Source organism: Leucopleurus acutus (genome assembly GCF_964270905.1).
Source record: "Leucopleurus acutus genome assembly, chromosome: 20".
NCBI lineage: Eukaryota > Metazoa > Chordata > Mammalia > Artiodactyla > Delphinidae > Leucopleurus > Leucopleurus acutus.
In genome coordinates this window covers 42,669,886-42,901,073 of record NC_139162.1, presented here as the reverse complement: position 1 = coordinate 42,901,073, position 231,188 = coordinate 42,669,886, and the positions used below count along the sequence as shown (strand labels likewise).

Genomic DNA, 231,188 nt, shown 5'->3' with positions numbered 1-231,188 from the left:
TGCCGCGGAGCGGCTGGGCCCGTGAGCCATGGCCGCTCAGCCTGCGCGTCCGGAGCCTGTGCTCTGCAACGGGAGAGGCCACAGTGGTGAGAGGCCCGTGTACCGCAAACAACAACAACAACAACAACAAAAATACAAGTCCTGACTTTTCCCTGTTTTGAGGAAGGCATGTGACCAAGCTAGAGGACAACTCAAATGCAGGCAGTCCAGGAGAAGATGGGGTGAAGGCCGCCTGATGACAGACAGGGTTGAGGGCAGCAGGGCTTTGTGAAAGGGGCAGCAGTTTCCCAGTCCAGATCATTCTGTCATGGTCTAGGGCGTAGGTCTGGAAAGCTCAGCCTCTCGTCTGCCCATCGATTCTGCCCATCAACTCTTTAAATAAAATTCCTTTTCTGCTAAATTGGCCAGAAATATTATTTAGTATCTTGAATAGAAGTACCTTAAATAGAAGATAAAAGGACAGTTTCTTCAAAAATCCTTTTTTTCAACTGTCTATCTTATAAAAGGAAAGAATTACCGGAGCATTTGGCCAGGAGTTAGTGGTCACCGTTGATCTGGGCCAGGAATTCACCCAAAACAGACAAAATCTCAATATGGTTTTAAAAACTATCCAGTGGGGCTTCCCTGGTGGCGCAGTGGTTGAGAGTCCGCCTGCCGATGCAGGGGACACCGGTTTGTGCCCCGGTCCGGGAAGATTCCACATGCCGCCGGGCAGCTGGGCCCGTGAGCCATGGCCGCTGAGCCTGCGTGTCCGGAGCCTGTGCTCCGCAACGGGAGAGGGCACAGCAGTGAGAGGCCCGCATACCACACACACACAAAAAAACACTATCCAGTGAACAGAAGTATACAATCACTCCAAAGCCACAGGGGTGAGGAGTGTAAGAAGATGTAGAAAAGATTCGATTACAGAGGCCACGTTGCCCTCGTGACTTGGATTATGCCCCAGTCCACCCACTCTCTTCTCAAGGGACCGTCCTCCATTCTGGATCTGCTCACCAATTACAGCAAAGCCTCACACAAGGCAAACACTCCTCCTACTGGGCACCCTAACTCCTGCAGAGAGCCCCATCTCAGGACAGAGAAGAGTCTCAGCCTACAGTCTCCTTTGTGGCATCTTTATTTTCTACCTGGTATATGAACAATGAACACAGGTCAGAAAAATCAGCTGCACTGAAACACTTCAGCCAACTGTAAGACAGAGGGGGCCTGGACATGGAGAGGGTGAGGCTGGCAATTCCAGACCAGCTTCCGCCAAAGGGCTTGTGGTCCAAGCCCGAAACCAGAGGGTGCTCTGGGCAGGACCATGCGGTGCAGACTCTGGGGCAGGAGGGACAAGGAGGACCAGTCACAACGGGGACTACTGCCGGGCACGAGTTTATTGGCTTCTGGCCTCACGCTCCTGCTTGATGAAGTTGATCAGCCCATTGGTGGAAGAATCATGAGAAGTCACTGGGCTGCTGCCATCAAGCTCAGGTTCAATTTTCTTAGCCAGCTGCTTTCCCAGCTCCACTCTGCCAGGGTGAGGAGAAAGAATGGTATGAGGAAGCTTCCAACATTGCTAGTGAAATCCACCAGCCAGCTCACAGGCATTCCCCACCCTCCCCTTGAGCCAGCAACTCACCCCCACTGGTCAAAGCTGTTGATGTCCCAGATGATGCCCTGAACGAAGATCTTGTGCTCGTACATGGCTGTGGAGGGAGCACGTTAGGGCTCTACCAGCCCAGTCTGACCTACCCGAAGCTGGGACTTCCCCACTCACTTACCAATCAAGGCTCCAAGAATGAACGGCGTGAGTTTAGTGAACACAATAGAGTTGGTTGGGCGATTTCCTTCAAAGACCTTCAGAAAACACCCAGACATGTCCCCCAGTTAGTCGTGATTCCTAACTCCTCATAAGGGAAGCACACGCTGCGCCAGAGGCTGGGATGTCCCTGTGAGGACAGCCCCTCCTACCGTGCAAGGCAGGCAAGGCACTCCACGAGCCCCTGCCCTGGCCACACAACTGTATCCTTCCAATTCCAGGAGGCCACCCAAAGCCCACTTCAGGAGAAGGGCTGACCTTGTGGGGCAACAGCTTCTCAGAGTCCTCTGGACTCTTCCCTGCGGCCTGTAGCTCCTTCCGGGCCTCCTCTGTTGACTTCCCCCGCATCAGGGCCTCAGTCTGGGCCAAGAAGTTGGCCAGGAGGATCTGACGAGAGAGACGTCGAGTACCATTTTGAAGCACTGTCTGAGCTTCAGGCAGATGGACGAGACTGCCTGGCACTGCCCAGCCGGGGTCAGTCTCAGCAGTCGGGGTCAGGCTGCCTGCCCCGACGCTGGAGCTTACTTGGAGCAAGGGGGACACCAGAGCACATCTGCTGACACTGGAAGGTAGGTAACGATGATAACTACCCTTCGAGGACTATGTACTACGTGCCGAGGGCCCTGTTGAGAACTTTACCAACATCTATTTTTTAAGATCCTGAGCGGGGAGAGGCACCATCTCTTTTCTAGTTGAGCCTCAGTTTCCTCAAGTCAGCAGCACTGAATCCCAGAAGGACAGAGGGGGAGAATTAGAATTCAAACCCAGGACTCCCGCGTCCAAAGCTTGTGCCCACAGTAACCCATGCTACTCTGCACACCCAAGAAAAGGCAGGATCGGTCCCCTTCAAGGACTCTGTCAGGTCAGGAGTTGGGTGGTTTTCCCCTTTGCTGCTGTGGTAGGCAAGATCTTGGCTCCCTGGCCTTTGCCCCCCTGCTGTTAACGCCTGTGTATCTTATATCGCATGGCACAGAGGGATTCTGCAGACAGAGCTAAGGTTACAGACCTTAAGATAGGGAAATTATCCAGGTGGGCCCAATGTAATCACATAGCCCTTAAAAATCACAGAAGAGGACGGCAAGTGAGTCAGGCACAGAGATGCAACAGAAGAAGATGCAGGAGAGAATCGAAACTTCAGATGGATTCAACCCAGCCTTGCTGGTTCTGAGACCGAGTCAAGGGGGTTTCTAGAAGCTGAGAACGACCCCCAGCTGCTAGCAAAGAAGCCAGGTCTTGGTCCTACAACCATATAGAAATGGATTCTGCCAACCATCTGAATGAATGAGGAAAAGGATTTCCCCCCAGAGTCTCCGGAAGGGAACACGGTCCTGCCGACACCTTGACTTCAGCCTGTGAGAACCTGAGCAGAGACCCAGCAGACCATGATGGGCTTGGGACCCACAGAAACCACGATAATAAATGGGTGTTGTCTTTAAGCCACTAAGTTTGTGGTGGCAGGAACAGAAAACTAGTCCTGCTGACTAATGCATCAGTCTCAAGAGGTCTAGGTGTGATGTGAGCCTCAGACAGCATGAAGAGGGTTTTTACCTTGTGATGCAAACCCTTCCTTATCGGGTGCTGCGTCTGAACAGGGATGAGGAAGTCACAGGGTATCATCTTGGTACCTGCGAAGGGCACTGTGGTCACCCAGGTGCCTATCCCCACCCATGGGAACCGCCCATGTGGCCTACAGGAGAACGCTGACCTCACGGAGGAGTCTCTCCTGGCGTGCCCTCCCCGTCCCCAGCTGCACTCCTGCCCAGGCCAGACGGGCCCTACCTTGGTGGATGAGCTGGTAGAACGCATGCTGGCCATTGGTCCCTGGCTCCCCCCACACAATGGGGCCCGTCTGGTGGTCCACACGGGTGCCGGACTTGGTGATGTACTTCCCATTGGACTCCATGTCACCCTGGAATGGGGCCAGAGACCCAGTCATCGATCTGCAAGTCTTTCTCCTTCATGCACATGCCCCAAACCAGCCTGGGATGCACCAGGCACGCCTGCCCTGCCCTGGCTCTGTGAGATACGGGCAGGCGTGATTCTTTTATGTCCCCTCATCTGGGAGGGCACAGCTCACAAGCTTTTTGGCTTCGACCGCTCTGAAGGACCCATGACCAGCAGAAGGTGTATACGGAGGTCCAGGGAGGACCTCCCTAAGAGCAGAAACGGGTCACAAAATCTTCAACTGATTTCTTAATGGAGAGGCAGGCTGGAATCCGGACTGTATAGCCTTTGAGGGCCATCACCCCAACTAGACTCTGGGCCTTGGGGAGCCTCAGCCCCTCCTCCAGTCACAGGATCCACTGGGAGAGGGGCTGCTCTAGGGGGGCTGTGGAGATTCCAGGGGCAGAGGGCTGTGAGTAGCCCAAAGAGGCACCATAGACTGGGTGTAAACTTGCTTTTCTGGAGGGACAAAGGCAGTGCAAACCATGGGGGTCCCGGGCTGTGGCCCACCCTGTCGGGTGATGTCCAAGAAAGAAGTGACCTGGCTGAGGCACGTGCCCTGAGCCAAGCCAGAGCCTGACTGGCCAGGGCACCATGATAGCCACTCATGCCTCTCCCACGGTAGCCAAACTCAACTGACACAGATCCCGGTTACAAAGATTCTCCATGAGATGGGGAGCACAGGGGGGCCTTGGACATGCCCAAGGGTAATGGAGGAAAAGGCCGCTGGAGGAGCAGGAACCTGGGCACCCAGGCTCATGGGCCCCCCAACCCAAGGCGTGGCCTGGCAGCTGGTACCTGCTGGAAGTAGGCAGCAAAGCGGTGCAGGTACTGGTCGTAGGGCAGCATGGCATGCGTCTCACACCCAAAGCAGTTGATGTACCACACGCCCAGCAGGGCCAGCAGGACGGGGGCATTCTTCTCCAGGGGCGTCGTGCGGAAGTGCTGGTCCTGAAATGAGAACGGGGTGGGCGGGGGCTGAGCATCTTCCCAGGAGGGAAGGAGTGAGGGCGAGGGGGAGGGAGCTGGACCAACCACAAGCTTCTGGCCAGCGTCTGGCAGAGAACACACGCCTCAGCACTTACCATCCAGTGAGCCCCTGAGAGCAGCTGCTCGAAGTTATCAAATCCTGCAACACAAAAGCAGCGTCAACAGAAATGGTCATGCCCTAGGCCTCCTGGACGCGGACACAGCTTCTTCTGGAACCGGGGAAAGGCTGGAGGGGGAGCCAGAAGAAACAGGATCTGGGAGGACTTGGGCCTGTAGAAAGCCCCTCTAATCAGAGTCAGCCCTGAGCACAGAGGCAGCTCTAGGGCCACCTGGCGTGGAGGAGGGAGCAGGACCGCAGTTGTGAGGGGCGGGGAGAAAGGCCAACCTGCAAACCCGCAAGGAAACTCGGCCCTTCCCACCTGACCTGAAAGAAATGTTCCAGCCAAGGGCAGAGAGGCCCGCGGCCTGTGGGAACGGGAAGGTATTCAGGGACACGAGCCCCCAGCCCGACTTCAGACGGCAACACGGTCTCCCGAGACAGAAACACAAACATGCACACTCACCCACGTGCAGGGCAATGGAGAGTCCGATGGCTGACCACAGCGAGTAGCGGCCTCCCACCCACTAGGAGAGACAGGAAAAGGCGCTGAGGAAGGGCTGGCACACCCCGCCCCCCTCCCTCCTGCCACGAAACTTGCCCCCTGAGAACCATGCTCTGCTACAGGTGAAGCTCTGCGGCCCTGGGGCCAACCCACCTCTGGGAAGCAAGACAGCAGGCCAGGCGCCGGCAACTGCTGGGCCGACCAACAGGGCAGAGACTACATGAGGGACTGACCAGAGCCACGAGACTCAACCAAAGATATTACCGTGGCTGACCCCACCACCTCAGACACGGACAGACCCGGCGCCTCATACCTGTGCCAGGTCCGGCCTCCCCAGGCACCAACAGACCCAGCGCCTAGCCCACCTCCTTGGACACTGACAAGTCAGAATCCCGTACCTGTGTCTGGTTGTGCCTCCAAGGGCACCGACAGACCCAATGACTCGTACCTGTGTCCAGCCTCTTGAAACACTAAGAGACCCAGCGCCTCATACCTGTGCCCACGCATACTTCCTTGAACAATGAAAGACCCAGCACCTCCTACCTGGCCTTGGCCCCTGCTTCTCAGATACTGATAAACCCAGTGTCTCATACCTGGGCCTGGCCTTGCCACTTCTGACAATGAGAGATCCAGTGCCTCATACCTGTGCCCATTCCCGATTCCTCAGGCTGTACTGACAGACCCAGCACCTCCTAGCTGTACCTAGCCCTGCCTCCTGGGACACTGACAGGCCCAGTGGCTCATACCTAGGCTTGACTGACCTTCAGCCTCAGCCCAAGACACACTGAGGTCTACCATTCACACTGTGCCTTCTCGTGCCACACTGCAGACTCCACTTTACCTTCAGAATCCTCAGATCTCCAGTCACGTCTTCCTAACAACTGTTTATGGAACACCTACCATGTTCCTAGCATAGGCAATACAAACAATCCACGGGGGGGAAAGATATAAATGAAACAATCATGCCAATAAATGTGAAGATGAGATAAAGTGCTTGGGAGAAAGGAAACCAAGAATAAAAGGACTCTGAGGGTGCTTGAGCCTGGATGTGAAGAATGAGTAAGTGTTACCCAGGGAAGCACAGAGGGAGGAGAAGGATTCCAGCAGCCAGAACAGCATATGCAAAGGTCCTGCAGCAAGAGCAGCCTTTCTCAACAGTGAGAGAATTAAGCCCCACGGAAAATGCTTTGAGTGACTCAATTTCTCAGTACTACCAAGGTTGGTCCAAGGCCAGCACCCTTCTAAAGGCAAAAGAGAGATGCTAATTCATTACATCCAATGGATGCCTTGGGGCATTAAGGCTTAATTCTATCCTGAAAGCCTGACGAGACAGGCTGGGCAGGAAGAAGTGTAGCACAACCTAGAAGATGAAGGAAGGAGTGAGAACTGGAGGGTAGAAGCTGAGAGGCAAGGCTGGAGAACCAAGAAGTCTGTGGGTGAGGAGCGAATGGAAGCAGGAAACCATCTAGGAGCCCCAGTGGTCGTCCACAGAATGATGCTACCCTGAATGGGGGCGGCAGGGATGCAGACCACTGATTCAGGAGGTTCAATTAAAAAGGATGAATTGGAAGAATGACAGAATCAAATGTGGCCCAGATGTTTCTGGCTTGGATAATAAGATGAATGATGGGGCTCTTTACCTAGAAAGGGTCTGGGTTTGGCGGAACCTTACCTGACTGTCACAGTCCCACAGACCACACCATGCCTGACACTGGCTCTCAGATCTCACCCAATAGACTCAAATCCAGAAACTGGCCTGAGCAGACAGCCAGCACTCAGACCAACAGATTCCAGGCTGCTGACCTTGACTGAGGTCAGGTTCTCAGACTTCACTTTTGTTTTGGGAGGGCCCAGCAAAGCTAGTGTCCGATTTGAGCCTCTGAGACCTCAAGCTGCGGACACAGGTCCTTAGACCTCACCTTCACCTGCAGTGGGTCTCACACCACGCCTTAGAGATGTCGCTCTGCAGTCAGTTCCATGTTCTGTGCCTCACCTGCCCCAGAGCCTCAGACCTCACCTTCTCCAACCAGGTATAATCCAATCTCTTTCCCCACTTGATTAATTCAGACCCTGCCAGCTAGATCCCAATGTGACAGACCACACCTTGGACTGGTTACAGATCCTCAGGCCTCTGCAACACCCTGAGCTCTGCCCATCACACCTGACCAGGGTGCTAAGAACAGCTGGCTGACACGGCTCAGCTCGTTCTACCTCTCCTACCTGAACCCAAGGGCTCCGCACACCTCCCCAGGTAGACCCAGGTACACATACCTACGATGACTCTGCCTTTCCCTCGATGAGAGTCCACTCTACCCACCTGACCGTGCCTGAGCCTACCACTGAGGGTCCCACCTGTGTCTGGCCCACCTTCTCAGGCCTTACCAATCATACCAATTATGTATTTCTAGGCTAGATCCTGCCCCATTCGTTTCATCTAACAGGCCCGGGGATGCCAATTTGTACCTGAACCGGGGGACAAAAACCCACCTAAGATCGTGTTTATACCTCTGCCCATGTGACCCTGATCCACGGACTCACTGACAAAGCCAGGTCCACAGAGCAGCCCTGGGTATGCATGCAATGGCTTCACCTGGGAGGTCAACTCTAGCTACTTGTGTTCAACTCCAGTACCTCAGACCACAGGGTTATACATCTGTCAGAGGCAGGCTCCAGACAGCTCAGTTAAATGACCCGGGCTTCACATACCTGTCTGTGCCTAACCTTGACCCCTCACATCTCAACTGACAGACCCAGGCTCCCCTCCCTGAGCCCAGCACTCAGACTCCTCACACCTTCCGAAGGGGTCCAGCTCTCTCTCCACGGGCCTGATCTCGGCTCCCAGGCCTAACGTGAGAGAGCCAGGTCTACCGTCTGTGTCTCACTCAGCTTTCCACATCTCACACACAGATCCAACACTATCAACCCCTGCTTGGCCTGGGCACCAACACCTCAGTAAGGAGCCTCCAACCTCATCAGATGCAAACATCTCTGCGTATCTGTGCTCAGCAGACCCCACCGAGAGATGTGCTTCTACCTACTTGGGATTAACCCCAGACCTAACTCCTAGGACCTGGGTCAATGTACCTCATGCCCCAAGGATTTCACCTGCAAGACCCAAGCATACATACAGCTGGCCCCAAAGTCCTTGCTTGAGAGGAGCCACATCCACCTACTCATTTCTAACTTAGAGGCTGCGTATCCGCTATGAGCCCCGCAGAGTCCCGCCTACCTGCAGAAGACCCCAGTGCTGTGGGCCTGAATTGAGGCCGCTCTACCAACCCAGGCTTAACCCTGGTCTTTCAGGCATCACCAAAAGACCAAGGGTACATACCTTTGCCTGAATCCAACACCTGAAAGAGCTAAGTCTACCTACCTGTGTTCAACCGTAACTCCTTAGGTCTCCTCAAGACTATACCTGGCAGACAGGCTTTGCCTACCTACCTCTGACCCAGGCTGCTCAGACCACATTTGCTGGGCCAGCTCTGCCTACTTGTACATGACCCTGGTTCCTCCGACCACACCTAGTGGACAGCTCTGCCTACCCGTACATGACCCTGGACCCTCAGTCCATACCTGGCAGACCAACTCTGCCTACCTGTACACGACCCTGGATCTTCAGACCATACTTGGTGGACCAACTCTGCCTACCTGTACATGACCCTGGGCCCTCTGTCCATACCTTCCAGACCAGCTCTGCCTACCTGTACATGACCCTGGATCCTCAGACCACACTTAGTAGACCCACTCTGCCTACCTGTACATGACCCTGGATCCTCAGACCATACTTAGTGGACCCACTCTGCCTACCTGTACATGACCCTGGATCCTCGGACCATACCTAGTGGACCAACTCTGCCTACCCGTGCTTGAGCCTGGATCCTCGGACCATACCTCGTCAGACAGCTCTGCCTACCTGTACATGACCCTGGATTCTTGGACCATACCTAGCGGACCAGCTCTGCCTAGCTGTGCTTGACCTTGGATCCTCAGACCATACCTGGTGGACCAGCTCTGCCTACCTGTGCTTGACCCTGGGTCCTCGGACTACACCTAGTGGACCAGCTCTGCCTACCTGTGCTTGAACCTGGATCCCTGGACCATACCTCGTCAGACAGCTCTGCCTACCTGTGCATGACTCTGTCTCCTCTGACCACAACTAGTGGACGAGCTCTGCCTACCTGTGCTTGAACCTGGATCCCTGGACCATACCTAGTCAGACAGCTCTGCCTACCTGTATTTGACTCCAGATCCCAGACCATACCTTATGGACCAGCTCTGCCTACCTGTACTTGACCCTGGGTCCTGAGACTGTAGTGGACCAGCTCTGCTTACCTGTGCATGACTCTGTCTCCTCTGACCATAACTAGTGGACGAGCTCTGCCTCCCTGTGCTTGACTCTGGGTCCTCAGACCATACCTAGCGGACCAGCTCTGCCTACCTGTACATGACCCTGGCTTCTTATGCTGTACCTAACAGACCAGCTCTACCTACCTGTATGTGACCCTGTGTCCTCAGACCATACCTACCCAGCCAGTTCTGCTTACCTGTACATGACCCAGGATCCTTAGAACCTAACTAGCAGAATAGCTCTGCCTACCTGTGCTTGACCCTGGGTCCTCAGTCCATACCCAGTGGACCAGCTCTGCCTACCTGTACATGACCCTGGATCCTCGGATCATACCTAGTGGACCAGCTCTGCCTACCTGTGCTTGACCCTGGATCCTCAGACCATACCTAGCCAAACAGCTCTGCCTACCTGTACATGACCCTGGATCCTTAAAACATACTTAGTGGACCCACTCTGCCTACCTGTGCTTGACCCTGGATCCTCGGACCATAGCTAGTGGACCAGCTCTGCCTACCTGTACACAACTCTGGACCCTCAGACCATACCTGACAGACCAGCTCTGCCTACCTGTGCTTGACACTGGATCCTCAGACCATACCTAGCGGACCAGCTCTACCCACCTGTACATGACCCTGGCTCCTCAGACCATATCTAGCAGACGAGCTCTGCCTACCTGTACATGACCCTGGGTCCTGAGATTGCACCTAGTGGGCCAGCTCTACCTACGTGTACTTGATTGACCCTGGGTCCTCAGACCATACCTAGTGGACGAGCTCTGCCCACCTGTGTTTGACTCTGGATCCTCAGACCATCCCCAACGGACCAATTCTGCCTACCTGTACATGACCCTGGCTCCTCGTGCTGTACCTAGCGGACCAGCTCTACCCACCTGTACATGACCCTGGCTCCTCAGACCATATCTAGCAGACCAGCTCTGCTTACCTGTGCTTGACCCTGGCTCCTCAGACGATACCCAGAAGACCAATTCTACCAACCTGGCACCTTACACTGTACCTAGTGGACCAGCTCTGCTTACCTAAGACCACATGTGGCAAGTCAGTTCTACCTGTGACTGAGCCTGGCTTCTGAGACTGCAGCTGGACGGCCAGCTCTGCCTACCTGTGCACGACCTTGGATCCTCAAACTGCACATGGTGAGCCACCTCTGCCTACCTGTGCTTGTTCCTGGCTCCTGAGACTGCCCCGGCAGGCTAGCTCTGCTTACATGTACCTCATCTCAGCTCGCCAAACGTCATCTAAGACATTTGGTTCTTCTTACCCGGACTTGGCTGTGACTTCTGAGATTTCACTGGACAGACCCAGTTTCCTGAACTTGCTCCACAGACTTTACCTGACAGACCGTGCTCTACCCACCTGTGCTTAACTCACCCTGACAGACCCAAGGATAAAACCTGTACCAGATGCAGACTCCACAGACCTTACCTGAGAAACTCAATTCCACATACCTGTGCCTGGCCACAACTCTTCAACTTCGTAAGACATCTCTACAAGACAGGCAGAGATGCAGTTCTACCTACCTATCCTGACCTTACCTGGGAGATGCAGATCTACTCACCTGTGCCCAGTCCCAGCTCCCAAGATCTCACCTGAGACACCTACCTCTATCCACCTGTCTTCACTTCATATTCTCAGAGATCATCTAAGAGATCCAGGTCTTTCTAGATGAACCCAACCCTGGCTCCTCAGGGCTCACCTGACAGATCTGTTCTACCTACCTGTGCCTGACCTCAACTGTGGGACAGAGTTTAATGAACCTAAACATGGCTTTTCAACCTACTTCTGGCTTACCTTTGGCTTTACAGATTTTACCTGAAAAACTCAGTTCTATCTACCAGTGCTGAACCTCAGCTCCTCAAATCTGGAATACAAACCAGGGACTGACCTCAGCAGCTCAGACCTCACCTGTTCAAGAACCAAAAGTAAAACCTGTATCTCACCTCAACTCCTCAAACCTTACCTGACAGACCTGCTCTGTGTACCTGAGACAGACGCAGAATTCATGAACCTTCCAGATGGATGGATGCAGCGCTCCATCTCTTTGCCCGACTCCAGCTTTTCAGTCCCTTCCCAGGGGACGCAGGACCATCTCCAGGACCATCGCCCTGAGCATCACCAGAACTGCTTGGACAACACCTGAGGACACAGTTCTGACCCGGACCCGATGGTGGATTTCTAGTCCCACCTGTCAGACTCAGCTGTGTCTCTGCCTACCTTTGGTTTTAGTGTCCTTACCTGACCAACACACTTCTGTCCAGATGTGCCTGATCTTGGCTCCTCAGGCCTCCCCTAAGACACCTAGTTATACACACCTTGTCTGATTCCAGCTTCTGAGACCTCAAGCAGACGTGGCTTTACAGACCATGCCGGCAGACCCCACTATACAAACCTAACCTGAACAGACTCTTCCCAGAGACCTGACAGATCCCTGGCTGCTCATCTCAGCCTGAGGGAAGCCTGGCGAGAGCCCACTGGTGCCAAACAGTGTCTGAGTGACTTGGGCCTCTGACACTTCTGGAGACCTTTGTCTCTAGACCTTTGTCTACCATAAGCCTCTCACAATGCACCTTAGCGACGTGCTTCCCTGGTGGTGCAGTGGTTAAGAATCCGCCTGCCAATGCAGGGGACACGGGTTCGAGCCCTGGTTCGGGAAGATCCCACGTGCTGCAGAGCAACTAAGCCCGTGTGCCACAACTACTGAGCCCGTGTGCCACAATTACCGAAGCCCACGCGCCTAGAGCCCATGCTCCACAACAAGAGAAGCCACCACAATGAGAAGCCCGCGCACCACAACGAAGAGTAGCTCCCACTCGCCACAACTAGAGAAAGCCCGCGTGCAGCACCGAAGACCCAACGCAGCCAAAAATAAATTAAAAAAAAAAAAAAAAAAGAACATGTACCTAATTTTGGCTTCTCAGACTCCACTTGATAGAATAAATATCTGAATTCTTCCAGAATTCACAGACCTCACCTGTACCTTTACCTGTCCTGGTGCCTCCTCTTCAGATACCACTTGTACCTGTCCTGGCTCCTCTTCAGACATCACCGGCCAAAATTAGCTCTCCGGTAATGCGTGCTGACTGCCTGATCCCGACACACAGGGCTGCCCCGTGGCTGGCCACAGCTGACCAGGCCTCACCGCTTACACATACCTACGCCAGACTGGACTCTTCAGATCTTACCTCAGAGCCAGAGCAACATCCCTGTATCTACTGTGACTCCTCTGTCTCACCTGAGACCCTGGGTCCAGAAATTTCACCTGTTCCTGTCCCTGGCTCCTCAGATGTCATCTTCTCAATTCACCAATATACATCCTTAGCGACCCAGGCAGGTCCTTCCAGGTATGTCTGGACTGGCCGCAAAGGCCTCCACTGTGCCCACCCTGGCCACTCGGGCCTCACTAGCCAGCCCCAGCCCCATGTTCTTGTGCCCAACTGTCATTCCTAGGCCTTACCTGGGAGACCCAGGTCTGTCTCTAAGCCACACCCCAACTCATCTCTGCAGGCTGGGTGGTTACAGGCAATGACGAGCCAGGCTGTGACACAGCCCCGCTGCGCTGGGCTCCTTGGCTAGCAGGAGCCCCCACGTGTCCCTGACCACCACCTGCTCAGGCTCTAGATCCCGCAGAGGAGGAGGGTGGTACCTCCCCTCGTTTAACAGGCATGCAACATTTGTTAGAAGCTGCACAGTCTCTCTCGAGCGGGGTTCCTCATCTGAGCCACAGGACGCAGAAAAGGATTTGAGTGACTCTTCTCAATTCTTCCAAGGATGGTACATAACTAGTCCCATTCTAGAAAGAGGTTAACTCATTACACACAAAAGATGCCTTAGGGCGTGAGGGCGGAATCCTCTCCCAGACTCCAGGCCTTTAGAGCTTTCAAAGGAAGTTACATCTTCAGATGCTGCCACCAAGCAGAGAGCTTCCAGTGTAAAGGCCTGGAAGCAGCCCCACTGGGAAAATCCCCAACCGGACGATGCCCTCTTAGGTACACCTGCCGAAGTCACGTGTTAGGGCCACACCCACTGCATTCAAGGCACCCACGCCACGCCCTGCACCGCATCTCTGCCCCCCCGAGCCTTCCCTGCATTCTGTGACCCGAGCCCTTCTCACAGCACGGCTGCACTCAGGCAAGCTGCAAGGAGAGCTCCTACTCACTGCTTGGCACCAGCTGTGGCTCTAGCAGAGATGAGTCTGCGTGACCGCCTGTCACTAGAGTGGCCCGCAGCTCTGCCACTCAGCAACGCTGGCTTTGCGAGCTGCCCAGCGGGGCCCCACCCAGGCACCTCCTCTCTGCCACCCTCCAGCTGCCCCTGCAGCTCCTTTCCAGGCCTGCCCAGTCACACCTCCCGCCTCACCCTGCCCTTTGGTCTTTACAGGTTGCGGCTGTAGTTCAGAGAAAGGTCATCACTGAGAATAACTCACAACCTCAGCTTAGCGAGGGGGACAGGGGTGGCTCCGGTTACCCCGCCCAGGGGAATGTCACCCTGGCCTTGCAAGCCCGCCCTCGGTGGGAGTGGAGCCCTCATCCTGACTGAGCGAAGCTGCTCCTGCCCCACAAGCCTCTCTGAGGGCCTCCTGCCTGCTGCAGGCATGCAGCAGGTGCTCAATAAATATCGACCTGACCTTATGGGCCCCTCATCTGCGGCTTGACCTGGCAAAGGACACATGATTCACCCACCACGGGGAAGTGCCTTTACTTACATCCCAGAACTCGAACATGTTTTGAGGGTCAATTCCAAACTCCTTCACTTTGGCCTAAAAAGGGCAAAGGGAAAGAGAAGGAAGGAAGCCTGGGTTAGCGGCACAGGAACATGTTAGTGGCTCCAGGGCATGAAGAGTCGTGCCACCACTGGGGCTGCGCTGCAGCCACCTGCGAGTCCAGGCGGGACCAGGAGCCACCCACCCCCAGAGCCAGATGCCAGGCCAGCTCACGTCCAGCACCCCCGTGGCCCAGTGCTTACAAACCCCTCCTGCTGAAAGGGGCTGCGCAGCCACCCTGAGGACCTGGCCCACACACTGTTCTGCAAGACCACCTCCTGGACCAGACCCCCTGGGACCTCTGGGAAACAACTGAGCACGGGCAGGGGCAACCTCCCAGGCCAGGAAACATACAGCCCGGACACCTGCCCAGCCCTTCCAATACTGGGATGGTGACCGCACCCCAGGAAGCCTTCAGGGAATGAGAGATCCTATTCTATCCCCTGGGCAGACAGGGCCAGCAACCCTTGCCTAGACCCCACGGGAGACGTCCCACTGACCAGTCTGAGCTCTACCCGCAGAAGGTGGACAGTGGCACTGTGGTTGGCCAGCCTTAAGATGTCCTTCTGTCTCCCCCCCACAGGCAAGTCAGCACTGCAGGCATGGGTGGGGGTGGGGGTGACACGGAAGGAGTGGAGTCAGGAGGACCCGGGTGTGGTTCCGGCTCAGACTGCCCAGCACAAAGCCCACCACACAGCAAGTGCTCAGCCAGGTCTGCCTTCCTCGCGACTCCTGCAGCACAGCCCCGTCCTGCCCGCTGACACGCCCCTGACCCTACCTTGCACAACCCGGGGCCAGGAGGAACTGGCAGGTGGGTAACCACATTCTAGTCCCGTGTTCTAATCCCGGCATCACTGACTCATGCAATCACTGGGTGACAAGTCACATCCCTTCATTGGGGCTTAATGTCCTTATGTGAGAAATGGGATGCATCCCCCACCCGTACCCAGCATATCCCATCTGGGGAGAGGCCAGTGGCAGAGGCCAGGGGAGGTCACATGTGGGGAATGTTGTGGCCATCAGCCAGGCCCGGGAGGTGGGTGGGGTTAATGTGATCCCACTGACTGCAAGCCCCCTGCTGGAGCAGCAGAGGTTTGTCTGCCTTGCGGAAAAGGTAAGGATGGTTTGCAACTCACATCCCTCACAGGCAACCAACCCTTCTACCTCACCAGCTGAGCCAAGACCCCTGAACCTGTGAAACACACCTCAGCTGATGTATTCGGAAAGGCCATGACCCTGACCTGGCCTGGGCCCTCCCAGGGAGGTAGTATGGGAACCCTCGTGGGCACTTACAGTGTTGGTAGACAGGGCAACAAAGTGCTTCGAGACTGCGGAAGGCTGCAAGAGATGAGCCAAGTTACACCACACCCATCCAGGGGCCCCCCAGGGGCAGTAACCCTGCCATCTCTGGAGAAACCAAGGCCCCGGGGGGGACCCACTGCTCCCAGTCCTCGGTTCGGAGGCTGTCGGAGGAGCCCCATGTCAAGATGGAGAGGACAGAGGGGTCAGAGGCCAGGCAGCCCAGCCTACCTCACAGGCGCACAAGGCCCAGGGTGTCTCTGCTGTAAAGCTGGAGGGGCCAGGGGTAGAGAGGATTCCACAGGGCCAGTGGCCTTAAGGAAACGGCCCTCAGCAGTTAGAGCAGGGTGTGCCACGTTCGGCTTGTCTGGGCTGGCAAAGCCAAATATCTTTTTTTTTTTTTTCTAAATATTTATTTTGGCTGCACGGGGTCTTAGTTGCAACATGCAGGATCTTCGTTGCAGCATGCATGCGGGATCTAGTTCCCTGACCAGGGATCGAACCGGGGCCCCACGCATTGGGAGCACAGAGCCTTACCCACTGGACCATCAGGGAAGTCCCAAAGCCAAATATCTTAACCAGAAAGGATGCCTCCTGCTGCCAACTTCAGGGGAAATAGGGCTACAGGGCTAAGCGTGGCCACGCAGGCTGACGGGCAGGCCCACCCTGTCCTTCCCAGCCCGCACACTGCCTACTGCCCACCCAGCACTCACATCCTTGGCCGACAGGAGAAACCACTCCTTTGCTGTCTCCGCGTTGGTGATGGTCTCCTGGGTGGTGAAGGTCTGCAGGCAGAGAGTACAGGAGTCGGTCCCCAGCCAAGGTCGGTACGGCCCAGAGCCAGAGCTCAGCAGCGGAGACCGTGTGGGTGCCCATTTACCACACGGAGCAGTGCATGCAGGTGTGAGTCACTCCCCATAACCTCAACCCACATGTCCACAAAGCCACGATCAGTGACTGTGTCTGGGGCAGGGTCCTGGAAGTAGCAACGTCATCCTGTGATTCCAGGACTTCACAGACAGAGAAAGGGGAAACGCTAGTAAGAGCTACACCTCCACCTGCCCAGAGCCCACCCTCCGCCCCCGCCACCCCACCACAGGTCAAAGGCCAGAGCATCCTCCAGGAGCAGCTGTGGACACACCTGGGGCTCCCTTCAGCCCAGACTAGGCTGTATCTCAGAACTCAGATGGAATTCTTAATATTTAATGTGCATGGATACGAGTAAACAGGGCATAGATGACAAAAAACAAAATGCTTACATCATCTGGGCATGGCTCTGGGATCAGAAAGGAGCAGACATTAGAGACAGATTTCTGAGAAAGATGGAAACGGTCCCAGGCTGAGCGCACATTCAGTGAAGTGAGTGGGTGTGCCTAAGATGAAGGCTCATACGGACCAGTTCAGGTTTTAATCAGGTAAACTGTTTTTGCCACCACATAAGGAAGAGTCTGAGGGCAGCTGTGCCCACCTGATCCACAAAGCATGGCTCATTCAGAGCAGCTGGGAGGGTCCAGAGTCCAGGGCAGTGGCAAAGCATCCACCCCCCCCCCGCACCCCAACACACAGAGGGTTGGGAGTCAGGCCGGGTCTGAGGGCCGTACCTTGGAGGCGATGATGAACAGGGAGGACTCAGGCTTCAGGGCGGCCAGTGTTTTGGCAATGTGGGTCCCATCGATGTTGGAGACAAACCAGACCCGGGGACCTTCTGAAGAGTATGGCTTGAGGGCTTCAGTCACCATGAGGGGTCCCTGTGGGGAGACGCAGCATCAGAAAACAAGATTCCGGGGCCCACGAGAGGTGAGAACAGCCAGGTCCCATCTCTGGAGAAACCAAGGCCCTGGATGGGACCCCTCCTCCCCCATCCCAAGGCAGCCCCCTCCTTACCAGGTCAGAGCCGCCGATGCCGATGTTGATGACATCCGTGATGGACTTGCCTGAGTACCCCTTCCATTCACCGCTCCGGACACGCTGGCACAGAGCGGGGAGATGTAATCAGCCCAGATCCCTGAGTATAAGCTGCTGCTCAAATGCATCATTACTTCTGTATCCTTACACCTCAGTCCCGACTTCCAGGCCCTATCACAGGCCTACTGAGACACACTGTCACATCCTTGCCACACTCAGCCCCAACTAGACCCTTTTTCTCATCATTAGTAAGCGGGGTGACATCCCCACCTCACAGCAACATTGTCAGAATCTGCAAAACAAGAGCAAACTTTCAGCAGAACCTAACATGACAGAGGCCAAGAGATGTGGAATGTCAACTACTGTGACTGGTCTGTGCCAGGGACAGAAATGACATACACGCAGCCAAGCTCCACATGGACTCCAGGGATTCCTGCCTCCCAGTATTCACATCCCTATAGGGTCCCCCACGCTGTACAGGGTTCACTATGCACCCATTAGGACACTGCAAAGATGACGGAGTGTGACTTCAGAAGCTGGGTCAGGAAAGACCATGCAGCTTCTGCCTTGCTCTCTTGGATAGCTCACTCTTGGGGAAGCCATCTACTATGTTATGAGAAGACTCAGTTGTATGAAGAAGCCAGTGTGGTGAGGAACAGAGGCCTTCTTCCAGCAGCCAATGCCAACTCACCATCCATGAATAGGAACTGCCTTGGAAGAGAATCCTCGAGAACCCAGCAAACCTTCAGATAACTACAGCCCTGGCCGACATCTTGAGTACAACCTCAAGAGAGACCCCCAAACCAAGGCCAAGCAGTCAAGCCTCAATTTCTGATCCACAGAAACCGTGTGAGATAGTAAATGTTTACGGCTATTTTAAGCCAAGTTTGGGTGGAATTTGTTATATAATGACAAATAACTAATGCAGACTTTGGTGCCACAAGTAGAGTATTACCATAACAAAAATCTAAAAATATGTGTAGGGACTTCCCTGGTCCAATGGGTAAGACTCCGTGCTCCCAATGCAGGGGGCCCGGGTTCAATCCCTGGTTGGTGAACTAGATCCCACATGCATGCTGCAACTAAGAGTCCGCATGTCACAACTAAGACGTCCACAAGCCACAACTAAGATCCCACATGCCGCAACTAAAAAGATCCCATGTGCCGCAACTAAGATCCGGCAGAGCCAAAATAAATAAATAAATATTTTTTTTAAAATAAAAAAATAAAAATATGGGTAAAAGCTAAAAGAGCCTTGAGGAGAGTTAGTGAAAGCCTAAAACATTGGAAGAGACTGTTAGCAGAGGTTTAATGGTCCTCGAGGGGGCTGCTGGTACAGATTTAAAGAAGTGGGAAGAAAACACTACTGAAAATTGTAGGAAAAAGAATCCTTGTTATGTAGTGAAAGAAAATTTAATAACACTGTTGCCTGCATTAATGGGGAAAGTAAAAGATGTATCTATTATGATCTGGATGATCTAGCTATAGAGATTTTCAGGCTGTGTTATAGGAACTACCTGGCTTCTTACTGCTTACAATAAAATACAAGAGGAGAGAAACAAGCTTAATGAAGAACTTTTAAACAAAAAGAAGCCAGGAATCGCTGGATTTGAAAATTCCCAGCCTCTCCAGAAAATAACTGATGCTGAAATTAGGAGATGGATCTTCGGCAAAGTTCAAATCCAGGGCACTGTAAGAAAAGCTTCAAGAAGTAAAGCAGAGAATACAGCTGTAAAATCCTTTGTTAAGACCTCAGAAGGAGCTAAGGTGGTAACACAGAGAACATTTTGGCTGAAGGTAAGGCTTCCAAAAAGCTTAAAAGTACTGTCTCTGTGGTCTTAGAAGCAATTGTAGGAAAGGACTTATCTTGAAAAAATTTGTGGGTATAGCTTTTGTCTAATGGAGTGAACCCCCCACCCCCAGTAAGCTTCACAGGAGACCCACAAAGTTTTTAAGATAACTGAATTGTCAGAAACACTACCAGCTTGGCCTGAAAGTGACAGAGATATTACAAAAGGAAAAGAGATCTCTGGGACTTCCCTGGTGGTCCAGTGGTTAAGACTCGCACTTCCAATGCAGGAGGGCGCAGGTTTGATCCCTGGTCTGAGAACTAAGATTCCACATGCCATGCAGCATGGCCAAAAAAATAATAATAATAAAAATTAAAAAGGAAAAGAGATCTTTAATATTTTTTATGTTTTAGGCCGTGGTGTGTGTATGTGTGATCTTAGTTCCCCAACCAGGGATCAAACCTGTGCACTCCTGCATTGGAAGTGCAGAGTCTTAACCGCTGAACCGCCAGGGAAGTCCCAGAAAAGAGATCTTTAAAAACCTACATTTCTATAGGCAGTAAGCAGGCTGAAAAAACTAGGCAATTACAAACACAGACTACCTTTCATGTAAAAAGGATGACTAAGGGCAAAGCCAAAAGCCTTGAGGAACAATTCCCAGGCCTTGAGTCCTAACCAAGCAATTGCCAACACGTGTCCTGCTCAACTTCAGAACTGCTTTGGACCAATGTTTCCTGTGTGCCTTCCACTTTCCTTCCTTTTTGAAAAGGAATTATCCTATAACAGTTATCCTACGCCTATCTCACCATTGTATGTTGGGTGTGTAGGGGATAAATAACTTGTCTACTTAATTCACGTATCTTCAGATCAAAAGGAACTGTTTTTAAGTTGTATTAAAGAAAATACAGATATATCTGTATCTAATTTAGATTATGAGGTTCTTCACTTCTAGCTGATATGGTAATGGCATATGGCTTAAGAGAAAGAGAACAGGGTATTTCACATGTGGAAGGAACATGATGAATCACTGGGAGCCAGAAGGGAGACTATGATAACCAAATTCTAAGATGGTTCCCAGCTATCCTCACCTCCTGGCACTGCATTCATGTCCTTGTGTAGTCCCTTCCCACTTCGATCAGAATTGACCTGTACAACCAAGAGGCTATTACAGAAATGAAAGAGTAACTTCTGATGCTACCTCAAGGTATTAAAAGACGTTGAGGCACTCTGCCTTGCTCTCTCTTGGATCAGTCACTCTGGGAAAAATCAGCTACCTTGTCATGAGGACATTCAACCTGTAGAGAGGTCCACAAGGTAAGGAACTAAAGCCTCCCAAATGTCAGCACTAATTGCTAGTGAGCCATCTTGAGTGCAGATCCTCCAACCCCCATCAAGCCTTCAGATGAATGTAACCTTGGGCCAACATCTTGACTACCACCTTATGAGACCTGAGCCAGAACCAGTCAACAGAAACGCTGACTGCTGTTTCCAGCTGCTCAATTCTGGAGTTATTTGTTACGCACCGATAGGAAACTAGTATACGTGGCTTTCCCCAAACCAGTAAGACCCAGTAACTTTATTTCTTTTAGATAATCATCACCTGCCATGAGCAATTTTCCATCAATACAGAAAGAAAATAAGTTGCTCAGCTTTTCAACAATCAATCTCACCATGAGTTTTGTTATAATGAAGCAGCCTAGAGGGGAACTTTGTGTATCTTTACTATTACTACATACACCCTTTATTTAACCAGATAGGGGGTCTTACAAAAGCACACCCGTTCTGCAACTTCCTTTTTCAACTTCACAGTATATCCTGAACAGCACAGCAGGTCAATGCAACTGTAGCTCCCTAATTCCTAATGGCGCCCAGGACTACGGTTTATGAACATACACTGACTTTACTGGTCAATCCTCTGATAAATGAGGTCAGGCTGTTTTCGGTTTTTGCCGTGACAATCAAGGTCATGGTGAACATCCTCACCCAATCTTGGCGAACTCCTGAGAGCACAGCCATGGGGAGTGTTCCTTACCATGGAATTGCTGCTATTCAGCAGCTATTCTGAACTATAAATAGCCCATCAGTCTGAGTCAGGTATCCAGCAGCCAGCTATAAGGGAGGGCTTTCGTGGAAACAGCTTCCCAGACGACCAGTGCCACACACTCTCCACATGGCATGCCCGAGCACACAAGGGCTGACCAAACAGGGCACCCTGCTTCCGAGACACATCAGTTCTGCCACTCACAGCAGATGTCTGGAAACACCCAACGCTACATCCCATCCAAAGCCCATCACAAACACCAACCACTCTTAAGGGACATTCTGGAATCCAGATTCTCATCAGGATCCCAAGCCTTCCTCACCCTGCAAAGTCCCACTCACTTGCCTGCCTAGCCTCTAGGACGGATGCCCAGATCACCTCCTGCCGTTTCAGGTCTGAAGATGACCAGCCACACGTGGGGGACGCTGCTCTCAGGGACCAGCTGACTAGAGCCTAGATCATCACTCCCAGAGCACGCGTACAGACATGCGTGACCCACACGTACAGACATGCACACGGCCACACAAACCGTCCAGCCCACAGACATCACCCTTGCACTCCACGCTTGAGGACATCCACCAACTCTTGCAGAATCACCGTGGGGTAGACACTGAGGCAATGGCAGGCGATGTGGGGAAATCTCTAGCTGGTCTCTGAGGCAACCCCTACACCCCCACACAGGAAAAGGAAGCACAGTTGTGTGCATTAATGCTGACACAGGGACAAGCTGCATGTGTGTGTACACGTGTGCCCGTGTTTCAAAGAAGAGACGACAGACATGCTAGTACATGCATAGGAAACTTTTGGAAGATTTACAGTAAACATTATAAAAGCTGCCTCTGGAGAGTTGGCTGGGGTGTGGTCAAGAAAATTTTCCATTTTAAATCTCGTCTAGTTCTACACTAGGCAATAAGGGCACATGACTAAAGAGGTTAGAAAAAGCAAGTCTCTCCCCGACTATCCCATCCCTCAGGGGCCTCACTTTTATTTTCAGAACTCTGTCCGGGCCAGACTGTCACCGTGAGCCCACAGGCGTTAGAGCTCAGGAAGGAGGCTGCTCTACTGCTGCCAGTGGTGGGTTCCCTGAGAACAGGGTCAGGGAAATTCCTGCCTTAGCAGAGGCTCCATGGCTAGCTGTCACAGAGACCACCGCCACCTCAGGCTGCATTGAGGGCTGGGGTCCTCTCCAAGGAGCGTGGAAGGGCGGCCCATCAGGATCCCCAGATTCCCAAATACAAGCACACACACACGGCCAAGGGGAAGTCCAGCCCAGCAGCTGCTTACGTGGCAGAAAGACTTTATCTTCTCCAGGACCCTGTTGACCTCTGGCATCACATCCTTGCCATCCACCAAAATGGGTGTGTTTGACCGGTTCCGAAGGGCCACGTGCAGCACTGCCCGATCCTGGGGACGAGAGTCAGCGCATGAAGGCCTCCACCCCAGGGCAGCCACACTCCCAGCTGGGCATGATGCAGTGTGGCCCCAAGAGTCAGCTCAGCCCTTTATCCACTGGACACGCAGGCCCTAAGGTCTGCTAGTACCATGGTCTCATACTCAAAACCCACTGTGTGCTCATGCAAATAGGGGCCACTCCAGGTCCTAGAGGGAAGGCAAGGCGTGTGCTGCTCCCTTACGTGCTGCAGACAGCCGCAAGGGGAGGGAGACCGGAACAGGCCTGGGACAGGCCCCAACGACCCACAGATGTTCAGGGCGTGAAAAGTCAAGGAAAGCTGAACAAAGAATGAGCAAAGGCACACTGGTGACAACACAGGTCAGAGACAAGCAATGACTGGCTACAGAGGACCCAGGCTCATGAAGCCCAGTCTCATCTTTCTAGTGAAAGTACACGGTGTTTGTTGGCTCCTTTTGAAAAGTGTCCCTGGCCCTTTGGAAGTGGAGCAAAACAGGCAACTGAAGCTTCCCTCACCAAGCATCCCATCACACCCACTACTGGAAACCAAACCAGACCCTAAGTCTGTGATAGGCTCCAGGCGGCTGGCCTTAGCAAGTGAGAGCGACAGTCCCATCAAGCTGGAGGCAGCAGGAAACAGGTCTGAGGCTCCAGGGGAACAGGAAGGGATGATCTCAGGACTCCAACACAGGGAGAGGCTCACTAAGGTGGAGGGCTTCATGCCACACTGCCTTCACCCCGCCCAACCTCACTCCTGTGCCACATTCTGTAGACAAATGCACCACTCCAGGAAGCCCTCCTTGATTGCCGTCTCTCAGCCTAGCCCAGCAGTGAAAGACAGGGGTGTTTGAATAGTGGCTCTGCCACTTACAGAATGACACTGGATAAGTGACTTGATCTCTGAGTTACAGGTTCCTCATGTGTAAAACGAGGATAATAACATCACGAGGATGACACTCTGAGTGCTCAGCGATTCTTATGCCTACAGGGTTCCACGGCGATTCAGGCACAGGGTGGCCCAGGCCTGGCCTTGCCACAGCTTCCTGCTGACTCCTCCCACTGAGGAGGTTGATTTTGACATGAGTCTTCTTTTCACTGACAAAACCGTAGCAAGGATCAGAGTTAACTTCTCTGAGCATGCCTTGAGAAGCCCTCTCCCTGCAGCCTTGAGAGATGCTGTCCCCAGGCAGACACCGGGAGCCATTCCACGCTCACCAGACCTAGACTGCAGTCTTGGGGAAGACACACTCCAAGGCTGTGCAACTTGCTTGAGGAAATAGGCCTTCGGGCCCCTGGTTAAGCAAAAGCATTGCCTAAGAGGAGGGGTACGGACACGGGGTGATGCAGCTAACAGTCAGACGAACCCCAAAGGGAAGGAAGAGGCTGTGGAGGGTATACGGAGTCTGCCTGCTCACCTCGGTGAAGTTGATCTTCTCACCGTTGAACATGCGTTCCCGAGCAGCCTCCACACCCCTGGACTTGGCCTGAGAAGAGAATACACTGAGGCCTGGTCCCACCCACGTTGGCCACCAGGAGTCCAAGGCCCCAAGCACAAGGCTTGGTGTGGCCCCCGGTGGGGCTGACAAATGGCTGCAGACGGGTGCCCTCCCCCACTGCCTGGGGAGGGTCTGCTCAGACATCAGGCACTGAGTCCCCTGGGATGCAGGTCAGAACCTGAGCCAGGGGCAGGGGCACAGGGGCAACTACTGAGATCCACTAAGAGGGGTAAGTAAAGATGCTCAGGGACCTGAGGACGCCAGTAGCCCAGCTCGTCCACAACACCATGGGTCACGGGTCAAGCCTCCCCACGCAGAACATTACCAGGTCCACCAGCATCTGCATCACAGCCTCCGTCACAAGGTTCTTGGAGTAATCCAACAGAATATGCCCATGGTTGGTGTTGAGGTTCAAGCTGCAGAAAGAAGGCAGAAGCGGCTGACCACACCCCAGCCTGATCCCTGATCAGAGATGCTTCCAAAAAAAAATCCTCCCTGTGCCAAATCCAAACAAGCCTCAGCTGGCCAGCACAGTGGTGTCGTCTGTCACCTGTCCGCCCCCCAAGCCGACCTGCAGCAGCAGCGCAGGGCAAGATGCAGACCCCTGGTGAGGAGCCTTTCCTCTGCTAAAACTGAGCTGGGGGATGAGAAGACGGAGCTGGGTGAGCTGCCCCTGCCTAGGCCAGAGAGGGACAATTCCCTCCCAGAGCTTCCACTCTGCGACTCAGCTTACTCAGGGAAGGACCCAAATGACAGGGCTGGCCATCAGGGACTTCCAGTCTGGAGCCACGGACCTCCCCTCCCGAACCCCTGTGCCAGTGACCATTCCCGACCCCCAAGATTTTCTCCTTTCCTGGTCGTTCATGGGTCTCCGGACCTAGCCTCCTGGGCAGGAATCACGGCCCCACCTCTCCACCCTTCCATCGCGGCTCCCCGCAAATCCCCCGGGCCGGTCCCACCCTGACCGCACCCTGCAGAAGGTCCCGAGCACACTCTCGGCCGGGACCGAGTGGAAGGGGGCAGCCCTTCTGAGCCTGCCGCGTCGGCGAGGGCCCTTGCTCACAACCGCGGAGGGATGGCCTGCTTCAAATGGCAGGGACTGGTGGAGGGGGAGGGGAGAGGAATGTCCCCGTGGAGGGGAAGCGGCAGAGAGGCCCAATCCTCATGACGAAGCTGCCGGGGCGCCGAGACCTCCGGCGAGCACCCGGAAACCTGCTTCAAGGAGGCGTCAAGGACGAAGCGCGGCCTGGGCCTGCGCCCAGATCCGCAGCCGGGGGCCCTCGGGGACCGCCGCCCAGCCCTCCCGGCCCAGGCCCTGCACAGCCGGACCCCGCGCGCCGCCTCCGGGTCCGGCACGTCCGCGCCCCGCCCCTGGCCCCGCGCGCGCACCTGAAGTGGTTAAAGCGGTCCTTGTCTCCTTCGAAAAGGCGGCGCAAGTTGAGGTCAGAGCCGTGCTCGTGGTACCATGCCTGCAGCTTCTTGAACTGCGGGTTCTGGGTGAGCGCGGCCATGGCGAGGGCGGCAGAGAACACGGACTGGGACAAGCACGGAGGAGGAAGCTGGGCGGGTGGCGCGCGGCAGGCGGAGGACCGGCGAGCGCAGCGAGCTTTAAGGCGCAGGCCCCCGGCTCCGCTCCGCCCCGTCCCCGCCCCCCTCTCTGAGGTCCGCGCCCGAGGGGCAAGCTGGTCCGCAGCCGAGGCTCGGGGGCCTCATCTCTTCTCGCCTTGCCACCGGCGGCCTCTTGGGCTGCTGCTCTGCCGACCTCTGCCTGGAAGTGACTGAGGAACAGAGGCAGAGCCCCGGCCTGCTTCATTAGTTCGTTCATTCACCCACTTAACCCAACTCCTTACAACACTTCAGTGTTACAGGTGCTGCGGCTATGTAGGTGACAAGTAAAATATATGGCATATCTGATGCTGGGAGGTGCTAGTGAGATAAGGAACGCTGGAAAGGGTGCTGGGAATAGGGGTTGCAATTCTGAATAGAATCGTCAAGGCAAAACTCACTCAGGTGACATTTGAGCAAAAGCCTGAAGAAGGTGAGGAAGCAAGCCAGTTGGCTATCTGGGGGAGAAGTGTTCAGGCAAAGGGAAGAGCAACTGCAAAATTCCCGAGGAGAGCATGCTTAGATGTTTCAGCAACAGCAAGAGGCAAGTGTGGCCGGAGGGGAGTGAATGAGGGGAGAGTGATAGAAGATGAGGTCACAGAGGGAAGGAAGGCAGTAAGTCATCGTCAGGGCTTTGGTTTTTATTCCGAGAGAGATGGGAAGCCATTGAAAGGCTTAAGCAAAGGAGGGACATCATCGGACATGTTTTACAAAGGATCAGACCAACAGTTCAGTAGGCATGAAAGTGAGGACAACAGACAGGACGCCACAGCAATAATGCAGGCCAGGAATGAAGGTGTCAAGGTAGGAGGAGTTGGCTGTGGTGATCTAGATATATTGAGTGAAGAATTAAGAGAAAGAAAAATAACAGTCAATGATGACATCCAGTTTTTTACCCGAGTTCCTGGAAAAATGGAATTGCCATTGTATCTTGGAGAAATACAAGTTTTAGGGGGAAGGTCATGATCTTGTTTTTTGACCTGTTAAGTTTTCCAAACCTATTAGACATCTAAGTGGAAGTGTTAAGTTTGGTGTTCGCGTCTGGAGTATGAAGAGAGACGCTTCAAGCAAGAGGAAAAACTTGGGAGTCATGAGTGAATAGGTAGCACTTGAAGTCATGAGCCTAGATGAGAGTTTGGGTGAGACGGAGTAAATATAGTCAGAGAGAAGAGGTCCAAGAACTGGGCACTCAAATTGAGCTTCTCCATCGCCCAGTTCCCCCAGAAATGCCATCCGTCTAGGAGTGTGCCCTGTCCTGCTGCAGACCCAGGCCTAGGTCTTCCTCTAGCCCACCTCCCAGTTCCATGCAGTCGCTGCCACCTCTGGCCTCTGCAAATGGCTTTTCTCTCTCAGCCCAGAATTATTTGAGATGAAGGAAAAAAGAGAGCGGCCAAAGACTGAAGAAATGAATGGTCACAGGACTTTGCAGGGAACAGCCCTGTCCACAAAGCCCTTATTTAGCCAGAGTTTTGGGTCAACTGTCAACTCTGAGATTTAACTCGGCTTCCCGTACCCAGCACAACCCTGACAGTTGCTGAACAGCATCTGGTCTACTAGAGTTTCTGAGAAACACTACAGAGTTTCCCAGCCAAGCAGTTGACTGCACAGAACAGCACTTCCACCCCTCGATCCTGTGTTTCAGAACAGAACTTCATCCAATAGGAAGGCCAGTCTCAGTAGCCATTACCCCATCATCCACTTGCCCTATGATTCCTCAGATGACTCTAACCCAGCAGTAGCCACTGACTCCCTTTTTCTAGTAGGCTCTTTTTGGTGATCACAGTGGACATCTGTTCATCTGTTGTCTTTGTCTGAAACCACTACCTCTCACCCTTAGGTTTCTTCCTCTGCTTCTCTGATTGCATCAGAGATGAACACATGACCTAAGCCCGCCAAACAGGGTTCTTTCCTGGGACCCACAGCCAGCAGGAGAAACTCAGTTTTCTGTAGTGTTAAGCTGCCTTTCAGAAAGGACAGACCCGAGGTTCAGTCCCTGGTCTCATGGAAAACAATGGAGAGTGTGACCTCCAGAGAGATGTCAGGGTGAACCTCATAGGGCCCAAGTTCCTGGGGCCAGGTCACCTCTGTCTGCAGCTGGAACACAAATCGAATCAGTTATTTCCCTTAGTGTTGATGTTGTTCTGAGCTGAGCTGTCATTTACAACTCCAAGTGTTTCCAAAAATGTTATGGGTGTTCACCTGCCCACTGCCACACTGTCCTCCCCAATGTCCTCTCTCATCCACCCAAAACCCATAGGAGCAGCTGGGGTACTGAAGAGGCAGGAGGCGAGTCCTCCGATGATTACCTTTTTGAAGGTTTCATCTTCTTTTTAACATTCTATAATGTACTCCTCCAGCAGTTCGGCCTCTCTTATTCCCAGTAGCTTCAACTATTCCACATTTCCCAGATACTCTCAGATTTCCCCATAATATATATATATATATTTTTTTGCAGACGCGCAGGCTCAGCGGCCATGGCTCACGGGCCCAGCCGCTCCGCGCCACGTGGCATCTTCCCAGACCGGGGCACAAACCCGCGTCCCCTGCATCGGCAGGCGGACTCTCAACCACTGCGCCACCAGGGAAGCCCTCCCCATAATATTTTAAGTTTAACGTTGTACTTTGAAATTCCAGGGACTTGGGCTTCCCTGGTGGTGCAGTGGTTAAGAATCCGCCTGCCAATGCAGGGGACACGGGTTCGATCCCTGGTCCGGGAAGATACCACATGCCACAGAGCAACTAAACCCGTACACCACAACTACTGAGCCTGCACTCTAGAGCCCGCAAGCCACAACTACTGAGCCCACGTGCCACAACTACTGAAGCTCACGCGCCTAGAGCCTGTGCTCCGCAACGAGAAGCCACTGCAATGAGAAGCCCGTGCATCGCAACAAAGAGTAGCCCCCGCTCACCACAACTAGAGAAGGCCTGCCTGCAGCAACGAAGATCCAATGCAGCCAAAAATAAATAAGTAGATAAACTTAAAAAAAAACTATAGAGTTTTCCAATTTAAAAAAAAAAAGAAATTCCAGTTATGTGGATTTTCTGTTAGCAGAAAACTAGGTTCCTATCTGGAGGACCATAACTCACAGTAGCTAAGGAGAGAAAATGCAAAAAAGGAGTAGCTCAAAGGCAAGCCATTATTAATTGAAAGCCATTCGTCACCCAACTACTAACATGGGTACTTTACTACTCCCACCAGTTTACTGTGTGCAGAGCTCTGTGCTAAATTCTCTCCCACATAACCTTCATAGCAGCCCCATGAGGGATATCCTGTTGTCCTCCCCACTTAAGACAGGTTAAGAAATCTGAAAATAGCCGTTCTGCTACTAAGTAGAGAATTAACTCAAGGTTGCCCCATTCCTGAGCCCAGCTCTTAATCACAACCCTGTCCTGCCTGCCACTTCCTGACTCTTCAGCCTTGGGAAGAAGGTACAGGGAAAGTGGAGGAGCAGGCAATCCCCTCCTGCCCTCCCCATTATCCCAGTTCTAACATCAAGTAGGCCTTTGTGGTATTAAATCTGATTGACAGGGTAGAATTTTACAAGTGGAAATGGCCAAGAATGCCATCTCCAACGGAAAGGACAGCAGCATGGGCAAAGACAGAGGTAGGAGAATACAACCACTGGATTAACACTGGTCCCCTTGGAGTGGATCTAAGGATCTGTGTAGGGCAGTAGAGAGAAACTCACCAGGAAAGGTGCAGTGTGTGGAAGGGATCGGACATTGGAGTGTGGGGTGGCCTCTCTAACCAAATCTTGGGGGAGTGGAGTGGGGCCTGTAATTTGGAAAAATAGTAACTTAAGGTAATTTTATGTTGACAAACGTTAAACGTGTTTTCTACCACCATCACCACAATCGGCACCACATGCTGTGCTAAGCCCCGTCTGCAAACCGCACGGTATAGGGTTCAGAATCCAGGGGAAGTGAAGCTCTCGGAGGGCTACCTGCACCCAGGCCAAGGGCTGACAATCACAACCGAAAGAAAACCTGGCTCAGAAAGTTCAACAGACTCTGCTCCAGTCAGTCAGGCACCTTCAAGTGCCCTCAGCAAAATAGTATGAGCCGGCAGAGGAGTGGATTGAAGGGTAGACTTAAGTCAGGCCTCAATTCAGGGCCGCTGGACAGGGGTCAGGCAGGACCTGGAGACCAGGGGATCACCAGGACAAGGGCAAAGGGAGGTTCGGGGACAGGGCGACGGCCGGAGGCTGAAGGAGGTCGGGTGTGGGGCGATACACGCCGATGGATTTTCGCGAGCTGCTCCGGGGAGGCGCACCCACCGAGGGTGCTGAGTCACGCTGACCAGGAAAGGGCAAGAAATCGCGGTTCGCCGGAGATACGGGGATCTCCTGGCACTGGGCCCACTCTCTGGAGGTGCGGCGCGCATGCGCCTACGCGCAGGGAAAGCGGGATAAGCTCAGGTAGTGAGGGAGTACGCACGCGTCTGCGTGTGGGCTGGCACGTCCGGGGGTGCAAGTGTGCGCATGTCCCCGCGCCGGGACGGGAGAAGAGGGGCAGACCGCGGAAGTCGCAGACGCCTCTACCCGCACGTCTGAGATGGACGTGTGCGCACAAGTACGCATACTCCGGGTTGGGGCGGACTGCGCGTGCGCAGACTAGGAGCCCCGAGGGCGGGGGAGCCAGCGCCCCCAGGAGGCTCGGAGCTCGTGCTGCGTGCTTCGTGCTGTTCGCCTATTCGGCCGAGTATTATCGCTTCGGGAGGTCGCCACAGACTTTTCCCTTTGAATCCACTGTTAGGTTTTTAAAAAGAATTTCCCCACCGCACATGGGCATGAGTTTCCAGCAGAAGAGAAAACTCTGTACTTAGTTGAGCTACAGAGCCCTACCCGCAGCTCCTAGCGTCAGTCCCTCCTTGCAGCTCTAGTACAAACACTGATCATGGTGTATTCTTTCAGCCCGACGTGAGAACCGGTTTATTTTAAGGCTAGTTCTATTTTTTGCCCTGTATTAGAATTTGCCTCTGGCCTTAGCAACACCTCGTTTCGTCTGGCTTGTCTTGAGTTGCTTCGAGCTATTCTGCACCCTGCACATGTGGCCACGAAAGAGACTCGCTCCTTGCTCTACTGAGGCCTTGGTTCAGGTGAGAGAGAAACAGACAAACACACATTCCAGCGGAGTGCTAAGTGCTGTAGTGAAAAGCAAAGCTGGGGGGAGGCTGGGCTCTGGCCCAACAGAACTGGAGAGGCCCAGGCAGGTGGGCACTGGGTGGGGGTGGGAGGCCTCCTTGAGGTAGCAGGGGTGTATGGGACACCCTGGGGCCTGAGAAGGAAAGGCAGCAGCTAGGGGAGGACCAGGTTGATGGCAGTGGAGATGTAAGAACATGGTGGAATTTAAATGTGCTTGCAGATGCACTTGTAGGACTTGCTGCTTAAGTGAATGAGGAGAGTAAAGACGATCAAGAATGTCTGCCTGTGCGCTGGGTGGATGAATAGTGGCACCTCTTACCAAGATTGGGAAAGAAGGGGTTGTCTTCCCTCAAAGACTGAGTTTTACGGTCACAGACTGCATCTTCTGTGCAGCCCTGGCTCCCATCCTAGCAAGGGCCTCGCCCCTAGGTGACAATAGTAAATGTTGAAATGAATAACACTCCTGAAGCAATCCTTCTTCCTCACCTAGGTCCACATCCCCAACTCAGTCCCAATATAAGCCACATCCAGTCCACCTCACAGACAAGCAGAGGCCTGTGCCCAGCCAGCAGACCCCTGTGGAATCATAAGGCCAGCTGTTTGTGTTACTTCCAGGAGCCTGTCCCTGGAGGTTCCTCAGACTCCCATGCACATATGGTTGGCAGCCTGACAGTCATGTTGTCCACATACATGGCTTTTTGGTAATTGAAGAGCCGTCTCCAGATCAGGAAGCAGATCACAAGAGGGGTCACACAGAGCACAGAGGAACGTCCTTTCACAGCACCATGGCTGGAATGCAGTGTTTCAGCTACGCTCCTAGAGCTGGACGCCCCAGTCTCCCAGCATCCCCTGGTGGAAAAAGAGGGGCACCGTCCTCATAAGGACCTCACCTACCTGTGTGTCGTCCTCCGTTTCTCGGCTGAGCTAAAGCCTCCAAGGACCTTCTTGGGGCTCCGGTGAACATCTGTCCTGCTTCCATCCCCACCCACCTGGCATGGAGCTGGGGCTACGGGACTCCTGTCTCCACCACTGTTGTGAATCAGAAGTCAGGGAACGGCACCAGGTACTAGTGTTAAATAGGAACACGTTTGAATAAAATGTGTTTTTCTGTCTAGCATTTTAATGTGTCTTCCAGTGTCTTCCTTAGCATACCCATGCAACATGGCTGTTCCTAAGCAGCCTTGTCCTGAGGTGCACTTAGAAGGCTCTAGGACTAAGTCCTCATGCTCAGCTTTTAGGCATCTCAGCAGAAAGAAGCCTGAGTGGTACTTGTACGGATAGGTTATATATTAATGCTCACTTACTCCATTATCCTAAGTTCATGAAAAAAGTTTCAATCAAATGCTGTCTTGCTGTAAATGAAAATGAGCTGAAATTCCCCTGTAACCCACCCACCTTTTGTGGTTCCCATTTTGCAATCTTTCCTTCTCCATTAGCAGGATGGCATCATCCAGTGAGACTAGTCCTTCTTGCCCCTGTGAGGTAGGGTCTGTCTGCCACACAGTGGGTCCCTGGCAGAACTGGGGGAGATCATCCCTGCATCTGCTCCTTAGAAAGGCTGGCTGGGCAGCTCACAAGCGCCCATGTTTGGTGGAATGTGTGTGTTGGCAGATCACAACCCAAGGAGAGAGTCTGCATCCTTCCAGGTGACCTCCTTCACCACGACATTGGCTCTGCCCACACAGAGGCCTCTTCCAGCTTTGGCCTTCAGGAAGCTAACAGGAGAGGTGTGGTAGGTTGTCCTGCTTTCTGCCCACCCACCCCAGCTCATCCTAATACCCCCAGTGGTATTACCCTTGCAAGGGCTCAGAATCAGACGACAGGCCGACCTAAACGTACTTGGGTGCAGCTTTTCAAAGTAATGAACCAGACAGGGCTGCTGACATGGTATCTGCTGCAGTTCATTTTCAACAGAGATACAAAAATTATTAAATGTATATTTTAATAAAGCCAATAGTTATTTTACTTATAGGAGCTTCAAAAGTAAGATACAAAATGTAGAGTTCCAGTTTGGAAGCGCTGTAACTAGTCACACGAGCAACGCAGCCACGCCCGGCCACACAAAGGACACACACACACACACACGCACACACATGCGCTTTGGCGAGACCCCTCTGCCGAGCGCAGCATCTGGAATTACCAGTATTCAGAGCAAGGCGGTGCTGAGAACACAGCACCTACAAGGAGACCACACAAACAGCTTCACACAGTCTCATAGCCCATGGAGATGCAATCACAAAATGTCTTCCTTACTTGAGAAAAACAGACTGGAAAGTGACAATTAGCAATGTTGATGTCACCTGCGCTGGAGCATCAAGGACTGACCTCTGTCCAGGATGAGGTCTTTGGGGAGGCACTATTAAAACAAGAGTACTTCAGTATAACAGAACTTGAAACACAGGGTACTGTAGACACATTACTGAAGGAAATAGAAAACTATCTAACAAGTAAAACAGCCACGGACAACTTCAACAGTGATTAGTGCACACACTGTGACAGCTAACACAGACAAGAGCCACACAGGGTTGGCGCAAAGCACGTGCCTGAAAGGTCTATGTACAAAATAGTTCTCTGTAAACATGGTGAGGTGACTGTTCAGAACCCACGGTGAAAGGATCATGAGTACAGGCAGCAATGGCATCCGCACACAGCACAAAAGACAACACCCGAGGCCTGGAAACAGCCTGGCAACACAGTACTAAAAATTCAGATGGCTGGGCTCAGACACCCTAAGGGTCCTCTATAATTAGTGTGTATACGACATATATATATATATTCTTTTTGGTATTTTTAAATATAAATTTACTTATATCCATAGAAAAATGAGAACATAACTGTGTTATTACAATCTTTGCTGGAAAAGCTTATATGGAGTTAGAAAGAATAAACCATTTATTAGTAGTTAACATATATTAAAATGGTTTAATGATTTAAGAAAATATAAAAAAAATATTAATACTGTCAAACTTTCATACCAGAAAATATTATGGATTTTTCTCAATTAGACTTTTTCAAAGATGAAATATGAAAATTTTAAATAAGTTTTATATAAAGAACTTCTGTAACCTCAATTAATATACAGTGGGGTATGCCTAGTCTATATAGATATATTTATTATTTCTCAATTTAAGCACCATTCAATTCTTCTGGATCCATTCTGGCTGGAAAAATATCCCTAAATCCACAGGATGGTATCTATTTAATAGCACGTTAACTGAAAATGAGGTTTGTTTTTTTTTTTAAAGAAAAAACTTTTAAATTAATTCCTATCAACATCCTAATTGGTTTGTCTTGAGCCAGCTCGCAATGTTACTGCAATTTCAAGTGTCTCTCTGCAGCCCCTGACCACACCTCCACGTTTGAGACTGTGTCGAAGCCTCTGGCCACGTGTGGAAGGACCTGAGGGCTGAAGGTGTAGCTTCATCCTGCACGCGGACAGCAACCAGCTGGCTCATCTCCACACACCATAAGGGCTATGTCTCCGACATGATTTATGATCCTGCTTTTGTAAATCTGGCAGAGGCTGCACCCCCTGGGTGCTGCTGTGGGGTGGCAAGGGGCTGTCCACCTACAGAAAACCCAGGTGATTGCTTCTGATCACAAATATTCTATACTTTGCCCAGTTCGTATAAGCTTAAATAAAGATAGTGTTGAACAAACCTCCAGCCACTCTATTTGTTATCTTAAAATATTCAATGCATTTTAGGCAGGAGATGTTTTAACTAAAAACCTATATGAAAAATAGCTATAAAATACAGTGATTGGTGTGTGGTCAGTCATCACTCAGTGTGTTAAGGAGGGGGAAGGGGAGGGTTTCAGAAGAATGGTCAGTTTTGCTCTCAGCCTTCAGGCCTGAGGCCTTCCCAACACACACAGTGGGACTACAAACTTAAGAGAGCTGTGTTTCTCAAAGTGTGGCCTGTGGCCCACCTGTATCAGAATCACCAGAGGTGCTTATTAAACTTGAAGATCCCCCAGCATCTCCCTGAGGAGGGTCAGAAAACTCCATCTTCAGCTGGCCCTCCAGGCGTCTGATGCCTCCAAAGTTTTAAGAAGCCAGGCCTTAAAGGCTTGGAGTTGCCAACCACCCCCATCCCCAAGGATCCCTGCCTGGGACAGGGGTGGACTGGTCCTCTGGGGGGCTGGTGCCAGCTAGTTAGCCCTGGGGTGGGGACACTGGCCCCAACAGCTCTGAGCAGGCAGGCAGGCTGGTCCTGGGTCAGTACTGGGGCAAGTAGGCTGGCCTGCGCTCAGCCTTCCCGGGGAAGGCCTTGAAGCCCTTGGGCGCTGCCTTGTGTGCCGGTGGGGGTGCGGGCTGCGGCGGGGTCTGCACGTAGGTGAAGGAGGCGGCGCTGCAGTCGCTGGTGGCGGCCCACACTGGGGACTGCAGCATCTGCATGGTGTCATTCCACTGGCTGCCAGGGCTGGCAACTGCATAGAGTGGTGCACTTGGGCCAGGCAGGGTGCTGGGCAGCGGGGAAGGGTGTTGCCAGGGGGCTTTGGGTGGCCACGTTTTGGTTTTGTTATCCTGAGAGACAGAAGAGGGTTCTTAGTGGCATTTCTGGCAACTGATCATCTTTTCCCACCTCCCCAGATCTCTGGTCCTTATACCCACTGAGAAAACAGGGTGAGAGCCCCAGCCCTCCCCACAGTTCTGGAGCAGCACGTCTAACAGAACTCGCAACATTTCAGACAGAAATGTTCTATGTCTGCGCCATCTAGTACAGTAGCTGCTCACCGCATGTGGCCAGTGCAAATGAAGAACTCGATCTTTCTTTATATTTAAGTATTTCAATTTAAGTAGCTACATGTGGCTAATGGCTGTCATGTTAGACAGCACAGCCCCAGAACTTCCTCTACATGTGGCTCTGAGTCAGCTGAGATGGCTAATCATTTAGACAAAAATCACAGGAAGAAAGTTGTTCACCACAAAGAACCCCTCATTTATTTAAGGCCCTCTTAAAAGTTAAGCTTTGGAACCTTACTCATGGTCTGTACCCATAAAGCCAGCCCTCTGTGGAGAGAGCAGGGCCCACAATACCTGGTTCACGTCCTCCACTGTGGTAAGAAGAGGCGGTGAGGGCAGCGTGCTGGTCTCCTGCTCTCCACTGCTGTGCTTCCTGAAAGAACCAAGAGCTCAGTGCAGCGGTCACCTGGCTTCCCGTCCAGCTTCTCTCTAGAGGACACCCTAGCCACTTGGCTCAGGTGTCTTCAGGCACTGGTTCTAGGTGAGGAGGCCTTGGGGCCACCGCATGCAGGGGACTAAGGTGGGTCACTGTGGAGTGGCGCACTCAGCAGGCCGTCACAGGGCTGGGCTGGGGCAGAGGTGGCGGGCATGAAGACTGGCACTGGCTGTTTCAGCTGCTGAGTCCACCAGCTCCAGCCTTTTGTTAATTTATTCAACACATACAGACTGATTGTTTACCATACACTGGGGATAGGTGACAAAAACAAAACAAAAGGCTGTTAGTTTTACTACTAACATGAAAAAATTTCTGTTATTATGTTGAATAAAGAGGCAGGCATAGCAGGCAGAGAGCCAAGTAACCCAGTCTATCAGAGCCTCTGCAGAGGTGGTGCTACAGGTGCCTTTCTAGATGTCCAGTCAGCCTCTCTAATTTCCTGTGCCTGAAACAGAAGTCTTCAGATCTCTCCAAGGCTCAGTCCTGCTCTTCCTACAGTCCTCCGTGTCTCAGTCCACGGCACCCTCTTTCACACACATTCTCAGGCCAAAAACTTGCGTCTCACCCTTGATTCTTCTCTCTCTCACACACCCCACTGACAATTTCTCACCAGTTGCTCTATCATTTTGTTCAGCTTTCTGCTCATCAGAGGCCTCCCTGACTGCCATTCAGAACACAGAAAATCCACCTTTCCCCTCATACCCTACTTTATTTTTCTTCATAGCACCTACTCCAAACTGACATATTTGGGATTTTTTTATCGGCCTTCCTTCAATCGAATATCAGTTTCATGAGGAAGGGGACTTTGATTTGTTTGCTGCTGTATCACCAGTGCCTGGTACATGATGGGTGCTACTGAATAAATGAAGGTGTCCCTCCCCCGCCCAAATTCAAATGCTAAAGCCCTAACTTCCAGTACCTCAGAATGTGACTGTATTTAGAGATAAGCTGTTTAAACAACTAATTAAGTTAAAATGAAGTCATTAGGGTGAGCTCCAACCCGATATGACTAGTGTCCTTATAATAAGAGATTAGGACACAGAGACACAGAGAGAAGACCATGTGAGGATACAGGGAAAAGACGGCCACCTGCAAGCAAAGGAGAGAGGCCTCAGAAGAAATCAACCCTGCTGACACCTTGATCTCAAGACTTCTAGCCTCCAGAACTACGAGAAAATAAATTCTTGTCGTTAAGTCCCCAGTCTGTGTTTCTTTGATATGGTTGCCCTAGCAAACAAATACAGTGTTTGTGAGAATTAAGTGAGAAAATGTACATGAATGCTTAACCCAGGGCCTGGCACAAAGAATGCACCCTAGCTTGTATCAGCAATCACTGTCATCACCACCGTAACTGCTCTGTGCATCCTACTCTGTGTGACTCAGGTACCCTTCCATCTTTATCTACCTGCTCCCCATTGCTTATCCAATGAAGCCTGACCCTGTGACATGAGGGCCATGCTACGTGGCCTCCCTGTCCCCTCCACAGCATGACTTCTGATGCCCTGGCGACCGTGCATGCTCTCTATTCCTGCCCATGTCCTTTAGAACGCCACCTCTGGGCCTCTGCTTCCTCACACCCACAACAGTCTCTGCATTTCTTTCTAAACAAATTCTTCTCTTATTTCAGGGCCCATTTTAATTTTTGTGACTACTTGTGAAAACTTCAGATCTGAATATACTATGTAACTATTTTTTTCAACTTTGAAATACCATTCAGGGGTCATTTTATCCAGTTCCACCTTTGACAAAGAAATAGAGGGTCAGAGAGGGCCAGGCCCATGTTCGGAGGTGCAAAGCCTGTTGGAGAGCCCAGTTAGAACTTGGTTGTCCTGGTCCTGCTCCTCCCACGGAAAGGGCTGCCTCCGGTAAGGCACAGACCAGCATCAGCAGACCTGGTTCTCCACAATACTCCCTGCCTGTCATACTGGTATTGTGGGCTACCACTTGCATGAGGCTGTTCTACCAGCAAAAACTCAACCCAACTTTAAGTCACCACACAAGCTTCGGCAAGACAGTACTGGAAGAGGCCCTCTGCCTCTTTCACGCACGGGTGACTGGGAGTGATGGGGCTACTGAACTTTGTAAGAGGAATAGCTGTGGTTCACATTTACAGACCCCTCTGTTCTTTGGTTTAAAATTTCTTCATACCTTCTCTGCTTGACAGCAGCAACGAGGTCAGGCCCTGAAAACATGGAGAACAAGCTGTCCCCATTGGCGGAGGACGTCTCGTCACTCGAGCTGGCCGAATCTCCCTGAGCACCCGACCAGCCGCTGTGCAGGCCATCCCTGAAAGCCAAAGAGAGAAGCTGGTTCTGGGCCTCCTGAAGCCAGCCTGGACACTGGCTGGACAGCCCGAGGCCAGCCCTCACCCCCGCCCCGGCCCTAAAACAACAGTCTTTTCCCTGTACTCATCTCACAACCCAAGAGTGGTCTCTTGTCTCTCTCCTTCTTCTAAAAACTCCTCAGAAGCCTGTGGTTTATAGATGAAATTCATTTTAGACCAAACAAAAAGCTGAGATGGTCTTTAGCTGTGCAGTTATTAACCAGGTAGCAGAAAGAGATGTAAAAAAAAAAATCAGTCCTCAGATGTCTTTATGATGAAAATCCACAGTTCTCTCAATACACTGAACTGAAAACCTTTGGCTTTTGTAGGTTACAAGGATCACATTCCATAAATGATACAGGTTTCATAGCCATGCTCATTTCAGCTAAAGACCGTGTTAAACATGCAATTACTTCACAAACACCACCAAATAAGATCCTTGTCTACAGCAGAAGAGCCTGTCTCAAAAATCACCAATTTATACCAATGGTGTCTTCATAGGGACACAACATGCCACTTGGCATCCTACAGTCAGTCACAAAACTCTGACCCCCTGAGAATTTGACCATGTGCCACTCTCTCACGTGGGGGCCTAGAAATGAACTGCCTGATAAGGGTGCACAAAGGCCCCATGGGGAACACCCAGGTCCCAAACTCAGCTTCCCTCCCACATCCAGCACTCACCCTTCTGCAAAGAACTCTGGGAAAGGCCAGGTCCGATGGGCATCATCCATGGGTGGCCAATGGCCCCGGGGGTTGCCAGGGCGGCGACCGTGTTGGACTTGCCGCTTCTGCTGCATTGCTTGGCTCACTCCTGCCACATAGCGTGCAAACTCGGGGTCTGAACCCACTGTGTTAAGACAAAGGGATAAACAAGATTTGGGGCCAAACTGGCCTCTTGTTTTCTTCCCTACCTTCTGAGGATGTCTTGGTGACACACACAGTGAAAAGTGGTGACGGGCTACCAGGCTTGTGGCCCAGAGAGGGCTGCAGGATTTGCCCTGCAGTCTGCTGTGGTGAGATGGGGATTTCAGTACATGGGTCTGAAGATGGGGTATGGTGTGTGCATAGGGACCGTCAGGAAGGGGCATGCCTAGGACTGGGGCAGGCTGAATGTGCACAAAGACAAAACAAAGAGAGAACAAAAAGGTTTGCTTTAGCCATGACTAAATTTTAAAGACAAATGCTAGTTACTTTAAAACTTCCCAGGGACTTCCCTGGCAGTCCAGTGGTTAAGACTTCGCCTTCCAATGCAGGGGGTGCGGGTTCAACCCCTGGTCAGGGAGTTAAAATCCCACATGCCTTGGGGCCAAAAAAACCAAAACATAAAACAGAAGCAATACTGTAACAAATTCAATAAAGACTTTAAAAATGGTCCACATCAAAAAAAAAACCCAAAACAAAACAAAACAAAAAAACTTTCCAGTGTGTGGTGCTACATACTTAACAACTAAGAAAATCAGATGATGACTTCAGCCAAGAAATAAGCTGAAGGTTATAAAAGCATCAGGGTCAGATGGAGAATATCTGCCCTTCCCCCTTGGGCTCAACTCTGATCCAGTATTTTCCTGGCTATTGAAGGCAGACCTGCTAATTCAGTTTGAAGATAATAAGAGTGGTAACGAATAAGATAAAATTTAAAAATGCATTGAGAGGTAGATGGAAACGTACTGGACAGAACTGAGTAAGGATGTGCAGGGCAGCACAAGTAGGAGGAAAAACAGCATAGGAGAAATTCAGAGAAAGTCAAACAAAAAGATATGGTAGGAAAACATCTATAGGTCACGAACTGAATAGGACTCAGCAGTGTATACTTTTTAGCTTCAAGTTGGGAAAGACACTAGGGCTCAATCCCACTCTTAGCTTTTTCTCTCAGGGAGCTGCCATGTGTGCACTGCACAAAGATGCCCACACCGGGTAGAGCAGGGGCTGTGTGTGCCTGTCCAGAGGGGGCCCTCTGTTCTAGCTGCCCCTGCCTGAGAGGGTGCCTTCTGTAATTCATCCATCCAGAATGCCCTTTCTTAATTTGAAAAAAGGGCTATGTAGACCTTATGCCCTTGGAGTGGAAGCTACATTAAGAACTTGAAGATCAGAAAGGCACATCCAGAAGGAAAAGCTAGTAGGATTCCTAGGCTAAAGACATAAAGGCTGTTCAGGCCTCCATAGAGATCAAAGACGATAAAATTCTGCCAAACACCATTTATACTCTGGATTTAATTACAGGACTGTCAAAAAATGTACACACTGTTTATCAGCAATTGAGAAAACGTGCCACGCCCACCCAGCTGGTGGCAGGCAGGTGGGCTTGCTCTTCCATAGCAGGGTGGAACTGTTTGCCCTTCCCCACATCCCCAGGGGTTCCCCACACCCACTCACCCAAGGAGAGCAAGAACAAGAGAGCATGAGCAGCAGTATGAGGAATTCTGAGAAGACATACGAAAACATTTCTTTCCTTTAATAGTTAATGCTGGGTTCATTTAGTAGGGAATCTCCTCTTCTGGTGGTTATTTATATAAATATGTGCTATATTTACTTACACTATTTCACAGCCCTTGTGAATGAAATATATTTTCCACTTCCATGTACCATTTGCTAAATTAGAGGAAAAAAGTAATCGATTTCTATATATTTACCTTGCATCTACCCACCTTACCAGATTCACTTACTAATTCTGGAAATTTTTTATTAAGGAGGCTTGTTTTTTTAAATTCTATTTCTAGCAAAGAGATGTGCTCTTTAATCTACTCTTTTCTAAAGCTTATACCACTTATCTCCTTTGTTTTTGTCTTGCTACATTTGCCAGAAAGTTCAAGACAAAGTTACATGCTACTGGTGGTAGCAGTTGCCACCCTGTCTGGGTCTTGATTTTAACTGGAATGCTTTTGTTTCACTATACAAAGTACTTGCTACTGGTTTTTGGTAGATAAGTCTTTCATATTCAAGACATTTTCTTCTATTTATGTTTTACTTCGAGGGGTTTACTTAAGAATTGCTGGTTAAGAATTGTTTACTTAAGAATTACTTAAGAATTGTTTACTTAAGAATGGCTACTTAAGAATTGTCTTTTACCAAATGTCTTTACGGCATCTATTGCTGTATGAGTTTTTCTCATATTGGTTGAAACGACAGATTACTGTACAGGAGCAGAGTTCCTTATACTGACCTACCTTACACTGCTGAAGTAAACCAGATATAACTCCTTTGATACACTGCTAGATTTTCTTGCATCTATCTACACTCATAAAAAGTTTTTATGGTAAAATCATGTTGGCTTCATAACTCCCTTTCCAATCTCTTCTCCTGGAATAGAACCGGGCAGGTTTTCCACTTCTTGGTGCAATTTTGGTAATGTATGTTTTATTAGGAAAAAATCCATTTTCCATTCAGTTTTTATGTATGTTGTCATCACGTCATATGTGATAATGTCTTAAAGTTCTTTTAATCTCTCCTATACCTGTAGTTATGTCTCCTTTCTCTATCCTAATCTTGTTTCTCTTTGCTCTCTCTTAATCAGCATTATAATAAATTGGTTTCTCTATTTTATTGGTCTTCTAAAGACCCTTCTTTTAGATTTATTTACAATGTCTATTATATTTTTCTTTTAAATTTAATTAGCTTTGGCTTTTACCCTTTTTTTTAAATTGAAGTATAGTTGATTTACAATATTATGTTAGTTTCAGGTGTACAACAACTTTTATCCTTAACTAATTCCTCCTCCTAGTTTATCTTTGTTTTGTTTCTAAATTCTTTTTCTAATTTCCTTTCCTAAGATAACTCTGGTGAATCTTCACACTGTCTAGGCCAGGAAAAGCTATATTCTATGAAGGCAGGAGGGTGCCTTACTACCTTTCACTGGTTCTAGAGTTTAGGCAAAAACGAATCACAGAACAGGTTACGTAATCAGGAAAAAAGCAGCCCACGAAGGGCCAGCCATTTTAGCTCCCATGAATGGGAGCCCTCTTGAACTATGGGACTTTGAGCCATTCAACTTCTCTTAGCCTCAATTCTGCCCTCTATAAAGTGAGAAAATTAGTTCCACTTACCTTATCAGACTCATTCTAACCACTGCTTCCTACCTTTGCTGGAACTGTCCAATACCTGCCATCAGACAGTGAGAAAGGGTCTTTAAAGGGGGATTAAGTCACTGCCTCATATAAGTAAGGATGTGGTAGATGGGCCCTATGAAGTCTTTGGTGATAATATTTAAGTTAAAACCCCAAGGTGGAGAGGTGGGGGCTCACATACCTGCAGGATCAAAAGGCAGAATCTCTCCCAACATCCCAAAGACTCCATCGCTTTGGTCACGGTTTGGCCAGGTGTTATTTCTAGGTCCCTGTGGCTTCTGTCCCAAAACCTCCGACATCATATTATCCATATAACTGCTCACCAGACCCAAGCTGTACAAGTCAGAACTGAGATCAGATATGCCAGGCCACTGGCCAAGGGGAGACAGACCGGCTCCAATGGGTTGTGTTGGCTGCTGGGATGAGCCGTGTACCCACTTCCCAGGAGCCCGATGCTGGGGCAGGGGCTGCTGCGGTCCAACGGGTTGGAGCAGGTGTTGGTAGTACTGGACCTGGGGTTGTTGTTGCTTTGGGGACTGCTGCTGAGGTGCCAGGCCCGGCTGGGGTGTCAGAGGTGTGTGTGCCCTAGTCTGGGGAGGCCGCGGCGGAGGGGGCACTGGCAGTGACGGCTGCTGTGGCTGCATAGCTCCTGCCTTCTGCTCAGTCACCATGGCTATGGCAGCAGAATTACGCCTTGTCACCAGTGGGGAGCCCTGATGTGACTGGCCCATGTTAAAGCCCGAAAGAAAATCTATCACCTCCTGCATTTCCTGATCGGTTGGTAAGTTCATACCCTTCTCGTCCTTGCCATCATCCCCTTGCATGAAGCTGTCATGCCTCTCCATGAGAAAACCATTGGCCATCTGATTACTGGAATTCTGAGCTGACTGTGAAGGGTCTGCAGTCCTAGGGAAATTACCAATGTTCAAAATGCTTTGTAATCTTGAATCAGTATTACTGGGCATTTTGGCCTTCTCTTCTGAACACCCAGCTATGAAGATATTTTTGGAAGGGGTATTTGGAATGGAATAATTTGTGCTGCTGCTAGAGCTGGTACATGAAGCTTTCTTGGTGAACCGGGATGTCAGTTTGGAGAAGGTCTTCTGTAGGCCACCTGAAGATTTGTTTCCATTCCCAGAAGGCAAGTCAGCCTGATTTCCAAAATCACAGATCTCCCTTTGAAGCTGGATTTGTATGCAGGGTAAAGCTTGTTCCCTATTTAAAGAGAAATGCATTTAAAAAAAGGACAAATATACAAATTGGACAATGAAATGGATCTCTTTGGTATTTAAGAAAGACTTTAAGAATAAAAAGACCTCTTTGTTTGCTTTCAGGTTCATTTATTTTATAGATAAACACCCAAGAGTTTTAAAAGTACATAATTTAAGCACTTACTATCTATATTTATTATAAAAAATCTACCATGTCTAACGCTGGGCTGTGAAAACTACATTAGATTTCTGGCCTGAGGATTTTGAGTGAAACTCTCTGACCACAACACAGGAGAGCAAAACATGGCTAGAGTGGGATACGCAACTGGCAGAGGCTGGCTCTGTGCCTGGATGATGGGGACTGGGAGCTCGGCAGATCCAGCAGAGGGCCAACGGACAAATGCACACAGCAGAGAGGGGTGAGTGGGCGGGACCCAGGGACACCATGCAGCACTGTTGTCCTTGGAAGTAATTCACAGACAGTGCCAAGAACAGATGGTTGTTACTTCCGAAGTCTTCCAAGTACTTTCTTCCAGTACTGAAAGAAAGCCCTAGAGATAGAAAGGGCATGGGTAGGAGCTGGGCAGGTCATGGCTGGTGTGACCCTGCATTAGTCACCTCACTGTTCGTTCTGGGCTCATGAATGAAGACATGGGGAGGGCCCACGGCTAGATGTTTAAGGTCTCTACTGGTTCTAAAGTTAATTCACAAAGAGATAATCTTGCAACTGTCAGCTACTTTCAGATATAAATAAATGTCATGCAAGATATAAGTAAATTTTCTAAATATTTTTCTGCTCTTAGTTTATAAGGAGAATGTGAGTTGGGTTAAAGTCCTCTTGAGGTACTTAACTCTGAAATCATAAAACAAATGAAGGCAAAAATGTTAACACTGGGGAATCTGGGTAAAGGGCAATTCTTTGTACTATTCTTGCAACTTTTCTGTAAGTTTGAAATTATTCCAAAAAAAAGTTGCCGAATAGTTCCCTTTCTTGCCTTATTTACTAACATACTATCAGTGACGTACTCTCACATGACCCTGTAAGTGGTCACACTGTCCCTAGGTGTGGACCTGAACATGAACCAATTCAAGTGCTGGGTGGGGACACCAACCTTCCTGCCCTCCAGCGGGTGAGGTCCAGCACAGCCGTGTAGAGCACATCCACCAGACCGAGGGTCTTCTCGGGATCGAGGCTTCTCTGCAGCAGGGACATGGTAGCGGGGTCTTCTTTCAGGCACCTAGGCATGAACCGGGCTGCGTGAGTCTGGGCTGCACTTGTCCGCAAAGGGGTTTCAAGCAGGCCTTATAGAAAAGGCCACACCTTTTGGTACCAAATAAAAATTTGGTAATTGTAAGAACATTGAGAGGATGACAGGGCTAACACTTGTACTTGTTGCTCCACAAAAGGAGGAGGAAGCAATAGGGCTTGGGGTCTCCATAGATTTCTAACTGTCTAGAGTCTGTTTAGTAGGAAGAGAAGAGTTCGGTGGAGGGTTTGCCTTCCAAGGGCCCTAATGCCCTCTCACTGTCCAACGTTGGCTTCGGCCCCTATTTTCCTCTCTACCCTGCTGAGATTCTGTGCTCTGGCACAGTAGGTACTCCTTTACAAACTTTTTATATAACGTCCCACCCCTCCCTCCTGCTACAGCACTTCACACCTGTACCTAAGAAACCAAGGGTCAGTGGAGGGAAAAAATCTGTCTGCCAGCCTGGCAAACTTCAGATAAACAATAAACATGGTTTTCCCATAAATTAATTTTTTCCCTTTCCAAGATGACTGTTTTACCTTCCCCCTCCTCAAAGCTCTGCTATCCCTACCATCTCCCATTCTTTGCTATCTCAACTCTCACTTAATTGAGAAAACACATAAGCAGATGAGATCTATTTCAACCACCCTCACCACTAATCCCACCAGTTCACCAGTATCTGTGCCCACACACCCTGCCTGCCCTGCTGTCAGAGCACAAGACCTGCTCTTGCCACGGGCTGACCCTCCACCTGAGCACCACATGCGCCATACAGCCTTGCTTTTTTCCCAAGGACCTCACTCGAGTAATCACCCCGTTTCTCCCCTGTGATATTCCCTTTGGCAAACAAACCAGCATTGCCAACCACCTGCTCTTAGCCCCACATCCACTCCAGATACTGCCCCACTTCTCTGCTCCCCATTTTAACAAAATCACAGTCTCCTCCTCTTCCTTACCTCCTATTCTCCTTTCATCAGACTCTGACCAGGTGTTCATCCCTATAACTCCACTAAAATAGCTTTTATCAGACAACTCAGATCTTGCCACAGTCAAGGGTCAGTTACCTGTCTCCACTTTACTCAGTCTCTCAGCAACATCATGCAATGTCTCCTTCCTCCTGGATCACTGTCTTCTGCAGCCCTGGCGACCCCAACCTTGCTCCATTTTCCTCCTACCTGGCTGGCAGTTCCTTCTTGGTCTCGTCCTCCTCCTCCTTCCCCTCCCTCTGCATCGTGGCACGTTCCAGGCTTCGTCCCTTCTTGTAAGAGGACTGCACGTGGTCCTGTGGTTTTATAGACCATCCCTACAATAAAGACTCTCAAGTTGTCTTTGCCAGTCTAGGCCTTTCTCCTGATTGCCACCCTCACGTATCTAAATGCACCTTTGACAGCTCTCCCTGCACACCTACCAGGCAGCTCAAAGGGAGCCTGGTCAGTACAACTCTTGATCCCTCTTCTCCCGCCAAAACCACTCTGAATCCTATGACCTCCTCAGTAAGTACGCAGCACAGCTGTCTACCTAAGAGTCATTGCTAGTTTTCCCCACTTCCTACATCCAGTCTATCAGCAAATCCTGCCGGCTCTTCCATAACACAATCCGAATCTAGGCACTTCCACCACCTCTCTCGTTACTGCTCTACTCCAAGACACCACCAGCACCTGTGTCTTAGGACCAGCCTCCCATGTGGTCTCCTTTTCTCCAGTCCTGTCCCTCCAAGGCCCACCTTCCACATAGCAACAGAGCCTCCTGTAGCACAAATCAGAACACACCACTCCCCTGTGCAAAACCCTCCAGTGGCATCCTATCATGACTGAAATAAAATCCAAACCCCTCACCACAGCTCTTTGTGACCTGGCCCTCCTGCCTCTCTGGCCACACCTCTCTTTGCTGTCACCTCTCCTCACCTTGTCTCAGCTATGAGGCCTTCTTACACGCCCTGAATAAGTTGGGTTTGCCTACATCTCAGGACCTTTGCCTGGACTATTCCCCGCTGAGAGCTGCCTCCCACCATTCAGGTCCCCACTGCCCACATAGGGCACCTCCACCAAAAAGCCTTTTCTGAGAGGTAGAACCAGGAAGATGCTATCTGTCTGTTCCTAGGCTCTCTGGGAGTTAAATGGTGAAATCAACACTTGCAAAGCCATTCTAAGGAGGCAGCAGCACACCCCCAACATGTCTCTGGCTTGAGAAGAAATATATCTGTGAGGATGTAAGCCGGCCAGCCTCAGAAACACTGGAAAAAGTGAGCAATAAGGCAAGCTCTGCCAGTGCCCAGTCAGACTCTGGGCTCCTGGGAGAGAATCTTGGCCAGTGGACCTGGCCGAGGTTCATGCACCTGATTCTCTCAGCCTGGAATCGCTGATTACCAGGACACACTTGTTCTATGTTCCCCAGCCAACTTCTACTTGTGATCTGGCTGGTCGCATGTTTGCCCACTAGATGAACATTTTTTGGTCATGCAGAAAGGAGTTCCTGGTGATAACAATAATTTCTCTTTCTAAAAATCAACAAATTGGCATTCTTATTTTATTCATCAGTCTTGAGAGTTGATCAATAAAACCCCCTGAAGAGACTAAATCCATTCTTTTGACAAATCACCCAGACTGGCTTATAACCTTCTACCTGTTCTTAGATAAAATCCAAGTCCCTCAGGGACCCTGCAAGTCCTGGCTTCTATGAATCCCCATCTTCAGAACCACCTAGCATAATTCCAGCCATGCCAGCTCATTCCTCAGGCCTTTGCATTTGCTGTTCCTTCTGCCTGGGATGCTTTCCCCATCTGCTCTCTGCATGGCAGGCTCCTCTCAAATGTCACATCCTTAAAGAGACCCTTCATGACTGACCTCCTCATCCAAAATAGCCTCCTCCTGCCATCTCTACCTGTTATTCTCTATCAGATGATGTCACTCTACTCTTATTCCCCTCATACGCTTGCCAGTGCTTGAAGTTAACTCCTATGCTTATTAGCTGTCCCCTCCCCAACCCTATGCCATAACAAAGCCAGCTCTATTAGGGGCAGGGACCCTGTCTGTCTTGCTCATGATTAAATTCCCAGAGCCTAGAACAGTGTCTGTCACATATTAGGTACTCAGTAAATATTTGTTGAAAGAAAGAATGGGTGAATAGCTTAAATATGACAAGTTAAAAAAATCTAAGTAAGGTTTTACTTTCTTTGGGGAAAAAAAATGTATCTGGCAGCTAGACACTTCGTTTTATTAAAATCAAAGCATATAATAAATTCTTGACTAGTTTTGCTAATAATTTCATTTTTTCCAAAGGTGGAATAAAGCAATCACTTTTTTTTTTTTTTTTTTGGTTCATGGGCCTCTCACTGCTGTGGCCTCTCCCGCTGCGGAGCACAGGCTCCAGATGCGCAGGCCCAGCGGCCATGGCTCACGGGCCCAGGCGCTCCGCAGCACGTGGGATTCTCCCGGACCGGGGCACGAACTCGTGTCCCCTGCATCGGCAGGCGGACCCTCAACCACTGCACCACCAGGGAAGCCCAATCACTTCTTTTTGTGTTCTTCTCAACAAGCACATATTCTGTAACTTGAAACAAAAACATAAAACTTTGCATTTTTACCAAAAGTAGCCAGCAGAGGGAGCCTCTCCAAGTAACTGCAGTCTATGAGGTCTTTCAAGGAGGTGCAATGAATTACAAAGGAAATCAATCATACAGGGAGAGTTGTGGAAGTAAACTGCAGGGTTAACCATTTTAGTACTAACTGTTTATATTCACCCAATTATCCAAGAGTTGAAAATGTTTTCTTTTTTTTTTTTAAGAAGATGTTGGGGGTAGGAGTTTATTAATTAATTTATTTATTTTTGCTGTGTTGGGTCTTCGTTTCTGTGTGAGGGCTTTCTCTAGTTGTGGCAAGCGGAGGCCACTCTTCATTGCGGTGCACGGGCTTCCCACTATCACGGCCTCTCTTGTTGTGGAGCACAGGCTCCAGACGCGCAGGCTCAGCAGTTGTGGCTCATGGGCCCAGCTGCTCTGCGGCATGTGGGATCTTCCCAGACCAGGGCTCGAACCCATGTCTCCTGCATTAGCAGGCAGATTCTCAACCACTGCGCCACCAGGGAAGCCCGAAAATGTTTTCTTTAAAATGAGAATCCTGGTTAAGTTTAATATTTTTCAATAAGAAACGTGAATTAGAAAATAAATTAAGAATTCAGGAACACAAAAATCTTACAAAAAAGTGAGCTTTTAATCTACTGCTTGGGGAATTCCCTGGCAGTCAGTGGTTAGGACTCCACGCTCTCACTACCGAGGGCCTGGCCTGGGAACTAAGATCTTACAAGGTACACGGCACAGCCAAAAAAAAAAACACAACTACTGTTTGACAGGAATGAAGATATGTATATAAATTAACATTATGCCATATTAATAATCAAATTTAGAAATTTGGGGAAGAAACTCATAAAAGGGAGATTTTGGGACATGAAGTAAACTGCCAACCCTTACTTGATATATATCAACAAATTCTAAAACTTTCGGCAGAATCTCCACTGGACACCCCCCTCACATTTCAAGAAGAAATGAGTTAAATACAATTCGAATGTATTACCCAGCTACCACTTTAGTCCACATGGGCACCAATAGTGCCACTGTTCCTTACTAACTCTATCTCTTCCTACCTAAATGCTTTATACATTTTCTATACAGTTAAGTATTCATTCTGATCATAATTTTAATTGCAAAAGTCTTGCAATATAGGCTTAATTTTTCTTGTTTACTAGTAAAGCTGTGATGCCGATCCTTCATCTGAATCTGTGTGCGCATCACATGGCTAAATCCCTAGAGGTGGAACTGCTGAGGTCAGAGCCCTTATTTTAGGTGTCTGACAAATGAAACTGCCCTCCAGAAAGGCTGTGTGATTTATTCAACAACATCTGTGCCTGTTTTTGTACAGCCTGGCCCAAATCTAGTACTGTTATTCTAAAACAATTCAACAACATGATGGGCGAAATGACATTGTATTGTTTTTCTACTTTGCCTTCCTTTCTTTGTTAGGTGAGGTTACACATGTTCTTCATCTCTTTGTTGACCATGCCTCTTCTGATTTACCTGTCCATGTGCCTTGCCCATTTCTTACTGATCTATAGGAGCTTTTTTTTTTTTTTTTTGTGGTACGCAGGCCTCTCACTGTTGTGGCCTCTCCCGTTGCGGAGCACAGGCTCCGGACCCGCAGGCCCAGCGGCCATGGCTCACGGGCCTAGCCACTCCGCGGCATGTGGGATCTTCCCGGACCAGGACACGAATCCGTGTCCCCTGCATTGGCAGGCGGACTCTCAACCACTGCGCCACCAGGGAAGCCCTCTGTAGGAGCTTTTGTTTGAATAGATTAAGAAGAATACTTTATTATAAGTTTACAAATATAATCAAATAATTAAAAATAAGAACAGCTCAGTCTGCCTACAGATTTGCAGTGACACTGGGTGTGTAATGACATGAGCTCCAGATCAGCAGGGTTGTTGCTGGAAGGAGCAGAAATGGAAGAAGAGAAGAAGTTCTATGTTCTGCACTCAGCTTTAAAGAAATGCTGGGTGACTTAGAGAAAATGACATACTCTGTTCAAAAGCTGTGGACTCAGTAACGCAAAAAGATAATATTGCTCATTATGACCCATGAGTATATAACATTTTAGATGCATTACTGGTCAATGAGACTATTTTTCAGACATCTTGGCTTCCTTATCATGTACCGATAATCACGAAACATGGCATTAACATACCTCCACTGACCACAAACCCGCACAAGTAGTAAGACCTTTTGTGTGAGCTAGCGTAGGGTTTGTCCAAAACAATGCAATCTTTTCAAAGATGTGCAAACATCAATCAGAGCTTAGGCTTGTGTTAATGTAAGAGTCACGTTACCATGTGGATGGGACTTGAACCACAATTCTGGAGCCTTCTAAACTGATTTGTGGGGCATAGGCTTCTTTATTTTCAATCTGCGCCGTATCAACCACCACCTAACAGAGAAACAAAAACAAAAATCAGCTTTCAGAGAGGAAAACGGATCATAAACAAATCAAATGCATGAGCCTATCAATGCCGAGTGACTCTGGTCTCTGGTAAGAACTATTCCCCAGCAAGACAGATACTCAGAGGCCAGTCAGGAGCCCCACGGAGACAAAAACAAGTAATAAAGATGACTGAAAACAGTAATACTTCAATAAACAGAAACACATTCGAGGTGCAGGAGGTAGCGAACTCTGCAATCATTTTCAGTACTTCTTCCAAATTGTAAATATGTTAATTAGGAATCACTTTGTTTCTTTTGTTTCATTCCTAAGTATTTTTTCACTTTATGCACTTGAAAGAAGTAAAAATGTCATTAAAAATAAAACCAATGCTTTAGAAAAGCCTATCTGTAATGACTGAATCCAAGCCAGAAGTCGATGAAGCTTTTTGTAAAGACCATTTTATCCTCAACCATCAATAAAAACAAAATTACTTCAGGAAAAATGAAGAACCAACCCTTTTCTCAATGATTTCCTCTTATTTGGAGGAGAGTTTTTATTTTTCATATTTTTTGGTCACGCCGTGCAGCTTGCGGGGCCTCAGTTCCCCGACTAGGGACTGAATCCAGGCCACAGCAGTGAAAGCATGGAGTCCTAACCACTAGACAACCAGGGAACTCCCTGGAGGAGTCTTTAATACTACACAGATGATACAGTATGCTTTGTAATTTAAAGCATCTGACAAAGTGATGAATATATTTTCAAATAACTAAAAGAATTTTAAGAAAATAGTCATAAAACACTTTAAAACCAAATCTGTAACAGTTCAGAAAAGGCAAAGCCATGCAGAGTTGCTTATTAGGATTCCAAATTCAGCCTCTAATGGAGTTGATTTCCATGGCTGTAAAGAGAGTTCTCACAGCTGGTCTGCAATGTCCTTTGGAAAAGACTTCCTGTCCAAGTAATAGCCATTGTTGCAACAGGCAGGTGTTTCCTCTCTCCTCCCATCCCCAGAACAATAATCTAAAGGTTCTTTATCAGTCACAAACAACGGTGCCCTGGGATCAAGGCGGAGGGAATTAGGAAGAAGTTTTTGCTCTCTGAATAACATGGGACTTTTTTTTAAATGATGTTTTCTCCAAATAGCCTTTTGGGGACTTCCCTGGTGGCCCAGTGGTTAAGACTCTGTGCTCCCAATGCAGGGGGCCTGGGTTCAATCTCTGGTCAGGGAACTAGGATCCCACATGCATGCTGCAACTAAGAGTCTGAATGTCTCAACTAAGGATCCTGCACGTGGCAACTAAGACCTGGCACAGCCAAATAAATAAATATTTTAAAAACTAAGCTAAAATCTTTTTTTTTTTTTAAGCTAAAATCTTAAAAACAAACCAAAAAAAGCCTTTGGGTCCTCCTGCCTTATTTTACACACTCCTTTCTGGAGAGCTTATCGCCATGGTTCTCCTAGTTTCAGCTAAAATGATCTTTGGGAGCCTCCATACTTCAGCAGGGGGTCTCCAGTTTACTCTTTTTCTTAGGGGTTCCTATACTAAGGAACAGATCTTAAGTGAAACGTAACTCACCACTGTGGACAGGCCCCCACCTGGCCCTCTACAAGGCAGTACCACCCTGAGCTGGGTCACCTGAGCATGCACTCACACCAAACAAAAGGACTGCATCCTCCCAACAGCTTCTTTTATGAATAAAGTAGGAATTAGAGTAAGAAACAGTTTTTTAATTTTCTAAATCTCTAATTAGCTTCCTTTAATCTCTGAAATGCTATAACTCTTCAAAAAGCAGTCATTTAATTCTAGAAAGTGGGATAAGAACATAAGGTATACGGGTCAAAGGTACCTAACAAAAACCTAGATGTTGATTTCCTGACCCCACCCAACTTTGGCAAAAGTTATTCTTCTCACCAGAGGTGAAAAGACCAAACTTACCTGAGTTGATGTTGTTATTTTATTGCATAAACAGAGAACTGGGATACAAAGTGACTGCATGGGGGCACTACTTATACCATTGGAGGAGGTGATACTTGAGCTGACATCAGGAAAATGAGAATGAGTGAGTCACATGAAGATCTGAGAGGAGTATTCTCAGGAAAAAGGAGCATCAGGGGCAAAGGCCTGAGACAGGAAGAAGCTTCGTGTGTTTGAGCAACAGAAAGACATCCACTGTGGCTCCAGAGTAATCAGGCCAGGTGAAGGGTCCTATCAAATTGTTACTAATGTAATGGTTTCCTTAAATTCAGGAAAGCCTGAGACATCATTTTGCAACTAGGTACCCTGCTAATACATATTATCAATCTATTAAAGAAAAAAAAAGAATTTTTAATGATGTTCTTCCTTTACCTTTTCTATCTGGTCTAAAACCTGCAGCAAGCAAAGTGCTTTTTAAATTCTCCAATGTTTCGCACATGTGCCCACACCACATCCTCACATGCCTGAAACGTCCTTCTCTATTCTCTCCCCCATCCATCACATGTGCTCACTCACCAGTCCAGCTTGGCCAAACAGCAGCTGCACGGCGGTCTTGCAGGCACCCCGCCACGTGGATGGGCACACCTGGTTCAGGACTTCAGTCACAGGAAAATCGTCCCTGGGTGTGATTCCATTATAGCAGCCTGCCTCCTTGATCAGCTGTAACATTGTATGCTACAGATTGATAAAAAGAGAGTTCGCACCTCAAAATAAAGCCATACCAGGTTCTAAGACTTGTAGAAATGCATTTACAGGTACACAATAGTCCTCAAGAAAAGAGCATTTTACATACTCCCATATCATGTCATTTTAATTTCTTAAGTAATTATCATTAATTACCTTCAAAGATTCTTCTTAACCCTGTAGCGTGACTGGCTAGATATGAATACATGTGCGTTAATACACATATGTGATTTCTATTCTAGCACAAAATACAGCATTATTTAGCAATGTGCTAACGCAAACGGGTTAAGGAATTTTGAAATTCTGAATAAGGAAACAAAATCATCTAGCAAAAGTAAATACCAATGAAAACCTCATCTTTATTTTGGATGAACAAGTGGTCAGGTATGCAGACTCTGGAAACAGACTGTATAAGCTCCAATTCCAGTCTACAACTTTCTAGCTGTGTGGCCTTGGACCTCAGTTCCTCTATCTGTCAAATGGGGAAAAGGGCAGTACCCGCTTCATGGGTGAGCATTAACTAGACAATGCATGGGAAGCATTTGACACAATGCCTGGCACACATGATGCTCTGCAAATAGTCCTAATTACTTCAGTATTATGACAATATTTCTCCTCTTATTTAATTTATGAAAGTCCACTGAAACATTAATCATAAACAGCATTTTATAGTGTACTTTCAAAACCCTGTATTTTACACATTTTAAACAAAATTATGAATAAAACTAACTTGGCAAATGTCTCATTAAAAAAGTCACCCTAGGGGCTTCCCTGGTGGCCCAGTGGTTGAGGGTCCGTCTGCCGATGCAGGGGACACGGGTTTGTGCCCTGGTCTGGGAAGATCCCACATGCCGCGGAGCGGCTGGGCCCGTGAGCCATGGCCGCTGAGCCTGCGCGTCCGGAGCCTGTGCTCCGCAACGGGAGAGGCCTCAACAGTGAGGGGCCCGCGTACCACAAAAAAAAAAAAAGTCACCCTAGGAGCTTCTGATTTGGTGAACACATGGAGGTGCTGGGACAGCGGTGACTGGAGAGAACAGGGAACCTCCAAGCCCCTTCCCCATGCCTTGCCCTAGGCATCTCTTCCGTCTGGCTGTTCCCGAGTTATGTCCTCTCATAATAAACTGGTGATCCGGAACTCTCCCAACAAGTTGGGATTCACAGCATCAATGTACTCAGATCAAGATACTGTAAGGAGAGTATGCTGAGGCAGACATAGCACATTATTGAAGAAGTTCAGTTATGGCCGTATAACTATAAAATGGTCACAGCCACTGCCTTAAATGCCAAAGTTTCCTTGGACCCTCTCCACACACTTCCTGGATCCCCCGGCCTCTCTTCTGGCTCCAGCGACCATCTGCCTCTGAGGACCCTGGCCCTGATCCCACTTCGGGGCTCCAGACCCATACATCCAATTGCCTGCTGAACAGCTCCACTTGGACATTTCAAAAGCAACCTTAAAATCACGTCCAAAAATATATTTTATGACGACTATCCCCGAGCCTCAATAAACAGCACCAAAGCAGCTGTCCAAGCCAGAAACCTGGGCCTCATCTCCTTTCCCCTCCCTCTCACAGCCAGTTAATCACTGAGTCCTGCTTATTATAACCTCTAGATTGCTCGTGAACGCTTCCACTCGCCTCCCATTATCACTTGATGGGGCCATGGCCAAAACCCTTCAGTGCTGCTCCCCTCCCAGCCACAGTCCATCCTGAAGTCAGGGGGATCTTTCCGAAATGCAAACCTCATTACGCGACCTGTCTTGGTGGGATGCCAGCCACCTGGGGATGGAGCCCAGCCCTCACACTGAGGGTTTTCTGGCCTCTCCGGGCTGCTTTTCCAGCCCTGGCTCCTACCATGTCTCCCCTTGTTCTAGACGGTGGCCCTCAGGTCTGACTACATATTAGAATCCCCTGGACAACTTTTACAAAATACCAGAGCCCAAGCCTTACTTCAGGACAATTAAATCCGAGTCTCATTAGTGACTGTCCTGGATGGCCAGGGGGGCCCCAGCTACAGCTCTAAGGAAGATCTTCAGCTCTTGGGATGGGCTCTCACTTCCTGGCCATCTCACAGCCTCAGCCCCACCCCCATACTTATTATTCAGGTCATTCTCTGCTTAAAGTCCTCTTCTCAAGAGTCACATCTCTTAATCCTCCAGGTGAGGCCCCCTCGTTCTGTGTTCCTATCACAACCTAGTGGGCTGTCAAATCTCCTAGCCTGGCACCAATGGATGCTCAATAAAGACTTACCAAATGGAGAAAAAAAAAAACAACCAAAGTCCCCTAGTCTGCTTTTAGACACCAGTTTACTGAGGAAGGTCAATGCCTCCCGTCTTCACTTAAGTTTTGCTTTTTAGTCTTGATTCTTTACAAGCCCTCAGGTTTCCTTAAGAACTCTGTTTTCAAGTTCACACCCGGTTGTTGGAACCCCAAGGAAAGCTACCGTCTTAAGTTTCAGATTGTCGGCGGCCGACTCGTTGAAGGAGACACCCTTCAGGAAGTTCGATCCTATCTGCACGGGGACGGTGGGAAGCTCACACTGCATGGGCTGCGGCGGGGTCTGCCTCCGCCCTGTCTGCTGTGCTTCTGCCTCGCTGCAGCAGCCCTGGAAAAGGGTTGGATAGGAGAAGAGAGGTGACCCACAGCTCACCTCTCAAGACATTTGCCTCATGTGGATGGCATGAATGCCACACCACAGCTCCCAGGAGCTACCAGACAGAAAAGTGTACCTGTAAACTCGCTTCAATTGCCTTTGGATTCAGGTGGAAACCGGCTTTCATTGCATATTCACAGTGACCTAAGCTTTCCAGAGCTATTTTATATGCCTGCAAAGAAATTGTTTTCAAGAATGAAGATTACATAGCAGATTATAAACTCACTAGGTTCAATGAAAACAGAAATTTTAAATTTCTATAGTTATTAAAAGACATGAGGCGAACTACCATCTTATTACTCTTTCCAATTGGTTCAGCATCATGACTTTAACTCCCTCCCTTGTTTTCATCCCTTAGATATTAATGTGCCGGTTCTGAAAAACGTACTTGCAGAGCACTGTCAATCTTTATGTTCAGTTCTTTTAGCTGGTGCTCAGGAATTGCTGCACTTTGAGAACAGAAGAGCTGTTGAACTTCAATTCCTGCCAGGCGGCCATCACAGCCTCTTTCTCTTAGTCTAGATGTTGCCTGCAACAGAAATGGTGACTGGTAGGTAAAAGAGGATTTTACAGATACTAGCAAAATTAAAAACCCAGAAAACAACTATAGTAAAGCTAGAAACTATCTAAGAATTAGATATAAACCAGACATTCCCGATCGCCTGTATTACGAAGTGAGCAAGCAGCCAGAAGTTCTGAAAGACTGAATCAAGCATTGAAGAGAAAGCAAACCCGACAAGAGACCTGCCTTATTTAAGAAAGCCCTGGGAACTCCCTGGCGGTCCAGTGGGTAGGACTCCGCACTCTGACTGCTGAGGGCCTGGATTCAATCCCTGGTCAGGGAACTAAGATCCCACAAACCACGCGGTATGACCAAAAAAAAGAAACCCTGGAAAAAAGACTTACCTACCTGTTATTTATTTTATATCTACATTACATATAAATTACATACACATTAAAAACATTCACATTTTAAATTTCCCTGCTTTAAAAAGACAGATACCCTAGTATATTGGCCCTTGGAGTTTCCAAATTAAACAATATATATATGGTTGGGTGGTCCTATACACCAAAGTAAAAAACCTCATCAATAGGAAAAGAATAGGAAAAAAACATACACTGCAACATTAAAGGAAAAACAGAACTTTTGAAATCTGCACAGAAAAATGAAATACTTATTGTTTAGTCACTAAATATGTTTATGAAGAGTACATAAGAAAAACAAGAAGAAATTAATCTGTGTCTTGTGATGAAATGTTATCTATACGTATGGGTCAGGACTAGAGAATACAGAAAAATATATATTTGATTTACTAGATGGAAGGAAGGATTCAGGATGAACTGTCTTTCAATTTTTCAATGTCTGTTTTTATTGCAATAACATTTGTGCAACAAATAACATTTTTTAACAGTTAATTTTTGTTCTTCTAGGCCAAGGTAGGAGTTGTAATATTTACCAAAATTGCAGGACTAAAGGAAGTTAACTAGCAGCTATAATGCCATACATTTCCAAAGCTCCACAAATTCTGTATGAATACCAACCATTCCCTGAACCCTAACAGTCACACAGTTTAAAACCATTTGACTCTCTTTCTAGAACTCTTCCATTTAGTCAAATATGTAGCCCACAAGGTCTTATGTTAGGTGTCTCTGGATAGACAGTGGAGCACAAAACCTGGTCCCTACCATCTTGGAGCTGACAGCTTCATGGGTCGAAAAGGCAAACAAATAAAACATTTAAAAAATATAAAATGGAGAAAAACATCCCAAGGGAAATAGAAAACTGTAACAGGGAGCGCCCAAGAAACTGAGAAATCACCATTTAGGCTGAGTTTAAGGCAGAGGAGGCAGTAAACAGAAGTGTGGGGTGGGGGTAGGACAGGCAGAGATGTCAGCAAAGGAACTAGAACCCAGTGAGCAGGGGAGAATGGCCACAGATGAGGCTGGTGAGGAGGCAGGGGCCAGACTATGTGGGACTAGGCAGGTCATGGGGATGGGTACACACTTTACCCTAAGGAAATGGGAGAGACATGAAGGACGGCAAGACAGAAAGGGGAGAAGCAAGTCCAGCCACTGAAGCTGTCAGGGGAGAGTAATGATTCCCTCAACTACGTTAGTGATAGTGGACACAGAAAGAAAGGGACAGATTTGCAGTCATATTTTGGAGGTAGGATATGCAGGGCTTTCTTATGGATTGGATGTAGATGTGACAGAAAAGCTGGAGGATAAATCTCAGGTTTCTTGCACAAAGGACCCAGTGTGGGATGGCACTACATGCTAGCACAGGGAAGATTTGAGGAGGAACAGTGTGTGCAGAAAGGCTAAGGGCTGAGCCATCTGAAGACCTGAGGAGGGCAGCAGCTGAATATAGGGGCCTGAGCCCACGGGGGAAGTGAACCGGGCACACACATTTGTGTGCTTGTGGCCCCAGCCCACAAGCAGTTTTTAAAGTTCCAAGACTAGACGGAGACCCTCTAGGGGAGAGGGCACGTAGAACTGAGCCTTTAGAAACTCATATTCATAAGTTATGTTGAAGAGAAGCTAGCAAAGTGGATGGAGAGGCTAGCCCAAGAGCTAAGAGGGTACCTAAGAAGACCTGGTTCTCCACAAGGAGAGAGGATTTCCAGGGCTCATGTCGCTGTGAGCTGCTGAATGGAGTCATCGGGATCCTTGGATTTCCGCCAATTATCTTTGGCAACATGGAAGGCACCAATGACCTTGACAAGACAAGGTATGTTCTTGTGTAGGTGTGGAAGCCAGATTTTAGTGAACTGAATGATACCATTTATATAAAGTTTCATATTGTGCAAAACAATATATTTATGGATACATACATATAGAATAAAAATATAAAAATATGCATAGGAATCACAAACTCCAAAATCAAAAGAGGTTATCTCTAGAGAGAAAGGGATATGAATAAGATAGTGGAGAAGTACAAAGGGAATTCAAGTGCATTTGTAATAATATTTTCCTGTTAAAAATAAAAGGTATGAGGGCTTCCCTGGTGGCGCAGTGGTTAAGAATCCGCCTGCCAATGCAGGGGACACAGGTTCGAGCCCTGGTCCAGGAAGATCCCACATGCCGAGGAGCAACTAAGCCCATGCGCCAGAACTACTGCGCCTGCGCTCTAGAGCCCGCGAGCCACAACTACCGAAGCCCACAAGCCACAACTACTGAAGCCCGCGCGCCTAGAGCCCGTGCTCTGCAACAAGAGAAGTCCCCGCACCGCAAGGAAGAGTAGCCCCAGCTCGCCGCAACTAGAGAAAGCCCACGCACAGCAACGAAGACCCAACGCAGCCAAAAATGATAAATAAATAGAATAAATAAATTTATTAAAAAATAAAAAAAATAAAATGCCAACAAGAAATGTGTCATCGCCTACTACATCCCCACCTAGCTACCTGGCTGACCACTTACCCTCCGTATACCCTCCAGCCTCTTCTCCCTGGTCCCTCTTCCTAGAAGCTTTGCTGCACTTCTTGTCGGAGGCCAGGCCCTTCCCCTGGGCTCCTGCACACCTCCATCACGGCCCCTCAAATCTGTTTTTGAAAGACTTTTCTCCTAGGAGGCTGTGAGTGGAGGCTACTACCTCAGTGCCTGCACATGCCTGGCATGAAGTGGGCATTTACAAAGATATTCACTGTTAAATGAATGAACAAGCTAATGACAGCAGGTGAAAACTCACACTTCTACATAAAATGGCTCTTTTAAGAACCAACAGGTAAAGGCCCTCTGGAGCCTCTGCTATCTGAACAAAGGGCACCAATCTCCCCAAAGTCAGGGTTACCTCAGCAGCCCCCCGCCAGGACCGCACAGCATCCTCCAGTTCTGGTGTGTGGCCCATGCCAGATAAGCTGCCGCCACTGCTGCTGTTCTTTTTTTCTGGCACAACAACCTCGGCAAAGCAAGAGTGAGCCACTGGCTGGACCTTCTGTAACGCCTGGGTCAAAAACTGGAAATGGACCTGCACCACTGTCAAGAAGCATCGCCCCAACACCTGTGAAAACAAGAGAGCCAAGGATTTTAAGGCTGTGGGTTGCTACTGCATGACCGCAATCAATTCTCAACTTGAGTAGAGGTAACAATTAACTGGAAATCTGAAATCATATGAAGTTAAAAAGTCACCATGCTTTAGAAGGATCAGCCTTTGTTCTCACGTTTGGACCTGGGTGGCCTGAAACCTAGAAATCAAGATGTTTGAACCAAATAGCAAGCCCCAAGGTTCGAATGGGCCTTCCCCTTCCCATCTAGCCTCCCTCCACTCCTGTTCTCCACTCCCCTCATCTGGACTGTGGCTCACACCAACCCTGGTTGTCTTTGAGCTCCTGCTGAACCAGAGCAACCCACAATTCCAATTCTGTCCACACAGTATTCAGAGGGCAGAGTAAAAGCCAGGTGATTAAAAATCCAAAAGGTCAGTTTGACTGTAAGAAGACATTCCAAAAAAAAAAAAAAAAGACATTCCATTGGAAATGGAATCCAAAGATACAGGTTATTTTGGTAACAGTGTTATTAACATAGTTATTACACAGTTATTAACATAGCTGTATGTCATATTTCCAGTCTTACAAAACAAAGCTCACACATCTGTCTTCTAGGAGTCAACAAAACATACTGATAAGTCCATTTGTCAGAACAGTAGAAACCCACTCACCTGATATGTATTAGTAGTTGGTTGGTTGATGCAGTAGTCCATTAAAGTAGAAAATTCATTTAAAAAACTACCATATACATGCTATGTTAATATATACTATTAATATATAATTATAATATATGTACTAAAAATATACTACATACCATAAACATTTTAAGATACAAATGTGCCTTTATCTGCCAACCTCTGGCATTGGCTAAAGCTGTTCTCTGACATTACTTGTCGTTCCCCGTTTGCTTTCTTGTGTTAACTCCAGCTACAAGGTGTTCTCTATGATTTCCTACTTCTTTTTTCTTTAAAAGACAGCAAGAATATGCTGCTTGCAAAGCAACTTGAGCAGACACTTTCCAGATTATTGACATGTCCCCCTAATCTTTTACAGTTGTTTTAGCCATACCAAATTCAACAACAACAAAACCTTTTTGTAACTCCTTTATCATGTTCCATAACATTCAAAACTTTTTTTTTTTTTTGCGGTACGCGGGCCTCTCACTGTTGTGGCCTCTCCCGTTGCGGAGCATAGGCTCCGGATGTGCAGGCTCAGCGGCCATGGCTCACGGGCCCAGCCGCTCCGCGGCATGTGGGATCTTCCCGGACCAGGGCATGAACCCGTGTCCCTTGTATCGGCAGGTGGACTCTCAACCACTGCGCCACCAGGGAAGCCCCTCAAAACATTTTTAATGGAAGGTATTTCATATTTCATTGGCCTATACAGTGGATTACTTACTAACAAAAAATTACTTATTTTATTGAGTTTGTAATCCAACTGGAGCACAGCTGAGAGGGCCCACTAGCTGCCAGCTCTCAGAGTGCTGCCTTGGGGAGGTGGTGAAGGTTTCCACTGCCTTTTACAAGGAACTAAAATCCAACCCCACTGCCCACACTTTGGCCCAGTCCTGTCCCTTGGAGAAGCCAAAAATAAGACTCAACCTTGGACCTATCACCTCCCAGCACACATTTCAGATGCTGCCCTTTTCCACCCTCACTGGGCAGAGCTCTTCTTCCTGGAGAAAGAGAGTCAGGCAAGCTCCCAGTGGTGACACTTACTCCCTCTTGAATTATTTTCCCCTGTGGAAATCACCAGGACAAAACTAAAGCAAACACACAAAACTCACACCAAAGCACCCTCCTTCTATAGGGAACCATCAGAAATACAGGCTGAATTCCCACTCAAACAAACCTCCTGGGTCTCCACTCACATCTCCCTCAAAGCTCCTCCCCATCAAAGATGGGGCAGAATGAGCCACACAGAATAAGCAGACCTAGCAACCTAGGGACTTGTGCCACAAACAGAAAAAAGAGTATTTAATTAGCACTGTACATAATATCAGCCAGCCTGAACGAAACACTCAGCATGTATTTCACCTATGCTAAAGATTTCACACTGATTATCTCATTTAATCCTAGAACAACCATATGAGGTCATTTCCATTTCACAAACAATAAGACTAAGGCACAGAAAGGTTATGAAACTTTGTCAAGGGGACACAACTGGATGTGGCAGAGGGGTCACTTGACTCAAGTGTCTATGCCCTTAGCCATTGTGCTCCCCTGCCTTCAACAGGCTCTACACACCTGGAGACAGCTGTGGGCTGGCAGCACTGAGACCAGACACAGGACAGCAGCTCAACCTTAACTGGCTTAGGCCAGAATGATATGGTGTCCTAACGCTCCACACAGAGCAAACCCAGGAGGAAGAGCAAAGCTGGGTCCTCAGGCACACAAACTCTCCCTCCTCCCTCCTTCCTTAGCCTCTTGGCAGGCTGTGGCTGAGGGAGGAGGAGGGAGAAGTGGAGATGCCATGTGCCATTTGCTCTAGGCTCATATTCTTTCAGCTTCTGACAGATACAACTGAGTCATTCATTCTTTCAACAGATGTGTAATTTGTGAATGCCTGATATGTACAAAGCACAAAAAAGCCAGAAGATACTACAAGAAAGACAGCGAACAAGTCACTGTCCTTGTGAGGGTTACCTTCTAATGGTGGGGAACAGTTAAGTAGATATGCAAAGTCAGGGGCTACTGGAGAATGAACATTAAGGAGTGAGGTGGGAAGGAAAAGGCTCTCTGAGGAAAAGACCAAGGGAACAGATGGAGTAACCCCTCTCCCTTCGAAAGGAAAATTCTGAGAAAGGCCTCTGAAGGCCTGATGTAGTGTCCTGGGCCCAGAACAGGACATTCTCTGATAATGCTGGTCGATGCTAGGCTGGGGGTTGGGGAGGGTCCTCTTGTTGTTGGGGTAGAATGCTGGAAGGAGGATGCTTCTGTTGCAGGAGTAAATGGGGGGAGAGATGGTGGACAGTTTTAAAAGGCAGACATTCAGAATATTGTCTCCACCACTTATTACATGCTTGACCTTGGATGAGTCATTTAATCTACATTTCTTCCGTGTATAGAAGAAATGATGCGAACAAGAGCTCAGCATTTCCCTCCCCCACCCATGAGGTATGTAGCACACATTTGGGTTGTGACAAAATATTTGTGTTTTAAACAATTCATTAAAAGCCAATCAAACCAGTGGTTACACCCTGGACCTTGGAAAAGTTTTTTTATTTATTTATTTTTTGGCTGCGCCATGCGCGGCATACATGATCTTAGTTCCCCAACTAGGGATCGAACCCGTGCCCCCTGCAGTGGATGCATGGAGTCTTAACCACTGGGCTAACAGGGAAGTCCCTGGAAAAGCTATTTAAAAAATATCTATTCTGGGACTTCCCTGGTGGCGCAGTGGTTGAGAGTCCGCCTGCCGATGCAGGGGATACGGATTCGGGCCCTGGTCCGGGAGGATCCCGCATGCCGCGGAGCGGCTGGGCCCGTGCGCCACAGCTACTGAGCCTGTGCTCTACAGCCGGTGCTCTACGGCGGGAGAGGCCACTGCAGTGGGGGGCCCGCGCACCGCAAAAAAGAGTGGCCCCCGCTCTGGCAACTGGAGGGAGCCCGCGTGCAGCAACGAGGGCCCAACGCAGCCAAAAATAAATAAATAAATTTATAAAAAAAAAAAAATCTATTCTACAAGTTTACCTAAACTAACAGGCGTATAAACACCACCTTTTCCAGATAGAGGACAGAGCTCAATCTCCAGCCTGCCTCTGCTCCCCTTTTCTCTACAATATCTCCTGTCTTAGTCCAGCTTCCCTCCTGTAACAGACTCCATCCTCTCCATCACAGGGATGAGCCAGTCCTTGGGGTCTTCCTGAGAAACCTGGAAAGAAATAGAGACTCTAAAGTTTTGAATTTGGAAGCATGTGACCCAAGGGCTGAGGACGGCTACTTTCTCTTTCACAGGGAGAACGTTTCCTGGACTGCAGGATCCAGTGAAGCTGCAGAACAGATGTGGCAAGCTAGTGGACAAACGAGTGGAGTGGTCAAAGAGAGAGACATTTTAAATGTCAATGAGTTTAAACTGTCAGTGGAGCTATAGAGTTCCATGTCCATCAACCTGGAACTTCCAGCTATTATTTACTGAGTGCTTAACCCATACCAAGCACTTGATGTGCAGTGAAGTGACTCAGGGGGGGTGATAGCAATTGATCCATTTTATAGATGACAACACCGAGGCTTAGACAAAGAAAGAAACTTGCTCCAGTGTCAAGCAGGTAATAAGTGGTGCAGTACAGATCTGATGCCAAGTCTGTGTGACTCCAAAAACTGTGTTCTAACCATCAGGCTATGCTATCTTCATATGACAAGATCCAGGATGTAGTCACGACAGTGACTAAGGATACCAAGAAGGGGAGAGGAACCCTGTGCAGGAACCCTGATGTCTCCCATACAGTGTCAGGCCCTAGTGTCAGCTCAGTTCCCTGGGCTGGAAACGGAGACTGAGAGGCATGGCTCAGTCTTCTCTAACTGTGGGAAAGGTACTGCGACAAGAGTAAAAAGTGGGGTAGCCTGTGGCACTTCAGTGTGGTATGAGTCTCAAAGCTCATGATCTGCACAGCAGACTGCTAAGACTGGCTGCAAACAGCAATGATAAACTGGGAGAGGACACACAGGGCTTGGGAAAAGAAGCAGCTTCTCTTATCTCTAGAGGAATTCCAAACCCCAAAACATCTGTTCAGGCCTTCAGCACATCAGTCCCACTCAATAATTATGAAGAAAGCAATCAGATTTAATCTTACCCTTGACGTTTGCATTAGTAAAAAAAAATATCCATTCATCCCAAGGCATCCCAAGTTGATGGAATCTGGGGCAATAAGAGGCTGTTATCAGACTTGCATTAAGAGAAACATTTTGGTGTGACTTAAATTCCTCATAAAGGCCCAATTCCTGGATATAGACAATAAGCGACCTTGCCACTTCTGCCTCCAAATATCCATGGAGCATTCTGGATTACTATAAACAGCCATTGAGGATCTACTGAAATGAAACCTTGTTTTCTGGGAATCCCTGATGGCAGAGGAAAAGGGTACACGTTCACTTTCTCATTCCCCTATAAACGTACCACATGTGCTGCTAAGGGGGTTATGTTCATGAATATAACCAGGAAACCCTTTCTTTTTGGTGATTTTTATATTTTATTAATTAAAACCAACTTTAGTTTAAGGTCATCCTATTTTGAACCCTAAAAGACCACTCTTTCTACAGCAGCATAGTCAACTCTACCTTCCTAGAATATTTTCACACTTTTAGTTACTCCTCTTCTAGGGCCAGGGCCTGACTCAGCCCCTACTATATCTGCACGTGCTGAAATCACGAAGTGCCCAACTCCACCCCACCTGCCACACACCTTGTGATTTTCACATCAATATACACAATGTCTAAGTTCATTTTTTGCTCAATCTCACTGAACAATTCGTCTTTCTCACATCCCTACAGAGCGAAGAACAAGTAAAAGTGTCACATATACCACATACTGTCAAACATTTCCAGGGGTTCTAGCATTTACTTCTGATCAGTTTAAAAGTCGAGAATGAATGAAATGAAGTTGATCCGGATTGGCTGCTTTTATTAGAAATTCCAAACTCATTCAGTCATTTCTCTCTCTTCAAAACTTACTTGTACCTTAAATATTACCATTGGTTCCACGTGTTTCCAATCTTTTATTCTTATGATAATTCCAGAGTTATTACATAATGACCTAACTAACAGACCAGAATGTGATACAAAGACCTAAATGTGCCTCCAGAGAAATACAGAATGCAGTAGACCATGCCTGGACTATGGAAAGTACCTTATGGAGATTAAATTATGGCATAAAAATGTAAAAAACAAGCTTACTGAAACTAACATGTATAGTCTGACCTAAAAACTGATTAACAGTGAGCGCTTAAATATTAAAAAAAAAAAAAAAAAAGCAAGTAACAAAACAATAATCTCTTTGCAGTCAGTATTAACCTAGAGCACAAAGAAGCTGCCACGCTATGTACAGAAGAAAGAACTAGTGAGGAGAGAAAGCTAACACACCCCCAAGGGCAGATGAGCCATCACCAAATGTTAATCATTCAGACAAGATTACATTCTGCCCCTGGACATGCTGCTTTACTGCTGGTAAAAATATCAACAGACACAGTTTCTGAACTCCTACTTCATGGGCCAAACACTGTGGTGCACAAAACCTTTTACACCAGTAAGACATATTCATTGCAAATAAATTACGGGGAAAAGATCAGCTAAATAAAGAAATAAACAGTATCAAATATTACTAAATAGATATAACCACTGATTACATGTTTCTGATACAGCCTACATTTGCACCTGTAGATTTTTTTTTGTAAAACTAGATCATGTTGTATGTTATTTTATAGCCTGCTTTCCAAAATAAAATATATCAAAAATTTATTACATGCAACACACATAGGAAGTTATTTATTTTTTTATTTATTTATCACCGCACTGCTCAGCTTGCAAGATCTTAGTTCCCCGTACAGGGATCTAAACCTGTGCCCCTTCAGTGGAAGCACAGAGTCCTAACAACTGGACTGCCAGGGAATTCCCAGGAAGTTGTATATTTCAGCTACATTGCTATCAATCATAGTAACTAACAGGATAATTATAAACTATCATCCAGGACATGAAAAAGTGAAAGGCCAGTGAGGGGAACTAAGTCTATGGTAGACAAAGGAGGAATGGTTGTTATTGTTCAATAGGTACAGAGTTTCAGTTTGGGAAGATAAAAAAGTTCTGCAGATGGCTAGTGGTTGATGGTTGCAAAAAATATGAATGTACTTAATGCCACTGAACTGTACACTTAAAAATAGTTAAGGTGGCAAAATTTATGTTATGTATAATTTACCACACACACAAAGAAGTACAAGTGCTTCTAGTCACCCCCTCTGCTACCATTCTATTCCAAGCTATAATCATCTCTTGCTTGGATTACTATAACAGCCTCTTAACTGACCTTCCTGCTTCCTTTCAATTAGGATTAGTTTTATCTACACATAACAACAACAACGACAACAACAACAACAAATGCAGTGGTTTAAATAAAAGCAACGTTTACTTCTTTCTAAGGTAAAAATAAATCTAGGGTTAGGCAGTCCAGAGCTGGGATGGAGGCTCCTGGGTATCACAAGGAGCCCAGTTCCCATCTTTCTGCTCTTCATCCTCACACAAGGCTTACATACTGGAACTACCTCATAGTTCTAAATGGTTAAATGACCTTCAGCCATTCTGCCTGCATTCTAGATAGTAAAAAATGGGGGGGGGGGCGGGGAAGAAGGTAGCACCCTTTTTCCCTCTAAGGAAACTTCCCAGCAGTCTCATCCAAAACCTCTAGTTACATCTTCATGAACCAAAACTTAATTCAAGTGACCACTCCTAGCTGTAAGGGAAGCTGGGAAGTATAGTCCCTTTTCCATGCATAATATTCCTGAAAAAACAAAAACAAACAAACAAAAATCCCTCCAGAGTTTTTGTTGTTGTTGTTTTCTGGCTGCGCCATGGCAGATTGTGCGATCTTAGTTCCCCAACCAGGGACTGAACCCAGGGCCCCGGCAGTGAAAGCACCGAGTCCTAACCACTGGACAGCCAGGGAATTCCCCAGAGTTTTGTTATTAAAGAAGAAGGTGACACTAGATGTTGGGAGGCAACTAGCAGTCTCCTCTCTCCCCTAGAGGCTACTTTCCACACAAGAAGTCTTATAAAACAAAACTCAGATTATTTCACTCCCCTGCTCAAAGTCTTCCAATGGCTTTCCATTACAATCAGAAGAAAATCCAAACTCCTCATCTGTCCTACAATACCTTACATGATCTGGCCCCTGACTAGTCTCTGAACTTATTATTTCCTATCCCACCTCTCTCTACTCTTGCCATACCGACCTTCTTGCTATTCCTCAAAAACTGTGAGCACAGCTCCGGTCTCAAGTTTTTGCACCAGCCAGTTCCCACTACCTCAGGGTTTCTCAACATCATGACTACTGACATTGGGGGCCAGAGAATTCTCTGTTGTGGAGGGCTGCCCTTCGCAGCGAAGGATGTTGTTAGCAGCATCCCTGTTCTCTACTCACTAGATTCCAGCAGCACTGGTTGGGAGATGCAGCCACGACAACCCCTCAGATCATACTGTTTTGAATAAAATGTCAAATCCTTACTGGTAAACAAACAGACAAAAAATTAAAGTTAAAAAACAGTAGAGAAATCTCTTCCTCCTAGGGTGACTTTTGAGCTGCAAAAGAGCTGCAACAGAGCTCACATGTGGCAGTCGACAGGAGCTTTTGAGTATCCAGGCATCTGTTTTGCTGCAGGACTAAAACATAACCTGAAGGGCTACAAGGAAGAGATATATCAAGACTCTACCTTCTCCAAATCAATTTGAATTAAAAATCAGAAATCTAAGAGCTTTGTGCTCCTGCAAACTTCTGCCTTTCATGATCTGGGGTCTGAGTCTGGTCACCTAATGTTCTATACTTCATGCAGAAACACCATCTGGCCATGGGTGTTTATGTGCGGGGTAGGGGAGATGGGACATTGGTCAGAGGCAGAAAGAGAAACTGAGATCCTAAAAGATGACAAAAATTGTCCCCTAAATACATAGTGAGTCACTGAATTTCTGATTCCCTAACATGCAAGTCCAGTATCTTTTACTCCATCGTACCTCCTCCTTCAAACCACTGCGGGTCCTCTGGTGTAACACTCGAGTTCTTCTAAATGAGTAAGATTCCTCTCACTCTAGCCCTAGCATGAAAAAAAAAATGCCATTTTTCTGACAATCAAAGATACTTCCAGACATTGCCAAGTGCCCTCTGAGGGAGAGCCCACCCTGACCCCATTTGCAAATGAACCACTACCCTACCTGGAGCATCCTTCCCCCTGGAATTGTACAACTATCGCTCTGACAGGCATTGCTCAAATGTCCCATCCTCAGAGAGGCCTTTCTTCTACGTCTCTTTCTTCATCATTCTTTATTTCTCTTCATAGCACCTCTCACTACCTGACATTATGTTTGTATGTGCCATTTATTTTTTCTCTGTTTCCCTACCTAGGAGTTGAGTTGGATGTGGACAGGGTCTTTGTTTTGCTCTCTGTTGCATTCTCATTGCCTGGCACACAGTAGACAATCCTTCTACACATATTTGTTGAAAGAAGAAAAGAAAGCAGTTGCTACTCTCCACAGAAAAGCACCAAACTAGGCCAAGAGCAGCATGGTGACTGCAGAGCTGAGGGCAGGACATCATGATGTCAGCATCTATGCGCAAATGACAACTCATTCTCCCCCCCCAAACACTTTCTGCTTTCTTTCCCTGGACAGCTCTTCTGCAGCCTGCCCACAGACACCAGCTGCAACCTTGAGCTTACTTTGAGGGTGATATCACCAACAGGCATGGGGGAGATCATGACTCTTCTGGAGAGAGAAAGTCCATAAACCACGCAAGGCTTTCCTGCAAGTGACACACTCATCCATTGAATGAAGAATCAGGTATAACATTTGTTACGCCTTGGAACTGTATGCTTATTCTTTCAAACCAAGAACCAATATAATAATTAACGGGTATGCTGTTGAGGGAATAAAGGGTATATATAATGGAGTAAAAAGATGTATTTTCCAGATATGTTTGCATATGCATGTCTGCTGCTATCTGCACAGATACATAAAACAATTAATAGTGGTTCTGTCTGGAACTGGGATGGAGTTGGAAGAGAGAAGCATTACCTTTGGAGAAGGGACTTATGCCACTCAGAAGTGTTTGAATTTTTTACCTAAGCATTCATCATACATAAGAAAAACTAATTTGTTAAAATTAATAATCAATAGTAATACATCCAAAGTATTCCCATTAAAATGAGGACCAAAACAAAGATGCTCATTCTTTTTTTTTTTTTTTTTTTGCGGTACGCGGGCCTCTCACTGTTGTGGCCTCTCCCGTTGCGGAGCACAGGCTCCGGACGCGCAGGCTCAGCAGCCATGGCTCACGGGCCCAGCCGCCCCGCAGCATGTGGGATCTTCCCGGACCGGGGCACGAACCTGTGTCCCCTGAATCGGCAGGCGGACTCCCAACCACTGCGCCACCAGGGAAGCCCAAGATGCTCATTCTTAACACTGACTGCTTTATACATTAAAATCTATGATCAGGGAGTTCCCTGGTGGCCTAGTGGTTAGGATTCCGGACTTTCACTGCCATGGCCCAGGTTCAATCCCTGGTTGGGGAAGGTCCTGCAAGGTGCAGCCAAAAAAATTTTTAAAAATTAAAATTAAAAATAAAACCTATGGTCAACACAATAAGATATACAACTACTGGAAGGGAGGAGATACATGTAGATGACATGACCACATATACAAAAATAAACCAATTGAAACATTAGAATTATTGAATCCAGTCGCATGGCAGGAGACAAGACAAAAATATAAAAATCAGTGGTGCTTCTGTTATAGAAAAAACTTTTAAATATAATTTCATTCATGATAGCAACTAAAATAAAGATTACGTAAGAATGTTAAGAATATACATAGCCACTAGAAAGGAAATTATGGAACTTTCCTAAGAGACATAACAAAAGGCCTCATAGAAGACATAATAAACTGCTAAGATCCTGAAAACAAAACAATTTAGCAGGTGTATCCAGGATCACAAATATGTTCCCCATCACATCCTTTGACACGCACCAGCTGGCATCTGCAGTGTGGCCTCCCCAACATCTAGTCCTGTGGCTTTGGAAGCAGCCCTCAGGGAACCACTCCCCCTGCACTCTCAGTCTGGTGGTACCCCAGCCCCAGGAGTGGGCACACAAGTCAGGCCTGACCAGTCAGTGCGTTAGTTTAACCTTTCTGGCCACAAGGTCCAAGGACAGGCAAGTGACCCAAGCCAAGCCAACCAGACTCAGTTCTAGAACTTTTGTCAGAACCTGGGGGAAAGCAGAGGTGCTCTTTCTGCTGAGTTGTTGGCAACTCTGGCATGGACACAGTCTGAGTCTGTTCAGCACTGTGTGAGCCCCTGGATCCAGCCATGCCCAAAGAGCTAACTTTCTTTGGTTTCATGGAGTCAATACATTGTTTTGTTGAGAGGCAGTACAGCCAAGAATTGGTACTCCATTATAGAGTCAGACTGCCTGGGTCTAAAGTCTGGATCTGCCATGAGGCTTTTGATAAGCTGTTTAACCTCTCCACACCTGTTTCTTCGTCAATAAAATGGGAATATGAATAGTACCTAACTTACAAGGTTATTAACAGAATTCACTGAGTTAATGTGTACAGTCTCAGAAGAGCGCATAGCATAAGTACTATGTAACTACCAGCTTCTTTTTGCTTTTATTGTTGTCTAAGCTGTTTTGAGTTTGGTTTCTGTCACTTGTAGCCATAGTATTTTTTTTAAAAAAACATAACAAATCATATCAGTCAAAATCCCCCCTTAGGACTTTCCTGGTAGCGCAGTGGTTAAGAATCCGCCTGCCAATGCAGGGGACACGGGTTCGAGCCATGGTCTGGGAAGACCCCACACGCCGTGGAGCAACTAAGCCTATCTGCCACAACTACTAAGTCTGCGCTCTAGAGCCCGCGTGCCACAACTACTGAGCCCACACGCCGCAACTACTGAAGCCCGCGCGTCTAGAGCCCGTGCTCCACAACAACAGAAGCCACTGCAATGACAAGCCCGCGCACCACAACCAAGAGTAGCCCCCGCTCGCCGTAAGTAGAGGAAGCCCACGTGCAGCAACAAAGACCCAACGCAGACAAAAATAAATTAAAAAAAAATCCCCCTGAAAAAAATCCTATCTCACTCCATATAAAATTTAAACTCTTACCAGGGCCTACCAGGTTCTCTCACAGGTTAGGTAGGCGGTTCTGGTGTGGGGGCTAGGCCCCCTCACAGTGAGCTGGGTGGGGGGGACACTGAGCCCACAGGCAAGGCTTTAGGCTATTTTCCATCTGCGTCACAGCACTGCTTACACCTATGGTCACAATCTACTTATCAGTCTTGCCCACCAGGCCTAGAGCACTTTTTCTTTTTTTTTAAATTAATTTTTATTGGAGTATAGTTGATTTACAATGTGGTGTTAGTTTCTGCTGTACAGCAAAGTGAATCAGTTATACATATACACATATCTGCTCTTTTTTAGATTCTATTCCCATATAGGTCATTACAGAGTACTGAGTAGATAGGGTTCCCTGAACCATACAGAAGGTTCTTTTTTTTTTTTTTTTAATTTGTTTTATTATTTTTTGGCTGTGTTGGGTCTTTGTTGCTGCGCACGGGCTTTCTCTAGTTGCAGCAAGTGGGTGCTACTCTTTGTTGTGGTGCGCAGGCTTCTCATTGCAGTGGCTTCTCTTGTTGCAGAGCAAGGGCTCTAGGCACGCGGGCTTCAGTAGTTGTGGCATGTGGGCTCAGTAGTCGTGGCTCGTGGGCTCTAGAGCACAGGCTCAGTAGTTGGGGCGCACGGGCTTAGCTGCTCTGCGGCATGTGGGATCTTCCCAGACCAGAGCTCGAACCTGTGTCCCCTGCATTGACAGGTGGATTCTTAACCACTGTGCCACCAGGGAAGCCCTCTTTTTCTTTCTAATTAATTAATTTATTTTTTATACAGCAGGTTCTTATTATCTATTTTATACATATTAGTGTATACATGTCAATCCCAATCTCCCAGTTCATCCCCCCACCATCCCCCCACCCCCACCCCCTGCTTTCCCCCTCTGGTGTCCATACGTTTGTTTTCTACACCTGTCTCTATTTCTGCCTTGCAAACCGGTTCATCTGTACCATTTTTCTAGATTCCACATACATGCGTTAATATACGATATCTGTTTTTCTCTTTCTGACTTACTTCACTCTGTATGACAGACTCTAGGTCCATCCACGTCTCTGCAAATGCTTTTGATAGTCCTCATTCATCTTTGCCAGCTTGCAGCCAGCTCATCTGTATTTTACCTTGGAGGGTGGGTGGTAGCAGCTAGGTGAAGAAGAAAGCAGGCCAGGTGACTGGGGCCTCCTCCAGGAGCTAGTGGGGCCTCAGAAGGGATTGGGAGTGAGCAAGGACTCACAGTGGTTCCTTTACTTTCCCATGTCTGGACACCTCGGCATTAGCTAGGTCAGAAAGGCAAGTCTCTTGGAGGGAATGGACACTGCAAACAAATCCCTTGGCACAAAGACTGCACTGGCCTGGAACAGTGGAGAGGTAAAGGACACAACCCCTGTATATGTTGGGCCCAGAAAGATTTCAGGCAAATGTCATCTTTACAGACACTCAGATTCCTGATCTGTAAAGATGAGGAGGCTGTCAAAACAGGCTATTATCCAATTCTGTGAAATCTCAGAAGCTGACTAGTAATCATAAAAATTTAGAATAGGAAGTAATTCAGGAAAGGTAGTCCTATGTTAAATTACATTCCATGAACTGTTTTATTTCTGTTTCATTCTAATTTGCCCATCAAACCTCATTTTTCCTTACATTCACTCAAGACTTTTTAGTAACTATGAAATGTTAAATCACATTCTCCTAAAAGAAAGCAACGTTGCCATTTTAGTCACCAAAATTACAAGCACAGCATTCTTTCCCTGACTCCTACCTGCTGCTGGGGTCCTGCCTTCAGAGGTTTCTTTTCTCTATTCTCATTTTCTTCCTTGATTCACTTTTATTTTCATTTTTCTGAAAAGCATCTGCCTTTCTTGTCATCACTATACCTTACTCAATGACACTCTCTGTGATATTGTGATTTATAACAAATATGTATTTTGGTCTTCTTCCAAGGTTCCTGGCACACAGCTCCTAAAAACCCTTGGTATTTTCTAAGTGATAAGAGAGAGAAAGTATCTTTTATTCATAACAAGCCTCTTTCAACCATACCTGAGTTTATGTCAATGAAGTGACTTTTGGAAAGCCCCTAAGGATGCGGGCTGGTTGCCAGGGGAACCAAGTTTGAAACTTTCAGACCAACCCCTCTGGAGAGGGGAAGAGGCTGGAGACAGAATCAACCACCAGTGGCCAAAGATTTAATCAACCACACCTGTTTAATGAAGGCTCGGAAAAAACCCAAAGGACGGGGTTCAGAGAGCTTCTGGGTTAAAGAACAGGTGGAGGTGCTGGGAGGGTGGCACGCCTGGAGAGGGCATGGAAGCCCACACCACTTCCCACATACCTTGCTTTATGCATATCTTTCATCTGGCTGTTGCTGAGTTACATCCTTTTATAATCTAGTAAGTAGAATGTTTTTCTGAGTTCTGTGAGCTGCTCTAATAAAGTAATCAAACCTGTGGGGTGGTCATGGGGACCTCTGATTTGCAGCAAGTTGGTAAGAAACATAGGTAACACCCTGGACTTGTAACTGCTGTCTAAGGGGGCAGGGTTGGGGGGCAGTCTAGTGGGACTGAGCCCTTAACTATGGAATCTGATGCTAACGCCAGGTAAAAAACGTCAGAACTGATCCAGAATTGCTTGGTATGGGAAAAACCCCCACCAACAAACTTATGACCACAGCGCCAGAGGTGCAGTATTTTGTGAGTAGACAGAAAACAGAGGAGTTTTCCTAAATACTTCCCTTTCTGTTAGAAGACCACTTCACATGCACAAATCACTTATGTAATGGAATCATTTATTGTGTGTTCCTAATACATTACTTTTATCATGTGGTCGAAAGTTTCTCTCTCCCTTTTTTTAAACTTGTAAAATGTCCAAATATACACAAAAACAGAATATAACAAACCCCCGTGAACCCATCAAAAAACTTCAGTAACTATCAACGTTTTGCCATGTTTTTTCATCCTTTTCCCCTACTCCACCTTTTTCTGCTGGAATGTTTTGAAGCAAATCCCAGTTGACCAGGACCCAGTACATGTTCAAAGTTCCCAATTTATCATTTTTTTAATTAATTTTTATTGGAGTATAGTTGCTTTACAATGTTATGTTAGTTTCTACTATACAGCAAAGTGAATCAGCTATACAACTCTTGGGAACCCTGTACCAACACTGAGGGCTCGAGGTGAAACTGGAGCCCCAGAGCTGCCGCGGGGTGAAGAAAGCAAGGGGAGAAGTGTCATCACTTCATCTTGCTGCCCTCCCTTTACCTTCCCTTCAGAGGATGACCTCTTTACCTGTCTGACCTCACCCCTAGTGTCTTTGTTTTGCTGTTTCAGCCACAATAGGCCCTCACTGCTCTTCACACACTCAAGTTTGCTCCTGCCTCAGGAACTTTAAACTAGCTGTCCCCTCTGCCTGGAATCCTCTTTTCCTGGTTATTACTGGGGCCTACTCCTTCATCTCCTTCAGTTCTTTACTCACATATCATGTTCTCAGTGATGCCTTTTCTAACTATCTTATCTAATTAGATCACAGCCCTCATCTATCTACGTGAAGGGAGGAATTTCTGTCTTGCTCACTGCTGTATCCTCTGTGCCTGGAACAGTCCCTGGCACAAAGTGTGCAATAAATATCTGTGGAATGAACGCATGAACCACAAGTCAATTTGATTCTTTTATTTACATTTGCACTGAAAAGTAATTTTATTTAAGACACGTGATAGATGTTTATAAAAAGAAGTTGACATCTTTGACTTTCTAGTAAATAGAAAACCTAATTATGGGGTTGTCTATACTTCTTTAATATGAACTACATGTTTTACTTGCAAATGATCCTTAGTTAGGATACCAGATTTCTAGGACAAATAAAATTGAAGTAGATAAAATCAAAGAGAACTCACAGCCACTCAATTCATGTAGCCCGGCATTTTACAGGAACATTAGAAGTAACACACCAATGAAGATGCCCCTAGACTTGAAAAGAAAAGATAGAAACAGTAGGTTCCGTATGGTCTACCTCTAAAAAACGTTGTGGGGTGTAAAAGCTTTGTATAATGAACAAATTCAATATGGGAAACCATATTTTTCCTGAGTTCACACTTTGGCTGCACTGGCAGTTCAAGACTTACATAAAGGAATCCCCATGAAGCACTTGATTAAGATCATATTTCTCATTTTAGACAACATTCCAGTTCATATATACAATGTAAACTATACATTTTCTATAAATCCAAAGCGGGGAAAATCCTACCTAAACTATCAATTGGCTTGCTCAAAGATACCTAGCTACAGCAAGTGACTCCAAGACACCCCCCACTCCACTTCCTTCCCTATGTACCCCCATTCTAGGTGCAAGGGAAATAGAGCAGTGACTATTAGAAGAGGTCCCCTAGGGCTTTTATGCTGGAAACGTTCTGGCAGTTTCTACATCAGGCAAGGTAATACTGCTGCCACCTTACAACACCAAAAGAGAAAGTAACACAGAAGAGAAAGGGAGGTGCTCACCTCAAGAACCAGCAAAGAAATGAGTAGAGCAAATGTTCTAGGAGTGGCAACTTTTTCCACCTAAAAGGGTTCCAGTGAGACTAATCTGCTGTATATTTCTCTCTTTTGTTGGCTCTGTACATGATTGTGCTCTGTACTGCAGAGAAGGACTAATAACACTTTTCAAGCCATGTTGGAAGCAATAATAATAAGTGATGATGATGACAACTAGCTGGGTACAGTGTTTCACACATGCTAATCGCTTCTGATCGTCACAAGAACTCTGGAAGGTGGGTGGTAATTCCATTTTATAGATGGACAGACTGAGGCTTAGAGATGTTAGAAGATTTGCTCAAGGCCATACAGACAATAAGAAGCAGAGTTGGGGCTTTGCTGGTGGTCCAGTGGTAAAGAATCTGCCTTCCAATGCAGGGGACACGGGTTCGATCCCTGCTTGGGGAACTAAGATCCCACATGCTGCGGGGCAACTAAGCCTGTGTGTCACAACTACTGAGCTCGCGCGCCTCAACAAGAGAGCCCACACGCTGCAAACTAGAGTCCACGTGCCCTGGAGCCCACATGCCACAACTTGAGAGAGAAAACCTGCACGCCACAACTAGAGAGAAACCCACACGCCGCAAAGAAGATCCCGCATGCTGCAGCTAAGACCAGTCGCAGCCAGAAAAAATAAATAAAATAAATATTAAAAAATGTAGATAATTAAAAAATAAATACAACACCTTTATAAAAAAAAAAGCAGAGTCACTTTCTACTCAAAACTTATTTCTCTAACAGAGAGATTATGAGGTTGAATCACCTGGGGTAAGGGGCAAAGTCACTGATGAGTACAGACAGGACAGGACTCATGTACACCCTGCCTGCCCCAGAGCACACAGTTGGCAACTGCAGTTCCTAGACACAGGCACCAGGATCTGTCAATCAACGAGCATATCCGAAACCTGGCTGCAAGTAAGGGAGCATTAGAAGCATGTTTTGGCTACCTGCAGGGGTGGGACAGTGGAACTGGTACTTTGTCTTAGGTTTCAAATGGTCAAGCGTTTGAATACTGAATTCAGGGCTTTTCTCAACCGCAGTCCTGGGCTAAGCTCTTGAGCAGAGGTCCTTGTCTAGCCAGTCAAGTTCATCAGTGTTAGGCCACAGACTTCTTTCCCCAAGGATGAATGCTAAAGAGCTTCTCTGGCCCTTGCTGATAAAATCTTTAAAAAACCAACAGGAAAAAAAAAAACAAATGCCCAGCTATGCCATCTGAGTTGGTGAATATCCTGAGAGAAAGACCACGTCAGTACATAAATTCCAGAAACAACAAATACTGTTCTGTGGAAAGAGCAAAATGTTAACTCTGCAGGCCTACATTTCACAATCACATTTTAGGATTTAATTATAAGTCAGCAGTTTGAAACCTAGAATACACGCATATATTCTAAAACCCATCAACAGCACTTAGTTTCCAGTTTAGCCTCTGAAAGCCTGTTTAGTCCATTATATACAAAAACATGGTAGTATTCCAGCTATCCTAATCGCATTTCAATGGGGGAAGTCAAGCCAAAATTCCAAAACACAGCAATAAGAAATATTTCCCCTTCTCAGCTCAAATGGTCCATGCTGGTCCCAGGAAAGCAGAAGGGACAAGGTAGGTGCTATTGCACACAGTGGTTTTACTAAACCCAACTCCTCAGGGTTGGTTCATCCTTCTCTAGCTGTCCTGACCTGGGGAACAAGGGCACTTGCCCCACAGGGTTGGAGGGCAAACAGCCCTGGAGGCCTAGCTCTGTCTCCTCCAGCACCTGGAGGCATGGACTGAAGAAGAGCCCAATTACATTCAGGTTAAAATAATAGGCTTTGGCCTCATTTTCAAACCATTCTTGCCTGAAATTCTAAATAAAGCTAAAGGTGCTTGTGTCATTGCAGGTTGGGAACTGAAATAGTCTGGGTCTAATACTGTTCAGCACATTCTGAGAGGGCAGAGGCCCTAACTGCTCTCCTGCCACATCTCTGCACAGCAGTGACCAGGCATCCTGAGGGCTAAACATGGTTCTTCACATAAAACAAACAGAAGTCAAAGCTGTACATCTGTGCCTATACACACAGTAATCTGGAATGGCACAAACCAACCAGTTAACAGTGGTCTCCTCTGGGAAAAGGAATGGGATGGGAGAGTAGAGCAGTAGTTTTAAGTTTCACTGCTTGAATTTCTTTTGAGAAGTACGTTTCTTAAAAATACGCTTTATGTATGATTTACATGTGTAATTTAAAAACTAAACTATGACAAGCCATTTTAAAAATACTTCAAAATCATAATTTCTCTGAATATATGATGTGATCATAGAAAAAAATCAGAAAATAAAAATAAACTTGGATAGGTTCAAAATAGAATGAGCCAAGGAGGATATTATACATTTATACCAGCAGATTCAGCAAACTATAACTCATGGGCCAAATCCAGTCCAACAGACAGGTCTACAAGGTAAAACTGGTTTTCGCATTCATAAAGGGTTATTTAAAAAAAACAAAGAAGAATGTGAAAGAGACACACGTGGGTCCATGAAGCTTAAAATTTACTTACTATTTGCCCTCTACAGAAAAAGTCTGATGATGCCTAATGCCTAATTTACACCAAGACTATTGTGTCTTTTCAAAAATAGTTTCTGGGCTTCCCTGGTGGCACAGTGGTTAAGAATCCGCCTGCCAATTCAGGCGACACGGGTTCGAGCACTGGTCGAGGAAGATCCCCCATGCCACGGAGCAACTAAGCCCATGCGCCACAACTACCGAGCCTGCACTCTAGAGCCTGCGAGCCACAACTACTGAGCCTGCGCACCTAGAGCCCGTGCTCCACAACAAGAGAAGCCACCACAATGAGAAGCCTGAGCACTGCAATGAAGAGTAGCTCCCGCTCACCGCAACTAGAGAAAGCCCGCGCGCAGCAACGAAGACCCAATGCAGCCAAATATAAATAAATAAAAACAAACATAGTTTTAAATTCCTCTTGGAAATGCCTTCAAAATCACAATATGCCTTTTAAACACAATAAAAAATGAGTCATAATATTTAATAGCCTAACTTTTTTTTCCCCTAAACCCACAACAGTATAAGTTAGCTTATTCAGCTACCACAATCACCAGATTTAGTTCAGAAGACTAGTGATTTCCTAAAATCAAACACAACCCCAGGATGGGGAAAGGAACATTCTCCCTCCTAGCATCCAGAAACCTAACCTCTAATGTGCTGCTAAAACGTACAAGGACACATGGAAAAATCAAACTCAGAAGAACTCTCTGAGCAGGTAAAAATAATTTAAAAAATCTAGCAGTGAAGCTAATTTAAGTTTAATAAATTATTTCCTAAACGAAGGAAGGAAAAACATCATGTTTATTCTGAATGAAATTTGTATTCCAATCTTACACTCTAATGTAGAGCCCTGAAAAGGGGAGAATATTTCATTTTGACTACCAAAGACCCTAAGAAACATACTGAATAAGAATCAAATGCATCCAAATGTAAATAGATGTAAATTTAGAACTGAAAAAGTAACTTCTCCTGTAAACATGTGTAGAACTTTCTACATTAAACCAATGGTTCTATATAATGAAAATTCACAAAGAAATCTTCATAATCATATTTAGAATTCTCAGTCCCTACTATGTACTTTAACAGTATGTTATTTGGAAATTAAGTTCCAACTTGAAAATTTAAAGAACATAAAACATAGGCTGATTTGTTTAATAATCTTCTATCCTACTTAATTTGAAATGAAAGCAATTCAGAACCTGGCATGCAAAAATTTTTTACAAGGACAGGGTATCAATGGAAAGAGGACGAAGACCATCATTTCAGTGATTTGAGAAAAAACTAAGACAAACATTCCCACTTACCTCTGGAATACATTTTCCTACCCAAGTATGACACAGAAGATACTCTACCTCAATGTCCTGGAGACTGAATTCCTTCTGATCTGTAAAGTTTGCAGCCCCGGCACTAAGTTCCATCAGCATCTTGGCGATCTCAGGCTTTATGGCTGAAGTCAGCCGACTGGCTGCTTCCATGACGTGCTCCTGCACATCTTTGAGTTGCATGGCTGCCTTGGAATAGTGAGAGTTCCTGAACACAGTGCTGAAGAGATCTGTGAGGAAAGTACTGGCACGGCAGAAGACGTTGAGGGCGTCCAGGTATTTGGAGATGCCCTGCTGGATGTCAGCAATGGGTGTGGAGTGGGGCATGGCATGGTGGCAGCTGCCTGCAGCAGTCAGACTGCCCAGGGGGGCGGTGGTGGCCGTAGATGCCAGGGGAGCACTCAGTGCTCGGCCAAGCTCAGGCATTGGGTACTGCTGGTGCTGCTGCACCTTCTGCTTGGACCCGCCAAGCAGGAAGCGCCGCTTGTAGTCCATTTTACTGTCCTGGGCACTGCAGCAATACATGCGGGAAGGGGAACTGTCCCAGGGACCGTGAGAGGGTCAGGGTCCTGATTCCTTTTTTTCCCCCCTAAAACTGTAGCTAGGTATAAAAATAGTGGAGTTCTGCAAATCTAAGTTTTAAAAAAGGCAATGCCATGAGGCAGGTGACCATGTGATCCACTGTAGTTGTGAAAAGGACAACAGGTTTATATAATTAATATTTTCAGTGTAGGCAGGACCTCTGACAAAAAATAAAAGTGTGTCCAAAATGCTATATAAGAAATGTTAGCATTCTACTCTCTTAATAAAAAGATATGCTTGCTGAGAAAAATGTTCACCTAGAATTGCTTTGCAACAATATTTTGATACTTGTATTTACAATGGCAGAAAAATAACTTAACTTAAAAAAATGTAATATAATGTAATATAATGTATCTTCAATATACCAGAAAAGTCAGAACCCAAAAACCCACAAGCTGATCAACAGCAATTTAAAAAGCAGTACAGAATTACTTCACACTAAGTCCTTAGTAAGATCAAATCTCTGCAGAATTTTGACAGAGCCTGCCTGCCAAATCGATTTACCTGTAAAATGTCTTCTCAATGCGAAAAATTTCCTTTAATATTTTCTGAAAGCAAGTTTTTATTTTTTTTTAAATGGCATTTATTATAAGTCCTCTCCTTCTTTTCTTTTGTTTGCTGAGGTAGCAGTTTCCGTATAACATTAATAAGAGGTGCTTCCAGACTGGGTTGGCCCTCAATTGTAAAGTCTGAAGCAAGAATGCACAGATGTATTTGTAAGGCTTCTAAGTCATTTCCTGTAAGGGGGAAAAATAAGATAGAGTTAGGAAAGTTACAAGACAGTGAGTAATTCTGGAACATTAACTCCTGAAATGCTATTATCCACAAAGGTGGGCTCCAAATGAATAAGAAACTATATAAAAACCTTATAAAAGCAGGTACAACAGTGAGAGTGCAACTATGACATGATGACTGTTAGAAAATTCCTCAAGTTGTAGTGCAAAAATAATGTAACAAAAAGTTTGATTCTCCACTAACCACTCCAAAACTCAGGCTGACAAGTGACACATCAAGCAGGGCCTGGACTCATGTTTGTGTTTCCTCCTCAAAGAGCTCACAAATCCGTAAGAGGATTAGAAGAGTACACAGATTAGGTGAGGGCTGTTGACAAGTACAGAACTCACAAAACCTTAAGGGGGATTTGGAAGTAGAGTGATGAGCAAAGACTGAGAGAAATCAGGAAGGTTGTTATGAAGAAAATGTTACTCGGAGGTAGGCCTTGATTGTAGGATAGGTTTTGATAAGCACAAAAGGGATGGCTGGGGCTCACCAGATGAAAGGACCACCACAGCAAAGGCCCTGAAGCAGGATGGCTTAAAGTCTGTTCAGGATACCCCGCTGGGCTTAAGTGCAGCCATACAGAAAGACAGAGCCTGGAGAGGTAAGTGGCTGGCAGGTTTGTAGACAGGATGCTACTCATCCTCACCCAGGTACCAATTTCCCCTCCAGATGTTCGAAAGGAAGCCTCGGAGGGTGTGCAGGTTCTTACACCCTGGGGAAGCTTCTATAGAACCCCTGGCTCTGGAAAGGTGCAAAGAGCAAGGTCTGAACACCTCTGGTTGCAGTTTCTGAACTACTCTACAATAGTAGAGTAATGTGATTCTTCCTACACAGCTACAACTAGGTTTACACTTGCCTGAAACTATCTATTCTTCCAAACATAACAACAGTTCAAATATGTTTTACTGAATGATACATGTAGTCTATATTAAACTTCAAGGTACATGATGTCTGTATATAGTTTGGTCTACTTATTGATAACTAGGCTTTCTTTCCATTTTCCTTTTTTTTTTTTTTTTTGCGGTACGCGGGCCTCTCACTGTTGTGGCCTGTCCCCTTGCGGAGCACAGGCTCTGGGCGCGCAGGCTCAGCGGCCATGGCTCACGGGCCCAGCTGCTCCACGGCATGTGGGATCCTCCCGGCCCGGGGCACGAATCCGTGTCCCCTGAATCGGCAGGCGGACTCTCAACCACTGCGCCACCAGGGAAGCCCTCCCTTTTCCTTTTTTGATAGATAAAAATAAATATAAATCATACCTTATCACTCATCATGGCCAAATACCATGCCTCCTTTACAGTTCTACAATTGCATTAGGAACACAGGAAGGCAGGCAGGTTATAAGAGCAAGAGATGAGGAAAGTGCTATGGATACAAACACATACTCTAAAAGTATAGCAATCCTAACCCAGCTAGCATATAAATCCAACTAAACCAGCCACCATTTGTAGCTCTGTGTTCAAGAGAATCTTGACTCTCTAAAAACTCTCATAACCTTTTCAAGAAACAAGACATCAAACAGCTATATGTAAGAAATCTGTTCCCAAATGTTCATTTTTCAGATTCATTACAATAAGGCAATCATATCTATTCCTAGCCAAGTGCTCCATTGTTATCAATGTGGCTGTACAAATTCTGAGGTACAAAAGCACTCAGCAGGAGTGCTGAAGGACGGAAGGCTGCTCACACAGAAACTGTGTGGTCTGTGAAGGAAAACCATCACCTTGAATTGGCCACAGTGTCTTGAGCAACCCTGAGGAGAACCTTTCTTTGTTCTGTGTTGTACACTGGTGCCCCTGGCTCTGAGAGTTCACCCTCATTCCTCTGCCAGATGATCCTAGAAGGTCAAGTAAGACCCATATACTTACTAATTTTTTATTTTTTTGCGGTACGCGGGCCTCTCACTGTTGTGGCCTCTCCCGTTGTGGAGCACAGGCTCCGGACGCACAGGCTCAGCGGCCATGGCTCACGGGCCCAGCCGCTCCGCGGCATGTGGGATCTTCCCGGACCAGGGCACGAACCCGTGTCCCCTGCAACGGCAGGCAGACTCTCAGCCACTGCGCCACCAGGGAAGCCCCCTACTTACTAATTTTTTAAAAGTCACCATAAACATTAAACTTTTTTCTGCTTTACATGCTTCCAAAGTTTATGTAAATGAAACTGTAATACTTAAAAATATACTACTTCACCAAATTCATCTACAAATTCAATGCAATCTCTAGCAAAACTTGAACTACCTTTTTTACAGAAATAGGCAAGCTGATCCTAAAATGCATATGGAAATGCAAGGGACCCAACACGACCAAATGAATATTGAAAAAAATATGGAGAACTCACACTTCCTAACTTGAAAATGTACTGTAAAGCTATAGTAATAAAGACAGCAGAGCACTGGCATAAGAAATGACATATATGTATCAGTGGAATGCAGTTGAGAGTTTAGAATAAACCCATACCTCTATGGTCAACTGATTTTAGACAAGGGTGCCAAAACCATTCAGTTGGGAAAGAATAGTCTTTTCAATAAATGGTGATGGGACAACTAGATACCCACATGCAAAAAAAAAAAGAATATGAACCCCTATCTTATATCATAAACAAAAATTAACTCAAAATGGATCAAAGACCTCAATGTAAGAGCTAAAACTATAAAGCTTTTATAAGAAAATACAGGGACTTCCCTGGTGGCGCAGTGGTTAAGAATCCGCCTGCCAATGCAGGGGACACAGGTTCGAGCCCTGGTCCAGGAAGATCCCACATGCCATGGAGCAACTAAACCCATGTGCCACAACTACTGAGCCTGCGTTCTAGACTTATGAGCCACAACTACTGAGACCCTGTGCCACAAGTACTGAAGTCCACGCAACTAGAGCCTGTGCTCCACAACAAGAGAAGACACTGCAATGAGAAGCACGTGCACGGCAACGAAGAGCAGCCCCTGCTCGCTGCAACTGGAGAAACCCAGCACACAGCAACAAAGACCCAACACAGCCAAAAATAAATAAAATAAATAAACTTTTTAAAAAAGGAAAGAAAATATAGGTGTAAATCTTTGTGATCTTAGATTAGGCAATGGTTTCTTGGACATGATATCTTTTGTTTTTGTTTTTGTTGGAACAGACACATATTTTTTAATGTTTCAATAATTATCTCTTCTCGCCTAGTGTTTTCAAAATTGGTTGGCCAGTCAAATTTTGACCAAGCTGAAAGGTTGTCTCAGGGTCTCTATACAATTTAAGGTCTCCTGTAACTTACAGGATTTATATTTCCAGTGATACTACTTTGTTTCTAGCTACCTGAAATGAGTCTTTACTTACATTTGAGAACCATGAAAACTTAAGAACAATAAAAAGGCTGTCACCTTACACAAACACAATCTGATTAGGTAAATCCCAGTCCAGTTCTGAGGTCAGCTATAGGGTTAGGTGGGTGTGGACAGTATCTGGGCCCCACAGTTTGACCAGTATCCCTAGGGAGTTGTCACCATAGTAAATTGTTTTAAATGAGTTTCTTTTTTTTTGTTTTAAACCAAGTCCATCAGGTGACACAAACTCAAGTTGATAAAAGTCTTGGCCCTCAGATCCAATCTCTGTCTCTGATGGTGCAGACATCGGGAAATTGCACCCTGTGTCCTCAGGCTGACTCCAGACCCTCACGCCATCCTGCTCCTGAGATGGCTTCCTTTGCTGCCACTACGATCATTGCTGCTACTTCAAGGACGCAGCTCCAGCAGCTTCATCACTAGGCACAATGAGATCTTCTTCACCTTTTAGTGTCCTGGACAGGGGTGTTATCCTCTGTCTTGGGGACCTCACTGCTAGTGTCCGGCTGGGCATGGCCAGTGCCAGGGTCACAGCCTGGCTCAAGGACGGCCCCCTCCATCTTGCTTTTCCTTGCCGGTCCCCTGCTCAGGACTGTGGTCGCCCTCCCCTCCTCCAGGATGGGCTTTGGGGGGTCTCCTCCCCGACAGCTCCCTCCTCCAGCCCCTCTGTGTCTTGGCTCCTCTGTCTGGGCTCTTCTTCTTCACTGGCCACCCTCTCCTTCACCTCTGTAGGCTCTTCCATCTGCTCTTCAGCCGGTTTCTCCTCCATGGGGCTCCCACACCCGTCCTCTGCCTCTGGGCTGGAGGCTCGGGCTGGACGCTGGCTGGCCCCCTCCTCGGAGTTCCCCATGGCCGTTTCGTGCTGCTGGGCTACCCCCAAGGCCCTTCCCTTCTCCTCCTGCTTCTCTGTCCTGCTGGGCGTCCTCCTCAGAGGAGGGGATCCTGGAGTCTTGCTCTTGGCTGGGAACACCTCGTTGCCATTCTCTTCCTTGGCGCCATTCTCCTGGGAGGACTCCATGGCCCTGAGCTTCCCCAGGTCCCACAATCCGATTGGGACCTTCTGAATAGCCTGGAGGGAGGGCACCTTTTTATGGAGCCCCTCGTCTGCACCTTACTGTAAGAGGGCAGATGACTGCCTTCAGGAGGCTGGTCAAAGCTGATGGGCACCTCCTCTGGCTTGCTGGCCCGAGACCACACGCCAGGGCTGCTGGGGGTAGAAAGCTGGCTGTGAAACGGTGATACCATGGCCTTGAGTTGGGGACTCTTGGGTGAGGCCCCAGGCAGCAGGGTCGCTGGATCAAAGGCTAAACTGGCCTGGAGCTTCTTGATCAGAGGCGAGCTCTTCACCTTGACTTTAGGAGGCTGGTTTGCATTGGGCAGTGACTTCTCTTCACCATTCTGGCCCAGTTCTACCCTGGGGAGGAACAGAGAGAGGGAGCAGGGCAGTTTCCTTCTTGTTGGTTTACTGGCTGGTGTCTCCTTTGCAGCGGCTGCCTGCTCCCTGAATCACTCGGCCAGCTGGGCCACAGAGGGGGGCGCCGAGTCGTCCACACTGGCATTGGTCTTTGCCGGCCTTTCCTCCATGTCCTCCAGGTGCCAACTCAGCGGAGGCCGAACGCACTCGCTCTGGCCAGGGCTCGTGATCCCCACTCTCTGCTTGGCTCCCGTGCTGGCTGCAGAATGCCCCGCCTGCCCGGGCCCTGTGCTAGAGGAGGAGGGAGGAGGGAGGAGGGAGGAGGGAGGGGGAGGGGGAGCTGGCTATGACATCTTAAAGCACAAACAACAAAAGAAAAAAATCGATAAACTGGACTTCATCAAAACTAAAAACGTTGGTGCATCAAAGGTCACTATAAAGGTGAAAAGAAAACCCACAGTATGGGCAAAAATACTGGAAAATCATGTATCTTGTTAAAAGTCTAGTATCCAGAATACAAAAAGAACCCGTAAAATTCAACAATAAAATGACAAATAATCTATTAAAAGGTGGGCAAATGATACTAAAAGACATTTCTTGAAAGACATACAACTGGTTAATAAGCAAATGAAAGGATGCTCAACATGGACAGTCACTAGGGAAACACAAATAAACCACAGTAAGATACTACTTCATACATGCTGGCATAGCTACAGCAAAAACAAACAAAAAACAAAACAGAAAATAAGTGTGGGTGAGAATGTGGAGAAACTGGAACTCTCATAAATTGCTGGTGAGAACGTGAAATGATGCTGCTACTGTGAAAAGCAGTTTGGCAGTTCCGAAAAATGTTAAACAGAGCTGCCATTAAGACCAAGCAATTCCACTCTTAAGCATATACCCAAGAAAACTGAAAACATATATTTATATAAAAACTTGCACATGAATGTCCATAGCATCATTATTCATAATAGCCCCAAAGTGGAACAACCCAAGTCTATCAACTGCTGAATGAATAAACAAAATGTGGTAGAGCCATACAATGGCATATTATTCAGCCATAAAAAAGAATGAAGTGGGACTTCCCTGGTGGCACAGTGGTTAAGAAGCCACCTGCCAATGCAGGGGACACGGGTTCGAGCCCTAGTCCAGGAGGATCCCACATGCCGCAGAGCAACTAAGCCCGTGTGCCACAACTACTGAAGCCCGCGCACCTAGAGCCCATGCTCTGCAATGGGAGAGGCCACCGCAATGAGAGGCCCATGCACTGCAACAAAGAGTGGTCCCTGCTCGCCGCAACTAGAGAAAGCCCGCGCGCAGCAACAAATACCCAATGCAGCCAAAAATAAATAAATAAATAAATTTATTTAAAAAAAAAAAGAAAAAAAGAATGAAGTATTGATAAATGCTACAGTGTGGCTGAACCTTGAAGACATTATGGTAAGAGAAAGAAGCCAGAAACAGAAGGTTATATACTGTGAGATTCCACTGATATGAAACATCCAGATAAAGCAAATCCGTAGAGACAGATAAAAGTAGCTCAGTGGTTGCCAGGAGTTGAGGAGAGGAAGGGAATGGGGAGTGACTATCAATTAATACAGAGTTTCTTTTTGAGGTGATGAAGACATTCTACAGTTAGATGGTGGTGATGGTCGCACAATTTTGTTAATGTACTAAGACTCACTGAATTTCACACTTTAAAATGGTGAATTTTATGGTATGAGAATTATATATCAATTAAAAAGGAGAGAAATAGGGAAAAATATATATTACTGGCCTCCAGAAATGTCTACTTAGAATAGATGAGCATCTGCTACATCTGAAAAATGATTTACTGGGTAGATGGTCCGCTTTGTGGGTGGCTACCCACTAACCAGGGTGGTGATTATCTGGGTATTTACTTGGAGACAATAAAATCAAGCATAGTTACTATAATTTCTGTACTTTCCTATGTGTTATTCTTCAGTGAAAGTTTAAGGAAGAAACAAAGGATTAACTAGAACAAAAAGGAGGGAAGCTTCGGTAAAGAAAGTTTCATTCCAAGTGGAACAGCATGAGGGAGGGGAAACCCAGAAGGCAGTACCGCAGAGACTACCAAATGGCTGGTTTCAATCAAATCTCCTTCCTCCTTTACAATAAACCAGCGGGGCCAAGAATATGTGCACCGCACTACTCTGAAATGTACATGCTTACATGACTAACTGGGGTATAATAAAAAGTTCTAGATGAAAAGCCATGGCAAACTTTAAGATTCAGATCTAATCTAAACTATAATTTCAGTACTAAGAAGAAAGCAGCAGGTTCATGAAAATAAAAACCTAAAAAGAAAGGGGAGGGAAGTAATGTCATAAAAAATGGCAGAGTAGGAACCTCCAAAAATTCTCCCCTCCATAAAAACAGTGATAAAACTGGCCTAATTGGTCAGAATCAACTTTTTTTTTAACAGCTTTATTGGAGTATAATTGCTTTACAACGGTGTGTTAGTTTCTGCTTTATAACAAAGTGAATCAGCTATACATATACATATATCCCCATATCTCTTCCCTCTTGTGTCTCCCTCCCTTCCACCCTCCCTATCCCACCCCTCTAGGTGGTCACAAAGCACCGAGCTGATCTCCCTGTGCTATGCGGCTGCTTCCCACTAGCTGTCTATTTTACATTTGGTAGTGTATATATGTCTATGCCACTCTCTCACTTTGTCCCAGCTTACCCTTCCCCCTCCCCGTGTCCTCAAGTCCATTCTCTAGTAGGTCTGTGTCTTTATTCCCATCCTGCCCCTAGATTCTTCATGACCTTTTTTAGATTCCATATATATGTGTTAGCATACGGTATTTGTTTTTCTCTTTCTGACTTACTTCACTCTGTATGACAGACTCTGGGTCCATCCACCTCACTACAAATAACTCAATTTCGTTTCTTTTTATGGCTGAGTAATATTCCATTGTATATATGTGCCATATCTTCTTTATCCATTCATCTGTTGATGGACACTTAGGTTGCTTCCATGTCGTGGCTATTGTAAATAGTGCTGCAATTGTGGTACATGACTCAGAATCAACTTTTTAAAGACTAGAAATTAACAGGATTGAAGCAAACTGGGGAGCATTTATTCAAGAGAAATGGCTGAATCTCAGTAAGAATACAGTAGTACCCCCATCCATGGGGGGATATGTTCCAAGACCCCCAGTGGATGCCTGAAACCTCAGGCAGCATATACAGCGTGGATACACTGGACAAAGAGATGATACATGTTCCAGGAGGGATGGAATGGGACAGCATGATATTTTATCATGCAACTCGGAATGGCGTGCAATTTAAAACTTATTTCTGGAATTTTCCACTTAATGTTTTCAGGCTGCACTTAACTGCAGGTAACTGAAATGGCTGAAAGTGAAACTGTGGATAAGGGGGGAGGGGACTGCTATAGTCAGCTTTGTAGCATTTTAACTTGATCTAGTTCCATTCCCTGCTCTCGAACTCTATGGTAACCTTGAAAAATAACAGCTGCATTTGCAGTGAAAACCAGAAGGCAGGCAGCAGAACTGGAGGGAGCAGAACTAGGCTAGAGCTCCTTCAGAGTTTCATTCCTAGAAAATTATCATTATCTGACTTATCTGCAGGTTCCCTGGAAGATCCCACTTGCAAGGATCTCTATTTGATCTGACTTGGAACTCACTTGGAGAGGGAAGAGAATCTGATTTCCAGTTGCCACATTATATCATAAAAAATGTTCAGTTTTCAATTAAAACTTAACAAGACATGCAAAGAAACAAGAAAGTATGGCCCTTATACAGGAAAGCAAACAAATAAACAAACAAGAGAAACAACTGATGAGGAAGCCCAGATGTTGGACTTACTAGACAGAGACTAAAATCGGCTATTTTCAATATGTTCAAAGAACTAAAGGAAACCATATCTAAAGAACTAAAGGAAGTCAACTATACTTCTATTTTTTTAAAGTAAAATCATTAAAAAGAAAAAAAAAGAACTAAAGGAACATATGAGAATGATGTCTCAGCAAATCCAGAATACTACTAAAAGAGAGAAATATTTTTAAAACAGAACCAAATAGAAATTCTGGAGTTGAAAAATACAACTAACATAAAAAAATTAACTAAAGGCTCAACAGCAGATCTGAACAGGAATCAGTGAAACTGAAGATTAACCAACTGAGATTATCCAGTCTGGGGAACAGGAAGAAAAAAGAAAAGAGTCTCAGAGACCTGTGGGACACCATCAAGCATACCAGCATCATATAATAGGATTCTCAGAAGAGGAGACGGAGAAAGGCACAGAAAAAAAATATTTGAAGAAATAAAGGCCCCAAATTTCTCAAATTTGATAAAAAGCACATGAATCTACACATCTATGAAGCTCAACAAACTCCAAGTAGGATAAAATCAAAAAAATCAACCTAGGCATATTATAATCAAATTGCCTAAAGCCAAAGCAAGAATCTTGAAAGCAACAAGAGAAAAACAATTCATCATGTATAGTTGATTCTCATTATTTACAGGCAGTTATAAAAAGTTGCCATGTACACTGAATTAGCAAATACTGAACCAGTACTCCTAGATTCTGTGAGCCTCTAGTCAAAACATTTTCACCAACCAATCAATATATAACCTTGTTTTATGTGTGTTTCTGTTTAAAGACACCTTAGTTAATATTTACTGTTGATTCATTAACACTGAACTCACAGGTAATGGCACTATAACTCAGGCCTGAATGACACTCATCTAACAGGTCTTTTCTCTGTTAGGTACATCACGGCCTTCTTGGGCTTATGAACACTAAACAGCACTTCAGCAATACACTTAGGGGTCATTTTAAACAGTGAAACTGCCAACAAAAAGTATAAAAATGCAAAAAATGTGGCACTAAATAGACTATGAAAAGAATACTTGTTTATAGTCTGAGAGCTGAAATGAGAAGGCAGAGCGTCACCCTGTTCATCCTCAGCTGGGGGTGTGCATGTTGTGCAATTCAAATTTTTTGCCACTCTGCACATGTCTACAACTGACCACAAGAGTTCTACAAGTATTGTTGCAAATAAATTTTAGCCAGTAAGCTTATCTGCAAATACAGGATCTGAGAATCGTGAGGATCAACTATATATAACACTACTGGAAACACTTGTGCTCCCAACAGAATGGGGTACTCCTCTTTTTAAAAATATAATATACAAAAACATCAATCTATGAAACAAATAATCAGAGGGTTACTGACCATCTTACAAGATACAGAGGTTCCTTTAAGTACTGAACCCATGGTATATTTAATGTAACAATTCAGCAATTCTATTATGTACAACCTTTCAGGATTTCATTGTGATTTTTAAAGGCTCAAGCCTATATATTTAAGGTACAATCTATCTGTCAATTTAGAAGTATATAATTTATAAAGACAAATTTATGCTTTAAGAAAACAATTACATTTGGTGAATCACATTCACTCCTTTTTTTCCCCTTCTAGAATGCATTATTTTAAAAATAAAAAATAACAAAAAAAATAAAAAATAACATTTGTAAAAGCTAAACAAGTTGAGGAGTTATATTATTATTCATTAAACTTTTTATTTTAGTGCTAAGCTCATGGTGAAATTTTTTATAAAAATGCCAATGGATATTACAAATGCTTAAAGAAAAACTTAACAAGGTAAAATATATATTAATATCTCTTCACTGACTAGCTTGCATATAGCTGCTTCATCAAAGATGATTACTTCAATCGAAAAGACAAACAATAACAAGTATTGGTGAGAATGTGGAAAAATTGGAACCCTCATACATTGCTAGTAGGATGTTAAAATAGTACAGCACTTTGGAAAACAGTTTGGCAGCTCCTTAAAACAAGTATAGTGTTAGCACATGACCCAGCAATTCCACTCTAATGAATATATTCAAGAGAAATGAAAAATATAAATCCACACAAAAATCTATACATCAACATTCACAGCAGCATTACTCAAAGTAGTCAAAAAATAGAAACAACTCAAATGTCTATCAACTGATGAATGAATAAACAAAATGTGGTATAGCTATACAATGGAACATTAAATATATATATTATGTACATATAAAGGAATGAAGTACTGATACATGCTAAAACATGGATGAACTTTGAAAACATTGTGCTAAGTGTGAAAGAAGCCAGACACAAGAAGCCACATATTATATGCTCCCACTGATATGTAATACCCAGAATAGGCAGATCCATAGAAACAGAAAGTAGATTTGTGGAACGGAGAATCACTGCTAATGGGTACAGGGTTTCTTTTTGCGGCAATGACAAGGTTCAGAAGTTAGATAATGGTGATTGTTGCACAACTCTAAATATACACACATATGGTATGTGAATTATATCTCAATAAAGCTGTTATTTTCCCTATGTAACTTCATTGCCATTTTCCTTATGTAACTTCTCATTTAATAGCAAAAGGTACATAATAAAAAATAAGTTTTCAGGACTTCCCCGGTGGTGCAGTGGTTAAGAATCCGCCTGCCAATACAGGGGACACGGGTTTGAGCTCTGGTCTGGGAAGATCCCACATGTGGAGCAACTAAGTCCGTGTGCCACAACTACTGAGCCTGCACTCTAGAGCCCATGAGCCACAACTACTGAATCCGCGTGCCACAACTACTGAAGCCCGTGCGCCTGGAACCCATGCTCCACAACAAGAGAAGCCACCGCAAGGAGAAGACTGCTGATAGCAACAAAGAGTAGTCCCCACTCACCGCAACTACAGAAAGCCCGTGCGCAGCAATGCAGACCCAACGCAGCCAAAAATAAATAAATAAATAAAATAATTAATTAAAAAAAAATAAGTTTTCCAGAGATACCTTTAATGCCAGACTTAGTTTCCTTTTCATACTTCAATTAGAAATCTGGATTTAAATGCTGCTATCCCGAATCTGGGAATGTGAGTACTGAAAAGGCCCTTAAAGATCATCTAATTTAAGCCCTTCAATTTACAGACGAGGGAAAAAAAGTCTCAGGATACTAAATGTCTTGCACTAGACCACATAGCACCCGTATCTTGACCCTCAGAACTCTAAATGTATACATAAGTATTCTGTTCAGCACTATCCAGACTGACACATTAAGCTACGCTACAGGAATAAATCCTGAAAGGAGTGGCCTAACCTAAGATTTATTTTTTGCTCACATAAAGTTCAAGGCAGCCCTTCAACTTGTAGGGACATCATTGGAACTTTTGTTTTCCACAGTCATCTTAGCACAACAAACTCATATCAACTCTTTACTGCTTCCCACTGTAAGTGACACACATCACTTCCCATCACAGCCCTTTGGCCAGAATTAGTCACTTGTGCTAATGTAGCCACAAGGTAAACTGGGAAATGTAGGGGGACACATGGAATACTGGGTAAGCAATACAGTCGGCCACAGCTGCCCATCCAGCCCAGCTGTGGGTTGCACAGTTTTTACAAGATGGCGAAAGCAATTCTGATTCCACCCAGGAGAGGCTGGTTTGCAATGTGGAGTCCCTACAGTTGCTTTCCAGAGGCCAGGTGATGCTCACATAGGCTGCTCCAGGACATGGTTCTTTGCTGTGTTTATGTATGCAGGGTGGGGGAGTGGAAGGAGGTAGAGAAGGAAAGGTCACAGAGTCCTTTGAGAAACTGATGACAAAACACTCCATAGTCTTAACACTATCCAAAACACCAAAGTTTTCATTCAGTTTTGGATTTAGAGCCCCAGGTGAAGAACCACCTGCCATCCACACTCGCCATGTTTCCCTTCCCTACAGAGGAACGCTACACAGAGCTGAAGGCAGCAGGTGACTTCATCCAAACTGAGCCTCTCTTCCTGCACTTAGTGTTGGTCCAGCAATAACCAAATAGGGGAGGCCAAAGGCTCAAGCTAACGCAGTCAGGGGGCACCAAAGAGAAATATATATTGGATCCTCTGTGGGGGTTTTTTGCTTTATTTTTTAGCTTAATTTTTTGTTTATTTGTGTTTTGTTTGTTTGTTTTTTGGCTGTGCCATGTTACTTGTGGGATCTTAGTTCCCCAACCAGGGATTGAACCCATGCCCCCTGAAGTGGCAGCACACAGTCCTAACCACTGGACTCCCAGGGAATTCCCATATTGAACCCTTTGTATCCATATCACTTATTACCCGTGCACCTGTATCCTCAAGGTGTGGTCCTCAGGCCGTGAGCATCAGAATTGAATTGCTAAACACCAAAGGTGCACCTGTATTAGGATAAGTCTGTCTATAGGCCATATCAGTGTACAGGGCATGGTTATAATGCCCACTGAACATGTTATTAAGAGTGGAAAATTTTTAAGCAATTTTTTATGAGATGCCATATTAACATTAACCTTGTTAAGACTAGGATGAAAAGAAAGAAGCCAACCAAAGCTTAAGGACTTCCTTCCCTGACATTAGAATCAGAACATCCCTTTAACGGAATGACTATTAAAATGCTGATTCCTGGAATACAATCCAAATCTAACGAATCAATCTTTGGAGGCAGGAGCAGAGAATATGCATTTTTTTTTTTTTTTTTTTTGCGGTATGCAGGCCTCTCACTAATGTGGCCTCTCCCGCTGCGGAGCATAGGCTCTGGACGCGCAGGCTCAGCAGCCATAGTTCATGGATCCAGCTGCTCCGCAGCACGTGGGATCCTCCCAGACCGGGGCACGAACCCGTGTCCCCTGCATCGGCAGGCGGACTCTCAACCACTGCGCCACCAGGGAAGCCCAGAGAATATGCATTTTTTACAAGATCCTCAGGTGAGTCTAGATGCATGTTATAATTTGAGAGTCAAACTGGTCAGCTAAAAACCTGCTGAAAGCCACAAGGATGACGACACCTGAGCATGGACATCTGAAGTTGCTGACTATATAAACACCACTTAAGGCAACTCACGTATTTCACCAATATTCCTATTCATCAAGAATCCAGAAAGGGACTTCCACCTCCATGTGATAAATGACTCTACTTCTTAGAACCAAGGGGCTGGTTGGAAAATTCAATGAAAACTTCTGTTTGTATCATAATTGCTTCTAACAAGACCACTCCGGTCCAACAGTCAAGCCTGGGGTTCTTCTCCAGGCAGAAAGAACAAACAAGCCCCTGAAGAAAACAAAAATTGGTTTTTACTTATTCTTAATGGATCCGGTGTTCCTGTGCTGACCTTTGCTGTAATCAAAACTAGATAGTGTTGAATTCAAGGAAATATCATGGAATTGAAATACCATTCAAGTTCTATCATTTTCAAATAGGCTTTTGCCAAGAAACAATATGCAAAGAAGGTGGTGACATCCATCTAAGGAGTCATCTTCATGGCAGTGATCATAATATCCCCTGACAAAATACTGATGGAAGCTCGGTGATGGGTACACATGAGATTGATCACATTATCTGCTCTACTGTTGTATATGATCAAACAGTTCTGTAATGAAAAGTTTAAAATGTACACAAACATGTATATAAGCACATGGATATATCTCTTTTACTTTTTTTAATAAAATTATTCTCAATACTTGTCTTATTGTTTTTTGAAAGCTTTTCCTCCATATTTATCTCCCTGAAGGGCTAAAATATGTTCAATCCATTTAAGGACATTTTTGCTGTGTATTTTCTTAAAAAGAATTTTCACTGGGAAAATATTCACCATTTATGAATCCACTATTCATGCTACATGGAAATAAATATGCATTGTGAAAGATCTCAGAAGTCAGTTGTAGCCAAGACTTGTAAGATTTAAGTATGGTATTCATAAGTTTTAACGCTGCCTAAGATTCTCAAACACATGGCAGAAAAGGACATTTTAGTAGATATCACATCTTTTCAACATTACAATAATTTGCAAAAATTCTCAATAGATTAAAATTGAACTCAGACCTGATTACATCATTTAAAGCATTCCTTTCTGCATCAAAGTCAACAGGAATTTGTATTTCAAACAATAACAAAGAACATGCTTGAAACTAGACAAAAGTTAAGTATAAAAGGGTTTTCTTATACCCATAACTGATAAAATTTTTAAAAAGTGGTCATCCTGAGAAAATTTGAAGAGCTTCCCTTTAGAGATGCAGTGGAAAAGAAAGTGGCCCTGGTGGCTAACTAACTGGTTGAGATCCTGGCTCTGCCACTTACCAGCTATGTGACTTGGGCAAGTTCTTTAACCTCTGTGTGCCTCAGTTTCATCGTCTGTAAAATAGGGATAATAACAGTAACTACTGTTACTGAGTTAAATGAGTTTATACATACAAAGCATGTAGAATAATGTCTGGCACATATTAAGCACTACTTGTTTGATGATCTTATTATTATTATCATTCCAGTAAGTGAAAGTAACCAGGCCTTATTATCTTGCTTGTCTGGAAAAAAGTTACTGACAAACAAGAAAGGTCTTGTAAAGTCACCCAATCCCTAAACTGAGTAGAAATCTACGTATTCTAGGGTGGGTGGCATCACATGTTTCAGTGATGTGATAGTTATTATTTGTGAACACAGAGAACAATTTTAAATCCATTTCAGTCATTAAGCCAATAGAGAAAAAGAAGTGAAAAGCAGTCCTGTTGTCAGAAATGGTATGGCACAAAGTAGCTTCATTTCAAGATGACAGGCTAAATAAACAGGCACATATACTTACCTCCCCACCTTCCTCAAATTCCAAAGACAACAAAAAGATATTCACAAGGGAATCACAACATAACGGTAATTAAAATGGCCGAGAGATATAGTCGATTTGAATGCTGGCCACTTTCTAGAAGACAGAAAGGAAGTGGAGGAAATTGTATGACAAGATAGACCAGAGCAGAGCTAGACACTTCTCAGAACATGTAAAGCCAAAGGCGGGCAGAGAAGCACAGCCCTTTTCCTGGAGGAGCTGGATAAATGCCCAGCTTTGAGTCAGCAGGTACAGTCAGGAGTGGGAAATAGGTTCATCTACCTGATCTCCATACTTCTCACCCCTGGTCACTGAATCAGCCAACTCCTATTAAGGCAAGAGGACTGTTGGAAAAACAGGAACCTCTTGTCAATAACCTATATAATCAACCTGCTTCTTCATCGATAAGCATCACCAGATAGTGAAAGAAGAGGACATAAAGGAAAACTAAGATGAAAAGCAGATCAGACTCCAGGAGAAACATATATTTTAGGTCCCAGAAAATCTGGTATCTAAAGAAATTCTAACTGGTATCCTCAGAGAGATATGAGAAGATAATGCAACCTTAAAACAAAAGCAAGCGAAACATAAATGAAGCAGAAATCAAGGAAGAACTCTTGGAAATAAGAAAGATGATTGCCAAGATGAAAAACAAGGGAATAAATAAAATAGGAGTGGAGTAGCATGTAGGGGATACACACACACACACCCCACACTTGCTTATAGTTTTTAAAATAAGCAATGGAAGAATAAACCAAAAACCAATAAAAATGTTTACCTATGAGGTACAGAGAAGAACAAAGGCAAGGAAGGAAGCCATACTTCTCTCAGTATAACTGGCTTTTTATATAGTTTTATCTTTAGAACCATGTAAATATATTATATAATTATAAAACAAAAGTAAATAAAAAATAAAACAATCCTAAAAATAAAAAAGACAAGTGAACCTAAACTATTTATCAAATTGGTGGCATAACCACACAGAGAAGGATTTTTCAAGTTAAAACAGCGTCTTGACTGTACCTCTCTGGTGTTACTGTCAATAAAGGAGAAGAGACACAAATATAAAGTCAAAGAAATAAAAATCCTGTAATCCTTCTATTGAATTTGAATCATGAGTTATCCTTTTCTTTCTAAAAAGTACACATTTACTTTACTGAAAAGATCTAAATTCACATCCCATTTGCAATTAATGCCCTTAATACTATTTCCTCCCACCAAATAGGATGAGAATTCCTTACAGAAATGGCTGATTCTAGATATGGGGTCAAAAACAAAAAGATAAGCCCAGGAATTCTTAACAGGCCAGAAATAAGGGAACCCATCTAATACTACCCAGCCCATGTCATAGGACCCAGGGTAAACCTGAAGAATAAGTTCTTATATTAATGGCCAATAATGGTAGAATTTCAGAATCAAAAGAATAACTCTTCTGGAGCAAAATTCATTAAGTATATAAAAATTAATGAGTTCGGACTTGGCAATGATTTCTTGCATATGATACCAAAAGCAAAGGCAATAAAAGAAAAAACAGACAAATTTTACTTCATCAAAATTAAAACTTCTGTACATCAAAGGTCACAACTGATAGAGTGAAAAGACAACCAAAGAATGGGAGAAAATATCTGTAAGCCATATATCTGAAAAGGAATTAATATCCAGAATATATAAAGAACTCATATAACTCAAAAACATATAACCAAACAATCCAATTATCAAATGGGCAAAGGACTTGAATAGACATTTGTCCAAAGAAATAGACTAATGGCCAACAAACACATGAAAGAATGCTCAACATCACCAACCATTAGGGAAATGCAAAGCAAAACCACAATGAGATGCCACTTCATATGCATATATGACTATTATAAAAAGAAAAAACCAACACACAGAAAACAACATGTTGGCAAGGATGTGGAGAAACTGAAACCCTGTTCATTGCTGGTGGAAATGTAAAATGGTATGGTCACTATGGAAAACAGCATGGCAGTTCCTCAAAAAATTAAACATGTAGTTAATTACCATATGATCCAGCAATTCCACTCCTGGGTATATACACAAAAGAACCGAAAGCAGGGACTCAAACAGATATTTGTACACCTATGTTCATAGCAGCATTATTCATAATACCAAGAAGGCTGAAACAAGCCAAATATCCAACAATGGATGAATGGATAAACGAAATGTGGTATAACCACATAATGGAATATTATCCAGCCTTAAAAGGACGGAAATTCTGATATATGCTTCAATATAGATGAAACTATATTTATCCATGTGGCAAGTGACCTCTCTACTTGTCAGGCCATAGATCTGCAGAAACCTGGCAGTGGTTGCAATATCTGTGGCCTTAAGACAGGTGCTGTGGGGAAGAAGGTGGAGACCATGGTCTCTACTTCCAAAGTCACAGCTAAATAACAGGATCATCAAGCACCCTGTCTCTTAAGCTCAGGCCTGATATGGGTGAAGAGTGCTGGTTATTTTTCTGGGGAGCCTGTCCTTTATCTTTTACCTTCTGTTTACAGCATCTTTCAACACACACACACACACACACACACACGCTTTTCTCTCATTTCTCTAGTCAAATATGTTCATCTGTTCTTTCACAGTGTCAGGTTTTACAAGTTAATCTACCTTGCCCAAACTGATGATCAAATATAGTTGAACCCTTTGAAGAAGATATACAAATGGACAATAAGCACATGAAAAGATGCTCAACATCATTAGCTAGCAGGGAAATGCAAATCAAAGCCATGAGATACCACTTCACAACTACTAGGATGACTATAATAAAAAGACAGACAATAGGGCTTCCCTGGTGGCACAGTGGTTGGGAGTCCACCTGCCAATGCAGGGGACATGGGTTTATGCCCCGGTCCGGGAAGATCCCACATGCCGCAGAGCTGCTGGGCCTGTGAGCCACGGCCGCTGAGCATGCGCGTCCGGAGCCTGTGCTCCGCAACGGGAGAGGCCACAGCAGTGAGAGGCCCGCGTACCGAAAAAAAAAAAAAAAGACAGACAATAACAAATGTTGGCAAGAATGTGGAGAAATTAGAATCTGTGGGAATGTAAAAGGGTGCAAATACTTTGGAAAACAGTCTGGCAGTACCTCAAAAGGTTAAATGTAGGGCTTCCCTGGTGGCACAGTGGTTAAAAATCTGCCTGCCCACGCAGGGGACACGGGTTCGAGCCCTGGTCCGGGAAGATCCCACATGCCGCAGAGCAACTAAGCCCCTGCACCACAACTACTGAGCCTGCGCTCTAGAGCCCGCGAGCCACAACTACTGAAGCCCGCACGCCTAGAGCCCATGCTCCACAGCAAGAGTAGCTACCACTCTCCACAACTAGAGAAAGCCCGCGCGCAGCAACAAAGACCCAACGCAGTCAAAAATAAAAAAATAAAATTAATTTTTAAAAAGGTTAAATGTAGAATTATCATATGACCAAACGATTCCACAACTATGTATATATCCAAGAAAAGTAAAAGACATGTCTACACAAAAACCTGTACATGAAAGTCCAGAGCAATACTATTCATAATAGTAAAAAAGTGGAGGGCTTCCCTGGTGGCGCAGTGGTTGAGAGTCTGCCTGCCGATGCAGGGGACACGGGTTCGTGCCCCGGTCCAGGAAGATCCCACATGCCGAGGAGCGGCTAGGCCCGTGAGCCATGGCCGCTGAGCCTGCACGTCCGGAGCCTGTGCTCCGCAACGGGAGAGGCCACAACAGTGAGAGGCCCGCGTACCGCAAAAAAAAAAAAAAAAAAAAAAAAAAGTGGAAACAACCCAAACGTCTAACAACTTAACTTAGTGGTATAGCCATACAATGGAATAATATTCTTCAATTATAAATGGAATGAAGTACGGGAATTCCCTGGTGGTCCAGTGGTTAGAACTCGGCACTTTCACTGCCAGGGCCTGGATTCAATACCTGGTTGGGTAACTAAGATCCTACAAGCTGTGCTGCAGGGCCAAAACAATGGATGAAGTACTGATACACACAACAACACGGATGAGCCTTGAAAACAACATTATGCCAAGTGAAAGAAGCCAGACACAGGGCTTCCCTGGTGGTGCAGTGGCTGAGAGTCCGCCTGCCGATGCAGGGGACACGGGTTCGTGCCCTGGTCCGGGAAGATCCCACATGCCGCGGAGCGGCTAGGCCCATGAGCCATGGCCGCTGAGCCTGCGCGTCCGGAGCCCTGTGCTCCGCAACGGGAGAGGCCACAACAGTGAGAGGCCCGCATACCGCAAAAATAAAAAAAAGAAGCCAGACACAAAGTTCACGTATTGTATGATCCCATTAACATGCAATGTCCAGAATAGGCAAATCCACTGAAACAGAAAAATTAATGGTTGCCTATGGCTGGGGCAAATGGGAAGAATGAGGAATGACTGCTAATGGGTACAGGGTTTCTTTTTGGAGTGATGAAAATGTTCTGAAATTCTGGTGGTAGTTACATAACTCTACGAATACATTAAAAATCACTGAATTATACACTTTAAATAGGTGAACTGTATGGTGTGTGACTTACATTTTAATAAAGCTGTTATTTAAAAAATAAAGGTGAACCACTCCATAAACAACTTCTTCAGAGGAAAAAAATACAGAAAATTCTCTGTCCTCTCTAGACAACAACAATGTAAATCTAAATACCCACCCTTAATAATCTGGGGACACTACAGGAAATTAGGGAGGTTAGCAAAGTTATTGCCCATGAAGTTCAAAGCCCAACCACTTCCATGGTGCTTTTTCGGTCAGTTCAGAATGACACAAGCCATATTTAGAAATGCACTCCAAAAAAATGCTTTGAAGATTTTTATTCTCAACATTCACAAGTTTAAAGTATCTATCCAGACAAGAGAAAATGTCTGATTCAGTTCTTAGTTCTCTCTCTCATTAGGGCTCTACTTTTTTGGCTCCCCTTGTGTTACCACATTAAGAAAAGTGATATGAAAAGATGCTAGTTCTCCTTCCTTTCTTCCTGTCCCTCTGGCCGTTCTTAGTTGCCTCTTTGAGCCACTCCCCATCTGACAGACCCGAAGTGCTGTGGTTCCTCAGAGCTCTATGCTGTGCCCTGTTTCTAAGATCAACATATTCTCACTGGGATGATCCCCAAATCCATCTCTCTAGCCCAGATCTTTCTCTTGTACTCCAGATCCCAAATATTCAACTACCTAATGGACAGGTCCCCAAATCAAATGTCCAAAACCAACTCTCCCCAGTCTTTCCATATTCCTTCCCTGTCTTGGTGAATGGCATCACCATTAACCTACCTGAACAAGCCAGACACCTGGAGTTATCCTCTACTCCTTACTCTTCTTTATATCCAATTAATCATTTAGTCATATCCTTTCTGCCTCCTTAACATCTTGCAAGTCTTTTTCCTTCTATTTTCACTGCCAATCCGAAGTTCAAACCTTCTTTATCTCCTGTCTGAATTACAGAGGAGCCTCCTGAGTTATCTTCTAAATGCCTGGACTGCTCCTCTCTGGTTGCTGTGTGATTAATCACGCCACTCTCCTGCTTAAAATCGATTATTGCTCTCCATTACCTTCCCAACTTTCTCCCAACTTCCCCCCACCTCCCTCATCCCATTTCTGCCTAGTTCTTGCTTGTGCCATCTTTCTTCTCACCATCTACACATTCAGCTCCCTCTGCATGGAAAGCTCTCCTGGCTTACTCTCACTCCTCCTGGATGTCTAACTGAGATGTCAGCTCCTCTGGGAAGCCACCTTGACAAAGACTGAGATAGAATCACCTCTGTGTGCAACCATAACAGCCTGTCTTTAGCCCTATCTTAGCACTGTCTTTGTTGTATTGTAACGTACTGCATCACAACTGCCAGTTTCCCCTGTGCTTCTCTGCCACCTCCAACCACCAAGATCACCGAGCTCATTCAAGATATCAGAGAGTGCCAAGCACAGATGTCTGTTGAATGATTAGTTCATCCTCAGTATTTATTTAATGGTTATTTCTATACAGCATTCACACAGTCAGTCTTGCTATCCACAGAGGCAGTAGCTAAGTGCTAGATAAAAGGTTCTGCTTTGAAAAAAAAAAAAAAAAAAAGCTGATGACATGACATGTTCACGCAAGTACTTCTCAACAAAACTACCATTCATTAAGTGACTACAATGTGTCAAGCATTATACCTGGAGCTTTGGATACATAATCTCATTTAATGCTCACTAGAACTGTAAAATAAAAACAACTGACATTAACTGAACGGGTACTGAGTGCCAGGCACTGTGCTATGCACCTTACATCTGTTACCTAATTTAATGCTCACAAGGATCCTGTGAGGCAGTTAAAGAGCTTGAGTGAGTTCTTCAAGTTCCTGCCACACGGTTAAGGTAGTAGTCCCCAACAGAGCTGGGTTTGGGGCCTGGGAGTCTGCCACTAGCAGCGGAGGTCTCCATCACTGCATTATTCCACCTCCGTCAATGATCTAGACCAGGACATTCTGTTTATTACCCTTAGGAGATGGTTTCAAGCTGTAGGATTCTTGGCAGGAATTGGCAGGAAGTTGAGCTGAAGCAATGAAAAGAAAGGAAAGTGGTCTCTCTTTAGGAGATCATAGCCATATGCATTGCTAATGACCCAAATTCACCTCTCCAGTCAAGACCCCTCTCTCCTGGGACTTCAAATGTTAGTCATCCTTCCATTCCCCGGTCTTCCTCCTGCATTTACTGCCTTGGTTAAAGGCACTACCAACTCTGCACCTAAACGTAAGGTATTATCCCAGATGGTCCCTATCCTGTTCCCTTTCCTTACAATCCCTTACATTCAGTCCTGCTAATCCTGTTCACCACAGTTCATGGTTCAATCCTGTTGAGGTTAATCCTCACCTGGGCTATTGCAACTGCTGCATAAATGTTGGCTATTGTTACTGTTACATCCTAAATGCCTCTTGCTCTCTCCTTTATGCCAGCACTGTTCAGCTTCCAAAGAACTAGCCTTCAGGAGCAAGCATGTAAGGCCAAGAGAGAATATCTTCTATGAAGACCAAAAGCCAAGTTTCCAGATGCTCAGGTCCCAGATCTTTCAATGAAAGCATGATAGATAGACAATAACAAAATCTAAGTAGCATGCTAAAAATGTATGAGAATGTCAGATACTGGAATAGAAACTAATAAATAGCTCCAATCCCAAGAAACCATTCTATTTTATTCCATTTCACAAAATTAGTAAGTCAGCATTCAATCTTTTAACACAGTGGCTCTCAACAAGTGAAGATGATTACACACACACACACACACACACACACACACACACACACACACACACACACACACACACACAGAGAGACATCTGCCCAGGGGACATTTAGCAATGTCTGGAAACATTTTTTGGTTGTCACAACTGGGAGGGCGCTAGTGGGTAAGGCCAGGAATGTTGCTAAATATCCTGCAATGCACAGGACAACCCCCCTGTCCACCTAAAGACAAACAATTATCCACCCAAAATGTCGATAGTAGTGCTATTGAACAACTCTGCTAAACAAGTTCCTTCTATATTCAAGTACCTAATACATAAAAAAGTTACTTCTTTCTGGGAAGATGATACAAACTTTCCCCGTAAGTTAAGCTACAACAGGTCCATTTGAGGTATCACTGGAAAAGAGGCAGGTAAATGCTAAATACCTGGTTGAAAAAACAAATGCCGTGAGTTGGGAGGAAGGCGAGCACCATAGAGGCCGAGGCCTCGTCAAAGACCTCAGAGAGCAGATGGGCTGCTCACTTCACACGCCAAGCCTGCCAGTCCAGGCCCGCCCAAATCCAGAATCACCTCTCCAGCCTTACTTGCAACAGGTCTCTTCAACCCACCTTTTGTTCCTGCCACACTGTCCACCCACAACAGCTACTTCTCCACAGCGCCACTATGTTCTATTGTTACTGCTAGAACAACCTCTCATCTACCTCACAAAAGCTCTGCCCTCCAGCTGAGCGGCACCCAATTCCCCCCAACCCCAGGCTGACAAGGACACGTGGTCATCTCAACCCAATCACCCAATCATAAGAGCGTGTTCCTACGATTCCTGAAGAAGGAGGCAGTGCAAAGTCAAAGGTGTAAAATGCTTTGAATGGCTTAGGCCCTAAGGCCTTGTCCTCTGCCACCTAACATCAGAGCTTAGCAGCAGCCAGCCAGGAGCCGCCTCACTTCCTGTAGTTGCTCAGTAAAAATAGGAAGTGGGGGGAGAAATTCACAAAGCAGAAACAAAAGTAATCACTGCCTAGCTTCCTGAACACAAATCACTGAGCAGGGAGGGTATCTTTAAAACATCAAAATGGAAAGGGAGGCATGGAGAGCCAAGGCCAGAGGAAAGGAAGTGACACTTCTGGGTCCACCAAGCCCAGACTACTTCTTTGCCCAGGAGACTGCTCCCAAAGAAAACTATGTTCAAAACTGGACACTAGTTTATATAGAAAATTTTCAAGGAACACTAACGCATTTTAATTTAAAGAATCATGCAACAATTCCTGAAACATTAAAGTTCTATCAGAGTAAAAAAATGTCAATGAAAAAGTTTTAAGGAAGTCAAGATTAAACTACATTTTTCTTAGTCAAGAAGTGGCTACTAAAACTGCTATTAAAACAAAACAAAAGGAAAATTACTAAATAACTGACTGGTTGACAAAATCTGAAGCCCATGCTTTCCTATACGGAGGTATGAAAACTCAAGTAGATAGAAAAAACCCTACTAAATAAAAATTCTATTCATAGAATTCTAAAAAATTCTAATCATAGCTGGAATCTATCATAGTTAAAATAAAGATGCTTCTACACCTGTGCCCACAGGCATGGCTCAACCCTGTAAGTCGTGCCTGAATGCTCCAGGCACCCAGGATGCAGAGGTTAACAGTGCTGACGTCAAGGAGCTTCTGGTCTAATGGAGGAACCAAGTGCTCCCACGTGGTGACTGACACCTGACTGCCCCTTGTACTGACACTTGCTCTAAAACAATTTATCATCACAAAATATGACACTCCTCTATAAAAACAAAGCAAGTTGTCATCAGCAGATTTGAAGAGCTTTTATATCTGGTAATCTACAAATAACTGATAATTTCAGTTAAGCAGAAGAAATAAATTTTCTAACCACAAAGTCAACAGAGTTGAAATTTAGTTTCAAAATAACACAGGTTAAAAACAAAATAGGCCAGGGAATTCCCTGGCGGTCCAGTGGTTAGGACTCTACGCTTTCATTGCCAAGGGTGCCGGTTCGATTCCTGGTCAGGGAACTAAGATCCTGCAAGCTGAGCAGTGTGGCCAAAAAAAAAAAACCAAAAAAACAAAACAAAAAATAACAACAAATTAAATATAAGAACTTTTGAATTTTATTTGAGAAACACTCTAAGCCAAAAAAATATTTGTTAAACAGAAATCTTCAAAAGAAAAGGAAAAAGGGGGGTGTTGGTGGTCAGAGCCTTGCCAAGAAAAGGTTTATCTACAAGCAACTACCATACACCACCAAAAGGTGAACAAAGTTGGCTCCTAAACATCTGAAAAAGTTTACTCAGGTGAAACAAAGTTTACATCTGTAAATTGAAATGGTCTCAGACCAATAAAAATTTGCATATCAGGGCCTTCCCTGGTGGTCCAGTGGTTAAGACTCCTTGCTTCCAATGCAGGGGACGTGGGTTGGATCTCTGATCAGGGAACTAAGACCCCACATGCGAGTGGCACAGCCAAAAATAATAATAATGATAATAAAAAAATTTGCATATCAAAATGCACCCAAGCACTACGAAAACGTTTGTGATAAACTGTGCTGCTGAAGGAAATTCGAGTGTAAATCAAGGAGTTAGAATAACTTACTTTAAAGTAAATCATTACTTTAAAGTAAAAATCACAAAACATTGATTAATTTTTCAAATCCAATTTGTTAAAAAAATTTTTTTAATCTACACCTATTAAAAACCTGCAGTTTATTTTTTATTTATTTTTTTTGCAGTTTATTACAGCATGATAAGGCCTTGATCTACTCAGCTCTGTTTAAGCCTAGTTTTAGCTCAATTATCCAAAAAGTTTCCAAACTTGTAAAAAAAAAAAAAAAAAAAGCATGTTGAACTAGTGAAAACTAATGTATCCATTAGAAAGTTATTTAAGAACTCAAAGTTGTATAGTGTTACTCATTCTTAACAACTTGCACTGTGGAACCTATCCAAAACTAACCTCAAATGGGGAAAAACAAGTATTTATCAAGAAGCTTATATACAAACAGGTAAATCAAACCATAATATGGAAATTATTTCTCTTACTACAGAGAGGAACTATATAAACTTTAGATAAATACACTTCAGATTCAGGACCATTTCTGAAAATTTAAGGTACCCATGAAAAATTTCATCAGTGGATATTATAGAAGCTCCTTCCTCCAGGCTGGGAACACTGACTCCAATTTTGCACACCCAGCAAGCCTTTCCATCTCTCAAAAAGAATAGCAAATCCGAGTTAACAGCTAGGGAGCTCATTCTTCTCCACAAACATTTCAGCAGGTCAAATATTTAGCAATGAGGACATTCAAGGAGCCTCCTGCCCATCTCACCCCTACCTCCCACCGCTTCCTGAGGCAGGGAAGACAGCCCTAGAGAGCAGGCCTGCAGTGGCTCATATTCCTACCTTGTGGGTAAGATGAAATCTCTCAATGCTGAGAGGTTATGCAGTAGTTATGGGTATGGGTTTGGGAGACAGATTGACCCTAGATATGAAATCCTGCTCTCAGTAACCATCAGTCGAATGAACGGCACTTAATCACTCTATGACCTCAGGCAAGTTACCTGAACTCTTGTGCCTCAGTTTCTTCAGTACTGCGGTAAGGATTAAATCCATAAAGGACAGCACTCAATAAATGGAACTACTGCTCTGAAACAGGCCAGGAACCAGTCAGAAGGCGGCATTTTATCTTTTTTAAAAATTCTTCATTCTGGCCTACTAGCAGTAAAAATACTAACTCCCTCTCCCCACCCCCACCCCAAATACCACACAGTTACAACAACTTTCAAAAATATTTCTTACCTTCTTGCAGCCCTGGCCCCAACTCCCAAAGTCCTGGCAACAAACTAAAAGGAGTGCTGCCCTGTGTTCTCAAGACGGGAAGGAGGTCATGGCTCCTCCCATTTCCCTGCCTACCACTCCCTCTTGCAGCCCCAAACTAGAAAAAGAACACGGACAGTGCTAAGGAATGAATCACCTTGCTTTACAAAGCACATTACAAAGTGACTTAAGGACAAGGACAGGCACGGTACATCCTTTCCTACCTGGAGACCCAGAGACAAGACAGGTCCTTGTGAGCTGGTGAGAGGAACCACTTTCACCTCTCCCTGCCTAGGTTACCAGCCTACAGCACTCAAGTCTGGGAGCCAAGCCAGCCTTCCTCTACCTGTTCTCAGGCACATACATCCCCCTCTGGGACCTGGGAGTGGGGTAGGGGAAGACTCAGGTATTCCCAGGTTCCCCAGTCATACGACCATCTCACTAGCACCTAATCCCAAAATCATTTTCAATAAGAAAATTTGATTTTTTTTTCAGGTAATATCTAGCTCTAATTCCACACTCAAAAACTTTCACATTATGATTCTTTGCAACTACCAATCTGGAAAAGCACGTATCTGACAGTGGCCTAGACACAGGAATATAGTCAAAATGGCTTAAAAAAAAAAGCAATATCATCTAGGAATGAACCCAGAAATAGATTCAGTAAATGTAGAGGCCTGCATCCAGGATGCCCACTGGCAGCACTGACTATAAGCACCAACCTGCAAGTAACCCACATGGCCTGTATGAAGGGGTTCATTAAAAAAATTACACAAGGGGCTTCCCTGGTGGCGCAGTGGTTGAGAGTCTGCCTGCCGATGCAGGGGACACGGGTTCGTGCCCCGGTCTGGGAAGATACCACATGCCGCGGAGTGGCTTGGCCCGTGAGCCATGGCCGCCGAGCCTGCGCATCCGGAGCCTGTGCTCCGCAGTGGGAGAGGCCTCAACAGTGAGAGGCCAGCGTACGGCAAAAAAAAAAAAAAAAACCAACAAAAAACACACACACACACACACACACAAAATTACACAGGAACATCTCACAATCACTTGAAAGTTCAAGGTAGAGCTAGCACATTTCATCAAGCCTAAACTCTCATCGCTATAAATCCCATCATTTTATATACGCTAAGAAAAACTCTGCCAGCTAACGATGACCTGCCATGGCACGACATATTCCACTTTCAGGCTCCCTCAAGGCGCTTTCCCGTCTCATTTCTCTGCCTCAGTCCATCTGGGACACACATCACACCTGGAACAAGCCTCTTTGCATCCTTTTCTCTCCTTTCACTTTTTCCAGAAGTTACCCATATTTAAGATCCACTGTTTCGATGACACCATCTTAGGCCCCTTTAGTTCCTATGGAGCCTTTCCTGAGCTCCTGCAGCCTCCACTGCCATTACTCATCATTAGCTCTGTGTGTCCTCCCTTTCCAGATGAATTGTAAGCACACAGAGAGATTGGACACATCTTCACACTCACTTTGGTGTAAAACACAGGGCCATAACACTACCACCACCAACAAAAACCCACACCTGCCAGGAACTGTTCTAAGGACTTCACAAATATTAACTCCCTTAAGCCTCACTATAACCCCAGGAGGTAGGTACTGTTTCTTCACCCATTTTCAGACAGGGTAAACTGAGGTAAAGAGAGGCTATATGATTTAGAGGTTAGTGACTAGTTAAGTGGTAGAGGCAGGACTTGAGTCCAAGCAGTCTGGATATAGTCCTTGCCCTTAAACTCTATGCTACATTCCCTCTCTAAGTGACTGCTATGTATATAGCAGACATTTAGATTTTAATTCCTATTACTTTTTCATTGAAAATACACATACACAGTGGAAAAAATTCGTATTGTACAAAAGAGTATGCAAGAAAAAGCCAGGTCAGTCTAACAGCCTAGATTTCTGGGGCCTCATCCCAAAGGCAATCACTCTTTCTTTTCTATCATTCGAGAATTGTTTTTCTGCACTTAGAAACCTATTTCATGTGTATCCCCCCTCTCTTTCTTTTTTTACACAAATGGGCACATATACACATTGTCTTGCATCTTGCCTTTTTCATTGAAATGATATTTCTCTGAGTTTGATGCATATCTGCACTTATGCTGCTTTTATTCAGTTGTAAGACACATATTTTCACACTTTAAAGATGATTTCATGAAGTCAGAGAATCTTGGTGGGTTTGGACTTCATCAGGAAACAGAAGTCACAAAAGGCTTTTAAACGTACAGCAGATGTCAAGGGTTAGCCCTGTAGCAATGTGCAGGCTGAATCGAGGAGACATCCAACATGTCATTTCTCTTATAATAGTAAATAGCTACATCAGAGGGTTGTTATGAGGACCAAACAAGGTATTATACACAAAGCACTTCACACCAAACCTGGCTAGCACAGTGAGTCGAAGGGATGAACATAGCACCTGACACACTGTTATGCCCAATAAGTTAGAGACTGTTATTAATTATATCTTCAAAAGCTGGCCCCACTTTCCAATCTCATTTCCCTCTACTCCCCTATTCATATCTATCCACCCTTCAGCCTAAATCTCCTGCAACTCACATACCTCAAACTTGCTCAGCTCTATACCTTTACAGCCGTCGTGGCCCTGCCTAAAAGTCCTCTCCCCTTCCTGTGGTGCTGGACTCACCAATTCCCACAGTACTCAGTTCAAGCACAGCCTTCACCTGACAGTCTTCCCTAACAACTGCAGCTGGATTCTCTGAACAAGCAGTTTGGGAACAGCCTATCTGTCATGACTTCCCACCTTCTGGTTCTCAGCTCTGGTTCCCAGTGCACCCAGGAGCAAGTAGGTTCAGGGGGACTGATTCAGGCTATCTAAGCTCAAAAGGTGAATGATGTATTAACCAGAAGGCCAGTCACAAAGTTTATAAATAATGATGAGAGCTAACACCTATTGAGCTCTTACCGGGGGCCAGGCAGCAAAGAGGAAGGTGCTACTATTATCCCCATTCCTCGGATGGGGAACCAGAGAGGTTAGCCAGCAACTCAGGTCCAGGATCTGACCCAGGAGTCTGGATGCAGACCACTCTCAACAGGAAATCTCCATGTGAAACCATGTTCTAATCAAAGGGCATTAGGATCATGGAAGCAAAGCAAAGGAAAGATTCTCTCCACCAGAGGCATCAACAGAGATGCACCCATCTGTCTGGAAGAGCAAAGGCCCAGTGGAGGACTGCACAGAGCTCCTTTGGCCCAGGTCCCCAGAAGGTACTACAGACACATCACCCAATTCTTCTCTTGGACCCACCACCCCAATTTCCATAGACATCATCCCAACCCTCTCCTTCTAGAATCAGAATCTTTCTTCTGAGGATATAAAATTAAGCATCTGGCCACAAACACATTCCAATCATGCCTTCCTAGGGTTATAGCTGGGTCATTTTGGTTGAACTTAAAAGTTTTCCCTGAAATTCTCAAAACTACATTTACAAAATGTCTCTTGGCTTGTATCTATTCTACAGATAGCTGATTTGACATTTATTCTGATTTCATTCTCAGATGATCATTGATTCATTCAACAAATACTTAATTGTTCCCCAAACACTGCGTTCTAGGCCCTGGAGATAGCAGCAGTGAACAAGACAGGCAAGATCTCTAAAACCTGTCTCCTGCTTCTAGGCACTTATGATACTTGATGGCAACTGCTTATTTGGTTTTCTTTCCTAGGCTGTGCCTTCCAGCTCTGTATTCCAATCCTCCAGTACAGTAACTGGCCTATACTGTAAATACTGCAGAAATGTGAGATAACTAAATTCAATGACTAAATTCATTGGGTCTCATTTTTCTAATCCAGGGTGGGATCAAATTATGTCTGAAGTCCCTCAGAGCAAAGGTACAAGTTTAAATCAAATTGTAGGAATAGAAAGCAAATGGCAATAGAACCCAAATCAAGAAGGAAGAAGAGGGAATTCCCTGGCGGTCCAGTGGTTAAGACTTCTCGCTTCCACTGCAGGGGGCGGGGGTTCAATCCCTGGTTGGGGAACTAAGATCCTGCATGCCACATGGCACAGCCAAAAAAAAAAAGAAGGAAGAAGAGTTGTGGTAAGTCAGCTGGTAAGAACTTTAGAGTCATGAAGGACAGGCCACCTTGGGAAGCAATGAAGGGCTTCATCACCTGCAGAAAGTATGGCCTCAGAAACATGTCCAGGGGTCAGTTAGAGGAAGAGAAAGAAATTACTTGCATCAAAGTCTGAGCTGGGGTCACCGACTGGAAAGAGGATGAGGGGGTGAAATGGGTCTCTACCTAGAAGTCACATGCTGGACAAGTGGGAAGGAGCATGCATTGGGGGAAAGAGGTAGAGATATTAAGCTGGGCCTTAGAAAATGCTTCCAGGCAGATGTGGGAAGAAGAGAAGCAGCAAAGACAAGTGAAAAAGCACAGTCACAAAGTTAAGCTAATGATCACAATAGCTTAAGTCAAGAAGGCCAACCAAGAGGAGATGCACAACAGCAAGAAAGTGTGGCTCACCATGCCAAATGCTTATAGTCAAGGGAAATGAGAAAGCAGCAGCCACTGCATCTAGCAATCAGAGGACCCTCAGGAGGACAGTTTCATTATGGATAAAGACATTTGAAGCACAACCCCTGAAACATTCAGGCTCTTGGTGAACTTAGAACTAAGAGAAAATGGCATCCTGCTTTTTCTGTAACTCCAAAAAAGCAATTCCTTATTCAAACCAACATTCTCTCTCCACCTTGGAAGGTCATCATTTTCCACTAAGCAGAAAATCACAGGAGGGAAAAGGAGAGAGTGGACACTCAACTCATGTGATGCCCCAGTCCACTAACTCTCAGAAACAATCATTTTCCTATAGACTTTGTTAGACCCGCTTGACAAAAAGCTGCTGGTGTATTAGGCTTCGGGTTTTCAACAGAATAAACACTTAGTAAAATTTTCAGCAGAATCATGTGCAACTTGTTTAAAAATTTTTAAAGAGGATGCTTAAAACATGTTGTCTTCCAAAAATCCAGAGATAATTTTAGATTGAAAAATCTAGGCTTGCCAAGGGAATCTGAGAACTTTTCTATCTTGGTCTCCAATGCTAACCTACGTATTCGTGTGCAAAAATAGAGGAAGATTAGAATCTCAAATGCCAGACTGAAAAGTTGCCACAACAAACCTGAACTCTTCATATGGAGTTTGTTATCTTGTCAGCAAGATAGCAAATGAAACAGCAATAACTAAACTTTTTTTTTACTTCAAAAGAAAAGTCTCAAACATGAAATACATCCTGGACTTGCAAAGGAAAATGATTTTTAAAAAAGATATTGTGAATGGAATTATAAAACAGCATACACAAAATCTAAATATCAAATCTGTAAGTAGTCCTTTACAAACACAAACTTAGAACTTTAGGTCTAAAATATGATAAAACAGCAATTATAGTTTTTTCAGTAAAGTTGGGAAAATTAACCTATTTGGAAAATAACTTCATATCTTCAACCAAAACCAAATTTTAAGTAAATTTAAAACAGCTAAAAGTAAAAATAAAACCATGAAATGAGAAACAAATATGGATGGATGTTATGAATATTGGGATGGAGCATAATTTTTGAAGTGTCAACAAAGGAAAAATAATACTATGTATTTTTTAAATGAATGTTACCTTTGACCTCATTTGTAAATTTAACCCAAAACAACAGACAAATCCTTTTGGCAGAACTGTCTATCTTGTGACGAATTAGAAACAATCTACATGTTAACTTGGTATATGTTGGCTTGGTTAACTTATGATATACAATGGTACATTATGAAGTCCATAGAAGTGATAATATCTGTATTTATTGGTATCACCAAAATGTTAGCAATGGCTGTCACTGAGCGGTAGATTGGTGGATGACTGTCACTTTAAAAAGTATTGTCACAACACTTTTTGTGCTGTCTTGAATGTGAAGAAAGGAGAATGAGTTGCTTTTATAATGGGGGCAAGGAGCGGAAACAAGCTATTTTCAAATTAAACCCCCCCCTCCAAGCTGAGTATTTATCTGGCAAAATTTGTGAGGAGAATAAACAAAATTCTTATCACGCCAACCAGGCATGCTTCTTTCCTCGCACCGCGCGGAGCAGGAAGACACACCCCTGACCCTACGCTCGCCCCTCAGCCGTGGGTCCTTCATCCTCAGCCCCGGCCCTCCGGCGGTCCCCGCGGAACCTCCCCTGGCCCGACTGCGCCAGCGGGCTCAGCGGGGCCGGAAAATCGTGTTCCTCGGGGCCCGGCCCGGCGGGGAAGGTGCGCGCAGCCGACCGGCAGCCGCGGGGCGGCGTGAGGGCCGCGTCCCTAGGCAGTCCCGGTAGACCCCGGGACCCACAGGCCGCCGTCCCTCCGCTAACTGCTCGGCGGGCTTCCGGGAGCGGGTCCTGGCGCCAGCCCGACCTCCCCGGCTCCGGCGGCCCAAGGAGCGCCCCCCGCCCTTCCTGCCCCGCGTCTGCGGGGTCCCCGCCGCGCCCCCGGTCTCAGGCACGAGCCAGGAGGCCCCTCCAGGCTTCCGTCCGGTCAGCCAGCGCTCCCAGAGCCCGGCGTCCTCCACAGCGGACGGGCAAGGGGCGGGAGCCGACGGCCCTGAGCCCTGAGGCCCCAAGCGGAGCGGCGCCCCGCGAGCTCGTCCAGTCGCCAGACCCGGCCGCGGCCCACCGCCCACCCACCACCCCCTGAGCCCGCCCGCCTGTGCCAGGCAGCACTTGCTCGCGCCCGCTCCTCACCTGCGACGCGCCCCGGCCCCCAGCTCACCGCCCGAACCGGCTGTGTACACCGGAAGTGACGTCTCCGGGCAGGCCCCGCCCCCGCCCCAGGCGGACGCCGGGTGGCTGCAGACCAAGCGGCTAGGAGCGGTCCCCAACCATTCCCTGCGCGAGCGGGGCGGGGAGGGCCCTGCGCCCCCTTGCCTAGGGACGGAGGACCTCCAAATGGGACAGCCCGGGCGGGGGTTGAGGACCGGTGGCCAGAGTCCGCAGGGCCACCCTGGTTCTCCACTGTGACTTAGCCTCCGGGCGGGAGGGGTCAGCTGTGTCCTCACAGACTCATTATGAAAATTAATTACTGAAGAATTGAGCACTTACTAGATGCCAGGTCCTCGCAGGAGCTGTAGGAAGTGGATAATGCCCTCTCCCTCATACGTTTATTCTCTAGTGGTGGAAACAATCATTGTTATAAATGCGCTTGATGGTATAGTGCCAATTGCGACAAGCGGTAGGAGGGGAAAGTGGAAGAGGGAGGGAGAGCGTCCCTTGACCTAGTGAAGGAGGGTTATCAGGGAATTCTTCGCTCAGGAAAAGAACAGGAGTTGAGGTCCTAAGAGGGAGAGGAGTGGGGAAAAGAAAAAGTTGAAGAAGCAGGGAGGAAAGGACATTATGGCAGAAGTAACAGCAGGTGTCTTTGGTGGCTTTGTGTTCAAGAAACGAAGGTAGTGAGAAAGTCTTACCTGAGAGCAAGGGGTGATTTTACCATACTTGTGGGTTTAAAGGGATTACTTGGGCTACATTGTGGAGAAGGACTAGAGAGGAGAGGCAAGAGTGGATGTAGACTTGTATGCCCATGTTCATAGCAGCATTACGCATAAAAGTCAAAAAGGTGGAAGCAACCCAAGTGTCCATCGATATATGAATGGATAAACAAAATGTGGTATATCCATACAAAGGAATATATTCAGCCTTAAAAAGGAAGGGAATTCTGACACATGCTACAAATGGATGAACCGTGAAGACATTACACTAAGTGAAAGAAGCCAGTCACAGAAAGATATATTCTATAATTCCACTTATATGAAGTACCTAGAGTAGTCAAGTTCACAGAGACAAAGTAGAATGGTAGTTTCCAGGGACTGGGAGGAGGGGCGCATGGGGAGTTTGTAATTAATGGGTACAGAATTTTGGGTTGGAAAGATGAAAAAGTACTGGAGATGGATGTGGTGATGATTGCACAACAATGTGAATGTACTTAATGCCACAAAACTGTACACTTAAAAATGGTTAAAATGGGGGACTTCCCTGGTGGCGCAGTGGTTAAGAATCCGCCTGCCAATGCAGGGGACACGGGTTTGAGCCCTGGTCCGGGAAGATCCCACATGCCGTGGAGCAACTAAGCCCGTGGGCCACGACTACTGAGCCTGCGCTCTAGAGCCCGTGCGCCACAACTACTGAAGCCTGTGCGCCTGGAGCCTGTGCTCTGCAACGAGAGAAGCCACCGCGATGAGAAGACCACGCACCACAACGAAGAGTAGCCCCTGCTTGCCGCAACTAGAGAAAGCCCCCGAGCAGCAATGAGGACCTAATGCTGCCAAAAAAAGAAATTGGTTAAAACGGTAAATTTTATGTATATTTTACCATGATAGATAGATAGATGGATGTAGAGATTGGTTAGTAGTCTATTTCAGTTGTCCAAGCAAAAGATGATCCCAATGTAAACCAGGACCTCCACATTTTTTTGTTCTTGAACATCTATCAGGAGAAATGTTTGAATATCGTCCAGATTTATTTTACTTATAAACTATATGCACTACACTACTAATATACTATTTACATAATGGAACATACATTAAAAGAATTTTAAAAGATAAGTCTTAAATTCTAATATTTTCTTCCTCTACCCCAATAGATTGCCTTCTTTCATTAGTAGCTGTGTGAATCTCATTTTGAAAGCCATTCACAGACTATGGTAGTGGCAGTGGGGAATAAAGTCAGTGGTTGAACTAGACATGGAGGGTTGGAAAGAGGAGGGAATCCTAAATCTCTCCTGGGTCTCTGGGATGAGCCATTGGAGTGGTGACACGCAGTGCTGGGAAGCTCCTGAAGACCACATTTGGAAGGGAGGAAGACAGGAAGAAGGCCATGAGTGCCGTTGTGAACATGACATCAAAGAAGAGGCACCAGGTAGGCAGTTTGGAGCTTGGGCTTAGGGGGCTGTTGAAGCTGTCACTGGGAGATGTCACTGGGGCTTAGGGGGCTGTTGAAGATGTTACTGGGGCTTAGGGGGCTGTTGAAGCCGTGGGTAGGAGCTGAAGGTGGGTGTAGATTGAGGGAAGACTTTTTTGTGGTTGGTTTTTTAAGGTGGAAGAAACTTAAACATGTTTCAATGTCAGAGAGGAAAATCCAGTTGACAAAAAGAGACTGAATACACAGGAGAAAGATGATGTGATTCATCTTGTGAGGTTCTGAAAAGGCTGGAGGGGGTCTAAAATGCTTGGCCACGGGTTTACCTGAGGCTGCAGTAAAGAGTGAGGGGAACTTGCAGACAGAGGTGTGAGGAGAGTGAGAAAGGTCTGAATGCGGAAAGGAAAAATGTGGTAGAATTTCCAAATTGTACTGAGGATCTATTTCAGGTTGATAGAGCCTTCTCTCATATTAACTGCCTTGCCCCAGCAGCTTTCAGGTAAAAGTAAGAAGATGGAGAAAGGCTTCACCTGGGGGTTGAATAACAGAGAGAGGGGTGAGTGTTACTGACATAACAAGCTGTGGAACCCAAGCTACAGGAGAAGGGATGTGACGTGGAAGAGGACAGCTGGGTTGGAGGAAGTGTCCCCGGGTACTGGTGTCATCGTACCTATGTAGGCTGGAAAAGGGATCAGAGATGATGGTGCCCGGCTTCTGAGTGGGCCAAGTGTGGCTCCTGCAGTCTCAGGACAAGCCCATCTCTTTTTTTCTTTTTGGCATGCGGGATCTTGGTTCCCTGACCAGGGATCGAACCCGCCGCCCCTGAAGTGGAAGCACCGAGTCTTAGCCACTGGACCACCAGGGAAGTCCCAGGACAAGCCTATCTCTTGTTCGGAGGTTCTCCTAGCTCCTAATACAGGCCCCTCCAAGCCTCTAGTGGCCATGCCTAGAGGTACCTGATAAACACTGGATGGGGGCTTTAAAAGGGCCCCCTGGCAGGCTCTGACCTGCACACCCAACCACCGTTGCTCACCTCACTCCAAGCTTCATGGTCCCAGAGTAATGTGCTGGAAACCACTCATGCCTGGCACCATCTGGGCCCTTCTCTAGACTTCAGTCCAGGACCAGGAGGTTCCAGAGACCTATTCAGCCATGCATGCAGTTTGTTTTTTTTTTTTAATTTTTTTGACCGTGCTGCGTGGCATGAGGGATCTTAGTTCCCTGACCAGGGATTGAACCCGCACCCCTGCACTGACAGCATGGATTCTTAACCCCTGCACCGCCAGGGAAGTCCCATGTGCGCTTCCTATTGGAACTCAGTATGGACATTGCCAACCTTGGGGCCCCTTTGGTGGCGTCTGTGGTGCTCTGAGCACCAGGCTGTCTTGGACCTCTCAGACTTACCTGAGGACATCTTGTATTGTGGATAAATCAAGTCTGGTTTGTGAGCACATCTGTAACTATCATACCCACCTCCTAGAGCTTTGAACTATTTTCGTTCATCAAACGCACATACATATGGAGAGGAAAGGAAAAAACATCCATGTACCCACCACACAGGTTTGAGACATTTGTCACTTCCTATCACCTCTTTATTCCAAGCTCCCTTACACTAGAGTGCCCAAAAAGAGGATAGAGCCCACAGGTCTAGAGGTGGAGGCTGGAGCCTCCACCTGGAGCCCCCATGTCCTCAGGTACAGAAGCTTTGATTCAGCTCTGCAGAGAGGTCTACTGTTAGAGACTCAGCATGCACAGGGGGATGGGATGGTGCCTCAGAGACCACCAGACAGACACCTCAACTTGCCCCTCAGGAAGCCAAGAAGGCCCAGGCCAGGAAACAAAGGCCTCTCCCTGAATCCACCTGCCCTCCTGTGTATTGTTTAAAGGAAAAGTTGGAGCCAGACCCCATGGAAGCGATGGGAGCCTCGGAGGTTGTTCTCTGGCAGGAGTGAGCAGAACAGGGTTTCAGGAGCTCCTCAGTGACCCAAGAGCACTGTGTTAGTGAGATGGGCCAGAGGTGCACCTTGGCCTTGACCTGAGGTGCCTCCCCTTGTCGAGAAAAACAAAGCTGGTTTTCTACGTCTAGCTTTTATGAGGGTTCCACATTCCTAACATCAGCAGAGCTGCAGAATAGGAGCATCCCACAGACAGGGGCTCATAAGGGATTAGAGAAATGATTTTCTTAAACAGCCGAAGTTATTACTGTTGGCTTGTGTGCTCTTTATGCAGTCAAAGCCAGGGCTTCCAGGCTGGGCTTTTACCTGTTGGCTTTAGTGCGCATGTCTGAAAGAAGAGCCTTCAGGGAAGAGGTTTTCACAGCCAGCCGAGTGTTCTTGGTGGTGATGGTTGTGGGGAGGGGGTGGGCAGGGGCAACGGGGTTGAGTTTGGAGAGTAACTTTTCTCCTTTACCTTACTGGTCTCGCTTGGGCAGAATGTGAAAGCTGCAAGATGGGCTGTGAGCCCCAGGAAGGGTAGCTGCATTCCAGAATCCACAGGATTTGGGAGCCAGTCTGGAGAGGGCTGGCCAGACATTCTGGGCACAGAGCAACTGGCTGGCTGCTGAGTACGGAGACACCTGGGGCAAGGCCAGTCTAGTCTATTGGGTGGTGTGCCCCAGGCAGGAAAGGGGGTGAGGGCAGCATGGGTCATGTGCCAAAGGGGAAACTACTGCCCCAGTGTCCAGGTCGTCTCCCTGAGGAAGTCGCTCCTCACCCCTCCCTTTCCCCGTAACCATTTGAGCATCCTGTTGTTCTTTCTCCATTTCCACCCTCCACTGGCTGGAAATGGCTGTGCTGTGGCCAAGAAGCCCTTGCCAGGCTGAGCCGTCTGCTTCTGTCTCACCCCCACCTCTCAGATCCCAGGTTGCCTTTGACCCTTCTGAGGGTCTGGGGCTGGCCAGGGGCCTGGGAGATCCCTGATGGGTGGGCTGGACCGCAGGATTTCAGGCCCCTTCCCCTGCAACCAGGACAGGATGCCTGGTACCACCTTAGGGAACATGTAAGATACGTGCAGGCAGGGGGAGCTGCTGGGGGACTCCCTGAGGGCTCTCCAGGGTGAGGTGAAGCAGAAGGGGCTGGATGTGTGTGAGGTGGGGGAGGGGGAGCTGCTGGATGCAGTAGGGACTGCCCTAGAGGCTGTGCATACCACAGTTATCAGCTGTGAAGGTCTGCACAACTGAGATGGATATTTTCCAGGACTCACACACTGTCAGGGATCCAAGGACTTATGACCAGGAAAGGAAAGAAAGGTGTACTGGGGAGGGAACCAGGCAAGGTTCTGGTGCTGGTGGAGCCAGAAGGGCTGCACAGCTTGAGGTCAAGTTATCCTGAAAACCAGAGGGAGCTCCAGTCCATTCTATAGCTGACAGACAGCCAAGGTCCAGCTCTCCTCAGGTTCCAGTATGTCGACCTGGTGATGGGCACCACCCTAGCTCAGAAGGTCTATGCTGTGGTCTTGGTCCAGAAAGAGGTGTCTCCCAAGAACTGCGGGAGGGTAGTTTGCAGAGTTGATTCTGTGGCCTTGTAAAGAGTTCAAACTTGAACACTTGGAGTTCTGAACAATTAAATTTATGAGCATCCCCTCAGATTTGTAAATCTACAAGGGGGCCAAGACTGAGGGGCATGAGTCCCCCAGATGGGTCCATCTCGCTGAAGAAACCAGAACTCTGTCTCCTTTCCTGAATGTGGGTGGACTCTCCTTTTGGTTATCAAAATGTAATAACCCCAACTCATTGTCACTGAAACAAGAGCGGATTTATTAGCCCAAACAAAAAGAGCACTGTAGCCACTAGCATGGCTGTCCTTGGCAGCAGTCCTGATGCCTGGGAGTAACTTACAGACTGCCACCCTGTAGCTTGTCTGCTCCCGCTAGGCTCAGTGGGAAGGAGCGCCTCAGGGGCTGTGTTGTTTCTTCCGTTTCTTCAACACATCATGTCAGAGTCCTCCGACCTGACGACTTTGAACTTGTTTAGGCCTCCAGAGACTTTTACACGTGGTTGCCCCTAGTTGCGGTTCATTTAGGGCATCTCAATTGGGTCTTCAATTTGTAGCAAGCAGGGACAGTAAAGCTGCCACTGGTTGAGTTTCCGGTGTCAATGTTGACTTGACAACCTTGAGCACTGGTCACAGAGCCTGGACTCCCTCCCAAGAGATCTGGGATACTCAGCTCATGCTATTTATTTATTTATTTGGTTACGTCAGGTCTTAGTTGCAGCAGGCGGGCTACTTAGTTGAGGCTCTCCGGCTCCTTAGTTGTGGCATGCATGTGGGATCTAGTTCCCGGACCAGGGATTGAACCTGGGCCCCCTGCATTGGGAGCACAGAGTCTCAACCATTGCACCACCAGGGAAGTCCCCTCAGCTCATGTTTGATGTAGGTGCTGGGTGGTAGGACCACACAGATCAGACTCCTGTTCTCAGACAGCTGGCTGCCTCCCATGTGGAATTTGGGGCACCCAGTGTTCCAGCCAGGTAGGAGACCAGTGTGTGTGAGTGGTGAACAGTGAAAGGGGTTTCTCCCCACTCACTCCACAGGGAGAAATGGGCTCGGGGCCCAGACCTCTAGTTTTCTCACTGCTCAGCAATGTTGTGCCTAACCTTAACCCTAAGCCACACAGCGGCCAAATATTCATGCTTTCCATTTAGGGGCAAAACTGGGCAGAACCAAATAACATTTTAGAGCCAAGTTACTAGAAATATTTGAGAAAAGGCTGAGTTTATAAACTAAAATTTGGCTCTTAACCTACAATGATTTCATTGCCATGAAACATTGCTGTTAAAGTACAAAATAATGAACCATGCTCACTCTGCACTGCAACAAATGAGTCTGGGCAGCTCTATCCAGTTCTGAGACTACAATGAGGCTCTCAGAAGGAGCTGATGAAACTAAAAGCCACCTTTGACTTATAAGCCAACACTTATAAGAATCACCAAGGAGGGAATTCCCTGGTGATTCCAGTGGTTAGGACTTGGCGCTTTCACTGCTGGGGCCCGAAAAAAAAAAAGGAGATTGGGCTTATTGAAAGGGAGCTAGGTTGCCTTAAACATATATGGAGAACCCTGGAAGTGAAACTTTATCTCACATAAAGCCTGTCAGATCAGTAAGAAGAAATGAGATTACTTCTCAAAAATCCTGTGATCTCATCAAATTAGCAATTTCCACATCTGCACAGGCATAGTCACAGGCAAATCCAAGAGAACCATGAGTCCAGAAGCTGTCACAAGCTTGGTCCCCTCTCAGGACAGGTCTCTGGTTGTGGGGCTCTTTAAGTTGTTTGAAAGCATGGGTCATGGACCTCCTCTTCCAGGAAGCCTTCTCTGAAATCCCCAACGCTATATTTTCCCAGTCATCGTATTTATCTCACAAAACAGTTAAGTTTTGCCCCTCCTGGACTGTGAACTTCTATGATATTCATCTCATACCCAACTGTATCTCCAGCACTTGGCACCGCATATAGCAAACAGCAGGCATTCATAAAGCAACTTGCTCACTTATTCAACAAGTTTCTAAGCACCCACCAGGGGCCAGGCATGGTGCCAGGTACTGGGAATGGAGTGGTGAATAAGACAAAAGTGATCCTTCCCCAAACAAAAATGACAAAGGTAAAACATAGACATGCAAGCATAGTGAGGACATGTTGCATTGAAGAAAAATAGTCAAGGAGAACTTAACACATTCTGGAAGGTCCTGAAAATGTAATGTTTAAACTGACATTTGAAGAATGAGAAGCAATTAGTTGGGGAAGAGACCTCCAGGTGAAAGGAATTGCAAAGGCCTTTGGAATTTGACTCATTTTGGAATTTGGAACTAAGGGAAAGCTAAGGGTAGTTCCCCAGGGACTAGATCATATAAGGCAGGCTGGGAAGGATGAAACTCTTTCTTAAGAGAAACAGGAAATAATCACTGGAGAGTTTGAGGCAAAAATTTGTGTTTCCATAGCACTGGGGTGGGGAGGGCAGAGGCAGAGGGAGTTATCAAGACACTCAGGGGTCTCTGTGTGGTCTCAGAGGGCAGAGCAATGGAGAGAATCTAAGGTCCCCTTCCATATATCTTTTATCTTGATGTTTAATTTACATAAAATACACAGGTCTTAAGTGCACGGTTCAAATTTTCACTTACGTACTGTGCCCACCCCCCCAATCAAGATATAAATACTTTAGCAGGCCCTGCCTCCTCCAAATATAACTACTAAACTCCATCACCAAGGTCAGTTTTGCCTGTTTTTGAGTTTCATGTAAATGTGATCATACAGTATATACTCTTCTGTGTCTGGTTTCTTTCACTTATCATGATGTCTGTGAGATTTATTAATGTCGTGTAGAGCAAGTTTTTTTTTTTTCCACTGTATTCCATTGATAAATATACCACTATTTATTCATTCTACTGTTGTTGGACATTTATTTCCAGGTTTTGGCTATTATGACTTACACTATGAGCATTCTTACATGTCTTTTGGTGGACATAAGCCAATCACTTCTACTGAGTATGTACCCAACAGTGAAACTGCTGGGCCATAAATATACATATTTAGCTTTAGTAGATCCTGCCCATTAGTTTTCCAAAATGGTTATACCGATTTACACTCCTACCATTAAAGTGTGGAACGCTCAGTTCATCCATGTCCTCACCAACACTTCACATTATGGTCTTTATTTTATTTTTATTTTTTGGCTGCGTGGCTTGTGGGCTCTCAGTTCCTTAACCAGGGATCGAACCCGTGGCCCCTGCAGTGGAAGCATGGAGTCTTAACCACTGGACCGCCAGGGAAGTCCCAACATCATGGGTCTTTAATGGCATCTCATTGTGGTTTTTTTTTTTTTTGGCGGCACCCCTCAGCTTGGGGATATTAGTTCCCCAACTAGGGATGGAACCTGGGCCCCAGCAGTAAAAGTGCAGAGTCCTAACCACTGGACTGCCAGGGAATTCCCTCCTTGTGGTTTTAATTTGCATTTTTTGATGACAAAAAGTATTAAACACCTTTTCATACGTTTATTAGATATTTATTAGACAGAACTTATTGTCTGTTCAAGATTTTTAAAATTGAATTGTTGGTCCTTTAAAAAAAACTGACTTGTAATTCTTTATATATTCTGAATTATGAGCTCTTTGATGGCTAATATTCCATAATGCAAGTATCTTCTCCCAGGCTGTGGCTCCCATTTTCACTCTCTTGATATCTTTTGATAAAACAAATTTTTAGTCTTAATGAAGTCCAATTTCTCTTTCATGGTTATCACTTTTGTCATAGTTATCACTTTTTGTGTCTTCTTTGCCTACTCCAAGGCCTTGCATATATGTCCTTATTTTTTCTCAGAAATATTTTGTAGCTTTGTAGTTTCCAGCCTAGAGGTCTTGCACATCTTTCATTAGATTGCTAGATATTTGATTTTTTGGCGGGGTACTATTATAAATGGTAATATTTTAACTTTTCACTTTCGAATTACTTGTTGCTTGTGCATAGAAGCAAGCAATTTCTGTAGCTGTTGATAACTCACCTATTAATTGCAGCAGTTTGTAGATAGGTTTGGATTTTATACATACCCCACTGTGTCATGTTAAAAATGATAGTTTTCTTTTTCCCAATCTTTATACCTTTATTTCTTTTTCATTCCTTATTGCACTAGCTAGGACAGCCAATACAATGCTGAATATAAGTGATGCTAATTGACACCAGTCACGAGAGGAGTGTTCAACATTTCACCATTACATGTAATGTACATTATATTACATGTACATTTTTTGTAAATGTCTTTTATTAGATTAGGAAGTTCTCATCTATTCCCAATTTCCTGAGTTTTTAAAATCTCTTTTTGAAAGGCTGAAGACTGTGTGCACACCCAGTTTGTTCATGGGGTGTGTAGAGAGGATCCAATGTGAAAAGATGTCAGCCTGCTCCATTAGGTGCCCTGGGACTCATGCCAGCAATTTTTGGGATACTGCCAGCCTTTCCACCAACAGTCTCTGTGGCTCATCATTGCCAGGTCATCTGTAGCTGGCTGTTACAGACATTACTTGCACCCACTAGTATTGGTTCTATACTTCCCTGCCTCCTTAAGTGAGAACAAGGGAAGTTTAAGTTGGGATAATGCAAAAATGAGCATGTCTGAGAGTTCCTTTCTATTCCTGGGAAAAGAAAAAGCAGCTATCTTCTGACTGTGCTAGGAATAGACACCAGGACAGTGGCCTATCTCCGTTCAATGGAAGTCTGAAGACTGCAGGATTTCCAGATTTAACAAAGTAGCAGCTGAAAGAAAAAAGTAAGCTGGCTTAGACACTAGGTATGTTTTGAGTATAAGTCATGACCTGGGATGATGAAACCTGCAGAGAAAATCCATTGACAGTCTGGAAACCAGACATAGAGAGGCATCTGACCAGGAACACATCCAGGGAGAGGAGATAAGAAGTATGGACAGGCTTGGCATTTCTTGCTTTGTCAAGAAGCCCTTTAGATACTTGCAGAGAATAGGCCTGAGGTTCTGATCATTCACAACTACAGATAAACCCAGTGCCAGGTTACAAGCAGCTCCAAGGCCTAGTCCCTGTGGGAGCTGAGCTGGATCTCCAGGCTGTCTGGAGTAGTAGCAGTGCTGGACACAAATTCACTGCTGCTGAACACCAGCTAGCCACAGAACCAGAGGTGCGCTGCTGCCCTGCTAGCTCACAGCCCTGCGACTTATTTTTACATCTGTGACTCAGAGGCCTAGACCAGGACTGAGGCCTTGGGGAGAGAGAGGCCCTGCTTAGGGGTTGGCTCTTGCGACCAGCATGGGTCTGGCTGTTTGACACCATGATCACATCCATTTCAGACCGTAGTTGCAGTGATACCATTTCCAGTAGGACACAATCTCTTGAGGCCTCCATATTACACGCCTTCTCTAAGACACGTGATATAACCTGGCAGTCAGATTTGTATTCCCAAAAATTCATTCTGGCTACTGCAAAGAAAATGAATTGGAAGAGTGTAGTATGGGTGGAGGGTGACCAACGAAGAGGTTATTACAGTCGTACAGGCAAGAGTTGATGGTGCTGGACTTCCCTGGTGGCGCAGTGGTTAAGAATCCGCCTGCCAATGCAGGCGACATGGGTGCAAGCCCTGGTCTGGGAAGATCCCACATGCCTCTGAGCAACTAAGCCCACATGCCACAACTACTGAGCCTGCGCTCTAGAGCCTGTGTGCTACTACTGAAGCCCGCGCGCCTAGAGCCCATGCTCCGCAACAAGAGAAGCTACCGCAGTGAGAAGCCCCCGCACTGCAACGAAAAGTAGCCCCCGCTCGACACAACTAGAGAAAGCCCGCGCACAGCAACAAAGACCCAACGCGGTGGGGGGGTGGGGGTGTAAAAAAAAAAGGGTTGACGGTGCTTCACATTCGAGTAGAGGCAAATAGATTTCTGGTTCAAGACAGTAAACCAGGGCTTCCCTGGTGGTGCAGTGGTTGAGAGTCCACCTGACGATGCAGGGGACACGGGTTCATGCCCCGGTCCGGGAAGATCCCACATGCCGCGGAGCGGCTGGGCCCGTGAGCCATGGCCGCTGAGCCTGCGCAACGGGAGAGGCCACAACAGTGAGAGGCCCGCATACCCCCCACCCCCCAAAAAAAGACAGTAAATCAACTACAAATGTTCACCTTTTCCTTTAAGACTACATTAAATTGTCAGTAAATGACTAAGATGATATTTATAATATAAATAAAATTGGGCAGGGAGGAATCTGTGAGGTATTTTTTCAACAAATTTCTAGACTGATTAGAGCAGATGAAAGAAGTACGGTGACCCAGGGCAGAACAGAGGGTGCTGCCACCTGGACCACACCCGGGGGTGCCACTTGCCCGAAACTCTGAAATGCTGCAGACTCTGAAGCAGGAGGTACGACAGAGGGCAAGCGTGAGAAGGGGGCTTGAAAACAGGAAAACTAATCTAAGGTCTGTCTGCACAACAAGCAGTGAACAATCTTGTTTCTCACTGCAGTTAGAATGACCTATAATTAGACAACACACTCCTAGAAAAAACAAACAAGTACAAGGAAGACTCTTTCCTGCAGGTAGTGTTTCTGTGGATCTGGGAACATTGGCACCTCTGAACAAGTCCTCAGAGACCTCAAAGATAATGATCACAATTTAGAGCATTTGTCAGATGACAAATGCTGGCCACACCCAGAGCTCCAGGGCAACTCTTCTGCTTCCTTCCAATAAGAGATAACCAAGAATTGTCAGATATTTGAATAAAGTCTACTACAGGAAGTCTACTACCAAGATTAACAACCTTGGTAAAAAACTAAGAAACACAAAGCTTCGATTCAACAGGTTTTTTTCCCCTTATTTATTAAAAAAAATTTTCTGGCTGCACTGTGCGGCATGCAGGATCTTAGTTCCCTGACGAGGGATCGAACCCGTGCCCCCTGCAGTGGAAGCGCAGAGTCTTAACCACTGGACCACCAGGGAAGTCCTTCTCAATTGGACAGCTTTAACATTTGAGTAAGAGGGAGATCTAGTGAAAGAACAGGGTGGGTAACATCAAAGAAGTTATCTAAGAAGTAATAAGAGAACGAGCTAAAGGAAAGACACGAATCTTTAAGTCAAAAGGGTCTACATGGGAGTTCCCTGGTGGTCCAGTGGTTAGGATTCAGCGATTTCACTGCTGTGGCCCAGGTTCAATTCCTGGTCAGGGAACTCCCACAAGCCATGCCGCACCCCTCCCCCCCCCCCCAAAAAAGAGGAAAAAACACATCATCTATCATGGGAAAAAAATCAAATTTGCATCAGACTTGGCACCACTGCATGTAAGATGAACAGTCAGCAATTGAGCTAAGAATGATTTTTATATTTTTAGAAGGTTGTTAAATAAAAAAAAAAAAAAAGAGGAAGATGTGACAGAGAACTTACTATCTGGCCCTGTATACTTTTTAAGAAAGCTCCCTAAGTAAGAATTCTAACAAGAAAATGGAAAACATGCATCCAGGAAACTGTGACTCTAACCCAGGAGAGCAATGAAGAGAAATCCCAGGATCCTAAGTTTCCTGAAGATCTCGAAAGCAACATGTTTGTATAACCTTTCGCAGAATGGCGAAAGTTTATAGTACAATAGTCTCTAGGAAAAAAGGAGACTTCATAGACTAAATCAAATGTTAACAGTTTGGAAAAACTTTATTATATGATGAAGGCAACAAATACAAGCAAAAAAGAACATTCAGAAACTCCAGGAAAATCGAAAAGCTGTAGGGAAAATAATGGTCCAAGGAAAAAGTGGTCTAAATGAGATTTGAAAATTGGTGAGCTCAAGAAGAATGGAGCAGATTCCAATTAATAGAGGATATGAGAGAGAGCACAAGAGAACAAATACACACGTGCAAGAGCCAATCAGAAATTCTACAGATGGGCTTCCCTGGTGGCCCAGTGGTTAAGGCTCCACGCTCCCAGTGAAGGGGCATGGGTTTAATCCCTGGTCAGGGAATTAAGATCCCCCATGCCGCTAGGTGCAGTCAAAAGAAAAAAAAAAAAAAATCTATGGAAAAATATTGTGAACAAAAACAAAACCAAGATAAAATACAAACTTCAGGATAGTGGTTTCCTTTTGGGTGAAGCAGAAATGGAATAGGGGAGTGGTAATACATAGATGCAGGTTGTTAGTAATGCTCTAGTTTTTGGGTTAAGTGACAGGTTCAGTTACTCATATTATGGGTCACACATCCTTTTGCATGTATTAAATGTGGAAAAGGAAAAAGATAAAGGAAAAACAATCTAAAAATTAAAAAAAGGCAAGGTCCAGTCACGAAGCAAATTAAAATGTAGATGATCTTAAGAAACTGATGGTATCCAGAAAAAGACAATCTATTTAATCTTGATCATAGTAATATATATTTTTGAAAGGTACAGTATTTATGGTTCTAGAACTGTAGAGAAGGCATATCACTTGGCTCTGTGCAGAAGAATTCTTATAAAATCATATCAGAATATTATTGGTTTTCAGCTTTTAAAGTCAATCAACATGTGAAAAAAAAGGCAATTTTTGGTAGCGGGAAGAATAAAACATTCTGTAAAAAGGAAACACAGGCAGGGTTTGTACTACTTGGCTCATCCATAAAAATTATTTACTTAGTTGTAATGAGTATTCCTAGCCGCAATTAAGTGTTACAGTAAGTATATTAAGAGGATACAGAGCAAGGATGTGTGAATTTCTGTGTGTGTGTATGGGGGGAATTAAGAGAGTAAATCTATATATCAGGAGGTCCGTAGTTGATAAACACATGAAAATAACAAAGTAAAGAACAGTTCACACAGGCTCTTCCTACTGACACATTAACCAAAGGGGGGACGTGGGTATGGTGCGCACACATATATACACACACGATCTGGAGAGGGACACTTTCTGGAAGAATACAGATAAACTGTTAATAGTATTTGTCTTTAAGGAAGAGAAGGAGACAAACTCTATACTATTTTGTTTCATTTGTAGTAACTATGCACAGGTATTATTGAATTAAAGAAAAACTTTTTTCCCTTAATAAAAAAAAGAGCTCCTGTAAATAACCAAGAACACTAACATCAGAGGAGACAAATAAAGAATATTTATACAAAGTTCACAGAAAAGGAAATATTAATACCAAACTCATTTAACAATGTTCAACCTCCCTCAAAGTGAAATGCACAGGGTACTGAAATAATACTTTTCGTTCATCAGACTGGCAAACGTACTCAAAAGTTTGCTAATGCTGTACTGGTGACCATATAGGGTAATAAGCACCCTGAAAAACCAGGTGAAGTGTAAATTGCTATAATCTCTATCAAAAGGGACATAGGAATATTTATTAGAATTATGAAGTTATGTCTCCAGTTATCCAGAATCTCCAGTTATTAGTTTATCTTACAGATACAGTCATCTATTTGTGAAATGACTCATGAAGGGTCATTCCAGCACTGCTTGGACTAGCAAAATTTGGAAACAACCTGGCTCCATGTGAAGAGGGTAACTGTAGGTCTGAGGGACAGTGAGAAAAGGGAAGCAGCTTTTCATTGGAAATCCTATTAAATTATTTTTTAACTGTTTGAATGCATACATTAAAGCCTCAGCCAGAGGAACAATCCACTGAGGAGACCAAACCACAAAGGCCTCTGCAGCAGATTCAGTACTGGAAGGCTAGGCTATTATGTTCTAACTATCAGGGAGCAGGGAGAACCACTCCGGGCTACTGCACTGGCTTCCTAACTAGCCTCCCTACTAATTTATTCTCAACACAGCAGCCAGAGATTCTTTTTATTTTTTAAAATTTATTTATTTTAAATCCAAAGATGTGCATTTGGAAGAGATTCACTGACAGTTGTAGCAGAAGTGTCAATTTTTTTGGGGGGGCTGCACCTCGAGGATTGCGGGATCTTAGTTCCTCACCCAGGGACTGAACCCAGACCCACAGCAGTGAAAGTGCTGAGTCCTAACCATTGGACCACCAGGGAATTCCCCAGAGATGATGATGATGATTTTTTAAAAATATTTATTTATTTATTTTGGCTGCACCAGGTCTTAGTTGCAGCACACAGGATCTTCGTTGCGGCATGCAGACTCTTAGTTGTGGCATGCAGGCTTCTTAGTTGCGGCATGCGGGCTTCTTAGTTGCGGCATGCATGCGGGATCTAGTTCCTCAACCAGAGATCAAACCTGGGCCCCCTGCATTGGGAGTGCGGAGTCTTACCCACCGGACCACCAGGGAAGTCCCAGAGAATCTTTTAAAATGTAAGTCAGATTGTCACTCTTCCATTCAAAACCCTACAATTGCTTCCCATCTCGGAACAAATGAAAATCATTACAGTGGACTCCACTATTCCTTCCCTGTCCAGCCTCCACTGACACTCTAACCTCACACTCTACAAGCCTCTCCTCCCTCACTCCACTCCAGCAATACTAGGTTCACTCCTGCTTCAGGGTCTTTGCAGCTAAAATTTCTTCTGCTTGAACATCCAATCAGCTTCTTGAGTCATTTCTCAAATGTCAGCTTCCTAACCTATTTTAAATTCACGCAGCAATCCACCCTCAAGCCCACACACCCCTTCTTGTCCCCCGCTTCTTGGCTTTTTCTCCATAGAACTTAAGCATCTTTTTTTTGGCCACACTACACAGCTTGCAGGATCCTAGTTCCCGACCAGGGACTGAACCAGGGCCCCTGCAGTGACAGCGCAGAGTCCTAACCACTAGTCCCTTAAGCGTCTTCTTAACATACTTTATATAAATTTTACTCATTTCTCTCCTCCCAGAATACAAGCTCCAAGGTTTATTTTGTTCACTGTTGCTTACCCTGCAAATGAACTATATCTCTTCTACATAAGGGCTCAATAAAGATTTGTTGAATAAATAGTTTCCCCTTTTCCACAGAAAATCAGTAAAACTAAAAACAAAAGAATAGGGGTAGCAAGAGATGATTGATTGTTAGCATGACTGAGGGCTTTCATTATAAGCCTTTGTGAAGCATTTAGATTAAAATACATGCATACACATCTCTTACCAAAATAATTAAACGTTTTAAAAATAAAAGAGGTATTAGATATATTGAGAAAGTAGAATTTGGGACTTCCCAGGGGCTTCCAATGCAAGGGATGCAGGTTTGATCCCTGGTCGGGCAACTAAGCCCACGTGCCACAACTACTGAGCCCGCGCGCTCTGGAGCCTGTGTGCTACAACCAGGAAGAAGCCTGCGCGCCACAACGAAAGATCCCACGTGCCACAATTAAGACCTGACGCAGCTAAAAATAAATAAATAAAATAAAATAAAAGTTAAAAAAAAAAGAGAAAGAATTGATAGAAGTTGGTTAACAGGCATGAAGCTGGTGCAGAACTGAAGATAAACGGAGTGTCAAAGGTGATCTCCACATTTCCAGCACAGTCGGGTTAGTAGGTGGTGTTACTACATAACTGGATCAAGAACACTGGAAGAAAAGCAGAGGGAAGATCATCACTTCAGTTTGGGGAACATTACATTTGAGAGGCTACTATAAGACCTTCAAGCACAGGTATCAAGAAGTCAGATCCAGGGACTTCCCTGGCGGTCCAGTGGTTAGGACTCAGTGCTTTCACTGCTGTGGCCCCAGGTTCAATCCCTGGTCGGGGAACTAAGATTCCACAAGCCTTGAGGCTCGGCCAAAGGAAAAGTCAGATCCAGACTCAGAAAAGATCTGTGCTAGATAAGTGAATGTGAGAATAACTCCATGTAGTTAAGGCCGGAGAGAGTATGCAGCTTAAAAAGAGGGGGGGAAAAAAGCAAACTTATCTGGCAGGAGAGGTAACAAGATCACGAAGTTGGTTTTCCCAGGGTGAGGCTTTTCCGGATGTGCTGACCCCTGTGATTTTCCCAAATGTGGGAAACTCCACTGCATAATTTGTGGTAGTGTTGTGTGTGGGGAGCAGCGGGGAGAAGGAAAAAAAGCTAAAGTTGAACCCTGAGGAACATTATTATTTCAAAATGAGGTGACTGACGAATTAGAATTGGGCAGACCGAGGATCTGGCAGCCAGGAAGACAAGAGTATTTTGAGAAGGGAGAGGCAGACTGCATGGAATGCTTCTGTAAAACAAGTAAGAGAGGAAAACTCTGAAAGGCTCACTGGAGATCATTAGTGACCTTACCAAGAACTGTTTTAGCGGTGTATGAAGTAGAACAAGTGGGTTAAGAAGTGAAAGGGAGATCAGGCATCTAGATAGTTCAAGAGCTAAGGAGGAACTGGTAGGATGTAGGATTCAAGGATAATTTTCTTAAAAAAAAGTCTAACATAATAAATGCTACATAGTTACAATTATAGGCATACTTCGTTTTATTGTGCTTTGCAGATATTGCATTTTTTACAAATGGGAAGTTCTGTGGCAACCCTGCATCAAGCAAGTCTATCGGCACCATTTTCCCAACAGCATTATTTTAAAATAAAGGTACGTACACTGTTTTGTAGGCATAATGCTATTATTGCACATTTAATAGACAAAAGTACAGTGTAAATCTAACTTTATATATACTAGGAAAGAAAAAAATTCGTGAGACTCACTTTATTGTGATATTTGCTTTACTGGGGTCTTGATCTAAACCCGCAATATCTCCAAGTTACGCCTGTATATATAAATATATGAATACTAACACATTAATATGCTATATAATATGCTAGCATTATAATTAAATGCGAATGGAAAGGATCCTTTATCAAGGAAGAAGTTCAAGACACAGAGAAAGAGGTAATTCAGTAACGGGAACGGTGGGAATTAGGGAGCCAGAGCACAAGCAGTTTTTTGACACGTGATATTTTCTGTTTTTAAAGGACAGCCAGGAAAAGGCTGGATGCATATGTTAGAGAGTGTGGTAAGTGCCTGAGGCAGTTTCCATCCAATGTCTTCTAGTTCTCTTTGAAATGGATAGCAGGGCCATTTGCTGACTACAGAGAGGTGATTACAGAAAAGTACTAAGTTTTGCTGGCAATGTTGAGGGCCAGGAGAGAGCAGTAATCAGATTTACAGTGGTACTAATGTATTCAATTGTGATTCTCTCCTGCAGGACACAACCCTCCGAGTGAACACTGACCATGTGGGTGGTTGGATGCTTTCAGGGTTGAAGTGTCTCTAAACAAGAGCACAAAAAGCTCAAAGAGGTGCAAGGGAGTTTAAGGTTATTTGTAAGATAATGATAGTTCAAGGAGTCTAGGCTGGTTGGAGATGGTGGTAGGGAAAGTAGAAGATGGAAGCTAACGAATCCAAAGTAGAAAGATTCCTGACCTGGGGGTCTGCACCAAGCTAAAAGCAGTTACTGACCAAAGGAGTGGTTAGGTCACTCTATGTGTGTGTACTTATTTATTATTTCTTGAGCAAGCCAGTTGGAGGATCAAAGCGTAGGGTGTCTAAATCCATGATTCAGAGATGATGCAGTTGAGGTTGATAGACAAGGTCCAGGTGTGTCTACAGGTTTGGGTGGGAGGAGGTGAGAAGAAAAGGTCACAGGGAAAGGAACAGGGGCCAGGGTGTAGGATGGGTCCAGGAAAGTTAACACAGCAGGCCTGACTCCTATCCTTTATAAAGACTGCTTACAAGTTTGGCCCTTGGCTGACATCTGGAAACTAGGACTTGAGGAGGGTTTCCATCATTCCCAGAACTGATAAGAGTGGCTCACTGTGCCTAAACTGTACAGTCAATGATGTGTATTTGTGCTTTACTTCTGGGAGTCTGGGATTTTAGTATGTGCCACACAGAAGATGCCTAAATAACCAGACCCCGATCAAAACCCTGGGCCCTCAGCCGCTGATGAGCTTCCCTGGTAGACAACATTCCACACATGTTGGAACAATTCTTTGCTGGGGGAACGAAGTACATACTCTGTGACACCACTTTCAAAGTCCCCTCTGAAAGTCTGAGCCTGGTTCACTCTAGACTTCGCCCATACACCCTTTCCTTTGCTCAATTTTGCTTTGCATCTTTGTGCTGTAAGAATCATCGCCATCAGTATGATTATCTTGGGGACTCCCAACACAGATGGGTAAGCCACACAGATGACGTCATATGGAAGGATGGAGGTATAGAGGAAGAGAAAGGCAGGAATAATTTTTCTAAGATGGGAGTAATCAGGTAACCAGGAGAGTGAGAGGATCACATAAGCCTGAATGGAGTAAGTAGGGGTTTTATCAGAAAGGGAGGGAGCAAGGACACCAAGTCTACATCCTGAACATAGTTTGCAGGGCAAGAAATACTCCAGTGCTGCCACTGGGAAGGGTGGTAGGTGGAGCAGCGTCCTTCGGGAAAAGGCTAGGCCCACAGAGGAGGATTAACCCTGCATCTGCTCTAATATACATACCTATGTCTACACCTACAGCACATCATGGTTTGCTAGTACTTTTTTCTTAGTTACAAATTCCTTGCAGCAGCACACTAGTGTGGAACAGCTCCATAGCTGGGCACTACTGTCTTTCACAATATTCAAAGTCCGCGTTCCTCTTACCCACTCTAACTTCAGCTTCTCTTGTGGAGGAAAAAACTGTGCCAGCATTTTTTTAACAGCCCAAAGCTAGAAATGATGCAAATGCGGTATCAACAGCAGAATGGATAAATCATGGTCTGTTAACACAATGGAATACTATACTGCAACGAAAACGAACGGTCCGCAGCCAAATGCAACAATATGGATGAATCTCACAAACACAACGTTGAGCAAAGAAGCTAAGCACAAAAGCATATATGCTGTTTAATTCCATTTATGTAAAGAACAAACACAAGCAAAAGCAATCTAAGCTGTTAGAAGTCAGGATAGTGGTTACCCTTGAGGCGGTGGGGGCTACCGGAAGGGAGTTTTTTTTTTTTGCGGTACGCGGGCCTCACACTGTTGTGGCCTCTCCTGTTGCGGAGCACAGGCTCCAGACGCACAGGCTCGGCGGCCATGGCTCAGGGGCCCAGCCGCTCTACGGCATGTGGGATCCTCCCGGACTGGGGCACGAACCCGTGTCCCCTGCATCGGCAGGCGGACTCTCAACCACTGCGCCACCAGGGAAACCCCTGGAAGGGAGTTTTAAGGGGGCTTCTGGGTACTGTTTACATAAGTAATCATGATATGTGTGCTTTTCTGTGTGCATAATCATACTTTAAAACAAAACAGTGCTACTCAATACACGAAGTGAAAAAAGCAAGTTTCACAATAGTATGTATACTATGAATCTATTTTTGCTGAAAAGCACATGCCAGTACAGAACAATGCCAGGTTGAATATATAGCCAAACAGTGTTACCAATAGTTAGCCCTGAATGGTAGGATGGTAGATTTTCTTTCTTCTTTTATTTATCTATTTTTAAAAACCATCTTCTATACTGCCCATATCCTTTTTACAGTGTATTACTTATACAAAAATGAAACTATACCTCATTCCTCTGTAAACTGAAATCTGCAAAGCTCCAAAACCCATTCTGGGACAAAAGAAATGCTATTAAACACTGGGGAATGGAGTAAGGGATAACTGTCACCCAACTAACCCATTAAAAGAAATTTACAAAACAATTTCAGCACAAGCAAAATCCTGAACTGCAATGTTGGGATTTGCATTCTCATCAACAATCCTGTGTGAGGCCAGCACCCGAGGATTATAAGGATTAAGTGAGTACCAGGATAACAGAAGCACACTCCAGACATCTAGTAAACACGTTCCTGTTCTCTGTGCTGGGATGACTGTAAACCATTCACTGGAATTCATTACAATCTCGCCTTGGCCCAGGCTTCTCACACTTCCTCAAACTGGCATTCTTGGCTCTCTGCTCTTCCACTCCCAGGCTGCTCTTCAAGTTTAGAGGCAAAGGCAAGACTTTCTGGGCCATGAGCTCCTTGCTGGCCGCTCTCAGTTGTTTCTGTGCACCTAAACTATGAGTCACTCTATGAAAGCCTTATTATTAAGCTGAAATATGCTTTGGCCTCACAGAGCTGCTTTGTTTCTTTATAAACCACAATACAGACACCAGTGCATTTTAAAGCATTTCCCTAAAAATCAACATTCATTATGAACTAGAATCAGATTCAGGTTGGTTTTGATATGTTTATGAGCTAAACGTGAAAACACTTTTATCAGTCAGCCAAGTCTGTTAAAATACGAACCGAACTGGAATTTAAAGAACACCCATATAACGGGCACAGCTTGGCACCATCACTGAGAACAAACCACATTAGATTCATAGTCTCATCATGTGCTCTTGGAGCCAGATTTCAAACTGTCTCAAAAACCACAAGCTCGCTTTTACTAACCGTGGCTTTGAAAAACAGGATAAAAACGTCTGCGTCACTCCTCCTCAGGAGGTTGGTTTGACCCCCACAACAGCAGGGCCTGGGACCTGCATCTTCAGCTTCCCAGTGTACACACTAGCTGGCCGACAGACTGCTGCTGGCCTCCAGGTCTCTGCTGCTCAAAGCTACACTCTCCCTTACTTCCCTCACCTGACTAGCTCCTATGCCAAGAAGTTGTCCCAGTGTCTCTATACTGGGAGAAGCGAAGGCAGCCTGCTCTGAGCAAATCCCCATTAAGCACACCCAGATTCAGAGATTAACGGTGCTACTTTACTTCCTTAAGTTTGATTCCAATTGTACTCATACTTGTCATCTTTTAAAATCACAGTCAAAGGAGGTAAACTAAGCAAACTGGTTGACATCTGAGCTCCTCTAAGAGCTCACTCGCCTTCATTACTTTATTCTGTGACACTCCCCACTGTCACTACTTAAACCAGCTTTTAGTCTCTGAACTAATAGGGCAGGGGGATCCTGTAACAATGAATCCAGACACGATCAGATGTGAGCTATTACCACAGGGCTGTGCAGAAAGAGCAGCTTTTCTTTCAGACTGACAACCCATGGAGACAGGGACAAAAACTATGTAAAACTGAGACACAGAAACAACACACACTCATTTCCTATATGCTAGGAACGGAGCCTCGGTACTCAAAGCAGCCAAACCCTAGAGGAAACAAGTCTCAACCTTCCTGTTTCCCCTTAGATTCTATCCTGCAGAAATGCACCCCTGCTCCATTTAGTTCTTTCCCACTCTTCATGCTGGAGTCACAACTTAGATATACTGAATTTGGGAGGACAGAGAAATGATAAAATAGTTCTACATGGAAACATCACCAAGACCCTTACAAGGAGGGGGGCTAGATTAGATGAGTCAGCTGTGATGTTTTAAAATTGGCTTTCTAAACCTGGCTGATCAGAACTACCTGTGGGACTTAGGCAGATTCCCAGGTTTCACTGCAGAACTTCAGAATCAGACTCTCCAAGCGTGGGGCATGGGAATTTGTACTTTAAAAAATGCTCCTCAAAAAAAAAAAATAATAAAAAATAAAAAATGCTCCTCAGGTGCTTCTGGTATGAGATTTATGAACTACTGACAGAGAACAGGATGAAATGGTAATTCCTATGTGATGATAAATGAGTTTCCAAAATGTTGACAGTACTCCTGCAAGTAAGGTCCTTTTCCTTTCATATACCATGTAAAGATTCTTTAGTAAAGTTTTATTAAAAATTTTTTGGGAAAAATTAATTCCCCACTCATTGTCTTTCCATGTAGAGGGACTTTAGTCAGTATTTCTCAAAGTGGAAGGGTCACTGCTGCACTTGGGCTACATAATCAATTATGGCGCTGTCTAGCATAGCACAGAACATTTACCATCCTGGCCCTTACTCTTAAATGCCAGTGGTGGTCCCCGAGTCATTGTGATAACCAAAACACCTGCTTTCTCATTCCTAAATGCTCCCTGGATGGCAGTTCACCCCTGATTAAGATCCATTGAGCTGAATTAACATTCCTGACCACTCTCCCTACCCCTCACATTAAGTCGTGCTTTTGGAAGGAGAAATGGTCTATCCAGAGACAAGTTTCAGCGGAATCAGCCCTTCCCTTTTTTGCCTTCTGCATGTGCTTGCCCACAGAGGGTGCATTCTAGCCTAAGGTTTCCAGCTTGGCCTGTGCCTGGTTGGCTTAGTCTCCTCATGTCATGGATTGTAACTCAGGAGCTGTCTGTACTCTAGGAGGGGGAGAAAGGGCTTCCAGCTTTAAACACAACACTGTATAAATCCTAGGAAAACAAATTAATTTAGCTATTTTAGGGAATATAAACATGACCATAATTCCATTGTTACATGTTAAAGATGCCCTTCACTATACTTCTTTCTACTGTAAGAAAATATTAGTGTTTAAGGAGAAAGAACTTTGACGAACATTTTTTATTGAACAGTTTTATTCTGTCTTAGAATTAAAAACCTTTTTAATATTGTAAGGTGCACTGCAGGTATGTCACGCTGCCGGTTATTACTGGGGTACCAAATGCCCTAGTCAATGACGCAGAGGGCTTGGAAAATGCATGAATTCATACTTTCAGAGCGTGTAGAACTGGTATTTACAGGGTTTTTTTGTTTTTTTTTTTTCAAATCAGCCCAGGACATCTCTAATAGTCTACACAGGTATTGCCATAGCACTTGCTTTGATGTTCAGAATGCCTCAGAAATGTGTTCAATGCCATGACTTATGGGTCCTCCAAAAGATTTTGTTGTTAACATGCGAGCAAACAGTATTAAACAATGTTATCTAAACTATGGCTGCCAAGTACTGGACCTTAATAATGAAACCAAATTACAAAACATTTTCTTGTAGAGCTACACAAAAGATATAAAATTAAAATTATCAACCGCCTTTATATACTCCAATTCTCCTACAGTGCAATTTTCCATATCTTTATCACTACTGAATATTTTAAGGAGAAAGTTAACAAAAATCAAAATAGATAAAAATATTTAATCTTTGGATCCCTTTATTCCACGGCCTTCATAAAAACACAAAGTGGCCAGATTTTTTTTTCCACTATAGCTTAAAATATCAAAAAGATTTACTAATAATTTTAGCAATTAACTCTATACTGAGTCATTTGTGGGTCACAGGCCTAAGGACCAGTGTTATGATATCTTATAGGTTGCCAAAATAATTTCTAACACTCTGAATCATCTTGAAATATAATGGAAAGAGTCAAGGTATCACAACAAAACTCCAGGCATATCAGGAAGAACAGGTTAATTGACACCTAGTTTTATTGTCTTAAAAAAGGGGGGGGTTACTTATTTGAAAATACAGCTAAGTACATTCTTATCTATGATTATTTACATTTGTATACTGAAAATATCTATTATGTGGATAAATCCTGTGATATGCCATTTGCTACAAAATAAAGTTCTTACAATGAGCATAAGTAATTTACCCTTTTTAGATAATGAAAGAATGTATCAAATCTTCATTTACGTTCCAAACATTTAAAAAAAAAATCAAAATCAACAATCTTAAGCCTGAAAAGCTATGAAAAAAAGACCCACCCATACTTCTGCTCCTCAGCACATCAACTTCTGCAAGGACACAGTATGTTTGCTGACTTTAAAATGTTTATTCTTTAAAAAATTAGTTGCTTTTTATACAGCTATACAAAGTTCTTAATGTTTCTTTGGCAATGGAATATAATGGAATTTTACAACTATATAAAAAAGTTACCTTTGCCTAAGAAACAGTATTTACTGTGTGTACATAGTTGACTGACAAAATTCTCTACCATCCAGCACCCTAATTAATTGACGAAATAAGCTACCTCAGAAGGGTTATTACAGGATTTCCAAAAAAAGAAAGAAAGAAAGAAAGAAAAAGAAAGATATAGACAGACACACAGACACATAGACACACAGACCCTTCCTTCTGTGGCTCAAAACAGTAACACGGCCCTATCTGCAGGCAACTCACAATAATTGCCAAATACAATTTAGTGATAAGAAAAATCCTTTCAGTGATGAAAAAATACTTATAAGTTCCACTGGAGTACTGCTTTAGTTTAACTATACATAAGAAATTACTTAACCTTCTGCTATTCCAAATATATTTAATGCTCATTTATTAAGATGAGCCTTCCCTCCCACCCCCAAAATTAACTGTATTGTATCTTTGAAATTAAGCAGAAAAACAAACAAACAAACAAACAAAAACCCAGTGCTGGTGACAAATATACAGCAAATTCACTTTTTCATTCTTCTCAAAGACTGAAACCAATTCTCAGGACCACGAAGAGCTAAAAATCCATCTATTTTCAAAGACTTGTTTGCAGACTATGCAGCAACTTTGTTGTCTTTCTAAAAAGGAAAAAAAAAATTAGCTCATGTTTCAAACTATTGGGGTTTATTAATAAGTATTTCTTTTAAATTTGCTTTATTTTAAGTATATTTTTCATAACCTTTAAATATATCCTCCTCTTACTTTCATGTATAAACTCGTTTCACTGATTTCCAGGAAACACTTTTTATAACTTACATACCCAGCAGTAGCTCATTATTTGTTAAGTGTATTTTCCAGTTAGTAGAGGTTAAAGCAGTGGTGCTGTGGGCTTGTCCTAGCAAGAAGGCCCCCTGCTAAGATATAGGCACACCCTACTACCTTTGGTGCTGTCCTAATAATTTAAAAAAAAATTAAGCCTTCATCATAGTAGTCAAACTCATCAAATACAACTGACAACATTTTTTGGAAGAAGATAAATAAAATTCCCGAGTCTTTGATATCTTTACTATGCAATAAAATATCCAGGTGGTAAAATAACATTTCTCTTCTCCACAGTTTCATGTCAGGAGAAAGCAATGATTTGGAAATTCATTTTAAAAGGACGACTTTTAAATCTGAAATAAGTTCTGAAAATCAGAGCGCTGCCTGGGAAATGTTTTCAAAAGCAACCAGGGAGAAAGCAATAAAAATCTCAAGGAGCCTCTAGCTTTCCAGTGAGATTAATCCTAAACCAAATGCCTGTACACAGAGCCAAGGGCTTCTCTTTTCCTCAGGACTAGTTGCTACCAACTAGCTGCTACTAGTTGCTACCTGATTTTTACTGCTGATTCTCACCCTGACTGTTAGAAATACACACTGCCTATGTTAAAAACTTAATTTTATCTGTGTATACAACACCAAACCATTTGTACAATGTTATTAAATTAGAATACAAACGGCATGGTGTAAGTTGATACAGAAAGAAGTAAGCTGAAGATGATCCTGATGTCTGTCCCCCACCAATGCCAACCTTCACATGCCCTGTGTTTTTTTTTACCTTTCAGAAAGCTGTATGATCAATCCAGACCTTTTAGGGTTCAAAAGCTGTGATTTTCTGAAAGGTAAAAAAAGAAAGCGAGATAGAAAGGGAAAGAGGGAGGGAAAGGGGAGAAGGAAACAGAGAAGTAGCAGGAAGGAAAGGAGAAAATAAAAGGGGAAAGGGAGAGAGTACCATGCTGAGTCATTTCAGATACCTTGTTGTCTCTGGACCCTCTCTGAAGAAACACAGACTCAAATGAAAGGCAACCTGTCTCACCCACCATGGCAGCTTAACCTCCTTAGCAGCAGCGTATAAAATAGGAGTGGGCCACTCTCTCATTAGCCCCAGCCTGATCTCCCAGCCCCCAAAAAAGAAAGAAAAGAAAAAGCACCATAGGACCAAACTCACCACAAGTTTATGTTTCTAACATTATCCTAAGGAAAACTCAGAAGCCGAAGAGTAAATTTTGGCTAAGCTTATACCTAGATCAAGAGAGTTAACTCCTCTGGGTCCTTGGTTTCCTAACTATCTATTGCAGTAGGGTGGGAGAGAAGTTCTAGTTTGACTGATATTTCTAAGGAGTTCTAAAAAAAAATATATGATCCTATCACCCATGTTTTCATTAAACAACCAGATCTGCTTATAATGTTCATGTCAGTAGAGCATAAAGAACAAAGCTAACCCATTACATGAAGGCTGCTGCAAATGCCACTGTACTTCATCTCTGAGAAGTATTAGATGCTTCAGAAACAAGTATAATCTTAGAAGGTAAATTTCCTTTATGTAATAGTGGTCAATCACTACTTCCACCTTTAAAGGTGCCAGATGCTATGATTTAGAAGGAACAGGCTGCTGAGAAGGTCCGGGATCTAGTGGCAGACAGAAGATCATTCAACTTTGGAATGGACAAGCAATGGCTAGCCACACTGATGGACCTTCAGCCTCACTGAAGTAACTTATTCCTAATCAACATGCTAAGTACTTACTTCAAGCCCACTATGGCTCCATGCTGAGATAGGTGTTCTGGTGGAAAGAAAAGTAAAATACATATTCACTAATGCCAAGAGGCTCCCATCTAGTTGGCGATGCAGAACAAAACAAAACACATGAAATAGGGAATATAAGTATACGTAAAATGTGTGGTGATGAAAGCAGATACCACAGGAGGTCAGAAAAGGAAGAAATCAGTGGAGGAAGGAAGAGAAGTTTCTAAGGATAGAGCAAACCTTAGGCAAGACTGAAAGGAAGCCCCTGTCTTTCAGCTGGGTCTGTCTTCCCACTGGACCATAAACATCAAGAAAGCTGGGACTGCATGTGTTTTGTTACCACCAATGTCCAGCATAGAGCTTGGCATATGCGAAGAATTCAATATATTTGGTAAATGAATGAAGTCAGAGTTGGAATCAAGCAGTGTGTATAAGAGATGACCATGAGTCAACTGCTTGAATCGGACAGGTTAAAGGGTAATAATAAATGGGGCTGGATATATCCAGTGGGACCCTTACAGAGTAAAACGAGCAGGCAGTGCAACGTCACATTAGAACCTTCTAGCCATCAGCCTGAGGTCTAGTGAATCTATCACTCCTTGAAACACCCAAGCAGAGGTTGAACTATCTGTCAGGGATACATTAGTGCGGATAAAGACTCATGCAGACAACCTCTACAATGCATTCTAATTCTACAATATATATGATAGGAGTTTTAACTAAAGGCTCAAAATGGCTGAACAGTGAGACACGGCCTCAAAACGAAGGTTTGCATTAATAAGTGCATATTCTATGCACACAGGGGTTACTCAAAGGTGTACTGATGACTGCTCAGATAAAGGGAATTAATGATCCAGTCTTACACAACATGACAGCTAATTTTTTCAAATATATGAAAAATCATTACGAAGAAGAGTATATATTCTGTGTATAGACAAGGATAGAGTTAAACTAATAAGTTTAGAAGGTAGAGGGAAAAAGATTTTTTCAAATTATGTGTGTCTCTGTGAAATCCTAATAATTAGAGCACCCTTGGGGTGGGATGGATGCTCTTAGAAAGTGTAATAAGTTCCCAGCCCTCATAAAGGATACCAACAGAAGAGGTGTTTGGTTTGGCCAGGAGGTCACAACTCTCAGATGCTTTCCAACTCTGAGACTTTAATGGTGTGTCTGAAATAAAACTGTGCAAAACTGAGGGCCAGAAAGGTTTAACAACTCAACTGAGGTCATACTAGCAAAAATTACTAAAATTCTCATCAGGATCAAGGTCTAATTTAAACGTACTTTTTCTCAAACCAAGCTGACTCAATGTGGTCTTCAACAGGAGTTGCCACACGTTCTTCAACAGGTAGCTGATATGCCTGAAGTGAGGTAAAGAGAAACTGAAGGTCTAAACACCAATCAGTGGGTTATTATGGTAGTTGGCAGAAACGCCTCAAAGGAATGAACGTGGTGATGTGGAAATGGCCCATGATCATGGATACCTCCACAGCCTGGGAGACAAAAGAATACCAAACTGAGATGATGGGAAAGTGAGAAGATGATGAGGACATTCTGAGGAAGGTTAAGTTTAAGTTGATCACAGGACACAATGCAAGTAAATATAGAAAAATGTAAGTGAAAGCATACAAGGTCCAAGTTGAAAAACTGATTAGAAGCTATGAATAGACAAGCTCAGAAAGGGGAGGGGGAAGTTGCTGCAGGAGAGGAGAGAGGGAAAGCTCGAGCCTATGCTAGAGTGCAAACATGAACACAATGGAGCAAACTGAACATTGCAGGCAGAAGGAATGGGTAAAAAGGTCGTGAGATAGGAATAAGCTTGGCACTAAACAAGAGCAAGAAGACCCACATATGTGTAGCAGAATGAATGAAGAAAAGGGCAGTCCCACTGGCAACAAGATCTAGAGCAAGTACTAGACCTCTCATCTGGAGAAACAGGCAGATCATGAAGCACCTTATAGGCTGTGTTAAGGAACATACGTTATTTTTATAAAGAGAAAAATATCAAAAGTGTTAAAAAAACAAAAAGCAGGAAGAAAGACTCCACGTTGGGTAGGCAGTTATCAGTGTCAAATATTGCAGAGTAGTTAAGGGCAAATATTTGTGAAAAGGCTACTGAATTCTATAAGCAAAGGTCACTGGCAACCTCAAGAGGAGTAATAGTGGCAAGGAAGAGGAGTTCTGTAGTTCCTAAGACACAGTCCCCTAGCTGGAATGGCCATTTTGCAAGTTAGAAGTGCTGAAGCTACATCAGGCTGCATCTACTGTGGCTGGGTATCCTGAGCTAACGACTTGAGGCTAATTTTCAGCAGCCTTGGCTGTGATGACACAATATTAAAGGCATCAAAATTAATAGAACAGATCCAAAAGCCACTAACAATGACCCTTCAAGAGGGATCTCAACAATGACCACTTTTAAATACTGAATAATGGAATTCCTGCTAGTAGATCTTTTTGTTTCTTTTCCTTTTCTTTTTTTTTTTTAATTTTTTTTAAAATTTATTTTTGGCTGCTTTGGGTCTTTGTTGCTGTGCACAGGCTTTCTCTAGTTGCAGCGAGCAGGGTCTACTCTTTATTGCAGTGCATGGGTTTCTCACTGCGGTGGCTTCTCTTGCTGCAGAGCAGGGCTCTAGGGTGTGTGGGCTTCAGTAGTTGTGGTATGCAGGCTCAGTAGTTGTGGCGCACGGGCTTAGTTGCTCCGCAGCATGTGGGATCTTCCCAGACCAGGGCTCAAACCCATGTCCCCTGCACTGGCAGGCGGATTCTTAACCACTGTGCCACCAGGGAAGTCCCGGTCTTTTTGTCTCTAGCTGCCCTATGTAATTCCTAGTAGACTTCTTTATGATAGGATTTTGATCGTTTCTTTGATTATATACTTTCCTCTCCACTATCCCTAAAATCGATGACTAGGATAGTAACACTGACTTAAAGACCCCTTTCAATATGTTCTTCCTAGATTCTCTTGGTATTGAAGCATACTTTGTAATATGAAATAAAGGTGATACAATATGGCTCTTTTCTGTACCGTATAATATCTTTTAGTGATCCCCTGTGCCTCCAACAACAACAAAATTTTTTTAAGGAAAAGAAATTAATCCTAAGTCAGTCTCTTAACAGGTTTTTGGAAGAAATTTTACCAGTCCATTAAATCTGAAACCATGGTTTTATAACAGAAAGATAAAAAAGAATATCACATTTCTATCTCTTTACTTCCTCCAACTGAAAAGAAAATAGTTAAAAAAGAATTAGATTCATTAACCAAGAAGTTACTGCTCCTTAAAATTATATAAATATCCTAATCAGGTACATCCTCCACTGAAAAGTCAAATGGAAGTTATACAAATGCCCTAAAAATATTCACCTCTAATAGATAAGAGTTTAAAACATTTTGAATTTCATACAACTGCAAGCCAACCCCAAAGCACATAATAATACTTACCCTATATTCGAAATCTGCAAACTCCCTGCCCCCACGACCTCCTCTGAATCCACCACGAAATCCTCGAGGAGTGGCAAAGTTACCACCTCGGCTGCTACCACGTCCTCGGCCACCACGGAAACCAAGACCTCCCCTGCCTCTGTACCCTCCACGGCCACGGTTTGGACGAAGTGGGATTCCAAATGTTTCTGCATTTAATCTTCTTTCTTCAGCCCAGGTTGGTCTCCGTTCTCTATTATGAGAACAAATAATCTTTAGTGTATCAAGTTTTAAAGAACATTTTCCAGCAAAACTATGCAGCACTGATTCCCAAATTAAGGCTAAGTAATTCCTAAGAATCAAATAAAAATAAGCACCTTATCTAAGTCATCACAAGCTGTCCATGGCAATATGTTCCTATAATTCATGTGAAAATATGACTGGTATTAAGCTTCTTGCAAATGCAGTTGATAATACAAAGAAACTGACAACAGCCCCAATAAATGGGATTGGCAATTGACTCTACCCTCCAATCAGCCCCAAAGGAAGAAATGGCAAAGCCAGGAAAGGAAATCCTGTCTCAGGATGTGAAGAGATGGAGGATAGATCCTTGAGTTCCTAGTATGCTCCTGGCCCAACCTCTGAACCTGACGCCTGAAGCGTCTGAATTGCTGCTGCTGGCCCATAGCCCAGATAATCAGAGGATTCAGAATCATCCCCATCCACGTTTAAAGTGAAGTAGAAAACTGCCACCAGGTGGCACCAAACTGCAGCCAGGAGGACAATTAGGATCAGGCAGCAGAAACCCTGGAACTCTTAGTTTGTTATGTTGGATCCTTTAATTAACCAGTTTTCTGGATCCACATTTACTGCAATATAGCAGAGCTTTACTGTATCAGCAAACTTCATCTGAACTACATTGTAGAGGGGTAAAGTAAAAGGTGTTTAGGTGTTAGATGAATGCCTCTATTTTTATTTACTAATTTTCAAATGTGAATGCATCCCCAAACAAAAGTATATGATTATTTTTCTCAAAGAGTAATATCATTTAAAATTTTAGTATAAATTATTTTCTTTTAGCAAAATAAATCATTAAACAATTGTAGTCATTAGATTTTTTTTTTTTTTGGCCACACAATGCAGCATACGGGATCTTGGTTCCCCGACCAGGGATTGAACCCGTGGCCCCCCCACCCAGGGATTGAACCCGTGCATTGGAAGTGCGGATTTTTAACCACTGGACTGCCAGGGCAGTCCCTAGATATTTTTAAGTATTCATTAAACTTTGTGAATTTATAAGAATTCATTTCACACTTCAACCTCCTAAGAGCATAAGAGCAGCTTAAAAGACTGTACCTGTTATCATCACAAGAAATATTATCAAAGAAAGATTTAGTTTTGTCATAATAGCAGTTAGGTCCAAGTGGATCTTCTTCATCTGCATTTCCTTCACTGTTTTGGGTGTCAACTCCTGAGTCTCCTTTATCTTCACCATTTACAGGCTTCTCCTGTTTCTCAAGTTTATCTTCTAATGAAAAACAAAAGCACATACCATAAAAGTCAAGACTTGTACTAAACATCCATAATTCACAAGTCAAATAAGAGTATTTTTTGAATAGAAAAATAAAAACTCACCTTTCAATTTAAGTTTATTATGAAACTCTCTGTCGATTTCCTCCTTGTTAAATTGTGCATTTGCACTTTCAAAGTCAAAGTCTTTCTCAAATTTCATTGGACCATCTCGTCGAATACCAAATCTTCCCCTGCCACCTCGATGACCCCCACGCCCTCTCCTTGGAGCTGAAGGAGCACCTGGAACTATATTAATAAAGAAAGAACAAGCTGGTTTAGAGCAGAAGCTATTATTGTGGTCTTTACGGTCAACAAGAGAAATGCTTACAGGTCTCCATACACATGACGATATTTGTATTTTTTAATATAAAAAAGATGAAGTTTCACAAACATTTAATACATAATAGACTGAGAAGAGCACATATATAAACATGAAATTTATAAACATGAAATTTATAAATGGCACACATGAAATTTATATCTATGGGGTTTACACTCATACATGCTACTGATACAGTATACAACCAAACAATTTGGGAGACTTCTGTACTAAATTACTTTGTTTTTCTTATATCCCTAATACCTACAAAATGTCAAATATATATTGGGTTCTCAAAATTCAGGAAGACTTTTATGGAAAGGATCATAGAAATCAAGATTTATAGTGAGAAAAATAGATGAACATTTGGCAGCACAAATTGCAAGATAACACAAAAGACAAGAAGTACATGGTCTCGGACTTCCCTGGTGGTGCAGTGGTTAAGAATCTGCCTGCCAATGCAGGGGACACGGGTTCTATCCCTGGTCCGGGAAGATCCCACATGCCGCGGAGAACCAAGCCTGTGAGCCACAACTACTGAGCCTGTGCTCTAGAGCCAACGAGCCACAACTACTGAGCCCGTGTGCCACAAGTACTGAAGCCCACGCGCCTCGAGCCCATGCTCCACAACAAGAGAAGCCACTGCAATAAGAAACCCGTGAATAGCAATGAAGAGCAGCCCCCGCTCACTGCAACTAGAGAAAGCCTGCGTGCAGCAATGAAGACCCAACGCAGCCAAAAATAAATAAATAAATTTATATATTTTTTAAAAAAGAAAGACGTACATGGTCTCAACCACTTCCTGCTTCACCTTTACTGTCTCCCTCTAAATGGCTCCATATTTTTCAAGTCTTCCTGTATCTATTTTTCTCTACAATTTAATACAATAACAAGATTTATGAGGTATGATAAAGCAATACCAAAGTAGCATAAATTATAGTGAAAACTTGAGAACCCAAATATCCAACACAAGAGGAACAGTTAAGAAGAAAAAAATTAAAGAGAAACATGGAATAGTATTTGATGTCGGTTAACAGAAAAATATAGAGCACAAAGCACTATGAATTCAATGATTATAATTATGTGAAATGTTTAACACATACTGATAAAGATCAGAAGTGACTACAGAGTAATAGACAGGTTTGTGCTCACTGTTCACTAAAATTTGGCAAATTGTCTAAGTTTGAGAAAACAAACCTGAAAAACCCACAGCAGTATATCCAGACACTTAAATCTAGACAAGCAGGATGTTTAAATATTCAGCTCTACTACTGAAAATGTCTTGGCCAAAAGCCAGAAATTACAGCACAGTATTTCTGTCTTAAATTTTGAAGGGCAGTGAGAGATATTTTATTTATTGCTTTACATGATTTATATTTTATTTTTTAAATTGAAGTATAGTTGATTTACAATGTTGTATTAGTTTCTGGTATACAGCAAAGTGATTCAGATAGACACACACACACACACACACATATACACACATATTCTTTTTATATTAAAATATGCAGTGTTTCACGAATTTGCATGTTATCCTTGTGCAGGAGCCATGCTAACCTTCTCCGTATTGTTCCAATTTTAGTATATGTGCTGCCAAAGCGTGCACTACTTTACACGATTTTTGAATGATGGAAGCATGGCAATTATTTTATCTTGAGAAGAGAGGGGTTCTTTTTCCAAATTAAAAAAAGTGAAACATAGTACACCAAACCAAAACCTCTGTAATTCTATGGCACACAGCACAAATAAAATACATATAGGGACTTCCCTGGCGGTCCAGTGGTTAAGACTTTGCCTTCCAGTGCAGGGGGTTCGGGTTCAATCCCTGGTTGGGGAGCTAAGATCCCACATGCCTCATAGCCAAAAAAGCCAAGACATAACTCAGAAGCAATACTGTAATAAATTCAATAAAGACTTAAAAAAAAAATGGTCTACATCAAAAAACAACAAATAAAAACATAAACATATAAAAATGTACAGAAGAAATAAAGTGTTTATACATTTAAAATTGTATCTAGCTTTCTAAAATTAAGTGAAAGAGCATCTTCCAATTATTATGTAATTAAAGAGATCACACACTGCTTTTATTTTTTAATTTGGAAGAGTTTATAATTATAATTTATTCTCTGCTAATAAATTTGAAAAGAATAAAATGGATGGATTTGGGGTAAATGTCATAGATTACAAAACAGATAAAGAAAGTATACAATCATACTAAATCAATAATAATGAAAGAAAGTTAAAGTCCTTGAATAATTACTTCAAAAAAAAAAGGAGCCCAGAGCTTAACGTTAATGAGAAAACTTCTCAATTTTAAAGGTACAGATAATTCAATTCTTTTTTAAAACATTTATTTTATTGAAGCATAGTTGATTTACAATGCTGTGTTAACTTCTGTTGTACAGCAAAGTGAGTCAGTTATATATATTCTTTTTCATATTCTTTTCCATTACGGTATATTACAGGATATTGAATATAGTTCCCGATAATTCCATTCTTTTTTTTCTTTTGGCCATGCCACGCGGCTTGCAGGATTTTAGTTCCCTGATCAGGGATTGAACCCAGGCCATGGCAGTGAAAGCACTGAGTCCTAACCACTAGGCCACCAGGGAACTCCCAATTCCATTCTTAAAAGCATAGAAAACAATTTTATAATGCTAACATGAAACTGACACAAAAACATAAAAAAATACAAGACAGTACAAAAGAGAAAGCCATAAAACAATGTAAATATAAACATACAAGTCCTACTTGCAGATAACATTCAAGAATATATCAATAGACAACTGCCTGCCATCAAGTAGGGTTTATTCCAGACACGTGATTTAAAAAAAAAAAATCTTTTGAAATAATTAGGTTAAAAAAAATTGAAATAAAAGTAGCGTGGTCCTATGTGCCTATCACCCAGCTTCCCCTCCAACAGTTACATCTTGATTATCTATTATACATTATCAAAAACCGGGAAAAACCAGGACACTGGCACAATATAATTAACTATACTATAGATCTCATATTCATATTTCAACAGTTTTGGATGTTCTCATTTTTTCGTATGTCGTTACGTACAGTTCTATGACATTTTGCTACGTATACAGATCCACAGTACCCCCACCATAAGATAAAGAACTGTCTGTTACCACAATGAAACTCCCCTGTGCTACTCCTTTATAGTCACCAACCCTTGCTATTCTTTCTTTATAGTAATTATGCATCATACATTTCAAATGTTCCCTCTATTGAAAAGCATAGGATCAGGCTTTCAGATCCAAGTAACAACTTACCGATTTGTCTCTTGCTATCATTTCTGAGTTGCTCATTTTCTGGTCTTGAAACCTTGTGTACTTCAGCTATAGAACACACAGAAAGTGACAGTTAACTTAGGACACATAATCAAAAACTTCTGGAAAGTTAGAAATGGAAAAACAAACAAACCCAGAACAAAACCAAAAATCTATATATCCCCACCACCATCACTACTTTGAGTCAAATTTGAAAGACTGAACATTCTATCAAGTTCAGTTTAAACTTTCTAGGATCATTTACATAGAGTAGATGTTTTTAATGAAAGTAAGTTGAATGGAAGATGTTGACCAGTCAATTAAAAAATAGTAAATAGCTAAAGTTCTACCTCGCCTGTGCTCTTGATTCTCTATTGCTTTTTGGCTGGTTGATGGTAAAGGCCTGGTTGATGATACAGGGCTCCTTCTCCCAACAGGTGCTGGAGCAGGTAAGTGGGCCGAGGCTGTCTGCACTGCTTGTTCCATGGTTGGGCTTTTTCTCAAAGGGTCTAACTGAGGGCTTGAACGACCTGAAACGTAACCAAAAGATAAGAAACTATCCCTATCCTCTGGGGGTTTCAAAATAACCTAGATCCTAAAAATAGGTCTAGAGTTTTACTTCTACCAATTCAAATCCTCAGCACAATCTGAATCCATCTACTCATTAGACCAGAGTTTAAAACTGTTTATCTTTAGTGGGCTGGTCACTTGATCAGTAAAAAAAATAAAATAAACCCCAAAACAAACAAACAAACAAAAAAACTCTGGTACAAAATCCCCCAGGAATATTATCAAAGATAATTTAGGCAGGTCAGGTGTAGGCTTTCCCCAATAACCACAACCACCAGATTACACTGAGACTTTAGCCATTATTTCTAGAGGCTTTAACTTCTTTTAAAATTTATTTTTGGCTGCGTTGGGTCTTCCTTGCTGCATGTGGGCTTTCTCTAGTTGCGGACAGCGGGGGCTACTCTTCCTTGTGGTGTACGGTCTTCTCATTGCAGTGGCTTCTCTTGCTGCGGAGCACAGGCTCTAGGCGCGCGGGCTTCAGTAGTTGTGGCTCCGGGCTCTAGAGCGCAGGCTCTGTAGTTGTGGCGCATGGGCTTAGTTGCGCCGCGGCATGTGGGATCTTCTCAGACCAGGGATTGAACCCGTGTCCCCTGCTTTGGCAGGCGGGTTCTTAACCACTGTGCCACCAGGGAAGTCCTAACTTTTTTAGTACTTTCTGAAGATATGTCTAAAGTGATACCCTTATATCTATAAGTATTATCTGCATTAAATTTCTATTATAAAGGAAGTAAAGAACTAGAAAGTCAGGTGAAGTTCTTCGATTCCTTAGAGTCTTGGGTAATTAAACATCAATACTAAAAGGCCAGCAACAAATAAACCCTTCAGATAATTACACAGTAGCCATACTCACCCTCTGCTGTTTGAATGATCACTTGGCAAATTTTTGCTTAATATGGGTTTTGTACTTACAAATTCCATTTTTTCTTCCATGAGGTCAGAGCCTGGTCACAGTATGAACAGAAGAATGTAACACTGGGTGCTCCCATCATGCTTTTTGTCTCTAATGTTTGCCATAAATCTCCACTCAAGATGCTCTCACATCCCATGATATTGCACCAAAATAGGTTTTGCTTTAAAAAATTGTCCTCATTTTATGTAAAAAAAATATATTCCCAAATATGCTGCAAATGTTACTACCCACCTGTGCTACCTGCACAGGCTCCAAACTGGGGAACTGGTGAGTACTGACAGCACATTGGTGGTTGTGCACCAGGTGCTTCAGGGACTGTTTAGTAGTAATACTCCCCAAATATATGGTTAACTAAAGTATGCAATTACAAATGTGTGTCACCATTTCCAGCATTAATGACAAAGTTTACTCTGCCATTAATAGAAACACTGTAATTTTCCCACTGATTATAATGGGAAATCATAGTGGTTTATACAAGTTTTGGTCTAAGAGAAAACATTTTGTAATCACTTATCACCTTATAAACAGATTTATTTGTCAAACAAGTGTTAAGTTTTTGGAAAAGCCTATTGTTTAGGTAATTTTATAATAGTACATTAAATGATCTTATAAACTTACAAAACTTTACTTCATTAAGGCTTTTCTTTAAGATCCTGTGACTCACAATATTACAGAACTGCAAGTGATAGGGCAATCACAGTAAGTAATAACTCACTGCTGTTTTTTTTTTTAATATTTATTTATTTGGCCGCACTGGGTCTTAGTTATGGTATGCGGGATCTTTTAGTTGCAATATGTGGGATCTAGTTCCCTGACCAGGGATCAAACCTGGGCCCTCTGAATTGGGAGCACGGAGTCTTAGCCACAGGTAAGGCCCTGTATTTTGAAAACCTTTGTAATTAAAGTCTGGTACTACATCATGATGGCAATTTTGTTATAAACAGGGAAATACAGGTGATACTGGACATATTAGGAATAAACTCAAAAGCTCTTTTATAATAAACACACCCCCTCGAGTTATCTTCACCTTCTTATTCTTACAGTTACAAGAAAATTCTAGGTGTTAAAATTTTATAAACTTCAAAAATTTTAGCTGGTGAAATCAAAATGCAGATTCCCAGGCCGCCTCTCCCATTGTTTTATTTAAACATACCTCTTTCTTCTAATAAATATGTAATTAAATTTTTAAAAAACATTTTAATCTATTCAAAACTTATTTTAGCCTTAAGTATGAGGGAAGGATTCTAGAGTTACTTTTCCAAGTGATCAGGCAGTTGTCTGTTCACAACATCATTTATTGGATGGATCATTTAGTAGTCTTTCTCTACTAATTTAAAAATAATATCTTTATCATATACTAATTACTTATTTATACTTGGATCTATTTCTGACTTTTGCTCTATTCATCTCTAAATTTATTCCTGTACTGCTTTATTTTATGTATACTTTATGAAGGAGGTAAGTAAGCCCTATCACATTACTTTTTTTTTTTTTTTTTTTTTTTGCGGTACGCGGGCCTCTCACTGTTGTGGCCTCTCCGGGTGCGGAGCACAGGCTCCAGACGTGCAGGCTCAGTGGCCATGGCTCACGAGCCTAGCCACTCCACGGCATGTGGGATCTTCCCGGACCGGGGCATGAACCCATGTCCCCTGCATTGGCAGGCGGACTCTCAACCACTGCGCCACCAGGGAAGCCCTCATTACTTTTATTTTTAAAACATATCTAGGTATACTTGCATACTTATTTTTAAGATAGTCTGTGTATCTGTTTTATTAGGTTCTCTTACTATTCCATGTAGATTTATTGAAAGTACAGTAAATTTAATTATTATGAGAAATAAAGTCTTCCTAATACTAAATCTTTTTATCTAGGAATAAGATATCTTTCTTTGATTACATGTAACTTCTTTTATGTCCCTCTATTATATTTTGTATCTTTCATCACAGAGACTGGCCATATTTCTTATTATGTATTTTATATATAATTTCTATTTCTCATCATTGTGAACATCTTCTTTTATCCCCATTAATAATCAGTGGGTTAGGTTTTAGGACATCTATTTTTTTTTAATTTATTTAATTTTTGGCTGCATTGGGTCTTCCTGCTGTGCAAAGGCTTTCCCTAGTTGCAGTGAGCAGGGGCTACTCTTTGCTGTGGTGCACAGGCTTCTCATTGTTGTGGCTTCTCTTACTGCTGAGCATGGGCTCTAGGCACATGGGCTTCAATAGTTGTAGCATGCGGGCTGAGCAGTTGTGGCTCACGGGCTCTACAGCACAGGCTCAGTAGTTGTAGCTCACGGGCTTAGCTGCTCTGCGGCAATGTGGGATCTTCCTCGACCAGGGCTCGAACCCGTGTCCCCTGCACTGGCAGGTGGATTCTTAAACCACTGAGCCAGGGGGGAAGCCCTAGGACATCTACTGATTTTTATACTTATTCTCTACATTTTACCTCTATCTAATTTAAGTCTCATATTAGTTCTAGTTTTTCAGTGAATTCTCAATTCCAAGTAGGAAGTCAGCATTGGCAAATAATGCTATTCTAATATTCATACTTATTTCTTTTTCATGTATTCCTGACATAGCTAAAAATTCCAGAACAATGCTGAGTAGCAATGAGAAAGGGAATCCTTACTTATGATTTTAATAAGAATCCTTCTGGTGCTTCAATATTAAGGTTAATGTTGGTTATTAATTAAGATAGCTAACATCTACTGAGCACGTTCTATGTGTCAGGCATTATGTTAAGGACACTGATACATTAAAAAAAAATTTAACCCTTACAATAAGTCTGTTGTTTTATCAGTAAAGTCCTGTTTTATAGTATGGAACACTAAAGCTTAAAAAGATTAAATATCTTCTCTAAGAAGGAAATCTTAAAAAAATTAACAAACCAATAACATACACACACAAATATACACTTATGTTAACCTAGATGTAAATATTTGTTATTTCTGGGTGGTGAGATTATAGGTATTTTTATTTTCTTCCTATGCTTAGTGTATTTCTTTTTTAAAAAATTTATTGAAGTATAGTTGATTTACAAAGTTGTGTTAATTTCTACTGTACAGCAAAGTGATTCAGTTATACATATATATATACACATATATATTTTATATATATATACATTCTTTTTCATATTCTTTTCCATTATGGTTTATCACAGGATATTGAATATAGCTTCCCGTGCTATACAGTGCGCTTAGTGTATTTCTAATTTACCTACAAAAAATCTTTAGAATGTTAAAAAATTAAAAATTAAGTTTTTTTTAAATCAATATGAATAAAAGTAACTACAACTATTTCAAAATATCTAAAGTGAGATACACAGGATTATGTTTAGCATTGGCTTGATTTTACCCTCAAGTGCTTTAAAAAATACTGTCCTGATCATAATAGCATCTTTCTGAAATGACTTTACATTGTTTTATTTAAAAGTAAACATCCATATAAAGCAACGGGCCAGTTTCACCCACGTTAGCAGCAGATAAAGAATCCTGGGACCACTGAAGGTTATGAGACTGGTTGGTGGAAAAACAAAATTAAAAAGAAATGAAACAGGATCCTTTAAGCTTATTAAAATGCAGATCTCCAAGCTCCAGGGATTCTGATGTAGCAGTTCTCAGGATCTACATTTTTAAGAAGCATTCCAGATCAGATGATTTGATTGTGAGTGGTCCACACTGAGAGCCACTGCTCTAGATTCTATGAGGATGCTAGGAAAGATGCAACAGCATAATGAATAGTTTGTTTCCTCAGCTACTATTTCAAATTCATCAAGGATAGTTCATCCTCAGTGGTGAGTCTGAGATTGACCAGTAATATTTAAGTATTATATACAAGTAATATAATTGCTTTGTAAAAAAAAAAAAAAGGTCAAACTTAGACAATGTTCACCATTTCAGTTTTATGATCTAAGAATTATAAGAAGTCTGAACAGTGGAAGTCATTCAATAATGTACTTATTGAACAACAATTTAAAAATTTTTTTAAAGAACTAAGTAGAAATTATACATATGAGTTACAAGCTGCAAAAGCTCTTACATTCAGAGAAAGACTACTATCTATAGAAATTTAGAGTGGAAAATTTTGAAGGAAAAAACAGCTTACCTTGAGATAACTGTGTTTTTAGAGATCTTGTATCCTGTGTAAAGGCAGAACCAACTGCACTACTTTGGGACAGGGTACCGCTGTTTGATGCTTCTGTTCCAAAGGATGTCAAGGAGCTTCCAGCTTTAAGAAAATTTTTTTGAATGACAAAAATTTTTTAAAAAAATTTTAAACCTTTCTATTATATAAAGTAACACAGCATTTTAATGATAATTGTCCCTCCCTGTAGCACCTGTGTAAATTAATAATACTGGAAATTAGTGAAACTGAATCAAAAAATAATTTGAGAAATTTTTGACAATATATAAAAAGCAAGCCCATATATACTCCAGCATCTTTGAATGCAAACAATTTTTTTTAACATATGCAATACTCTCCTGGACAGTTATACAGATGGGACAGCAAGGATGTACATCAGATGGAGAAGTAGCAGAAATGGTACATTCAATACCAACATTACGGTTCAATTATCTTAACACCAAGTATCTGCACAAATAGCCAAATCAGGAGACAGGTCTATGAAGAGCTTTCCCAGCATTTCCAAGGCAGTGGACAATGGACTCCAGTCCATTTTAATGCCTCCCCTCAGTACAGTATTGTGGGGCTGCATTCTGCCTAAAGCAACCACAAAAAGTTCTGGTAATATGAGGAACAAAATATGAGGAAAGGACCTTTGCTATACTAGGTTATGTCAATCTTCTTTTCTACATTTCTTCAGAATTTATGGATCAATCACTTTCCATATGCTGTGCTCTCTTCTTAATATTTAATATACATAGGTTTTCTCTAGCAGGAACTGTTTCAATAGCCCCTCTGCCCCCACCTCTAAATCCAATATAAAAGTGGTACTGAGAATAATGTTTTATGAAACAGAAAAATAATCACATCACTACAGTGCTTAGGACTCTCTGATGGCTTTCCACTGTCCTCAAGAAAAAAGTTCAAACTATTAAAAAAAAAAAAAAAAAGTTCAAACTATTTACCTTAGTTTATAAGGTCCTCCCCCTTATCGGCCTACCTCTTTTCTCATTATTCATTTACACCTCTTTGTTCCACAACAGAAGTTTAACTACCTGCTTTTAAATTACTTGAAGATTATGATCATGTTCCTCACATCTTCTAATTTCCAAGCTAAGCAACTCTAGTTCCTTCAACAATTCTCATCTTCACATGCTCTTTAAGCCTTGCCTCTTTTGACTTCTCCTAATTTAATGAATTCTAGTTGTTCATCTCTCTTAAAACGGGGCATCAAAACTCAGCAAAGTACCTCAGACAATAAGAATGAATGGGACTCCTTTATAGGTGTAATCCATTCAGGCTGCAGTCCCAGCCAGCTAAGGAGAGGCCTAACATAACCTCCCACAACATCCCCAGAAATGTTGAGACTACTGCTCTCAATAATTCTGTGGGATGCTGAATCTATCCCATTATCCCTAGTATTTCTGGGTAATGACCAAGACATAAACCACTCTGATGATGTGTATTCAACCTCCATCCTGCTCTGACTCAATCTCCCACTGCTTGCGCCTGCCTCCCCACCGCCACCCAACCCCATGAGCAAACTCTTCTATATCCTCCGTCTCTTTTCTGACTTCCCAGTCATACTACACCCACCTCCCTCGTGCCATTGCTGCTATTGATTTATCTCAAATTATTTTTCATGTAGAGTGTGAGGCAGGGGTCATTGTTAATTTTTTCCAAATAGATATCTAGCTGCTGCAAGATCATTTGTTAAAAAGATTTCCCCTTCTATCCACAGGAAAATAAAAGTGAAATTTATAATCATCATTCACAAAAAAACCAAAACAAAACAAAAAAGACTTCCCTTCTCCACTGAACTGCACTGGCATCTTTGTCTTAAATCAGCATTTAAGTAGGTCTATTTCTGTACTCTCTATTCTTTACCCTGGTATATCTGTGTATTCTTATATCAATAATTCCCTGTTCTGAATCTTGAAATTGGGTGTATACCTCAAACTTCCTCTTTCTTCAAGAGTAGTTTGGCTATTATAGATTTTGTATTTCCATACAAATATTAGAATCAGCATGTCAATTTCTATTTTTAAAGTGTGATGGGATTTTGATCAGGATTGTGTTCAACCTGTAAACCAATTCTGGGGAAAGTGTCATCATAAAAATAATATTGAATATTCTAACCCATAAGCATGGATTAACTCTCTATTTATTTAGATCTCTAAATTCTCTCAGCAGTGTTCTGTGATTTTTATTGTAGAGCAGAGTTTTCTCAACTTCAGCACTACTGACGTGTTGGGCCAGATAATTTTTTGTTGAGAGGGGTTGTCCCATGCATTGTAGGATGTTAAGTAGCATCCCTGGCCTCTACCCATTAGATGCTAGTAGTATCACCCAGTTGTGACAAACAAAAATGTCTCCAGGCATTACCAAATGTCCCCTGAGGGAGGGGGGTAAAATGAACTCCCCTCCACTGAGAACCACATAGAGATTTTCAAATACTATCTTTTGTTACATTCATTCCTGGGTATCTGATGTTATTGGTGCTATTGTAAGCTGTGTTGCACTTTATATTTCATTCACCAATAATTTGTTCTAGATCTGCAAACTTTATCTATAAGTAGCCAGATGGTAAATAAAATATTCTAGGCTTTTCAGGCCATATGCTCTCTGTTATAACTATACAACTCTGCCCTTGTAGTGTAGAAGTAGCCACAGACCACATGTAAATAAATGGGTATGGCTGTATTCCAGTAAAACAGGAGGCTGGTGGGATTTGGTCCACAGGCCATAGTTTGCCAAACTGTCTGTTCTGAATACAAAAATACAGTTGATTTTTGTATATTTACCATGTATTCCCTTACCATGCTAAATTCACTTATTCATTCCAGTAGCTTGAATATTCCTTTGCATTTTCTACATACACAATCATGTCACCTTCAAATAATGACATTTTTAGCTCTGCCTTTCCAATCTCTAAATCTTTTATTTATTTATTTATTTTCTTGCCTCACTGGACTGACTAGGACCTCTAGAACAATACTACATGAAATAAGACAATAAGCGTTCTTTCGCTTTATTCCTTACCTCAAGGGAAAAGCATTCATTATCCCACCATTATGTGTGTAAGCTTTTCATTTCACTGTTCAGATTAGGAAACTCCCTCCTATTCCTTAGTTGTTGATAAATGGGTATTGAATTTTACCAAATGCCTGTTCTGTATCTCTTGGGATTGCAGTTTTTCGCCTTTATTCTGTTAATGTGGTAAATTACTAATGATTTTTAAATGTTAAAACATCTTTGCATTCCTGAGATGTCATTATGTAATATCCTTTTTATGAACTGCTGGCTTCCACTGCTAATACTATGTTAAGGATTTTTACATATATGTTCAGGGAAATTAGCTGTAATTTTATTTTCTTGTATTGATTTCATTTAGATACCATTTAGGTTTTGGTATCTCAGCTTCCCTTGGTTATCTGGTTAGGAAGTGTTCTTCTTTTATTCTCTCAAAGAGTTTGTGTAAGATTGGTAAAATTATTTCTTCCCTAAATGGTAGAATTTATCAGTAAAGCAAATAGTCTAGAATTTTCTTTACAGAAGATTTTAAATTAGTTTCAACTTCTTTAACAGGGTGATACTGAGACTGTACTTCCTCCTGTGTTGGTTTAGGAAAGTTGTATTTTCAAGGAACTTGTCTATTTCATCTGAGATGTCAAATCTGTTGACATAAAGTTGTTCACAATATCTTCATATTATCCTTTTAGGATCTATAGTGATGCCTACACTTTCATTTTTTTTTTGATTTTTTAAAAATTAATTAATTTATTTTTGGCTCTATTGGGTCTTCGTTTCCGTGCCAGGGCTTTCTCTAGTTGCAGCGAGCGGGGGCCACTTTTCATCACGGTGCGTGGGCTTCTCTTGTTGCGGAGCACAGGCTCCAAACGTGCAGGCTCAGCAGTTGTGGCTCACGGGCCTAGTTGCTCTGCGGCATGTGGGATCTTCCCAGACCAGGGCTCGAACCCGTGTCCCCTACTACGTTGGCAGGCAGATTCTCAACCACTGTGCCACCAGGGAAGCCCTACACTTTCATTCTTGATATCAGTATTTGAGTCTTCTTTTTTTCCTTGTTTAGTCTTGCTAGGGGCTCATTAATTTTATGAAATTTTTCCAAGAACCAGCTCCTGGCTTTGATGATATTATATATATATTTTTGACTTGTTTCTATTCCTTGATTTCTGCTTTAAATTTTTTCTTCCTTCTAGTACTTTGGGCTAATTTTCTTTCCTTTTTTTTAGCTTCTTAATAAGCTGGCAGCTTAGAGCACTGATTTTAAAATATTCTTGTTTTGGGGGCTTCCCTGGTGGTACAGTGGTTGAGAGTCCACCTGCCGATGCAGGGGACATGGGTTCGTGCCCCGGTCCGGGAAGATCCCACATGCTGCAGAGCGGCTGGGCCCGTGAGCCATGGCCGCTGAGCCTGTGCGTCCGGAGCCTGTGCTCCGCAACGGGAGAGGCCACAACAGTGAGAGGCCTGCGTACCGCAAAAAAAAAAAAAAAAAAAAAATCTTGTTTTCTTATATATGTATTTAAAGGTATGAAATTTCCCCTAAGCAATGCTTAAGCTCCACTCACAAATTTTGATATGTTGTACTTTATGATCATTATATTTAAAAATATCTTATTTCTCCTATGATTTCTTCTTTAATTCATTAGTGATTTTTGTAAGTTTGCTCAATTTCTGTATTGAGCAAACAGAAATATACTATTTGTATATTTTTCAAGTTATCTTTATTAATTCCAAATTTAATTTCTTTGTGGTTTGAGAAGATACCACGTATGATTTCAATCCTTCTGAATTTAATGTAACTCATTTTATGGACCAGGATTTGATCTATCCCATTGATTGATCAATATTTACTTAAAAGAATCTACTTTCTGCAATTGTTGGTGTTGGTGTACTATTTTATAAAAGTTACATACACATCTAGGATTGTTACAGCTTCCTGATGTACTGTTATGAAGAATCCTTCTTTATCTTTGGCAGTACTCCTGATCTTCAAGCTGCTTTGTCTGATGTTAATTTTCCTAACATAGTTTTCTTGTTATCAGTGTTTGTATGGTATATCATGCCTTTTTCTGTTCTTTAACTTTCTGTCTTTTAATTCATCTCTTATAAACATCACATAGCCGGGTCTTTTTAAAAAAAATTCAGTTTGATGATCTCTGCTTTTTAACTGGAATGTTTAATTCCTTTATACATTACCAAAGTAGATATATTTATTTATTTATTTAGGCTATACCACGTGGCATGAGGGATTAGTTCCCTGACCAGGGATCAAACCCGTGCCCTCTGCAGTGGAGGCAGGGAGTCCTGACCAATGGACTGCCAGGGAATTGCCCCTAAGCAGATCTTTAACAATCCTTTGTCATCCTTAATGCATGAAACACCCTCCTGGTTTATGCTAACTTTATTTATTTATTTATTTTATTTTTGGCTGTGTCAGGTCTCAGGTGCAACACATGGGATCTTCGTTGCAGCATGTGGGATCCTCTGCTGCAGTGTGGGCTCCTTGTTGCAGCGCGTGGGCTCCAGAGCATGTGGGCTCTGTAGTTGTGGCATGCGGGCTCTCTTGCTGTGGCCCGTGTGCTCAGTAGTTGCAGTGTGTGGGCTTAGTTGTCCTGCGGCATGTGAGATCTTAGGTCCCCGACCAGGGATCGAACCCGTATCCCCTGCATTGGAAGGCAGATTCTTAACCACTGGACAACCAGGGAAGTCCCTATGCTAACTTTAAAGTTCATAAGCATGTTAAGTATTCATTAAACTCAGTGATTAAAAATTAACGTGTACAAAACACTAGAGACCTAAGAGAATCACTGTCCAATATGGTTCTGCTATTTAAGCAGCTAAAATGTACCCACTGGCTGAACCCATGTTCAGCCAATATGCCTCCATCTTGCCCACAAGAGTAGTATGAGACTTAGCATGTCATGGTTATTTTGATGCTTCAGTTTACTGTGAGATAATTAATTTTTCCTAATTAACATCAGTAATGACCTAATCTTTGCACATAAAAATTATTTGTGCATCAACTTAAAAAAAACAAAGTATGAGAGTATCTCTTTCTTCACAATCTTGCCAAAAGAGAATATATTCAAACTTTTGGGTTTTTGTCAAATTGATAGTGAGAAATGGTGTCTTGGTGATGACTTAAGCTGTATATCTCTTATCATGAGCAAGATTTAAGCATCTTTCCATGTTTAAGCGCCATTTGTATTTACTTTTTTCTGAAAAAGGCAAAGTCAGTTTCTAATCTTTACAAATTTTTCTGTTGGATTGTAGAGCTTTATTTTTAGAAGCTCTTTAGATATTCAGGATATTAACCCTTCATGATATAAATTGCAAATAAAACTATGAAAATTAAAATAGAAAAAATTCCTCCCAAACAGCAATGGTGTAATCTTGATTTATTTAAACTTTCTCTTTACATCAGAATATTAGGCACAGAAAATGAAAACAAGAGGCTTAAATTAAAATCTGGCTTAATTTTACCAACACAAACTATATCTAAGTTAATTCCGTTTCTAAAAAACATCTGCCACCTTAATCAATGCTACAGTTTTCCTCCTCCTCGTTTAACTACTTCTAAATACTATATATAGTTCTCTAATTAGCCACTCCAAAAATTGTTTTGCCAGTATGAAAATCAAACAATCAAAAATAATCTGTCAGGGCTTCCCTGGTGGCACAGTGGTTGAGCGTCCGCCTGCCGATGCAGGGGACACGGGTTCGTGCCCCGGTCCGGGAAGATCCCACATGCCGCGGAGTGCCTGGGCCCGTGAGCCATGGCCGCTGAGCCTGCGCGTCCGGAGCCTGTGCTCCGCGACGGGAGAGGCCACAACAGTGAGAGGCCCGCATACCGCAAAAAAACAAACGAAAAAAATCTGTCACTGCAAAAATTAAGTCTACCCACATGGAAAGCACAAGCAAAACCTTCTACCTTTTTGACACCCAAAGAACACTAAACCAGCAACCTCCAATATCAAAATTAGATAAAAGCATTTATAAGGAATATATATTTCACCACCACAAAATACTTTGATTAGAGGAGCAGGATGTGAAGAATAGCAGAAGCAGTATTTATTATGTAGATACTTTGTGCTAGATACTGTTCAAATGCTTTATACATATTAAGTTATGCAAACTTCACAGTAATGTAGAAGGTAAGTACAATAATCCAAATGTTAGCTAACTATTCAACTTAGTGAAAGGAGTCTCAAAAGGATAATATAATTTGCAACTGTCCCTTATCTGAATCCTCAGAATAGGATTCTAACAGTTATAACTAACGTAGAGTATATCTTGATTAACATGTATAAGCAACATTGATCTTCACTTGACTAGGATTAGAAGGTACGTGGACCAAAGCTACCCTATTTCACCAATCCAACAATAAATCTGAAAGTAATTAAATATTTAAATTTTGATTAGGGATGAATGTCTGGGTTACAACCCACCCCCCAACAAAAATAAATAAATTTGAAAAATGTCAAACCTGTGTCAAAATTGAAAGAGGAGTACACTGAATATCAATATATTCCTCCATCTAGCTCACCAACTACTAACATCTTGCCACGCCTATTCCATTTCTTCATGTTGTGATATACACAATTCTCTTTTTCCTATATAGACTACAATCAGTTTGCCTCTTCACCCTTAAATACTTCAAAATTATCTCCCCAAAACAGACATTCTCTTATATGGTTAACCACAATACCATTACCACATCTAAGAAAATAAACAATAACACCATCCAACATTTAGTCCTTACTCAAAGTTCCTCAGTAGTCCTAAAACATTCTTTATTATCAACTTCTCCTAAAACTTGCGATCCAATCACATATTATATTTGGATGCTATGTCTCTTCAGTCTTCCCAAGTCTAAAACAGTCCCAGGACTTCCCTGGTGGCACAGAGGTTAAGAATCCGCCTGCCAACACAGGGAATATGGGTTCGAGCCCTGGTCCGGGAAGATCCCACATACCACGGAGCAACTAAGCCCATGTGCCACAACTACTGAGCCTGCGCTCTAAAGCCCACTCGCCTAGAGCCCGTGCTCCTTAACAAGAGAAGCTACTACAATGAGAAGCCTGCGCAACACAACGGAAGAGTAGCCCCCGCTCGCCGCAACTAAAGAAAGCCCATGCACAGCAACAAAGACCCAACACAGCCAAGAATAAATAATAAATTAATTAATTAAAATAAAATAAAATAAAGATCGAATGCAATTAAAAAAAAAACAGTCCTGCTGCCTCTGTTCTTTACAACATTGAATCCTTTGAAGAGCCTGGCATTCTGAATATATATCTCAATTTCTTCATGATTAGAGTCTGCATTTTCAGCAAGAATACCACAGAAGTGAAGTTGTTTACCCCCCTTCCCCCATATCATCACATCAGCAGACATATAATCATTAATTATGGCAATGCCAAACTTGATGACTTAATTAAGATGGTGACCATCAAATCTCTCCATTATAAAGGCACATTTTCTCCCTTTGGAATTAATAAGTAAACTGTGGGATGATACTTTTAAGATCATTTAAATATCCTGTTCCAACACCATTCACCCAATGATTTTAGCATCCACTGATAATCCTTGTTAATTATTTCACCAGAGATTACAAAATGGTGATTTTCTATGTCCACCACTCTTTCTATTTATTAGCTAGTGTTATTCTAAAAGCATTGTTTCCTCTTTTTCCTCTTCTTTTTAAAAGGGGCCTAGATCCCTTTTAGTGGGGAGAGGTATTTAGAAAGCAAGAACTGGGTTTATACACGTTCTTTGCTACTGGGTATCACTGCTTCCAGGCCCTTTCTATGAACAGAGTCAGGAAACAACCAGTTTTTAAAAAATGAGTTCACACCTATACCTCCAATTCACATTCACCACCATAGCGTTCTTCTTTACCTTTCCCCATTCCATATTTATATCTCCCTTCTCCAAGGTAAGAATACCATTTCTCAACAACATCAATATATTACTCATTTGCCCTATCCTATAATACATACAAAATAGTTTCAAAATTAACACCACCTATACCACTACCAATAATAAACCCTAAGTCAAGTTTTTTTTAATAGTTGTATTTATTCCTACAATATATCTTACTAAGAGTGTAAAAATTTACTTGAATTCTTATTTCTGTGTGGTTATGTTATCTGATATAGTTGTTTCTGTTTGTATTCATTCAATTTTTGGATTTACTTTTTTCCCACTGTTTTTTATTTTGTGAATAAGTAAAACATTTACATACTTGGAAAGTCACAACTATATAAAAAATATTCATAGAAAGGAATTAATTTTAACAAAACCTGTTAACATACTAATGAGTTTCAAGATAAACCTGAAACTGGATTTGTGATCAGTGAAATAAACTGATAAGTGATTATTTCAATGGAATTAAAAAAGATTAAGGGCTAGAGTTTGAGAGTTAAAACTCTTCTTTATTGTGGAAATTTCAATAAAGGTGTACTTAAGAGCTAAAATGCACAACTATAAAAATAAACACAAAAAAATCTGATCTGATTATACCTAGCTTTTGTACATGATAACCTTTGTTCTCCAATCATAAACAGGACTGTTACTAGCCTAGCCCTCCTATATTTTCTCCTTATAGTGTTATATATTGATATTGCTCCCTAATAATGGCATTATCTCTACTTCCCTTTTTGAAAACCCACAATGTTGGAAAAAATGCTTAGTTTAAATGGATATATCTTATGTAAATTTAAAATAACATTCAATAAAATTTGGTAATTGGATATATCTAGATTTTTTTTAAATGTTAGCATTCTAAGAGATGGCCTTTATAGAACCACTAATCATTAAGGACATTAAAATAAAGTCTTTAAAATAATAGGCTACAAAAGGAACACCAAACAATATGTCTGAAAATTTGTGGTTTTATATATCTTTGTGGTAAAGACAGGGAAATATACAAAAAAGAAAGAAAAAAAAGGAAAAAAGCACAACATACCAACACCAACAGCCCCAAACTGCTGCCCGACTAATGAACTTGGACTGAATTGACTGTATGTTGGCATCCTGCCGAAAGGTCCATAGGAGCCCACTGACTGGAATGAAGAAGTAGATGAGCCTAGTGAAGACTGAAGAAGAGATCATGGGTTAATTTTCCAGGCTCTAAACAATATGTACATAATGGAAAGAAATTCAAATATTTACATTTTAAAGAAAACTATTAAATTACAACTACTAGACACAAAAGCAATTATAACAACTTGCAACATGCATTTAATGTTAAAACAGCTGAATAACCTGATTGCAGAATTTATATACATGTGTCAATTGTACACAATGTGATTTATAAATGCTTTTTTCTACAATGAACTCCTCCTCTGAGTTCGGTTTTACAAGAGATTTAGGAAAGAACCGAAGAAAAGTTACCCGAATAAGTAAACTAACTTTGCTTAAAGAAAAAATATGAGAAAAATCAAATTTCGTTATAGTACTAAGTTTCAGTCTGGTGGTGACATAAGTAAGACATCTCACTTTTGATTTTACTCTTATTTTCAATCACTTGAGGTATACTATTAAATTTATGGGAAAGAAATGCAGAAACAAACTATCCTGTACAAAACCACTTACTACTTACACTTTTAAATAGTTATTATTACGTTAAAGAGCACTTTATAAAAAGCTTCTTACTAAACCTAAAATACATATATATAAATATATTAATATGTATATATACATTAATTTATCTTAACATAAAATGTTTGATAATATAAATATGAAGTGTACTAACAGCCACTAGGATACAAGTTCACTGATGGCAGAACCCTATCTGTATGTTTGCTGCTAGTATCAGACACATGGCAGGTATTCAATAAATACTACTGAACGAATGAATCAAAAGATCAAAAGCCAAAATTTACAGTGGTTGGAAGAAGTTTTTAAAAATCATTTTGAATTGTGCTCTCTAGGTTATTGTCATTCCATAAAACTGACTGATGAAATAAGTTGTTCTCTGGAGAGTTATCAAAAGATATGAGAGTCCGATAACATCGCTCTTTGGTGTAGGCAGCTATTTCTATGAGAATGTGTCTCCTCTCCCTCCATTTAAGAAGTTTGCACTTTCTCAGGATTCTTTCAGACTTAATTCGTCAAAAGTAAGACTTAAAAAGCAGGGGATAGGTAAGAGTAGAGAATTTCTCCAGTTTATGTTGCAAGAACCAAATTTTTTATTTCTTAAAAGGCTTATCTTATACTCAGAAAAATAGTAAGTAAATGTTAAAAGGTACTTTCTCTTTTTTTCCCCATTTTAATTTTATATAGTACTTAATATTTTCTTTAGAAGAGTTCATTAGGTATTTCCTTTTAATAGCTGGAAGGCACATTCTATGCAAGATAATATATATTTTAATAGTCAGTTTTGTGAAAACCTAAGATTTTTATCATTCACAGCATAAAAAAGAGGAAGTTAAAAAAACCCAATAAGCATATTTTACTGCAAATGACCAAAGACTTTTGACAAGAAAAAAACTTGAGAAGAAAATGGATTCAGCAGAAAAACCATATGGGGGCCACAAAGTTTTTAATCATCTATGCCAGGAACTAAAAACACTCATGTTAACCTGCTTCCTCTGCTGCTATAGTAGAAATTCAGAGCTTCTATGTGCTTCCAATTAACATATAAACAGGTACTATAATGAACATCTTCTTTAATTCATAATTTACAATCTTTTAGACATCATGTGTTTCTGTTTTAAATAAAATACACAAATTTTATAATTCCTCGGGCTTCCCTGGTGGCACAGTCGTTAAGAATCCGCCTGCCAATGCAGGGGACATGGGTTCAATCCCTGGTCCGGGAAGATCCCACATGCCATGGAGCAACTAAGCTCATGCGCCACAACTACTGAAGCCTGTGCACCTACAGCCCGTGCTCTGCAACAAGAGAAGCCACAACAATGAGAAGCCCGTGCACCGTAACGAAGAGTAGCCCCCGCTCGCCGCAACTAGAGAAAGCCCGCGCACAGCAACGAAGACCCAACACAGACAAGAATAAAACCAAATAAATAAATTAACTCATTAAAAAAAACCTTCTCTTAATGAGAACACTTAGGATCGTCTTCTTTAATACTTCATTTGGGAATTGAACAACGTATCTGTACGTGTTAAAATCCTTTTATATTTTTGCATTGCATGTATACTATGTAACAAACATATCATATATAATGTGATTTAGCATTTTTTTCATTAAACTTAGTCATCTTACCTAAGAGTAGCCATCACCACCCTGGTTTGTAATATGATCCACATGTGAGTAGTATAGTGGCATGGATCCTGGATTCTAGAGCCAGAATTCCTGGGTCTGTTCAAATTATGGGTCTACTTCAATTTCCTCACTTATAAAAATGAGGATTATAAAAATGAGAATAACTATAGTACCAAGCTGAGAGGGTGTTGTGAGGATTGTCCTATTATATGTGCAGTGCTTTGAATAGTGCTTCTTATAAAGTCAGATCTCAATAAATGTTAGCTATTAACCATTGTTGAAATCAGAAAGTATCTTATGATAAAAATTAATTCCTCAGCTATTTCTTAATCTATTTAGTCCCAACTTATTATCTAAAGAGAAAAACCTGGGTGAGAACATTATCCAGTTATTTTGGGTATCCAGGTAACTAGAAAACGGTAATAAGCTTATATGAACATTTAATCGAGAAAATTTAAAAAACAAAAACAAGGAGAGGCAAAATCCAAGGCTAGTTATGTGCATGAAACTTACTTGAACTCCAAGACAAATTTACTATGTTACCTGAACGATAGCTGGGTCCTGAGGCAAAGAACATTGTGGTTTTGGTGGCTCACAAACAGTGAGGTCTTTAATATCACTCCCACGGAATATAATGTATTCAAAGACTTCATCTCGAGGTGGTATTGGACGATCTGTTGGTCTGTCTTCTGTACCAAAGGACCGAACTGGTGAGAAAACAGAGGATATGAGATACATGTCTACTCACTGTATTCAGCTAGTGCCTCTTACAATGCACTGTTTCAAGTACTAAAGAGCAGTTCTTAAATGCCATCCATAAGAAAGTATTCATTAATTTGTAGCTAAGTAAATTTTTTTTCTTAAGTGGAAAACAGAGTGGGTTTTGCATAGAGCTAAATGTGTTCAATTTAAAAGACTATTGGCGGGGCGGCGGGGCTTCCCTGGTGGCGCAGTGGTTAAGAATCCGCCTGCCAATGCAAGGGACACGGGTTTGAGCCCTGGTCCGGGAAGATCCCACATGCTGCAGAGCAACTAAGTCCGTGCGCCATAACTACTGAGCCTGCGCTCTAGAGCCTGCAAGTCACAACTACTGAGCCCACGTGCCACAACTACTGAAGCCTGCACGTCTAGAGCCCATGCTCCACAAGAGAAGCCACTGCAATGAGAAGCCTGCGCACCGCAACAAAGAGTAGCCCCCGCTCGCCGCAACTAGAAAGTCTGCACAGAGCAATGAAGACCTAATGCGGCCAAAAACAAATAAATAAAATAAATAAATTTATATATTAAAAAAAAAAAGAATCTGCCTGCCAATGCAGGGGACACGGGTTCGAGCCCTGGTCCGGGAAGATCCCACATGCTGCTCAGCAACTAAGCCCGTGCACCACAACTACCGAGCCTGTGCTCTACAGCCCGTGAGCCACAACTACTGAAGCCCGCGTGCCTAGAGCCCGTGCTCCACAAGAGAAGCCACCGCAATGAGAAGCCCACGCACGGCAACGAAGAGTAGCCCCCGCTCACTGCAACTAGAGGGAGCCCGCGCGCAGCGACAAAGACCCAACACAGCAAAAAAAAAAAGTTATCTTTAAAAAAAACAAGACTATCGGTATTATGAGGTTGTGTTCTTCCTACATTTTTATTTACTTATATCTTTGGTGGTTGTGATAAGAGGAGGTGTTAAAAATGTCCTTCATTGTTATTTATTTTTAATGCCCTCATTCAGCAAAATAAAAACTGGCAGCATTTCGTGTGTGTGTGTGTGTGTGTGTGTGTGTGTGTGTGTGTGTGTGTGTGTGTGTGTGTGTGTGTGTAGTAAGTGAAGATGTGAAGATTTTCCCAATCTACAAAAATCCCAAAGTTTTGGAAATTGAGCTTTGGGTTTAAGAGAAGAAAATGGAAAGAATATCCATCTTGGTGAATAGTACGTCCTCTAGAAGCCAAGGAAAGCAGCTGTCAAACTATTCAGCTCCATGGGATAGCCTTAAAATATCTATCTCATAATTAAATCTGATTATTTTAACACTTAAGATAGCATTACTCAAAGGTGAACTGTGGACCACCTGCATCAGGGTAAGCTAGAAAGATTCTCAAATCCACTGACTCAAATCTTCTGGGAAGAGGGTATAGAAATCTGCATTTTAAACCAATTCCTCAAGAGTTTCTTATGAATACTAAAGTTTCAGGTTCACTATCTTAGGAGACTTCTGATGTTGATATCCCTATAAAAACTCCAAATAAGAAAGTTTTCAATATCAGATATTATTTATTTAAAGAGTGTCCTAGAGGAAGTAAACACCTTAACATTGTGCAAAGTTTTGAATGTATGCATTTTTCTGCAGAATTGATCCATAGCTAGATAGAAAATAAAGATTTCAGTTTAAATAATGCCTTTTTTTAAATCCTAAAAATTCTTTCTAGTACTTATGAGACTTCCAGGAAAGATGATGGCATGGTTGTAGGTTTGCAGAATATGCCTCCCTAAAAACTAAAGAAAATTAAAAAGTTTAAATATCCTTAAACCAGGAAAATACCTCAAACCTATACCATAAAGCTTTATTAAAAACTATCATTCAGATACTGAATAAGTTAGTACAAACCAGAAGACCAAGTCCAGAATCCACATGTAGCATGCTGAGAAATTTTCCCAGGCACCCTCCAACCTGGTGGACGGGACACAGATGTGATAAAGGAAAAGATGTAGGACGTCCTAGCTGAAGCATCCCTTCCTCTGGTGGCCGAACAATACTTTATCAGGGCGGGAGCAAGTGACAAGGTCCTACATCTTGTCCTTTAACCAAAAGGAAGGCCAAAAAGAATTAGAAAAAGCAAGACTAATAAAATTACAAGTAGGCCAATCTCACTCCTAAACTTAGCACCACCACTATCGCCACCATACAATGCTTTATAAAGTCCCAGACCTCCAAAGTAACAGATTAGCTCATCCTGAAGCTGCAGGCAGGTGGGGTGGGGTTAAAGGTCTTCCATCTATTTACAAAACCAAAGAGACGCTCTACTAGGCTTTCTAAGGCATAACAAAACCATTCAAACTATACCCACGTAGTCAAAAGAAAGATGAAAAATCCATTCAGGATTAATATTTATCACAGGAAACAGAAGAAAATTTCAGAAAGAACTGCTTTACATTCTCAAGAAAAATAAAACTCTTCTGATCAAAATGATACTGAAAAGAAAAGGTAGCATAGTTAAGGAAAGAAAAAATAGACAAGGCAAATATAACAGCAGAACTAATAAAACATATCGACAATAAGCAGAACAGTCTCTGAGAAAGACAACAGAACAAATAAGAGAAAATATAACTAAAGATATAACAAGCATCCTGACATAAAGACCTAAATTTGATCAAGTTTCACTGTACTTCCAGGAAAAAAAAAATTAGTGCACTATAAGCCATACAGACTTATCCTTTGCTACATCAAAATAAAGAACTCACAGAAACAGTGCCATCAAAAAATAAGAGATGGACAACAAATCCATTTAAGCACATAAATATATGTGACAATTTACTAAGGCGCTAGAATAGAATGTAAATTTAATAGTTCTGAAAAAGACTACAAAGTGTTGCAAAAATTGGATGGTACCTATTTCACACAGTATTCTAACAAAAATTGGGAGATGAAAATGACAAGAAGCAGAGGAAACACAAAAGGAAATTTATAAATTAATACTCATCTTTTATAGTAGGAGTCACCTCATAAAATTTGGGGGGAAGTTGATAAATTAACATATGTAGGCTTAAAAATTTGTTATTTGCAGTCCTAAAGGTAACCAACAATAGAGTTGAAAACTAAAGGCATACTTTCCAAAATATGGTATGAAGAAAACCGTTACCGGGCTTCCCTGGTGGTGCAGTGGTTAAGAATCTGCCGCCAATGCAGGGGACACGGGTTCGAGCCCTGGTCCAGGAAGATCCCACATGCCGCGGAACAACTAAACCCATGCGCCACAACTACTGAGCCTGAGCTCTAGAGCCCGCAAGCCACAACTACTGAGCCCTCGTGCCACAACAACTGCAGCCCGCGTGCCTAGAGTCCGTGCTCCTCAACAAGAGAATCCACTGCTATGAGAAGCCCACGCACCGCAATGAAGAGTAGCCCCTGCTCACCGCAACTACAGAAAGCCAGCGCAGCAACAAAGATCAATGCAGCCAAAAATAAATAAATAAAAATAAAAGTTCCCTTAAAAAAAAAAAGCTACCATACAGCAAAAGAGGGAAAATGAAAAAGTATGAAAACAGAGACCATGAGTTTGAGAAACAGGCTCTAATGATGGAAACCGATTTGATCAGATTTAATGTTTTCAACAGACAGTTCTTGTAGCATTATAAAGAATAAGTTAATTAGAAGAGCAATCAGAAGGGAACACATGTCTGGAAGATAACAACAAATGAGAGGTGGTGAAGGTTGAAACCTGGACATTGAGAATAGAAAGAGAGAAGGCCGGACAAACACAGAAAAGGTAGAAAATTACTAGTACTATTCTGCTACAAAACATTTCAATACATGAATTAGCTCATGTGCAACTGGTTAGTAAGGGAATTATGTCAGTACAGTCAAAAATCACATTGTTTCATCCCTAAGTTTTTTAACCTGTTATTTTTATTTATTTATTGCACTTTAGGGGGCAGCAGCTAAACACAGAAAGCCACAGAGTAACAGTATATGATGCCCAATCACCCCAAGTTTCCTCTTGGCTCAATTTGGCTATGTAATCAGTCTTATAAGTGCTTATTGCATGGTTCTGCATGGTTCTCCCTGATCCTGATGCACTCTTTCATTGTCTCCAACAGCAGATTCAACTCTTTTTTATACTTTCTTCCATCAGGCTACCTTACATTTTTTTCTTTCAAGCTGGTAGACGACTTCATTGCTAGGTATACTTCACCAGCATTTTTGTTAACGCTATCATTTCCATTCATTTTCTTTTTCTTCTTTTCTTTTTTTTTTTGGCCACACCACTTGGCTTGCAGGATCTTAGGTCCCGGACCAGGGATTGAACCTGGGCCCCAGCAGTGAAAGCGCCAAGTCCTAACTAACCACTGGACTGCCAGGGAATTCCCTATTTTTCTTAATTGTGGTTAAGAATACATAACATGAGATCTACCCTCTTAACAAAATTTTAAGTGTACATCACAGTATTGTTAATTATAAACAGAGCTCTACAACTTTACCACCTTGCTTAACGGAAACTTTATACCCACTGAACCACAGTGTATCATTTCCTCCTACCCGTAGCCCCTGGCAACCACTATCCTCCAGTATATTTTCTTCTGTAACTTGGAAAATAAAATCAAAAAGGAAGCAGAGGGCCAGTTTGGAAATTACTGGGCAAGTGCTGGTGAAAAGGTACCTAAAGAAGGAGGTCAAAATATAACATTATTTATCAAATGTAATTTCTTACTTAGAGTTCTACAACTCTGTCCACTTTTTTCCAAAATAGACTGCTATATTATTTGTTACATCAAATAATATATTTGATATACAATAATATATTGTATATTAGGTAAATATACAGTAACATTAAACATGCTATGTATGAGGCAGATTATAAAACTATTATTTTCAAAAGATTACAACTATCTGAAATTAAAACATATATGTGAGTGACATCATGGAAGATGGTAGAGTAGGAAGATCCAGGAATTGGTCCCTCCACCCAAACAACTATTGGGCTGGCAAACAGTCTGAATTAACCTTTGTGGAACTATGGAATCTAGTCAAATGCCTGTAGCATCCAAGGGAGCACCTAATGAAGAAAGAGGCCAGTAACCTTTGGTGAACTCTGGCATTTTGCAGAGTGGCTGGCTATTACCATTCATCATCTCCCATCTCTGTCAAGGGCAGCTGTGGGGACAGTGGCCCATGTTTCTGGTGCAGCTTGCTGATGCCAGGTGGGCAACAGGGATCCTGTCCTCCAAAAAATTAGGGTTGTATGACATGATCTGCCTGAAAATTCACTGAGGGCCCAGCACAGAGGCTGGCCATTGTTTCAACCCTCAAGGGCAGGGCACAAGTGGCTTCTCTAGTAGTGCTGGTGAAGGCATTTAGAAGAGTTAGCATATCCTTTCCCCCCTCAACAATAGCAGAATGTACATTATTCTAAATTGCACATGGAACTTTTTCAGGACAGACCAAATTTTAGGCCAAAACCAACTCTCAATAAATTGAAAAGGATTGAATTTTATGAAGTATTCTCTGACCACAGTGGAATGAAGCTAGAAATTAATAATAGAAGGGAAACTGGAAAATTCACAAGTACGTGTAAATTAAACTGACTCTTAAAGAACCAATAAGTCAAAGAAGAAATCACTAGGGAAATTAAGAAAAATCTGAAGACAATTGGAAAAGAAAATACCACCTGTCAAAATCAGGGGATGTAGAGAATGCCATACTCAAGCAGGAAATTTATAAATGCTACACTAAAAGAATCTCAAATGATCTTTATTAAGAAACTAGAAAAAGAACAAACTAAACCCAAATCCAGCAGAAGGAAGGAAGGAAATTATACTGGATTAGGGATGAGATGAACAACATAGAGAACAGAAAAACAGAATCATCAAAGCCAAAAATTGGTTCTTTGAAAAGATCAACAAAATAGACAAACCTTTAGCTAGACTAGACTGACTAAAGAAAAAGATGAGCAGATGTAAATAACTAAAATCAGATGAAAGCAAGGACATTACTACCAACTTTATAGAGATTAAAAGACTCAGAGAATACTACAGACAACGTATGCCAACAAAATAGATAAACTAGACAAAAAAGAAAAATTCCCAGAAACATACAAATTACCAAAACTGACTCAAGAAGAAATAGAAAATCTCAACAGATCTTTAACAGGTCCAACAAGAGACTGGACCAGTAATCAAAAACCTCCAAAGAACCAGGTCCAGTTTCACTGGTGAATTTTACTAAACATTTTAACATCAATCCTACTCAAACCTCTCCAAAAAAACAGAAGAAAAGGGAACACTTCCTAACACATTCTATTAGGCCAGCATTACCCTGACACCAAGGACAGACAAAGATACTGTAAGAAAACTACACACCAATATCTCTTATGAATACAGACACAAAAACCCTCAGCAAAATACCGGCAGACTGAATTCAACAGTACATTAAAAGGACTATAAACCATGACCAACTGGGATTTTATTCTAAGAATGCAAGGGTGGTTTAACACACAAAAAAATTTAATGTAATATGCCACATTAATAGACCAAGGTAGGGGGGAACCCCACAGGTTTACTGCAATAGATGCAGGAAAAGCGGTTGTTAAATTTAACACCCTTTCATGGTAAAAATACTTAGCAAACTAGGAAAGGAAGAAAACTTACTTTACATGATAAAGGGCATATATGAAAAACCCACAGTTAACATCACATTCAATGGTGAAAGACAGAAAACATTCCCCTAAGAACAGAAACAAGACAAGGATGTCCACTTTCACCACTGCTATTCAACAATGTACTAGAAGACTTAGCCAGCACAATTAGGCAAGAAAAAGAAATAAAAGGCATCCAAATAAGAAAGAAGTAAAACTCTTTTTGCAGATGACACAATTCCCATATATAGAAAAGTCCATAAAATCTATTTTTTAAAAAACTACTAGAGCTAATAAATGAAGTCAGCAAAGTTACAGGTACAACATCAGCACAAAAATCAGCCGTGTTTCTACCTACCAACAATGACCAATCCGAAAAGGAAACTAAGAAAACAATCCCACTTACAACAGCATCCAAATGAATATCTAAGAATAAATTTAACCAAGGAGGTAAAAAACTTGTACACTAACAATTACAAAATGTTGCTGAAAGAAACTGAAGACCTAAATAAATGGAAAGTCATCCCAGGTTCATGGATTGGAAGACTTAAGATTACAATGCTCCTCAAAGTGATCTACAGATTCAGTGCAGTCTCTATCAAAATTACAATGGCCTTCCCCCTTCCCCCAGAAATGGAAAAGCTAACTCTCAAATTTATATGGAACTTCAAGGGAGCCTGAATAGACAAAAGAATTTTGAAAACATTGGAGGACTCATACTTCCTGATTTCAAGATCTACTACAAAGCTACAGTAGTCAAAATAGTGTGGTATTGGCATAATGACAGACATATAGATTTATGGGATGGAATACAGAGTCCAGAAGTAAACCCAAATATCTATGACCAATTAATTTTAGACAAGGGTCCAAGACTGTTCAACAGGGATAATAGAACAGTCTCTTCAAAAAATGTTCTGGGCTTCCCTGGTGGCGCAGTGGTTGAGAGTCCGCCTGCCGATGCAGAGGACATGGGTTCGTGCCCCAGTCCGGGAAGATCCCACATGCCGCGGAGTGGCTGGGCCCGTGAGCCATGGCTGTTGAGCCTGCGCGTCCGGAGCCTGTGCTCCTCAACGGGAGAGGCCACAACAGTGAAAGGCCCGTGTACAGCAAAAAAAATAATAATAAAAAAAATAATAATAATAAAATAATAAAAAAGTTCTGGGACAACTAGATAAATGTGAAAGAATGAGGGTGAAATCGTACCTTACTCCATATTATCCCTAATTATCCCTAAGTGGGTGTGATATTAAGATATCATAAGAAATACACACACATATATATATATATGTCTTTATCTCTAGCTCCTGGCCAGAGTGCCTAAAACTTCTGTAATTTCCTAAGAGATAAAGGTACTAAGAGCATCTTTTGCTCTAATGTTTGGTCTTTGACCTTGGCTTCTGACATAGAGCTCCTAAATCTCTTGGAATTTCCTGGGTGATATCAGAGCATCTTTTGCTCTAATGAGGAGACTCTTGGTGAACTCCTGGATAGCTTCAGGAAGGGGGCTGGACATCAGAAAGATGAAGCTATGATAAGGAGCTTGAAACTTTCAGCCTCACCTCCTACCCTCTAAGGAGGGAGAGGGACTTGAGATTGAGTTAATAATTGATCACGCCTATGTGATGAAGCCTCCATAAAAATCTGTAAACTATGGGGTTTGGAGAGCTCCCTGGTTGGTAAAGATGTGGAGGTGCTGGGAGGGTGATGTGCCTACAGAAGGCACGGAAGCTCGGCACCACTTCCCACATTTTACCCTCTACATCTCTTTCATCCGACTGTTCCTGAGTTGTATTCTTTTATAATAAACCAGTAATCTAACAAGTAAACTGCTTTCCTGAGTTCTGTGTGCTGTTCTAGAAAATGATCAAACCAAGGAAGGGGTTGTGGCAACCCCCAATTTATAACCAGTTGGTTAAAAATACAGGTCACAAGCTGGGCCTTGAGACTGCTGTGGGGAGTGAGTGGGGGGAAGTCTTATGGAACTGAGCCCTTAACCTGTGGTATCTGACACTAACTTCAGATAGACAGTGTCAGAATTGAGTTAAATTGTAGGACACCCAGTTGGTGCCCAAGGAGTTGGAGAATTGATTGATGTGGGAACCCCCCCCCCCACAATTTGGAAGCTAGAATGGAAGAGAAACACAGAATTTTTCTTTTAGTGGGTCAGTGACCTAAATATAAGAGCCAAAACTATAAAAATATTAAGAGAACATAGGAGTAATCTTTATGACCCTGAATTTGACAACGGATTCTTAGATTTGACACTAAAAGCAACAGCGACAGAAGAAAAAGACAGATGAATTGGACTTCATAAAAATTAACCCTTCATAAAAATTAAACCCCTTCTTAAACAGTATTAAGAATATTAAAAGACAAGCTATGAAATAAGAGAAATGTTTGTAAGTCATATATAAGCGTTTAATATGTAGAATATATAAAGAACTCAACAAATTGTTAAAGACAAACAATCCAATTAAAAATGAGCAAAAACTTGGAGACACTTCTCAAAAGAAGATATACAAATAGCCAACAAGATCATGAAAAGATGTTTAATATCATAAGTCATTATGGAAATGCAAATCAAAACCAACATGAAATACCACTTCACAACTACCAGGATGGCTTTAGTAATAAAATCAGAAAATAACAAATATTGACGAGGATGTGGAGAAATAGGAACCCTTGCACACTGCTGGTAGAAATGTGAAATGGTGCAGCTGCTGTGGAAAATAGCTTGGTGGTTCCTCAAAAAACTAAACATATAATAACCAAATGACTCAGCAATTTCACTCATATATAAAAAACCTATGTCCACACAGAAATGAATGTTTCAAGTAGTATTATTCATAATAGTCAAAAGTTGGAAACTACCCAAATGCCCATCAACAGATGAACAAACTGTGTTTTTTACACATACACACACACACACACACACACCACACACACACACACATACACACAAACGAGTATTATCCAGCCATAAAAAGGAACAAAATGCTGATACAGGGCTTCCCTGGTGGCGCAGTGGTTGGGAGTACGCCTGCTGATGCAGGGGACACAGGGACACGGGTTCGTGCCCCGGTCCAGAAGGATCCCACATGCCGCGGGGCGGCTGGGCCCGTGAGCCATGGCCGCTGAGCCTGCGCGTTCGGAGCCTGTGCTCCGCAGCGGGAGAGGCCACGGTAGTGAGAGGCCCGTGTACCGCAAAAAAAAAAAAAACAAAAAACAAAATGCTGATACATGTTACAGCTAGAAAGAAGCTCCAAAGCATTATGCTAAGTGAAAGAAGACAGACACAAAAGTCACCTATTATACAATCCCTTTTATATAATATACCCAGAATGGGAAAAGCCAGAGAGACAGAAAGCAGATTAGTGGTTATTGAGGAAAGGTGGGGAAATGGGGAGGGAATTACTTAATGGGTAAGGGGTATTTTCCCAAGGTGATGAAAAAGTTTTGAAATTAAGGAGAGGTAGCGGTTACACAACACTGTGACTAAACTAAATGCCACTGAATCATACACTTTATAATGGTTAATTGTATGTTATATGAATTTCACATCAATAACATACACAGGGACTTCACTGGCAGTCCAGTGGTTAAGACTCTGTACTTCCACTGCAGGGGGCACGGGTTCAAGCCCTGGTCTTCCTGGTACGGAAACTAAGATCCCACATGCCACACGGTGAGACAAAACAAAAACAAAAACAAAAAACCACACACACACACACCCCTACAAATATAGCTGGTAAGAGAATACACAAAATGATAATAATAGTTGGATGAGAATGTTAAAACTAGGCGTGGTTGTCCTCTATATTCTCAACTTCATCATGTTGTTACCTTGCTTTAATAAGTATTCTAGTTTTTCTTATTCCCCAAACTAGAAAAGCCCAAATTTTAGGCCAGTGTTCAAAACAGGGGGAAGTAGGGAAAATACTTTTTTTTTCTATTAGTCTTAAAAGAATATAATCAATTCCCCACTCTGGCTACAAATAGCAAAGATTTATTAATAAAAATGTATACCATGATACTCTTTTTTAAAAAAAGAGATAGGGTCAAAGCTCTGGCAAAATCATTTATCTAAAATATCTCTATCTCTAAATCAAGGCAAGCTCAAATATCACACTGTCAAACCTGGTTAACAGTATATTAACACCCATACCCATAGTCATAGTACATGACTACAGGGAAGAGCTATAGTGACCAAATTCCCAATACAATACGTCCATTATAAAATACCAAAGCTTTCTAAGTTTAAATGATAAATATGTCCATAGTCAAGTATGGTTACCATCCTCAAAATAACATTAATATTTTCCAAAAGCCTTAACTTTTTTTTTTTTAAGTCTTTACTGAATTTGTTACAATATTGCTTCTGCTTTATGTTTTGGATTTTCAGCCCCCCTGAGGCATGTGGGATCTTAGCTCCCTGACCAGGGATTGAACCCGCACCCCCTGCAATGGAAGGCGCAGTCTTAACCACTGGACCACCAGGGAAGTCCCAAGGCTTAACTTTTGGACACAAACTAAAAATTATAAATTAGGCTCTAATACTGCCTGATGAAGAAGAAAAATAAGTCTGTTGAATACTAAAATGGGAGAGCAATAAACAAAAGGTTGACTCATTCAAGAAATGTCCAAAAGTTAGTTGCGAAACTAAGGCTAAGTTCAAATGGAAATCTAGAATAACATTTATAGTGTCGTTTTAAAAAATATATATTATTTTTTAATTAATTAATTTATTTATTTTTGGCTGCGTTAGGTCTTCATTGCTGCGCGCAGGCTTTCTCTAGTTGCGGTGAGCAGGGGCTACTCTTTGTTGCAGTGCATGGGCTTCTCACTGTGGTGGCTTCTCTTGTTGCAGAGCACGGGCTCTAGGCACATGGGCTTCAGTAGTTGTGGCTCACGGGCTCTAGAGCGCACGCTCAGCAGCTGTGGCACATGGGCTTAGTTGCTCCGCGGCATGTGCGATCTCCCCAGATCAGGGCTCGAACCCGTGTTCCCTGCATTGGCACGCGGATTCTTAACTACTGCACCACCAGGGAATTCCCCTGATGTAGTCTTAAAGTTAAAACTCCTGTCAAGTATCAGTTGTAAGACCTGGTCCCAGACACTTACCCAAACTTAAGTTCCAACCAAGCTCATTATTCTCCATACACGGAGCAGGTTTTCCGTCCTCTACCAAAACTCCTCCCCACATCTGACCTATCCTAAATTTCAGCTTGGATACTACTTGTATTCCTCATGGTTCTCCAGAGAAACAGAACCAACAGGATGCACGTATACACACACAGACACAGAGAGATTTATTTTAAGAAATTGGGCTCATGTGAAAATCCCAAATGTGCAGAGTAGGCCAGCAGGCTGGAGACCTGGAAAAGAGTTGTGTTTGAGTCCAAAGGTGGTCTGCTGGCAGAATTCCTTCTTGCTCAGAGGAGGTCAGTCTTTGTTCTATTAGGGCCTTCAACTTGACTGGATGAGGCCCACCCACGTCCCACATCATGGAGAGTAAATATGCTTTACTTTAAAGTCCAGTAATTTAAATATTAATCTGGTTAAAAAAACACCTTCAGAAAGGTCCAGAATATTTGACCAAATATCTGGGCACTGTGGCCCAGCCAAATTGACACAACACTAGCCATCACACAACTCCACCAGTGATATTCCCAGATGGAAGTAACACATTCTTCCTCTAAAAATCACACAGTATTCTACCATTGGATATACCTACCTCTTGTAAAAGTGAAAGATCTTCAGGACAAAGATCTGTATCTTTGTTAACTACCACAGTATCTAACACAGTGCCCTACATATTGCTGACATTTGAATATTTCTTTTTTTTTTAAACATCTTTATTGGAGTATAATTGCTTTACAATGGTGTGTTAGTTTCTGCTGCATAACAAAGTGAATCGGCTATATGTGTACATATATTCCCAAATCTCCCTCTTGCGTCTCCCTCCCACCCTCCCTATCCCACCCCTCTAGGTGGACACAAAGCACCTAGCTGATCTCCCTGTGCTATGCAGCTGCTTCCCACTAGCTATCTATTTTACATTTGGTAGTGTATATATATCAATGACACTCTCTCACTTCCTCCCAGCTTACCCTTCCCCCCCCCTTGTCCTCAAGTCCATTCTCTATGTCTGCCGTCTTTATTCCCATCCTGCCCCTAGGTTCTTCATAACTTTTTTTTTTTTTTTTTAGATTCCATATATATGTGTTAGCATACGGTATTTGTTTTTCTCTTTCTGACTTACTTCACTCTGTAGGACAGACTCTAGGTCCATCCACCTCACTACAAATAACTCAATTTTGTTTCTTTTTGTGGCTGAGTAATATTCCATTGTATATATGTGCCACATCTTCTTTAGTCATTCATCTGTCGATGGACACTTAGGTTGGTTCCATGTCCTGGCTGTTGTAAATAGAGCTGCAATGAACATTGTTGTACATGACTCTTTTTGAATTATGGTTTTCTCAGGGTATATGCCCAGTACTGGGATTGCTGGTTTGTATGGTAGTTCTATTATTAGTTTAAGGAACCTCCATACTGTTCTCCATAGTGGCTGTATCAATTTACATTCCCACCAACAGTGCAGGAGGGTTCCCTGTTCTCCACACCCTCTCCAGCATTTATTGTTTGTAGTTTTTTGATGATGGCCGTTCTGACTGGTGTGAGGTGATACCTCATGGTAGTTTTGATTTTGAATATTTCTTGAATAAATTCTACAGTGGAAAAAGCTACTAAGTAAGCTATTTCCAAAATTGCTGAGCACTGTTTAATACCAAAGGAATTGAATTAAGTTACACAATAAACCTACTTAGAATAAAATGGGAAAATGACTATTTACAGCAAAAAGAAATAGCTGGACATCAATAGGATGGGCAAACAGAAAAAACAGCACATGGATTTAAAAGCTGCACTTGGTATTTTTTTTTCTCCTTCTGATATTTATCCTTAAGTACAGTTCTTGGTGCAAATCCAATATCCAATATTTATCCTTAAGTACAGTGCTTGGTGCAAATCCAGTATCATATATAAACTTTTGCTGAAACTATTTGAGATACTATATATTTGGAATAGCTGTTATATAAGGGTTTAATACAAGGTTTAATTATTTAAATATTAAAATATCTTCACTCATCAAGCTATCTCTCCAAAATGTACTACCCTACACAGACCCTGACAGCAGGACAGTAGTAAGCAGGCTCTGGATTTTTTTTACTTGGGCGGGGAGCTTTAAAAAATAAGATTCCACAGGCCTGGACTTTGAATCATACCACAGCCTGTCACCACAAACCTCCGCCTTCTGCACACCTGCACTTTCTCCTTTGGTCCATTCTTCACACTACTTTCCTTCTATTAGGGAATATTACTGCGCTGAATAAAAACATCTGTCCCCAGCCTCTGTAATCTCTTCCTGTACCCACTATATACTTGTCATCCTTAATAGAGACATTACTACTGACCTCTCCGCAATATTCTCAATCTCCTCAGCGCTGTCACATGCCAGTCACTGGTGACTCTAAGATAACAGAGTTCACAGCCCAGATGACTTTCCTCTCACCTTTTCAAACATATTCTTAAAACCAACTCCTTATCACTTAATTCTAAAAGTAAACTCCTGTTTGACTAAAAAGACTCCAAATGGTCTTGTCTTTTTCATTAATACATTTCATTATCTTCACTCATCTTCTCCCCTCTTCCTTGCAGTCTTGGGGGAAGTAAGATCCATACATTTCTTTTAACCCAATGTCATCTTCCACGATTATAGGTTTGAGACCTTGCTCAGTCTTACTTGCAACTTCACTTGCTTCCTCCTGTTGGATTACTAATACATGCAGATTTACTCAGACATATCTTTGCTCAACCATGAGAATTTCAGACTGAGCTCAAGGGAATAACGACTAGTGAGAATAAGAATTTAGAAAGAGTGCCATGAAGAGAGAATTGTAAAACCAGAAAGCAATTTGAAAATTCAGATGGTGATGCAAAACAACAGTAATAATGCAAAACACATAAATAAGGACCTCTTTGAAATTGTAGATCCTGAAACATTTCTATAAAGCACAGGATGGCAAAAGAAAATTTGTTTATACTTATTATTACTAATCTGAGAGAATAAAATATTCTCAATACTGTCTTAATTTATCATACTGTCTTTTCCTATTAAATGTCAAGTTCAACCACACATTTTCTGACCGAGGAGAATTTTCAGAAATAATAATTCTTTATGTGATCAACAGTTAATTTGCTATGCACAAGGGACACAAGGGGGGGAAAGATGCTGAGGTCTAGTAATGAAAGATAAGAAAAGCTTGATAAGCACAAAAAGAAAATAGAAGGTAAAACACGAACACAGAAGATGCAATGAACACTTCCTGACTAGGGTAATCAAGGAAGGCTTTGCAGGGGTGGTGATACTGAAGCAGAATCTAGGAGTATAAACCTGATTCCCTCCTGATCCATTCCCAATTTTGGTCAATAGGAACCATTATAGGTACCACCATTCGATTCCTCCCTGTTCCTTGTTCAATTCTTTAAAGGCCAACCCATTCTCCTAATTTCTCATGTATCTGCTCTTTCTTCTCTATTTTAACTAGTTGAGGTCTGTATTCCTTCTTTCCCAAACTCTTAAAATATTCCAACCGAACTCAATATTGTCCGCTCATATTGTCCCTCACCCCCAATTTTTGCACAATGCTGTCAGCATAAACTTCCTAAACCTGGACTCTGACACATCACTTTATTGGCCAAAAACTTTCCGTGGCTCCTTACAATCCACCAAGAAAACTCAGACTTGTTCGCATGTCATTCAAATGACAAACGGAATAAACAAAGGTAAATGTAGCAGTGGAAAGAAGCAAAATAAAAGGGGACGGAGTGCTTGAATCTGTCATCTGACATATTTTCCTTGGGACTTGAGCCTTCCAGAGCGGTTAGTCCTTCTCTTTCGTTTGTGATTTCATTATCAATCTGTTGCTTTGTTCCATTTCTTCAACAGCCATGTAAGAAGGAAGAACATTCCAGTCAAGAGAACCTTGCGAAAAGGCCACAAATCTGAAGGAACTTGACTGATCTGAAGACCTAAATGACAACTAGTGTGGTCCTACCTTAGGTGAGTTGCAAGGTGTTGTGGGTAAGGATAAGTCTTGGACTTTGTGTTGTAGTTGTCTCTGTTCACTTCCCTGACAGACTGCAAACTCCCTGTGACCAAGGATTGGACACTTCTTCCTAGATATCCTCTTCATGTGGCTAATTGTGACTATCTGTCAGGCCCTAACTTAGCTGCTGGGTCCTCAAGAACCTTGTCTCTGTTGCTCTCTTTTGTTTACTAGCACCTAGCATAGTGTTTAACATATAGTCATAGTAGGCGCTCAGTAATTCTCTTGAATGGATATAATAAGCACCAGGCAGATACAAGCTTCCCTTATGCCCCATGTGCTCCATGCTGTCTTTAGTGTGGTAGGTATCTCTGCTCCCATATGTGCTAAGGTTTCTCCAGAACCTCTAGTTTACCCTCACCAGAGAGCACCAGGGTTGGAAAGGAATGGCTATCCAGTTGTGTAAAATGCAAAAGGGGCTTTGGAAATCTGACCACTGTTGAAACAAATTTCAAGTTAATCTTCCAGTTTTTACCTCTATCTTACCTAATTACTATAGTCCTTGTTTCCATTGCACATAATGATGCCAACTCCTGAGACTTTTAGGAGTTTGGGTGCAAATCAGGTTTACTTCGTGGCTTTACCCACTGCCTACTTAGGCTGCAGCTTTCTAAATACTGCTAAGAAGACATTTAAACGCATCCATTTGTTTTCAGCCTCCAAAATTTTGTGGCTGTTGTCTCCTTTCCAAATCTACTTTGTCCTTTATGGGTTTATGTCTTTAAAAAAAGGCCTTCTCATGTAGTTTTAGTAGGACTTATAAACAGGAAGAAAAAGTAGAAGCATGTCCAATCTGCAGTCTAAATTTAATCTTGACTCTCTAAGCTTGCTTTGTTGGGCATTCTTCCTTGTGGTTGGTTTTTCTATTTTAATCTTCCAAACATATAACCCACAGACAGAGATATAAAAATATTTCTAAGAGCAAATTAATTAATTAAAAATAAATGTATCCAATAGGAATTAAAAAACAAAACAAAAAACACCAGGGTGGAAGAAAAACTAATCTGAGAGTCAGACAGAGAGAGTAAATTTATTAGGTTACAGTAAATTTATTATGGTACAGATGAACCGGTTTGCAAGGCAGAAATAGAGACACAGATGTAGAGAACAAATGTATGGACACCAAGGGGGAAAAGCGGCAGTTGGAGGGGTGGGATGAATTGGGAGATTGGGATTGACATACATACACTAATATGTATAAAATAGATAATAAGAACCTGCTGTATAGCACAGGGAACTCCACTTCACTGTACAGTAGAAACTAACACAGCATTGTAAAACAACTATACCCCAATTTAAAAAAAAAAAAGATTGTTTTTTCAAGATTTACAAGATCCACAGAGAACCACTCAGGAAAAAAACATGCCAGTGTGGCAACGTTTCTTAACTCAAGAATAAAGCTTCCAGAGAGAAAAGTGACTGAGAATCAGACTGGCATCAGCAACACCAGCATGTGAGAACACAACATTCCAATAACTTCAAAGCTCCATAGAAAAAAAATTCTGAATTTGTAACAATATAGCCAGCCAATCAAGTAATCAACAAAAAGATAGGTTCACTAAGAAAATTTTCCACCCACACATCCCCCCACCCTTGCTCTGCAATACTAGGGGAAAAAGAGAGTCAACTAAGAGGTCAACTTGTAAACAAGAAACAGGAATCCCTGAATGTCTCTGAATAGACTGGTGAGAGATAATGGAACAGAGTAAAGTGGTAGAGGTCGTAAGAAGTAAAATTCTGCATATATTTTGAAATTAGAGCTGACAGGATCAGAAACACGTATGAGCTGTGAGAGGCAGAGAAATTAAGGATGACTCAAAGGTTTTTGATCTTACCAACTAAAAGAATAAGTTGTCATTCGATTAGATGGAGAAACAGGTTTGGGACATGCTGAATGGGAGATGCCTAGTAGACATCCTTCCAGGTGGAGATGTTAAGGAGGCAGATGGATATACAAGTCAGGAGTTCAGAGGAGGGGTACAGGTTGGAAATAACAGTAATCTATAGATAGTATTTGAAGTCATGAAGAGAAGAGTCATCAAGAGAAGAGTGCAGATGATAAAATAAGGAAATAACTTGTAAACAACAGAAAAGAAAAAAGAGAGAGGAGAGAGAGAACGAGAGAGTGAAGTTACGAACTAAGCCCTGGCATGCTCCAACATTTGGAGGTTTAGGAGTTGAAGAATCAGCAAAGGAGACTGAGATGCAACCAGTGAGGTATTAGAGAAAACTAGGATAACATCGAGTGAAAAAACTGTTACAAGAAGAGATCAATTGTGCCATATATTGCTGATCAGTCAAGTAGACTGAGAATAGGAACCAACCACTGAATTTAGCAACATGGAAGTCTTTGGTAACCTTAATGTAGACAACTCCTTCAAGGAGTTCTGGTGCAAAGGGAAGGGGAGAAATGGGGCAGTAGATAACAAAGAAGAACTGCATTAAGAGTAGTGCTTTTTTGTTGTTGCTGTTTTTAAGATGGGTGAAATAACAGCATATCTGTGAGTAGACAGGAAGGATCTGGTAGAAAAAGAAAAACTGAATACATAGGAGAGAGAGAGTAGAGAACTGCTAGAGCAATGTCTTTGAATCATCAAGAAGGGATGAAATCTTGCACAAGTGGAAGGGTGGCCTTAGAGAGAACAGTTTATCTATATTGACCAGAGAAAAGGAGAGGTTTGGGGCAGATGCAGGTAACTAGGTACATGTGGGATGAGTTGATAAAAATTCTCTTCTGTTTGCTGTTCTCTTAATTAAATAGGAAGCAAGGTTCACAGGCTGAAAGTGAAGATGGGGGAAGAGGTGGTGGAAGTCTGAGGAAAACAAGGAATGGAATAGTCATGCAGAAAAATGGAACGAATGGACTATGGAAATACAGTATATATATATGGGAAGTAGCCATGACCGCTGGGCTTAGTGAACATAAACGTACAGTGAAATTGGCCAGCATGTCTGTGTTGACACTTGTACAAGAAAGTGGGAGAGGGAAAGGGGGATTGACAGTATATGCTCTGTACTGACTGTAACAACTCCTTGTGGAATTAAAGCAGGAAGTAAAGTTATGAGGGGAGTGTGGGGCAGTGAAAGGTAGTAAGATCAACAGACTATAGACTACAATAGATCTGAATGACTGATGGAGTTGGGGTACCTAGACAAAGATGGAGACAGTGGTTGGAAATAACACTGAGATAGCTACTCTCTGTTAAGCACCTACAATAAAACAGTTAACTTTTTTTTTTTTTTTTGCGGTATGCGGGCCTCTCACTGCTGTGGCCTCACAGGCTCCGGATGCGCAGGCTCAGTGGCCATGGCTCACGGGCCCAGCCGCTCTGCGGCATGTGGGATCTTCCCAGACCGGGGCACGAACCCGTGTCCCCTGCATCAGCAGGCGGACTCTCAACCACTGCGCCACCAGGGAAGCCCAACAGTTAACTTTTGATATTATCTCATTTAATTCTGAGAATGACTCTGAAAGATGGGCGTTATTATCCTTATTTAAAAGATGGAAGTTAAAGCTAACGTTAAATTACTTGTCCAAGGTCAAAGAGCTACTAAGTATTCCAACTGGCCTTTTGGGTCACATTTTCTTTCAGAAACGAACACCTCACAAAACTAGAATAAAATCCTTGTGAATAAAATATTTTACAGACTAACTCACACTTTATCCATTAAAAAAACGTACTTCAAGGATATCCAGTTTTTAAAATGGCTAACTGAAGTATTACTTTAAAGCATCATAGAGAAAATAAAAGGTAAATTGTTTCTATAGAAAACACCTTCTATCATGGAGTAATAAATTCAAGTTAAACTATCTACAGTTACTGCTATTATTACTTTGGCACTGAGTTAAATATAAAATTCTTGCTATGTGTCATGCACAGGTAAGATCTCTTTACTCTTAATATTTCCTTCCTTCTACTATTATTTTCTTCAGGCTTTACGTTGTTTTCTTTACTTCTGATTCAGAAAGTCATGGCTTATTTTACTCCACTGGAAAATGTACAGTTAGTTTTTGGCACTTGACCCGAGACTCCCAGAATTACCAAGAATTTCTGCGGACTATGTATGCAACAACAACAAACTGTTTCCAAGGCTCCGAGTTCTGGCAACCTCACTAAATAGGACGACCAAAAGAAATCGCAGCATTAAGTTTCACTGGATCTTTGCTGTTCTAGGTAGTGATTTTGTGAATTGCTAGATTTGGATCTCCAACTCATGCGAGAATGCAAGAAATCAATAAAGCACTTCACAGGCATTTCATCCATCATACAAAACTCTCCCACTCTCTGAAGTTTATGACTATGTGGCTAATCAACAGTCAAGAAGTAGGTAAGCTATGCCAATGGGCAAGACTTAGCAGATGAGTAAGGAAATAATCCATTGCCAATTTACCCACTTTTATATTCCTCCACCAGTCACTTGATTTTAAAAACAAATCATTTTAAAAGCAGCTGGCTTATATAATCATTCTTCTTCACAAAGTCTCTTTTCCTAATTCAGTGGCAACCTGGTTTTCACTTGAGGGGTATATTATCCAGGTACAGCTAACTAAATATATGTTACATAAGAATTTCATTTAATTTTATTTAAATACTTTTAAAATCTACGTATATAATGCTTATAGGAAATGTAAACTTCCTCCAACTTTGAGATTCTCATAATTAGAAACCTTCAATAACTACAAGTATCCTTTTCATTTATTCAAATATTTACCAAGGGTCTGCTATGTGCCAGGCACTATTCCAGGTACTGAGGATAGAGCAATGAATGAGACAAAACTCTCTGCCTTCACGAAGCTTCCATTCTGTGCGAAATCTCTTAGTATCCAGGATCTAGTATGTGTCTGGGCGTCATATTCACAAACACAGGTGCAAATACAATTGGAAGTATCCCACAAACTATTGATGCATGTCATCACTTTGCAATTCCCTCAAATGTCCTGAACTGATTCTTCTCTTAAATTTTAAATGAAAACTATAATTGAGCTTGAGTCATAAGGTGAAACTCTGTCTCCCCAACAATGTCATTTGAATCATGTCATAAGATTTTTTCCTCTTATATCCCTATTCTCCAAAATTTCTTACTGTTGGGGGAGGGAACATACCTATGTATTTTAATTTTAAAGAGAGATACAATTGTGAACATGGAATTTGGAGATATCCCCAAGAGACTTCTATAAGATTAATAAACTAAAATGCTAATTAACTTCCATTTATTCATTCATTTAATAAATATTCGTTCATCCCAGGAGCTCAGACTCTACGTGGGGAGCGAAGGTGGAGACAATAAACACATGCAAATAAACAAAGATGATTATGTGTAGGTCATGATCAGTATTAGGAAGAAAAAAAACGCAGAGCTATGACAAAGACTATAAGAAACAAACTACAGCCCAGGTTATCTACTAACATACTTAGACCTACATTAAAGTCTTTCTAGGTTGCCTTTAAAACTTCCTGACATTGATTTAGAAGACTGAGTATTAAAGTTCATCAAACTTACCTCAATTTCACTTTATAGAACTAGAGCTAGTCTGTGAAATCTCTAGCAGAAAATAAAAGACATCACCCATTCAGCAGTACCTCTGGGATTGGGCTTTTGATTATATACAGTGTGACCATACAATTTATTATCCAAACTGCAACATTTTCAAGAGAGAAAAGGGATGTTTTAACCATTATGCCAGAATAACAGGCACAAACAAGGACTTTCCACGAGGGCAAACCAGGCCATAGGGTCACCCTAATTACATACTACATCAAGCAGAAATAGTCCAAAATTTCAGGACTATTTTATAGTTCCAGATGGATTTAAATTGTAAGTAACATCCAAGTAAAGAATCTAAATTATAATCTGGATCATATAAGCCAAGTGATGCCCTTACTAAATTTAAAGATTTAAATACCTCACAACATATACAAAATTAATTACAGGCGTATTATAGACCTAAATGCGAAAAGGCAAAATAAAAAAGTTTTGAAAAGATAATCAAAGTAACTCCATGACTTGGGATAGGGAAAAACTCCTTTAAAAAAAAGGAAAAGAAACACTAGCCATAATGGAAAAGAGTGATAAACATGTCTACATTAAAAGAACTTCTATTCACCAAAAGAAACCATTAAATGGGAAAAGATACTTGTAACAGATACATCCAGCAAAGGATTCATATTCTAAATATTGAACTCTAGAAAAAAACATGCAATTCAATAGGAAAATGGGCAAAAGATTTCAAAGGCACTTCACGAAAAGATGAAATCCAAATGACCAAGATATGAAAAGGTGTTCACCTCATTAGTAATCAGGGAGATTAAAACCAGGTACAAATACATACCCACCAGATTGGATAGAACGAAAACATAAAATACCTTATACTAAATATTATTGTTGAAGGATGTGGAACAACTATAACTTTCATATACTGTACTAATAATTGAAATAAAAACTAGTAAACAACTACTTTGGAAAACTGTTTGTCATTATCTAATAAAGACACACAATCCCCATGATCCTGCAATTCAAAGTATACACCATAAAGAAAATTACGTAAACATGCATCAGTAAACTCAAACACAAATGTTCACAAAGGCATTGTTCATAATTGCCAAAAACTGTAAACAATTTAAACAACTGCAGAATATCCAAAACAACTGCAGAAATAAACATATCATATGCATGATGGAATACTATCTCCCAACAAAAGCCAAAATAAATATATACAAGATGATTCCATTTATATAAAGTTCAAACACGGACAAAACTCTATCATTCAGAGATGTAAACTTAAGTGATAAAACTATGAATGTCAGAATAACATTTATATCTAGTTTAAGAGGGTAGTAGTTGATGGGAAGATGCAGGGGGTGGAAGGCTTGTGGGATGTTGACAATGCCTGTCTTACCCTGGATGGTAGTTACAAGGATCTTTGTTTAAAGATCTCTGTTTATCTACTTATCTTTTCAACATGTGTGGTTATATTTCACAATAAGAAAAAAAAAAAAAAACAGCTCCCTAGAGAGGAAAAAAATTAACATCCTAAAAAGAATTCTAAGAATGTTAAAGAGATTAACTCACTCCATAGCTTAAAAACAGTTAACAAGGATCTCTAAATCCAAATACACACTGTATTCTAAACATACAGTATTCTAAAATCCATGAATAAACTTCTGGCTTCAATCTGTTATACTGCCACTCTTCATCCAAATTTTGAAAAAGGTGGAATTTCAGATATCAAATTACTCAATAAGTCATGTAAATTCTAAAATTTTAAGACCAAACACCCCACTTCTAATTTTGAAATTTGAAATAAGTGCCCGGTTGTTGACTGGACAGTTATAAAGTAGTTTTAGATTAGATACCGCTAGGTAGAATAATATCAAGATTTGATAACTCCAATTTTTTGCAAACACAAATTCCCAAACCTCTGTTACACATTAAATAACTCAGATTTCTTAAGAAAAAAGAATATATTATGTATGTGGGGTTAAATATCAAAGCCATAAGTAGAGACATAAATTCAATGATTAAAAAAATATTTTCATTGCTGTACTTATATAACATATTTATCAAGTCATGATAAAAAAGACAAATTATGTTTTGCATATGATTTTAACTATTACAGACTAACAAAATGTTCACTGACCCTAGAAGCTGTTGAAAGGATAATTTGTAAAAATGTGGATCGTTATTAAAATACAGACTTTTTAGGTTCTTGCATAAAAGAGTATACAGATTTTTTTTAAAGACTGAAATGAATACATTAGCAATCTTTACAATGTACAGATTTTTTTCTTTGTGAGGAGTGAAGGAACTGGCAAGACACCTTAAAATTCAGATTAGGTAAAACAATGCCTTTTTAAAAAGCTATTAAACCACTTTAAAGAGAAATACTGTTTTCAGCTTGTATGTGGCTCTCACCAAGAACTGTAGAGGACCTTTTCCACAATTTCACAAAATCATAAAAATTAAAACATTATACAGCTAAATATGCATGCGGGGGGGTCGGTGGGAGGGGAGAGGAAAGAAAATTAAGATAAAATAATTTAAGGCTCCCTACCCAGATATAAGATTTGTCCCAACACGAGTGCTATTAAAAAGGATGTACCAGAGAATCCAAAAAAAATGTCACTAAATACTTGCGTGATACCGCGAAATGACTCTCCTGGGTCAAAGATTAATCTTTTTTAAAAAAATAGATTTAGAAAATATTTTTCCTCTCGCCGTACCTCTCTCCTTACCATGCTATTCATTCTATAACTCTACCATGTGCTGCGAAAATTATCAATACCTTAGTTATCTTGCTTCCCTCTCCTAAGTGTTCCAAAAACTTGTGAGGTTTCTTTCAAGATCAGGAGCTAAAGTTTATTTTCTTCCTGGTTTCCCGGCGGAGCTAAAGCCCAGACGTGTAAACGGAAACAAAACCCAGAAGACTGTGGCGATGCTAAATATTTGGGGGAGAACAGCTTCCTCCCCGACCCCAGAACTCTGTCCCAGGGAGCCTGCACGGGGGTCGGTCAGCGCCCACTGACCACTCAGATCTGCCTTTTGAACAAGGGTCCCGGAAAAAGCTTGAACACTTCTTTCCCCCGAGCTTCCAGAAACAAGGCCGAAACGAGAGCAGCAAACATTTTTAAAGAGATGGTTGCACAACAGGTTTGGAGAAGGATTCCGGTCTAACAGGTAAATACCACACAGGAGACAAGTGGGATGTGATCTGTTCCTTGGTACCAATGGCATTTCGAGACCGTCTGCGTCGCAGAGGAAATCCAAAGTTTGGGCACATCACTTACAGTTCACCTGAGGGATATGCAGCGAATTGAAATTAAGAACGCGAGAAAATGGGTGCCGGAGAATCAACAAATCAGCACTTTAAACTAAGACTAGGCGGAAAAATTCTTTGACTACTCAGGCTTTGTTTGATGCTAAGACCGAATTTCGGAGTTGGAAGACGCGTATCTCCGTGTTCTTCGGCCCGTTCTCGGACTTCAGGGCCGCCGTGCCCGCCCAGCTCCTGGTCCTTAGTCCCCGGATTGAAGGCGCGGACCTTGGGGCAGAAGCCTGGGAGCCCGGGGAAGGCCGCGGCCCGGCCCAGCCCGCGACGCCTGGGCCCGGAAGGAGGGAAGGGGGCGGCCCCGCTCGGGAGGACGGCGGAGGGAGTAGGGAGGGAGCGAGGAGGTCGCGGGCCGAGAGCCGGGCGCAACCCCGAGCGCCCGGCCCGGCTCCACACCCAGAGGCCCGCCCCGGCGTACCTTTGGCGAGAGCTACGGTAGAGTTCTCGGTGTCGATAGTGTAGAGGATGCCCTCGTAGCGGATCTCCGCCTTGGAGATAAGGCTAATCTTGCTGCCGATGTAAGGGGTGCCCCCGCTCATGGCGCCGCCGCCGCCGCCGCCGCTCCCGGCCGCTCGCAGAGAGGCAGATCCCGCGCCGCTGTGGCCGCTCAGCACGCCCGCTTGCTCCGTAGGCGCCTACAGCAGCCGCCTCAGACCCAACATGGCGGCAGCGCCGGCTCCACTACCCTCCCCCAGCCTCCCGCCCTCAAGCCGCGGCGCGGCGGCTGCAGCGGCGGCTGCGGCGGCGGCGGCTGCGGCGGCAGCACCAGCGGCGGCGGCGCGAGGCATGCTGGGCCGGGGAGGCCGCGCTCTCGCGAGACTCGGCCGGCTGTGGGCGGCTTCGGACGCATTGGCAGCCTCAGTAATTCTAGCTTCGCTGCTTGATCTGATCTGTCGCTACCGTGCCCGCGCGGCCTGAGAGGAGATTCACGGAGAGGCCAAGTTCCTCGGGACGCGACGACACTGTGGGCTGGAGTGGCGGCGCGCGCGATCCTCTTGACCTCAGCTGCGGCTTCCGCCATTTCCAGACCCATTGTATCTTGTCCTGAGGCCGGTGTCATTGCAAAAGAGGATCCCTCCACCTGGAAAGTTTCCAACCCGCCTCCAAGCTCCTGGTGAGCCTCTTTAAGACCCAGGCACTTCGTCTTTGAGGCAGCTGCGCCCCTCATGGAACCCTCATGGCCCCATTACAGCATGTTACCTAGCGAGTCTCCCCTCTTCCCTTCGCTGCTCCTGGAGGTGGGATTCTGTCCAGCACTTTCAGATTGCCTCATCCAGGCTCATTGCTTTCAATGCCATTGCACACAGACCAATCCCAAGTGTTTGTCTGCAGTTTTGTTCAGTCCTGTGAACTCTGGATTCATATAAGCCATAGCCTTGTTAACTAAAAAAAAAAAAGCACAACCTAAAGGTTGAGAATTGTGTTTTATTTCGGGATTTTGCTGAGGATTTAAGCCTGGAGACAGCCTCTGATATAGCTCTGAGGGCCTACTGGGAAGAGGTAAGGGAGGAGCCAGGATATATAGGAGTTTTTGAAAAAACGAAAACAAAATAACAACCCAGGTAGCCTAACATCAAAAGATTACTCTTAACTGAAGAAAAACCAGACATCTCAAGTTAATGAATTTACCACCTTTCTATGTACGGGAAGATGTAAGAGTCTGGGCTCATTGAAATCATTCTTTTGATATGCACCTTAACTATCTAGGGTTAGTAAACTGTTTTTCTCCGTCCTGAACCCCCTCAGGGTGCACAGTTGGGGGTGGCTACTGTGACTGACGGCTTGATAGCTGTAAAATCCTTATGTTTACTTATACGGCAGGGGACGTCCACAGCCTCTTCAGCATCAGCATCTCCAGCTGAATGTCGCTAATTGGCAACTTTGTGTGTCCGAAGCCATAATCCCGATTTCCCCTGTAAACCCAACCTTTCCACTCAACTGTTCACGCCCACATCTGTTCTGACTGCAAAATCATGTTCATTTCACATACAGAATATATCCTGAATCTGAGCACTTCTCACCATCTTCACCCCTACCCTACAATAAGCCACCCTTACTCTGGCCAGAATTATTGCAGTAGCCTCCTAAAAGGTCCTTCTACCTTTGCCCGTGTCCCCAATAGTTTATTCTCAACACAGCAGCCAGAGGGATCTTGTTAAAAAATCTAAGTCAGATCATATCCCTCCTCTATTCAATACTCCTCTCCCAAGTGATCTCATATCACACAAAATGAAAGCCAGACTCCTTACTTTGGCCTATAAGGACGTACATGATTTAGTCCCTTGTTACCTCACTTCACCATTCTGTTCTAGCCACTCCTTTTTCACCCAGAACTTTCCCACTTTATTCAGATCTCTACTCAAGTGTCACCTCTAGAGATGACTTTCCTTACTGTTTTGTTTAAAATAATACCACCTAGGACTTCCGTGGCGGTCCAGTGGTTAAGACTCTGTACTTCCACTGCAGGGGGCACGGGTTTGATCCCTGGCTGTGGAACTAAGATCCTGCATGATCCCATATGCTGCATGGTGTGGCCAAAAAAAAAAAAAAGATAAAATAATACCACCGTCAACACTTTACATACCCTTACTCTGCTTGCTTTTTCTTCATATCTCCCTCCAATATCTCTAATTATTTGTGTCTTTCTCCTTCACTAGAATGTAAACGTTTTGAGACAGGGATGTGACTTTGGTCACTGCTATATGATCAGAACCTAGTACAGAGCCTGGAACAGAGGAGCTTTTCAGTAAGTTGGATAAAGGCAGAGCACAGGCAGGATGTCTGGTGAGCTGAGCAAACAAATGGTGAGACGCCTGGCAATAAAGAGAGGGAAGCAGGAGAGAAGACTAGAGGCTGTGTTGGGTCTGGTGCACAATAGCTTCAAAGGAAGGCTGTGAAATACCTGCTTCAGTACAAAGTCCCTGCCAGGGAGTTGAACTCTTATTTCTGTTCTTTCCTCCCCCTTCCAGGCCTGGAACCCAGCTTATCTTCTCATGCTTCTTCAGTGAGCTCATGCTGTTCCATATATAAGCTGATTCCCAAATTTACATCTTCACGCCAGATCTCCTGATTTCCAGGGTCGCACTAACTATGTACTTACTAGATGCAGTTGCTTGGGTGTCCCTCAGGCACTTCCAATTCAACATGTTCAAAATTATCTGCATCTACTCCCCTCCATCCCAAAAATAAACCTGCCCTTTATCCATGCTCCCTGGCCCTATCACTGGCCCCAGGACTCACTCAGGTGTCCAGTCTTGAAACCAGAGTCCTTATCTGGCTACATGTAATCAATCACCAGTCTTGGTGATTCCAGTTTATGTTTTTCAATTCATAGTTTCCTGCACCCTAGGGCACCAGGAACTGTGCATAAATGCAGCTGATCAGTGTGGTAGTCCATAGTGTATTATGCATGTGAATCTCTAACTTAGGTGCTAGAAAAAGGTTGAGAAGGTGACAACTTTCACTACCATTGCTTCTGAAAACCAAAATCTCATGTTGCTCCCCTGCTTAAGACCATCAGTGATTTCTGGTAGCCTACAGAAACAAACAAACAAAACTACTTCTCCATTGAATGTTTTCAGCAATAGAAACTCTAGAATTTATACATTGGAGGGCTTAAGGAGAGGCAATCAAGTTGAAAGAGGAAATGAAAAGGATGGGAGGCTTGTCCAAAGCTATGTTTCTAGCTGGTACACTGTTTTGTTTTTTTTTTTACATTTGTGTTTGCTTGGTGAGGCTGGGGAGTGGCTGATGGAGAATATGGGGGAAATAGACTCCTGCCACTCACCATCTTTTGGTGTGGCCACAGTTATTCACTGTAACTCCCAACATACTCTCTGCATGCCTTAGGCTCTGGCCACACTGAATTCATTGCTTATCAGAACATATGTATCACTCTGCCACTTCTAACCATTCTTTCATCTCCTGTTTGATATGAAAGACTCTCTATTCCATCTCCTCTTGACAGGCAAGATTCAAAGTCACCCTCACAGTATAGATAAAAATTAGCTCAGAATAGATCAAAGACCTAAATGTAAGAGCTAAAATTATAAAGCTCTTAGAAGAAAACATTGGGGTAAATCTTCTTGACCTGGATTAGGCAGTAGTTTCTTGGCTATGCCACAAAAAGCTCAAACAACCAAAGAAAAAATAGTTAACTTAGATTTCGTAAAAATTAAAAACTTCTGTGCTTCAAAGGACATTATCAAGAAAGTGAAGAGACAACTCACAGAATGGGAGAGACTATTTGCAAATCACAGATCTGATAAGAGATTCAGAATATATAAAGAATATATTGATATAAAGAATTCTTAAAACTAAAAGAAATTAAAACATTAAATTAAAAAACACAAATTAAGTTGCCCAATTAAAAAATGTGTAAACCATAATGGAAAAGAATATAAAAAAGAATGTATATATATATGTATAGCGGAACCACTTTGCTGTACAGCAGAAATTAACACATTGTAAATCTGCTATACTTCAATTAAAAAACTAAATTAAAAAAAATGTGTTGAGGGATTTGTATAGACTTTTCTCCAAAGAAGATATACAAATGGCCAAAGAAGCACCAAAAAAGATGCTTAACATCATTAATCATTAGGGAAATGCAAATCAAAACCACAATGAGATGCCACTTCATACCTACTAGGATGGCTAGTAATGAAAAAGATGGTCAAGAACACGTGTTAGTAAGGATGTGGAAAAATTGGAACCCTCATACATTGCTGATGGGAATGTAAAATGTAAAATAGTGCAGGCTGTTTGGAAAATAGTTTGACAGTTCCTCAAAAAGTCAAACATAGAGTTACCATGTTACACAACTGTTCCATTCCTAGGTATATACCCACAATAATTGAAAATAATGTCCCCACAAAAAACTTGTGCATAGATGTTTATAGCAGCATTATTTATAATATAGTGGAAACAACCCAAATATCCATTAACTAATGAATGGATAAACAAAATATAGTATATCTATGGAATGGGATATTATTTAGCCATAAAAAGAAATGAAGTACTGGTACATGCTACAACATGGATGAACCTTAAAAATGTTACGCTAAGTGAAAGAAATCAGCAGGAAAGACACATAATGTATGATTCCATTGATATGAAATGTTCAGAATAGATTAGTAGATTAGTGGTTACCAGGGGCTGAGGGGTATGGCTGGGGAGTAGGAATGGGGAGTGACTGCTAATGGGTGCAGGATTTCTCTTTCAGGTGATGAAAATGTCTGGAATTAGATAGTGGTGATTGTTACACTACATTACGAAGATTCTAAAAACCAGTAAATTGGGCTTCCCTAGTGGTGCAGTGGTTAAGAATCTGCCTGCTAATGCAGGAGACACGGGTTCGAGCCCTGGTCTGGGAAGATCCCACATGCCGCGGAGCGACTAAGCCCGTGCGCCACAGCTACTGAAGCCTGCACGCCTAGAGCCTGTGCTCTGCAATAAGAGAAGCCTGCGCACCGCAACAAAGAGTAGCCCCCGCTCGCGCAACCAGAGAAAGCCCTCGCGCAGAAACAAAGACCCAACGCAGCCAAAATAAATAGATAAACAAATTTATTGAAAAAGAAAAACAAGGGCTTCCCTGGTGGCGCAGTGGTTGAGAGTCCGCCTGCCAATGCAGGGGACACAGGTTCGTGCCCCGGTCTGGGAAGATGCCACATGCCGCGGAGCGGCTAGGCCCGTGAGCCATGGCCGTTGAGCCTGCGCGTCCGGAGCCTGTGCTCTGCAACGGGAGAGGCCACAACAGTAAGAGGCCCACATACCGCAAAAAAAAAAAAAAAAAAAAAAAGTCTCCTCATATTATGATTCTATTACACTAAGGTTACATAGCCGAATGGACACATGCTTAAAAGAGAATAATTTTTTTTATTGCAGTATAGTTGATTTACAATATTGTGTTAGTTTTAGGTGTACAGTAAAGTGAATCAGTTATACATAAGAGAATATTTAAGTTAAAAAGCTAAATACAAAATTGTATGAGTATAAAGACTTTTTTAAAGGAAAAAAACAGGCAGCATATGAAAATAAAGCAGGAAAGTAATAACTTCAAAATGCTATTGTATCAAGGTATTAGATATATGATTTTATGTTAATTTTTTCTTTCTGTATTAGTTAGGAGACGTGCTCTGGTTATCTATTGCTGTATAACAAACCACCCTAAAATTCAATTATTTATTTATTTATTATTAATATCTTTATTTATTTATTTTATTTATTTATTTTGGTTGTGCCGGGTCTTAGTTGCAGCAGGCAGGCTCCTTAGTTGCGGCTCGCTGGCTCCTTTAGTTGCAGCATGTGTGCTCCTTAGTTGTGGCATGTGAACTCTTAGTTGTGGTGTGCATGTGGGATCTAGTTCCCTGACAAGGGATCGAACCTGCGTCCCCTGCATTGGAAGGTGGACTCTCAATTACTGCGCTACCAGGGAAGTCCCTAAAATTCAATAATTTAAAACAATTACCATTTTGTTATATTTCATAATATTTAGAGCAAGGCGTGACTAAGTAATTCTATTTCATGTAGCATCATCTAGGATCATTGGGTGGCCACTTGCCTGGTCTAGCGGGTCCAAGATGGCTTCATTCACATGTCTGGCAGGATAGAAGGCTGGGACTTTATGACACTGTGAAGCCACCTTACCAGCTTGGACTGTCAACTATCTTACTTGTGTCAGTGTTTTATATATGTGTTTTATATGCTGCACAGCATGCGGCATTTTAGTTCCCAGCAGGGGTTGAACCCATGCCCCCTGCAGTGGAAGCAGAGTCTTAACCACTGGACCGCCTGGGAAGTCCCATGTCAGTGTTATTTTGTCTGTCTTAGCTAGCAGTCAAATACATTTCCTAAGTGATGCAAAAAGAAAGGCAAATGATTGGGTCAGTCATTTTATATACATTGGAGGAGCCACATCTTAAACAGCGTTGAGTTCTAAACTCAGCATGTGTGTCAGCTGGTTCTCCTTAGAAGTAGATTCTGAGACATAAGTGAAAGAGGTTTATTGGAGGTAATGCCTGTGAAAGATAAAAGGGAGAGGAAGCAGGATTCAGCAGGTAGAGTTTGCAGATCTGACAAAGTCTCAGGCAACCTAACAGGGGGTCCTTGAGCAAAGATTGCTCTTTAGAATAGACCCACATCAGGCAGAAACTATCAGGCCCTAGGACCCTTGCTGTGCTCTGTCATTGGCCTGGGCTACCCAGGAAGAGCAAAGACTTGGATTGAAAGCTGTCCACTAACTTCACTCCTTGCAGTAGATTGCAAGTAAAAATTAGGTAGAGTCAAGTAAAAATTAGGTAGAGTCAACAATTCCCTAAAGTCTTTTTATGTGATCACATCTCACTTTAGCAAGTGTTAGTGAATTTGATCCCCGATTTAATAAGCTTCTCTTCTATAAAACTTTACATTCATAAACTAGAGTACAAACTTTGAGATTTCCTATTTCTTCTTATGTCGACTTCACTAAGTTTTTTTTTTAAGGAATTTGATCTGAGTTGTGAAATTGTATTGGCATAAACTTATTCATAATACCCTGTTAATGTGCATTTAATGTTTGTAGGGTCTGTAGTGATATTTCCCCTATAATTTGAGTCTTCTTTCTGTTTTCCCTTGATCAATCTTGCTAGGGTTTATCAGTTTTATTAATCTTTTCAAAGAACTAGATTTGGTTTTGTTAATTTTATCTATTGTTTGTTTTCCATTTCATTGACTTCTGCTGTTATCTTCACTGTTTCTTCCACTTATTTTGGGTTTAATTTGCTCTTCTTTTCTCAGCTTCTTAAGGTAGAAGCTTAAATTATAGATGTTAAACTATTCTTCTTTTTTGTATAAGCATTTAAACCTGTAAATTTCCTTCTAACAACTACTTTAGCTGCATCCCACACAATTTAATATGTATTGTTTTTATTATTATTCTGTTAGAAACATTTTCTAATTTCCTGCTGTGACTTCTTCTTTGACCCATAAATTATTTCCAAGTATGTGGCATAATTCCAGACTTTGGAGAATATTCTAGATGTCTTTCGTTAATAATTTTTCATTTATTTCCATCATGGTCAGAAATTATGCTCTGCATGCAATGCTTTGAATTTCCTGAGACTTGTTTTACAGCCCAAAATCTTGATGAATGTTCCATATGCAATTGAAAAGAATGTGTATTCTGCAGTTACTGCGTTTAGTATTCTATAAATGCTAAGTCAAGTTGGTTGATAATGTTCTTCAAATATTTTGATTTTTTTGGTCTGTTTGATCTGTCAGTTACTGAGAGGGGTATGTTAAAAGTCTCTATGATTATAGATTAATCTATTTTTCTTTTTATATCTATCAGTTTTTGCTTCATTTATGTTATGAAGTGCATGTACTTTGGACTGTTACTCTCTCCTGATGAAGCAACCCTTTTATCACTATGAAATGTCTTTCTGTAAGGTGCTTTACCTGATACTAATAAAGCTATAACTGCTTTCTCGTGACTAGTGTTGCTTGGCATATATTTTTAGTCCTTTTACTTTCACCTATCTGTATCCTTTTATTTATAATGTGTACTTTGTAATAGCATATAACAATGTTCTGTTTACATTCACTTTGACAAGTCCTAACTTTTACTTGGAACATTCAGTCCATTTATAATTAATATAATTATTGATATGATTATGTTTATGTTTACCATTTTGCTATTTGTTTTCCTTTGTTCTGCTTTTTGTTTGTTTTTTCTTTTCCGCTTTCTTTTGTATTAATCAAATAATTTTTATTATTCCATTTTTTCCTCCTCTATTGGAAATTTAGCTCTACCTTTTTGCATTTATACTAGTGGTTGCCCTAGAAATTATAAAATACATCCACAACTTACTGTAGTCTAGACTGAATTAGCTTTTTACTACATGTCTCTCATGGTCTGTTCTATTTCCTTTTTTTTTCCTCTTTGTTTCATTTTGGGTAATTTCTATTGGCCTGTTTTTGGCTCACAGATCCTTTCTTCTGCTGGTCCCAATCAATTATTCATCCCATCCAGTATTATATTTCTTCAGTTCTAGAATGTCCATTTGGATCTTCTTAAGAAAGTGTATTTTTCTGGGCTTCCCTGGTGTTGCAGTGGTTAAGAATCCACCTGCCAACGCAGGGAACATGGGTTCAAGCCCTGGTCTGGGAAGATCCCACATGCTGTGGAGCAACTAAGCCCGTGCACCACAACTACTGAGCCTGTGCTCTAGAGCCCGTGAGCCACAACTACTGAACACCACGTGCTGCAACTACTGAAGCCCACGTGCCTAGAGCCCATGCTCTGCAACAAGAAAAGCCACCGCAGTGAGAAGCCTGCGCACTGCAACAAAGAGTAGCCCCTTCTCACCACAACTAGAGGAAGCCCACATGCAGCAATGAAGAACCAACGCAGCCAAAAAAAAATATATTAAAAAAAAAGAAAGTGTATTTTTCTGTTGAAAATTTGCATCTTCTTATCCACTCTGTCCAACTTATGCTCTGATTTCTTTAACATAATTGTGATAGTTATTTGAAAGTTCTTTCCTGCTTATTCCAGCATCTGGGTCATATGAGGATCTGTATGTATTGATTTTTCTTTCTCTTGACTATGGATCACATTTCTCTGCTTCTTTGCATCTCATAATTTTTTAAAAATAAATTTGTTCATTTTATTTATTTATTTTTGGCTGCGTTGGGTCTTCGTTGCTGCGTGCAGGCTTTCTCTAGTTGCAGAAAGTGGTGGCTACTCTTTACATTACATTTGGGACTCTAGGCACGACTCTAGGCACGTGGGCTTCAGTAGTTGTGGCATGTGGGCTCAGTAGTTATGGCTCGCGGGCTCTAGAGCACAGGCTCAGTAGTTGGGGCACACGGGTTTAGTTGCTCTGTGGCATGTCGGAGATGCAAGAGGGAAGAGATATGGGAACATATGTATATGTATAACTCATTCATTTTGTTATAAAGCAGAAACTAACACACCATTGTAAAGCAATTATACTCTAATAAAGATGTTAAAAAAAAAAAGCCAAACATAGGGGCTTCCCTGGTGGCTCAGTGCTTAGGAATCTGCCTGCCAATGCAGGGGACACGGGTTCAAACCCTGGTCTGGGAAGATCTCACATGACATGGAGCAACTAAGCCCGTGTGCCACAACTACTGAGCCTGTACTCTAGAGCCCGTGAGCCACACTTCTGAAGCCCACGCGACAAAACTTCTGAAGCCCGCGTGCCATAACTACTGAAGCCCGCACCCCACAACTACTGAAGCCCTCGCGCCTAGAGCCCATGATCCACAAGAGAAGCCACTGCAATGAGAAGCCTGCGCACCACAACAAAGAGTAGCTCCTGCTTGCTGCAACTAGAGAAAGCCTGCGTGCAGCAACAAAGACCCAACGCAACCAAAAATAATAAATAAATTAAATAAATAAATTTATAAGAACAAACATAGAACATAGGTGCAGTTAATTGATGTCCTACACAACTCATTTTAAGCCTTCATGTATTAAAATAGAATCTTCAAAACTACAAGTAGTTCCTTCTTTAGCTTCTGTTTTTTAAAAAGTCACCTCCTACTGTATCTTTGTTGTAAATTCACAAAATACAAAAAAAAGAAAAAATCTACTAGTTCATCTGACAGAGAGGTTTTGTATGTCTACTCTGTGCAAGGTCCTGAGTTGGTGCTAAGAATGCAGCGGTGGAAAGGCACATATAGTCCCTGCTCTTAGCACAACTTACAGACTAGGGTAAAATGTGCATATGTAAATAGGCAATTTCACCACAATGTGACAGCACAAAGGACTTAGTACAGGTTGAATAGGATCGTTTAGGAGGAGCAACTATCTCAGGACAGCAGTGAGAAAGCTTGTGTACTAAGTTAACATGTAAATTTCAGTTGCCAGTTGAGTAGTTCTATATGGCAGACACCCATGGCTTTCTCATTCACCCCATCTGGGCCTCCAGTGTGGTCTAATTATCCTGAAGAGCCAAGATGTGTTAGAGCTGAGCTTGGTTACTCTAATGGCACACAATGTTTTTACAAATCTCCCAATTTCCTGAATAATTATCATTATCATGTATATGTGTTTAGCCAAAAGCTTAATCGGAAAATTCCAGAATGAAACAATGCTACATGAGAAAAAACCTTCCAGTCATTTTCTTTGAAAAACAACCGTGTTTTTAAAATCAAAGTACCACTAATACGTGCATAAGTTTAAACCATCAAATCATGCAGAAGGGCTTATGATGCATAACAATTATTCCTAGCCTACCTCTCCCCAGCCATGGACCTATGGAGGCCTCCACTTCTAACTCTTTTTAGCTGTTTCTCCTGGTGGTTATCTTTGTCTCTAAATAATATGCTTACATCATCAATCTTGATTCATCCGTTGTAGACATTATCTATTAATTTCCAGCTATGATAAATGAAGATTTATCTCACAGGGCAAGTACTTAGAGATATTTTAAAGTTCTTTTCCTGAGTTGCTTTTATTTCCTCCATGCAGGATGGAGGTCCAGCATGGGACCTCCAGGGAGGTCCTGTTGTGACTTTTACAGGCCTACCATTGTAAGGTAGGCCTGCTATGTCCTGGTGGTGCCTAGTTTGACTATGTACAGCCCTTGCTGTACTGTCAGTTCCGTAGTATGAAGATGCCCCTTGCCTCTTGGCTATGATTTTGTTTGCTTATCTTAGAGTGAGTCTTTCATGTTGGAGGCTTTCATCAGAGTATGGTGACCATTGGAGCATATGTAAGAACGAGATCATAAATCATCTCTGTGATGGGGCCTTTGTGTTTATAGTGGACTCGCTGACTGAAGGACTTCCCTTATGGTGATCCAGAGGGAAGCCACTCATTTATTTATTTAAAACATTTTTTTTTTGTACAATTTTTAAAGCTTACTTTCCATTTACAGTTATTATAAAATACTGGCTATATTCCCCATGTGGTACAGTGTATCCTCGAGCCTACCTTACACCCAATAGTTTCTGCCTCCCATTCCGCAACCCTGTACTGCCCCTCCCCACCCCCACTGGCAACCACTAGTTTGTCCTCTATATCTTTTTTTTTTTTTGCGGTACGCGGGCCTCTCACTGTTGTGGCCTCTCCCGTTGCGGAGCACAGGCTCCGGACGCGCAGGCTCAGCGGCCATGGCTCACGGGCCCAGCCGCTCCGCGGCATGTGGGATCCTCCCGGACCGGGGCACGAACCCGTGTCCCCTGCATCGGCAGGAGGACTCTCAACCACTGCGCCACCAGGGAAGCCCTTGTTTTTGGTTTTATTTGTTAGTTTGTTGTATTTTTTAGAGTCCACATGTAAGTGATATCATACATTATTTGTCTCAGAAGCCACTGTTTAGATGTTTAATGGGTACACCTCTAAATGACAGGCTATGGAAGTTTTGAGGCATTCAATTCCTTTTTAGAGAACTCCTGTAGTTCTTCTGGGGGATGCATGTCAGGCCATCAGGAGGCAGCTAGGTGAGAGTGGTGGGGAGAGGAGTGGCATTCAGCCCCATGTCTGGCTCCTACCCTTTGCTGTACTGCGCACAACACACAAGCCACTTGGGCGTCTGAGGGATGATTTGCTCCCACTGGGCTGCTGTTCTCCTTCCTACTGTCCACCACATGCGTTCAGTCCTTGGCCTCCTGTACTTGGCTTCATCAGTGACCTCTACTCTCTATTTTTGTGTATCTGTGGTGAAATATACACAAAATTTACCATTTCCACCATTTTTTCCCTTTTATTGGTGTGTTTGCTTTTTGATTTACTTTTTTTAAAAAATTGAAGTATAGGGCTTCCCTGGTGGCGCAGTGGTTGAGAGTCCGCCTGCCGATGCAGGGGACGCAGGTTCGTGCCCCAGTCCGGGAGGATCCCGCATGACGCGGAGCGGCTGGGCGTGTGAGCCATGGCCACTGAGCCTGCGCTCCGTGACGGGAGAGGCTACAACGGTAAGAGGCCCGCGTACCGCAAAAAAAAAAAAAAAAAAAAAAAAAAAAAATTGAAGTATAATCTATACTCATGCTTCCCTTCATAATCGAGTGAATCTTTTGCCTTTTACTAAGGATTCACGTGGGGAGGGAAAAGCACGACTGTTGCTTCAATTTTTTGAAGCCTTGTGGAAATAAAAAAAAAAAATTGAAGTATAGTTAGTTGATTTACAGTGTTTTAGGTGTACAACAAAGTGATTCAGTTTTATATATCTATATCTATCTAGATATCGCTATCTATCTACCTGTCTCTATATATTTATCCCGCACTGTGCAGCATGCGGGATCTTAGTTCCCCCACCACGGATCAAACCTGTGCCCCTGAATTGGGAGCATGGAGTCTTAACCACTGGACCGCCAGGGAAGTCTATATCTATATCTATATCTATATCTATATCTATATATATGCTTTTTCAGATTCTTTTCCATTATGGGTTATTACAATATATTGAATATAGTTCCCTGAGCTATACAGTAGGTCTTTGTTGTTTACCTATTTTATGTATAGTAGTGTGTATATGTTACTCCCAAATTCCTAATTTATTCCTCCCCCTACCTTTCTCCTTTGGTAACCATAAGTTTGTTTGCTGTCTGTAAGTCTATTTCTGTTTTGTAATAAGTTCATTTGTATCATTTTTTTAGAGTTTACATATGTGATATCATATTTGTCTCTCTCTGTCTGACTTACTTCCATTTTCACCATTTTTAAGTACAATTCAGTGGCATTAACTACGCTCACATTGTTTGTAACCATCACTATTATCTACCTGCAGAACTTTTTCAGTTCTTTAAACTGAAACTCTGTACCTATTAAACAATACCTTCTCATTGCCCTCTCCCCACAGCCCCTGGCAACTACCATTCTACTTTCTATCTCTATGAATTTGACTACTCTAGATATCTCACATGAGTGGAATCATACAATATCTGTTCTTCGTGTTCACCCTTTACTTTACATCCTTAATAAATCTGTTGAAATGTCTTATCTCTTGGTTGTTTCCCATCTCTTGCTGCACCTTTTACCTCCTTTACTATTATCTTAGTGGGGTATTGGGAAGGCATGGAGATAAAAATGTGGGTTAAACAGCCATCTTTAACCAGTAGTTCACTCATTTTGAAAAGGGAGTGTTCTAACAAAAGGAAAAATACTGTAGGATTCCATTTACATGAGGTACCTAGAATAGTCAAATTCATAGAGACAGAAAGTTGAATGGTGGTTACCAGGGGTGGGGGCAGGCAAGGAGTAGTGGGGAGTTTTGTTTCATGGGTATGGAATTTCAGTTTGGGATGATGAAAAAGTGCTGGAGGTGGATGATACAACAATGTGAATATACTTCGGGCTTCCCTGGTGGCACAGTGGTTAAGAATTCACCTACCAATGCAGGGGACATGGGTTCGAGCCCTGGTCTGGGAAGATCCCACATGCCGCGGAGCAACTAAACCTGTGCGCCACAACTACCCAAGCCCGCGCACCTAGAGCCCGAGCTCTGCAACAAGAGAAGCCACCGCAATGAGAAGCCTGTGCACTGCAATGAAGAGTAGCCCTTGCTTGCTGCAACTAGAGAAAGCCTGCATACAGCAACGAAGACCCAACGCAGCCAAAAATAAATAAATAAAAAACAAAGAAACTCAATGTGAATATACTTAATGCCACTTAAAAATGGTGAAAATGGTACATTTTCAGTTATGTCTATTTTACCAGAAGAAAAACTAGAAAGGGTTTATCTTCACTGTATATGATTTTGTTACAATTAAGTGTCTAAGTAAAAGTAGCTCCTTTATTTATTTATTTTTAAAATCTTTATTAAAATTATAGAAGAACATAGATTTAAGAAGCAAATAATTCTACAAAGTTTCTACCAAGAATTCTACAAAACAAAAAACCTAAATGGACATCATACTCAGAGGCACTCCTTTTAGCCTTCTTCTCTTTTCTTTCTTTCTTTTTTTTATTTCCCCACAATTACCCCATGATTTTAAGTGACATGTTGTTCGTGAATTTTCAGTTTTAGTGTTGTCCATTGTCTCTCCACTATGGAGAATGAGGATTCAGCTTTCTTTCTTACCCTGTCTTGATTGGACACTGGTATTCAGCCTGCTTCCCATCTTTTCCAAGGGGCCTCCCTAAGGAGTTTTTAAGGGCTCTCAGGTGGCATGCCAGGGCAAGCTTCCCAGCATCTCACCTGTTGTGACGCTCCACACCGAAACAGCCCCTTTAAAATGCTATGGAGGGCTTCCCTGGTGGCACAGTGTTTAAGAATCTGCCTGCCAATGCAGGGGACACGGGTTCAAGCCCTGGTCTGGGACGATCCCACGTGCCGCAGAGCAAGTAAGCCTGTGCACCACAGCTACTGAGCCTGCACTCTAGAGTCCACAAACCACAACTACTGAGCCCAGGTGCCACAACTACTGAAGCACACACACCTAGAGCCTGTGCTCCACAACAAGAGAAGCCACCACAATGAGAAGCCTGCGCACCACAACCAAGAGTAGCGCCTGCTCGCCGCAACTAGAGAAAACCCACGTGCAGCAACGAAGACACAACATGGCCACACACACACACAAAAATGCTACGGAAGGTGAGGTTTTAATTTTGGAAATGACAGTATCTTGTATTGAACTGACTTATCTGTTGATAATAATTATTAACCCTGGATCAAAAAATTCTTTTAAGTGCTATTACTTGAAGGCACCGGTGAGCAATCTAAATCAGGTAGGAATTGAAGAGAAAATGAGTCTTGTAAGAAGGGAAGGAAACTGGTTACTTCCAGTTTATCAGACTTTTCCTCCAAGGGCACTTCCATTTTTCAGCAACACATGACACATGGTAGAATAGAGCTAAAATAGAAAGTGGTGGGGAACTATACTCAATATCTTGTAAGAACCTATAATGGAAAAGAATCTAAAAAAAAGAATAACTGAATCACTTTGTTGTACACCTGAAATGAACACAACATTGTAAATCAACTATATTTCAATAATTTTTTTTTAAGTGGTGGTCTTACTAGCTGAAGAGACTGAGGTTAGATTTTAGGGCTGCCAAAATAGCTGGAAATTGATAGAGGACATCCCAGAAAGGAGAGAGTCATAGAGAGAAACTACAAAATCTGCATGTAAATTCCCCTTAAATCCCTGGCTGACTTCTAACAGGAACATGTGCAGGGCAAGACCTCAGCGAACCCAGCTGAAAGTTTTAGCTAGAATTTCAGGCAGAAATTTCTGTACTAGTTTGAAGTTCAAGTCTTGACAAATAAGAGGGGCTCACTGAACTCCTAAAGCTTTTTACTGAAATCCAAAAGGGCCATGTCTTACAAGTAAGCCCAGGATTAAGGATTATCAAAAACATCCACGGGATCGACTTAATAGCAGAATGCAACTGCAGAACACAGGAGAGTCAACTTGAAGACAGGTTCGTAGAAATTATTCAAATATAGGGAGAAAACTATTGAAAAAGATGAACAGTCTCGGTGACTTGTGGAACAATATCAAGTCGTCTAATACATGTGTAGTTGGAATTCCAAAAATAGAGGAAAAACAATATATCAAAGACCAGTGGTCCAGAACTCCCCACATTTGGTGAGATACATGAACCCACAGGTCCAAATTCAAAAGAGAATCTATAGCAGCGCTTCCCAGTCGCTCCTGCACATTTTTTTTCCCCGAAGTGTATGTGCAGATGTAAAGCAGACTTAGACAAGATGGGACACGAAGTTAAAATCTAATGACTTCTAGGCCTACTGTGAGCCCAATGCAGAGGAATGCAGAGGGTCAATCTCTCTACAGTGGAACTTCGGTACCAGAGCACAATAGACCAGGAAACGATTACATTGGCTTATTCCTGCATCTGCAAGCTTTGGAAGTGTCTCCCTCCAAGGTATCTGGGCCAGGGATAGGGTGAGACAAGGTAGGCACCTAGTGTGCAAAATTTAAGGAGGTAATCATTGTCAGTGAACACTTCCAGTAAGAGAGAGGACTACTCCAGCACACTGCCACACCACTGCAGCATTAGGAATCATGATCTAATGAACAGATTTTGCATGCTGTGGGATGATCACAAATAGCGCATTAATGTACTGTTAACAGAGCATTTTTACCTGTTGATCTTCATATGACTTGATGTGTAGTAGAGCAGAGGATCCGTGTTATCATGCTCCTCTCTTTACACTGGGGAAACCAAGGGCCAGAGAAGGTGATGGTTTTGACCTCAGGTGGACAATGGTTGAGCCAACACTTGTACTCAAGTCTTTTCAGCTCAAACCTCAGCACCCAGCTAGAAGAGAAAGCAGTCTACTCAATAACTGATTCAGCTCTACTGCTTTGTGTGCAAAATTCCTGTTTTGCTCTACTGCATATCTTGACTGATTTTGCCTTCTGATAGTTGACCAGAGTTATTGAAGATATAAATAAGTTATGATAAGTAATAGGCATAACTATCGGCAAATAAAAATGATGGAGTAACTAATCAATGTGTTATTGCAAAACATTTTCATAAAAATTGCCTTTTTCTGGAGATTCAAAGCATCATAAAAAGAAACAAATTACAATGGAACAACTTTTAGAGTTTACATATATATATACATATATATATATATATATATATATATATATATATATATATATATATATATGTATGCCACACTGTCGCAACTTGTGGGATCTTAGTTTCCCGACCAGGGATTGAACCTGGGGCACCGGCAGTTAAAGCGCCGAGTCCTAACCACTGGACCGCCAGGGAATTCCCCAGAGTTTATATTTATAGAAAGTAATTTTAGGACAAAAGTAAAAAAATTGAGCAAAATTATGAAAAGAACAGTAAATTATATAACAAATTATATGTTACTATAGTATAGTAATTATGTAAATCATGTAGCAGTAATTCTTAAATTTGGATGTTACTGGCTGCCTTACCGACAGTATTATATTATTGGAGGTGATATTTACGTAATTTATCTCTAAAAAATATTAAAGGTTAGAGGTACTTACTGGGGTAACATTTTAAAAAATTGCTCATGTTTCCAGATATACCTCGCTTCTAAGATCTGGGCACCATATTGGTGTTATTTACTTAGTTGGAATTCCAAGGTGTCTTGGACATGAGTGTACACTAGTGTCGGTAAGATGCAACCCCCTACAATATCTTTTGGCTTTGGAGAGTTCTGGGTAAGGGAAATGTGCCTTAAGGCCCTGTGCTGACCAGAGGCAGTGGTGGCAGTGTGGGTGGCTGTAGCCATGGTGGTGGGGTGGTAGCGGTGGCAGTAGTGTGTTAAATGAATGAGAGGGAGACACAGAAACCTCCAGAGGTCTTAAGTCCGTCATAGGGGATTTTGTTGGTCAAATATCAAGAGGTTCAAAGAAATTAGACAAATTAGAAAGAAAAGACATTCCAGAGGTAGAGGGTAGAAAGAATAAGGAAATGGCCAGTTTGGGGTCTGCCCTGAATTTTTTTTAAAATATTTATTTATTTTTATTTATTTATTTTGGCTGTCCCAGTTGCAGCATGAGGACTTTTAGTTGTGGCATGCTAACTCCCAGCAGTGGCACGCATGTGGGATCTAGTTCCCCGACCAGGGACTGAACCTGGGCCCCCCCCATTGGGATCATGGAGTCTTATCCACCGGACCACCAGGGAAGTCCCTGCTCTGTATTGTTGAAAGGCTGAGCACCAAGCCTGGGGCTTGTTGCCAAGCTGAGTGGCTGCAGGCAAGGGAGGCTGGGAGGCATTGCCACAGACTGCTCCTGATTCTCCCAGGGACAATAGGAGCCAGCTTGCAGATTCCCTTCGCAGGTGAATACCTGTGGGGACCAGTTCACCCTGAGACTGTTCTGAGAAGTGTTTGTGGTTTTTACCCAGGCTGCCTCTTGCATTATGGAGCAGGGGCAAATTACAAATGAAGACCACGTACCATATGTCTAAATGTTTAAAAATTGTAATTCAAGTACTTCGCTGGTGGCCCAGCGGTTGAGGCTCCACACTTCCGCTTCAGGAGGCACGGGTTCGATCCCTGGTTGGGCAAGTTCCACATACTGTGCAGTATGGCCAAAAAAAAAAAAAAATTATAATTCAAGCAATAAACAGTTACATAAGATATGTTATTTCCTTTTTCTCTGGATAAACTGTACCTTCAAACCGACCAGGAAGGCCAGGTCAAATGCAGACTTCTCAGACTCCTTGGAGTTCCATGTCAGAACATGGTGAATGGGGAGACCCAGCCCCAACTGTGGCCTGGTCCCCCTTCTCTTCTCACTCTCAGTTCTTTCCAACAGTATAAAGGCCCCATCTGTGTGGTTAAATCTGTCTACATTCCTCCAAACAGCCACCTGAGGTCACACTCAAGCCTAGGGAAATGCACACCCTAAGTGGCAATGTGCCAGGCCTCAGGATGGCGGACATGGGAAGAGAGGCCCATGGAGGCCCACCTAGAAATGGGCTCGAGGCTGTTTGGGCTTGGAATTCTGGAGTCCTGGGCCAGTGGGACCTATGGAAATTTTCATAGGTCTGTTAATTAGGTAATAGCATTGTACTGATGCTAATTCCCAATTTGAGAATTATACTGTAATTATGTACATAGACGTTTTAGTTTTAGGAAGTACACAATAAAGTATTTAAGGGACATGATGGCTGCGACTTACACTCAACTAATAATAATGATAATAAAAATACATATATATGTAGAGAGAGAAAAAAATAAAGCAAATGTGGCAAAATGTTAACAATTGGTCAATCTTCTGTGAAGTCTTTCTAGGAGTTCTTTATATTCTTTTTGCAATTTTTATATATGTTTGAAATTATTTCATAATAAAAAGCGAAACAATAAAATGTGGGGACAGGGCATTCCCTCTCCCCTTTTCACCCCTGCACCCCTCTCCCTCCCTTCACCATTATGCTCACTGTAATTCAGTGAATTATAACAAATAACAAATGAAAAGGAAATGAGCATAGTTACGGAAAACAAAAGTCATTTTTGGCAGCTGGTATAATTACCTATGCAAGGCCCACTAGTGGTCTCTTAGGCTTATTCAGACTCACAAGATGACCGTAGGTCACGCTCAGCCTCTTTAGAAGGAGATAGGGCAGGGGAGCTTCAGACTTTCCCTGCAGCTACAGCCAGTGTCCTTGCTATAGTTCACTCGGTAGGTGCAAAGATACACACTGCGCCTTAATGAGAGCTGCTTTGATTTAAAAGTCCCATGCCTCACAAGAGACAATCTCACAGTTCCATAGGCATAGTTTCCAGGGTTTCTGCAAGGAATGTGCCTAGTTATGAGTTCTACACTCATGAAGCCCAAAACAATGTTTTCCCCATCAGGTAGTTACAGGTCTGTCAGTCCAGATGCAAGTTACCAATGATCTTTTTTTTTTTTTTTTTTTGGTACACGGGCCTCTCACTGTTGTGGCCTCTCCCGTTGTGGAGCACAGGCTCCGGACGCGCAGGCTCAGCAGCCATGGCTCACGGGCCCAGCCGCTCCGCGGCATGTGGGATCTTCCCGGACCGGGGCACGAACCTGTGTCCCCTGCATCGGCAGGCGGACTCTCAACCACTGCGCCACCAGGGAAGCCCGCCAATGATGATTTTTAAAAAATTAAAAATAAATTTTTGGCTGCACCACACAGCATGTGGGATCTTAGTTTCCCAAACAGGGATTGAACCCATACCCCCTGTGTTGGTAGTGCAGAGTCTTAACCACTGGACCATCAGGGGTGTCCCACCAGTGATCATTTTTACCATAATGTAGCCTAGCAACATACTTAACATACATTCAGGGACATAAATCTAAGGTTAGATTGTCATGCAGAAATGTTTTGTTAAATCTTTGCCTATAGTCCATCCCCACGTCTTTGGCCATCTGTTTTTTTTGGCTGCATTGGGTCTTCGTTGCTGCACGTGGGCTTTCTCTAGCTGCAGAGAGCAGGGGCTACTCTTCATTGCAGTGCGCAGGCTTCTCCTTGCAGTGGCTTCTCTTGTTGTGGAGCATGGGCTCTAGGCGAGCGGGCTTCAGTAGTTGCAGTGGCATGCAGGCTCACTAGTTGTGGTGCACAGGCTTAGTTGCTCTGTGGCATGTGGGATCTTCCCGGACCAGGGCTCGAACCCGTGTCCCCTGCATTGGCAGGCAGATTCTTAACCACTGCGCCACCAGGGAAGTCCCAAGGCCATCTGTCTTTACAGTGCCCACAATACCTTCTTTATTCTGGGATTTCTAGGCATTTTACATCTAACAATATTACATGATAGTTTTTAGGAAATGGAACCTACTACATTGAAATTTATTTAACATTTTTAGAAGAGGAATCTGTTCCCCCTATATACCATTTGTAAATCAAAGTTTTTATCCCGTCTGAAAGTACAGCTTAGGCCTTTAAAACAACCTATTATTGCTTTAACAATCCCTTGTCACTTTAGAAAATGTTTGCATTCCCATCAAGTTTTCACTAGATGGCAGCAGAGGACACTGGTCAGGCTCCCGTGCAGCCTTAAATGACTTCAAGAATTCTCAGTCCACAGCTTTTACCAGACCCATGGATGATGTTCAGGTTGACCTGGGATTATCCCTTACCACTTTCTTTAACCTTTTATTGATGACCCCAAATGCTATTACACTGTTGTTTCACGTAGCCCTGCTCGGACCTGATGGCCACCACACAGCCAGCTGTCTGCTTTTGCCCTCTACTGTCTTGGGTACCCTCAAACATTGCTCTGTAGATTAAAGTTTGCATGGAGTCAGTCTACTTGGCAGTTCCACCTGCTTTATCAGGTGGCAGCCCCATCACAAGCATGGTGTCTTCTGGTTCATTCTCTTGTCTTTGCCACCCCTATCCAGCACCCACCCAGCCAATGTCTATTAATCAGTTCCTGTGGCCCAGCTGCAGTGAGTCCGTTTAAGGACAGTGAGCAATTTCTTCTCTCAGTGTGAATTTGGTTTTACTCTAGCCCACACCTGCCCCCACAAGGGGATGATTTATCCCGTGTTATATACAGCTGAGTTTTCAACATCAGAGAATGGGTAGATGGCTTCTCTCACACAGGCATTTAGCACCTTGTCAGAATTTCCTTCTTCCTTCCTTTATCTCACAGCCCACTGGTCAAACTGAATTGATGGTCTGAAAGTCTAGCCTACTGCTGCCGCCACTCTGCAATGCCCATGGGGGGGTCTTCTTAGATTTGACTAAATATTCAGACTCACAAGACTATCGCAGGCCACACATGATATTGGCCTAGTCAGGGACATAGGACAGGAACCACACGTGCCAGCAAACACGGTCAGATATTCCTAGTGGTGGGAATCTTTGCAGCAGTTCACTCAGCAAGATGGCTCTGGGTCCCCACCAGGGACCTTCAGATTAAAAAAGGAACCCAAGGCTAGGTGATTCCCAGTCCAGATAAAAGTTACAAATTAGGGGTCATTGTAATTATAAACAATGTTGCCTAGTTGACACATGCTATCTTCATCTGTTTCCAGGAAAACATTGTTAGAAAATTAACCACAAGTCAGATTCTCATACAAAGGAGAAAAAGTTTTAACACTTTACTACAACCTAGAAATGGAAAGAATCAAATGAAAAACTACAAAAATGAACGAAGGAGTTCAATAAGGTGGCCAGATATTTAAAAAAGAAAAAAGCCTTTTTATATACCAACAATAGAGAATGTAATGGGATAAATATTTCCTTTATAATAGCAACAGAAACCATAATTGTGCAATTACATCATATACGTATCAAAAAAATGTTCAAGCCCTACATAAGAACACTTCATTGAAAATTCCTCAATAAATGAACCATGTTAATTGAATGGAAGTTGCTTTACAAATAAACTAAATATATGTAGTTGCTTTACAAATAAACTAAATATATGGCATATTCCCAATAAAATTCACAATAGGAATTTTCTAAGGAATTTGAAAAATTGATTCTAAAATTCACCTGGAAGCATACATGTGCAAGAAATTTTTGAAAGAAAAGAGGTGGCCTTATTTTGTATATTTCAAACCTACCAGAAAGTTATAGTGATCAAAAGAGTATAGTTTTGGCCCAGAAATAGGCATATGTATCAGTGGAATTGAATAATTATGTTCATAAACAGACACTTTAGTTTTCTTTTATGTTGATATAACTTACATACATGAAATATATATATTTTTACATGTAAAGAATAGTGAATTTTTACATCTATCTATCTATCTATCTGTCTCAGCTTAGCCACCACTCAGATCAAGATGTAGGGCATTTCTGGTACCCCAACAGGTTTGCTTGTACTCTCTCCCAGTCATTATCACTCCCTCCACCCAAAGTAACTGTGGGTTAGTTTTGCCTGTTTCTGAACTTCATATAGATAGAATCATACAGATGTAATCTTTTGTACCTTGCTCATTGTGGTCAACTTTATATTTGTGATATTCATTTGTGTGCTCGCATGTAGCAGTGATTTGTTCTTTTTCACTGTTGTAGTATTCCATTCCATACAATAGCATTCCATGATATGAATATAACACAATATAGTTAGTTACCCATTCTATTGTTGATGGACATTTGGGTTGTTTCCAGGTTTTGGTCATTATGAATAAAACTGCTATGAACATTCTTGTACATGTCTTTTGGTGGACATAAGCGTTGATTTGTCAGGTATACCCTAAAATGGAACTGCTGGGTCACACGATGGAATATGTATATTTAGCTTTTGTAGATACTGCCAGTTTTCCAAAGTGGTTGCTCCATGGTAGGGGTTGGGATGTTGGTTTGTAGTGATATCTCAAGTGGGGCTTTAATTTGCATTTTCTTCGATGACTAATGATGCTGAATGCTTTTTTCATCTGCTTATTGGCCATTTGGATATCCTCTTTTGTGAAGGTCAGTGCAAGTCTTCTGCCCCTCTGCTCCCCTAAAGTTGATTCAGATGTTTTCTTAGAAATTTATAGGCGTCCTCTGTCAGATATATGTTTTGCAAATCTCTTTTCCTGGGTGGTCACTTACCTTTCCATTTTCTTCATGGCATCTTTTGATGATTAGAAATTTTAGTAATTAAACTAATACGTAAATTAAACTTATTTAATTCATACATTAAGTTGGATTAATTTATTAATCATTTATGGTTACTGCTACTTGTGTCCCACTTAAGAAATTTTTGCCTACTCTTACCCATTAACATAGTTTCTTATGTTTTCTTTAACAGTATTATTGTCTTGTCTTTCACATTTAGGTCTATAATACTTCTCAAATTAATTTTTGTGTATGGTATGAGGTAGGGGTCAAGGTTCATGTTTTCTTATATGAATATCCAGTCGATCCAGTCTCATCTATTGAAAAGACCATCCATTCCTTACTGAATTGTACTGGAGGTTACAGCTAGTGCAATAGGTAAGAATAAGAAATAAAAGTCATCTAGATTAAAAAGGAAGAAGAAATTCACCTTTATTTACTGATGACTGATAACATGATTGTATCTACAGAAAATCCTATACAATTTATAAAAAGCTACTCAAACTCAAGCGAGTGCACCAAGTTTTCAGGATATAAGATCTATATACAAAAAAAAGTTGTATTTCTATATATTAGCAATAAGCTATTAAAAATTTAGAAACAATACTATTTACAATAGCATAAAAAATATGAAATACTTCAGTATAAATCTGACAAAAGATGTGCAAGGCCTGTACACTGAAAACTACAAAACAATTCTGAAAGAAATTATAGAATACCTACATAACTGGAGATATATAACATAGTCATAGATCAGAAGATGTTATTTTTAAGGTGTCAGTGTGCCATAGATTGATCTACAGATTTACTGAAATACTAATCAAAATCCCAGCAGGCTCTTTTTCTGTTGTTGAAATTGATAAACTGATTCTAACATTCATTTGTAAATGCAAAGGATATAGGATAGCCAAGACAACTTTGAGACCAAAGAACAAAGTTGGAAGATTTAAATCACCTGATCTTGGGACTTCCCTGGTGGCACAGTGGATAAGACTCAGAGCTCCCAATGCAGGGGGCCCGGGTTCGATCCTTAGTCAGGGAACTAGAAGCCACATGCATGCCACAACTAAGAGTTCACATGCCACAACTAAGCAGGCTGCGAGCCACAACTAAGGAGCCCGTGAGCAGCAACTAAGGAGCTGGCGAGCTGCAACTAAGGGAGACCACATGCTACAACAAAGACTAGGTGCAACCAAATAAAAAAAAATAAATAAATGACCTGATCTCAAGATTTATTATAAAGTTTTGGTAATCAAGACCATGTAGTATCAATGTGAAGGCAGAAAAATAATTCAATGAACAGAATAGATTCCATAAATAAACCCACATTTATACAATCAATTGATTCTCAACAAAGTGGCAAAGACAATTCAGTGGAGAAAGGATAATCTTTTCAACAAATGGTTGAAACAATTGGATTTCTATATGCAAAAAAATTAACTTCAATCCATATATTGCACTGTATATAAAAATTAATATATCATAGATTATGGTCATAAATTTATAATTTAGGACTATAAAACTTCTAGAGAAAAAAACAGACAAAATCTTTGGAGCCCTGGGTTAGGCAGTCTTCTTAGATATGACACCAAAAAAAATCTATAAATAAAAATTGATTAAGTTAAACTTTATCAAAATTTAAAATGTCTGCTTCTGAAACATGCTTTTAAGAGAATGAAAGGACAAGCCAGAAGATTGGGAGAAAATATTCACAAATCACATTATCTGAAAAGGTATATCCAGATTATGTAAAGAATTTTCAAAATTGAATAGTAAGAGAATGAAGAACCTAATTTTAAAAAATGGGCGAAAGATCTGAATTGCCACTTCATTAAAAAAAGGTATATTGATGGCAAATAAGCTCATGAAAGGATGCTCAACATCACTAGTCATTAGATAAATGCAAATTAAACCTACAATGAGATATCACTATGCACGTTTTAGAATGTCTAACAAGCGTTGGTGAGAATATGGAAGATCTAGAACTCTCATCCATTGCTGGTGGGAATATAAAATGGAACAACCACTTTGAAAAATAATTTGGCAGTTTCTTAAAAAGTCAAATGTAAACCTACCTACCGTATGACAGCCATTTCACGTCTAGGTTTTAATCCAAATAAAAGCACACTTGCATACAAAGACTTGTACATCAACGTCGACAGCTTTGTTTGTAATAGCCAGAAGCTGGAAACAACATAAAAGTCCAACAATGTGTGAATGGATAAACAATTTGTGGTATATCCATATAATGGACTATTACTCAGTAATACAAAAGACTGAACTGTTGATATACTCAGCAACATGGATTAATCTCAAAATAATTAAGCCTGACTCACCCCAGCCTCCCCCAAAGCACATAGTATGTGATTCCATTTATATTCAATTCTATAAAATGCAAACTAATCTATAGTGATCAAAAGCAGATCTATGGTTTTCTGAGGAGTAAGTATAGTAGGCTGTGACTGGGAGGAGGGATTACAAATGGGCAGAAGGAAACTTTTGGGGGTGATGGGTATGTTCATTCTCTTGGTTGTGATAGTTTCAGAGGTGTATACATATATACGTAAATATCAAATTGTACAATTCAAATATGTGCAGATTTTGTGTATATCACCTCAAAAAAGCCGTTTAAAAAAGTGTGGAGAAACAGAGGCCACGTGTGACCCAGGTATTGCCACCAAAGTTGGGTTGGTGTCCTTGGGCAAGTCACTGTAGAATCCTCAGCTGTGGAGATAATACTGCCCTCGCGGGACTTTAAAGAGAGTGAAAACTTATGTATAGCATATGACACTTGGCTAGGCATTCTGTCGTTCCGCCATCTGAGGTGGAAGTGTGGTAGGCAGCCTGCAATAAACTTCAAGCTCCAGAACATTTTTGGGTATGTGACTTTAAGCAAGTTCTTTACCTTCTCTGTTTCACTGTCAGTTGCAGAGGGTATTAAAGTGACACAATACATGGAACTAGCGTAGTACCAGGTACATAGGAGGAGAGGAGGCGTCAGTAGCGTTAGACTGGTTGCTAACTGGCTGGTTGCTGGAATCCGGCGGAGGGCCGCGGCAGTAATGTTCTGGGTTGGTGGCCGGTAATGCTGGGAGGCTCAAGACGGGTGGAACAGGAGCTGTGGCAAAAGCGACATCCAGAAACTGCGGCGAACACCTGAGCAGCGTAACAAGTAACCCACCCCCCGACCCAACCAACAAGCCACCGACACCTCCCAACCTGCCCCGCGGCTTCGGGCGCAGGCGCAGTGAAGTGGGCGGGGGGGAGGGCGCAGTGAGGTTCGGCCCCGAGGGTAGGTAGGCGTGGCCTGAGTCATTTTCCCGCCTCCCGACCAGGGCAGCCGCAGGAGGCGCAGGTGCTGGCTTCTGAGCGACAGTCTGCCCGCGGGTGAGTGTGGCGGGGCTGTTGTGGGCGCCCGGGGTTGTTCACACCAACTGGTTTGCTGAAGGGAAGGCAGGGTGTTGCCGGTGCTGAGTGGGATGATCTTCTCCGGTTCCCTCAGCTCAGTTAGGACCGAGCCCCTGAGTCCCGCCGCGAGTGGGACAACTACGCGGGAGGTGCTCTCCGCGTCCTCTCGCCGGCTTCAGGAGCACTGTTGAAAAAGAAGTGCAGCAGTTGGGTGGTTTGCTTCTTCCTGGGTAGGGAGTTTTCGGTTTAAATACAGTTGTTCCTTCCCGACCTAATATAGTATATGAGTGCGTGAGGAAACTGAGGCACAGAGAAGAAAGGTGGCCTCCCAAAGATTTCACACCTGTTAGTGGCAGAGTCAGTCAAGGTAGGAATCTCCACAGCCTGGCTTCAGAGCTTCTGCTCTTCTTGACTATTCAATATTGCCTCCAGGCTAGTTCCTTGTCAAGCTGTAGTTAGACATTTACTTCAATTGCTTAAAAAAAAAAAGAATAAAATGTCTGGATCCTGGATGCTAATTTGCTTCACTCATAGATGAAGCAAAGGTTACTCAGGGCAACCTGATGTGTTCATTCATACTTGAATTAAAAAAGACATGGATTACAGGGAGATCAGCTGGGTGCTTTGTGACCACCTAGAGGGGTGGGATAGGGACGGTGGGAGGGAGACGCAAGAGGGAGGAGATATGGGGATGTATGTGTATGTATAGCTGATTCACTTTGTTATACAGCAGAAACTAACACACCATTGTAAGGCAGTTATACTCCAATAAAGATGTTAAAAAAAAATCAATAGGTTTCCATTTCCAAAGAAAGGGAGAAAAAATCATTTTCACAATAATATAAAAAAACCATAAACTTCTCAGCAATAAACTTAATGAAAAATGTGAAAGACTCTTACATCTAAATCTATAAATGTTATTGACTGAACAGAAGGCCTGAATAAATGGAACATCAAACTTTTAATGACAAAAAAAAAAGACATGGATTAGGAAATTGCTATTTTATTTGCCGTCAAGCTATGAAAAACTTAGTGGTCCAAAACACTCCTCATTTCATTTTTGTCTTAAAGGAGTCAAATCTGTATGTGAGAATACCTGCAATTTTATGGTAATTTTTATCCATTCCTTAGAGTTACAGCACCTCCCCTAAAAGAGGAGACCCATCTTCACTTCCGGCCGACCCCGTGGTCCTCTCCAGGGCTGCACTGTAGCTGCTGGCCTGCTGAGTAGACTCATAAGTAGCCATGACCATCAGACATCTCCTGATGCTTGGCAGGCTGCTGAGTTTTGTTTCTCCACTGTGGTACTTGTTGAACACTTTAGGAACAAGAATAAAAACTCTCAATAGATGACAAACCAAAGCATAAACTTCCATTACAAAATAACATACTACTACTTTTCTTCTACATAGGCCAAGCATTGTAGATGGACTTTGGAGGTTCTGGTTATGTTCAGTTTCAGTGGTATATGTTTTGAATGTTGTCAGGAGTAGATACACAGTTTTATGGATGTGTTTTCTATTTCCTTCCTGCCTAGTGGTTTTATGGACATATAGTTGCTATCACATGTTGTTCCCTGCCCACCCCCAGCCCAGAACCAGATCTTCTTATGATATTTTGCTGTTCTTGTTTTCTGATCATATTTGGGAATCTTGGGTCCAGCTTGTCTTGGATTCTCTGTTCCTCACCTCCCCAGGCTCATGGCTACCTGTGACATCAGGACACCTAGCCCCAGTTGGCAGCTGTCTTTTTCAGCTTCTTTTTAAGAGGAAGGGCCTCAAGCCTCGAGTTTGGCTTGGGACTCTATTCTTGCAGGGGGCATGACTTCTTTCCCCCAGTGGAATTGAGTGCCTGGCTGCCAGTGCTGGGCTCCATCCCTAGGCCCCAATAGCCCTGGGGCTGCCCTTCTGCCACCACTGTGTACCTATATCTGTACCTTGTCTACTGAGATACTTTTCTTATTCTTGAGCCCAAATGTGGCTTATTGATTTTCTCTTTTTATATTTTATCACTCATTTTAAGCTCCCAGAAGACAGGAACTGTCAGTTTTGTTCATCACTTTATCTCTAGCATTCAGAATGGAACCTGACACATAGTAGGTATCCAGTAAATATTCATTGGCTAAATAAATGAATGAAATGCTTTGTTTTGAAAAAGCGTGAACTTAGCAGTCATCCAGAAGTGGAATTTGACATGTTCTCCCAGATGTGCATTCTGGAGAGCAAAATAATGGTAGAATTCCAATATTAACCTCTCATTCTCTCTTTTTAAAAACAAACTTCCCACTTTTATCTTTGTTTCATATCTAATAGATTTACTCTGTGATTTCATAAAGATATCTGAAAAGTATAATCAGATTCTTTTCACTAACAGTATATTTCTGTAGAATGGAGAATTCTGTTTAAAACTTATAATGCTATCAGGTTTTTATTGTACCAGCTATCAATTTCTGGATAACAAACAACCCCCCCACAAGTGAGTTAAAACAACAATCATTTTGTAATTTTTTTTGCAGTTTTGTGGGCCAGAAATTCAGACAGAAAGCAGTGAGGAAGATTCCTTTATATGTACTCTATGATGTCTGAGACCTCGGCTGGGAGCTAGCTGGGCATCTCTCTCTACAGATGTAGTCTCACAGCCCCTTTACATGTGTCTCTAGCATAGTGACCTTAGGATAGTTGGAATTTTTACATGGTGGCTGAGGACTCCAAGAACCACTGTTTCAAGACACAAGAAATGGAAATGGAAGCTGCTTGTCCTTAAGGGCTGGGCCCGGAAACTGGCATGGCATCACTCCTGCAGTATTCTATTGGTCAAAGCAGTTATAGAACTTGCCCAAATTTAAGGAGAGGTAACAAACATCCCACCTTTAATGGGAGGAATGTCAATTTATGATCATCTTTTTAAAAATAATTAATTAATTAATTAATTAATTTTTGGCTGTGTTGGTTCTTCATTGCTGTGCGCGGGCTTTCTTTTTAGTTGCGGCGAGTGGGGGGCTACTCTTTGTTGTGGTGCACAGGCCTCTCATTAAGGTGGCTTCTCTTGTTACGGAGCATGGGCTCTAGATGCACGGGCTTCAGTAGTTGTGGCACGTGGGCTCAGTAGTTGTGGCTCGAGGGCTCTAGAGTGCAGGCTCAGTAGTTGTGGCGCATGGGCTTAGTTGCTCCATGGTGTGCGGGATCTTCCCAGACCAAGGCTCAAACCCGTGTCCCCTGCATTGGCAGGTGGATTCTTTTTTTTTTTTTTGAGAGGTGGGCATTTTTACTTCTGTTTTACTGATGAAGCCAAGTGAGACTAAAGCATTGAGCAACTTACCCAAAGGCACTCAGCTAAGAAACACTCAGATCCAGTCTGCCAAACACCCATGCCTCTGCTCACTGGCCCCTCCAGGTTTGCAGCTTCCATGTCTTCTTTCAGTACCACTCTTGTCCCGGCAGGTGGATTCTTAACCACTGCTCCACCACGGAAGCCCTATGACCATCTTTAATCTGCCACATTGAATATTAGAAAAGTATTTTAGGAAGAAGGCATCCCAGAGGTAATATCTTCTAATCTGCCATGCTCTGGACATTTCTTTTATAAATAGCATCCCCCCCCCAAAAAACAGTTCAATTTATGTTTGAACATTTTCAATGAGGTGAAAGTAAGCCTTTGTTTTGGTGTTAGATCAGCCTCTGATGTTAACTTTGAGATAAAGGGAATACTAAAAAAAAGGACAGTTAATTTAATTACTAAGAGTCCTCATTTTTTAGCTAATCGTTTTGAAGTTTGTAATACAAAACTCCAATTAAAGCAACAGGTATATGGTGATATCCAAGGGAAGTGGGAATCTCTGAGATGCTGAAAATCTGAAACATGCAGGGTGTTAATGTGTTGGATGTGAGTCCTCTCAGTTGCATTTACAGTGGAGAAAACCTGTAAAGAGGCAACAGCTGTAATCTCAAAGAGAGGTGACACAGTCCTGACAGTCGAAGAAGGCAGCCAGTGTGGACCTTGTCACCTCTCTTTAAGATTACAGCTATTGAGGCTGAATGGGCAGGACTTTTGTGCCTGGGTTCGTGAGAGAGGAGGGGAAGGAAGAGCTGGTACCTCCAGGCTCTGAGTCCTGGTGGCTGGAAATGGAGACTCCTTTCAATGAGGCAAATAGGGAAGAGGATGAGCATTTGTTACTGGACTGAGGTGATTATGAAATCCAGGTTATCACAGGTGAAGCTGAGACATGAACACATAGTTCACCAGATAGAAAATGAGGACTGCCAGGCCTCTAATTGGGGATCAGATGATGCTGGACATCAAATCCCTTGGGCATATTCATAGACTAGACCGGGTAGCTCTTGGCTTGTTGTTCTCCCAGGGGTTTAGATATTCTTTTACAGGTAGTGTAAATCTATTGAAGAAGTTTCAGTGAGGGAGTGACATAATAAATTAAGAATTTTAGGAAGATCACTCTGTTGCCATTGTAGAGAGTTAATGAGGAAAGGCTAAGTCCCGTTGTAGGTCTACTTCATTAGTCCAGAAGTATGAACTAAGCCTGGGTCTTTAGTGATGGAAATGAGGGGACAAATTTGAGAGTTATTTACAAGATGGACTCTGAAGAGTTTGGATATAGAGTAGATGAAGGTGGCAGGAACAGGGAGAGAGAAATCTAGGATGAGTTGGGCTTGAAGAATACTAAATAGATGGTGATGTGTAAACTAAGATAAAAAGGAGGAGGAAAAGGTTTGGAAAGAAGAATGATGAGTTTGACTCTTTAACTTAATCAGGGTATAATTTATATATAGTGAAATGCATAGATCTTAAGAGTACAGTTCAATCAAAAAAACTTTTTTTTGTCTGTACCACGTAGCTTGTGGGATCTTAGTTCCCTGACCAGGGATTGAACCCAGGCCTGCGGCAGTGAAAGCGCTGAGTCCTAACCTCTGGATCGCCAGTTTTGACAAATGTATATACCCATGTAACTCACAGCCCTATCAAGATACAGAGCATTTCCATCACTCTCAGAGAGTACTCTTGTGCCACTTTTCAGTCAATCCCACCTCCAGAAACAACCATTACTGGTTTCTATCACCATAGATTAGTTTTGCCTGTGTTAGACTTTCTGTGGAAATAATGTGCTATATACTATTCTGTGTCTGGCTTTTCTTACTCAGCATAATGTTGTTGAGATTAATCTATGCTCTTATGTGTATCAATTCATTCCATTTTACTCCCGAGTAGTTTTCTACTGCTGCCTAAGTTTTTCAAAGTGTTTGTACCATTTTACACTCTACCAGCAAAATTTGAGCGTTCCAGGTGTTTCTTATCTTTACCAACACTTGATGTTGTCAGTCTTTTTTTTTTTTGCCGTAGGCGGGCCTCCCACTGCCATGGTCTCTCCCGCCGCGGAGCACAGGCCCCAGACATGCAGACCCAGCGGCCATGGCCCACGGGCCCAGCCGCTCCGCGGCATGTGGGATCCTCCCGGACCGGGGCACGAACCCGCGTCCCCCGCACCGGCAGGCGGACTCTCAACCACCGCGCCACCAGGGAAGCCCCTGGGTGGATTTCTTGATCCAGCCAGGAGTCTCAGAAGTATATTACATCTAACGCCCCACATGACTGTAAGTGCTAGGCATGCTGTGGGTTTTAAGACCATTGGACAAGTCTTGTGCCCCAGAAATTTTTCTTTCATTCATTTATTTATTTCATTTTTATTACATGCCTGCTATGTTTCGGACACTGCTGTAGGTGTTGGTGATTCAGCAGTGGACAAAGTCCCTACCCTGGTGGAACACATGTTCTAGAAGATATGTTCAAAATAAGGGAGGATGAAGGAGACAGACAATACGTAAAATAATTTTGGAAGTGTTACTGAACCAAACTTGGGTCTGATCACTTGTGTGCAGTAAAGCCAATTTACTGACACTGGGTTGTGGTGAAAGAAAGTGCAACGTTTATTGTAAAGGTGCCAATACAAGGAGAATGGGTGGCTCATGCTCTAAAACCTCAAGCCGCCCAAAGGGATTCGGCAAAGCATTTTTAAAGGCCAGGTGAGGGGGGCGGGGTCCCAGGGTATGTGATCAGCTCATGCACAGTTCTCTGATTGGTTAATGGTGAGGTAACAGGGTGGTGTCACAGGGATTAACATGATCAATCCTTAGGTGCCAGTAGGTCTGGGGGCTCATGATCATCAACTAGTTAATTTCTTCCAATTGGTGGTGGTCTTAGCATCTGTAAAACAACTCAGGAAGTGTGCATCAGATTCTATTATCCAGGTACTTCAGAGAGGAGCTACAGCAGAGGATATGGGGGAGGGGTCTGTCCTGGGAAGGCCCCATAGAGTCTGCTCGGTTACGGAAGCAAAAAATAGGGTGACAGAATAGTAACTGGGTGGGGTGGAATAGGGATAGTGGCTGTGGGTCTCCTTTAGGGATAGGGTGGTCAACTACTTTCGTTAAGTATTGTGAAGTGAAGAGCTCCCTGAATTCAGGGCCAAGAAGACTTGGGCTCTGTTCAGCTCTGCCAGTGTGACTTCAGTTAAGATGCCCAGTATCTTTGAACTTTAGTACCTCATTTGTAACATGAAGATATTGATAATTGCCCTACAGTGTTGTGAGAATTAAGTGAGATGATGCATATGAAAGGAAATGTTTGGTAACTATAAAGAGGTATAGAAATACAGTGTTACTTTATTTCTCAATTGACTGCATGGATTTCATGCAGAAATGATGATTGTGGACCAACCCTTTGGTGGGACTTTGAAACAGAGACCTGGGCCTTATGAGCTTCTGGACCACTGGTTTTCTCAGGAGAGCACTGGGTGTCTGATCCTGAGGAGGTGGATGCCTGCCTGGCTGCAGGAAGACAGAGGTCAGGCTAGGGGGACTTCCAAGGTGGGAGCAGAGTAGCCACCAGCTCTTCATTTAGTGTCTGCATCCTGCCCTGGGTCCTTGTGGGATCCATAATGGTTTTAATAAAAATCCTTTTGACCTTGTGGATCTTTTCCTTTTCTCACATCTAAACAAGTATAGCTGTTAAGAGCTCATGAACTCATACTTAATTTAGGCAAATTGAGTAGTAAGAAAAAAAATATGTACGGATGTTTGCCCTGTTTGGAATTTGTAAACAAAATTAAATTTGTATAAATTCATACATTCATTCATTCATTTTCTCTTTTGATTCCTAATTATTATTATTATTATTTTTTGTGGTATGCGGGCCTCTCACTGTTGTGGCCTCTCCCGTTGCTGTGCTCCAGACGCGCAGGCTCAGCGGCCATGGCTCACGGGCCCAGCCGCTCCGTGGCATGTGGGATCTTCCCGGACCGGAGGACGAACCCGCGTCCCATGCATCGGCAGGGGGACTCTCAACCACTGTGCCACCAGGGAGGCCCCCTAATTATTTTTGATGTTTGTAAAAAGACAGCAGTGTGACTGCCATTTGTGACCTAGAAAGGCAGGCAAGTGCTGCCATCTAGTTTTATATGTTTGACTATTGTCTTTGCTGACATTTGGAATGAAGTTGCTGGAGAAACTCTGAAACGTTAAACAGAGTTTTACATATAGGACCAAGCTAATTTTTCATTTGCAGCTGTTGGAGTTGATTTAACATTATTTTAACTATGTGACACATTTAATATCTTTAGTATAACCCTTTTACTAAAACTATCCTAGAACACAGGAAGGACTATTTTAGGAGGAAAGGCACTATAAGCAGGCTGAAGGTTAGAGTTGCTTTCAAAGTGCATTGCTTTGGCCATGGAGGTGAGCAGTCGACTCTGAAAATTGTTAATTTTTCAGTATTTAAACATTATTTTTAGTTGTGGGCTGAGGGTAGAAAGTGAAGTTTGTGGAGTAGATTAAATTTTGATCAGGGGCAAGCTTTTATATGACATTCCAGGTCTCCATTGTGGCTTGCAAGCTCTGCTGGTGGTTTTCCCACCCCTCTGCCTCAGCTTGTATGACTTTCTTTTCTATACTGTCCTGTTCTTAGTTCCTGGATGACACCAATCTCCTTCTTCTACTAGGTTCATTCCATTTCTTTTGCCAGGAACATTTTTCTCTCTGCTCCTATTTATTTGTTAATTTTTAGAAATTAAAAATACACAGCAAAGAAGGAAACAGTCATCCACATTCCTTCCACTTAGGACTACACCACTGCTAACATCTTTGCATATTTGCTTTAAATCTTTTTTTTTTTAAAGAAGAATCACCATCAGTTTGTGTGATATTGTGATTTATAAGAAATATATATTTTGTCATTCAGATGGTCAAATATGTGGTCTTTGTGGTTCCTGGCTCACAGCTCCCAAAACCCTTGGAATTTCCCAGGTGGTGAGAGCTTAAAGGTGTTGCTTATGTTATGTTAGTAAACTGACTTTTGGAAGTCACCTAAGGATGGGAACTGGTTGCTAGGAGAACCAACCAGGTGATTAGAGGGTTGGAACATTTAGGCCCACCCCCCTGACCTCCTGGGAGGGGGGAGGGGCTGGAGGTTGAATCAGTAGCTAATGGCCAATGATCTAACCAATCATGCCTACGTAATGAAACCTTCATAAAAACCCAGAAGGATGGGGTTCAGAGAGCTTCCAGGTTGGTGAAAATGTAGAGATTTGGAGAGAGTGATGCTCCTGGAGAGAGTGTGGAAGTTCTGTGCCCTTTCTCCATATCATTTTTTTTTAATTGCTTCTTTTTCTTTTCTTTCTCCATGTCTTATCCTATACATCTCTTCCATCTGGCTCTTCCTGAGTTATATCTTTTTATGATAGACTGGTAATCTAGTAGGTCAAATATTTCTCTAAGTTCTGTGAGCTGCTCTAGCACATTGATCCAACCCAAGGCAGGGGTCATCGGAACCTCCAATGTATAGCTAGTTGGTCAGAAGCCAGGTGATAACCTGGGCTTGTGACTGGCATTTGAAGTAGGGCAGGGAGACAAAGTCTTGTAGGACTGAGCCCTTAACCTGTGGATATGGTGCTGTCTCCAGGTAGAGAGTGCCAGAGTTTAGTTGACTTGTAGGCCACTTTGCTGGTATCCTGAGAACTGTTGCTGTGGAGGAACCTCCCCCCAACCCTGTCACCTGTATCACAATGGAAATTGGGACCCAGAACCCTTTTAGTTTGATAACAGTGATATTTGTTCATTCTAAAGAGTTCAAATAATGCAGAAAACTGCA

The 231,188-nt window shown here is 43.2% G+C and overlaps 4 protein-coding genes across 8 annotated transcripts; all 4 read right to left on the bottom strand.

The window, feature by feature from the left end:
- Nucleotides 1-1,099: 1,099 nt before the first annotated feature.
- On the bottom strand, nucleotides 1,100-25,972 carry GPI (glucose-6-phosphate isomerase). The gene is made up of 18 exons (XM_082862173.1): nucleotides 25,793-25,972; nucleotides 24,729-24,819; nucleotides 24,323-24,391; nucleotides 22,781-22,900; nucleotides 17,645-17,728; nucleotides 17,362-17,508; nucleotides 16,474-16,545; nucleotides 15,755-15,799; nucleotides 14,405-14,458; nucleotides 5,299-5,359; nucleotides 4,831-4,874; nucleotides 4,544-4,696; nucleotides 3,581-3,710; nucleotides 3,350-3,426; nucleotides 2,060-2,188; nucleotides 1,764-1,839; nucleotides 1,622-1,688; nucleotides 1,100-1,511 (listed from the first exon to the last, which is right to left on the bottom strand). The coding sequence occupies exons 1-18, from the start codon at nucleotides 25,912-25,914 to the stop codon at nucleotides 1,376-1,378; spliced, it is 1,677 nt and encodes a 558-aa protein (XP_082718299.1). The 5' UTR covers nucleotides 25,915-25,972; the 3' UTR covers nucleotides 1,100-1,375.
- An 8,150-nt stretch (nucleotides 25,973-34,122) lies between these two features.
- GARRE1 (granule associated Rac and RHOG effector 1) lies at nucleotides 34,123-81,209 on the bottom strand (the record flags this gene model as incomplete). Its single annotated transcript, XM_082863109.1, has 13 exons — nucleotides 34,123-35,683; nucleotides 36,197-36,275; nucleotides 38,487-38,624; nucleotides 39,346-39,511; nucleotides 42,907-43,940; nucleotides 45,049-45,174; nucleotides 51,061-51,158; nucleotides 53,645-53,803; nucleotides 56,255-56,416; nucleotides 56,541-56,636; nucleotides 56,853-56,993; nucleotides 60,255-60,464; nucleotides 80,715-81,209. 13 exons carry the CDS (start codon nucleotides 81,207-81,209, stop codon nucleotides 35,375-35,377), a joined length of 3,213 nt encoding a protein of 1,070 aa, XP_082719235.1. The 3' UTR covers nucleotides 34,123-35,374.
- Nucleotides 81,210-81,922: 713 nt separating this feature from the next.
- On the bottom strand, nucleotides 81,923-195,399 carry LSM14A (LSM14A mRNA processing body assembly factor). Of its 5 annotated transcripts, XM_082863112.1 has the most exons (11): nucleotides 195,108-195,398; nucleotides 169,898-170,061; nucleotides 167,093-167,222; nucleotides 157,081-157,203; nucleotides 151,845-152,024; nucleotides 151,498-151,563; nucleotides 147,961-148,143; nucleotides 147,682-147,853; nucleotides 146,347-146,578; nucleotides 144,192-144,268; nucleotides 138,299-140,980 (listed from the first exon to the last, which is right to left on the bottom strand). In XM_082863112.1, exons 1-11 carry the CDS (start codon nucleotides 195,226-195,228, stop codon nucleotides 140,938-140,940), a joined length of 1,491 nt encoding a protein of 496 aa, XP_082719238.1. In that variant the 5' UTR covers nucleotides 195,229-195,398; the 3' UTR covers nucleotides 138,299-140,937. The 5 variants fall into 5 exon arrangements, with proteins under 5 accessions (XP_082719240.1, XP_082719241.1, XP_082719238.1 ...); XM_082863114.1 differs by lacking the exons at nucleotides 138,299-140,980; nucleotides 144,192-144,268 and adding an exon at nucleotides 81,923-82,003; XM_082863115.1 differs by lacking the exon at nucleotides 151,845-152,024 and having other exon boundaries at nucleotides 138,298-140,980; nucleotides 195,108-195,399.
- On the bottom strand, nucleotides 85,806-86,958 carry LOC309977069 (capZ-interacting protein-like; the record flags this gene model as incomplete). The annotated part of the gene is given in 5 exon segments (XM_082862996.1): nucleotides 85,806-85,922; nucleotides 85,924-85,983; nucleotides 85,985-86,403; nucleotides 86,406-86,871; nucleotides 86,875-86,958. Coding segments are annotated over 5 exon segments (1,137 nt in total). The 5' UTR covers nucleotides 86,950-86,958.
- Nucleotides 195,400-231,188: the final 35,789 nt, after the last annotated feature.

Excerpts from the sequence above, each read along its gene's own strand:
- LSM14A (XM_082863112.1), bottom strand. The coding sequence starts at position 195,228 with ATGAGCGGGGGCACCCCTTACATCGGCAGCAAGATTAGCCTTATCTCC. Across the intron at positions 152,025-157,080 it reads AAAAACACAGTTATCTCAAG|GTCGTTCAAGCCCTCAGTTA; the intron begins GTAAGCTGTTTT and ends GTTACGTTTCAG. Across the intron at positions 146,579-147,681 it reads ATTTCTTGTGATGATAACAG|AGAACGGAGACCAACCTGGG; the intron begins GTACAGTCTTTT and ends TTCTCATAATAG.
- GPI (XM_082862173.1), bottom strand. The coding sequence starts at position 25,914 with ATGGCCGCGCTCACCCAGAACCCGCAGTTCAAGAAGCTGCAGGCATGG. Across the intron at positions 4,875-5,298 it reads CTCCATTGCCCTGCACGTGG|GATTTGATAACTTCGAGCAG; the intron begins GTGAGTGTGCAT and ends TTTGTGTTGCAG. Across the intron at positions 2,189-3,349 it reads GGAAGGGTTTGCATCACAAG|ATCCTCCTGGCCAACTTCTT; the intron begins GTAAAAACCCTC and ends CTCTCTCGTCAG.